Source organism: Micropterus salmoides, unplaced genomic scaffold, assembly GCF_014851395.1.
Source record: "Micropterus salmoides isolate LMB-PRFRI ecotype aquatic unplaced genomic scaffold, ASM1485139v1 Ms_hic_scaffold_19, whole genome shotgun sequence".
Taxonomy (NCBI): domain Eukaryota; kingdom Metazoa; phylum Chordata; class Actinopteri; order Centrarchiformes; family Centrarchidae; genus Micropterus; species Micropterus salmoides.
Genome location: NW_024041039.1, coordinates 21,814,684 through 22,055,536, shown reverse-complemented (window position 1 = coordinate 22,055,536; position 240,853 = coordinate 21,814,684). Strand labels below are relative to the sequence as shown.

Sequence of the window (240,853 nt, the reverse complement as noted above, 5' to 3'; positions counted from 1 at the left end):
CCCTACCTGCTGATCTCCCCACAGAAAGATTTAACAGGCTGAGATTTTGAATCAACCACTGGCTGCCCTGAAACAGACGTACATGTACACAGCAGTTTGCTTGCTCTCCCTTGGACAGCCATGTAAATAAATCCTCCAGTTGTTTACCTGTAGAAGAATAAAGGGCATGTTTTGCTAATGTAGCTTGTTCTAATTAGGAATTAACAAAATATCTACATTTAGATTTGGCTATCAACTAGTGCTCAGGAATGGATTACAGTCTGATTTTGTGCATTTCTTTCTCTGCATGCTTTACATTAAAGCAGTGGTTCTCAAAAACTTTCTTCTACGCCACCCAACCCCCTTCAGAAGCTGACAAAAGTTAATGCCCTGCACTCACCCCAGCAAAAGTAGATTTAATGTTTATCATTAACAATACGAGCAATTGAAATATAAAAGATTCAGGTTAGCAAAATAGCCTCGCTAGCATCAGAGCACACCCACAGTCTAATGATGGTCCTGTGCCAAGCATTTGCACATCATTGCCACTTTATATTCCCATAAACCCCTAGCCAAGCTCATGGGAACACAGCAAAGAGGGCCCGACCTTTAGCGCAGGATTACCCCTGCATGGGCAACTAATGAGAGCATCTAAACCAAAATGGCATGAAATAATAATGCACTGCTGGTCCATGTCCAGGTGGTAGTGCTAATGTGTGGTTTTTACTGTAGGTCAGAGACAGAAGTTCCCTGCTGTGAGGAAGTCAATTAGACAGAATGATGAGGGTTAAGATTTAGCTTGTAAATGGGGTTTTAATATGACACATGGGGAAATCCAAAATCTCTTAGATATGGACTGAAGATGTACAACTTCCAAGGCATAATTTACTCTAAAATGAGCATTTTTAATTAGCTTTGGTTATATCAAAGAGTAGTAGTTAATTTCCACAACATGTATTGTTCTCCTTTTACCATTAAAAGGACCAGTGTGTATCTGTAGTGTCATACCATGTCTGACCATTTGAGGTCAGTGTGGCACCGCAGCTCTTCTCACAACGGCAGACAGAGGAGTTTGCTCGGTGCAGTCGGGGCTCTTGGAGTGCGACAGCTCAAAATCTGCAGTGCTCACCTCTCTTACCTTCTGTGCTTCGCTCTCACCGAGGCAAACAAAATCCCGCCAGTGCCATGGCAAAGTATATCTGAAATTCCCACTTTTGCAACAACAACAGGATGAGGGTATAGAAAATTGCTGCCTTGCAGAATCTTCACGGTGCCAGTGTGCTGAAATGAATTCGTCAGATACCTCTTTCCATACCTTTTTCGGATCGATACAGGAGCGGTGTGATAAATGGAATGAGGTCCTTTTAGTGTGAGATTTGGCCCGATTCTGCAGCTTCCCAGTTGCTGCATTCTTAATTGATTAAAGCTATTGATTGGGCCTCCCAAAGCCTACAGACTAAAATCAGCCTCTATCTGCCGTGGCCAGATACCCAGATATCATATTTGCAAATGGTGGAGTCTGTGCCAAGTGCAGACAGACGGTGTCTTGCGTTGGTGTGGCTGCTCACACAAATAAATGAGTGCTAGAGATTTAAGTTAGGGCAAAAAGAGAAAAAAAACCCAGAGCCATCCATCTTCCGTCCACCTTGTTATGCAGGAGAGGAATCCCCTATCTTGGCTCACACTCGGCAGCCACAGTAATTACTCACCACTGTGGGGGTGTGTGTAAGTTTCCTCTGCCTTCAAGAAGCCACTGCCTGCCTGGCTCCCTGTTATCAGAGCCAGCAGACTCTTCGAGACTGGGCCGAGGTGTCCAAAGTTTCCTTCACCCAGGAACTTTGCCTTGTCAGGAGTTCAACCCTGCTGCAGGCCGCACCCTGCTGCAAATTGGCTGAGAGAGGCAGCATGGTCACAAAGTTGCAGGGAAGTGTGAGCGCAGGAAGTTTAAGCAGCAGCCCCACAACTGGTTGTTGGTGGCTTGCTCAAAGGCACATTAGCAGGGCATGTATTGCCAACATGTCCTCTTTAGTTCCCTTAATTTGACTTGGAGTGAACATGAGTTTTTATTGTCTTTTTTTACCCACGCTTGGGCAGTCTGGCGGTCAGTCAGTCCACCACTGGTCTAGACATTGGATGGATTGCCTTTACATTTTGTGCAGGTATCCATGCTGCTCAGAGGATGAATCCTAATGACTTCGCTTTCCTCTAGCAGCTTCATGAGTTTGACATTTTTGGATTTCAGTAAAATGACAACAACATTTGGGTGGATTACCATGTAATTTGGTGCAGACATTCAAAAATGAATCAATCTTTCCAAGCACTTAATATTTAGTACTGCTTTGCATTGATGAAACACATAATATGCAGATATTTAGCAAGTATATTGTTTACTATGATCACCATCTTAGTTTAGTGTGTTATAGGGATGTCACGACACCAGATATTTAGTAGTCGAAACCACTGAAATTCCACAATTCTTGAAACCCAATTGGATACCACAGTAAAAAACAAAACAATAAATCCCATGTACTTTAACATACACTCCTTTTAATTAAACCATTTGAACATTACAAAGAACAACTAACAGCTGAGAAAGTTATGAGAGGATGTCCAGACAGATTAGAGGTGATTTGATATCATTATATTCATAAATGAGCAAGCTATTGAAATTACAACCTTACAATGCAATTCATTCATTCATTCATTTTCTTTTTACAAACTCAAAGGAGTGAAATGTTTAAAGGTGGTCACTATCTATATTAGCAGTGGTTTGAGATTTCTATGTTTGAAAGAAAACGTTATTGATGATTTAAATGGATCATATTGCACCTTTAAGATGGCCCCTTACTCCGCCTATAGTGACAGGTGCCTTGGACAGACAGTAAGTTCTTTGCGCCACAAACTGAATCGTCATCTTTGCTGATTTTGACTTGATAAAAACTGACTGTGTTCCCAACATTTCACAAAACTTTTTGGGGCTCTTTACATGCCACTATCAAAGGTAACAGCCGCAAGCGCTGACAAATGTTAAATAACATAATAAAAACTTCACTCCAGGTTCCATACACAAGGGTGGAGCTGTCGCTGCAGCCGCACTTGTCGCCATCTTACACGTGTTGGATCCCTGGTACCTACGGTACTGTAGAAAAACAAGTACCGTCATGTTTTCAGAATTTTGGATTGGTATCAATGTATCGGTTCTCGTGACATCCCTAGTGTGTTAGCATGCAACACTTGCTATTTAGTAGTAAACTCAAAGCACAACTGAGGCTGATGGGAATGTCATTATTTTTTGAGGATTTTGGTGGCGCTAAATGAAAAGTCAGAGCATCAACAAAATCATTAGGATTCACCCTCTTGGGACAGTGAAGGTCTGTGCAACAGTTCATGGCAATCCATCTGATAGTTGTTGTGAAAATATCACAACACTCAGATGGATTGCAGTTTGAACACCGACTGAAGACTGGTATTGCCATCCCTAAAGATATGCTACTAGCAAAATAGTGTATTGCTGTGTAGCTCATTTTCAAATTTTTGCACATCAGATATGCACAGAAGTGACTTGTTGTTGACATGATCATGCTCACACCATGGTAAACCCTTCCGATATAGGCCGCCAAAGACCTTTATTTTGACACCACCCTGTGGCTAGTTATTACGTTTGCTTCACCATGAATGCGAAACATCAAACTAATTTTGGACCTGAACGTTTTAGAAACACCACTCCTCCTGTGATAGGCCACAGAAGGTTCATCAAATCTAGATAATGCTGCTGAGTGTTGCTTCAATTTTGTTTTTGAAGGTAGCAACTTGTCTAATTTTTGCTGTGAAAATTTCATTTCATCCTCTCTTGGGGCGAATAAAAAGTCTGTGGCAACTGTTTTCTTTTTTTATGCGATGCCAGGTGCATGAGGAGGAGAGAAAGCCTGTGTTTGCCAAGTCACTGTGTATTTGCATACTGAGGAGTTGTGTGTGTGTGTGTGTGTGCGCGTTATCAGTGGTCTACATGCCTGTCACTGAATACCTTTTCATACACACATAACTAACTCTGTGTGTGTGTGTGTGTGTGTGTGTGTGTGTGTGTGTGTGTGTATATTGGCAGTGTGTCAGCAGTGTCACCATGCAACTAGAATTAAACCCATTAGAGCAAAAATGGCTTACACAGGGAGAGACAGAACATTCACGTTTTAGGATTGATGTCTACAACATTGATAATCTTAATCTAAACTTTTCTGTTAATGGCCCCATTTGAAAAACACAAATATCAGTAAACATACATTATCTGTTTACATGTGACTATCTGCCCAAAAAATGTTTGTGGCAGTCTCGGTCTCATTAGAAAAGCTCTGTTAGCGCTTCTGCTTCTCGTCTCAAACTGTCGGCTCCTATTGTGGGGTCGGCGGGGATGTCATCAGGGCAAGGGAGGTTAAAGGTTGCCACTGATGGAGACACAGGGAGGAGTCTGGGAAAATGCAGGAGAGGGTAGTCAAGGAGATGTCACTGAGAAACAAACACCTTTTTGGATTTTCCGAGAGGATCCAGTCATGATTCACGTCAGGCGGGAAAGTATTGTGTGTTTGTGTGTGTAATCTGGGCGTCAAGGGAGCTTATTAAATCTGCCAACACAAACGTGGAATTATATGTGCATTCGGGGGAGGAGGGGTAAGAGGGGAGATATGCAGGGAGGGAGGTGCGCTGAGATGCTGAGCAAGCGGTGCGAGCGTTTGACAGCGCAGCACATTGTGCCTGGAAATGTTGAAACATGAAATCTATCAGTAAAGACGGGCAGATACGGGCCGTGGCTTCCCGCAGTCAGTCTCGCATCGGGGTGGCTGATGGGCGCAAGTACATAGTGCAGTCCCACACACTCATTTGACCAACCCCCGCCACATTTACATCAATTTTCTGATTATGTAGTCTCTCATTCTCGAACTGTTCCGCATAAAGCCTCAACACACACACTCACACAGCTGTGTTACTTAGCAGACATTTTATATCCACTTTGTTCTCATGCAGTCTGTGTCGCCTCCATTCACATGTCTGTCATCATTTGGAGAGAAGACCTTATAAAAGCTGCTTATTAAAGGCTGACTCAGCTTCTTCCTGCAGATGTGACACCTGGTTCATCAACCGCCCAAACAAGCCTCATTGTTTCCATTACTTAAGTGTGTGTGTGTGTGTGTGTGACTACCTGCCCACACATGTGACTGTTTGTTCGCCCCGGGTCCGTTGCTCCCCCGTGTGATGTTTGTTAGCGTGGTGCAGCGGCAGCTAGCTGGTAATTTGTCCTGAAGTCCTCCTTGTTGTCTGCCTGTTTGTTTACGAAGGTAAGAAGCAGATTCCCTCCCGAGCGTCGGAGGTATCACTCAGAAGAAGTGTGAGAGATGGGAGACGGAGCAGATGTCAAATTAAAAAGGATAAGGAAATTTTAGAATCATCATTATCACGCGGGGGCGGGAGCTTAGAAGGGAGTGGACAGATTTGTAAGTTTCAGGCTGATCCTTTAAATTCAGACAGTTTTTTTAGGCAAATGAGCCCAAAGTAGAATGCAACTTATCTGAAGACATAATGCACCTGGAACAGAATTGATACGGCCATCTTGTCATATCGTACTATTCACCTGTTTAAAAATAAAATAAATTGTAATGTGCTTTTAATGTAAAATGTCTCCTTGCATGCAGAATAATGAAGCCAAAGCAAAAAGAGTGGCATCATGCTGCAGTTCTGTAAATTTGGGAGACGGAACAACAGCTTGTTTTGATCCTGATGACTGAAATTTTAATTAGGGAAAGGGTAAAAGCACAGTGCAAACAGTTAGTGTCATATTTTAACCCATTTTCTTCCTGTTAGCTCCCACTCAAACAGGCAATGCAGTTTCCGTATCTCAGAATCCAAATATCATATCAGTGGCTAATATCAGTATTTTTAAATACAATGCAAATATTGGAATATGAATGTTTTATCAGCCTAATTCTTAATACCGTACTTTTGGGGGAATTAATTGCTCTGCTGAACGTCTTTATCTTAAATAAAGTTTCTTTATATATTATTGAGTCCCAGAAACAAAGTACGTGTTTCCAATACAAATCAACTTGTTTCATAATGTTTCTTCAACCAAGTATCATTTTCTTAATTTAAGTGCAGAGACTAACTTCATTCTGTCTGCTTTCACGATGCTCATTCTTGGAAACTTCCTGAAATGACGGGAACCTTTGCTGTGACTGGGTCAGGCCCATTTACATAACATATTCTTGTCCACATATTTGTTATGAATTGGTTCTTTATAGTTGGACAGTGCTTTCTTTATACACACAGAAAATCCTATATATATTGCTTCAAACCTCCCTCCTGCCACTCCTCCAATCTGTTAAGTGTGTGTGTGTGTGTGTGTGTGTGTGTGTGTGTGTGAGACTTTGTCAATATCACCCACGAGGGCTCCCCTGCCACCCCGCTGATGGGGATTAAACATTCATGATCATGTTTATTAATGTCCAGCAGGCATCGGGGGTCTCCGGGCTGTCACACACACACACACACACAAGAAAATGCAAACGCTCACACAAATTTACACTTTCTGTCATACACCTACGCAATCTCACTGTCCTTCACACACACACACACACACACACACACACACACAACCTCTTCCCATTATCCTACACACACACAACAGACACATTTTCCTTTCTCTCGATCTCAAACACCTACACAATTGCACCTTCACACACTCATACATACACACACACACACACACACACACACACATACACACACAGAATTCAGTAGTGAGGTGTGAAATGTGTGTGTGCGTGTGTTTGTGTGTAATATGTATCCACTGGCCCATTAAATAGAAAAAGAACAGATTTCCTGTCTCCGTGTCTCTCTGGACCGCCGTTCTGAACTCTCCCAGGGGTGGAGGGATGGACTTGAGGACCTCGCTGAGAACATCTGTGAAGGGGCCGGCCCCAGCAGAGACCGCAGTGTGACTGGGCCACAGCAGATGTCACACCAGTGTGTGTGTGTGCGTGTGTTTGTGTGTGTGAGAGAGAGAGAGAGAGAGAGAGAGCGACTGTGTGTGTGTGTGTGTGTGTGTCTGTAATCAGGGTTGATAAGTCCATGACCTAGAGAAGATGTAGAGGAAATGCTCTCACACTCTCTTCCTTTCTGTCCCTCTTTTCATTAGTCTTAGATGTAATTGTAAATAAACAGTGGGTAAATGTGACCAACAGTCGCTGATCTTCCTATAATAATTATTAATAATTAATAAAATCTGTATTCCTTCATCCTATTTCCCTCCACTCTACCCTTTAACTCTCAGACTGTTTGTCCTCTTCTGATGTGATATAAATCCATACATGCTTTGCCTCGCAGCCTCTGCAAATGAAATGACAATGACTGATGACCAGAGGAGCGCTGATGCTGCACATGCTATTCTCTCTTCCCTCCATCTTTCCCATCTTTCCCCTCATTATTCTTTTTCTCTGCTCCCTCCCCTTATCCCTTTTTTGCCTCTCTCACCTCTCTGCTCCTCTACCTCCTGTTCTCCCCTCTCCACCCTCTCCCTGTTGCCTTTTCTTTTTTTTTTTACTCCCCAGCGAAGCGTTTCACAGTCTGGGCAGATTTCCTGGTAACTGAGCCTCTCAATGGGAGATATTGTTGGGTTCATAAAACTAAAAATGCTTAATGTTTAAAAAAAGAACTCTACTGTTATTTTTAGGTTTAATTTCCCTCGATGTCCAGAGAGGCAATACAGAGCAGTAAATTACCCTGCAAACTGGAGAGTATTCACCTTAAATGAATGCACCCTTTTAGAGGGAACTAGTTGGTCCTCAACCTGTGAACAGATGAAAGCATAGACTATAAAATAACCATGCAGTGCACCCGCTCATAATACTTTTATTTCCTATGTTGTGTGTAAATGACAAAAAGTTAGAGTGACTGACAAGTTTTACCAGCTGTAAAGACATATCATGGAAAAATATAAAAGTAATTTCCAATAAGTTTTATGTAGAAGATCTGCTTAGTGTTCTAAAAGAAACATTGTTTTAAACTGTTGGGGACTACTTTCTCTATTTTCTTGTGTGCTTCTTAATGTGTGGTTGAATCTGAAGTAGCCTGGCTACCTGAATACATCAACGTAATTGTGTTTTAATGGTATTTTATGTAATCCAATCTAATCAAAAATTCTTCTTACTCTCTTCTTACTTTGGATAATGTATGCTAACGAGAAAGAGAATGCCAGATGTAATGATATCAGAGAAACATGAGTTTGGAGTGTGCACTGATGTCAACAATAGACACAGCAAGAGAGAGCTGCCTGTACAGTATAATTCCGTACAACATCCCTGCAATGAAGGCCGCCTTTGAGAAGCTGTTTACGTTCGGAGTCAGACGAGTAATGGAATGGATTGTAATTAGAATTAAAAGTCAAACTAGAGTCAGAAAGTGCTGTTCAAACCAAACTCGAAGCTAAATTCAGAACAGGAACCAGTAATGACTTTGGTGGGGAAAGCAGAGGAGGGTCAGGGGAGTCGAGGCTAATGAGTAAACAGACAGTCTGCTCCTCTGCCAACCCACCCTTTCTCTCTCTTTCTCCGTCCTTTCTTTCTCCACTATCTTACACCCACCCCCCACCGCCCTGAGTATCACGTGGGACTCCAGGGACAAAATGAGAAACATGAATCTGCCACTCATCTCGAGTGTAAGAATTACTGTGTTAGGAAGATGGGCCATGGCCAGACCAGACGATTCTGGGCCGGGATGGGGGGTAAATTGGTGGAGGCAGAGAGGGTAAAAAGAGAATATGTGACAAGCTGCCAGGGAGTCAACAGAGGATGGGGGAGGGGAAAAGATGGCGAGAGGGCTGACGAAGTTCTGGCTGATGAGGTGCACCAGTTAAGGGATAATTCCACTTTCTTACAACTTGGATCTTATTTTCATAGTTTTGGTGCCATGCCAAAAGTGAGCAGGTAAGAGCGAGTAAACGTACACGTAATCACAGGAGGTGGTTGAAACATTGCATATGAAACAAGTAACTTTCATCATCATATCATCACAGCACATTATCATAATTACAAGCTCAGCTACACGAGCAAAGTAACCAATGTACCAGTTAGTGGTGTGTGAGACCCGACAATCACTTTCTAATGAATACTTTGTGGTTTATATTATATGGGATGTGGATTCATAAGTTTTTAAAATGTAATATTAGCCCAATATAGCTGATGTAGCCACTATAACTGTTTCACTTGAGTACAGTCTGCTGTTCACTTCAACTTCTATACAAACAGGCAAAGAGTGTCCAAAAAACTACGTAATTTGCATCTACACAAAACTAAAAGACTTGTCTTGACACACAGTAAGCCTGGAGCCTCCAGGGCGACTTCAGTTCCTCAGCCCTGCAGCAGTTCCCTGCTTTGCCCAGTTGGTAGCATCAGTATGAACTCAAATGCTTTTCACGCTGCTTATAGAAAGCTACAAAATCCTGTTACCCACAGTTCAGGATTGGTACAGCAGCAGCACAAGACAACATAAAGTTCTTTTGAAGCAGAACGCTATACTACACATATATCATATACATTTTGATGTCTCTACCACCAGTACATGCAAACACACACTCCCTGTTGTCTCCTGAATAGTGGAAGCCCTGCCCTTCCTATGGAGAGGTTACCATTATACATACATTTTGTTGTCAAATCAAACATGCATGCGCACATTCACACATACCTCACAGCACACAAGGAGAACTAATCCGATTTCACAGCACAAATGGAAAGAGTCTCACATGCACCATTAGCTATTATTAGCTAAATAGGCTAATAGGTAAACACACACACACAAAGGGGCTGCTGTAGAAAACACAAACACCAGGGGAGACCGCTGCTGCGTCAGAATGGAAACATGTTGAATGCTTTTCTTTTGTTCACAGCTCTCCCACGTGAATTCACAATCCAAGAAGCATGCCTTTTGAAATGGATCTAAATAATTGAATATTAATCTCACCTTATCTCAGTTACCTCAGAGGCTCTAGTGATATGATAACATTTCAATCTAATTTTCTTGGTGCGTTGCTTTTACAGCTTGATCACATGGATCAATCACATTTCTGCAGGGGATCGCATCTCTGTAAATATATTCCCAAGCACAATATCCTCCTAATAAGACACATTAAGGAGACAATTTAAAGGTTTTTATGCTCTGTGCTCTATGTTTTTTCCCAAGGTCAAATGTTCAGTTTATGTTTCCCTGTTTTAATATTTTGGAATCACCCACCCACAGCTTACTGATGTTATACTCACTGAAACCTACGCCCTCAATATTGTGACTCAACATTTATAGTCCTTTTACTGTATAATATTTTACAGGCTGAAATGACAACTGATGCTGGCAGATTTTATTAGCTGTTGCTAACTAGCTAATTGAGCTAATTTTAGCTAGAAATAGTTACAGAAATAGGTAGTTCTGGTTGCGTAAAGTATAAGAAAAAAACATTTGTGAATGTTTTCAAACAGTAACACTAAAAAGACAAAGCTTTTAGGATGAGCACTAACTGATGTGTTTGGTAAACGTAATGCTATCTCCAGTAACGCTGGCGGTGGCTGCTGGTGTGTAAATGTCCCCAAATCCATTTAAGAGCAGGACAGACCTGCTAATATTAGCATTGACTTTGATAGGATCAGGATCCGCTTCCACACAATTTACAACACAGAAACAATCAGATGTACTGTAGCTAATGTCATCCATGGCCTTGAAAGTAATTTGGAAGTAAGGTTTGGTTACTTCAATAGGTATTAGGCTAGTTAGCTGGACATGCTAATGATTGTAGTTTACATTAGAGAGGTTAAATACATTGTTTAATCCAATTCTTATGGTTTTGTTCTTGTTTTTTGTAAAGTCTTAAAACTCTCTTCAAATTATGTTGAGCATCGCTCTTGCTATAGCCCCATGCACACCGCTTCCAATGAGGAGAAATTGAAAGCTTGACAGACCTGCCATAATAGCTTATGTTTATCCCCAAGGAGACATTAAATAGTCCTTATGAGCCTAAAACAGACACACACTTGGAAATATAAGCTTACCAGCACATAAACTAATCCATAGTTGCCACGCATGCCTCCACAGGACCTGTAAACAAACTAGTCCAGACAGTTTGAGGGTGAAAGTATCAGATTTCCATTAACAGCTCCAGGTCATTCATTTCCTACTTTGTTTAAAACCTGAGCTGCCAGACAGACAACCGCCTCGCTCAGATTTGGTTCTTTCAGTTGCTCTGCGTCGTACTGGTAGGTGATGATTTTGTGGGAAACACCCAGAGCAGCGTGAGTGGTTCTAATTAAGAAAGTGAAATGAGCAGATTTTAACAAGGCAATTTTAACAGCCCTGTGCTCTGCTCCCTTCACATGGGTGTGAAAGTGTTTCTCAGCAGGGAGCGAGGAGGTAATGGGTGTGGGAACTTTAGTGGGCGGACGGATAGTCACAGTACTAGCGGAGCAATGAGGGCCCCATTTGTTTCTAACACTTTCGATATAATATGCTGGGGATCCACAAAGGCCAGCAATATCAGCGTCGTAGCTACATTAATTGGTGAAAAAGTAATTGTGTGCTTGAGTGTTGTTGCAATTAAAGATGCAATTAACACGTCTGTTATTCCCAGGCTTCAACTTTCTGCTCTAAGTTGTTTGTGTCTGAATTGTGTGGCTTGTTTTCAGTTGGTCTGCTGCCCTTATTGAATTAGAATGCGCAGAATATAGCTTCAGCACAGCCCAATAGAAATCACATTACACTTCAGAGTGAATGATTGCATTTGCCTCATTGGAATCAGCCTTTGCCACTTTCAACTGAATAGAGCTTTTGATTTTCAATGTACATCTGTTGCCTTGCAATATGTTATTCTCATTAGACTGAGTTTTAGCTTATGATAACTCAATCAAATGTCCTTGTGTTTGCTTCTGTTCCCCTCCACTGGACTCTGGCTTCAGGGCTGTGGTTGTAGTCATTTGACCAGGAGTGAAGGGATTTAAAGCAGCTTAAATTGTCAGTCCAGCCCAGAGCTCCAGACTGCTTCCTTATTCTCTTTCTGTGAGTCTATAAAAGACGAGGCTTGTCCAGTCCTGATCTTTCTTTCATAAAGTAATCTCCCCACAGTCTCTCAATCATTTATATCCTTTCCTCTCTCTCTCATGTGGGCTATATTTGGCTACTTACATACTCTCAACTTTGTCATTGTCAAATCTGCCCTACATTCAGTAAAAGAAGATGTAAAAATGGGCACTTATGTGTGCATTTTCAGATCGAGGTCTGATGTCATGCTGGCCGCACGTTGAGTCAGTCCATCACTCATATTTTCTCTCTCCATGTTTGGACATGGTGCAGTGCCACTGTGTGCCAGACTTCACACAACCTGATGGGAAGACAAACAAGGTTTTTTAGGATAAGCAATTTTCTTGTCAGTCGCTGCAGAGTCAGTCACTGTAATAGCCAGAGAGAAAATCCAGGCAGCTGGATGTTTTTGAGCTAATGTTTGTGGGCAATGTTGGCTGAGATGAATTCGTAGAAGAGGCAGAAATTCAGTGCAAATAAAACATAGGGGCTTAAAGGGATAAAGAAAAGACTGTTGATCACTGAGTTTTCTTTGTGTAGTGCTGTAGTCTTAAGAGATTTGGTACAACCATAGAACAGACTTCACTATTTCACACAACAGATGCTCATATGAATCCACAAAGCTTATCTGAGCGAGCGAACATTGGGTTATACCATAACTGCATGTTAAGTGAATATATCCCGTTGGGTTCACGCAGTGAAAGTGATGTGATCGTTTGCACGCCAAACAACGAACGGTTGCCAAAATAAATGCACATCCCGGTTCATGTACTGCATGGAACATGAAAAAAGTCTGTGATTTTATTCTTGTTGCTGCTTATCTAACTACACTTGTGTGCATTTAGTGTGAATTGTGAAAAAAACTGCCTCCAAGGTGTTGTTGAATAGTGTCACTACAGGGCAGCAATCACATTCACTCCCACATATTATCCTCACCTACTGTAACATGGCAGTATGCTAAACCTCTGCCCCTTAAAACGAAGACCCATTGACACCAGTTCAACAAAACACTGTTTTCTTGTCAGATTTAATTTCTTGTGGTAACAATAACAGATTAATGTAAAATATTTTTTTTAAAAATCTAAATTCTGTGTAGGTGAAAAGCCCTAGGCTGTGAACTTCTTCTGCACAGTGTATTTTTGTGAAATGCATGCTGCACTTACAATTTATAAATCTTTTCAGCAACTTCTCCCTTTCCTTCTGTTTCTTGCTTTCATCAGCTTCTTGCAAGCGATCCAGCACAATCTGGGATCATCCACACTGACCCTGTTTGGGATTTCTCCCCAGAAATGACCACGAGTCTGATTGTTACCGTGACGTTGTCTTTATTTGTCAGAGAGGTGCAGATCTATTCTGACAACCTATGTGAGCTTACCTTGAAATTATTAATTTTTCAGAGAGTAATGATTGCAAGTAGGTGGAAACAGCCAATTAGACGGAGAGAGAACATTGAGGTGCAATACATACATGCTTTTGAGTATAACAACACATCTTGCAGGAAAAATGTGGTCTTTTATTGTCCCAAAACCAGAAGTTATTTTCCACAGGTGCAGCCTTACTTGCCTATTTTTCTTTTAGCTCTTTCTTTATTTTACCGTACCGTCCTCCCATTCATCAAATGGCCGTCTCAATCTTTTCTCCACACGCAGGGACACAAAAACCTAATTCAACTCACTCTGTCACACCCTTGTGATAGTTTCTTCACCTAGAGCTCAAGTAATCAACAGCTCAGGCACAGCCAGCCCCCTCCCTGCTCTCTGTTGCTCTCCTCTCTCAGTAATGACATATCCCTGTGGCAGACGGGCAGTCAGACAGACAGATGATGCAACGTGTGGGGTACAGATCCATCTCATGTGTGGTTTCCCACTCTAATACATCCATACAGGTTTACATATCTTCAGATAGCAGGCACATGCCACTATATCAAGCATCTACCTTCTCCACCAGCCATCACCTATTATTCCTATTGCTGGATTTATATCTGCACAAAATGATACTGTGGGTGACGTTTCTGCTGAGTAATTTTCACAGGTCTACAGTTCAAGGAATTCATTCAAAAGGCCATTGTGTAAGACTTTTTTTCTTTTTACATAATTACAGGAAGGTCTGTGGTTTTTATCCAATACTAATGAAATCACATGTACAGGAAGGTAAAACAGGGGCTTTAAGTGCTCCGTTTGTCCTTTAAAGACTAGAATAACACTGGCGTGAGAGGTTGGCTGCTGTGACACACAGTTCACTCGTTGTCGTTATTGATTTCTCATTAATTAGGCCCTCAGGAGTCTGCAAGCTATCACTTGGATCAGATCTGTCGTGTTCAATTAAAAGCCTTTCCAAAGTGTCTGGCTTTTTTATACCTTCTCTTCACTCTTGCCCGCGCTATCGCCTTTCATGCGTAAAGATTTCCTTTGTCTATTGTGTGATCTGCTTCGGTCGCCCTATCTGTGGTTGTGGATGCTTTAATGTCGGCTGCTGTATTTAGAAGCAAGTATAACGTTGTTCGAGGGTGTGGTGAAAGTGTGTCTGATTATAGCCCTCCCTCTCTCTCTCTCACACACACACACACACACACACACACACACACACACACACACACACCTTATGACAACACCTTCCTTGTGTTTCTGGACATCTTCCCCGCCAGACAACCGCAGAGCACCTTCCACACCAACCTGCCAGCCTTTGAAACAACTGAATGAGACAATCTTCTCCCAGCCACAGTGAGCCATTAAATGCTACATGACAAATGAGTGTGGTAATAGCATGTGGGCACTGAACAGGCCAGTCCTCATACAGTGGTAATAATGGCCGAATCTCATTGCACAATGGGCAGCAGTGAGAAGAGTGAGAAAATCACTTAGCAGGGGATCTGCCACCCCTCCCCTACTCTCACATACAGTAATACACAGTCACATACACATACAATTACTAGGACGACCCTATTAGAGTGGCCATAATGGCAGAATAAAGTGGTGACAGCCAGGATGGGGGTGTTGAGAAGCCTCATTTAAGAGAAGGAGAAGGCGCTGAGGTGTTGATAAGTGTGTGTGAGCCCATACCTGCCTGCCTATCTGTAGAATATTTGTTTTGCATCAGCAGAAAAAAAAGAAAATGCTGGCTGAGCTCAGTGTTTTTTCTGCTCCCCGTTGTGTTTTAAAGCAATAAACTTGCCATACCAATATTTCAGCCATCACTGGTTTGCTACCAGTTCGTCTGTGAGTTCATGGGAAAGGCATGGGCAGGGTTGTTGTCTCACTGACAGAAGGACAGAAAGGGATTATGGGTAGCAGGATGTCCGTCAGAGCCAATTATCTTTAATGAGATGCAGAGTGACCAGAGCTCCTGAAAGCTGCCAGATGACACACCTCTGTGTGACCAGACTATATCCAGAATACTGCACTGAGCAACGTTGCATACTGGATGGGGATTGTAGCACGTCACTGATGACTTTTGCTCAGTGAATTATTGCAGTAATCGTGGGTCAACATAAGGGTGCTTCTGGACATATAAGAAGATCACAATCCTGAGTTACATCAGTGTTTGAATCTAACAAGATCAAAGCTTCAGCTTCAACACACTCTCACAACCTCATGTGTCTGTATTCTTTGACACTCCTGAAGATGCATGAGATACAGTATGTTAATTTTCAAATAATATTCTTGTCCAGCTTCACCTCCTTGCCCATTTTTCGATTAGCTCTGTCAGGTACCACCAAGATAGCGAGACAGCTGGAGCGACCATGAGCCACCCACATTCAGCCTTACAATGTCATTTCACAAACCCGTGGGTGATGTCATGGACACCACGTTAATGTTTTTTTACAGTCAATGGTCTGGCTGGGCTGACACACCTAGCCAAAGAGCCACATTATGAAACACAAGGCCGGAATGTGGTTTACGAGCATTGGGAGGGAGAGTGCAGGAAGGAAGGCTTGGTCATTGCAACTGTCTTATCAGGTGGAGGAGGGATTTGAATGTGGGTGACTGAGAGAAAATAGAAGGGAGGGATGAATACTTAAGATTAAGGAATTACAATGAAAGTTCTCTTTACTGACATATTTTATTGTTTAAGAAGACCAAACCTGTTTCCCATCAACTTATCAGATCATTAGTCCATGTGACAGGGTTGTTGTTGTTGTTGTTGTTATGCAAAATATGCTCTCCTTGTTCACCTTTTCCAGCGAAACAGATGGCTGAGAGCCTAAGGGGGAGAAAATGTTTCAGGTAAGGGGCCGCCAAATAGATCCTGATAGGACTATATATCATAAGAGTTTGTCCAAAAGAAGCTGAATTAGGCCCCATCCACACTACTGCGTTTTTCTTTTAAAACAGAGACTTTACACCTCCCATCCAGACTAAAATGGCGAAAATGAAGACCTAAAATGGAGAAGTTTGAAAACGCTGCCAACTCGGTTTTTCGTTTTAAAACCTTTAGTGCGGACGTGGAAAAACAGAGGACTTTAGAAACGATGACGCAGACGCTCACGTTTGGCTCTCTGATTGGGTCTTATAAGTCATGCAAAGCAGAAACACAATGCTGACTAACAGACTTTTTGGCTTTACCCTCTCCTTTATTGAGTCTTTTTTGTGCATGTAATGGGTTTGCAAAGTGAAAAAGCCACCCCAAAAGGAGTTCCCATCTTCCACAGAAAACTCTGCTCTGAGCTGCCTGAAAACAGCTCGTTTGTAGTCCAGCCATTTCCCTTTCATCCCTGTGACGACACAGGGATGAAAGCAAAATGCGCATCATAATGCTCGCCAAACATCTAGTCTGACAACCTCAAAAACACCAGTGGAAAAACACTGAGCTGCAGCACACACCTCCCCTCCCTTTAAAACAATAGCTATCCTCCAGGCAGTCAATGGACAGAAAGTTGTTACTGTGATGTAGAGACAGTTATAACTTTATGGATTAAAGATACTTGTTACAAATTAATAACTCACCACTCTGAAGCTCTTGCTCCAGTCCATGTTGCTAAGCTGGTAACGGGATGTACAGCTGAACCAAAGCCATGTTTACCGGCTTCTCACTGACCCGCCCTTCTCTGCTTCTGATTGGCTAGTAGTCTTTAACTAGGAACTGCGCATGTGCAACTCCCTATAAAGGTCATGTAGAGGCAAGATGTATCACTCCATAGCTAAAACAAAGCCTTCAACACAGAGGGTGAAAAGAGCTGCTAAAGTAATGTGCAGTATGACAAAATTATGGTGTTTTTTGAAAATGAAACCATGTAAACCTGTTCAGGTAGAACCCCTATATAAAATGATGAACCTGAAAATGAGCATAATAAGACCTCTTTAAAATATTTTGTACAGTGCAAATAACACTTACAGCCTACACTTGTACTGTGCATGTTGCCGTATTTACTTTGTAACAACTCCCAGTCTGTTTTCCGCCGCCACACACGCTTTTAACTCCCGTGTCACATTCAGTAACAGTCCCAACTCGTTATTGGTGCATGCAAAAAAAGTCGTCTCTATTTCTTTATTCTTTCGCTGTAACTATGTAACTATGGAATAGACCATCTGCTTCATGTTTACACCGGCATGCGCATGCCCAGTGTACGTGAACGGCCACTAGATGTGCGTTTTTATGTAAATCAACTCTGATATGCAGCCAAACACTGGTGTGGACGGAGATCGTATTCATTTTAAACATTTAAAGTAGTGTGGATGGGGCCTTAATCCTGAATTAGATGCATGTACGGCAGGTACAACAGTAAAACCTTATTTAACATCTACAAATATGTGTGAACACTCAATCAGCTGTATGTAAAAAGAAAGGTTCAAATCAAAACAATAGAGGCAGCGATATCCTGATTTTTAAAGCCTAGTATGGCTCAAGCTCCAAAAACACTGGATTTCCCATAATGCAACTTGATGCACCCTCCCCCCCAAAAAACCCACAGCTCCAGTTTGTACAGGTGGCTTTCCATTGAAAATATCAATTATCAAGCCTTTAATTTAAGCTAAAAGTTATTAAGTTTTGCTGAGGATCCTGGCATCTCCATGAGGGACCCCTAAAGGTCCACGAACCACTGTTTGGGGAACACCTGATTTAGTGTGTTTATCATACCTTTAGATGTACTTTTTTATTAATGCCCGGTATCCCATGTTGTATTGAGGAATACGGCAATCCCCTCTCTGTGTCAGTGGGAAGGAGGAGTTTAACCCTACATTGTCTGGGAGGAGTCTGCCGTACCGTCTCTTGGCGCTCAGTCCCAGGAACATTTGATCTGGAAACAGAGGAATCGTGGAAGTACGCTCCAAGAAAATTACATTTTTATGTTTCTATGAAATGCAACAACGTTATATGTAGCAGTTGCGAAGAGGGAACCACGTGAATACTGCGAGAAGTATGTTTGATCAGGGGAAACACTAGCTGGTAAGTTGCGAGCGAACTTATTTCACGCTCACGCTGGTTTAAAAGGACTCCGTCCATTTCTGTACGTCCGCTTTGTCCGCTGCGACACATAAACGGACGTTTAATTAGGATATTGCACCAAGTTTGTCATGTAAACAAAAGTTTGTGGTTGTTTGTGTAATATTCGGCTTTTAATTTACCGTAGGGCTTCTCATTATGAGTAGTAATTCTCGCTGCAGCGGCTGTGAACTAAATCATTTTCTTGCAAAAAACCACACGATTGTCGTCAGGGATTGTAATTGTTTCATGGTGAAAGACGTTTTATTGCGAGAGTAGGCCACTGGATAAAAAAAGAGTTGTTATTCATCTGTGTGTATTGTCCTAAAGAGAGAAGAACGACCTCTCCCTTTTATATTTATAATCAGATATTAAAACTGTCACTTTCCTCATTACAAAGCAATATTCCTTATTACGTCTTTTATGCCCTGTGAAACTAGTTTGGTGTGATAAATAAAATAAATTGCATCCTGTCAGCATTCTCAGCCTTGGAAATAAACGAAAACTCCATACATCCATTGGCACAATAGATCACTTGAGTGTGGAGATGTTCAACATGTAGCCCACAGCAATGTCTGTCAGACTGGCTGCTTATTGCTCCTCTTTATTCCTTCTGATTTATGAACCCAGAGATTGGGAGCATTGGTCATTCCACTTCATACAGGGCCATGTTCTGCCATTGTGTTTGGATGTGATTTACCCTTCGCCTGTATTGTTGTTTGGCCGTGTGCTGGGGTGGAAGGGCTCCCAAGCCACATACAGAGGTAACAAAAGGGCCCCGGGACCCCTAGAGTGAAGGGCCTGCCCAGAGCAAACAGATCCCAGGAGCAGGAGGAAAGTGCTGGGAATGCTGGGCTCTCTGTCATGGAAACCCACATGCAAAAGTGTCAGTCTGACTGTCCTGCTACCTCTTGAGGCCACTGATTAGCGTTGTAATAATTAAAACACTGGCTAATTTTTGACTTACAGAGGCTGGCTGGCCTGGTCATTCATCTGTCTATGGGCTCTGCCTGTATAGTATTCTTGCAGCCGTATCTTGGTGAAGTTCAATCTTGAGGAAATAATAATTGAGTGATGGATTAGATAAGTGGAGACACTGTAAATAGTTACTAATCATTTACTAGGTTTGTTTTTAACCAGAAATTAAACTCATTCCAACATGAGCGCAAGAGGGGTGGTGATTGCGCCGTGGATAAGACACATACCTTTGGTGTGAGAGACCCGGGTTCGAATCCATTGTGAGACACCAATGTGTCCCACACATTGTGTCTCACAGTGGATTCGTGATAACCCCTAGTTGCTCCAGAGGCGTGTGATCCCTTACATATATAGCAATTGTAAGTCGCTTTGGATAAAAGCGTCAGGTAAATGTAAAGACAAGAGAAAAGAATGTCTTCCGTTTATTATTTCTGGAGGCGGCACCATGCTGTGTGATTTGTTTGTATTCTATCCCTAATGGACTTCACAGAAATAGTTATTTACTTACTTAATAGCTGTTGTTCTTTTGTGCGCACCCTGTTTTGTCAAATCGCCATGTCAGAAGCTCTGGCACCATGCGCATGTTTATGTTTTTGCCATTGCGCATTTTACATTTTTGTGGCAAAGAAAATCCTCTACCGCAAAGAACATTATGTTTTTACTATTCTGTTTTCCCCTGCATTGGGACGGGTCTTGAACCAGAGCGATGCTGGTTGTGTGTGGCCAGTAATTTCCTTTTTTTTTCAGTGGAACGCGTGATTGTTTTGCTTGTTCACTCTTTCCCTTTGTGACACGCGTTGCGAGTTTTGCCTTTCAGCTGGCGGGGCTGTCAGTTGTCAGAGTTGTTTAACAGTGACAAACAGGATCTGTAATGCTACCCACTCGCTGGGTGGCGCAGAGTTTGCTTCGGAGCTCATCTCTTGCCTAATTTAAGTTGAAGGGCTCAGTAACATCATGAAACAGTGACATCATTACCACAGGAACTTCCCTCAAACAGTCTGTTTTGAAGTGAGTTGATATAACTTTGTGTAGTTAAATAAAGGAGAACAATTTGACTGTTGTAAAAATGACTCTTCTTGTCATTGATACTGTGACACTCTGTGTGAACACCAACTTTCGTCAAGTGAGAAACCTGGAATGGCTCTCCCCGCTGCAGGCCATTTGGACGGCTGTGTGTGAGTGCCCGTCATCGTTAATTCTGAAGTGCTAGCACACAGGCTGAGAAACGTTAATGTTTCATGTCTTCTCCCCTGCACGTTTTTCTCCATATAAGGTGACGTGCATGTGACTTATCAGGCATGGGTAACATCTGTGCTTATTGTCACACGGGGATGAAGGCCTTTTACTGTCTCTAGGTAGAGAGGCTCTGTAGGGGGAAATCACAGGGGCTGCACATGACTGGTGCATCTTGACAAAAGGATTTGAAATGGATCAAATTGAAATCCACAAACACTTTCTCTGCCAGTTTCTCATCATATTCACCCCCTCGATTACAGTGAAATGTCCTTTCGGGGCTTCTGTCTCAGTATAGACAGTCCAGGCAGGCAAGCATAATGGTGGCCTGTATGTTTCTATTTCTTCCTCCTGTGGTTGAGATTATATTTGGCTCTTCAAAGTGTTTGCTGGTAGTGTACGGCCAGCAGCGTCTGGAGTGGTTGCTATAAAAAGCAGGTGAACTAAAAGCTGGTGTTGACAGCATCTTGGCCGAGACTTCTCATTTGCTACCGCACATGTCAGGACGCCAACCAAAAGAGACATGGCTGGCTTTGACCCCTTCCTGGTGCAAACAGCTACAGGTCGAAGAGCTATCGCCAACACAACATTGACATTGACAGTCCTGTCTTTTAGTGGCAGTATGGACACAAATAAAAACTGAACCCTGTGACTAAAAAACAGCCAAAGAGAGACACTTTGTACCCCGTGTGCTGCATAATTCAGTGATTCCTAACTTGTTTTGCTGTGGCTACGGGGCTGGCGGACACACACACACACACACACACACACACACACACACACACACACACACACACACACACAGGAACCTCCTGTCCAGCTCAGCAGAGCGACTTAGTCTCATCCAGCCGAACCGATGAGTCCATTTAGGCTCCAACACCTGGACCTTTTCAGGAGAAAAATGCATAGGTCTGGCGGCCTCTTTAACAATGCGTCAAACCAGGTATCAGATTAAGAGTCGAGATTAGGTGTCGGTGAAGAACGTTGCCAGACCACTCTTCACGTGTTTCATTAACCCCAAAGAAATAACTGCAAGATATGCCATTACCATTCTTTTATTAATGGTCATATAAATCATATTGTGAATCGTGTACATGAGGCAAAAAGCCCCCATGGCAGCAGTTAAGTAGTAGTGCATGTAATTCCTGTGAGCTTACCAGACGGCACACAATATTTCAGTCTGGAAAAGGTGCCGCCTCAGCACTGTAAACCCAACCAAGTGATTTACAAGCCATGGATATACAAAAAGTAGTTTGATTATCAAAATGTATGAACAATGAGGTGGGGAGGACAAAGAGTATTGGGTACAGAAGCTATTTGCTGGTGTATTGATCTGCGTATGGGACTTGATATCTTGACAATCCAGCTGCTACGGAGAACCCCGTTGGAGTGCGTGTGTGTGATGTTTTATGCTGTGTGTACAAGACTGTTTGATTATGAATTTAAGCTGGGAACAGTCAAGTTCCATCATGTCTCTGCTGTGTGCAGTAATCTGTATCTACATGATATTTGTGTTTCTGATCCCTTCTTCAAAAGATGGCACATGTTGGCATGTTCTTCAGGCAGTCAACAGCCCGGTTTGAATGGAAATAACGCCATTCTGCAACCCCCCTCTCGTTGACTCTAAACCTGCTTTTCCGGTCAGTCCTATTAACAATAGAAATTGTGATTGATCTGCCCTGCCTTGGTCCAGTAGCCATAAGGTCTCATTTACTAGCCTTGCCTTATAGGAAAGGCAAACACAGCTGGTGCTACGGGCCAAAGTGCTCTGTGCCTGGATGTTCAGTTGGTGCCATGTGTCTTGTATTGCCCCAATGATGGATGGAGCGAGTTCTGGGTACACATTTACTCCAGCACATCCCACCTGCTCATCAGGGGGTGGAGACTGACTCTGTGATTGTTTCTGATTAAAGCGGGGAAGCCGGTCCTCTTCTAATGTAGTTGTACAGCACCTCAAGCAAGGCGACAGATTCTGCTAACATATTCAGAATCATCTCGTAATTAATCAAAGCTGTGTTCATCTCTTTGAACTGCACGGTATTGATTGTCTCAGATCTATTTGCTTTTTATAGTTAGGTAACACATTTCTGCATCACCATAGCCTGATCAGTATCCCATTACGATATGATTCTATGCTGACCACAAATGGATCCAACCCTGTCCAATAGTCCATTTATCTTAGTCTGCCTTTAGCGCCCATATATCACTCATCACAACACAAACATTGCTATAACTCGCAGTCCTACAAGATATGGAAGTTTTTTCCCTTCTTTTGCTTGCTCAGTTGTTTGCTCCACTGATCTGCGTGGAGCATGATGTGCCCTTATCTGCACAGTTTCCTGTGCTTTGTTACAGACATGAAGTGCTTTGGAGGGTCTTTGGCAGCCATAGTATTCGTGTTATGTTGAGGAACATTTTCAGGCTCATTAGCGCTCCTCTCCCTGTCCAGCCCCCTCCCCGCTTTAGCAGTCGGTGGTTTGATCTCTGAGCAAGATAAGCTCTTTTCTCAACTTTTTGGTCTCCCAGCTTTGTCATGTTGGTTCAGTCATTTGGCGTCCGGCCAGCGTAAACAGACAGGGTCCTGATTGCTTTAGGTCACCGGCAATCCTGGCATCCACTCGGTGAACACACTCAATTAAAGCTTTCTTGAAAATTATTTTCTCCAAAGAGGTAAGCGTATCCAAATAACCTGTTTCCTGGGGCGATATCGTCGTCAAGGTTTATTTGGCTGACCGGCCTCAGCTGTCAGAAAGGAAGTCACTCTCAAGATAAGAGCAAAGAAACAGTTGTAAGGACATTTTTATCAGTTTCATCAGTTTTTGCAGTCCACACCTCTTTGAAATGGCAGAAAAATAGGAGGCCTATAATATGCTTGGCGTCCTCACAGAAAGGGAAGCCAAGTGGTGCATCGGCCAGGCTGCATTAGGAGAGCCTGTGTGTGTGGGCTTGCTTAGTTTTACGGCACCCTCTGGATGCCCAAAGATTGACTAGACGCTCTCTTTTTCTTCCAACTTCAAGCTTCCAACTTCACTTTTCTCAGCTCTGCTAGCGCGAAGACATGATTTCGGCTTGGCTGTTACAGAGCTGTTTAACCCCGGGTTCACTCTCTCTGGCCCAGGGGGAGCAACTACTTGCTCACACTGCCTGGCTAGCTCTCCATGCCACCCTGTCTGCACAGTACACAACTTGGTTGGTTTTTACAGTTGATGGTGCAGGTGCGACGGCAGGTGCAAACGACTGTCTAGACTTTTATACCCAGCAAGCCTTGTACAATCCAGTGTTGAGAAGAGAAACCTTTTCAGATATGCAGAAGGAATTTTCCTACACTATGTACCTTTTTCAGGAGGGTTAGGGTGTATGTCTTTCTAATCATTGCATTAGCGCATGTTTGCCAGCAAAACATGCTGTCACCTCACCGCCAACAAAATGCACACGGGCACAGCATTTATACAAAGTCAAGAAGGTCAGTCTTATCGCTGGTAGGTTCCTCCATGGGGTGATGCCAAATCAAGCAGATTAGAGTTCAGATTGCTGCTCAGCTTGTTGCAGCCTGCCGTATTAATACGTCTCCTGTAATGGTTTTAGAGCAGATGCCACCATACTCTCATAAATGCTGCTTTTCTAAAGTTTTAGCTGTCTCGTCAAAGTAAGTTCAAATGTCGGAAAAATTATTAAAGCTTTCCACTCACAGAAGCTCAGTACAGTGTAGACACGTGTGTGCCGTGTGTACAGGGGATACCAAAGGCTATTAATGGTATTTGACATTCAACTGTCATTGGAGAAGCTGACTCCTAATTTCTCTGCAGCTCGATCCTAATGTTACTAAAGGTGCCGGAGCCAAGAAAGTGAACTGCTTGTTTGAGTCCCACTGATCTGGTCCTGGTACCTTTTGTCAAAGCACTACTACTACTTCGATGCAAAAAACACACACACTGCAGAGCGTTTTAGGCCTAGTTCACACTGCACGATTTTTAGCCCAATTTGCCGCTCGGCGAACGTCAGGCTGTGATCGGGGGTAAATCAGCGGTTGATCTGCGGTCGCCAGTCGTTATGTGTGAACTGCACAAGGACGCATCAAAACGGCTCCCTGACACATTTCTGACACGTCTGCCAGATATCTAGCATGCAAAATATCTAATATAATATAAGAGTCGGCTGACATCCACATGCAGCCAATGCGAGCAGGCAAAACACTTTTTACTCCCCTCCAGCTCTCTCTGTAGCTCAGACAATCCCTGCTACCTGCGTGTGCTAATCCATTCTCTCACCCAGATTCTTTGTCTTTATAATTGCTATCTTTATAATAACAAACAACAGCTGTTTCGTGTGTTTGGTTATTCCCGTTTGCATCATTCCCGTTTCACATTTCATGTGTGTTTTCTTGATAAAACGTGGTTTGGAGACCAGCCTCGGATGACCGAGCCGCTGTCAGCTCGTCTAGTGTGTGTGACCCTGTCACTGATCAGTCATGTAGTGTGAACGCCACAGCGACTTCAAGACTCTCGTCACAAGACGGCAAGTTGTATAGTGTGAACGGCATGGCCGACGCTGGAGTTGTGTTGTCTGCACAAGGCATTAGGGGTGCTGACAGGCAGCCAGGCTAGTTTTTTTTCACCCTGCTTCTAGTCTTTATGCTGAGCTAACTTATTACTCTCCTGGTTCCAGCTTCCTATTTAGCCACAAGAGCGGTATTGCTCTTCTTATATGACACTTTATGCCACCTCATTGAACCCCTCAAACCTCCCTTGTGGTTTGAGACGCTCACCGGGACCATTGTTGGCTTTTCCAGATGGGTCTCCCTGGATGTGGATGATGTGTGAGAGTGCGACGTTTAGAGTTTAGACTGGCTCTGCGTGGTAAAAGGGAAATGACTGACTCACAACTACAAGGGATGTGCATATCCTGTGTGTGTACATGAGAAAATCACTGCTGAAGTATGTGGGGCCACTGTAGCGCACATGTTGTAATGCATCTCTTCTTCTTGCATTCTTTCTAGCAGAATAACAAGAACTCAGTGTTAGACAGCATTACCCTCTCAAAGCCTTCATCATCCATGTTGATGGGGTAGCTGTGTGTGAACCGCCTGTTGGCTTTAAGGTTTGATCTCTATCTCGTCTGCTTTCATGGTGGGGATCCTTCTGCTTGCATATCAAAGAAACAGACGTGTTGCATGTTGCATTTTTCTACATCCTGCTGCCACCCTTTTATATACTCATTGGTATTCGCCTTGCATTTGACAGCATCTGGTGTAAAGTGAATACGTACAGCCGTGAAGTCATTCATTATAAATCATCTCCCCTTTGCACGGTGAAATCATTTATTCACAGTCTCATGAGATTAGTGATCCAAGGAGCACACCCTGACTGGTGACTAATAGGTGGTTGATGTTGTCACTCAACCCTCTGACCTGTACTGGATACACGTTGGTCTCTAGGTTATTGCAATTCATCTTCTCTGCCAATACAAACAAGTACAAAAAAAGCTTAGTTTCACTTTTTGCCTTAGGTGTCTATACTCGGACTTGGCTACAGAATTCATCAGCGATTGCCAATTTTCTCAGTCCAAATGTCTGTTAGTGCCTGGCAGAGACTCTTAACTGTAAAAGAATGACTTTAATAACTGTGATGTTTTCTTGAAGTTATTTTGAAAACCATTCTTGTCTCTTTAGGCGCTTTTCCTGCTCCTCGGTAGTAATTTTGTGTGTGTGTGTGCGAGCGAGTGGTTTTGTCTCCACGCGAGCAGGCCCTGTGGCCTGCCCATTGGAAACTGGTGGCCTGGCTTTTTTTAAAATACTAATAACAATATTATACAGTGCGTAAGTTCGTACTGGCATGCCCAGGCTTAAACTAATAATAACAACCAGGAACTGGGGTTTCCTGACAGTTGAGATGATTTTTTACAGTTCAAGGAGTGAAAGCTGTACTTACACAGTCATGTTGTATTATTAGCTTCATGCAGGTCTATCATTTCTCTCTGTATGTTTTTCCTTTCACTCGATGAATCATTTGCTCATTTGTCCTGTAGCTGATGAAATTTTGAATTAAGAAGCGAAAAATAAATTAAGACATTTCAACCTCTTATTTTACATTTTCTGCGTAACACTTAATTGGCCTTGTGTGGCCTAAGAGAAAATAGACCATTAGTAGGGGTGTGTGTGTGTGTGTGTGTGTGTGTGTGTGTCTAAGGGGGTTTGTCCAATTGTTCATGTTTGGTCCCAGACATGCCTGCTGCTTTTGCTAATCATGCTATCATACAGTGCCACAGGCTTTTTTTTCCTAAGCCAACAAGTATTTTAACAAGCTGGAAGACTGCACTCATTCTTTCCGATCTTTTACTAGCATCCATATCATCATGCTTAATGTCTGGGCTTTTTGGCAAGCCATGCAGAACAGTTTGGTTAGCCACAGGAGGCCAAGGTCAAGATACATTTGTACATAGCATGAAAAATGTTGAGTTCAGTATCATCTTTTATATACTGTATGCAGGGGTACATCTGGGACAACAAAACAGCCTCACTGACTCTGCAGATTAAATTGTTTAAGCCACTTATATGCCTCTGTGGTCATTATTGCTTTTAAAAGTGGGTTGCCGTGCTTCCCTATTCTTTTGTGATTATCTAGCCTGGGCGGCAGCGCTTTCAATTGATCATTCAGGAGTTGGATAATCTGTAAATTTCTGGCTTTCTACAGCAACTTTCTTGCCGCCTTTATCCTCTTTTCATTCATTCCTTCCTCACAGTGTGTGCGGGTCGAGCAGTTGCCCCATCTCCACCAGCAATGAGTGGATGGTTTGTAGTCAGCCATTTGCCTCAAGGGTTAAGTATCCATCTCCATTCCCTCCAAGCCCACCCCTGCTTAGGAGGAGAAGGCTGTGAATAAATACCACCCTTGTCCTCTCATAATGGAACAGCTTGACCTTGCGTGACATTTGCTGGTTGGATCATCTGCCTGTCGATCCCGCCCGCCGCCCTATGGGACATCACCGGGCTGTCGCATATGCCTGTGAGCGGTAATTCAATTGGTCTTGAATTTATTTTGCAGAATTAAAATTAAGGTCTCGCCTATAATTTTTCACAAAAGGAGTCTGTCAGCTCAAATATACTGTTGATTTACAGTCTGTAATCGTGTGAAAGTACTTGTTTCTTCCTATGCACTGTGCATGACGACTGCATAATGAGTGTGGTCTTCATTGAGCCTCCCTATATGGATGGGATAATAATGAGTTTGGCAGGGGGCCTTAATTTAATCATGTCGGTAAAAGCGGTACACATGTGGCACAGCTGCTAGCGCTTAGCCTAGTCTTGCCATGCCACCTTAGATGAGGTGCCATTGGGTGCCCGCACTGGCTTGTTTCTGTGTTATCAGTCTTTATAAACCACATTCCACAATGAAAAGCCTTTGCAGAGACGGACAAAGGAGTTGGTATTGCGAACATTTGTCTGTGACTTTTTCCAGGCAATCGAATTAGCTCACGTGCCTCTGCGTCCGCATGACTGGAGAAACTGGTTTTGGTGTTTTTCCTGCAGCCAGCACAGGTCAGTCTTTGTTGTTGCGTTTATTTGACTTCCATAGTTAAGCCCAGTGCTGCTTGAGTGCTTTATCAAGCACCTGTTGTGGATTATAGGTCGATAACGGCTCCCAGCTAATTTCTTGTGATAATTCAACAGTGAAATCTAATCTCACCTTTGCCATTTGGGCTCCTTTAGAGTGAGCTTTTATAGACTTGTTTAGAGTCAAAATCTGTTTCTAGTTGAAATGAAAAGCAGTCAGAGACAAAAGCACAAACCTCGTGCATACGCACTTTATCACACACGCTCGCATGCATTGCCAAGCAAATCTTTTTTCACACGGGTTTCACAAAGCATTCTATATACTCTGAATGAATTGCATGTTAACCTGTGACACAGTTTGGCGACGGAAACTAGGTCATGGGTTATGCATTGACTCAACATCTGCTGGAAATAAGAGCAGAAGACATGAAAAGTTGTACCCCCACACAGAACATACTCTCACTCTCTGCACAACATGGCTGGTGTGGTCTTGTTTCTCACACTGGTCCCCACAAACAGACACACAGGCACACCACAGCTTGATGCTTAATGGTCACTGGTGGTTTTCATACACCCAGGTGTGGCGGTTTGTTGTCAAGATTGTTCCAAACCTTTTAATCAAATGACACATCTATACAAATAAAAGACTGCCTCAGACTGTTAGGCCTGTGTGTGCATGAAGCAGATATTTAAGAGCCAAGTGCACAATCGCCTCAGACATCCTGTGTGTGTGTGTGTGTGTGTGTGTGTGTGTGCGTGTGCGCCTGCCTGGCTCCTCACCAGCTGTCTCAACCATCATCAGTGCTATAAGGATACTGAGACAGACAGTCAAGCTCAGATTTCTCTCCTCTTATCTGTACTGTAAGATACTGTATATTATGGCCAGCTGGACTTGCAGCCACAATAAAACAAACTGTTTTGCTTAATGATAACAGGGGCAATAATGTTCCTGCTTTCCTGTAAAAGCGAGATTGCGCTTAGCTGGTCTTATATCATAACCTGTTTATTGCCTCGGGAATTTACCCACCTTTGATCAACAGCCAGCTCAGCTGAGAATATTACTTATTCTCCCTCTTCTTTAGAGACCCAGAAGCTGTGAGCAGCTTTATGTCAGGGGATGGTTACAGTACATGGAGATTTACATGATCTTTCTCTGCTTGTGAGCTCAGAACTTTTTTCTAAAGCTGTACTATAAGTGGGATACTAACTTTTTAGAGGCTGCACAAGTGTTGTGGACATTTATATGCAGCATGTATGTAAACATGAGGGCATATAGGCTCCAGGTACAGCAGGACACGTCTAAACAGTGTTGATTTCACCTGATGGATGGTTTATTTAGCCGTCTAGACTGTGGTGCTGTGTTTACGCGGCTCTGATGTAGGTCCACGACCTGATGCTGACAACCCCACCGCTTTATCCTACAATCTACAGCCGGTCGCTTGGCTCCACTCAGCTCAGCTGGAGACGAGCATGTATGCTTGTCTCATGCGGGCTCAACAGTGTGATGAGAATACTAAAGCCTTTTCTGGTGAATCATTACATTCTTTTTCAGGTTCAACAGAACAAAATTGCCTTCCTGCGCTGTCGAATGCATTTGTGATGTGGTTCATCATTCCTAATAAGCAATGCAGTCCTGAAATTAGTTTTAAATAACTTAATCCTCTTTTCTGGTGGGGAGGGATGATCCTGCATGTTTGTAGTTCAGTTTCTCTTGTTTCAGGCATTTCTTTAAGTGTCAGTATTTTGAAACAAGGCAGAATAAAAATGGATCACTGGAGAAGTTTTCTCCATAAGCAAGCTGATTGGCACTGAATGATCTCGAGCTAACCTGGACATTTCTTTGCGCAACACTGACTGATCTGCCACGTTTAGATGATGTTCTCACCAGGTAAAATCCATCCTGAGCACTTAACAGAGGTAATATTTCAGACCTGCCAATGTGGTAAAAAAAGGCTTTACAATGCACTGTAATTGTCTCAGGTAATGGCCCCTAATGGCCAGCTGAAGATCAGCTCCTTGTTATCTATCTTAACCTTGACCAAGATGAGCAAGTGGACCAGAAAGGCCCAGACTAGTCTGATACACTCAAAGCATCATCTTGGCTTTCCCTTGTCAGTTTGTCACAGTTTATGGCTTTAGAAGACATGGCAGTGATGTGTAAATGGCAAAGAAAGTGCTGATCTTGCACCAACAATTACTATGACCCGGTCCTTCCCTAATTGCATTTCCTATTGTATTTCTCACCTACTTATTATTTTCATTGTATGGTTCCCTTTTGTTATCAGTCAGATGGTCTCCTGACCCGTACGGTCAAGAGAATAGCACTCGTGATTTAGATCAGAGCGAGCTAGTGATTCATGTTCTGTTTTGCCTGACTCTGATCTACGCTTTGGCCCTTAATAGGCCATAAAAGCAGAGACATTGCCAGTTGGAGCACTAGCTTACCATGAACATATGGCTTGCCTTGGCATAGGGAGATAACATTTGAATTACCATATCCATTAGTGTCAACCTGTCCTCTGGCTTTCCAAGCTTAAATCACATGTTAGTGATCTATCAGCTCACACAGTGCCAACAGATTTCTGAATAAAGTTTTAGATTTGCAGTGGGCAAAAGTGTTTCCGGGGCCGGGGGCGTTGCTCTACACCCAGGGTTGGGGGAGGCCACGGGGGCAAACTCCCTTTGGCGTCAGAGCTCCTGAAGAATGTGGAGAGGGATTAATGCACGTCTGTGGCTGTGATGGATGAGACTAGAACACACGACACACACACACACACACACACACACACACACACACACACACACACACACACACACACACACACTCATACTAAAAGAGCTGGATGCAGACTGTTTGGTCCTCCCCTGCAGCAGTACATGCTATCTTAGCAGGTGTGTGTGTGGTTTGTGTGTTTGTTTGCGTTTGTCTGCTGGGAAAAAAGCCAGACTGTTGGTTGGTTGCCCTACTACCCCAGATAGAGCTGTATTCACCAGCCTCATGTCATTTTGAGTAGGAGGAGGCGGCTTTTATCAAGCTAGTTCATGTCTGGGGCACTTTGAGTGATTTGTTTTGTCCTTTTCAAATTGCAGATGAATTGATTTTGTCTCCCACAATAGTTTTTTTTTTTTTCTGTCCTGTTGAGTCCAGTGATTGATGCTGTGGTTTTGAGTGTGCATGTGTGACTTCTGCTTTGTGCATGAGACCATCGATTACTGTACCTGCACACGTCTGGATTCACAAATCCACAGCACCTCATTGTTTCCCTGAAACCTCTGGTGATTCTGTGTGACCTCTAGCAGCTAGCTTTGTGTGACTGATATTGTACTGCAGTGGTCAATGATCTCTGATGGATCACCTTAGGGAGCCTGGAGTGTGTCTCACATGACTACAGTGGCTATTGCTATGGTAATGAGTGAGTGATCGTATTAATCAGTAGAGCTCACACCGCGGAGCGTGTGACAGATTATCCTGCAGGGCACTAAGGACAGCCACAGTCAATTCCAGTGGAGATAATACAGTTTGCGAATGGGTTTAATGCAGGCGTTCGCACTCGTATGCGCAACAATATTCAAAGTCACTGTGAACCTTGGCAAGATGTTGAGGAGGCAAAAACGATTTTGTCTTTATTGATGATGCCCGAGATTCAGACATGAAGGTTAACAACTAATGTTGTTCTTTTCCCTTTTATCTGCATCAAAGACACTTTTCTTTCCTTATCTCTAATCAGCGGGGAGATAATTGGGTACCTCTCCTTCCCCTTTGTGCGAGGAATCTGTCTCGCTTTGCCCTGTCTTCCTGGGCAGGGCTGGGTGTGTGCTCGTTTTCCCAGGTGCCTTGGGGTGTGTTATCTGACCCTGTGGCTGCTAAAGACTCCATGTTTCGTATGCACCGCCTGTCACTCATTCTGTTACTTTACCATCACCTCCAGTCATTGCCTCTGTAACTTTACAGCTTAGAGGTTGGGGCTGTGAAAACTTCCTCTGCTGTAGCTCTGCTATGAATACACTATATGTCACTGGCATGAAGCTGAATAAACAACTTGGCTGAGATGTTCTGCTGCAGCACAGATGTTGAGGTGTATGTGAGAGCATAATGACTGCACCAGAAAATCAATTCAGCTAAATTGTGGCAATATTAGTCAGTCTGAAAGCCAGATACTGTAGGTCTGGATCAAGTTCAACTACATGCTGAGTGTGTGTGTGCGTGTCTGTGCCTTTTCCCTTCACAGATTTAACCCTCAAATCGACCTCCTTCTTCTGTCCATTAAGCTGCTTAATTAGCAGAGAAGCTGATGGAAAGCTGATTTGCACCTGCAGTCTTCCAGCTGTTTGCTGGTTCTCACACACGCAAACAGACTCCATCTTTTTGTGAGAGCTGTTAACCTATTCCTCCCTCTGCCATTCAAAACATGCATATGTAAAAGTGCGCATGCATTCAAACACACACACATGCAGTAGATGGATACTGACACCCCCTGGAGGATGCTCTGAGTCAGTGTCTCCCCTGAACAAAGCATCAGGAGATGTTAGCACCACATTTCTCATTTTAGGTTTTTCCTTTGCCACTTTCAGCAGAGAAGAAACGCTCTAGTGTTGTCCTCTCATTCGCACACCAACTCAACACACACGGGCACACATCACCCCTCTTTTGTTAGCAAAGAGCCTGCATGCACCGGCATATCCCGGTTAATTTAAAGTCATGTCGGACTCTGTGTTTTGGGCTGCTTTGTCTGACAGGAGCTCCAATCTGTTGAAAATGAACGGAGTTGACAGCAACAGGAGGCTGGCAGAAAATAGAGATTTCACTGAATGGGACTGAGGGGATGAGGAGGTGGAGAAGGAGGAATAGAGGATAGAAAGTGGGAGGAATAACCTTTGAACGATCTGAATGTCACAGGATGTGAGAGACAAATTTTTAATTTGTAGTTTTAAAAAAAAAAAATAATTTACAAAGTTTTACGCTTTTCACGTTTAGATGTAGGAGTGTGTTTTTGTGGAAAAACACCTTCTGTCGAAGTAAACGTCTGAATGTTGGTGAGGCGAGACAGTCTTTTTTTATTTATTCTTATATGCAAGATGTTCCGTTTAAGAAAATATTTGGATTCCTTCACAAGATAAACCCCGATAGTTGAATTGTTAAAGAGGCGGAGTTGGTTTGAGGGTGGAAGCCAGACAGCAAACAAAAGACTTGACCTTTCAGCCTGACTTCCATCCCCAGCTTAAGTAAATTCCATCAGTCTACACCCCCAAATCCCCAGACCAACTAGTTAGCATTTCTAATGCACTTCTAGACCCTTGATATTTAAATCCATGTTTCTGGGCAAAGCGGTGTACTAATCTCTGTTAAAATGAGCAATTAACATAAATCTATTGCCTCCCATCAGACGTTTTGTTCACAAATTGCCGCAGACTGCAGTCCCCAGTGAGGAGTATAATCAATGCCATCAAACCATAAACAGCCTCAGGCTATGAGAGGGACTCTATCATGCTGTTTAAAGGGAGACAAGAAATATTAGCAAGCTGACTGAAAACTCATATTTCTCACCCTGACTCTCTTTCTCCACCCCATTCGTCAGCCCGGTCCCATGAGCATCACTTGAGCAGTGTAAGTTTTTCTTCAGAGATGGATTATTGCAAATAATCCTTCTGAGAATAAATGTGACATAATGTAGGTATTTTAGATAAGAATCATTTACATGGAAAGTTAAGGCATCTACCTCTCTGTTTAACACATAAATTGGATGCATCTGTCTAAGATGCCTGAGTTACCGAAAACCAGCCAATGCGCTTGATACATGTAGAGTTGATCTCCATTTAATGCTTTAATTTCTCTTACAAAAGGGCAACTAAAAGTAAAACACATCTTGGATCAATCATTTAGTTCATAAAATTTCAAAAAATAGTGGAAATGTTCATTATTATTGATTCCCGATCCAAATGTGTTAAAGTGACATTTGAGATGCTGGAAACAGACAATGTTTTTTGCATTTTTGCTGAAATGACTCGTCTGTCAATTGACTAATCTCTATGTCGACTAGTTATTCCAGAGCAAGTGTACAAACAAGACTTAAGAGTCCACAGCCATGCAAACAGCTCTGTGTGGCTTTACTTAGACACAGCGGTGCTTTGAGGTCAATATTAACATTAGCATGCCAACATGATAACAGTGCTATCAAGTTGAAGCTAAGAAGGTACAGTGTTCAGCATATACACCATCATAGTTTAGCACGTTAAAATACATAAAACAAAGTATTTGACAAAAAAATGTTTACCTGATGATGGTGTGAAATGAAAAGTTAAAGGATCTTCAAAGTTCTAACAGTTCCCCTGCACACATTTGACCAAAAACCACAAATGTGAACCCCATGTCAACGCTAGAGGAATAAGGGGATCACAAAAGTCGGTAAGATTCATCCTGCAGGGACCAAAGTAGCTGACCGCCCGAAAGACAGACACATCCATAGAGCCATATCGCTAGCATGGCTAAAAATGGGTTTCTTTCTCAGATTTGGACCGGGGGGAGGTTTGTAAATGCAGAAGGAAAATGGAAGCACTCTGGGCCTTCTAAACCCTGAGGCTGGACTCACCTTTACCTTTTGCTATCAGCCGTTAAGGCAGTTGATTTATGGCCTAATGTTGGTTTAACTGTAGTAACTGTGATCTCAAATTTGAGGGAAGGATTTCTGTGAGGGGCGTGGGTTGTCTCGCACAGCCATGATAGGGCAGAGTGGCAGAAAGGCCATCAGGCGTCATCTAGATCTCAGGATCAGTGGGGATTCTTTGTGTTTGAAAGCTTTATCCCAAAGTAGAGCTCTTCTGATAAACTCTTTGAAACCTTATGTCACTGTTCTCCCGATTTCCTCCACGTGTAAGCCTGTTGGATAGACCTTCTCCCTGTATTGCCTGTTCTGCACTTGGGTACTTCTGAGTAACGTACACATGGGAAGAATGATTGATCAATATCATCAACTGCAGTGTGACCTTCAGCTTCCACTTCCAAGTCCAGCGTTAGTTCAGCAGTTGTAGACTTGTGAATGGAAATTACGTTGAAATGTGAGCACCAGTCAGTTGCCCAGAGTTTGGATGTAGAGGGATTTAATTTGGCTCTGGAGAGCATGTTGGGGCCTTAATTGATCTTAATCAGGTGTGAGACCATTTGGCCGTGTGGAATTAGACCCAGCACCTGCTCTGTATGAATATGCATCACAGTGGTCCTCCTGCCTTCCCTTTTCTTTCTCGCTCTTTTCATGCCTCTCAGTCTCTCCGGGCGTGCTGTTGACCAGCCCTTTAGTTGCCTCTGTCTATAGCCGGACAAAGGGCTTTGAGAGGAGCGCAGACTAGGCCACGAGGACTATTGTGTTGTTAACAGTGTTGTTTAGCCCTAGTGAACGCTGCTAATATTGTGTCCTGGAGCTGATGTCTCATGTCAAGCAGCAGGCTGATGTTGACTATTCCACAGCTGCTCATAAAGCATGGCATGGTGATGACTTTGAATAGCTATTCAGACCAAGATGAATTTCTGGTGAAGAACCCAGTTGAGCATTGTACTGTCATACAGTAAGCTCTCATGTTTTCCATTTGTAGGAGTGATATGACATGTCCCGGAACACCAGTAATATTCTCAGTTTCTCTGCAATAAACAACTGGATTGCAAGAGAGTTGGGGGCAGCTTGAGGAACAGTCTGACATGCTTTGTCCAGTTTTGTTATGTTGTGTTCTGGTGTGGCTTTCTGAATGGGTCCAGTTTGACTGCATGACCACAGTAATGTGAACCATAGGCAAATGGAGGCATGCGTGTGTTTTTAGACCGACGGCGGTCTCAAGCCCGTCTCTGCTGGGATAAGGCTTAGTCACAACACTTTGAGTGCGTTACAGAAATTCTAATTCCAGGGAAGGTTTTGACTCATTTTTGTTTTAACATTCTCTGTTTTTCCGGTGTAATTTCCTTCTGTTTTTCACACCAAGCCTCACTCTCTCTCTCTCTCTCTCTCTCTCTCTCACTCACACACACACACACACACACACACACACACACACACACACACACACACACACTCTTTCCAGAAGCTGGCTGCCTCCCTGGCCTCCTCCTGGGGGTCATTGTGGTATTTAGGGTCAGACAAGAGGTCCAGTCATTGCGCCCTCCCCTGTGCCTCCCAGGCAGAGCTTCTGCTAACTTACACCAGCTTGACTGGTCCAATTGCCTCAAACAGCTATGGAAAACCGCCTTGGCTGTAACAAGCCCTGCATCCCCCTCCTAGCCAACGGAAAAGCAGGATATAGGAAAAACAACACTGTGGAGTAGTGGAGCCTTTTTGCAGTGGTGACTCTAAATGAATGGGAGCTATAAAACATCCTTACTTCTCTTTCTGAGAGACCTCTTCTGTTCAGAACTTTTCACTTTTTCCTTCCAGCTCGCTTGCATTTCCTCTTGCCGCTCTGTTACCCAGGGTTACCCTGGAAGGATTGTGATTCGGTGTTGCTTCGAAGCCGGGAGGGAGTTTCCACGTGTCCTCCAGTGTGTCTTAGTGTGTGAGTCAGATGCGCTGTGTATGTTGCTTTAACACTCAGCGAGCCTTCACAGGGAGAATCCACTTTGAGACCAGAACACCAGCTAGATTTCTCCTTTGCAAGCTGTTCAAAGAGCTCTTAGATTAAAGCCCGGGCCACAGAGGTAAGGGATGTTATGGGCTCTGTGTTTTATCTTTCTCTCCCTTTGTTTCTCCTATTCTCTGGATTAAGGGGAGGCTGGGGTGGAGAGGTTGCATTGTGTTTCCTATTGTCCAGATCCACAGGTGTGGGTTACACGTTTTGTTTGCATGTGTGAGTGCTGTTTAGTTACCACCTGTGTTTGTAAGATAGCCTTTTGTGCTTCAGTTTTTATCTTCAGTGTATGGTCCGCCTTGCTGTATATGCCTGCCATATACATAGTCTTGTAAATGAAGATACAGCAAACATGCCACCTTGTCTAAACTTTGTACATCATGCTGAATTTGCTGGTGCTTGCTCAGAGGTAGAACATCGATGAAAGTGTTGGAAACGTTTTCATTTTCTTGGCATCTCTCTGGAATGGCAGTGGCATACGTGTATAAGTCCTTCAGAAGGCTGCCATGTCATTTTTAGTTGGGAGCCAGGCGCAGAGCTTCTAAATGTATAATGAAAAAGTCAGAAGGACACTTAACAAGCACTGTGATGGATGTTTCGTGGCTTTGGCTGAATCCACATGCAGTAATACGGGCTCTCAGCGAGTGATTCATAGATAGAAATTTCTCCTCATAACCAAACAACCGCAGGATACTTTTAAATCTGGTACATTTGACAAAAACTCAGCAGGAGATGGCCTAGTCTCTGGCTCTCTTCTTCACTTCCTGTTGTTGTTTTTGTGCTGAAAGAGCTTTTGGGTTGTTTTGCTTGAACTGAAGCTGTGTCTGAAACATTGAAGCTTTAAGCACACTGCTCCTTTAAGAGCTCAGTTGTCACAACGCCAGAGGAAATTGATAAGAGACAAGTCCCAAGGGCTGTGATTTGACAGGAGGAAGGCAGTGAGATTGTGTTAAGAGTCGCTACCAATAACAAACGACCTCATAGTTCCTAATACATAGAATAATAATAATAAAAAAAATACCTTGTTAGTGCTTTATTTTGTACGGGTTTATTTTGGCCACTTTATTTTTTATTTGCTTTGTTGATTTATCATTTCTTCCATCAGAGGAATTTCTTTTGGGGAAACCATTGAAAAAGTCAAGATTTCTGTATCTTCAAGTTTTTATTGAAGGAGAAAGTTAAAAAAGCTGCACTAACAGCATCATGATATTACTGTGTTAGTTCTCAGGGGAATCGCGCCATGTTCCACACTGCTGTGTCAATAGTTTGTTTCTCCATCTCCTTAAGTTTAGATTCAAGGACAAGGGGGTCAGAATTGCAAACATAGTTCTTCAGACTTTGTGTTTGTTTCAGGAGGTTGCAGCTCTTGTTCAACAAATGCACGGTGGTCTTCATTGTAGGAAAAAGACAGTGACTTCCTTAACACACTGCCTCCATGTACCTGCTGTGTTTATCCCATGTCGAGGTGTGGGCCATTGTTCACCGTTCGCCCGAGCTTCAGATCCAAGACACACAGAGTGCCAGACTAAACATGGAGCTTACGTGGGAGTCACCCAGGGGCAGCCTGAGAAGAATGCCAGGTCATGGGCTGTGTCGAGGAGCCGTTAAGGTGGCAGTGGTCCCTTGGCCTCTGAGCAGATGGCCTGTAGGAAGCCTATTCACGAGAACAGAGGACTGAAGGGGAAGAGGGAGGGAGAGTTCAGACTGGGCACAGAGGTTTTCAGCTAAAAGGAAGACTTGTCTTGTTGTTCTTCCAAAACAGTTGCAGCACAATACTCCAGTTCAAGTCGCAGCAGAAGGCAAACGTGTGTGTCTTTTAGGTTTGTGTGTTGGCACGCCTTTTAAGCCTTTCATACCCACAATCCTTCTCTGTGTGAATAAACTTTGCAAGAAAAGCGTCAGTAGTGGTGTTAAAAGAAGGCAGTCACTGTGACAAGTTCGACAACCAGCTTTATGCTGACACGTAGTGTTGTCGACAGCTGCTTTCTTGGTCTTTACCCCAGAGAGAGCATTGTTTAGTTACTCTCCATTCATGTAGAGGGACTTCACTTTCTAGCTTCTGGATGCAAGACAAACTTTAAAGTATTCTTCTGCTTGGTAGGCTCATTGATGCTACCAGATTCAAAGGGTCAGGTGCTGCATAGTGAGAGATTTAGACATTGGAAGTAAAGGGAAAGTGAGGATTGAAGTAAGAAAATAAGCATGTTTTCCCACAAGTTTCTAGGTTAATGAAGGTGACTTGCATGCTTAGTGTTGAACCAGTCAAGTGCAGTTGACCCTGCATCTATAAGCGTCATTGGCTTGGCTTTACTCAAGGTCCATGTAAACCATGGCCCAAGCATGAATAAGATGGAAGTTATTTGTGTGTTAATGGCAGACCGCAGCTTAGGTAGGTAGGTTCAGGGTTATAGTGCCACTTCTTAGGGTCTGTGTTGCTTTTCAACATCTTCTCCCACTGATTGTCCCTTTAATACATTACGAATGAAGCCAGCGTTTGGTTAATCCTCTGATCAGCTCAGATTAATGGTTCAAGTTAATTTCCAGGCCTACATGTCTCCAGCCAAGTTTCCACAGTGCTTTCAAGTGGCACTTTTTCACACTAATTCTAAACATTTTAAAGAAGGAGAAAATCATTTCCTTGTGTGGCTCCTTGTCATGTTTGCTTTTTTTGTAACATTAGTCTGGATCTTTGGGATCTAGCGCCTCATGTGCTTTACATTTAAAATGTTCAAATCCCCTGGAATTTCCCTTTCAACTTCATGTATAAATCACACTCTTTTACAGTAGTCCATTTACTCAGTCAGCCAACCAAATTTAACCTTACCTCACAGTCAAGGTGCATGTAAGCAGGAGCAGATCAACTCTTAATGCTGCAGATCACTTAATCCTGAAGGTTAGGGCTTTTGGCAGGGGGGTGTTTACACTGTAACCTTACACATGCTGTACGTGTGCTGCGAGGCTTAGTGGCGTTAGCACTATTTGAAAGACCTTCTTGAAGTGTGTGATACATGCGTGTAGGTGGGTTATATTACGCACACAAGACAGTCACACTGCTTCTCCGAAGATGCCCGGTGCCTCCGCAAAGAACGGTCCTCAGCCATTTCTGGTTTTGGATCCTACGCCTGGACAAATTTGGCGGTGACAAGTGAAAAAGAAGCAAGCTAGGATTCCAAGGTTTAAAAATAAACAGACGGGTAAACTGTAGCCTGCTTTCAAAAACTTTCCCCACCCCGATCAAAGACGACGTCATTTACTTGTGGGGAGGTGGAAAAATGCTACTAATGTTTGGTTTGGACGGCTGATTGAGGATAGTTAGATTGGGGGGGTGGAGTGAATTTTTTAACTCTAGCGCCAGGGTGGCACTACAGTACTGTGCTGCCTTGTACAGTACACAGCTTGGTTGATGTGATACTACTGGAAACTTAGTTGGAGTTAAGTTCATTGGACTTCTTCATTACTTTATGGCTGCATAGTTTTGAGAGGAAATGTTTTCATCTCCAGGATGTTGGCTGAATCATTTTTTGCAAACCTGCCAATAAGAACAATGCTTTTTTTTACTACCTCATAGTAAGACAGTCTCAGATGCTGTTGCAGTATTGCACCGACTATGTTTATCCCAGTGAGAAACCAGTTGTGCTGCCTACCAAACTGGCCTCTCCCAAATGCTGGGGATTAGGTCTACTCTTTAACTGGCACACCCGTTATCAAACATGGAGCTCATTGGACGTGGTAAATTACAGTCCTGTAGAGACAGACTAAGCACTAAGTCAACTTCTCTCTCTGTGTTTCAGTTGAGCCAGACAAAGGAATTCATTTCTCGAAATGAGGTGGAGGGGCCCTTGCACATAGGAGCTCCATTCTGAGGAGAGATTTTTAGACAGGTAAGTCTAAGAACTGTTCATATCTGGGTTGTCATTATTATGCTTGATTAGATTTAACCCTGAATTTAAAATATGTCTTTAGCTTACACATTAAAGTCTGTCAATTCTGTTTTCGCCATAGCGTACAACTATGGATGGCTGTTTCTTCCTTTTCAAATGTAATGGTCCTTTAAAATGATTTAAATCTGGACTTTTTTGTTATAGCACCTTCACCTATGGTCAGGAGTATAAAGGGTTTAAAAAAAGGTGTTACATCCCTTCCACATGTTGTAGACGGGTGTGTTTTAGTTCTAATCTACTTGGTGAGCTAATTAAAAGACTTGTACACTGTTAAAGCTATTTAGTCGTACCTATTATTTAATCACATCATAAACAGCAGCAGATACAGTATTGCCTCTTACATCTCCAGCAGTTGTTGTACTATAGCATCAACCCTGTAATGAAATGTCTGTGTGGTCACGGCTCTCCATTACTAATGTCAGAGTGTTGTGGACAGTCTGGAAGTGATTTTTCATTGTCCTGAACTCTGTCACACATAACCACCATGACAGCCTAAAGCTGTTTATCTGACTTGAATTTTCTATAGAAAGAATGGAAGAATGTAATAAAATGAGAGGAGGTAGACTATACAGGTTAATGACCAGATGTGATAGAATTACTTATAGCTATTCTGTTTGAAATGCATAAGGAAGGTATTAGATCTGCTGCTGTTTTACTCTGGGAAATGCCACTGCAAATTAAATGATTATGTGTATTTGTATGGTATGGAACTGTAGTCATTATAAGTTATAAATTAATTTTATTTATGTGTGAGTACCATGCATTTTCATGCCGACATTGTGGTTTTGTTTCCTTGTTTTTATTTTTCCCAGGCAGTGATGGGAAATTCAGAGAGCCAATATAGCATTCAGCGCCCCAAAGGCACCAGCTTTGTCTTCCCTGGAAAACCAAAGCCACTGAAACTCTGCTCAGGCAAAGACAATGTTTCGTCACCCCATTCATGGTGGAAAAGTGCTCCGGTGGGCTCAGGATACAAGGCCAGGTGTGTTGGCCGTGGGTGTCTGTCTCCTCCTAAAAGCCGGCAGCCTTACTCCACTAGGCACTATGACTATGTCTCAAAAGGAGCAAGGGGAAGCCCAGGTGAGAATCGGTGGCCTCGATCACCAGGATGTGGTATACGAAGGAGGCATATGTCAGATAACTACGGAGATAATCCATATGGGGCTGAGCTTAATGGGCACACCCTGAATGGACACAGTGATGAGCATGAGCCTTTAGAGGAACAGAGCAGCCCACGGGTTGTCATCAAGAAGGATGGCAGTCTCAGGGTGGAGTTCACCAACACCTCAGGCAATCCCCTCCTCCTGGATGAGGCTTCTGGTCCTGTACAACTCCTCAAGTTTTCTCCCAACCTGGAATCTGCCTCCACTCCCAGTCTGCCTGGTTCAAGTGGTAGTAGGCAAGATGGCCACCGTAGCGGTCCCCCGCTAGCCTCGACCTCCTCCACGGCCAGGACCAGCAAGGGAAGCTCACTGAGCTCTGACGGTTCCTGGTATGACTCTCCCTGGGGGCACAGCACAGAACTGTGTGAGCAGGACCAACCTTGCTCTGCCAGCAGGACACTAGTCCACTCCCCTATCCACCGGCTTGACTCCTTTACTGAACAGTCTCCCCATGTGTCCATCACAGACCTCTATAAAGACTCCACAATGGCTGCTACCTTTCCCACAGCCCGGGACCTGTCCTCCCAGTTACAAGAGCCTCCACCTGGCCAGAGGCCACACCGAGCCTCTTTTGCATCAGTCTTGGATGTTCCATTGGAGGAAGAATGCCCTGAAGCCCGCCAGTACTCATCATACACCCTTCCCTGTCGCAGGCCAAAAGCCCACACCATGAATGACGATCTGGACCACTATCCAGACCAGGAACAGCACCTGCAGGCTGGATCTGATTATGGCTTCCATAAGAAAGACTCCATCAAAAACCGCATCAGACGCCTAGTGACTGGACAGGCAGCCTCAGCCGCAAGAAGAGGAAGTCTCAGGTAAGTTGGGCCACAATGTGTTTTGGAGATCACATTGATTAGTCTTGTGCTCAGCATTTTTAGTGATTTACACCTCTTTATTACTCACAGGGTTCATACAGGGATCTTGTATACATGGTATGTAAAACAACAGGTTTCATAGATGAGCTGTCTGTAGTCATCCATAACCCTCATAGTTTATGCACACAGTAGATAAATGTATCACCCTCTTATTGTGGTCTTCTGTAGTTGCCTCACTACTAGCCTTAGAGCTATAGCTTATTAGACAGGAGAGGACACCAGGAACAGCCATGCACAGACAGGTTCCTGCCTGGCAAGGTTTATTTGATCATGAGCCACAGCAGTGGTCCTGGCATGGCCAGGAACCAACCGCCGTCCTCTGGTCCTTCGCACCACAACACCAGCTGTCTGAGGACAGGGAACAGTGGGATGGCACAAAATGAAATTTGTAAGGCAGCCAGCACTTGGTCTTGTTTTTGCGTGGATGGAACAAGGATGAGAGGTACTTCCTATTACAATGTAAGACATGGCTCAGAGGAAGATAAGTTTAGGGCTGATGTGCAGATGTCACGATGACTGCATTTGGGTGGGTACATCTGAAGTATTATTGCATGCTGATTGTTGCATTGCTGATTAGTTGTTGAACGTACAGTACTTGTCGCATGTTAATGTTTTTAGCTCTCTTGTTTGCAGTCAGATGTACATGTAGGCTGTGAGGGTGTTGATTTATTGATTAAGTGTTTTTTAAGCCTTAGTGATAATCAGCCTAATTATTGCATTTTATTTAAAAAGGTTTTCGAGCAAGCTGATGGAAGTACACAGAAATCTGGGAGTAAACAGTAAAATATTAGCCCATGAGACGCAGAGCAGACAGCTGATACATTTTCCCAGTAGTAAAATGATACTAGTACTACACAGGCGCGGGTCAGGGGAGAGGTTTGAAATAACCACAGCTTGTCTGCGTGTTCCCTGCACATGATTTTGAGAACAATGTGATTTTTTTCTTGCAAAGACAACATTCTTAATATCTTTAATTTAGTTGAAACTGAGCCTGAACTCATGTCCCCCTCTGTCTTTGAGGCTTGAAAGCAATTGTTTCTGCATTAATTAATTTAGCTTTGCCTTGTAAAAGTTTTAAGAACGCTGTTTGAGCATTGCCCAGAGAATAGCTGTAAGCCTTTGAGAGGCTCTCTTAGAGTGAAACTAAATCTTAGCTGACGATTTTACCCCACCCCTCCTCTAATGTTAGTGAATGACTTATGGTTGTTCTGCCTGTTGTGTGGTGCAGATTTTCTGGGCTCTGCTCACGGTCCTTAGAGAGTAAATCTGTGTATAGGGATTGGTGTTCAGTCAGTTGGGCCTGACAGCAAACCAAAAGACAAAATATAATTGTGTCGTTGTATTTGAATGGCATTTATTTCCTTGCTAGAGTAAGAATTTGTAAGCTTCTCCTTATGCTTATACAGCAGATAATGCTAAGTGAAATTTATGAGCTACTTTGCCTTGACACTGTCACTCAACCCTGCAGTGACAAATACACAGAAGACTGACAGTATTCATTTTAAGCGTCACACAGCTTTCACTTTACATTAGTAATGTCTCTCCTGCTTGCCGTAACACCATGCTAATCTATGGCTGTCTGTTGGTGCTTGACTGTTTTACTCAAAGAAAATAGAATCCATTATCTGCACCAGGTATTGGGGGTCTGTCTGTTTTTAGAGATAAAACATTTAATTTGAAGCTTAACATGATTTAATTGGGGGCAAAAACAAAACAACAACAACAAAAAAAATCAGTGGTTGCTTCCAGCTCTCTAGGGCCCATCCACACTACTGCGTTTTTACCTTTTGCTACGTTTGCACCTCCCGCCCAGACTAAAACGGTGAAAACGAAGACCTGAAACAGAGAAGTTTGAAAACGCTGCCGATCCCTTTTTTGTTTTAAAGCTCTGGGTAGCGTTTTAGTGCGGACAGGGAAAAACGGTGGACTTTAGAAACGATGACGCAGACGTTTGGCTCTGTGATTGGGTCTTATAAGTCATGCAAAGCAGAAACACAATGCTACTGACAGAGTTTTTGATTTAGTATTTTTATTAAAATATCATATACCGTGCAAATAACACTTATAGCCTACACTTGTACTGTGCATGTTGCCGTTACTTTGCAATGAAATGAGCCCAGTTTTTCCCCGCCACATCCGCTTTTAACTCCTGTGTTACATTCAGTAACAGTCGCAGCTCGTTCTTGGTCCATGCAAAAAAAATCCGGTAGAATAGACCATCTGCTTCATGTTTACACCGGCACGCCCATGCCCAGTGTACGTGAATAGCCACTAGATGTATGTTTTCAGTCGTTTTAATATAGACGGAGATCAACTCTGATACGCAGCCAAAAGCTGGTGTGGATGGAGATAGTATTCGTTTTAAAACTCTGTTTTTAAACTAAAACAGAGTAGTGTGGAAAGGGCCTTAGTGACTGACAGGGCCTGTACAAGTTCATGTAAAAGTAACAGAGGTGCTTCAAAACGGCTGGTCTTCAAACTGAATTTTCTCTGTCCTTCGGGGGCCATTTTGTTGACTGCCAAACCTCCTGGCTAATATCTCCATGGGCTTGGTCACAGGGCCTCCTTTCAGCAGGTCAATCAAAATCAGAAGCACCTCCAGCTCTGGTTCCCCTCCAGCTGGACTCCATGGCTCTGTAGTGGGTTGAAAGGTCACAATACAACCCTGATGCCAAAGGCCAAGAACCTGCTTGTAATGAAAGGCAGCTGGAAGAGCACTGGGCTGTGTCGGCTAAAGGAAACTTGGGAAAGCTGAAAAAGACCCACCCTGTGCTCAGTACACATTTTCCTATGACTATACTGTCCTGTCTTTCATGGTGGCAGGTCGACGTAATGGTTAAACAAAGCCTGTCCTCAACTGACTACTGTGGGTTCAAAGGGTTCATTGCTGCCCTGTAGCTAAACACGAGCTCTGCTCTGTAAGGTTGGAAGATGTGAATCAATAAGAGATTACATTACTGTTATTTTCTACATATTGCAAAGAGTTTATAAAAGCTTTTCAACACTATTCCATTCTTTTGCTGATGATATGGGCAAATTTGAATTGTTTGTTAAATGTCAACAATAGGAATAGCATAAATAAGGATGGAGAAGATGCGGACGAAGCCCACACAGGAACAAACAAAGACCAAGGATGAGCATGACAGTGCATTCTGTGTATCTGCATGTTGAGAGCACTCCACTCTGTTGCCAGTGGCAAAATCAATGCTGCAATCTAGTCAAGTGTAGGTAGGCCATCATTAGACATGAAAGAGTGCAATTCCATCAAGTGTTCATTTGGGGAATTGGGAAGCCACAGCAGACCTCAAATGACGTGAAATTGTCTGAGCCTGGAGTGTTCCAACCTCCCAGGTGCCATCACAGGAAATTTGTCCCACTTTCTCAGCCTACCGAAGGGTTTAAGAGACTGTAATGCAGACTTTGAAGTAGGTTCGAGTGGTTTGACTAGATTTTTTCAAAAGTTTCTCCTCCAATTTTGCAGCGCCTTGGGGTTAATTGAAAGGAGCAGTTACATTTTTGTCCCAATGTAAGCTCTATATACATAGGTGTAGAAATCTGGGGGCAAACTTGGGGTGTTTTTGCAAAAATGTAGGTGGGAACAGTAATTCTGTTAGCTGATTCGGAAAGTTCCCAACGAGACCCTATACCTCCAATGGTGACAAATCAGTGAGACTGCCGTTCATCCTCTAGCCTCTCATGCTCCTCGCCTTTTCTCCACTTGTTTTGCCTTATCAGGAGACCAGGTACAAGGACCTGAGCGATGCCTTTGACAGTGGGGTTGATGGCCTGACTGCAGACACCAGCTCTCCTTCCCAAGTCTCCAGCCTCCTCTGGTTCCCAGGAGCCTCCAGGGCCCAGTCATCAGGTGCCATTCACCAAACGACCAGCGACGCCGTCCGCCAGAATATCTATGAGAACTTCATGCGGGAGCTGGAGACAGGCACTGGGCAGGGCGGAGGAGGAGGTGTTGAGAGAAGAGACCCGTCTACGGGCACTGAAGAGGGGGAGAGCAGCAGCGAGTCGGCTGAGGGCTCCTTGGAGCAGCTGGATCTACTGTTTGAAAAGGAGCAGGGAGTGGTCCGGCGGGCTGGCTGGCTTTCTTTCAAACCCCTCATCACCCTGCACAAGGATAGGAAGCTGGAGCTGGTGACCCGCCGCAAGTGGAAGCACTATTGGGTGACCCTGAAAGGTGAACTAGGAAGTGAAGGAAGAAATTATGCACCTTTTAAAATTGAGTCAAAAAATATGATGACTTGTGGTTTTAAAATAATTCAAAGTTAAGTCGATTATTCAATTTTTAGATCTGTAATTCAGTTTTGTTGGAGAGGATGGATTCCTCTTTGTTCTCAGGGTTTTCCTCTTAATAGAAGTCGTGTCCTTGACCATGGCATCACACATTGCGTTTGTGCTTCCCTCCTAACCTAAAAGCTGACAGGGAATTATGCTATTGCTTTTGGCCAAATGGATAAAATGTAGGCCACCAAATGTGTGTGCATGTCCACATACTGCTTTTGCAACATGGCTTTGAAATATTTATTTAAGAGCACCTCTTGGAAGCTTGGAAGTCACAAAAAAATGAAAAAGTTTAAGCAAGGACAGCCTCATCATTTTTATGATTCCAAGTGCCCTTTTGGGAGTATGTAAAACTTTTGTGCTTCTCTGTTCGCCACTCCTGCAGAACTTTGTTAGATGTTTTTACAAGGACATTTTGTCTGTAAAACATGAAACATGCTGCAAAACCCCCACACTCTTACAGTCTAGAGAAACCTGTCTCGATGATGTTCACTTGCTTGTTTTCTGCATCACGTACTCATGCGCATTTGTGTCTGTCTCTCTGTCTTTGTGTCTGTATTTCTGCTCCCTCTTTTACAGGATGTACACTGCTGTTCTACGAGACTTACGGTAAAGGCTCTCCGGAGCAGGAGCTGTTGCCTCGCTACGCTCTTCTGACCGAGGACAGCATCGTCCAGGCCGTCCCAGAGCACCCCAAAAAGGAGAATGTTTTCTGCCTCAGCAACTCATATGGAGACGTCTACCTCTTCCAGGTGAAGCACGTCAGTTGACACACTGCCCATGTTAGAACATTTCCGCTCAGTTGCCATACATGGTTGTAGTTGCATTACACCGGACATACACCTTTTGGTTTCCCTTCCCTGGAGTGTAGCGTATGAAATGAACATTTTTGCCATGTGAGGGACATGCAAGCAAAATGCCCAAACTTTCCAGCTGAGGGGTCTGAGAGCACATCCTATTTGCCCATTGTGCATACTGACCTACATATCACTACCAAATTCATGCCCAGTCTTGGCTCTTTCCATGAAGCATCCTCCCACATAAGATTATAAGCTTCCCAGACTGCTGTATGTCGCAGTGTCCGGATCTACATCTAATAAAGTTCTGTGTGAAGCTGACATGGCCCCAGAGGCAAGCAGAGAGAAAATCAGCCCTGTAAAATAAAGCCTGGGTTTCATCCTTTTTGTTTCCACTGACATGGCTTCTAAAGGAGGTTCAACTGTTATTGCAGTGAATCACCTTATGAAGAGTGATAATCATGAATTAGCATATTAAAGGCAAATGTATATTTGATTTGAGCAACAGTTCATAACCTGTGCTTTCTCATAAAGGCTACGTTAATAAAGTTTTATTTTATTGATCCAGCAAAGCCCGGGTTGTCCCCCAGTGATTTTATTGTGAAATATGGTAAAATAACACAAAAGCAGGCAGAGCAGATTTATCAGCTGTCACATCTCTGAATCCATCTTTTAACGCGAACATTGCCCTTGCTACTTAATCAAATGGAACTCCCTGTCCCTCTTTGCCCTTCCAGGCCAGCAACCAGACCGACTTGGAGAACTGGGTGACAGCCATCCACTCTGCCAGTGCCTCGCTGCTGGCAAAGCGTCAGGGGAAGGAGGACACTGTGCGCCTGCTGCGGAGCCAGGTCCGCGGCCTGCTGCAGAAGATCGACATGGACGGGAAGATGAAGAAGATGGCCGAGCTGCAGCTGACGGTGGTTAGCGACCCCAAGAATCGCAAGGCTATTGAGAACCAGGTACGGGTGGAATAATGATACTGACTGACTGAGAGACGTTCTTTGAATTAGCTGGGACTAATAGCAGCATCACTAGGAAAATCGGAGGCCTCTATCGCAGTTGACACTGCATTATACATTCATGCCCTTGGAACAAATTTACAGAAAATCTGAATTTCTTTACAGTACTGATAGATCATAGGCATAACACATGCATAGAAGTTTTCATTTTCAGACTCCTTTGTGTGTCGTTATTCCACTTGATATGTGTATCAACCACATGATGTGCCCTGTTTAATTTTTCTGATTTTGCAACTGTGGTGACAAGCCTCTGCTTTATATTTGTCTGTGGGTGGGTGAAGTGGCCTAAATGCATCAGTCCCCAAATGCATCATGAGGGGCCCAGGGGAGCAGCTCGCTCCCCGAGCATCAGATTGGGATTCCAGATGTTTCCTGGTAATGGGCTCTCAACATGCATTATGCTCTTCCTCCTCCTCACAGCCTGGGGGAGAATCCAAAGCACCCAGCACTGTGCTGTAGCCTACATACAGAAGATTTCTGATAGGTGTAAAAAGCCCATAACCTGTAACTTGGGTAGAACCCACATACTTTTTAATGCAGGAAAATCCTGCTCCTTTTCCTTTCTTTTTTTTAATTTATTTTACCTTTGACTCAGATGTTCAGTGACTTGAAGTCCCTCTTAAAGCAAATGTATACTTTCTGCTCATTCGTAGCCATAAGGTCTGCGTTGAATGCACTAGCAAAGCCGGATAGACTCATTTCAATGGAGATGTCTCTGCCTGACTGTGAGACTGACTGACTGTGTGCTTGTATCTGTTTCCAATTAGCCAGGATGCCACCTCAGAGTAGACAGAGAGACAGACGGGGTTGGAGTCAATGATAGGGTCAGAGGGGTATGTGACAGGACTCTGATATAGGCACCCCGAGGCTGATGATAGATTTAAGGTTTCGGTGGGGTTGTCTAGCACCAACAGGGCAGTACTTTGATGTACCCCACCCCCACTCATGTCTACTGAAATTAGTGCCAGTAGACCTCCTTTGAAGACTGCCTTTGCCCTCTTTCAAACACACAAGCTCACGTACACACGCACACGCTGCGATCAAGTTGCATTGAAAGACTTATTATGCATTTGGGCTTTTACAGAGAGCCAGGGGCAGATGTTAAAGAGGGGCAATAAGAAAAGATGAAAATCTGTTCAAAGAAAGGCGTATTTCTGTCGAGCTTAATGGCTCTGAAATGGATGTAAATAAGTTGTGCACGCAGGCCAGATGGGCCCAAACATGCCTTGCTTTTCACTGATGTTGAATGATTATCTTACTGCACTGATTTAAGCCTCCTAGATGCATGAAGCAATAGACTGCATATAGGCCTTTATCAAAAAATTCTGTTCATCGGTGATGCACCCAGCATGAATCATCAAATCGAATTTTATGCACAGTACTATTTTAGAACATCCCCGAATGAAGACAAGGATATTTCACTGTTGACAAACAGATCCAGATGGCGTGTAAATCAGAAGCATGGTAGGATCTTATGCGACTGTTATACATAGAGATGAGTTTTTCCAAAACAGCAACTCTCCTAAATTTGTCTTTTGCTTTTGAGGAAGGAGCTTATCTGATTTTTACTCAGTAATACCTCCCTCCCCTTCTAAAGTCATCTTCAGACTGCTCAGTGGAATTAATTCACAGTTCCTTCAAGCACTGTTTTTTATATATATATATATATATATATATATATATATATATATATATATATACAGTGGGTACGGAAAGTATTCAGACCCCTTTAAATTTTTCACTCTTTGTTTCATTGCTGCCATTTTCCAAAAATCAAAAAAGTTCATTTTATTTCTCAGTAATGTACACTCAGCACCCCATCTTGACAGAAAAAAACAGAAATGTAGAAATTTTTGCAAATTTATTAAAAAAGAAAAACTGAAATATCACATGGTCATAAGTATTCAGACCCTTTGCCGTGACACTCATATTTAACTCAGGTGCTGTCTATTTCTTCTGATCATCCTTGAGATGGTTCTACACCTTCATTTGAGTCCAGCTGTGTTTGATTATACTGACTGGACTTGATTAGGAAAGCCACACACCTGTCTATATAAGACCTTACAGCTCACAGTGCATGTCAGAGCAAATGAGAATCATGAGGTCAAAGGAACTGCCTGAAGAGCTCAGAGACAGAATTGTGGCAAGGCACAGATCTGGCCAAGGTTACAAAAAAAGTTCTGCTGCACTTAAGGTTCCTAAGAGCACAGTGGCCTCCATAATCCTCAAATGGAAGACGTTTGGGACGACCAGAACCCTTCCTAGAGCTGGCCGTCCGGCCAAACTGAGCTATCGGGGAGAAGAGCCTTGGTGAGAGAGGTAAAGAAGAACCCAAAGGTCACTGTGGCTGAGCTCCAGAGATGCAGTCGGGAGATGGGAGAAAGTTGTAGTAAGTCAACCATCACTGCAGCAATCCACCAGTCGGGGCTTTATGGCAGAGTGGCCCGACGGAAGCCTCTCCTCAGTGCAAGACACATGAAAGCCCGCATGGAGTTTGCTAAAAAACACCTGAAGGACTCCAAGATGGTGATAAATAAGATCCTCTGGTCTGATGAGACCAAGATAGAACTTTTTGGCCTTAATTCTAAGCGGTATGTGTGGAGAAAACCAGGCACTGCTCATCACCTGTCCAATACAGTCTCAACAGTGAAGCATGGTGGTGGCAGCTTCATGCTGTGGGGGTGTTTTTCAGCTGCAGGGACAGGACGACTGGTTGCAATCGAGGGAAAGATGAATGCGGCCAAGTACAGGGATATCCTGGACGAAAACCTTTTCCAGAGTGCTCTGGACCTCAGACTGGGCCGAAGGTTTACCTTCCAACAAGACAATGACCCTAAGCACACCGCTAAAATAACGAAGGAGTGGCTTCACAACAACTCCGTGGCTGTTCTTGAATGGCCCAGCCAGAGCCCTGACTTAAACCCAATTGAGCATCTCTGGAGAGACCTGAAAATGGCTGTCCACCAACGTTTACCATCCAACCTGACAGAACTGGAGAGGATCTGCAAGGAGGAATGGCAGAGGATACCCAAATCCAGATGTGAAAAACTTGTTGCATCTTTCCCAAAACGACTCATGGCTGTATTAGATCAAAAGGGTGCTTCTACTAAATACTGAGCAAAGGGTCTGAATACTTATGACCATGTGATATTTCAGTTTTTCTTTTTTAATAAATTTGCAAAAATTTCTACATTTCTGTTTTTTCTGTCAAGATGGGGTGCTGAGTGTACATTACTGAGAAATAAAATGAACGTTTTTGATTTTTGGAAAATGGCTGCAATGAAACAAAGAGTGAAAAATTTAAAGGGGTCTGAATACTTTCCGTACCCACTGTATATATATATATATATATATATATATATATATATATATATATATATATATATATATATATATATATATATATATATATATATATATATATATATATATATATATATATATATATATATATGGCCCAAGAATAGCAGGATAAAAGATCTGCTTTGCTTTCTTACGTACTATCTGAGGATTTAAGTACAAGTTTCAGGTTAAACGGAGTAACGAACAAGAAGAATTAGAACTAACAGGAAGGTCTTTAGACAAGTGGAAATGTGAAAGGAATACACAATTTGCCTATTAAGTAAGGAGAACACAGACACAAAAGTCATCCATGTGTCCCTGTAAATCATTAGCTTTGGTTCTCCAAGCTAACCATGCTAATGCTATATATTAAATTGTAAAAAGTTGTTTTGTCAAAACCAGTACATTTCTTCTGTTAGATGCTAACAATCTCTCTGTAATCCGTAGCAACGACAGATAATTAGCTGGTAAATATAGTACATAAAAGAGACTGTGCAACTTTTGCTGACCTGCAGCAACTGTGACACATAGTGACACATAGTGACACATAGTGTAACAGTTGCCCAAGTTAGCAAACTGACGTCTGGTGTACAGCAATATTTCTCTAAAGTTTGCTTATATTAGCTAACATTAGCCACTAAAAGATACCAGAACCAAGTAAGGCAGGAGCTGCAAAAGTCCTGAATAGAACATGTGCAATGTGTTTTTTCTTGCTTGTAAGAAGAAATACGCATCACTCATTCTTGCTACGAAAGGACGGAACAATCATGAATATATTTCAAAATGTAACCATACTGATTTTTCCAGAGCTAAAATTTTATATGTGGATCCATTGCCATACTGTAGTATTTGATCATTTTTCAATTATTTCAATTATTTTGATAACCGACATGCCAAATGCAAGGTCATTTTTTAACCAAGGCATGCAGTTTCCTAGTACCTGTCCTCATGGTCCAAGTCCGGAATGGGAATAATGAATGTCATTGACTCAAGGCCTGTTAACTGAGGCCACCTGCACAGCTATGTACATAGGCGTTTTCATGGGTTTAGCACATGACATAGCCTAGTATGGTCCCATGGTGACTTATGTGCAAGTTCTTTGTTTAAGATGTTTGAAAAGTCAGATGTTCATAAAATAGTAGCCTCCTGTCTCTCCTCAGACTGTTCCTAATTCTAAAGAATGCCATTAATGTGAATGAGACCTAATTGGACAACGCCATACGGTGCATTATTGTAAATTAACTCACAGCGCAGACGAGAGCTATTAAAGTCAGTTGTTATAGAGGGTTGTTTAACTTGAGTATTCTCATTAAAATCATTCTCCAGTCAACAAAATAAGCACCTTCTCATAGCTTTGATAGTGCAAACAGGGATAGGGGGAAGGCAACTGTAAACTGTGTATGTACACTGTGTGTGCGGGGTGGAGGTTTAACGGGTGGTCTGTGCAACATCACCTCTCTCTCTAGACTTACATAAAAAATGGGCATTAGGATTTACTGCACTCAAACTCACTCCTCTGCAAGATATGCAGGCCCCCCTCACTATGAAACCTCCACCAATGTGTGCCCTCACCCTCAACCAGCATCTGCAGGCAATTTCAGCTTGATGGAAAGCCCTCCACTGACCCTGGACCCCCCCACCACCACCACCACATACCTCCTTCAACTCTTTTCTCAGCCACCACCCAAAATCTGTCAGAAAAATCACATTCAGAACCTCTACCAAAGTAAAAATCTTACTTTTCCTTCAGATCCAGCAGTGGGAGCAGAACCTGGAGCGGTTTAACATGGATCTGTTTAGGATGCGCTGCTACCTGGCCAGTCTACAGGGTGGAGAGTTGCCCAACCCGAAGAGCCTGCTGGCAATCGCCAGCCGCCCCACTAAAACCACTTTGGGGCGCCTGGGGATCTTCTCTGTCTCTTCCTTCCATGCACTGGTGAGGAAGTCTGGCCTTGAGAAGGGACAGATGAATGACTAATGAGTTAATGCACCATACAGAGTCAGTAGGCCAGCAGTGTGTCCTGTTTAGATGCTTTTTAACATTCCTTTTGCATGTGATACTTCAGTTTTAATTAACTTGATGTCTAACAGTAACCTTGAAAATCATTTAATCATTTGGAAATAAAAAAGCATCCTGCGAACACACCGTTTATGCATTACTGGAGGAAAATAAACCTAATTAAGATGGTCTGATTAGATGGAATTTTTTGTTGAGCTAAATGACTGCAGTTCTGTTTGTCTGTTCAGATCTGTTCCAGAGATGAGGCCACACTCAGAAGGCGCTCATTGTCCCTAACTCACAGACAGCGCAAGAGAGGCCTTTTCTCCTCGCTCAAAGGCCTTGACAACCTTACGAAGAGAGGCCGGGACAAGAGGCCCTCAGCATCACAGGTACTACTGAAAACACACACACGGAGATCTTGTTCACTTTTATACAATATTGGCACCAAAATGTTACCTGTAGCAATTTCTCTAATGTGATGAAAGATTGCAAAATAAACTTTATGTGAGTTTTTTTGTGTTCTTGTCAGAGCTGAAAGCCGAACAGCAGCACTTAGACCTTGAAGTGACACTAAATAATCTCCATTGAATCCCAGAGTAATGAAACTCTTCAGGTGGTGTGGATTAGCAGATTCTTAATGCAGGATCACCCATTTGATGCATTCAGCAGGGGCAAACTACCCACATGCATAGACATAACATGAGCATGCAGAATATGTATGCATGCGTGCACACAGTTTTGCGGTACACTGCGTATGCATGTTTTTTGAGCACACACAGTCTCTTGAGACTTACTGCTGAGAAAAACTGTCTTGACGCTCAAACCCTCAGTGCACACTGTGCATATCCGTTAATGAAACAACCTGAAAAAATGTTTTTGTTATTTCTTGCCCTGTGTTGACATGAAAGAAAGAAAGAGACTGTTACAGTCATGCAGGGCTTTCAGCACATTTCCCTCCCAATGAGATTTTATTAATTAGAAGCACATAAGCTCACATCCCCCCTGTGTCCCAGTAAGTTCGAGTGCACACCTCCCATCAACATAAACACAGAGGCGCATTCCTCACCCAGGTGCAGAGGTGGGGAGTCTAAATCCTCTCAGGTTAGTAATTAGACTCATGCAAGCTGGTTATTTATTGATACAAAAACCCACCACTCTGTAACCTGAAGGTACGGCCCAGGAGAATACTCTACTCTTGGTGGTCTATTTTAAGAATCGCCAGGGGAAACAATCATTTGCTGAAGTCTTTCATAGATCCCTGTTCATTAATTGAGACCATAGGAAGGGAGAGGAGTGTGGTTCTGATTAATGGCAATCTATCGTCATCTTTCTGTCTACTGTGAAGGCAATATGGATTCTTATTGTTTTGGAGCTAGCACAGCTAAGAGCCAATCATGTTCTCCAGCAGGTGAGCCCTGCTCACAAGATGTTCCCTGTCCCATTGCGCTTGCTCTTATCGAGCTCACCCATCCCACCACCTGCTCTGTGATATTTATTTGTGCATTTGCACACGTCTGTCAGCGACTAGGTGTGTATGCGCGTGTTGTTATTTTTCTGGGGAACTCCAGCCGACCGGCCTAACGAGGCCCAGTTACATTTCGCAGTGCAGAAGGCCGAGGTGGCGCTGCAGCACACACATGAATTATTGAAAGCCATATGTGGTAGATGGCATTCTCCACTCTTTCCTCAGCCCCGCAGACACCAGCAGATGGTTGTTGTAAAGACCTTAAATATTAAACAGCCTCCCTTTATTTTTTCCCCATGTCCCCCTTCTCTTACAAGCCTGTTTTAGTGCTTTTCTGGTATTTTTTTCTTTACATAGAGGCTAATAAGGAACAGAAAATGGCTGGTAAGTTTTTCAGAATGTTGGGTTTTCCTGGACATCTGCTGTTTTTGTGTTCACTTTTTTGCAAGAGCAGAAGATCACTGTAGTGTTAGTTTTAGTTTTCTGTTGTTCTCTGTGACTTGTGGAAATGACGTCCTCGGGTCCTTAGTTGTTGTCTCATGTGGTACAGACTAGACACGTGTTTGCTAGAGCTGTATTTGGACACTGGGGTCGTTGGAGTGGCACTCAATTTGTTGTTACCTTCTCAGGTTTAACAGACTGCGCTTTCTCCAAGGTTTTCAGTATATCTTCTTTCTGTGTTTTCCTCCCTATTGGTCTCCATTTATCCACCTTTCTTCAACTCCCAACACCATGTCTTTTTTGCCTCTGCCTCTAACCTGCTTAGTTCATCTCTTAAACCTGGAGTTTTATCTCACTGTCTCCCCCAGTTTCTCTCACCATTTGTCTTTCCTTTTTTCTCTTCAGCCTCTCTCTCAAATCCCCTGTTTCTCAGAGCATAAACATCAGAGCGTTAGCCAGCGGCCCTTCTCCCACAGTTTCCATACTGACTCATCGGTGTTGACTAAGTCTAAATCACACTTACCACTGCGACGCTGCGCTCGACAATCTTGCCCCAAAGTTGTGCTCTCCTCATTTCTCGTTTTGTCATGTTTTCTCATCTCTCATCCGTCTTAGGAGAGCTATGTATACAGTAAGGAGCTGGCCAGCAGTCGGCTGTGGGAAGTAGGCCAGAAAGGTCCGAGGATTTGAGGGAGAGTTGGTAAAGCTTTCTATAATTAGTCAGTTTACGGCGAAGCAGCACTATTTACAGTAACTTTATAAATGTACTCATGCTGCTCAGAGGTCAGATGAGGATTCTTACTATAATAACTGGAGCCAGAGAGTTTTTCTGATTGTAAAGGACACTTCCTGGGATTGTTTTTGGAGAAATGTAATCCTTATCCTTAAAAAATGGGATAACAAATCCAAGTCTCTTCCCTACACCAATTCTTAAATGTAGTGTACAGTGTACAGGAGTTTTGGAGGAAATTCAGCTTTGGCTCAGTTAATTTCACAGAAAAATCCAAGCACCTTTTTGAGCTTTTGCCTGACCTATTTTTGAGAACAAAATGCCCCATTTCTGTCATCAGCTATGCCACCTATTATGCCTCTCCTGCCCGGTGACAAAGTATCTCAGCAAAACCTGCTAACTGCAGCCTATTTGAGCGAGAGCTGGAGTTACACCCTCACATAACGGATGGCTCTATGTCACTGCTGTATTATAGAGTTGTTAAAGCCCTCTGAGGCTTCAGAGTCACATCCAGCACCGGGCTTAGCCGGACACAACACGCCTTCCAATCACAAGCCAGGGAGAGGAGCTAGAGAGGAGAGGTTGAGGAAGACGGAACAGATCAAGAAGAGTGATTTCGACACTGAGGGGTGGATGTGGAGATGGAGAGGGGGGAGCTCATCTGTAACCGAACTGTTTCCCCCTTTCATCTCTCTGCTACACAGAAACCACTCCATGTCCATACACACCCCCTCCACTCACCATACTTGCACACACACAAGCATGCATCCACCATTGCACCTTCAAAGGCTACAGACCCTGTTTGGAAGCAGTATCAAAGCGCTGCATTCGCCACACGTAGTTTTTAATTAACTACATAATAGCACTGTGTGTCTAATACTGTGTTGCCGAAGTGGCTGGGCACTTAATTGCTTATGAGTCAATCAGTATGGTGCCCTTCTGTCTGTACTTATAACTGTCTGTCCCTTGATTTCAGATCTTTGAGAGCGATGCTGGAGGTCAATCGTACGCCCTACCTCCCCGGAGCACCGAGGTGAGTCATAGCATTCAGTAACTTTTACGGTATGTGGATCTTTGATATATCTTTTAAAAACTCCACTGCCATCTGTCACATCCATCCTGTGGTACCATTTTATGTGCCTATTTGTCCATTTCAGCGTGAAGTAGCTGTGGCAGAAACAGGTCTACTGTTACTTTGACCTCTGCTGTCTTTCATGGCTTTGATAGTGGGCTGTGTAAAGATATTTTTACACATAGTGTGTGTGTTTGAGGGGGTCACAATGTATGTGTTACTTGTCTGGGATCAAAGCAGCGATTCCTTTCATCTTGATCTGCAGGTGTCTGAAAAGATAAATAGACAGCCTATCTATCTTTCCCCCCCAGCGGTAGAACTGTGTTAAAGTCCGGTGTGGACAGGGCTCCAAATCACAGCATAATTGAGTTAATGGAGAGTGTTGAGTTGAAGCGTAGACCAGAAGCACTGATTGAAGGTGTGAGTGTATGGGTTTATGGTAAAAGTGTTGAATGACTGCAACTTTCACAGATTATTAGGTGGTTACATGAAGTGTGAAATATCACTGTAAGCTTCAGCTCCAAACCTCGCTGTCCTCATGCTGCCACATCTTTGTCCTCTTGGGCAGGCTTTTTCATTTTCTACTTCAGCACGTGGACAGTAGGGGGTGCTTATGGTTAATGAGACTGCCTTTTAAATTCTGCTTTATTTCAAGTTGAGTCTCATTCTTGTAGTTTTGTCCATTAATTCTGTTCAGTTGATAATGTTATACTCACTAAAGTAATTGCTGAGATTTAGAAATACAACCCAGGTTGCAGTAAATCAGAATTATACTTTCAAGGAATAGGTTGATATTTTGGAAACCATTTTATCTACTTTCTTGTTTAGTTAAATGAGAAGATTGATATCACTCTTATCTGTTAAGTATAAAGTTACAGCCAGCAGCCAGTTAGCTTAGCTTAGCATAAAGACTAAAATCATGTGAAAACTAGCCTTGTTCTGTCTAACATATCAAACTCTGAACACCAGCACCTTTGTGTTTTATAAATTCAGTATGTTTTATAATTATACATTTTAGAAATATAACGTTTGTCCCTTAAAATAAAATTAAATCAAAGTCTTCCTGGATGAACAGATGGAGTTGGGCACTGACAGATGAACATAATGGACTTTCAGATGGGTGCTGTGAAGATCACTGTTACACAGGATGCAATGAATCACAATTTGAATCTCTGGTGAATGTGATGAGTGTTAAAACTGCCCCTATTAAGGGCCATGTAATGGACTGAGAACAGGAAGTGGTTTGGTGAAACAATAATGGCCTTCATTGGGTCGACGCTTTAATGTTTCTTAAAATGCGGCTCAGTATTTCGGTATTTCCTAGATTTGGACGTGGGTGTGGAAAACAGCTCATCACTAGAGGAGACTTCAGTAATGATTTTGCTGAAGACTCCTCAGGGCGGGACACATCTGTATTGATTTTTCTCTACACATACAGGTCTTCATCTCTATCTTGATAACTTTGCGCTTGTTGTCCGGCTTTGCTGTCAAATCCCTTTAATTGCGCTAATAAACAATCATCTTCCACTAATCCTTTGAAGTGAATTCAAGAGAAGGCTGTGTTTGTACATGTGTGCCGAGCTTCGCTGTAGTTGCATGGCTTGTGTGTACTCGTATGGCGTTCGACTGTCCAAGTGTGTTTGCGCGGGTGCTTCCTGTCCTTTCTACACCACACTAACCAACCAGCTGTTTAGACAGGCTGTGGGATGTGCTGTCACTGTCTAGCTGCAGGCTGTGACTGTTGCATATAGCAGAGAGAGGTAAATATAAATATGGGATGAACCTGTCAGTAGTATGGAGGCTGCCTTGGGCACCATAGAGGTTAAAACCGAGTTCACATTGACTGGCATAGTTTTGCTCTCCTAGTGCTCCATCGGCCCACTCTGTCTGTGTATACAAATATATATATTATATATGTATAAATGTGTACAATTGCCTGCTTCTGTTGAGTAAATTCATGATCAGGGTTATGGAAATATGGTTAAGGGTTAAAAATCATGTTAAGCTCCCTTTCCTTTCACGTTTCCCCTCTCTGGGCATAAAAATCCCACCTTTTTTTCTTCAATTTTACTGGTTGGCGAGACCGATCCCATCACTCTTGTCCATGACATACTGATCCCTCTCTCCACTCTTCCGCTTATGTATGTATTGTGGCTGGTCAATATTGTCACCTCGTGTGTGTTAGTGTGTGGAAAATTGTGTCACAGTGGTGGAAAGAGGAACCTCGGGTGGAGCTTTGAGTAATACCCTTTTAATAGATAGAAGGAAATTGGCTGAAATTGGCTTCAACTGCTCTTCTGTTTCTTCTTCATGGTCACCATATCTATTTCAGGCAGTACTGTGGCGCCTAGTTGCTTAGTGGAACAGAAAGGGTGTATTTGCTCAGTGGCTAGTAAACTGTCCGTTACTCCACATTTCATCTTTAGAAACTCCAGGGTGGAGGATGGCTTGCTTGGAAATAATTTCCACACTTGTTGAGGAAAGACTGAAGTATTGGTTTGAATTATTTGGCTGCATGCAAACGTAAATAAAGTACACGCTCTCACCACACAGAGCACTTGTTGAAGTGGGCACGTGCCTGGACAGAACTCCTGGCAGTCGTTCATGGAACGTTAACCGGGCAACCGTCAGCCCATACAACCCTCTCTGACCATGAATGAGTGTACAGTGTTAGTCAGCCACTGGTCACGTCAGTGTAGGCAACAGAATCTTAGTTTTCCGGTCACGCCATGTTGCTGGGACACAAATGGGCCAGTTATGCAACCAGACGCCATGACGGCTTGTGTGTTTTCATCCTGTGTTTGTAAGCATGACCTCACATCCCTGGAGGGGTGGGCAGAGGTGGGTATTGAAGTGGCACCTTATGTTCCTCTACCCCAACATGTTAGGAAAACACTTAAGTAAGAACATTGGTGGCCTTTAAATTGGCACTGATTACTTTGATTCAAGCAGACCATTCAAGGGGACATTTATATGGAAAATTAGGCAAATGTATGTCTGCCTGTGTTTATGTGAGCAACTCTGTGAACGCTACGTGTGTGTGTGTGTGTGTGTGTGTGTGTGTGTGTGTGTGTGTGCGCATAGCTAAGTGATACTCTGAATCAGAGGTCTTAGCTTGTCTCTTTAGGCTGTTAGTCTGGCAGGGAAAAAGGTCTTTTTCCCCCTTGAGGTGATGCATCAAAAGCAAGCAGCCAGCTTCTGAAACAGACACAAAAACCCATGCGCATCAGACAGAAAGCCTCAGAGACACACACTCACTCACACACACCACTCTCCATTTTTATGATTCCATAATGCATTTAAAACATCGCTGTATACCCAGACCTATTCACTTATGCAATTATCCCTCTCAGTCCCATGTCTCAGTTTAACCGAGAGGTCATAATGTCTTTGTCAGAAGTGCTGAATCACTGGCTTCTTCAACCTTTGAGTTTCAGTATATTTGGTGTGATTGAGGGCCTTAATAATTGCGGTCTTGGGCTGTACTGTAGCGTCTCCCACAGCCTCTCAGCACAGCAGTGGTGCTTTTCCCTCCAGAGACACAGAGTCGCAACCAAAACCCCCAAATGACTGCCTGTGAGGCAGAGCAGAGGGCTAAACCCCCGCCTTAATACCCAGTTTAAACCTCACTGTTATTGCCACCAACAAATAATTCCCTTAAAATGGCTGATCTGAAGGTTTGACTGATTTTGAAATAAATTGTCCCTGTATATCACTTGGGTCAAAATTACTCTTGTGGCTTTGCAAGTCAAATAAGTGGTGGAGAACTGTGCCGATATCATCTGGACGTCTAGACCAGCTGGTCGACCCTTGCCAATCGTCTTGTGTACATGGTCATTACGACGACTATTATGTGGAGCAACTACAGTCTGTGTTGTCAAATGAATTTCTGAAAGGCTAATTGTATGACATCTTTGATCCGCTGTTTGATCCACAGCCAAGCATTTAGACTAATGGAACTGTATTGATTTGTGTGCTGTTACTCAAAGTCTCCCACTCTCTCTCCCTCCCTCTCTCTCTCTGTTTACCTTCTTCTTCCCCTTTTCTGTTCCCCCTTCATTTAATGCTGCTCGCCTCCTACCTTTTAATCATACTTTACCCCCCCCCCCCTTCTTACCCTCTATTCCTCTCCCACAGAGGCTGGACATGCTGACAAGTATCTACTCCATGTCGCCCCCTGAGGGTGGTGTGTGGGACAGCATGAGTGGTGCCACAGATGTGCTGACGTGTGTCTACATGCCAGACGGTGTGACAGTCCAAGTTCCCCTCAGAAGAGACCACACAGCGGCAGATCTTCTCTCTGCAGCCTGCAAGGTTGGGTTGGCGGCCAGTTGCAGAGAAATGATGACACGTCACCACAACAAAAAACAGAACAAACTACACAAAAGCAGCAGTGTCATTTGGATATAGTTGTCCAGTAACGTTTTTACATAATCCTGCCATTCCACTTTATGGTGCGGATGTGTATTTTTCTGATTACAAAATGAATGTTCTAGAAATGTTCAGCTATGTCAGGTGTGGTCATGTTAATGCATTGTTGAAGCATCTATAGCTGCAGATCCGGTTGTATGATGCTCCCAAGAGCTTGAAATAACACACTTGTTCATCCAATGTCTGACTTCACATTCTACTAAGAATGACTGCAGATAGATGGACACACACTTACACCATTGTCCCTTTGGCAAAGCTTTTTTGTTTACCGCAAAATTCACCCAGTGTAAAGTCGGCGAATAATTTACACCTCGGCTGTACAGCAGCTGTCGGACTAAGCGTTGGTGCGTGAAATAAGTTGGGTGATTTTGTGCATGCAGGCGGCTGAACATTAAGGGACTCTTGTGTAAACAGGTGAAACAGCTGGACCCGGGCCTGCACTGCCTCCGACTGCACAGACGAGCGGGGCAGGATGTGGAGGTTCGATATGTGGCTCCTGGGGAGCTCCTCTGTGATGTGGTGAGGAGGGCAAAATCACACATACATACACAGTGCACTTCATTATCTGCTCTTTATTTAATGTGTATTGATTTGTTTGATATCACCCTGTAGGTCAATGATCAGCTGGAGGTGGTCCCAGTTAATGTGTTTACGATGCACATGAGCAGGCCGAGGGGCAGTGGTGACTTTGGTGAGTTGGTCACACATGTGGACTGATTTAGGTCTAGTTACACTCTGTAATTTTATCTACACCTCATCATCCTATGATCCTTCTGTTGACCTAACTGTCTTTGTTGCTTTCTTTGTTTTTCTTCCTCCTACCAGGTTTTGCAGTAACAGGACACATAGACACCCAGAGAAACAGCAGGATTTTTGTCAGTGAAGTGCTTCCTGATGGACTGGCATTCAATGAAGGTGCCTTCCCGCTTAAGAAATAATCCTGAAACCATCGATGGCAGTATGGCATGTGTGTGACTTTTCCCACCTCTTTTCTGAAACGTGCTTGTCCTGTGTTCCCAGGTCTGCTTCCGGGCGATGAGATCCTGGTGCTGAACGGCCAGTATGTGTCGGGCCTGGACCTAGCGCTGATCCAGACACTTTTTGCTGAACAAACCCTGCACCTGAGCCTGAGGCGGGCCGGACCACTGCCGCCAACCGTGGCTTCCGACCACCTGGCCCCTCCTCTCAAACAGGACCAGGAGGTTCGCAGCAAGCACCACCGAGCCAAGTCCTCCTCAGGTGCTAAGATCCAAATGACATTAAACCATATAAAAACATGTATAGATCTAATCATTAGTAGGAATGTATTTGTACTCAGAGGCTATAGATTTTTACTTAGTGGAAACCCTTAATAATAAAATTCATTTTGATTTTGATACACTTTAGTTTCAGTTTGTTAGCCCCCCCCTTGTCTGTGACAGATGGTGAGAGAGAGAAAAAGAGACACACAGATAGAGAGAGAAATTTTAACTGCTGCGAAATGCTTGGCACACCCATCAGGGTAGCGCTTTCCCAGATTTGTGTGTGTGTGTGTGTGTATGTGTGTATTTATATGTGTGTGGATGGATGGATGGATGGATGGATGGATAGATAGATAGATAGATAGATAATATGAATGCACCACTAACAGTTTTTTCTGTAAGCAAGCTGTGTCTTTCTACCACCGAACAGCCTGGATCTGCCATAGCTCAAAGTTAAAGCCCAGTTTGCAGATCAGCCCCGATCAGTTTTATAAAGAACTATATCTACGTAGGTTTGGCTTTGTGATGTCGTTTTGGTCTGTACTTTTTTAAGGAAGTGGTATTCATGTCAACAAAAAAGTTACTCAATGTGACGTTGCTCACATTAGCAGCATATACTGAGAATTTTGGCAGTTTTCTCACCTAAACCGCAAAATTACCACTACACTTCCGTTCTTGTTAAGATCTCGTTCAGATCACTACTTCCTCAAAAGAGACTTTTCACTGTCAACAGAAGAAAAGCAGTAGAAAAAAGCTCTGCATGAAGTTTCACAGCTCGGTGTATTCTCGGGAAGAGGAAAAGCTACGAGGGGCTTTTGACCGGAGAGGGCTCATTAGTATCCTGTCAGGTCGGTTTAATCTCACTGCAGACGCGAGGTGTCAGAACTGAACACTAAGGTCATCCATGTCGCTGGACAAACACAGCTGATACCCAGCTGGTAGAGACACATTTGTCTGTTTAAGCCTCTCACCACAGGTAACGGCAATTCAGCTCAACTTAAGGAAATGATGTGTGGTAACGTCAAGATTTTTTTGTAAAACATTGATATGGTCTTAGATTAGATCAGATTATAACCTCAATTGCAAACCACCGTTCTGGAAAGTTGTCTTGGTTTTATCAGGGAATTTCCATTATAGGACATCAGGCACACTGTACTGCTAGGCACTGGGGGATGTTTTAAGAGCTTAGTGTTTTTTTAGTAAAAACTAGGAAATTTTATCAAAACATTACTACTGACATTGTCCTTCAAAATATCCACAACATTTGATGCCTCTTTAATGACTTTTCTCAGTATTTCAAGAATAAAAGCTGTCCAAACAAACAGTGAGTCCCAGAGAAATGTTGAGTATCATTTAAATGAAAGTCATTCATTAGTGTTTTCTCCGCTACAGCCATAATTGAACACAAAGGGATTAATGACTTGAAGGTCTCATTACTGTAAGTGGAGTGATCAAAGTGCCTGCAGTTTTCTTCTCTGTCTCTAGAGGGCATATGATCCCAGGCAGGCTGATAAGGAGGCAGGGAGGTAAATGGCGCGGGGAATTAACACTTGCCTGACTTTCTTTATGGCATTCCTAGAAGGAAGCTGTCTGTCATGTCAATTCATTCAGCCTGATGCAAACGTTCGAGGCAAGACATGATGAATCAGATGACTAGATTTCCGTTGTAACTCTGTTCTGTCGGTCTGACATTTGGTTGACAATGATTGTCAGCTTAAGAAAGAGGAGTTGAGCTCCACAGGAGGTCCAGAAGTTTTTCTTTTGTTTCCTGCTGTCACATTGGCCTGCCTCCCAGGCTATCACCAGTAATAAAGTATTTTCATGTGCCAGCTGATAGAGAGTGTGTCCTCTCGACCTTGAATTTGAGGAGAAGCAGCCAAAATCTGTTAAAATGTTTTCAAAACACTCAATTAATACTATCATATCATCCTGTCAGGACAGTTCATATGGTAATAGACATTTCATTAGGTGAGACTTTCAGGAAAACCAGCAAACTATTTCTTCAAGGAGTTTTTTAGTCAAACAAGAAAAGAGATAATACCGTCTTTAATTAGGGTTGCCAAATGAGTTTTATTTTCTTTTTTCGGGGGTAACTGAATGCCATTGCCATTTTTAGACTCAAGACATTTTTAAGTTCTGTGTAACTGGTAGACGCCCATGATGGTTTGAGTCTATAACCAGACAGCATTGTTTGTGTTTTATGGTTGGTAGAAGGATGTGCTTCAGCAAAAAACACTTCAGTGCAGATGCAGTGACACACACACAGTGACTAGACCTAATGTTAAAACTGTCCCCTGTCTCTCTCTCTCCCAGATGTGTGCGCTGCAGCTGATGGCAATGAGTCCCTGTGTATAGGACTGGAGAATGGTCACTCCCACTGTGCACACAGGCCTGTTCAGCACAGCAAGGTAGGAGGGGCCCGAGTGTGAGTGTATATATTCTTAAAGAAAGTATTTCAATTGTCTCGTAGACATCCAAATACGGTACCCCTCTCTCTCCTCCCAGGTTTGTTTGTGTGAATAAAAGTGTGCACAGTGAGTGTGTTTGTGCCCACTCACAGTGGCAGCTGCGGGGCTGTCAGAAACCAGACTGGCACCAATCCGCAGCATTACCATAATTAGGATACTCCATCATAGCCACCGGTATAAACACAGCTTATTGCTGTCATGCAGACAGAGAGGAGAGGCTGTGTCACACTCCCACTGCCTCCTACACACACACACACACACACACACACATATATATATATATACATGCACATGAAGACATATGCCCGAGGGCAAAGCTAGATCTCTCATAAGAAGCAGTAGTCTAATATCCCCACCTTCACTCAAACATAAATATCTGTCGTTATATTAACAGCTGCAGATGTTTTATTTAGTGAATATATTGAAGACATCTTCTTGCTTGTGACATATTCCTGGTGCTTGTCTCTTGGCTTTGTCTTAAACATGATATAGGTATCCTGCCGTTAATACAACTCTTGAATTCCCTCTCAAATCAGTATTAGAGAAACATCTCTTCTATAAATATCCCAAATGGTTGTCCCAAGGGATTTATGGCAGATTGTATGCCTATTTCTGTCCCGTCTGTTGTTGAATATCCGGTCAGGTTTTTGATATGTAAACCAACTTTATTGAAGTCATTAAACTGAGCATGAGCATGTCCTGTTGGGAATTACGCCTCAGCGCTGTGGTAATGTAATGCGGAAGATTGTGTGTATGCTTGTGTTTAACGAGAGCAGTAATGAGTGTGTGTGGTCATCACGAAAAGCCATGTGTTAATGATGTAGACATGGCTGGAAGCCCGAGAGCGGATGTGTGTGCGTTCATGCATATCTGCCATCTCTTGCATCATTCAGCTAATATTTTGTGTCCTTTTAAGGCATGTAGTTGTTAACAACGATGTGAGTGCATGTTTGGCACACTTTTACCAACCTGCTCATTATGTAATATGGGTTAAATGAAAAAGGGAATAGGCAGTCATGTTGCTGCTCATTGAAAGTAAATCCAGGCCAAATATCCAGAAAGCATCACTAATTGCTGTGGCTGCCATGGCTTTATTGTAATTGGCTGTGTCAGAAGATGCCATTCAGTATTTGACCCCAGGTCAGCCAGTAGGTGGATTAGAGAGGACAACTTGCCCTCATCTCCTCTCTCCATTCTGACTCTATTCGTCTTCTCTTTTTTTTTGCCCGGCGACATGAGTCAGTCCCACTGCGCTGGGATCTGCACTGCACCACTGCTGCTGATGCTCAGCTCCCTGCCGTTTGTCTTTTACTGAGGAATGAATGGAAGATAGGTGTGTGTGTGTGTGTGTATGTGTGTGTGTGGGTGGGAGGGAGGAAGGTTTATGAATGTCTGTGCTTATGTCATTGCATGCGTGCACATTTGAGGCACAAAAGGGAAAAAGATCCCTGCCTCCATCAGGAAGAATCAGCCACTGTGAAGGAGATGAAATTTTATAAAATATGGTGGGATATTGGTGCTGGTAAATCAGATTTCTTCTGTCACGAAGAGCGGAATTTAATCACTGCATCTGAGGCGGGGAGAAGAAATCCAGTCACCGGGTAGAAAATCAGCTGTGTATCAGCATTTAGATGCACACATGCGTGCGTTCCGAAAGTCAATAGAGATGGATGGAAAGGAAGGACTAATTTCAAGCCTCTTGTCACACCTTGTAATCGGCCGCTAGACTGACTACTTTTGATTAATTGGTCCGTTGCATTCCAATTTGTGCTTATTACACAAGAGAGATTTGGATATGTGTGTGTTTTTTGAGGTGAAGTGCTTACTAGGCACAGTTAAAAATGTTGTTTACCATCGGGATACTGATTTTGATGCCAGTGAGTTACTTAATGATACACTTGGCTATAGAGCGCCATGGCAGTTGGTTTAACGCAGTGATGTGGTACCATTATGAGCTCGACCAATAGATTGCAGAAGATAACTGAATTTGTCCGGACTATCTCCCACGAGGCGTCCGCAGATTGAATTGATTTGACATGCACTGCAGTGTTGTAGTGAAGTAAAGCGGTCGGAAGAATGCATATAGGCGAAACCAGAATGGCTGCATCCATTTTGTTAATGTCTCACCTAATTTCCACTAGTTTAGCAACTGAAAGGCTGGAGTAGAGGCTTGATGGGGGTTTGTTGGCGGGCAGGTTAACACATTCTCAAGCACACATGTGAACACACACAGATCTTTAACAAATCGATCCAAATAGACAGATGGACGGACGTGGGAAGTAATCTGGCATGGTCGGGTTTTACCATATGGGACCAGCCCACTTTAGGGAACTCCCACGCATGTATCCATGCACATGAACTTACCAGGATATATTGAAGGTCCATATCACTAAAAACTCATCCATTGTTTTAATGTAGGGCTGAAACAATTAGTGGATTGCTGAATAGAAAATCATGATGATCTGATCATTGAATAATTGTGTCAATTTGTGTCAAGTCATTTTTTAAAACAAAAATGCCCAAATTTCACTGTTTCCAACTTCTGATTTTCTTAGACTGCTATGATAGTAAACTAAAACATTTTGAGATTTGGATTGTTTGAATATGTTAACATGGGATTAAGGGAATTGGTTAATAAAAAAAGAGACTGCATGATTCCATCTAAGTCATTTTTTTTTGCCTAAAAATTTCAACATTTTAATGGTTTCAGCTTCTTAAATGCAAATCAAATAGCATTTTCTGGTTTTTAGGTCTTGCATAGTAGCATCTGACTGAGAAACGGAGACTGAGAAATTGAGACATTGTCTCCAGATTAATGAATAATGAAAATAACAAGTAGTTCTAGCCCTAGTTTCATCTGTTTTTTGCATTTATGTGAAATATATGTGTATATATTTATTATATAATAGCAGCCATATGTTTTACACATTGTAAAGTGGCCAGTCGTGTCTTGCATTAAAGCAAAGGTTAAACAGCGGACAGACATATTAAGCCTCTTTGCTTTTGTCCAGACTAGACGTTTCAGTAAGAGCATTTAGATGGACTTAGGAAGAAAGCTATGATGTTAGTACAGAGATATTTGGCTTGATTGACTTGATTCAACTAGTGATGTTATTATGCTTCTCCCCTGAATTATAAGATGACATAAACATAGCAGACTTCAACATTTGTGTTGTTTCTTACCTCTTGCTCTTTTTGTCTGTTCTCAATCTTTTGAATCATTTTTTTTTTACTCGTCTCTGTGGATGAGAGAAGTCTGAGAGGTGTTTTAACAATGTGTGACTAACAGAAAGTTGAATAATTCAGTTTCGATTCTCCTCTCTTATAATGGGCCCTAGACTTCAAAAAGATATGGTAGATGCCTGCGGATATTAGGTTGTATCGTCTTCTTCAAACACGATCCCATCTTCCTTAGAGCTACAACCATCCCCTTCCCAAATTTTAGAGAATCTACTTCACCCCGACTGCTGTGTGTGACTGTCTGTGGATGGGAGATGGGGGGGTAATTTAGAGAGGTGTGTGTGTGCGTTATGACTAAGCCCATCAGCCGCCATCTGGCCATGAGTAGGCTAATAATCTGGGCTTACTGCTGTCAGTGCAGTTAATGCTAGCCTGCTCTTGTCAGTCCACTCCACTGAAAACAAGTTGGGAAAGACATAGCTCGAGATAAAAACTTAAAAGGAAGAAGCGACAAAGGCACCAACAGGGACCCATATCCAACATGACCCAGATCTGGCTGGAATGACCACACCAGGGGTGCCTGGCGCAGCCATGACAGTAACCATACCAATTACAGCCCCAACTGTGAATGATGAAGATCCTCGGCCATGCCTCTACCTCACCACCTTAATCGAGCTCTTTTTGCCGGACCAATCGCCTGCCCAGGCCCTGTGCTCCCTCCTGGCCATGTGCTGGTTCTGGCGTTCTGGCTCCGAGGCCAAGGAGAAGGACCTGTTCCTGGGCTCTGTGCTGCTCAGTCTGGGACGGTTCCTCAAAGACAAGCTGGCCTGCCTGGTTCAGGACATGGCTGCCTGCCTGTCCTGCCACAGAGACGTCAAAGGGGACAAACAGCCGGTAACTATGCGCTGATGTGCTCCTTTCTCTTGGGAGGTTTTAAGTCGGGTAGCTGATACTATGAGTCTTCACACTAGAGCTGCAAACTTTCACACAACTCCCACACCCTTCTGTGTGTATTTGCTGAAAATATCTCCGCGCTTGCAAGTCTAGACTAGTTTTACAGTCAGAGAATTCAAATGCCTTTGATTTGCATTTTATTAGCATTTTATTTACAGCCTGCATATAAAGTATCATGTACAGTGTACATTAATTACTTGCTACATTTTTAGCTATGCCAGTGGCATGGCTCTAGGGATGGCATATCTCAAAAACTATGGGATGAATTGCTATGTAATTTGTGGTAGGTAGGTAGATTTATTTTGTCACAATACAACAGGTTACAGAGTGAAATTGAGTATGTAACTCCCTTCTGCTACGTAGCAGACAATATACATTAATATAGAAGCAATTATAAAAATGGTAAACAGAAATAAACTTTATCCAGTGGAGCAGTGCTGAGGATGAATTTGAGTTTAAGTCTGATAGCTTGGGGGGAAAGCTGCTCTTCAGTCTGGTTGATGCGGCAGCAGAAACTTCTATATCTCTTACAGATCTTTGTCTATATTTCTGCAGATACCCATGGTGCCCAGGGCATGAAGCCTAATCACTCTGATGATCCCCTAAATTTTTATGTAGTGGTATCGTCAATCAGGAATTAATTCTGATTTGTCCAATATTTAGGTTTTTGACCAACTACGTGCAAAACTAGGGACTTTCCCAACAGCCTCAGCTGTACTATTGCTAGCTACCAAATCTTAGCATGCTAACACGCTAAACTAAGATTGTGAAGATGGTAAACTTCATCTGCCAAACATCAGCATCATTTTTTAGTATTGTCATTGTGAGCATGCTGACTTTAGGATTTAGAAATAGTGTCATATACAGAGCTGCTAGCGGGGCAGTGGACTTCGTCATGCTTTCTACCCAGTTTGTCCCAGCAGGCGCCCTCTACTCAACCCTTTTCTGGTGATCTTTAATTGAACTGTTCACTTGTAAGATTTATAGTGTAGGCAGATGGGAGCAGGTCAAAAGGTCATGGTGTTACCTTTTGCTCTGTCTCTCCTGCCTTTATTGCTACCCATGATGTTATCTCAGCAGTATGGGCTCTATTAGAATTAATTGTATTGGTTTGACTAGCAGTTAGTCTCTATTGGCTTGTATTCTCTCTCAAATGGTCACCTTGTGTGCCTGGTAGGTCTATTATCTGTCAGTATCATGCCATCTTTGGCAGTTGTATGGTGTGGATGGTCCAGGGTGCTGGGGTTGCTTCTTAATCAACCAGATAGAGCATTTTCCAGGTCAGGAAGGGGAAATGGGGCACCACAGGGATTTCCATTAGTTATTCCACGACTTGTTTGTCATCAACGTTGGCAACAAGCATTTCCACTTAACTTTTCATTTAGTTTTCAGCATCTTGGTGGAGTAAGAATAGTGTATAGTGTTGGCATTACTTTGCCTTTGTACTAGCAGTCTTGCAGTGGAGTGGATCTGAATAGCCTAGGGGACTCAGTAGAATGGGTGCTTTAATCTGGAGCTGGCTTCATTATTAAAACACACTCCTCTCCCAAAGTCCTCCGAGACTTGGCGGAATAATATTTGTTTAGGGTGAATAATAAAAGGCGTAAATGGGCTTGAATGGAGCGCGACGGTACCAGCCCTCCCTCTCATCTTCCTCTCTCCTCCCCTCTACTCTGTTTGATTTATGAGGATGCGTCTTCTTTTATTGAGCTTTGAAAAGAAGATGGCATCGTGGCACTATAGCCCGCTAACATGGCAAATGAATCACTGGACTGCCTACCGGCCAACGGGGGCCTCCTTCCTCTCTCCCTTAGTGTCATGACAAGGCTGTTTCCTGTGAGCGATGGGTAAAGCCAGCCCCAGGGGCACGCCTGTATTTCATCCTCTCTTCCTCTCCCTCCCCACTTTTGTTTGCTTTTTTCAAATAAGATGGGCCCTCTCCGCTGGTAGAGCATTTCTCCTTTGATTTGATCTGTACATAATGACTCCATTGGAGCGTTAAAGGGAGACTGAGACCGTGTTTTAGTGTTTATCTCTGCAACTGCCTAGTTTAACAGAGCTGGGCTGTGTATTGTTATGTGTGTTTACACCCATCAGTTTGGAATATGACACACACTACACTGAATAATATTTTGTGTTTGCATGTGGCAAATACGGGGGATGAAAACCAGCATGGTACTGGAAGTGCATGTGATAACAGCCAACAGTAAGGATCATGAGCATGGAGGCGTCAGTATGCCTCAAAGAAAGTGCGTATTTCACTCCCATTCTCTCTTTCCTCCTGTTTCCTGTCAATTATCTACTGTATCTCCAATAAAGACATAAAATGCCCCCAAAAATACTAAATATGAAATTCCCTACTGTCAGCTCCTAGAGTTTTGGAGGGGAATTAGAGGAACAGTAGAAGGAACCTTGACATGCACCTTGACACTGCATTGTCTTCTTATTAGATATAAAACAAGAAAGAAACCATTCTCCTGTCAGCCGAATCATTATCCCTTTAATTATTGTCTTCCCGCACAGTGCTTGTAAAATTTGGTTATGATCAAGCCAGTTTGGAAATGGACAGAGCTTTCATCCTTTTATTTATGCCACATGAAAGTAACCTGAGCATTGAGCAATACATGTTGCGCTTTATTCGTATGCGAGGCCATAGTTAACATTCCTGCTCTGCTACCCCCACCGGCTCAGAGCCTCCCAGTTTTGAGTCAGCCATTCCACTGTGTGTGGAGGTAACAAGCCAGAACAGTCTGCATTGTACTGCTGCTATTGAGAGACTGGACACTGATACAGCCCCCAGCCTCTCAATTCAGCTCTCTGGAAATTACACCGAGGTCACATGGAGCCGAAAAGGAGGGGAAGAACCAGAGGAAGAGGAAGGAGGAATGGGGATATCTGGAGGCAAATGGACAGAGGGAAGTAGGATTGATGGCAGGATGTGAAAGCAGAGATCTAGGAAGACCAGTGCTGATGGAAAGAGACGGACAGTGAGATAGGAATTAGTTGCCAGGGGAAGAGCTCCCCTCTGTTTGCTCAAGCCAAGTGGCCACACCGTCCACTACTGATAGATATGCAAAAAAAAGCCGTCAGCAAGCACTTTTTCTCTGACTACGCTCACAGAACGGCAGGACTCGGGATCAATGACTCGATCCCCATCAAAGCCCACTCTGCCTTAGAGGCATAGGAGTACTCAAGACTGAGGCTTCTGACCTGGGCCTAGCAGGGAGACAGGCAGCAGTGGACACTGTAGAGAAAGCAGGGAAGGAAGAGGAGAGGTGAGAAAAAGTTGACGAGGGGAGAAGAAAGAGATCTCAAGCCAGCTAATCAGTTTGGCCAAGTTGTATAACCACACACCATTGCCGGAGCCGTCATGCCAGCATCCAGGGGAGGAAGGCTGCGTCGGAAGGGCTGCTCGCTGGCCCGAAGGACCCAGCGGCAGGCCACAGCAGCATGGAGGCTGCTCTACAGACTGCTCTTCATGGTGAGCAGAGGATTGGGAGAGCAAGTGAATATTTAGAGTTTAAAACTGTTTATATTGTAATATTTGATGCAGTTTTAATGTAGGGTCCTCATTAAAAGAGACGAAAGTCATGAGCACTCTGCTGTATTTTTGAGTATCACTGCTCCTGAAAGTGAGTGGGTACAATAAAGGCTTTTTGGATTAATATTGATATAGATGTGGTTTAATTTCAGTGAGGAGAAGGCTGCCACATAGGTTTAGCATGTGTGTCATGGGAATTTCTTTTGCCAGTTTGGAATGAAAATGTGACTGGATTTATAAAATTGAATTCCACTTGACTTAAGGGGTGCAGCATTTCTGTGTATGGCAGTTGACTAAATATGAAAAGAAAATGTTGCCGGACGCTGTCAGACGGTGATCGAGTAGATAGAGACAAAAAACCACAACAGCCTTTCACTTTATTTTTTTTTTTTTGCCTGCAGGTCGACAAAGACCTCTTTTCTAAATTAACTAAAGGGCACACATGGAGAGTAGAGGTAGAAACATGATCCAGAGCTGTCAGCAAGAATGCCTGAATTGGGGTACACATCACCACTGTCTTATCCACTTGTCTTTCCTGGCACTCCCGGTCTTTTCTCTCGCCTCTGCTGGCTCCCATCCTCAGCTCTTAATTGGTTATTTGGGCTAGCTGTCAGGCTGTGTTGGTGGGATTGTTGTGAGGCAATTGCAATTCCTGAGTCATGACAGTGTGTAGCAACCCCCTCCCCCCTCTTTCTTTCTGCCCACCTCTTCTTGTCACACTCCAATGCAGGTGTCTGCCATTTAGTGTTGATGAAAATCATACTTACTTTTTACTCAGAGGTAAAAGTGTGTTTCCATGTGCACATGTTCCCAAACGTCCAATCAAGCATATAGGTTCTTTTTTTCCCACAAGCTCAGTGACTCCTCAATCATCTCATTTGTGTGTGTGAGAGACGAACATGAGCCCATATCCTTCCAGTGTGTGGGTGTGATGAGAATTAACTCGGCACTTGAGTGGCAGTGTGTGCTACCGGGTCCACACACATGTTTCTAGAGACCCAGGCAGGCCTCACCCTTTCCTCTGGACGCTTGTAGCTGAAATAAACAGCAGATATGCGTGTTATCTGTCTCCACAAGGCTGCTCTCCCCTGTCTGGAGCTTCCAGTGAACTATTTGATGAACATGTCACTCTGATATCCTTCAACCTCTGTGTTTCCTTCAGGCAATCTCCCCCTGTCCGCCCGCCTGGCGCAATATGTATGGTTTCCCACAGTGTGTATCAGTGAATGAAGGCTGACTGGCACTGTGTGTGGCAGTGTCATCAGTGTCTGAAGTTTATTTTGTAATCTTTAACGGGATAGTGTGTGTTGGTAGCTGTACTTACATGGGTTATATTCTAAGGTTACTTATAAATTCCTTGAGGAGAAGTGTTTACTTTTTACATGAATGTTGACATACCTCCATCCATCCATCCATTATCTACAACGGCTTACATTTTGCAGGGTCGCAGGGGGCTGGAGCTGATCAGCTCAGACGTTGAAGTGCATGATTGTAATATATATTATGTACTCCAACCAGAGAAAGTAGCACTTTTATACTAAATAAACCTTCAACTCAATTATAAGCATAATAGCCATTCCAGCGCCATGGCTAAAATATTGGTCTGCCCGCTACATACCTCATATATTGTTATGAAATGTTGACGTTCATCCCCCCCTCAGGATGAATTACGTAAAGCAAATGACCAAATACCTGCAGAACTAATGACATCCCCATTAGCGTCCACTCTACTTTGTGTTTAGTGCTAATTGGCCAATGTTAGCATGCTAACACGCTAAACTAAAATGGTGAACATCGAAAAGCATTACACCTGCTAAACATCAGCATGTTAGAATCATCATTGTGAGCTTGTTAGCATGCTGACGTTAGCATTTAGTTCAAAGTACTGCTATGCCTGTCTCACTGATCTGCTCGTATGGTTGTAGACTTGTTTTGACCATCACAGTTGGAGCATCAGGTTTATTGTCAGCACAGTTGGTGTGTATGTCCATTTGCAGTATATGTGTGTGTGTTGTGCTCTCCAATCAGAACATTGGTCCCTCCACCAGTGCAGAGGGAGACATTAAGTCCCCTCATAATTACCATCCCGCATTCAAAGAGCTCTAGAGTGAAGCACTGTTGCAGGTGGTGGATCACTTGAAAGAATCTTAGCCCAGACATACATAGAGGCGTTTTCCCCTGCTCTCTGTCTTTCTTTTCCCTTTCTTTCCATCTGTCATTCTCACACAGTCTTCAGCAGGCTCTGTATTGTAGCATTGGAGGGCAGTCTCTGGAGTGACCATGCTATAATGAGCTAGCTGATGAGTCGCAGGCTTAATGGAAGGCTTGATTGTCTGTGGGCTCCCTGGGAGTGTGGGGGTGTGGGGGGTCAGGAGTGTGGGTGGTATGGATGGTAGCTCACACCAGTTTCAGAGCTGAACGACAAGCTTGCGCACACACATCTTGGGAAGTGTGTATATGTGTGCGTATTGATGCCTGCAGTGTCAGAATGAAGGCTATATCGATCCATGTGTGTTGCTGCACAGTCTTCAGTAGCGAGCTGCACTTGAATGCTTGCTCATGCGATATTTTAAATACCAACACACACACACGCACACATGCGCGCGCACACACAGTTTTGCCTGGCATTTTGGCCGTCCCACTGTGCTGTGTAGCTGTGCAGCAGATTGGAACCTGCTGTTACTGGCACTTACCATCCTCTGCTGATTCTAGTGCCTGGCCACCGATTATAATGCTGGAATAAGGAGGACTGGTCATCATGCGGCCATTTTTAGCATAAAACACAGTTCACAATTGATGGCTTGCGCACTACAGTCTAGCAAAGCTTGGTGCAGTTGATGAAGTGTTGTGCTTGAGTAGCTTGTCGGATAAGAAATTAGGATAGATTCTGATAAAGTGTACATACATTAACTGTAGTGCTTAAAAAGCTTATTCCATACAGTGGCAACCACCGTGTAATATAGAGAGAAGGGAGAGGTTTTTCCCCTCACTGCTTCTTTTTTATGTCCCAGGGAATAGAACAGAGGGCTTGATAATGGTTCATTTTCTGCCACAGACTACAAAATCCTACCCGCCACAGGCAAGACTTCGCAGTATGGTGCCTACGGCTGATGTTAATTTGCCTACCCCAGGCAATACAGTCCAATAAAAAGTAATGTGCATTATCTGTTTAGTTGAACACCTCTGTAAATGGTATGACGCTGAGTGCTTCATGGGGTTCCGCCTATCAAAGAAGTCTAAAACAGGCTGGAGGAACATTTAACTTTTTGTGAATGAGCAGGTATAAAATGAGATGCTTCTAACCCCCCTCCCCCACTCCCTCCTATACAAACTAATACATCACCACTTGGGATCTCCTAGGATGTCAACTTTTCCGGAATCGATGTGACACAAACCTGCATAACTGTCTGTTATGGATTTAGAAGAATAATGTAATGTGATATAATGATATCTGCTGGGAGTCTTTCAGATGCGCTGTAGAGTCTTTGATGCAAAGCCAATTAGCATAGAGTGCATAACTAAATCTCCATAGCAATCTTTTTATACCCAGGGGAATCACTGGACATGTAGTGTAGAATTATATACATCATTATTGAATACAGCTATGGATCTCAAATCATTAGTGTTGAATAGTTAAATGAGGTAAGTGTGTTAGATTTTTCATTTTAATAAATCCTTGACAATATGTTTCTGTGCAGATACATGCCTGTGTGCATGCATGCTGTGTTGTTTCTTATTATAAGTGTGATCCTCGTTTTATCCAGCTGGCTGTTATAATCCCTGAACTGCCTAACCTAAATACCCCCCCCTCTCTCTGTCGCCCCCTACAGAGCGTGGACACAGTGTGCACACTCTACCAGTCCTTCCAGGAAGGGACAGGCTCGGGCCCTGGGGGTCTGATGGACGACACCAAGGAACCCCCAGTTAGGCAGGGAGGGGGTCCCACGGGAGAGGCCACCCTACTCAGACCTTGCCCCAAGCATATGAGTGCCACCGAAAGGTTACGCAAGGTGATCCAGGAGCTGGTGGACACAGAGAAATCCTATGTGAAGGTGAGACCACAAAGCTTCGACTGCTGTCTTAAACTTGTACTTTCTAAATATTTAGAAATCTGTTGCACTGTCCTATTTTTTTACTGCTCCGTTATAAAAATTATATACTTTTTTGACTCTTGTCATTAGTGACATGTTGACATGTCTGTACGGTAAATATGAAGACAGCAGCTAAGCTTAGCTTAGCATAAAGACTGGAAATGGGGAAACAGCTAGCCTGGTTTTGCCCTGTGGTAATTAAATCTGCCTATCACAAGTGAAGTATAAAAAAAATGACAAGTTCTGGTTTTATGGGTGGTTGTGCCCTGACTATTTCTTGGCCGGGAGCAGTTCAGACTACATAAATTTTTTATTTGTACAAATTTAAAAAAGAGAGGGAAATAACGTTCCAGTTAGTGAGTCACACTGGTGCTGGTAGATCCAGCTGCTGGTTCCAACTACATATTTACTATACAGATATTAGTGATATCAATCTTCTCATCTGACTCTAAGCAAGAAAGCGAATAAGTGTGTTTCCCAAAATCCTTAACTTTTCTTTATTACTATAAGATGTTATGCTTAGGAGTGGGACATAAAAAGCTCTTCCTTCCCTCCTCCTCCTGTCTAGTTGTATTCATCTTCCTCCTGCCCAATAATTTTGCTGCTCTAATATTCTCCAAGACGACCTTTTCCTCCCTGACGCACATTAAAGAGCCGCATTCATGATCTTCTCGACTCTGCAACACTTGTCATGGCTGGCCTTTTCCCCCTTCCCCTCTTAATCTCCAAATTTTTCATGTCAAGTCCCTTTCCCTGTGCACTCCGCTTCTTCAGCCTGATGTTGGTTTATAATTGAGGGAGGAGATTGTCTTTCCAGAGTGCCTTGATGCAGGCCTGCTCGTCCCGTATCCATGCACCACTAGCGAGTGAGGCGGCTAGGGGAGGGGTCGAGGAGGAGGAAGCTCATAAATCAACCTAATGAGAATATCCCCACTGATACAAAGACAAGCTACAGCGACATTAAAGTAGTGGGGGGAGATGGAGGGAGAAGAGGGGGGAATGTGGGAGGGACACAGTTGGAGGTTATAAAGGGAGAAATGAGTAGTGATCAAGATGATGAAAGGGATTTTAAAGGACAGACAGGTTACAGAATAATATTTACAATTGCTGTTTGATTCCTTGTCACTGACCTTCTGGATTTCTTGTGTGCAGGACCTGGCCTGTTTGTTCGAGATCTACCTGAAACCCCTGCAGAATGAAACCTTCCTCACACAGGACGAGGTAGGTGGCGAGTGTGTGGAAACACGACGAGAGCTGTAGGGTCCAGGGGCGTGTTCCTGGGGAGGTGCTGAGGCTATACAGGGCGTCGAATTCATAGAGTGTTTATTACCCAGAGGTGACACCGATGAACTCTGCTAGGCCACATCTCCCTCATTACCGCTGTGACTGGCTGGAGGACAAATTAGCATTCCTCTTACACTGACCTTCTAGCATACCACAGAGACACACCAGTAAAAGCTCGCTTAAGAGTAAACCCACCCAATAAGCACTCACTTCAGATTCACACACCACAGTATAGCTGTCCCCTGATTTTAGTGCACATTTTTCATTAAGAAAATGGGGGTTTTCTCCATTTTAAAAAAACAAAAAAACACCTTCAATTAAACTGTCATTGTGTGTTGCTGTCACAACGTAAAGTAGTAGCTGCAGCATGCTAATGACCTCAGCACTGCAGTTTCCAGCCCTGTGTGCAGCGCTGATGCCAGGCGTGACCTCAAACACAGGACGTCTCTCCCAAGACACGCCAGTCGATAGGCCACTGAGCACTGGGGCAAATTAAAAGGCCATTATGGGACAATGGGACGTGTCCAGACACAAAACGGACAAGGGCACGTTAGCCCCCCGAACAGCTTTTAATGAAGGGATGTGTTGACTCTGGGTATGTGTGTCGGAGAGGGTGTATTAGACATCAGACATTTTTACGTGAAGCATAGCTTACCCGAAGTGCCTTTGTCAGAGATGGAACCATCAGAGTGGAGGTTTTATAACACTCCAGGGTGCCTGTCTGACTGACTGTTATGAATTACAAGCTATCTTGGCTCTTTTTTTTCTTGTAGCCTCATATTCCTTCACTCTCTCCCTTCTCCCCCTCCCACTCCTTTCTCCATTTTCTTCCATTTTCTTCTCATATATCACCTTCCCACAATTCCACACTACCTCTCCTTTCTTCCCCACTTTTCTATCTAATATACTCTGCCCCCTGCTCTCCTCCTCAGATGGAGAGTCTGTTTGGCAGCCTGCCAGAGATGTTGGACTTCCAGAGGGTCTTCCTTCAGACCCTGGAGGAGAGGATCGCCTCCTCGCCTGACTTCAGCACCCTGGAGACCCCCTCTCAGTTCAAGGTGAGATGCACAGACAGAGGAACATATCACACCACTTTATCGATTAAATGTCCCAAGATTCAGTGCACATTCCAAGAGAGTAAGTATACAGAACAACATTATGGTCAAACCAGGTGATGTTAGCAACTATTCCGAAAGAAAGGCATGATCTTTGAGATCCTGAGGTTTATAAATAATTGAGGCGGTGTGACAGGAGCATCACCGGCTGATTTATAGGCTTGAAGGTGTGGGGTCTATTGATCGAGGCGGCGGTTCACTGGTTGGATTGTGAGTTGCTGAAAGCTTGTGTGCTCAAGAGGGTTAGGCGAGAGGGAGAGGACAGGATAGTCTCCCAAGAGAGGAGGGGGAACAGGGTGGTCCGGTCACGCTTTCACATGTTCGCACTCTTTCATCCTCTCTCTCTCTGTAGACATTTGGCTTTGTGTAGCAGCACTCTCTCTCTCCATCTGTGTGTGACACTCAGCCCCTGCCTTTGTTTTTCTGTTACACCCTCTCTGTTTACAGAAGCTGCTGTTTTCTCTTGGGGGTTCCTTCCTCTACTATGCTGACCACTTCAAGCTCTACAGTGGCTTCTGTGCCAACCACATTAAGGTCCAGAAGGTCCTGGAGAGAGGTACGAGTCAAATCAAATTTACATATTTATAAAGCACATTTAAGAACAGCCTATGTTGACCAAACGTACGACACACACCTAAACACATGAAGAAAAAATGGCGGCATAAACACACTCCTACTGGCTGAGAAGGTGCATATAATAACACTAATCCAAAGTGTCCCATGCCCCCGCTGAAGTCAGCTTCCTTGCACCTATGTTGCATCAGAGACACCTCACGGCACTCACCGTTGAAGGTTTGGCCTCCTCTCTTGGGAAACAAATCAATTATGTACGAAAGTAAATGTCCCAGAGTGGAGACATCGGATGAATGTGAGGTGAGTGATTCCTCTTCAGTTTACTGTGCCCTGACACACACAGAAAATATAGTTGGGAGAAGCAAAAAAACCTTTTCAATTTGTTATTTACAGTTTCTAAACATTCAAAGCTATTCCCTGTTTTACAAGCAGATGAAGTTTAAATAAATACATTATTAATACACAGACTTTGGATAACCTTGTCCACTAACGGCAGATATGGGGCCCTGACAACCTGAGTAGCTAATAATTCCTCGCGTCTGCCCTCAGCATGTGACAGAGTAGAACTTTTAAAGTTGATTTATCCCTGCTAAGACCCCGGCCTTTCTGCTACTATTTGGGAACTCTGCCCAGTACAGAGGGAAATGTAAGATTGGCTTCTTTGCGGATATGGGTGGGGGGAGGGGCAAACCCTCCTCGTGCTGCTTAAATCTGCCCCATTACTAGAATTGCATGGGATAGTCCTCGAAGTAAGCAGCAGGATGGATATTTAATAGGATTAGGAGAAAACACGCAGAAAAGTCAGAATTACCTAGAGGAGAAAAAAGTGTGGTAAATTTGTTATCAAAGCAACACTGCTGCATGAAATTGTTTTCTGCAGTGTTAAATATTTTGAAAGATGGTTAATGGTATATTATGCAACCATCAGGATATTTCTACCCTCCTAAACCTAATCACTACCCATCAAAGATCGGACCCTGCAATTGGTCTCAAATCCCTTTTTTAAATAATAATAATAATGGACATAATGTAAATATATGTGGTCAAAAATGATCCTTTTCGAAAAACATCTGAGATCTTGGCATGGTGATTACTGTAAAGTCCTACGGTCTGTGGGCAGTGCCAACTCGGCACTAAATGGCTCCAAATGCTTGACTGTGGGGAAAAAATGCCAGATTCACTCTACTTAAAGGCTTCATACAGCCTATTCTTAAACCCAAGCTTTAAGTGGTGGGGTGTACACAGTGTTATTGTTGGTGCACATAAACTAATATAAGAACAACATGCAGTACAATTACAACGAGGTGATGGTTGCACAGTGCACACACTGAGTACACAGAACACCCAGCGCAGCCTGGTCATAACCAGCTGATCCAAGGACACAGAGAAGAAATCTGTGGGACCCTTTAAGTAATTATATGCCCTTCTCTGCCATCTTCATTACCCCCCCTCCCTCTCCCATCATACCAAGGGCCCCGGGTTGCCTTAGTTTCTCTGTTTATTTGTCGACTCGTTAATTGCCTGCCAATTACTCTGGGAGGTGTCTGCGCGGCTGCCTCTGTGGCTGGGAATGCTATAATTAATAGTTTAATGGCCCCCCTCTGTACACGTCGTGAAAGCATACTGCTCAGGGAAAATGTCATCACCTTTACAGAAGGCTCCTTCTGTATTTTACCTGCCATTTCACACTGTTGGCTTCAGTCAAATCTAAGGAGTCCCAACTTCATCATTTTCACCGTGTGGTAAATAAGACAGCTTTAATATTAAGTAACTCATCAAGGTTCTTCTAGATTTTTCACTTTTGTGAAAACGCTCTACAATTTATACTCAGAAGTGGTGTGCTGAATGTAATGGGTGCATTAGCAGATGTTTACACTTTTATACTGCAGTGGTCATGGTATGTTGAGGAGAAGCCTACACTACCCCCTGCTGGAGACAGCTTATTGCACCATGATTCTGCGCTGGCCAACGACAGCTGTGTGTGTGTGTGTGTGTGTGTGTGTGTGTGTCACATCTCTCTCACTGTGTATGCATGAGGACATCAGGAAACACAAACACCAAAAACAAATATATCAAACCGCTGAAATATTTATATTAATTCAGTATGTGTGTTTGTTTTTCAGCTAAGACGGATCAGGCCTTTAAGGAATTCCTGGATGCGAGGAACCCCACCAAGCAGCACTCATCCACCCTGGAGTCCTACCTGATTAAACCAGTGCAGAGGGTACTCAAGTACCCCCTGCTGCTCAGGGAGCTGGTCTCCCTCACTGACGTTGACAGCGAGGAGCACTACCACCTCACTGGTAGGGAGACAGATACGTGTGCATTTACAGACACACATGCACACTCACACACGGGGAGGATGTGCTAAAAATATAGACTATGTTCACACTTCTGCGTCATGCTATCATGCATGGGAACATTAAGTGATGGATCTTGGCACACAAGAACAAGCATCCCCCCCCCCCATACACAATGAGCAAATAAAATGTGCTACTGTAATAACAAACCATTCTGTTCTCTTTCCTGCAGAGGCTCTGAAAGCCATGGAAAAGGTAGCCAGCCACATCAATGAGATGCAGAAGATCTATGAGGATTACGGCTCCGTGTTTGATCAGCTCGTTGCTGAGCAGACTGGCCACGAGAAAGAGGTAAATGCACATTTCAGAATCAGATTTATAATCATCAAGTATAGTAAATATATTTAAAGTTGCCCTTGCAACAGCTGTACATTGATATCAGAGTTTTACTGGACAAACGTTAATCCAGTTAACTATCAGTACATCAGAGTGAAGCAGTTTAGCTTATGTTGTTTATGCCATCTTCTGTGCATTGCCTTGAGGGACTGAATACATTTATAAACTGATGGAATATTTAGTTGGTAACCACTTCAGTATAAATACTCAAAGTGAATGCTAAATAATGTTGTCTAGGGTGCTGTATGTGTTCAATGTATTTTAAAACTGCTATCCAAAACTATGAAAACCAGATACAGGGTTTGCTTGAAAATCAGCTTTCACCCCATGTGCAAACACAACAGTTATAGACATGGATAGTTAGTATGTATCTCACACAGCAGTGAAAAGTCTGGCTTGTTGTTGTTCTCCCTCTGCCCCCGCTCTTTTAAACCGACTCCTGTGTGCGTCTCTCAGGTCACAGAGATCTCTATGGGAGAGTTTCTCATGCATTCCTCAGTGGTCTGGCTCAACCCACATCCATCGTTGGGCCGAATGAGAAAAGACCCCGAAATGACCGTGTTTGGTGAGTCTACACACTGCCACGATTGCTGTTGTCTTCTGGGAAAATGAGTCCCTAACATTTCCCTACCAACACCTTGCCAGACACCTAAAACTTCTGGCAACCAATGTGTTGGTTGCTATTCCAATCTAATTCATCTTACTGTCTCATCTCAAAGGCTTTGGGGACCAACAACCAAATACAATTTTTAATATTGGATGCATTTTATGATGTCATCCGTGCATGTTTTCAGTTAAAAGTGTAATCAAGTGTTTTGGGTTTGATGTACAGCCGCACAGAATCATATCTGCTGTAGAACTCAAACAGATCTCAGTGAATTTCAATATCTGTAGTGGTAGCGCTGATATATGCTTTAAGGCTTCAAGCTGGCATCTAAAATGCTTCTGTGGGTTGCACTCCTTCAGTCAGTTTTCCCCAAGAGGCATTCTCAGTCAAAACTAAGACACCGATGTGTTCTCTCTCTCTCTCTCTCTCTCACCAGTGTTCAAGAAAGCGGTGATATTGGTCTACAGGGAAAACAACAAGCTGAAGAAGAAAATGGTAAGCATTGTGTCTGCTGCACTCATTTACTCTCGCATGCCACAAATGGTGTCTTTGGTGTGAAACATAGCATTTTTCTTTTTCCTCCTGTGCGGCACTCTCTGTGATGACCAGGCCAACTCTCGTTTAGCACTTTCTCACGGAGATACGGACCCCTTTAAGTTCCGTTGGCTCATCCCCCTCTCTGCACTGCAGGTCAGATTGGGAAATACTGGAGGTAAGAGGCCAGCACACCGCCACATTATCCCCCACTAAATCACTCACAAAGTACATCCGCTAAATCTTTTTGTTCTTTCTCCCACTTCGTATTTCCCCACACTCTCCCCTAAGCTCATTCTCCTTGCCTACACACACACCTCCTCTGGCATTTCTATTCAGCCCCCTCCCTCCTTATCGCCTTCTGAAACCATAAACCATATTTGGACTGTGTGATTAAAAGCCTCTCCTTTATTTCCTCGCTCTCCCAGGACCAGGCACAGAGAGCAGCTGCATTTGGGAGCTGATTCACTCCAGGTCTGAATTGGAAGGCAGACCGGAGATGGTCTTCCAGCTGTGTAGCAGGTCAGAGATTAAACTTGCAGGTGGAATCAATGATGATTTATCTGGGTATTCATTCATGGATTCCATAGTCATTTCTTAATCCATTACACATACCAGTTTTGGCCACCATTTCTGTTGGTTATGATAACACTAAGTAATTACTGAGATGTGGGAACACAGCGACGTAGCCAAAATGATCCAACAGGGCAATAAATACACATGGTCAGGTGGTCATACAGGTTGGAAACAAGCCCAATGGTTCAGCCATATTATCTAACCCACTTTTTTTGGAGGCAAAACCAAAGTGAGCATGCTCATAATGTTCGGTAGTAATCTCTCATTGCACAGGCAAGTTGACCCAGAAAGCTGGTCTGTTAACTGTGATGGGTTTTTATAACAGACAGTCTAACTTAAGCTTTTTACAACTTGTCATCTGACTGCTTGCACCATCACGTCAGCTTTCTTTTGAGCAATGTTGCAGTGTTTTAACATTATAACGTAATGTTGTTATTACTGATGGAAATGGTGGTCAATACTACAAAATAAAAGACCCAAAGTTGTGATAGACTGGAATTACTTTTGAGCTTTTTTTCAAACCTACTTACAATGTAGTGATTTCTTTTTGTTCCAATGTTATCAAGGTAAACCTGTCACCTTTTTTTAATAGTTTGACTGAAGCATAGTAAATACCTTATAGTGCAACATTTTGTTATCTTTTTACTGTTTTCCTCATGATACTAATCATATCTGCATCTGCTTAGCTTAGCATGAAGACTGGAAACAGGAGGACGTTAGCCCAAGTTTGTCCACAGTTCAAAATACATATACAATAGGGTTTAGCTATCAGCTTGGCATTTCCTCCAATGGATCCTATGTTTGCTGTTGTCATTCAACAGTATAAAACTGTAACCATGGGGATAGTGGTGAGAGTGAAGCCTGTGACCAAATTTGTAATCCTCACTACACACTGTGAAATTTGGATCGCTCCTAATGAATTAAATCACCCATTTCACTTGGGACACAATAGAGCTCTCCACCAATCCCCTCAATCTATGCTTCCGAAATCAGGTTTATCACACCCTGTGCTCATGTTACTATGGTACCTCTGCTGTGTCCTACCCCACCAGTGTGCCGGAGAGCAAGGTCAATGTCATCAAGGTGATCCGCTCCATCCTCAGGGAGAACGTGAGGAGGAACATGAGAAATGAGGGCACTTTGGAGAGGGGCTGTAAGGAGCGACTGGCCCCCCTGCGCAGCACCCTGCCCTCCTCCGCCAGGCTAGGTGAGCGTTCAACAAGCATTCGTAAGAAAAAATATCAGTTTTTGTTTTATGGAGGAGATATTTCTTTAAATTAAAGATCTACAAATGACACTTGGTATTGGTACCAGGCACTGCTTCTTGAGAAAGTTTCCTATAAAACATGTCCATATAGGGCACAGAGTGATTCTCGCCTTTAAGGTCATTTGGCTTTAAACATCATCAACTGTGTAATGCTTAGTATTGTGCTTTAGAGATGATCCTATCTTACTTTTTAGGTCATAAAATGCTGGAAGGAATTAAGGTGCAAGTGTTGTGCTCAGATAAGAGTGGTATTTCTGACTGCTGTCTCCTAATTTGTTACAAGGTTCCTCCAGGGCTTCCTGGTTGTGCAAGCAGCCACTTGGAGAGGTCCAGGCTGGAAATCTCAAGCTGGGGCCAGACTCAGACGAGGGAAGCCTGAGCAGTGGAACCTACAGCTTATCTGGGGCTCCTCCACCTTGCACCTCCTCTGACTCGCATAACCTGCCTGTCCAGACGAACTGGTCTCAGACACCTGGATCCATCTCGCAACCCCGCTCCGCCTCTTCAGTGAAAGAGTCAGATATTTTAAGTGATGAGGATGATGATGGCTTTAGCGAGGGGGGAACAAGGAGGGACAGCGGAGACAGCAGTTCCCCAACTAGCGCCATTGAGGCTCAGTTCCTCCAACTTAAACTCTCAGAGGATGCGGTGTCAAAATGTGCACGTGCTCCCTGTGTTCAACCTGAGGGAGTCGGGGACACTCCAGAGACCCAACCCAAACTGATGCGAGGACACTTCAGTGCTGTCAAGAGGAAACCCAGCAGTTTCAGGAGGAGCCAGGGTGCACTGTTGAACATGAAGATCCACAGCAGGTCACTGGACAGCCAGACGGATGCCACTTCCCCATCAGGGGTAGTGGACCTCAACACATTGCTGGAGAGAGAGTTCAGTGTCCAAAGTCTGACTTCTGTAGTGAACGAAGACTGTTTCTACGACCCAGCTGAGGGCTCTGCCACTGACTCTGGAAATACCACCTCCTCATAAGGGGCTGGATGGACAGAGCAGAACTATACTGTATCACGTCTGCAAGTTAATGGTCATCAAGGTGAAAGGCGCTGACCAAAGTCCCTGCGTCACACGAGGGGCATCCTGTGGTTCACTGCAGGCTCTACCAGGGTGGCTGTGAAGCTGTGCCTCAATGCGGAAGTCTGTTTCGTAAGACACATACCTGCCTGATAAACGTTAGGTGTAAATGATCTGTTCTGATGGAAGCTTATTGGCTGACAGACCCAGTTTCTCCCCCCAGGGAGGCGAAGCGAGGTGATTGTCCCAATAATAATGACTGCAATGAATCGGCCAAGCACTGATGCGTTCCCATGATCTCCTCTGCTCTCTGGGCTTTGCCTCTTTCCCACAAACCATTGAATTCCCTCTGACTTTCCCTGACAGCTCATGCAGATTGGCATTTTTTATTTGCTTTTTGACCTTTTCTATGAGGACATGGAAGAATGTCTTTGGTCTCATAGTCCCAAAAGTTAAAATTGGAGGAAAGTCCACAGTACATATAGAGCCACAGGATACTGAGACAAAAGAAGTTTAGCCTATATTGTGCTACATGTTGTTCTACAGTTTGCTGTCGGCAGGCTTTTACACGGAGGTCATAAGTTCAGGCTTGGTAAAGTATTCATTTGTATTTGGTTTCACAGAACCAAACAGTATAGGTCACTGCTTTTTACAAATTGCATTATCATTAAAAATGAAAGGAGGCGCTGAGTGAAAGATGTGCCACACCAGTAAGATCCACCCAAAGAGCTATGGCGGCCAATCAGACTTCCTGTGAAGAAGTGACAGCCTAAATAAACGGGATGGACAAAAACTTTCACAGCTAAGCCTTTTTGCTGTATTTTGTGCACTAAAGTACACTGTTTGCCTATATATTTGAAATATTTTTTATCTGTACAGGTTTTAATGTAATTAATGCTGTTTTTATTTATTAATAGATTGGATTATGTATATCTTAGCAAAGTAACGTTTTGGGTGATGGCTTGAACCATTGGCTAAAGATTTGGTCCATTAGTAAATAAAAAAGATGCAGTATAGCTTGACATTTTGTCCACTTCATTTTTAATGTAGCCTACAGGATTTTATCTTTCCCTGAAGACTGTTCTAGGGTGTGCATTGGAATGTGTAAGTGTGTTTGAGGTTTGCTGCTTAACTGAATGATTTAAACTCCAATAATGTCAAAACCCCAATGTTTCTCTTTATGTTTGTGTCCTGTGTATATATAATCTCTTCTATCTTTGAAACATTTATGTATTCTAATACATACTTGACACTGTACAGGTAAGAAACAAGGCAGGAATTTGCAATAAATGCAGCTGATATTTTTGTAAAATGTGTTGTTTGCCATAGCATAAAGTACTTAATGAGGTACTATAACAAGGCAAACCACTGCTATATTCTTTACCTTCTCAGCTCAACTTAACCATGCCTTTAATGCTAGCATACCAATGAATGTGAATGCCCCATTCTTATGGAACTGTTTTATAAATAAAAGTTTTATCTGTGAATAACGCCTTGGTTCAATTTGCCCCTCAAAGTCTGTCAGTTCAAGTTTACATATCCTTTATGTTCTATTGACAGGTGAAGCGGTGCTGGGAAGTAAGCGTCTTATCTCAGGCTTGGTCCCTGGGCTAGGCTTGCCACCAGTCCCTGATTAGCTGTCAAACGCAGAATTCAATATCCTGGTGGTGGGAGAAAAGGTATATCCTCAGTAGAATGCAGAATTATCTGACAGAAGTGGGTCACATTACATATACGGACAAATGAAATTAGCCAAGCTACATACTGGGATTTTTTTTAGGTAGAAAAATATAATAGAGAAAGATAGAGGATGTACTGCAGGTCAAGTCATGAATATAAAATTGACAATAAGATATGAAAGGATAAAATATTAAAAGGACAGCCAGTGTGGCCATAAGCGACAATCAAGTGATAATGTTTCATGCTAAAACTTGTACCACAAGCACAGAATCAGTGAACGGACTCGATAATATCAGCCAACAGCAACATCTACCTAAAGTTTAACCATAGCCACCATAAGCTACTGGCCATACCAGACCCAAGTACTAAAACTCTGTGTATCAAATTACAAATTCTTTGTAAGATGAAGAATGTGATATTTTTCCAAAAGTGAAAATTTTCGTGAAAATTTTCGTTTTAAAGCATCAAAAAATAAGATTTGAAAAACTCTAAAGCAATATTTAAACACTTTGATGCACTTTGATGCACTCCACCTGACTACAGAAGGAAATCTATATGTAAGACTAGGATTAGTATTGAAGTTTTACGTGGAGCCACATAGGATTATTTCATAGTATAATCCTATATAATAAACAGGTGTGGAGGACAGCCAAGCACGATGATGAAGCATCTAAATATGTGTGGACAGGTAACGTTGGCAGAGTAACAGGGGAAACGTCTTGTGCTTTTTTATTACTTTAGAGTCGTTGCATTTCACAATCTGTGACAAATCACCAGGAGTGAACCTGTCATGACATTGGCTGTGTAGCAGCTCCACTGTGAGCTGTCGGCTGAAAGGATGGTGCTTGGCTCATCTCTGGTGTGATTTATGAGGTTACCTACAATGACAGACAGCTGTGGCGGTTTAATGGTTTGAAAACCATACTAAAACTGAATCCAGGGTTCCTTTAGAAGGGTGGTGGGCTGCGGGTCATTATTCATGATTTATGCTGCTTAGATTTTTGCCAGATTGATTAACATGCATTTTGTCTGGGAATGACTGAAAATGTCAAATATCCTCCAATGACCTCTAACCTCCAACAGTCTGGAGTCTGGACACCTCTTAGTATCACAGTTGTCAGACTATAACTTATGTGTTGACACTAAGTTGTAGTTGTAGAAAAGTGCATTGTACACCAACAGTGGTGGAAAGTATGTTTGGTGATCTTCACAAGGCTATATTTTTAGAGGGGCATATTCAAGATTTTACTTAACTACATTTCTTCTGAATGCAGGACTTGTACTTTTAACAATGTTGTTTACATTGTATTACGGATACTATATTAAATAATATGAATGGTTACCCTATTTTGAAAACGCAGAATATCATGTACCGCATAACAGAAACCGGTGCATTTTAGATGATGCTATAAATTATTTAAATAAACTTGACAGGTAGTAGGTGATTATTAAATGAATGTCAAATATGATACTATATACAAGCGACAGTACAATTTTTTCTTAACAAGTAACAAATATTTTTTTAATTAATCAATATTATTTCTTATCCCAGTTCAATCAATATTTCTTCTAAACCTAATTTCATACAAAGTAGGTTGAATTATTTTCTTTATTGCAATTATTGTATGCAGGGTTTCTTCTCAGAAACATGCTATTGAACGTTGCCATGTTAACAGGGGTGGTGTACGTCATCTTAAGATGACCATTCAAACACCATCCAAATTTACTGCTTTTTCTCTGCTAATCAGCCAAAAAATACTTTTTTAAATAAAATTCAAGGGCCTGGACTTTAGTAGGGAGAGCAGGACTTGTCCCTACCAATATCAAGCCCTTTTCAGACTCTCAGAGACTTTATTTCTAAAAATCTCCCCCAACAGGGACATGAAATATTTGCCCTTGTATACATGGTGTACTAATGTTATGACAAGTGACGTCAGTTCTTGCCCTCCAAACTCTTCCCACACATACAATCATCTTCCAGAATAAAAGCTTACGATAACATTTCATTAGGGTCACTAAGCTATCTGGATAACACAGCGTCACGGCTGCCAACATGGCATACCTATCCTGCCATGTAGATCTGATGAAGCCCTGATTGTGGTTGGAGATTAACTGCCACCAATCATCAAAACTGAGTGAATTCTCCCTCTGGCAAGTCAACCTTAGCATACCATCTGTCACCCTGGCAGGCACCAGCCCCTGCCATGTTCTGTTAGTGATAGCATTCAAAGAAGAATATTTCAAACATGTAACACTTTTATTGACATAAAACCTTAAAGAACACAGGATGTGTTTAACATACATGACTTCATTGCTGTATTCTGTACAAGAAATTTAACAAATGTGTGTGACATCGGTGCCTCCACTAACATTTTTTTAAAAGTCACTGGTTAGATGTGATTAATTTGGCTCATTTGCCTATTGTGTTTTATTTATTTTTTAAATACAGGGATTGACAGTGGATTCCTCTTCCTTTAATACAAAAAAGCTCTTTCTGGAGGTGACAAATTCCCACCACTTTCTTCCTCCCTTTAAACTCCATCTCCCAAATGACTAAGTGATACAGTACATCGTGGAAGGCAAAAATGGGCCTGGATATAGTGCTGCCTGAAAACACTGACATTTCTTTCAGGTCTCACAGGACAAGGTGTTATGCAAGTTGGATCTGAGGGAAGAATTGGGACATAAAGAGATACTCAATCTTAAAGAGCTTAAAGAACACATAACTCTGCTTTGAGTTCTCCCATCCTGGAACAAGGTCTTGGAGCTGATCCAACCCAGCCAGGATCTTTATATGCCTTGTAGGTATTGTCCCTGTCCCAGGATTTCATGTATACCAAGTCACCTATTGCTTCCTGGGTGCAGGGAGAAAAACATTTTAAAAATACATGCATATGCCAGGTGGAAATGTCAAGGCTAAGAGGAGTCTGTTGTTTTCCTGTTGTAAGAGAAGCTATTAGTGGGCTTCTCTTGGTTTCCGTGCCTGTTGTTTTTCAGCAGGGTTGTTGAGGCCTTGGTGGTGTGCTGGTTGGCTCGTCCATTGGTTTGTTCCTTTGCTTGGCGGTGTACTTCAGTCTGAGCTCCTCCCTGAACTCATAGCTGAGGAGAGTGGGTTCATGGGTGCAGAGATGACCATAGGCATCCGCTAAAGCCCTGATCTGGGGTATGGTGAGTTCTGGCGGGCGTAGCGTAGGGTCCACATCTGCCTTCTGCATCATCTCCTGTGTCAGCTCAACACGACACGCCTCAGGGAACAACTTTCTGGGGAGGGATGAGAGAAAAAGGGAAGATATGATACAGTACTTGATAAGCACAGATTCTTACAGGTCTCAGGTCGCTTTGATATCTTAATGATCATGCAAGTTTAATGGCTTTTAAAGTTCAAACAGAAGGAAATTATCCCTCAGCAATTATTTCAAATCTGTGAAGTTAATTGAAAACACACAATGGAATGAACTGCTCATGAATTGTTCATTTGTTCCACTGCCGTGCTCTATAGTCAAAAGGACAGATACAGACACAAACGCCAAATAATTTTAATGTCCAATTTTTAATGGCTCTCATCCTGAAAAGCTCTCGGAATATTCAATTCGCAAAAGGTAGCCATTTATTTTTAAAAGTCATTTGCCTGCCGAAGATGTTTTTTTCTGTATTTCTTTCTCTGCAGGTTGGTAAGCAATAGCCAATTCCACACACTCCACAGTGCAGATGCTTTCTAGGTGCTTCAGCGCTGGTGCCTCCTCTCCAATTTGGTGCCACTGCCGCCAACCCACTGCCATTACATAAAATATGCTGCCTCGTCTTCCTATGCCACCTCAATGACTCATAATTACTGCTCTCTTTCGCACAGCCAGTGTTCTTTTGTTATCCGGGCCTGCATACACTTTCCTAACAGGCACGGGGGTGATGGGCAGCGTGCACATGCATGTAGGCGTGTGGATTTGTTGCCAGTGGTTTAGAACAGACTAGAGCTCTGTGTGTGCTCTGATGTTCAGACTTTAGTTACAGAAAGCCTTCAAAGTTCTGTCTTTGTCAGAGTGGTGTGTGACAAAGAAACGAATGTCAAAAAACATTCCAATTAATGATGAGATGAAGACGCAGAGAAAACAGAATGAAAAATGTATGTACAAAAGGATATATGAGGATGAGACAAGATAAAAAAGTCAAAGAGAGAGACAGAGAGAGGAAAGACAGTTGCATAATGGTGCTTACTCTACTCCTTTATGGCAGTGCTTCCTGCGGAACTGGAAAACGTTCCTGATGACTTTCTCTACGAGCTTGAAGGGCTGCTGGATCTGAGGCTGAACCAGAGGGGTGAAGTGCACCACTCCCACGTCCACCTACACACAAACATACAGCCATGGGAATGGAGAAAAGAAGTGGTGAGAAGCAGCAGGTCAGTGTGAGGCAATAGGAGAATGCAAAATGCTGGAGAGAAAGGTCGCCTGACAAATGGCGGGAGAGATACAAAGCTAGACAAAAAGAGGGAGAGAGGGGTAGAGAGATCAACACACTGGGATAAAAGAAAAGAGAAAAGGCAGAAAATAAGATGACGCAGCATGGCTGGCTGGCGAGCCAGATCCAGTTGCCACAGTAACACCTGTGCGATGGACCATAGAAACTGAGCCTCTCTCTTTCTTTCCTGTCTCTCTTCCTGTCGCTGCATCACCACAGAGTTTCTTAATACCTACGAGCCGGACTTACTGTAGTACTCTTATCTTCATCCAAACGTCCTTGTCCATCCGGCTCAACCCTTTCCACTGAGCGTGAAACCAATGGCGCATGATGTGGACCTAGTGATGGGTTCATTAGGTAGCCACAGAGCTCACGTCCTGCTTTATGGGAGACTAATGGGACACAGGTGCTCTGACTAATTCTCTTTACCGGCTTTCAACTCCTAAGAATGAAATAATAGTATATTTTTATATAGTATAATAACTTTTAAAGTATTAGTTACTTCATAATTTATTCATTACTTTTAGCTATCTATTTCAACCATAATTGCATTATGGGGGTCAGCTGTGGCTCAGGAGGTGGTCATCCACCGATCAAAGGGTTGGCAGTTCGATGCCCTCCACCTCCTGTTCACCCGTGGAAGTGTCCTCGCGTGAGTTTAGTTGCTCTTGATGGTCAGGCCAGCACCCTGCATGGTAGCTCGCTGCCATCGGTGTGCGAGTGTGTGCATAAATGAGCGGCAAAAATGTTTAAGTACTTTGGATAAAAGCGCTACATAAATGTAGCCATTATGTTTAGCTAACTATTTCAACTATCTATTCATTTTTTTTTTAGCTTCTTCAACTGTCAATTTATTCATTTCAGCTTTCTGTTTTAACTATGAATGCATTACTTTTAGCTAACTATTTCAAACTTTTATGCATTATTTCAACTAACAGTTTAACTGTATAAGATAACCCCTCTGCTTGCTTGCTAGCTAGTTTTTACACACGCGCTGTGTCAACACGTGTTCGGTGTCACAGCTGACTCAATATGTGGAAAAGACTCTTATTCAAAACATAAGTTCAGTTTTTATTCAAATAAGTTGAGCTACCCTATGATCTCTCCACATACCCCCAGAAACTAGCTGACACCCCTGGTTGGGAATCACTGAACTACAGTAGAGGTCCAGTGGAGGTAGTTGTAACCTCAGCTCCAGTTCTTCACTAGCTGCTGTATCCCAATCCCTCCTGTGTCAGCCCTAAGCTGACATGACACACTGCTGAAGTAACTGTGCCTAACTCTTGCTCTCAGATCACCCTCTTTAACTTTCAAGCACATACATCCACAAGTTCTGTCTCTCTCTCCACTCTAATGCTTGTTTTCCTTTTAAAGGGTTATCTGCTCTCTTCATCTTCTGAATGCCATAATGGGATCAAAAGAACCAAAATACATTAAAAGACTATTTCTGAATCTCTGTATCTGTGTGTCTGCAGCACAAAAAAGCCATCATCTTTAACATGATGCCGTTCAGTCCTGCGAGTTATAACTTAAGGGGCTACTGCACAATCAGATAGATACTCTAGTGTGTGTAGACCAATGGTACACTGAGGGGGACTGTACTCAGGCAGAGCAGACGGACAATGGGTTTTGAGGAAAAACAAGCAGTTAGTCTTAATAATTTCATTGCCCTTAACTACTTTTTAGCTTGTAGTGCTTTTAAAATTGAGTTTCTTCATATAGCTCGCATGTCCATCTGAACGGAACATTATTTGCAATCTGAAAGTGGAATAAGGATGTTTTTTTTTTATAAAGAGATATACAAGCTGAGAAGACAGAGAAGACAGGTATGTAAATGATGATACACAAGTTCCAAAGAAAGGAAGCATGTAGGTTCAAGAAAGGGAATGTTACACAGCATGTTAACATAATGTTTAAAGGCAAGTCAAGCATGCAAAAAAACCAAAACAACACATACCCACAGACATGCTCCCTTTCTTACTCATACAAATACATTCAGAAGTAAAATAAAAAAGACATCTAATTTAGCTCAGGCTATATGCCCTGCGAAGCTCCTTGTGCATCCTCAAACGTATTTCTAGATTGCATGACTCACTCTCATTTACAGCTGCCTTTTGTGTTCCTGGGCTAGGGGCTGGTGTCGATAATTAGGGGAGGAGAACTAATGTGGTCCAAGGACTTCTAATGAGTTGTTTATATTCAACAACTGAGGTAGTACTCTACAGCACTTGTAAACCGCAGTACTATTCTTATCAGATCTACAGATCCCTATGTAGTCCAGAGATGCCTGGCTGCAGCCGAGCCTCCTGCCGCAGTGGCGTTTAATGGGACGGCAGCGGGGGAGACTCATTGTCTCAACAGCCCTGAAGGCTAGGTGCAATAATAGTGCAGAGAAAGCTTCACATTCCTGGGCTCGGCGTTAGATGTTGGTCGACATGGGAAGAAGAAAGGAAGGATGTTATGAGTTGTGAGTGCATGTACTGTAAATCTCATGTTTAATTTTAATGTGGATTGTTACCATGTTTAACATAGTCCAATGTTGAATGATGACTTTGTGGTTTATTTGTAGTGTCAGTAATGGCCTTGGCTTCTTTTTGATAAGTCTATTATTAATACCGTACTTTAAGCCTTTTAGTTCAGATGATGCACTTTAAATACAAAGGCCTTGTGGCAGGTGTTGTCAAGAACATTGAGAGCTGGGTGGTTTGGCTCGCATCATGAGAATCAATTCCTCCACCTGTCACATCAACATGTAAGGATTTTGGTCAGGATTTTATAGGATTTTATATCTGGGATTGTGAGACGCTTCTATCAGTGCTTTGGTGATGCAAGATCAGACCGCCATCTGTTACGAAGAAGCAATAAAAAGGAATGCCTTTAATTTCACTCTCTACTGGAATAATTAGGCCATTTATATTCCACACTTCATGATTTAAGAGAGGAGCAAGGGGAAAAGTCGATATTGGGACTATACAGGCAGCAGCATTTCAGCCATCAGCTTGTCCAAGTCACTTTGCTGCTATGATTTATGTATGGCCTTGCTACACAGCTTCACTAGGTAGGCAACACTGGAATATATCCTGCTCCCTGCCATTAATCCTTCCCCTGATAACCTCAACATGCAAGGAAACTCCATCTTAAATCACGCGCCATCACCTGGGCCCTCCACTGAGGTGCTATGAACATGCCTTCAGCCCCCGCCCTTCCCCCAAAACCCCTAAAATACTTTGCATCTGCTGAGAGATGCTGAAGTGGGCTAGCAGACTGACTTATTGGCCCTATCTGACAACGTTAATATCCCCTCCCTCGCTCAGGTTCTCCTATCTCTCACTGCTCTCCCCTTTTCTTTACATGGGTGTAAAGTAAGGATCATTCATACAAAGCAGAGACTGGAAATGCTCTGATGGTAAATCATTTCTTGTAGGCTTGAGCACACTTGAGCCACTAATTTGGCCTCTAAAGCCCTGTTGCTCTGATTCTCTCAATTCGACTAATTCAATTTGGATCAAAGTCTATGCATTATATAGACTTTGAACCAGCTTCTTCCCCTCTGAACGAAACAAACACCTTGTATTTCTAATGTCAAAAGAAGATATTTTACTGCACATTCCCCTGGCAGAGCGTTTGAAAAGGGCAAAATATGAGAGATCGCTATCTGAAAGTCACATGTCTGCTTTTGTCCGCACCTCAAGACATTTTCTGACCCACCTGAGTACAGTGGTCTCACATTTATATTAACATACCATATTCCATGCGTGTGACCTTCCCAAAGCTCAGTAGGGAACTCTATTTGTCCAGCTATGCCCTGTGGTTCTCAGGCTCCTCGTTGCCCGTTCCCACTTCTGATGTCTCTTTCTTGGTCAGTTCTTGCCTAGTGGCGTGCGAGCAGTAATTTGTCATGTCCCTCTAAGCGTACCCAAGATGAGATGGCAGGGGCCCTGGGGCACCAGTCAATGTGCTACCTGAACCACCAACACTTGCGCTTACATAATGGCAGGTTCTGAGAAAGGGCAGGGGGATGGAAAAAAGCTATATACAGCCAGGGAACATGAGAGAGAAAAGCTCCCAGAGCTCCTGCAACCAAAGGGGGAAGAGCTGCATTAATCATGACAATACCTTGAGAAGACAACCTCCATTACATCAGACAGCCTCTCAGAGAGGAGAAGGCAGCAGTCAATGCTGTGGATATATAAGGCTGATGTAGCTTGAGGGGTTTGGGGAGAAAGGGCTTTGGCTTCCTGTGCAGGCAGCCCTGCGCACTTCCCATGAAATCGCCTATGGCATGCACACAGGACATTCAAGACTGTAGTCCTGCTCTTTGACAAGAACAGCAACTTGGAGAGACGCTGTCGTTACAGAAGAGCATGAACTTTGCCCAAAAAATGTGAAATTTACTGAACCAGCGGAACAGCAAATCAGGCTGACATGGGAAAAATAGTACTGGATGGAATATTTAAAAAGGCCTAAATGCCATTCCCCATTGTTCACTTTGGAGTGTTAATAGAGTAAGCCGAAGAGACTCATTAATCAAGCCAATGTTGGTAATTCTTTGCAACATGTCGCAAGTGTTTTGCCTTGGACAGGTTTACACGTATTATGTACGGTGAAGCTGGACCCGGGCCCTGCTCCACAACAAGATTGCATTGACAGCGACATCACAGCTATCACATGACACCTTGCATCACTTGCTGTGAACAAACCGTCTTTGCAAGATGATGAGCACGAAAACCAATTACGCAAGGGAGGACATAAAAGAGTAAAATGCAAATTGAACGATAAAAGCCCCTCATGTGGGCAAAAGGGAGCGTGGCTGGTCCAGCTGTGGCCCAGGGCTACGCTGCAGAAAGGCTAGAGAGCTCTGCTGTGAGGTGATAAAATAAAGGGGACCCAGCTTATAATAGCCCGCAATATCTTCACACCTCACGGCATCACACATCGGCACTCACTGGCTGTATGTTAACCGCGTTTTGCTTTTCTCTCCTTCCATCTTTTCTCCGCTTTTATCCAGTTCGTCAATAATATATATTTATTTATTTATCAACTCCCCACAGAACAACACCAGCATCAGCACTTAGGATCTCATCGGTTACAAGCAGACAGGTCACACACACACACACACACACACACACTGTAGCATGAGGAAAACTGGAAAATGTCCTGCTGCAGTGGTATCCCGCAAGGAGCTCTGAGAATGTAGTGTTGAAGGTCGACGCCAACATCACACAGGTAATGTGGTTTGCACTATCCCTGCATGCTGGCCAGATCTCATTTAAAGGTCTTTTAAGGGTAATTTACGGGAAAAACATGGTGGCTGGAGAAAGAGCACTGGGTCATATTAAACAAACAGATCAATAGCTAAACAAATCAATTGCTACCAACCTGTCTACACGTAACGGCTACCCGTCACTGTGGTCAATGCCTGGTCGTTGTACTGTAAGTAGGGGGGACAGGCAAAATAATTTCCCACAGCTGTCTTGTTTTTGCTGATTTGCCTATTCAGCAAAATAATAGCAAGACACATCTGCGTTTCCAAAAGGTATCAGGCCTATTAGTCCTGTCTGATTTTTTCCCCCTCCTCTCTCATTTTGTCCTTTTTGTCATTCATGAATCAAGGCCATCCTAGCCACTCCCCCCCTTGTTGTATGCCCTCTACAGAAAGGAAAGACAGGCAACGGCGGGGTAGCAGCTGTGAGTTTTAGGCTCCTGCTGACTGATGCCTGATGAAGATGGTGCCCAAGGGAGGGTCAGTTTTGGCATGAGGGGTACACATGCTCCTCTGGCCTCTGGACCAACACATAAACAAACAAAGCTTTGTAGAACACAAGTCTGACCAGCTCATCTGGTCATAAAGATAGCGGATCTTTCTTGTCTTAATTAGATTACCCCTCGCAGTTGTGTTGTGGGGTTTTGGAGGATGGAATTCTTATCTAGATTTCGCATCTTTGCCATTTCTTATCTTTTAACAACAGGAGTATTGCATTATGATTACTGAGAAGCTCAATGCAGGAATGGGATGGATTTCATTTTAATTTGTTAGTTGACACAGCAAGGGGAGTTTTCTCCATCCAGAGTAAACAGCCAACTAAGTTACCAATTTCTGAGAAATACATACCACTCTGCAAAACCTCATGTATTCCTATTATGTTAAGAGATAAATGCAGCCATTCTTTTTAGTTTAGTTTTTTGACATCGGAAGATGCAACGACACTACATTTTAGACATTAACCGTTTTCAGAAAAATCTATTCTTCAGATAAATAAATATTCACAGCTAGCCTAAATATAGGCTACTAGGCAGTCTTTACTATGCACTATAGAAACAGTAACATTTTAACAATTTCAATTTAGTTTTATTATGAGCTGAATGTGGAGATAGAGAGTGGTTAATAATAGTTAAAAAAATAAAGTACAGTAAAAGTAAAAAAAAAAGTGAAATAGTTCAAATTTAGCTATATCCCAACCTGGTAGATAACTGGCATAGGAAATATTTCTTTGGGGGGTAAGTTAAGTGGTTCCGATAAACAGTTCCCAGTGATGGAGAGTGAACAAAGACCTCCACTGGAGTGGCAAATAAAACCAAAGCTTTAAGCACAGACACTTCTAGAGGTAAGTGAGAAAATGTTTTTTGTAGTTTGGGTGAAATTACTCATAAGTTACATGACAACTAACGTTAACACAGCAAACTAATTAAGCTAACGCCTACTAACGTTAGGTTAATTTTTTGGCTAGCATAAATGTTATTATTCACGCTGGAATAATTCAGATTTTATAAAAGGTAAATCATGTTTTACAGATGGAGACCACGAGAAATAAGAACCTAATATAGAGTTACTCAGGGTTCAGTATTTCTAAAAAGCGTTTTTAAAAGAAGGAGTAACGTTAATCCGTTAGTTTGAATAACGGTTCGCACGTTGGTTGTTGTCATGATAGGAGGAGGGGACGGTTAGTACAGTAGCAGTCGGGAGCAGTACAGTGAGGTTTAGCCGTTTACAAAGTTGTTGTTGTGAGGCAGAGACTGCTTTTCTCCAGCACACATACACACACTTTAACCCGGCGAGGAGGGAGAGAGAGAGAGAGATAGAGAGAGACAGAGCGCTACGGTTATTTCTCTCAGGCTCCGGCAAAGCCTGTGTGGTCTGTGGAGCTGGGATGCCCTCTGATGCACTGTTGCTAAGGAAATGGACGGCTTGAATGGATCGGTGGTCCGGGCTGAATTCTCCTCCGCGCCCCCTCAGCAGCTCACTGGCTTTCAATGTGTGACTGTGTGTGTTTACAGGAACCACTGCGAACAACGTGACGCGCCAGCTCCAGCTCTGCACCAGCCGGGGTAAGGGATTATTTCAACATCGCTTTTCTTTTTCTTCCTTGGATCATAAAAAAACAACAGCAAATCATTTGAGCTTTGAGATTATTAATTCACAGCTGGAACGACCTAATTATTTCGATGAGAAAGACCATAATGCGCCTGCTAGGAAATCCGACAAAATAGTAATAAAAGAAAGAACTGATACATTCACAAAGTTTAATTTTAGCTGCTGACTATATTGAATAAATCGGTATTTTACCAGATAAGATACCGCTATGTAAATGCTAAAAAGGTATGCTCAATTTATTAGGTAAACAACACTGAAATCAAAGTGTTAGAATATACAGTATATGAGTGGGGTGAGGGCACTGCAGCTTTAAGTCCACATAGCTATTGAGCATTTCAAATACCACAAACTCGTTTCTCCCTCTCCAATAACAGCTCTCTGGGGCTCCGGAAAAGGAGAAGGCAGCGCATATAAAATGCATACATGCACAACAGCACCCAGTGTTTTGCTTACCTACTGTATAGTCTGCCAGAGCCAACGCTTGCCGCTTGTGCTTCATGCTGCCCTTTGTTCCCAGCCAGGAAAGTCTTTTGCTTGTGTGAGGTGAATGAGGGGAGAAAGAAGGAGGGAGCACGAGGGGACCTACTCAGTTCAATTTCTCATTTGCGTCTCTCTCCTCCAGTCCAGTGGAGCCGCAGAGCTGAGGAACTGGGGATTTGACTGGCACCCGGTACACCACCAAGGGAGGGGAGAGAGGCGGCTGGGCAGTGGGGTCGACGAGCCCGGCTGGCGCTGGGTGAATGCTGCCTGGCGAGGACAAGGGCTGAGGCGGCAGCAGCATCAACTTGTACAAGGAGCATGGCATCCACGGGCATGCAGATATTTGGATTTGTCCTTGCGCTGTTGGGCATCATGGGTGCCATGGTGGCCACTCTGCTGCCCAACTGGAAGGTCAGCGCAGATGTGGGCTCCAACATCATCACAGCGATTTCCCAGATGCAGGGTCTATGGATGGACTGCACATGGTACAGCACAGGCATGTTCAGTTGCACGCTTAAGTATTCGGTGCTTTCACTACCTGCGTATTTGCAGACTGCCCGCACCACTATGGTGCTCTGCTGCGTACTGGCTGCCATGGGCCTCTGCCTTGCATCCCTGGGACTAAAATGCACACGATGGGGAGGAGGACGGCGCTCTAAGCGGCATGCTGCGATCGCCAGTGGTGGCTGCTTTGTCGCTGCAGGCTTTCTGTGTCTGGTGCCTGCTTCCTGGTTCACCAACGAGGTCATCACCAACTTCCTGGACTCCAGTGTGCCCGAGAGCAATAAGTTTGAGCCTGGGGGTGCCGTGTACGTGGCCTTTGTTTCGGCAGGATTCCTCTTCATGGGGGGGTCCATCTTCTGTATGTCCTGCTCGGGGAAGAGGCATGGCCCCCAGGACATGGTCCTGCTCCCTCCCCCTGACAAATTGCTGCTCCAGCAGCAGCAGCAGCAACAGCTGCTCCAGCAGCAGGAGCTCCAGCACCAGTACTGCTCTCTCTCCCCGTTAGACAATAAGACTGGCTACAGCCTGCAGGACTATGTGTAATAAAGCAGCGCTGTTTATGCTACGGCTAAAGTGAGACAAGCCTGAGGGGAAACCATCACGGCTTATGCTACACACTAGGCTCTAATCCAGATGGAGGTGGAGAAAAAATGAGAAAGGAGGGCAACAACTTTGAATTCATTTTCCCTTCTCCTCTATCTTGCGCTTCTCCCTTTTTCTGTTTTGCAAGCACAAGCAGTGGAGGTATTCCCTAAACAGCGCCTTGGAACAAACAGTGTGAATGTGTAAGGAGCCGGGATAAGGTGCTGCAGCATCGAAGCAAGCCGCTTACTAAACGCAGACATCCTTCATCAGTAAATCACAGAAAGAGTTCCCTGGGGAATGGATTAAGCAAATAAGGAAGGCTTCCGTGTAGATTTTTTCCCCATCGCCAAAGGTTTGAATTGAAAGAAAAAAAAGCAATCATTTAGCTGCTATTTACAATCGTTTGGTAACCTCCAAATTGACAAAATAGGCAATATAACACCTGAGAGTAGTAGGTGGAAACCCTTTCATAGCAAGCCATTGTAGTTTTATGTATACTTATCCACTAGAATGCTACGTGGAATTGATTGAAATAAATGGTAATATTTTTGTTAGCTACTAGAATGATGTTGATATTTTTGCCTCTAAAGCATGCTGTGTGGAGCCTGTCTGTGTATTAATACAGAGGAATGCCTGGTAGAAGACTGAGACATAGCCACACAATGCCTGTGCCTGAAAAGATGTAGAAACATTACCCTGCTGTAACTGTTCAAAGAGGACTGTCAGGAGGAGTAGATGTGGGCTGCTGGGCTGGATTTGAGACAGAAAATGCAGACAAACAGTTGCCTGCTTCTCGCTCTGCAGGTGGAAAGATGAGAGAGATGGAGAGAAATTAACGGAAAGAGATTCAGTCCTTTAGACGAGTGGACTATCTGATGTGCTGCTTTTCTATTTCCATCCAGACAAAACCATACTACCTGTAAATAACAGCTACCCGTCCCAAACCATCTACCCATCCCTGCACGCCCTCAGACATGCACACCCACACACTTACTCATGCTCTTGTGTGTCTTTGTGTACATAGTAAACACTCGCCGGCTTTTTGCATGTGCTTTTCACTCCTGTCATCCTCCTCCACACTACCATGGTAACAGAATTTGGATTTCGAACATCTTTATTGTCTGGGGGTATGTGCATGTCAGTCAGTGATTTGTAATTGTTTAGGGGGGGGGTCTTTTTCTCCAGCCAGAAGCTTTAATCAGAGCCTCGGCTCACAGTGCTCTCACTAATCCTCTTTATTAGCCAGTGACATGAGGCAGCATCCCTGTTACGTGGTCAGAGGTTTTGGAAAATGCTCTTCTTTGCTATGGTGTCTATAGCATGCAAGTAGTCCCATAGGGATGAACCGATGTTTAATGGTGCAGTGGCAGCGAGGCAAAAAAAATAAACAAGCAGACAAGGAGAAGCTTCTTGAGTCATGGTGGACTGGGTATCTGCAAAAAAAGGTTTGAGTCATTCTCCATATGTGACTTGTTTTCCAAGTGAGTCAGCGTATGCTACCAGTCTGCACCTGCAGACGGTCTCCGTGTCTTAAATTGCAGCCACTTGACTGTGTCACCATTCCTCTTTTTTCCTCCCACACTCACCCTGTTCTGCTTGTGTCACATGTCACATGGATGTGATCGCTGACCAGAGAAAGCTGATGCATGTTGAAAGCATGGTCCTACTCTCATTTCCGCAGCAATGTTAACGCTTTCACACAGTCATGTTCCTGAGTGTGTCTACTTTTTAACGAAGGAAAGATATTGGAGCAGTATTGTTTTTCCTGCTTGAGACAGGCCTTGGCATTGATGTATAGAACTGCACATTCTCTCCTTCTCTCTCATAAACATGCAGCTTCCTGGGGGAGAGCAGATGGCTAAGCCCAGCTCGCCACCTGCAGGCTGCTGTCAGCACGCCATGGGCATCTCTGTGGGCACCACTGCCGGCCCTGGCAGCCCTCGAGGGCCAGGTTTCTACCCCACTCTGACTTAGTCAGGTTGCCCAGCACAGCCTATAGCCGACATAACTGGCCTCCTGACAATAACTCACTGCCCAGGCACCATAACCAATGCAATAAACAAGGTAAAGAATGTGCCATGTCATCAACTAATACTGACACGTTATGTGTTTCGAGAATGTGCCAAATTGTCTCATGATGACACGTTTTAATACTGTCTGGAGTTCTTTCTGTTTATTTTTTTATCGCGTTGTTTGTACATGAATTATACATTAGCAAATGTTTTATGGATTTGTGATTTGTTCTGCCAGACTAAGTCTCAAGTCAACTAGATGCTTGTGTACAGTCCAGTGCAGCTTTTGAGGGTTATTCTAAATCCTCTTTATTCCTCATTTCCCAAAGCACAGCAAGACTTCACTTGGCATGAGTGTTTCATTGGAAAGACACAAGTGTGGTATTTTCTAAATGAAAAAAATAAAAATAAAAACTGTCTGTAACAACTGTACACAAGTATCTAGGCTGTTAAAGGTGTTTGTTTTGGGGGAATCAGGATTCCCTCAGATTGTTTCTATACAACATACAATATCATGTTCATACCATATCTTCTTTATAAGAAGACTACTCGATGCACCTTTGCTTGTGTTACTTTACTTGACAGCAGTTTCTTTCAAATGGCTGAGCATTCCAAGCGTCCAGGACCAGAACAAATACATAAACAACTGGCACTCTGGGAAATGAGGGAGCGATTTCTGTCTGATAGGATTCAGCAGGGAAACGGGAGCTAGAGATTTCTCTTTTTTTGTTACTGTGCAGCTTGATCATCAGCACGCAATTTCATCAGCTTATAAATGGCCAGAGTGCAAAGTGACTAGGTCCTAAAAGTCTAAAGAGTTACAACTCTTCTGCTTATACTGTACCAATACATTCAGTTATCATTTTGATAATTGCAGCTTATTTTTGTGGATGCTTTAGCACTTCTTACTTTGCCAGAGCATATTTGTGATGATGAACAGTTCACAAGTTCTGATACAGTTGTCTCAATGTGCTTGTGCGAGTAGTTCTATTTTTTACCAATAAAACTATTTTGTGAAAGCAACATGCCTACTGCATGTAGTCTGTTGTGTGCTTTTATGTGTGCGGCTGACAAGGATGGAGATAGCATTTATCATCCTGCCAAATCTCCAGACTGATGGATAGTACAGGCTGTGCAGAGTGTAGGCAGGCAGGCTGCTCATACGCCGCACCCGGGAATACAGCAGTATCAGTCCAACTACAATATGCATCCATAAGCAAATGGGTTTAAAAAGGAATTATTCCTTTAATACCACATCCACCCTATTCCAATCAGCCCTTACTCGATATTTGCACGAGCAGATATTAGCTTATTCCAGATCCTGTATATACCGGCTGATAAGTAACAAACGGCTGTACAGAAAAGATGTTAATACGGTCATTTAGAAACAGTGTCTGCATTAAATAGTTTGTTCACCAGAGAGCACTAAGAAGCTGAAACAAATAGTCGATGCACCAATTTGTGAATTGACACTATTTTGAGAATCGATTCAATATTAAAAGTAATTTTTTGGGCAAAAATACCAATCATTCATTGGTTCCAGCTACTTCAATGTGAGGATTCACTGCTTTTTTTAAAATCTTACATGATTGTAAATTGAGTACCTTTAGGGTAAAAAAAAAAAAAACCCAAGCAATTTGATTACATCGCTTTGAGCTTTAGGAAATTGTGATGGACATTTTCTGACATTTTCCAAATTATACATCAATAAAATATTAGACAGGTTTATCGATAATGAAAACAACAAATTGGTTCTTTTTTCAATAATTAAATTCAAGTGACTCCTATCAAACTTGTTAATGTTATGTTTATGTCAAAAATATTGGCTTATATATTGTTATTCAAACATTTTAAACTCAAAAACTTGTGTGTTTGTTAGGCTTTAATCCATTAAAATTAAGAAACTGAACACATGCAAATGCATCAACAACAGAATATTACTTATAAGAAAGACAAATGTGAAACAAACATGCCATTCTGCAAATGTGTTTCATAACATTAGCAGCTGCTGGGGCCCATATAGGAATGTAAAAAAAAAAAACAAAAAAAACCTTAAACATAAATGCTAAAACCACAACGTCTGTTCCGAATCACCGAAACTTGTACAACTTCATGCATGAAGATGTCTCTAGCCTTGAGCAGAACTCGTTTCATATCAGACTGTACAGTATGTTCTTAACTATAATATCTGTGGCATATAGCCTATACATCGCGGAAGAGCACTCATTAAATAGTTTATTTCTGAAGAATCTGGGCTCTCATTACAGCCGATTGGAGCCTCGTCAACACCGACTGAGAATGTGCTTTCCTGAAACAAACATGGATTATTCAAGTCTCTCCCTCTTTTAGTCTTCCACTCCTCTTGGTTATGCAACAAGAATGCAGATCAAATAGTTACCCCTCTTGTGGGGAAACGCTAATAAGATCTGCTCCTCTGTGTATTTAACCTACATTTTCCATCAAAGGCTTTCACCCTGAGTTACCGCTATGACAGATCTGGATTGTGAGCTGAGACGAGGGAAGGTAAGCGCATGTCGATTTGCAGGCAGGGGTTAATCATGCGTCAGGCTTTTCTTTGAACATCCCTGCCATGTCAAATTTCACAGATCATTTTATTTCACTGACCTTCTTTGAACAGCAAATAGTCTTTTCCAAAAGTTCAACCGCAGAAAAAAAAAAAAGGAGTGAGGAAGACAATGAGGTGATGGCTGCACACAAATAGCGTTAATGTGCTCCACCATTCATGCTGGTAGACACGGAGAGCAAGACAGATATCAGAGCGTGTTAAGGAGCTGTCATGCCATCGCTCAGTGAGCACCTAAATCGCTCTAGTATGTCACCATACTTAATGTGCAGCTCTTTGTTTCAGACAGCTGTTATGGTCATGAAGGTTCATATTGGAGATATAACGCGGCCATCAACGCTGCGGGAGAATGACCTTCCTCTGTTGGAGCTGCTCTCCTCTGGTCCCAATGCCCATGTGAGGCTGGGGAATAATTGCAACGACCTTGGCTGAGCAGTTAACTGCTGAGAAAAGCAGTAAAAGCTGGGGGAGATGACAAAAGGAGCGCTGTAGGAAAACAATACAATCTGACAGTTCAAAGGAGGCCCTTTAATATTTTAGCTGCAAGCACGGGGTGGGGCCCGTGGCTGGGAGGACTCTGTAAGCTGAAGGCGAGGGAGGCTAAATGGTTGAAAAGGTGGGGACACCTCGGGTTTTCTTGCAATCCATAGCTCACTTGACGAAAACAATTACTGCAGAGATGATTGTTTTACAGAAGACTGCAGAGTATTAGTGAGTCCACAGAAACACAATAAAGGAGAATGATCTATGCAACTGTCAGTTTTAGCAGAAACAAAAATTGAACCCTGACCATTATTTTTTTGGTTTTTACTAAACCTCATCAACACACCCACTAAATCCAACCTGCACCTTCATTTCCTCTAAAAAGCCTGAAATAAAGTCATGAAATCACAGTGCATGAAATTTTAAATTACAGCGTTCAAATAACCTATCAAGTTAATAGCTTATAGATGGATGCCTCCCATTGTGGTGGGGCTTTTTTCCTCCCACTGACTTCATTAGTTATCTGTGTATCATAGCACCGCTAGCGATTTACTTATTTGGAGCTGACCTTCTTTCCTTGGTATGTAGCCAGAGGTTTTAGCATTACTCCTCAAAATACCTGCATATTCTCACTAACTAAACAGAGCTGAATTTGCTAAACTCCAAGCGCTGACTCTGAGCGAAGGCGGCACAGTTTGTTGTTAGGAGGAGCAAAAGATCTCTGGAGAGGTTCACACACCAACTCTGCCAACCTCTGCATTTTGTTTAAGGAGAGAGGGGGAGGGTATTTTTAGCTTTTCTTTACCTTGGGTCGGTGATGTATTGAGACCAAGCCTTCAGGCGTTTAGCACGCTGGCACGAGTTATTGAAATAACGCCGCCCCCCCCGATACTCTTGATACCGTGCTTGACCCCGTTTTTGAGATAGGAATAGGCCTGGATGAATTGCGTGGCGGTAGAATGTGGGGCGGGAAGTGAGAAAGCAGTGCAGCCCCCCACCCCCCGCCCCTGAGCCGATTCTCACTCTTGCTGTTGAGGTGAGCGAGCTGGGCCCCTTCAGGTCAGAGAAGATTATCCATCATCAGTGAGCCAGCCACTGCATTACAAGGGACTGAGGTGGGTCACACATCACTGGAACACCCTCTGAATTCAAAAGGACATCATTACTTTGCTACTTGAAACAGCTGATGACAACTTAAACATGGGGAAAAAAAAAAAAAAAAAAAAAAAAAAAAAAACTAAGACATTAAATATATCACTTTTTTAAATGCAAAAGTGAACTAATATCTGTGGCTTTGTATACGCAAGTCCAAACTCTCCCTGACAACTATAATGGGTATTCAATGCAGCATCAACAAATTTCATTTAGGCTCTGCTCATCTGTCCTGTGCTTCTGGTCGGCGGCTGTGTACAAGGCGAACATCTGTAGGGCTCTCCTCCTGTGAGGCTCACTTAGTTGGTGGGTGATGGCTGATGCTGCCATTACTCAGAGCGGCCTGACGACTGGCCCGGACAACCATCTGCTGGAGGTACGCCTCACTTTCCGCTCAGATCGATCTCTGTCTAGTGCTCTGTACTCACTTCGAGGAAGCTTTGCTGTTGTTCTGATATCGGTTTTTCAGCTTTTGTTTCATTCCACACAGCACATCCAGACCAATACCGTTTAATTTTCTTCCTTATTCTCTTAGACTCAATCCCCCAGTTATATTCCTTTTGTCTCATCGCGGTTTTAGTCAGTGGCTTTCCAATGTTTCCTCTCCATCCGTCTTGTTTATTGTCTTCCCCCACCTAGTTATCACTCCCTTTTCCACTTTCCCCATTCTCTAACTCATCTTCTATTTCCATTTTTTCCCAGCTCAAACATTCAGTATTTCCATCTCCCACTTCTACCTTCTCAATGCATTTTTTCTAATGAATAACACAGTTGTTAGCGAGATGCAGAGCTCTGTAGGAGCTCTAAAGAAGCAACAGCACGTTGCTCGTGATGCAGCGTCTATTGCACAACTTATGGACCTGCCTGTGATGGACAGAAGTGGGTTTTAATCATGTTCTGCCAAGGAAGAGAGAGAAGCAAGTCACCCTTAAAAAAACACGCAAAAAAAAGACAGTATCTAGTTGTGGCCCCTTGTGATGTCTCAGATGTCTTTGAGTTGATAAGTTCTTGACAAGAAAATGAAAACAGATTTGCCTTTCTCTTTCATTAATCATCTCACGACCCTTCAGATTTAGCTGGTGACCCTTTGGAGGGGCCCAAATCCTAGGTCGAGAACCACTGTTCTACGTGAAGAGGCAGTGAACATTAACTAGATGACTAGAGGTCCGTGTTGAAGATGCAGGTGCTTTATGGCAGCGTGCACTCCAAAACTCCTTGACCCCTGACCAGAATATAAATTAGAAGCGTGTTCAATGAAAGGCAGTTTCTATTCTTAGTTTACCTCCTTAAAGAGATCTTTCAGCTATATGTACAGCTGTGTGAATGAGAGAAGCAATTTAAAGATCCCCCAATCTGTCTGTCTATGTGAGAATTAACAGGGGGAGAGTAATAAGGAAAGGGAGGCAGGTGTGATCTGCAGCAGGACAGACCTAGGGCACTCTGAGCCTGGGGGAACACCATCTCAGCAGCCAATCGCCGCTCTCAGAAACCTTCAAGGACAATCTCAGTCACTCAATGTGACACAAGAGAGGTGCAGTCCGGGGGCGAGAAGAACAAGACAGACAGATTAAACAGCGAGGATAAGAGCCTATCTGCCCACCCCGCGTCAATATGGGCGCCAGCAGCTGCTAATGTAAAATGGATTCAACATTTCCTTCTCATTATCCCTTTAGCCTGCACTGGTCAGCCCCTATAGGTTCAAATCAACCTGCCAATCAACCCTTTAACTGAAGCTATTTTCTCATCGTGGTTATTTTGAAAGGTTCAGTCTGTTCATTCCTTTCTCTGTGACTCACTGTTTGTTTGATTACACAGCACTGAACCACTTCAGATGTTTTTCACACTCTACTAATTGCCATATGTGTATCGCACCGGCTGCTACCCGTTTTATCTACTATAGTCACAAATGGTGATGTCGGGGGAGGGAATCTGGAACCTCTGATTGACCAGTGACGTTTGGTTTTCACAGATATACTCAGTAATATCTACACATGACCGAGCGGACCTGCTCCAGGACGGTCATGGCTCACTCGCTCATGGCAGGACCGAGAGCGTCAGGTTCAGACATGACAAAGAAAAGAAAAAGGCCCAGTTGTGCTTCAGTTTGAAGAAATTCCTTTTCATTAATCCCGAAGCTTCAGTGGGAACGAGATAATACCAACAATTAGATCGCTGAACGATTACTGGCTATAGGTATGAGGCACAGTCACTGAAAGACAGACAGAAAGAGAGGGATACATAGGAGCAGTGCTGAACAATTAAAAATAATTTTTAATTGCAATTATTTTGATTGATGAAGAATGATCATTTTTACATAGTTACTGTCATTTTCACAAAAAAAACATTAAAATGTTTATGGTATGACTTTTGAGGGGATTTGTACCAAACAAAGATGTTTTCTTAAGTCTGTAGAATATGACATGTAGGCCAGGACATCTCTGCAGCACTACAATATTTAATTTAAAATGGTATTTTGCCGCATAGCCTATTTCGCCTTTAACAAATATAGCGCCTCCTGCGATTATAAAATTGCAGTAGGCCATTTTGCAATTTTGATAAAATTCAGATTAATTGTTCAGCCCTAAGACGGAGAGACATTTGATATTTGACAGTGTTACTCACCCATTATAATTAACTTCTGCCCACAAAAGGCGTATTTTGTCATTATCATTTATATAAGTTGCTTCTGCTTTTTCACAGAAGTACTGTAAGCAGTGTACATTACCAACTCCCAGTACAGTATCCATTACAACTTATCCTATGAAAATATTTTTTTGTATTCTCTATATCACTTTATGCATTCAGACAATATACAGGTCAGTTTAATAGACACATCACTGCTTTAGCTAGAAGTCTAAATTCCTGCTTGTCCCAACCTCAATCCCTCCTCCTGCCAGCCTTTGATGTCTTCCCGTAAATCAGTCAGGACATTTTTATTGTTCATGCAATTCTGCGTAATTACTCTGGTGTGCACCAGTAAACAATGCAGGGCCATAGTGCTTTTTATGAATTATACTACATGACATACTAGTAAAAAGGGGCCTGCACAATACAGAGAGTATGATAGCATTAAGATACACTATGTGCTCTTTGATCTTTTATAGGACACCAGCTGCACGAGGACTGCTCATCAAACAGTCATCATCATCTGTCCTAATGATCTCAGTTGGACCAAGTGGCCATTAAAACATTTAGCGGGGATAGATGGTCTGTGTGTGGGCATGTGGGAGGCAGTGATTCATCTGCAGTTCTGCAGTGCATGCACACGCATGCAGAGTCCACTGTGTTCACATTTATACATACATGCACGCTAACATGCATGCACATGTGTGCACATTCACAGCACAGGCAAGCATGCTGAAATCCATTAAGCTACTTTGACATAAACACAAAATAAGATAAAATTTTTAAAAAGCACAGAAAGGCAGCTGAGTTTGATAAAATAATCATTGGGAGCCATCTCTTCTAAGAGAATGAACAATCAGCACTGGTCTCATTCACTCTGCTGCATTTTACTCCACACAGGAGATTAAATATTTACCAACAGTGGGTCTCCTAAAGAGCCTCGACATCTTCAAGGGACCAACAGTCCTTCTCTGACATCTACCTAACACCTTTCCTTTAATTCAGGAAAAGAAAAACATGGTTTAATTTGTACAAAGATGTAAGAGAGCTCCTGTGTCTTTCAAGAGTTGTGTGTGTAATCCTAAAGTATCTCTCAGCGGAGCCGTCCGTTAACCAACAGTGATATTTCGCATTTTAAAGCAGTACATTTATTTATTTTTTTATGTGCCCCTAGTCCTACTATAAATCCTTACCCCGAAAATACCCCCCCCCCCCCCCCCGCATTCAAATGTTATGTAAGAGTGAACGGCTTTCTTTCACCACTGATATACGCACATTGGCTGACAGACACACAGAGAGAAATTGGTCCCAAAAAAGAACTAGGCCCTCATTACAAAGTGCAGTGTGATCGTGCCACATCTCAAATACCCACCAGGCATCATTACAACCCAGAAAGGGTCCAAAGACAGAACAGAGACAACACTGATTCAACACAGTCTTAATGAAGCCTTAAAGCGAGAAAAGTGAGGGAGGAATGAAAGCTGGAGACATGGCGAGGGTGGCAGACGGGGGGCAGGGGCCCAGGCGAGGAGCAAAGAATAGGAGATCCCACTGTTATCTAGTAGGTTAAGAACTGTGAAATTTGAATATGTGGGCAAACAAGAAGGAAGATCTGGAACAGACAGTAATAGTATAGCTCTTTTCAGTTCATGGCAAAAGCCAGCATTAAGTTAAATGTAAAGGTCTCCCTACATGTCGAACAAAAGCCCAGTCTGATTGTCTGGTTAACAACATTGGTCCCCGGAAACAAAATTATGAAAGTATTTCATTTTGAGAAATACACTATAACACACTGCCTGACTGCTTGTCTTGATGTGATACAGCAGTATTAAATCTAGAGATGTTAAGTATTATCTAAGTTAAATCCTACCTCTGGTTTAGGAACGAAGGCCCGTCCTGGGATGGTGAAGCAGTTGTGGACTGTGCACAGATACTGAGCCATAACGGACAGACGGCTCCTCTGTTTGCTGCCTGTGCTGGCCGTCAACCTCTGGGTGGAGAGGACAATTACTACAATGTGTATTCATCATGACCAGGTTAAGTGTTCAGGTCATGTAATGTTGGTTTTAGTCGTAACCGAACATATCTGGTAAGCATATTACATAAAGATTGAAAACTGGAGTATTTATGTGTATCCTAATGATGTTTTTTTCAATCCCGCTCTGAATGATTTGACTGGCCTAAATGATGAAAAGATTTCTTTATTTATTATGATTAATTATGGATCTAGAAATCAATATTTCATAATAACATTCACCACAAAATATTTTCATACAGCGCTGATTGCACAGCAAAAGAGCAATATAAATCTATGTGTAGATTTCATATTAAAAATGGTATTTAAGATTTGTTCAATTTCAGTTTTAAAAACACAATTTAAAAAGGTATAACACAGGTTTACGTGACTGATCCTGACAAATATACACCTTGAAAACTGAAACACGCTGCAGTGTTCACCCACCTCTGCGACCTCTTTCTGGAAAGTGAGTGTGAGTCGGGTGCGTCCGTAGATGAAGGGCCCTGTTCTGTTGGCCATGTTCTCCAGCCACTTAATGATGAGGTGGGTTGAGACGTTGAATGGGAGATTCCCTATGATGTGAAGGTTGGGTGGATCTGTGGAGCCACGGCGGGTACACATTTAAGCTCCACGGATTTACTACACGTGACCACCGTTACAGCTTTCATAAATTTAATATTCTCACCTTCCTCCCATGCCTTGGAGATATTTATTGGGAATCCTCGGTCCATTCTGTACGTGAGAATGTCACCGTGGACGATCCTCAACCTCCCTGGTGCTGCCTCAGACAACAGCTGTGGAAAAGGATGTGATACGATATTAAATGGTGAAAAATGAAAAGGTGTTCAGAAAAACTAAATAATCATCAGTCACTCTGCAGGTGGCCAACGATGCTGCATTTGAAAATTGATTAACTGGTCTCCTGCAACTGACAGGTGGAGTTTCTGCTCAATGACCTAACGGCCTTGATAACATTATGCATAAGGCAGTATCACTGCGACTGCTCAGTTTACCTTCAGCCCTGGGATGAAGCGCGTATCTTTCTCCACCACAAGCAGGTCCGCCGCCCCAGCATTGAGGATGGAGCGGGTGAGACCGCCAGGACCAGGACCCACCTCGCACACATAGGCATCCCTCAAACTGCCTGCCTGGCGCACTATTTTGTCTGAAAAGATGATGGATGACCAACTCAATAGTGTGTGTGTTTAAATTATATTTTTGCATGCAATCTGTGAATTCTGCACTAACTTAGTTCAACTCATACACCATATAAAATTACGCCACACTCTCCAATCAAACGTCTTCATCAGAGTCTCAGTATCTAAATCAAGATTAATGGTGTCTGATGTTGCAATAAATGTTTGCCGGTGTGTGATGACAATGAGATACATTAATCTAACAGTCACCTTGTCCAAGGACAAGAGAGCAGATCAGACCCGCACTGCATCACTGATAATTATATTAAGGCTCTGCAAGGGCTGCAAACAACTGACTCGGTCCATTCACATTAGCAGATGTACTCTCCCTCACCCATACAGAAAAGCCTGTCGGTTTCAATGCCTTGAAACAAGGCTATGTGGAGCTGTGCAAACAAGTGCACTGACAAAAACACACCTTCAGTGTAGACATAGTATCAAAGACAAGGAGCCAGCGGGTGTTGGTGCACTGCAGATTAAGCGAAAGAAATAGAAAGAGAGAGTGAGGCGGACTAACCTGTGAGCCTCAAGTCCAACAGAAAGTTCTGGGACAGTTGTTTCTCAGCTCGCAGGTTGTACAGCTTTATAAGCTCACCCACAGTAGGCAAGGGAGGCAGGCGGAAAGACGCCAGTTTCCCTGAGGCAGCCATCTTCAGGTGAACACTGTGAAACACACACACACACACACACAGAATCTATGATGGATAGTTTTTTTAGGCATAAATATCTAAAAATACTAAAAAGGGCAACATTTTGAGGCATCATTGCTAATAACTTATGAAAAGGTATGATAAATCTGGAGTGACCTTTTGAATTACACTGAAAGTTAATGTGTATACAGTTGACTATTTTGTTATTTCAAGTGATTTAGTGGACTTTAAAAAAAAAAAAGCGTTAAATGAATGTTTTAACACAAATACTGCAAACACACACTATGCGGATGGCTTCCTGTCTATTCTGGCAAATTGTTATCAATTCCAATTACTTCTTTATCTGGTCGTGGGATTGATTTCCAATGCCTAGCCTAAAGCTGAGGTATTAGTGAAGAGCTGACAGTGTTGTTGTGAAGTGTTTGTTATAATACGATCTCGTGCACCATCTAGTGGTGTTGTAACAGAAAACTAAATGACCAAAATAAAGGCACAATATAGAGGACAACAACAGGTATACACGAGAATTAAAACATTTTCACTGCAGTCAGTCTAATTAGCAGCAAATAAATTAGCACAAATCTGATTTGTGCACTGTTACACATATGTACAAATTATCTGAAAAATAATTTAACAATATATCAGCAGCAAGTCAGGGTGACATGCAATCCAGCCATTTAAAACCGAACAATTCACTTTAAACTCTTCACATTACACTGAGCTGTGACACTCTGACACAGTTGTTAGCATTTGCAGCTAACGCTAGCTTTTAGTCCAAATGCCTTTAGAAGAGCCCGTGTTAAAAAAAAGGCTTTGAATTTCAACGGAGCACTTCACATTACCTCCTAAAAAACCGAGATGTGATGCAGGATAGGCTACAAACACACAATAAACATACAGAGCTGAAAATACATAGGAGTTTATCCACGTTTCTCACCGGTGTCCTTTCCTTCCCTTACATGTCCGCATTCGTCATTTAATTGACGTCTCCAATATCCAATTAGCTTGCGAGAATGGTAACCTCGACTAATCAAAAAGAAGTAGGCGGGACTTTGCGATGCCCTTGAAAAGCCGTTCATTGTTGGTGTAATGACGCATCATAGCCAAGAGAGGGCGACAATTGACTGCACAGCATTTATTTAAAGTAGGCTACTACAAAAAGCAGTAGTGGTTGATTTAGTCCTTAAATACATAGGTGTCATTTACACTGGGGACGCTGGGGATTTTGTCCCCATCACTTTTTGAGAGCATTTGTTAAATATTTTCACCAAAAGATTTTAACCAACAAATGACAATACTTTGAGAAAGGTTTATTTGCAAATAAGAAAAAATGCAATACATTTAAATATAGAAGAAACAAATGTGCACTGTCCAAAAAAGTAACTTAAGCTAAAAAAAAAACAAGGAGCTGGTTACTGTGGTTATATTTTTAAATTTATGATTTGTCACATGCCAGCTGTTTTTTTATTTCCATTTATATAAATACAGACATTTCCACCATAAATCAGAGCAGAAAATGTCTCCAGAATACAGGAAAGTAAGTGTTAAATGCTCCAATTTTCTGGGGGAGAAACCCCAGCCCCCCGCTCCAATATTTCAGCATTTCATATTTCTTTAAAATAGTGTTAAAAATCTTCTTTTTGTGTTCTCATGCATCGTCACGTCTCGTGATCCAAGTGTATCATCACACCTCTGATCTGTCCTCACCACTTTTCAACATAGAGTGACCCCCATGCTTAAATACCAAATCATAGTGTCGTTATTAACTCTCATGATGTTTTACATGGCTTGAAGAGAGCTGCCTTCTTCTGACAGAAGAGCTCCGTTGTAAATTTTGCTTTACTGTACACCCACACTACATGACCAAAATTAACAAGAATACAGCTTTTATTTCATTGCATCTAATGCAGAAATGTACAAGAGGAAAGAAACATTATTAAGCATGAGGCCTACTCTGGCTTGTAAATGCACAATATCCCCTTGTTCCACTGTCATTATTATAAATTTCATATTATTTATATTATATTATAAATTCAGCCTATGAAATCTCTATAATATTGAACTAATTGAAACCTCTCAGCCTAAACTGATGAGCAGTCTGCATGCCTATAGTCCACTGCAGATCAGAAATTCATTGCCTAGGTGTTTTGTCATGCTGGACGATGCACAGCTGTTGTTTGGAATGAACACTGTGGTCTCCTGTCTCTGCTCACTCTGGGTCACGGTGTCAGAGCTTGGATATACCCTTCCCCTCCAGGGTTTGGCAGATGAGTGGCAGCTCTATCTTCTGCTGTGGCTGACAGCACTCCAGACCCTAAAGAGGGGAGCAAGAAAAACACTGGTGGTGGAGGGGTAGGGGTTACGCTGGGTCTGCTGATTTGAAAACGCACTCAGGTTTCTGCACCTTCTTGACAGCAATGAGACCAAGCCATTGATGTAGGCTAGATAATCATAAAGAGATCATTAGAATTACAAGATTCATCACCTGGTCATGACAGCCATTTACATGTACAGTGCCTATGTCCTCATGACTCATGTCAGCTTAGTCTTTTATTGAATAGGTCAACAAATGTGACTGCACCCTGTTTTCATAAGGCCACAAAAACAATAAATTACAGGGCAAGTTATACCCATTTGATTATTACCAAAGTCGTTTTACTCCAGCAATGATCATCTCGCCATTAACATACAACAGATAAAACAGAAGTGAACCACAAGATATAAAAATATCTACTAATGAAATAGGATAGGAATAGGAAAGACTTGAAAGCGGGTCCTGCTTGATATTAAAATGGTGGCATGGTTAATGACTTTTACACATTAAAGTGTACTCAGGTGGTTCATTTTTAAAGGAATGTTTATAGTGATATTGTCAAAGGAACTGATATATACTAACAGTTTAACAAAGACCATTTTTTTTTCTTGTCTGATGCCTGAGATTATCTTGGTTCCTTGGGAGACAAAATTAAGTTATCATCTGAACACAGGATGGCGTCAGAGAGCCTTTCCAAGCAACTCCATAGCATAGTGTGTGATCTGCAATAACAGGAAATGAAACATAAGTAATTAACATTTCTGAGATGGAAAGTCATCTCTTTAACTGGAACATCAGAGGAAAAACAAAGTCAGAAATACTTAAGAGTATATAATTTCCAAACCAATTTAGACGAACAGACCAACATCAATAAACACAGAAACCAGAAGAGATTAGATGTCTACAATAAGTTAAACAATAACCTCTATGCTATGATGATAATTCAAAGTTGAGTCACTTTTATTATTTAGCTGGATCTGTTATGGGTGCTGTAACAAGTTCAACAGGGTTAACAACCCAGAAAGCTAAACCAGATGTCTACTTTGATATCCATTTTGATTACTAGGTTCAAGTAATTGATGACAATACCGTAGTCCACTGAATACAAAATAAGTGTAAAACTGATAAAATAATGTCAAATACAAGAGTAGTTTGGAGGGAGGTGGCAGTATGAACACTACATTGTGGTCGTGTCTTCAAAATATCCCAAGAAGTCTTGATAAATACAATCGGGGCTTCATGTTTGTTTGACTGTTAGTTAAACTATTGTATGACGTCATTTTCTTTTCTTTTTATAAATACAAAATTGTGTACATTTATCATTTTAGACAAGACACTATGTGTTTGGGAAATGGGAAATCCAAACCCTAATTAGACATAGTTGTCTGTCAACCTTTAAAAAAAATAATCCTATGGTACAGGACCACATAAAGGAAGTTGTGGTACTTCAACATTGGAATTCCTGTGGTATAATGGTGTTGTGGTATTTTTGTGGTACTCTGACATTTGTCTGCCTTTTTAGGACAATTTACTGTAAGACGTTTGGTGTTCTGTGGCACTTCCACGGAAGTCTGACATTGTTTTTCTTATGAAAAACAAGTTATATGATCCTGCCAGTCACAGCAAAGGGAAAATAATCAATAAGTTAGAGTTTTTGGTGGCAAATAATTGAGGGTGGTCAGCTGCTGGGGCAGTAATGTTAAACGAATAGTTTACTATTGTGGGAAATTTGGGCATATTCATTTTCTTGCCAAGAGTTTGATGAGAAGATCAATACTTCTCTCAGAACCATGTGGTAGCCTAAATATCTAGCTGGAGGCAGCAGCTGGTTAGCATAAAGACTGGCTATGTCTGAAGACTATTTCTTAACCAGGAGAAATTATTCCCTGGTTGCGTTGCAACTGCCAAGATAGCTGACTCCCCTTATTTTCTTTATGCTAAGCTAAGCTAGCTTCATATTTACCCCACATACATGACAGTAGTATCACTTCTCTTATCTAATTCTCTGCAAGAAATACATAAATTGTTTTTCCCCCAAAATGTCAAAATGTTCCTTTAAAACAATGCACCATACAGGTGGCAAAAGGACAAACACTGTACAAGATCTACCTCTCCAGTTTAAACACCCATAATACTCTCTGGTCTCTTTGTGGCTTCAGGCCAGGAACACCATGTTCCCTGTTGTCTCGGCATAGTCTAATCTCTCTCTGCTTGGACAGCTCATTAGCATCTGTCAGAGCGCCCAAAACTGAAAATGACCGGGGAGAGCTGAGGTGAGCAGTCTGATCTGAGCAGAAGAAGTGGAAGTGAACAGAGTGTTGCTAATGTCGCAGGAGTGTTTTGACGACAGACACGACTCTTGGGGTGGGGGGTGGGGGGGCATGTGATGACAAGGAAGCGTTGAGAGACTTGAAAAATTAAAGTATAAAAGTACGTGTATGTTTGTTTGTTCTTGCAGACAAACAGGGCAAAGCAAAGGTGGGTTACATCATCAGCTGACAAGACTTGTTGATGACAATATAAATCAATCGTATCGCCTTCTTTTCCCATGTTTCCTCTCATAAAACCTTCAACAAAAATGCACAATGAAGCTTCCTTGCTTCTGGATGACAGACCTCACTTCCCACAACAACATTATATCACCCATCTTGCATTAATTAAATCAGAGTGCCATTCATTCTGATCACATCATATAAGTGTGGGAATTGCAGCTACTTCAACCAGCCCACATTTCTGCTATGATCCATAACAACCGCAGCCCCAATGGGCCCAGACAGGACCACCGTCCTGTGGGCATTATATATACAGAGTGAAATCATAACAAACCTCTGGATCCCACCACATGACTTCATTTTGGGTGTGGGAATTATGGCATTTAATCAAAATACACTTCTCATGACCTCAGTTTGGATAGATCTTCCTCTTTGATACCACATGTAGGGAGATGACTTCATATATGGGGAGGAAGGTGTCTGTCAAACAAATGCGCTTTGTGTGCTTTGAGTTTTTCTTTGCTCTGATTCAGTTTGAGTGTCACCTACAGGGGGGAAAAAGGTTAAAAACATGTCTTTGATGCTGCTCCTGAACTCCCAGGTACCTTGTATTTCCAATACCTCTCCAGGTATCCAGTGGTGCTTGGGAAAGTAAAGGAATGAAGAAGTTTACAACCAGAAAAAAGTGTGCATGCGTCTGTCCACTGTGTGTTTCTGTCTCTTCATTTGTGTCTGCTAAAGTTTTAACTTTATTGAACAAAACATTATGTCAGCTCCACACCCACATAATCCAGCAAGGGCTGCGTGTGAACAAAACTGCTATTGGGTCGGATCGTTGCAACACAGACGAAATGACAAAGTGGGAGTGAATGTGTCCATCTGACATAATTCCTCTGTGAGTTTGTCTGTCGGTCAGCTGCCGTGTCTTTTGTTTGCTTTGGTTTCCACCTAGAGATAAGAGTGTCAAGATGATGACCAGGCGCGACTTTCACTCAAAGCAAAAGAAAAATGCTGGCGCTGGTGCACTCCGTTGACTCCTCATGCTTCATACATAACTATGCCCAGTAATGTGGAGGTAAATAATAAGTCAGTGATCATGAGCTACAAACAAGTTAAAAATTAACCAGTAACAGATAACAGGGTCAGACTGGAAACAAAGAGATCTGACCAGCACATTCTTGCTTTAGTAGTTGTTCAGCAGTGTCAGTGTGGCCGGATTTCAAAATAGTCCGAAAACACCAACAGCCAATCACATTGCAGCAAAGACCTGTACTGTGAAACTCACCTTTGGAAGACAAGCAAACTTGTCTTTTGTCTATGTTGATGAAGAACGAGAGAACCGTTTTACCCTGAGCATATTATTTGTGACATTACTGATATACTGTGTATCTCTATCATATATAAAGACATCTGTAAAATGGTGTCCAAGTAATTTGACTTCAATATTTTCGTTAAGATCATCAACTTCTAATTACTTCTTTTGGCATTCAATCTGATGTCAGTGTCAGCACCATACTGGAAGCATGCAGCTGTTGAATACCAGTGCTTCAGGGAGAATTTATGAACTGATATGTGTACTAAAGGGCCCATTCAGCTGTCTAATTTATTCCTTAAACCTACAATAACAAGTTGTGAACACAAAATTGACACATCATCATCTTTTAAGTTGATTTGTTAGCAAACAGTTAGCTGTCAACAAGCAGTTACAGAGCAGCATTATCCTTAAGTTTACTATTCACTCTGTTTTAGCTCTGTATATCTCATATAACATCTTTAGCTGTTCAATGCTCCACTGTGTTCACCAGCTATTTGCTAATTGTGTCTGTCTGCCGTTTGGTGGTTTACAGTGAGTTTATCAGAGCTTTTTCACAGAAAACTGAACAAAATAAAGATAAAAGAAAATATTGTTACATTGTTATTATAAAAGCATCAATTACACCCACTTTAATGTTATAGATTTGAAAAGACAGACGGTGTAGGTACCAGATGTGCTCGGGTGGTCAGATCTGCTCGGGGGCCTTCGCCTGCTGGTAATGTCACATAATGTGATTGGCTGTATAAATATATGACAACGTGGCAGATGGTGATTGGCTGTATGTCGTAGTGTTTACGGATACTAGTTTTTGGTGAATTAATGTTACAACGCTAATGTTAGCTGCCTATCCACTTAAGCTAATGTGTGTGTGTACGTTATTGTCATATTGCCAAAGAAAATGTGAAATAAAAGCAAAAATATATAACAAAGATCTGATAGCTACATTTATAACCAGGGCACTATCTAGTTTGTCTGAGTAGCTTAAGTTAGCTAAACATGATTGTCAGCTACATTTCTTCATTTAGCTAACACTTTTATCCAAATCAACTTACAATCGCACACCTCTAGAGCAACGAGCGGTTAAGTGTCTTGCTCAGGGACACATTGGTGGATGAGTCACAGGGGGGATTGAACCCAGGTCTCTCGCACCAAAGGGATAGTCTTATCCATTGCGCCACTGCTACTCCTAGAGTAGAGCTGTATTTCATTGTATAAGTTCTCCCAGGCTATGGGGTCTCCATAGTTGATCCAAGGTCCCGTTAAAACTATAGCCGTAAGTACTCCGACGTACAGCCAATCACAATTTCCCACATCATCATGTTATGTGACGTTATCGACAGGCGCAGGCCCCCGAGCAGATCTGACCACCCGAGCACATCTGGTACCTACTACAGAAGGGCAGGGTTGTCCAAACATTTGTCATGCATGTCATGGGCTCTTTAATTATGAGATAAACATCTAACTTTGCTTTAACTAAGTTTACCTGGTGCTGTACAAGATTACACCATATTGCTGATTTATGTTGACCTTGAAAGCTGAATAAACGCTATCCCCCACATATAAAAAAAGTAGCTGAACCAAGTGTGTTAGGTGTGTTTACTTTCTACTGCTTCTGTCCACATAACCCAACAGTATTCTTGGCAGCAAAGTTAACTATTCCCATTGATGCAAAGCACAATTACTGTACTTTAGATTTAGCTCGCTGGCCTTGTTTTCTGCAAGCAGGGCCAAAAAGGCAGTCTAGCTGCCAAAGTCCTGGAGAGTTTGGCCACAGTCAGCAATTGCTGGTTCCTTGGACCGCTGTTGGGGCTTGGGTGGCTCTTGTCGCCGGACTTTCCCAGCATGAGAGAATAGCATGATTCAGCTGTCACCAAGGGTCAGCGGGAGAGTTAGCTCTCTTGCTGGCCAGCCAAAGCATCTAGCATTCAGCTAGCCTCAGCTGCTAACAGCGCCCGTATTGGCAAGAGTGGACAAGTTAAATATAGAGCTATACTTTTAGCCTCTCAAGTCAAAAAAGAGTAGAGAGGGACAATAGAGGATGTCGCTGAGTGAAAAGATCTGGCCATGTGACAAAATGCATCACAGCACACCTCTGCCTTTCTCCTCGCTGGGCAACGGCCCCTTTCAACGCTGAGAGGGAGTAGAATAGTGCTTGCCTGACTCCCACACCCCCCTCTCCCTATTATTCTCACACACTCTTCAACTGACTTCTCGAAAGGATAGGAGGGAAAGAAAATGAGAGGTGTGTTTTAGACTACTATGCAATCTATGCAGAGCAGAACTGGATAGTCTGTGGGAGTGAAAGAGGCTGAGAGAGAGAGAGAGAGAGAGAGAGAGGGTGAAGTCATAGTGCTCTGTTATTGCTCTCTACCATTCCCACTTTGGCCTGAAGAACTGAAAGGCGAGAAAGAGAGCGCAGAGCTTGACATGGCTCTTGGCACAACTCAGTAGCCAGCCCAAGCAGATTCCACAAGCCAGAGGATATTAGTGGATACTTTACAGCTTTAGTGCCTTTTCTCTAGGATTACCCTCGGTGTAACTGCTAATAAACCTGGGGACAACACAACAGCAGGTAAGTCAGCTACTACTAATCAGTCTTGTTCTCCTTGCCTTTGTGTGGGGAAACAGCCAAAGACAGCCACGTGCCTCTGGAAGAGTAGAGCTTATCTGATGTTCTACTTTCAAAATGAAAGACAGGAAATGGCTCTGGTACAGGTGCTGCTGCTAGGCTGTCACCAGTTTGTGAAGCCAATAAAGAGCATCGTTTGATAGAAATACACTCACTCAGCTTCATTTGAGTTGTGGTTAGAACTGTTGTGTACCATATGAATGAAACATCTCTTCCGTGAAGCATGTACTTAGTTCATCTCGCTTTTTATACATTCAAATGACATGGATTTCCACATGCTGCATTAATTACCCGCCCATGAGAAGACAAGGGACTACACTTGGCGCTGCTAATGGCAATACAGATTTAGCATTGTGACAATGCATACAGAAAAGAGAGGTCATGATCAAACATTTCTCAGTGAATTGCATCTTATATTGCTGCATGAATACAATCATTTATAGTGAAGGCTTTTGTGCTTTGGATGTGGGGAGAGGAGCCCACAACTTCACCAGACAACAGGGGATGATGGTGCACTGAGATGTTGAGGGCTCATTTGTCAGTTCATGTTTGGGAATGATATGCATCCATGCAGAAATACACACTTGTAACCTTTGCCCTCAACGTCTCCCGCAGCAGTCAACTGCAACACCATTGCAGCAACATGTATGTCTCACCACTGCACTAACTGTATACACACCAAATACAATACACAATGTACAAATACACACACACTGCTTAACATTGAGAAGAGTCTGAGGCCTTCATGAGCTGCAGCAGGAGGACATCTTTCATCCTGAATATTTATGGATTGCAATGACGCCAAAATGAATTCCATTTCATCCGCATGAAGTCATTGGCCTTTTGGAGGAGACACATGGCTCCTGCTAGCCGCTGTCCATTTGTCAAGGCGCACATCACCTTACCTCAGTAAACCGAAAAGAGAATATGATATGTATCTCACTCTCAACAAGGGAATCTAACGCAGGTGTGACTTACGCTGCTGTCAAAGATCCTTTCTGTCAGTGTCCAGGGGCTCTGTGCAACCTCACCCTTCCTCTTTCCGCTGCCTCCCACCCTCTCCTGCTGATGTGGCCCCTGTGCACTTAGTGATATCACCACACTGATACAAGACAAAGACAACTAGTGGCCAGATATTTGCTCATTAACATTTTTGCGCATGTTCCAGCTCCATCTAAGCTCATCCTCTTCAGCTCTCAAGTCTGTGGCGCTCAATCAGCCAAATGGCCTTCCGGGAAAGACAGATTGGTGAATGTTGACTGGGCAGTTATCAGTCCCAGCTTGTAAATGAATCAGTCTTAGTGTAGATCAATAATGTGGTCCCTGTTTAAACTGAAACCAAGCTGGGTGTTTGCCAAAGCAGCATTGATTTGAGATGCACCGAATGTGTCAGGGGCTTACCTCATGACATTACTATAGCTCGAGTGGTAGCTCATGCAGAATGTGACACACTGTACTTTGACTGTGAGGTGCGGTGTTAGCTCGAGCACGAAATTGTGAGAAGGAAGACCTTCTTCTTTGGTACAACATTTAGCACACTGGGAATGGACAGTCAGGTCATTTTGTATTTGAACCCTGAACAAGATGCAGGTGAATGCTGTGTTACTGCCTCAAGTGCTTGAGGCATGTGCAACATGTTTTCAAAGAATTGCTCGCACACTTAACACAAACGGGAACATCTTTTTACAAAAAGGATAAATAGCCAGTAAAATAATTTGAATTAGAAAAAGTGAGTTGTAAAATAAATGTTTTTAATGCATTAGAGTTGCAAGTACAAGACAACGTGAATTGAAGAGGAGACACCTCTAAGGTCTCCTACACATGATCAACTCATTGACCCCATTCCACCCTTCCAGTGGATGTGTGTCTGTACTTGTGTGTATCTGCGTGCATATAGGCTAATTTTGTGGAGGATCTGCCCATGTGCATGTGCATAAACATAAACAATAGTGAGGGGTGCAGCTCATTGCTGGCAGTAGTCGCTATCTTCCCTATATGTCTGGAGGGCCTCAGCAACAGCTGTCACTGACACATGCACAGCTCCAGTCGCATAAGGGCCTCTGGTCTTGAATTCCAAAAATGCAGTTTAGACACATTTGGATATTTTGCAGAACAGTGGCACTAATAACTTGTGCTCTCTCAGTTTAAAAATAAGTCCTTCAATGCCATAGCAACCCAAGACCTTCTCAAGATCATTTGATATGTAGTTTGCAAGATGTCAAAGTATACTTGCTATAAACAGTGGATAGGTTGTTAATTGGTTCTTGACATGTAATAATATTAGAACTAGTGAGGTCATTCATAAAGTTCACTTACAGTAAGAATATCCCGAGTGTTTCAGGTTCATCAGAACTTAATAGGCTATAGCTATTATTTTCCCTGTATGTGTCTGGCTATCTCCTGGTACATAAATCATGCACTGTACCATTGCATATTTCTAAGCAGGAAAAACTTACTTTGGTTTGATGTAAGAGACATTTGAAATACCACAGAAGGGAAAGATTAGTTGATCTCGACCATATTCCCGCCTTCGCTACACACCCAGTGCTTTTCTTCTTTTAGCCATGGTGTTTGAGGGGAATTGACATAATCATGACTCCTCCAGTGAACTGGTGTGTAATGATGACCCAAAGACCTCATCTGTCCTGTGATGTCACTGACGTGGAAGAAAAAAACAGCGTATAATTACTGAAAGCACGGAGATAAGCATGACTGGTCTCTGTGGTTGATTGTTCCTTAGCACTGAAGACCAAATGTCACACTGTAATTTCACACATCTGTTAGTGAGACAGAGTTCTTCAACCGCCTGCCATTTCATTCTTACCTGCAACAATGCATTTCTATGACTGTTTATTTTTCTCTACGAATAAGGTAAACAACAGACAAAAGAACACAGTCACCCTACCAACACAAAACAACACAAATGTGCACCCACAAAATGTAAATGTGTAGTGGTGGTGAAGATTTGGACTAGTGTGGTTAGCCAAGTATTACATTATCATTCCAAGCACTGGAGCGAGTAACATGTTTACTAGCTAAGGTCCAAAACAGACTGACACACACATATTTCAACCTTGAAAAGTCGCTAAGGTTAATGTGATAGCAAACATTTGACACACAGCACACAGACATTACTAGTTTCTAACTTTGTCTACTATTTGGTGCTGGGCTTGGTTTGCAATGGGATTATCAGAGTTACTTGTTTGATAACAAGACAGGGAGTCCACAGAAATTCTAGCCACTCTCTGAGGCTGTTTACAGCAGTGCTTTGAGCTAAATGCTAATGTTAGTTTGACAATATGCTTTTGCTTTTTAACAAAACAATAAAAGAACAGGTGTAATTATTTACAATAATTAGTGATGACTGCATCCCATTCAGGCAAGCCAGTTCCACACTCCCTGAATTCATTGGCTTACTAGGACACATAATGGAAGACAGCCACTGTTAATGTTGTTTGTTACACCTGTGCTTTTCGTGCTCGGACCTCTAATGCATGCAGTGAAAAAATTTTTTGTTGGCTCATCTACTCTTTTACAAAACATTTAATAATTCGATGCAGAATTGATATAACAAGACTGATGAATGTAACTTTTAACTGAGTTTTCAGCAGGGAAAAGTGTCCCATCTCCACTAACTTACCAGCATAAAATGATCTTGTTGCACAGGAACTAACAAATTGAAACCTGAGAAGGAAAGTTAAATTAAAAAAGCCGGTGGCATTGATGATGAATATACTTGCCATACTGCCAAAATATCTTGTTTTGAACTCTACCAGCTGCTAAGAAGACATGATTGAGGTGTGCCCATAATCTATATATAAAGATCTTAATACGCCATCCATAAGCATGTCCTGTGAGTGACATTAAGTTACATGAGCATGTAATTAAACTCTCAAAATTCAGTTCAGCTCTTGCTCTTGTTATAACAGTGCAATGGTGTCATTGTAGCTGCAGTGACAAAGCCTCCTCTAATATATGAATTGCAAATGCTATTAAATGCCTCTAGTATAGTGTGGCTTTGGCTGGTCGATATGTTTTAAACCTGCCCAGTAACCACTATAATACTATAATATGTACGAATATGTACAAAGACTGAGTCCTTGCCGCAGCGGCCCGGGTTCGAGTCCCCTCTCTCTCCCACATTTCATGTCTATCTCAACTGTCCTATGGTAGGATGAACACTGTAGGAATTTGTATACAGTCCTATCATAAATAAAGGATAAAGAGCCCCAAAAATATTTTAAAAAACAAACAAAAAACAAAACAATCTAATCAAAACATTGTGTTTAACTGCTGAAAACTTTCATCACTGACATGCCAATAGGCCAAACATTTCTATGCTGCGCTACAGAAGGACCCCAAAAACTTGTAGTCAGAGAGAAGGTGTGGGTGGGCATTTAGGCGAGACTTCTGACAAATGGCTGACCGCATGACGTGTTCATATCTGAGACTGCTTCTTCCATATGTTGTCTTGCTGTTACTATTCATAGAAATGGCAAGAACTTGATCCCTTCCTTGATCTCCATGTCGTCAAGATGATATCCACTCATGCCATTGGTCTAGAGGGCTCTGCTGCTTGATAAGTCAGTTTTAGTTTACAGACACTCTCAATAGATTAAATAAAAGATGTTGCTATGGGAAACATTTTGAGGATACAACTTGAAATGTTTGACTCAAATAATGGATTCCCATCATTCCCACCAATGTTTCCCATCATGTATATTCAGATTGAGGTGAGTCATATATTCCAGCAGCTGCACCCATCCATATGCTTGGTGACCGTATGTGGCTTCAGGATAGGGGTGTTGGAAAGTAGTGTGACTGAATACAGTATTTATCTCTCACACATTAATATTCCTAATACACGACCCAATTCAGAGCATGTTTCAACTTGTTAAGATTTGCTATCGCTCCTGATGATTTATACAGAGTCCATAAAATACTCTAAGTGAATATTTAACAAACTGCCACAGGCATAACTATCATGAATATGTCATACTTTATAAGTGACTGATTCAGGAACTACCTGTGCTGAGTTGTTTATTAAGAAAAGTCAACAAGGAGGCCATTGATATGAGAAATTATATGTAGAGAAGCACCATTCCTCTTAGTTTGCTCATTGGTGAAACCTTAACTGCTGAAGCTCCAGTCGGCTCCAGTGAGAGGATCAGGTTAATGTGACATCAGGAGAATACTACAAGATGAAACCCACCACCTATGCTGACATTTTGCTCCAGTATGGCAAGTCAACATTAGAGTTATTGTCGTTATGAGGTATTAATAGAAGCCATCATTGCAGGGAGACAAGCTGTAAATGCTTGAGTTGGATCCATGCTCTTTGACAGTTTAATTTAGTAAAACTGGAAGAAGGCTTCAGAAAAGTAGAATCTTAAGGAAATGTGTACATATTTGAGTGTGTGTTGCTATCAGAACAGAAAATGCTTGTCTTGCTTCTCTGACAAAAGCGTCTGTATGTTCCTAGAACATGGCTGTTATGTAAAATCTGACCGCAGAGGTCACCGGCCGTCTGGGCTGGAATGCGCTGTCCATCAAAATCCTGGAACAGACTGCAGCTTTGTACTCTTACTTGGAAAATAGGTGCTCACAGAACTTTCAATATCAGATGGATTGACTTGTAGCTTCGAATCTCATCCACGGCTCCAGTTCTGATTGAAATTCCCCTATCTTGGCGGGCTGGCGTGTTTTTCTTGTCAGGACGGAAGAGCTTCGCAAGCATACTGCATTTGATCAGTGTCCTCTGGCTGAACAAGTTGCCAAACGCTTGCATGCAAAGAACATTTCCCACTCCTTATTTAGTCAAATTAGGTTTGTGGTGTGAATATATCAAACACACCGAATCAAACAAATCATTTATCCTATGTATGTTGTTACATTATTTGCAGCTGCTCTCCTCACCCATCATCTCTGGCAAATTAATATGGCTACAAGTCAAGACTTTTTTCACTAGACCTCTCCTCTTCCTCACTTTGTCTCTCTCTGTGAATATCACAGATGAGCACAATGTTCACCAGCATTACAGTCTGACATTTCAGGAGATAGAGTGTGTAAAGAGAGAGAGAGCTGTCACTATTATAGGGCTTGGATTGGGACTACCATGTTCTTGCTTTTATTTTACAACTCTGTAACTGGAATGTCTGCACAAAATAACATTCACCCATCCTTTCTTTCACTGAAGTTTATTATTAAACTATTAAACTATTAATATTAAAGCCACCTGACTACAACTTACAATTATTTCTCAGTTAATCTATGAAATGTCTTGTTTTGTCTGACCAACAGTCAAAAGACATTTAACTTGGAATAATACAGTATGAAATAAACAAAAGCCCATCTTTAATTTTGAGAAGCTGAAATGTGAATTTTTTCTTAATTAAAAAACTGAAATGTTCATTCAGTTTTCAGAACTGTAGCTGAATCTTCTATCAATTGACTCAACTACTTGTTTATATTCTTGAGCAGATCTTTCATCAAAGTGCAAGTTAGATTTAATTGTCATTACAACACGGTTGTAAAATAAAATGCAGATGGCAACTCCCTTCTGCTACATAGAAGACAATAAGCAGTATACAACAATCATGTGATGGCACACAGAAATAAACTAAAAACTATAATGTATAGGGCAGTGCTGAAGATGACTTTGAGTTAGAGTTTAAAAGTCTTATCGCTTGGGGGGAAAAGCTTCTCCGCAGTCTGGAGGTCCCACAGCAGACACTTCTACAGTATATCTCTTTCCAGATGGCAGAAGGGTGAACAGGCTGTGGATGTGGTGGGTACTGTCCTTTAGGATACATTCTGCGCAGACACCTCACCGCACATCCCATGCCAATTAATGTTTCCAGTCAGAATGCTTTCTATTGCTCCTCTGTAAAAGTTGACTAGAATTTGGCACAGGAATTTAGCCTTCTTAAGTTTCCTTAGGAAAAACAGCCGTCTCTGATAATATTAATTCAATCTGACGTGTGTTATAGCTTCCCAATGTGGCAGTTATTGAAGAGCACTGTTTTCTTGTGTATGAAATGCTTGGAGTAAATGTAATTTCACACAAAAGATACAAGTCATATTGTGAACATCAGTGATATTCACAAACTTGCTGACTACTGACAAAGTTTTAAAGCCCCCCCCTTTTAACTTTGGAATGGAGGCACATGTTCTGTTTGGGCCTAAATATACTCAATAATGTGACAGCTGGACCTACCCAAACCATGGGATAGATTTGGGGTCCCGCTTTAAATTTAGGCTCAGGCCTTGACTGGGGACTGGCCGAGTATTAGGCCACCCTATATTACAAAGCACTGTGGAAGGCAATCAGTAACATTGTGCTGATGGTTTAGATGCCATGAATGTGCATGGGCATTGTGGTGGGTTGGCAAAGAACTCAGAGTAAAGGCTTATTGTCTGCCAGCTCTTCTTTATTTTCCATAAAGACAACTGGGAATGTTGCATGTCAGACTGGAATGAAAGCCACGTGGCTTTGGAATCCCCATGTGTTGCTCTGGAGAATTCACTACAATCAAGACTGCAGGGAACAGACAAGGTGGATCAAAGTCTTGTCATCAAGAGGGTTTGATGAATCTGTGTAATTTGGGAAAGTTGGACTAATTGAGTCCATTTAATGAAACTTAAAGCTGCCATAATCAACATGTTTATAGTAACAATTGATCAAATGGTTTTGTGTGATGTGAAAGGTGTTCATTGTGACAAACCCACAGAACAGTATCACCAGCTCTGCAGTTTCCCTCAGTTCCAGGAGCATTGTAGTATCCTTCAGCTCAGTGTTTTGGTTTTAGAGCCTGAAACTTTACTGGATTTCACTGTCGTTCCCAGACACAGCAAGCAGCTGTTTTAAGCGACAAAGCTGCACCTATAAGTGGCCAGTGGCAGTTTTAAGTAAGCTTCTACATGTCTCGGAGTTTCAGATCCAATCACCACAGGAAGCTCAACATTAAGAGAAATGTGTGTATTCAAAGAGAGTACAAGGGTGTTGCTTTTGTCTCAGACATATATCTCAACTTATCCACCTGTTTAGGGAAAATGTATTTGGCAGTGTACAGAAAAAATCTAATTTGCTAGAAGTGCAGACCTTATGCAATAATGCAGAAACAATATTATATAATATATTTGTTGATGCAGGTATTTTAAGGGAGACATGGTTTGTGTGTCAATCCTCTTCACTTTATTGACCTTTAATACACAGGTATTGGTCAGTTTAAATAATTTATTTGAGTTCCTTTATGTTTATTGAATTGCTATTTTATTTTAATGTTTTTACAGTCATTTAGCTCTCAGCTATAACTACACACACTCTACTGCTTGCTGTGCTGACCGAGAGTGACACCGCAAAATGAGGTGAACTGTTACAGTAGCAGCTCCTCTGGATTTCCATGGCATCAGCCCAGAAATTAAAAATAAACCGGCAAGTGGAGTGCCTAACTCAGTGTCAACCATTTTGTCGCCGGTACTTAGGAACTCTGCCCGAGTCATTTACAGTACTGCACATGTTTCTGTGTTTCATCACTCTAATGCCTCAGTAGTGCCAGTTTTAATGCCCTCCACCACTGGGCATTTATTTGGATTTAAATTCTCTGGAACTGCTTGAATGGTAGGATGAACACTGTAGGAACTTGTGTATGCTGCTGTGCTATGACATTTGACTAAATGATAGTGAGCCCACTGCTGAAACTAAAAGTTATGGAGAGTCAAAGAAGGCACTGCAACTGATCTCCAGTTAAGAACCAGCTCTCTCCTTCGAGCCAATGTGCACTCACTGAACTCCCAGAACTAAGATAAGGAATGTACTTAATGTGTTGGTTTGAACTGAAAGATGCATTCACTGTTATCTTGCACTCTTCCCTCTCATGTGCTTGGGTCTTTTCCTGGAAACAGGTGGGATTCAAAGAGAATGGTTTCAAGCATCATTAAAATTCACGGCAGTCTTAACTTCACAGACCACTATTAGAGAAGAAAAATATTTTTCTCGACGTGAACCGAAACCTTTGATAGACATGTTTTCAAACCTTTCAATGTTCCATACCGAAGACCTCTTCTATAACAGCCCATTCTCTTTGATCACCTTGTTTTAATCTAGTTAGACACATCAAATGATTATTAATGTCTGCCTAGGCCCATCCAGATTGCAGATTGTCTCAAAGAGATTATCTGGACATAGTGTGTTTTGTGTATGCTTAAAAGAGAATTCATGATATTTTGGCAAGCTTACTCAGGATGTCTCAATGCATGATTCAGAGGTCACGGTGCTATGACATCACCAGGGTGCTATGGCGGGGATTTTGGAGGCCCAGAGGTGTTTTCTGTTTGTAATTAAAGAGCGCTGTTGATATCATATCTGAAATCGATGTCAAAGAGTGCACTTGCTCAGTGACTGTCTCAAGGCTGTTGTTAGAACACATGCCTGCGCACAAAAACATATGCTTTAACACAGAGAGGCAAATATACCTTTATACTAATGACCTACAATGTGTCTGACCATTTGTCGCAAAAATTCCCACAAGGGGATCTAAATCACCTCATTTGAAATACAAATTTTAAAAATGTATCCACATATGTGAAAGGGGAAAATCAACAACCAAATAGAATTACAAACTGGTGTGATGCTGATCTTCAGTAAATGTATTCTTACAATATCCACTAAGATACCAACTATGATAAACTGACAGCACAGTACACCCCTACCACCAACCCAGTTGTAACACCTGAACACCACTTGTTGCCATTGAGAAAGCATGAAACCATTTAGCAAGTGAACAGAGAAGCAAAAAGTTAACTAAAAGTAATGAATAAATAGTTGAAATAGTTAGCTTAAATTAATGAATACATTGGTGAAATAGTTAGCTAAAAGTAATGAATAAGTTGAAATGGTTAAAGTAATGAATGAACAGTTGAAATAGTTAGTTAGATAAAAGTAATCGCTAAATGTTTGAAATGTCCAGCTCCTGCCATTGCAAGTGACAGTGGTAAAAATGTAGGCTTGACCAAAACGACTTAATCAGTTAAATGGAAAAATATTGTAACAATATACACTTTTATATTTATAATACATTCACTTAAAATCATTCAAAACAAACACAAAACAGATGGTAAGGAGTACTTGAGCTCTTCAATGTTATTTACCCAGGTCACTGCATGTTTAAGTAATCCAGGTTACAATACAAGCGTGCTACAGGCTACCTCAACATGATTTGTGTCGTTATAAATGATTAATGTAGTAAACTAAATTTAGATTCTGTCATTAACAGATTTATTTTCAGGATCTGGATAAAATGTTTGACTCAGACCTTTCATGTCAGCAGAAAAGGTTAAAGCACCCAGGAGTGCCACAAATGTGCTTCCAATCCAGACCGTCAGCACTCAGCTTGAGATACACAACCCTTATGAGAGAATGTGATGTGTCAGGAATGCACACATTGTCATAAAACACACACACACACACACACACACACACACACACAGTACGGAGTAATATATATATATATTTATTCCAGATTAATTCCAGATTAAGAATGTTACAAAAGACAATGTCGTCCAGTTGTGAACGTCTGTGTGTATACAGCATGTTTGTGTTATGATATGAGGAAAGGTAGTCAAGGTCGAGGTCATAAAACTCACTGTTAACTGTGACCATGCACTAACGCAATCTAAAGTGTTACAGTAGACAGATATTGGAGGACAACTTTCAATTGAAACTGAAATGGCTAAAATGGGATAACAATTAATGGTATGACAGGGAAAGTAACATAACAAGAAAAACTGTGCCAAAACCCCACAAGAAAGCTATAATTTGCTCTGAAAACAGTGTTTCTTCTGTCCAGGTAGAGGATGAGGTCCAAAAGCAGCGGGGTGGAGAGCCCGGTCAATGGGGTGCTTGGGGTTCCACAGGGTGACCATGACATCAGCCATGAACAGGAAGTGGGTCTGCCCGTGAAGAGCCTGATAGCCAAAGTTCAGCAGAAAGAGGGTGAGGATAAGGTGGAGGTTGAGATGATCTCTGGCAAAGAGAAGCTACACTGTGATTCCCCAGAGGCTCAAGACAAAAGAGGGGGCATCATGGATCTGTCCAAAGAGGGTTTGCTGAAACTGCTGGGGATCATGGAAGGAGAGGTTCAGGTGGGTGTTCCACATTGTATTAGGCATGACCTCTTTGACCTGCTGTCATAAGTAGGGTAGGGTAAGTGCAATTATGAGGGAAAGAAAAAATCTGTTGAAGGCATTGTGGACAAAGTCAGTTTGAATGCTAAGTGCCTACAGCATGCTGTCAATGGATGAAGTTGGACTGCACTTTTTTGCACAATAGCTCTATCTTGTGGTTGAAAATGGCAGTTTAACGTGCCAGACAAAACAGGCAAACGTGCCATGTGTTTACCAAGTGACTATTTTGGAGAAAAACAAATGCTGCAAGGGTTTCACCCTAAAGCAGAATGTACTGTATCCACATTGAGACATTTGAGAAAAGTGACACATTCACAACATGTTTGAGGCCAATTTGAACATATCATTTCTCACATTTGCACATCTGGGACAAAGAAACTTCAAACAGGTGTCCAGATGGAGCAAACACACATTCCTCTTCTTCAAGTCATAATATGCTGTATCATGTGTATATCTTTAAATGTCTATGTGATTTCAGGCCAGAGAAGATGTTATCTGCATGCTGAAGTCCAAACCGACTGTCCCAGAGGCCCTTGAATTGCGTTATGGCTCTGCGGTCCCTAGTTCGGCCCTCCAGGCCCTGCAGAGGGACGACTCCATCACTGGCACTGAGCCACGCTACCACAGTGTCTACCAAAAGCCTATGGTTGAGGTCAGTTGGCAACTGTTAGTCACAGCAATATTTCCATTGTCAGCCTATTTAAGAAAATATGTCAAGATTCTTTTTAATTATTTCTTTATGTACATTTCTGGGCTCTTGGGTGTTGATACATTGTAAACCTACAAAAGACAACAGTCAAGTAAGTAAAGTAAAGTAAGTCAAGTAAATTGATTAGAGAAGGGTTGGGAGTAAAAGAAAGAAAGAAAGTAATGTTTGATCCATCTTTTTTGTTATTTAATCTCTAAAAATATATGAGAATGTACTACTTTTATAATTGTAAATATGAAGCCTGGAATTGTAAATGTATTTCTTTTAAATCGGTTTGTCAGTTCCATATTGAAAATCTTCTGTACAAATATTTCAGTGATCAACAGATTTAAGGTGACTTTCCTGAACACCTTGCAGAAAGTCATTGCTACAAAATGTATCGTCATGTTACACCACAGCAAATAAAATTGTGTTTTTTATTTCCCCTCGGTTCTTGCATGTGTTTGCGTGTATACCTGCGTGGCTGTGGCTCTCTCAGCTGGAGCGTCTGCAGGAGAAGCACAGGGAGACTTACAGGAGGATGCTGGGTCAGTTGCTGCTCGCTGAAAAGTGCCACCGCCGCACCGTCCACGAGCTGGACACAGAGAAACGCAAACATGCCGACTACATGAACAAGAGTGACGATTTCACCAACCTTCTGGAGCAGGAGAGAGAAAGGTGAGGAGGAGAGGAGCAGATTTAATTCCTAAAAACATACAAACTTAGTCATAAACTAATTGTCTGTGGACATAAAGAGTAATGTCTGATTTCTAAAAAGATGTTATCAACTTCAATAAACAACATGAAAAGGTCACCAAACTAACCCTTTATGAGATGCTGATACTAACATTAGTCCGGGCTGGTCAACAATGATCTCTCTAAATTTGTAATATGAAAACTTGACTCGCGGTTGACCCACAATCTTTGAGCAGATGCTTCTAGCTTTAAGCTGAAAGAGAGACAATATCTTGAACTGCTTCAATACTGCATAACACTGTATGGGCACTCTATGATAAATCAATGTCCACATAGATGCCTGAGGAAACTTGTTCAACATGTGTGTTATGGAAAGTACCAGGTGGAAAGTGAAGAGTTCTCTGGGAGACTGAAAATTATTTCTTGTGGATACAAAGTGTTAGAGGTGAGAGAATACATTAAGTAAGTGTGGTGAAGGAATGCATCAACATTGGAGAATGTGTGAAAGATGGCCTCATCAGCCAAGTGAATTATGAGAGAGGAGAGGAGAGGAGATGGGGGGAGCTGGTTACTAGAGTGATAACCTCATATACCTTAATTTGACAGGGAGAGGTATGGAGCTTTTGTTCAGAGGGCAGGGAGGTGAAGTGGAACTTGTAGGTGAGGAAGGGGTGCTGTGGGAAAGAGGGAGGTCAGGGGTGGAGAGGGGAGGAGACACGGGTGAAGAAACAGGAGGAATAAAGGAGGAGCAAATCTCCCATGACATCATCTGTGAAATTAAGTCACCGTTGAGGTTGTGACCTGGCTTGTTGGTCAAGGGGAGACTAGAGATGAGAAGTTTGGTGGAGAGAGGGAAAGAGGCACGTACACTCCAACTTCAGAGAGGGGATGGTTACATCACGTGTGTGGAGGGCCTCACAGAGATCAAACAAGCTTGGTTGTGAGTGTGTCGATGCGCACAGAATGTGTATGAGGAAGGAGGCCCTACTAATTAAAGTTCTTACAAATGAAAGAGTTTAATTGGCTGTTCCCTTTGTTGGGGAATGTATTTTGTTGCAATTCCCATAAGACAACACTGTCCATTCTCACACATTAAAAACTGGGTGATGGGGATGTTGTATGCATAATGTTTGCTATGAATATTAGTAGGTAATGTAGTATGTGTGAGGGAGATCGACAGAGTAAGAGAGAGCGAGCATCTGTAATGTACTGTATAGTGTATAGTGTTCAGTCATCTGTAGAGCAGACTACAGTCCACGTGTGTGCTACATTTCATGAACTGTCAAAACTTCAAACATTTCATTTGCACCACTGACCCAGCGGAGGCACCAACTACCTCGCTTCCTTGAGCTTTTACTGCAGGACACAGGAAACAGAGCATGGAAGCTAAATCATTGTCATGACAGCTGAGCTGCTATCACACACTGGAGAGAGGGCTGGGAAATGAGCAACAGACTTTAGCTTAGTATTATAGCTACGCCTTTGGCTGGTTTTATGAGACAGTGCAAGTCTAGTCATGATTCAAAACGTTTTAATGAAGATTTTTTCTTGATTGTAAACCACTGTGCACAAATGCCCAAATTACTATCAAGAGTAGTTGGGTGTTTATGATTTCAACCAAATTGGATAGGAATATTTATTATGTGTAATTACCACAATTTGGGTTTTGTAAGGCTGAATACAATCAATTCTGTTGAGGATTTTGATTTTGACTGACATTCTACTGACCTTGACTCAAATTAATGAGCCCATAAGTAGGACAGAGATAAAACAATTTTTTTTTCACTTACTGTCTTAACAAAAGTAGTTGTGGGCCTTTAGGAAGTTGTGAATAGACTGCAGCAGAATAGCCATGTTAGCGACTCTGCAAGGCTGTACTTAGGCACAGCGACGCTTTGCTTAGCTAAATGCTAACGGCAGCATGCTAACAATGACAATGCTAACATGCTGATGCTAAGCAGGGATAATTTTTACTATGTTCATCTTAGTTGAGCGTGTTAGCATGCTAACATGAGCTAAGTACAACTGAAGCTAATGGGAATGTCATCTGTTTTGCAGGTATTTGGTTGTAAACCAAATTAGCGGACACAAACATTTTGACCAGATGATGGCACAACATGTGTCAGGGGATCACTGACTGATTGACATTGCCAACTCTTGAGCCAAACTGCTAGCAAGGCTAATAAAAAAAGCATTAGATGTATCATGATCAAAATATTTGAACAGTAAGCCTACAGGCTTCAGTTTGAAGCATATGGCACATATCACCAGTGAACTACCACTTAACATTCACTTGATCCTTGGTTTGCATGCAAGAAAGAGGTGACCTTCTTATGCCAGGTGGTTTCAAGCAGGTTCCTTGGCTCATCAGTCTCTGTCATCTCAGAGAGTGAAGGGGGTGAGCTCTGCACTTGATCTGTCAGCACTTGCAGAGCCCAGAGTCTTCTATCAGTTGCTGTAGAAGGACACAATACTGACTTTCATGAAACGGTACAGGGACTGAAAATGGTAGAGATAGGGGAAAATGTGTCTAAACTATGGATTGATGGACAAGATGACAGCAACACACAAAATACAGACAAGCACATACTGTGTAAAAACAGATTCAAAAACACATGACAACATTACTTTCTTTGCATGAACATATTCTATTAGTGCCAACACCTACAAATAAGCATTCACATATCTGCCTTGTCTGGCACCGCTCTGTTTTGACATTCACTCTTTCAGGTGTGATGGAAGCATGTCATCGTCTCATCTTTATCAACGTGATCTTCTCCATCTACAGTGAGAGTGAAGAGAGAAAAGTCAAAGGTCTTGTGCCAAACATCTGCAGGAATGCAGAGGATGGGCACAGGATGAGCAGTTTCCAATGGGTATCCATCAGCCATTAACACCCTCTCAGACAATAGAGCAATTTATATGTCAAAACGTTAAAGTATTTCAGTCACATGGTGGTATGTGTAATGATTAACGGAAGAAAAGGCTCCCATTCCTGAAGGGAAAACAAAATGAAAATGCAGACTGAAAGTGAAAACTGAAATCATTGTTTTCTAATAATTTTAAAGCCGTACAACAAATTACAATCACACTAGTCAACCATCTGTCAGTAGATTGAGTACATACAGTATGTGTATAACTGTTATGGTTGTCTTTAAACAGTCCACTTTGCTTCTGATTTCTCTCTTTTAACACCACATCACTCTTGTGTACTGTACACTATCATGGACTCCTTTGCTTAGTACTCAATGCTTTTTCTCTGTCAAGAGAGGCCATTACTGTGTTTACACAGTGTTTTGACAGCTTTTTGGCAGTTCATGTCTGCTTCAATCCTCAATTTCCTGACACAGAGGGGCTGCAGTGCCTCTGAGCAAATTCCCAACGAAACATGGGATGAGAAGTTGTTCCATGATGAAAACATTTTTTATTTACTTTATAAGTTATGGATTGCACCTGTGTATCTACTTAAGAAATGTGTTTTTATTCTTACACACATGTCTGAGTTGCCTAAGAAGTTAAAACCCTCATTCGAACAACTTCCCCTAACCTAATGCACTTGAAAATGTTAAAATGAGAAGAAACATAACCACACAAATGTTTTCAGGGAAGGTCCTTCTCTAATTAATCTTCATTGTGTTTAAGCATTTAGATTCACAGCTTTTAGCCAAGCATTTGTATTTTCAACTTAGGACTGGACATACTGTACGCAGGCAATTTGTCCATAGTTATTTCTTCCTTAGTAACAGAGCATAGCCTTGCAAGACTAAACTATGTTTCTTACACGAATTGACTTCTGGAGCCAAGTACCACTGACATCATGACTTTGACCTTTGCGTGAAAGTAATTTTAGAGTGCCAATTTCCAGGGTGTCAGTGACATCTGACTGTGTAAGTATGAATTTTAAGAGCTGCACTCTCTGGATGGCTCCTTTGTACAGTAGCCAGAGCTACTAAACTTGCAGAAATGTGGTTTGATATAAGATTAACTGTATCTATACAGTTCTATGCAAAAGTCAGAGCATAGCAGTTCATAAAGCTATGGTTACATATCCACCCAGGGAAACATCCAACTCATCTATATCTGGTTTCCTCCTCACATGTAGACTTTCAAGGGAGCCAGTTCAAGTCCAGTTTCCCCTTGAGTGGAACTATAGTAATGCATGTATACAGATGACATTCTCTCCTGTCTCCTGTACCCGTGAGATTATGGCTTCCTTTCTGCAGAGGCAATACCCTATGCATTTTGGAAAATGGCGTTTAATTTGCACCAAACTTGTACTGAACCAGATTTAATCTGAGAATAATGTCAATTATCTTACATCTTGTCTATAGTTTTTCCCCCTCAAACGAGCCATGTTTTATAAAAGCATGAAATTTGGGAGCGTTTTGCAAAACTCCTCCTGTGGCAAGGTTCCCACCCCCTTCACAGGGTCCAAAGTAGAGCAGCACACACACTTGCATACACACATCACTGCCTTATATGGATGAGGTGACATCACCCACTGGAGGTCCGGTGGTGCTCCACTGTATTTATTCACCTTTGATTGTCCTGATAACATGCTTGGAATGCGACAGTGGAAGATGTGTGGAAAAGAGGCCCCTGCTACTTCTTATGTATTCTCAGTGGATTTTGTATAATTCCCAAAATGTTAATGTGCTGATGTAGTCCATAGTGGGTAAGTGTTAAATGGGGTTTGTTGTAAAGTTTCTTAGTTGTTGTCACTGTGTCCACAATTGTGGATTTGTTTTAAATCATTGGTTCATTTTGAACATTTAGAGTTAGTTTAAGCTGTAGATGCACAATCTCCCTTGTTGTGCTGTGCCTGTATTATTGTGTTTTCTTTTGCAATGCAAAATGTTCAGGTTAAATATGGTATTAGCATGTCCCTGGGAGTGGACAAGGAGACAGATTTGCATTAAATCTGCTTTGCATGCATTTTGTTGGAGCCGAAGATGAGAATGGGCATGAGCAGCATAGAAAGAAGCTGAGAGAAGAGAAGACCACTTGGTGAGGGGGTGTTAAACTTTCACTAGCAGTTTATGTCCTTTGTCTCTATCCCAAGAGCAGTGATGAAAATTTTTTGAGTTGCAGATCTTTGCCAGTTTTCGATCTTGATCTTATTACTTGCATGTATGATCCGTCTTTTACTGCATAATGTTCAGTATATAATGATCAGATGTCTAAATGTTCAATGAAAATGTGTTTCTTGCATGTGTGTGTTTAGAGATCTTCTATAATAACTTCCATAAAACACTCTCAATAGAATCAGGATTATCACTCACTATCATTGAAACGTTAACTGGGATAAAACATTGCATCCTGGAATACATTTTTCATTTTTTCCATGACACAATGGCAAACACAGATACATAGTTGACTTTGAAACCAGTAAAACACCAATCTAATGTCATACCTTTGTTTTTTCTCTTCACATTTTAGACTGAAGAGGTTGCTTGAGAACGAAAAGGCCTACCAGGTAAGAAAAGAGAAGGAGCACTCTAGACGTCTGGCCAAAGTGCAAGAGGAGCTGGTCAAGTTGAAGTCCTTTGCCTTGATGTTGGTCAATGAGCGCCAGCAGCACCTGGAACAAATGGACCAACAGAGGCAGCGGGTCCAGGAACTCAGCCAGCAGCTTCACCAGCAGGAGCAGGCACTGAGTGAAGCCAGGGAGCATGCTCAGGAGGATGGCCACAGGGTGCTGAGCCTGGAGGCTGAGCTTAAAGAGAAATCTGCCCAGCTTAACCAACAACACGAGGAGATGAGTGCCAAGCTAGCGAGTCAGGAGATCCACAACCGTCAACTTAATGCCAAACTTTTAGGGCTTTCTCATAAAGTTGAGCAGTTAGAGGAGAGCAGCAGGGCCTTGAGGAAATCTGAAGAGGAACTGCAGGAGCTAAGGGAGAAGATAGGCAAAGGGGAGTGCGGCAACTCCAACTTGATTGCTGAGTTGGAGAACTTGCGGAAACGGGTGCTGGAGATGGAGGGAAAGGATGAGGAGATTACCAAGACAGAAAATCAGTGTAAGGAGCTAAGAAAGAGGCTACAAGAGGAGGACAGTAAGAGTAAAGACCTCAGGCTGGAAGTGGAGAAGCTCCAGAAAAGAATGATGGAGTTAGAGAAACTTGAGGGTGCCTTCAGCATTAACAAGGCTGAGTGTGCACAATTACAGACTGCTCTAGAGAGAGAGAGGGGCCTGACCAAAGAGCTCTCAGATGAAGTCGTAGCTCTCAAGATCAGCATGAAAGAGCTTGAGTCCTCTGAACTCAAGTTAGAAAAGTCTGAGTTGAGCTTCAAGGATGACTTGAGTAAGCTGAAATCATTGACTGTTGCTTTGATGGAAGAACGAAAGACTCTGATGGAAAGAATAAATTCAGATGAGAAGAAAAAGGAAGATTTGAATAAGATGTTCAAAGTTGAGCAGGGTAAAGTTATGGAGGTGACTGAGAAATTGATAGAAGAAAGCAAAAAGCTCCTGAAATTTAAATCGGAGATGGAAACCAAAGTAGAGACTCTAACCACAGAAAAGGGAGAGCTATGCACCAAGCTAGCCTATGAAATTGATAAAACTAAGGATCTTAATTCTAAAGTCAGTCAATTGAAAAAGAGGTTAGATGGGTTTGAGCAAGCAGAAAAGCTATCAGTGAAGAATTCAGTGAAATGTGAACTGGGAAGAATGTCTGACCCTGTTAAAAGAGAAGATAACAAAGTAAAGGAGCTGACATTTGAAATTGAGCGCCTGAAAAACCGTCTCAAACAACTTGAGATAGTTGAGGGAGATTTGATCAAGACAGAGGATCAGTATGGCATGTTGGAGAAAAGGTTTGTGACTGAACAAGACAAAGCCAACATTCTTTCCCAACAGGTGGAGGAAATGAGGAGTCAGATAGCACGAAACAAAGCAATTGAGAAAGGAGAGGAGGAAAGCCAGGAAGAAGACCTCCAACAACGATGCAAGAGAGAGGAGACCAAAACCAGGGAACTGAAGGCTGATGTCGTAGCCCTCAAAGAGAAGATCCATGAACTGATGAACAAGGAAGACCAACTTTCTCAGCTTCAAGTGGATTACTCTATCCTGCAGCAGAGGTTCTTGGAAGAAGAGGAGAAAGCCAAGAACATGGGCACGGAAGTTTTTCATCTCACCAAAGAACTGGAGGTAGCAAAGCGTCATAGCCGAGCACTAAGGCCCAGTTTGAATGGGAGGAGAATGGTGGACGTTGCTGTCACATCCACTGGAGTACAGACAGAGGCATTGTCCACTGGGCCAGCCGAGGAGGACACCCCAGCTGTGTTTATAAGGAAGTCTGTTCAAGAAGAGAATCACATCATGAACAACCTCAGACAGAAGTGCCTGAAGAAGCCAACAGAAAAGAGCGGCGCTCTTGAACGTTGCCCTTCATCTAGCAGCGACCTGGGTTTGAAGAAATCCTGGATTCCCTGGATGAGGAAAAAGGACAACACCGCTCAAGAGACCAACTTGGAAAAGCGTCTGCACATTAATGGAAATCATTTGCCTTCTGAATTGACCATGTCCCAAAAGCAAGGGCAGCCTTTACACATCCGAGTAACACCAGACCACCAAAACAACATGGCCACTCTTGAGATCAGGAGCCCCACTGCTGAGGATGTTTTCTCTAGCTCAGTTCCCCTCAGCCCCAACCCATCTCAACCTAAATCCAGAATCACAATCATTCCACCTACTCTGCTCCTACCCAGAAGAGAAAGTCCACCACTGGACCTCAGGGTCCTGAAAGAGCCAAGTCTCCAGTCACCATCACAACGATATCCAGAGCCAAGTCTCTAGAAAGCAGCAGAGCTCCCTCCTCTTCATCAGGAAGGCCATTGTCCCCTGTCTCCATTATGACAGTGAGCACTGCTATAGTGCCTGAAGCATCTGCCTCCCCAGAACCCCAGGAAATGACAATGGGCCGAGCTGTGTTCAAGGTTACGCCTGAGAAGCAGATGGTGCCAGTGCCTTTACGGAAGGGCCACAACAACACTAGCATCATCACCACCACTGATGATAACAGGATCCATATTCATCTAAGCAACAGCATCACCCCAAAGATGGTAGTCAGGCCGGTGGCTGCTGTAACAGAGGGCAAGGATATGACCTTATCAACAGGTACAGTTTTACGCTCGCCCCGCCAAATCACCACTACTGCTACCAGGAGCACACAGAGCAAAGTGATGAGCAGTATCACAATTTCCCCAGTTTCATCCACCACTTCCAGACCCACACAAAGCATGGTAAGATTTGTTTTAAGGTTCTGTTGATCCAAATTATGAAATAACATGTTTTCCTATAGACAACTTTGGTTTAATTTGTGCATTATTTGAAATACCTGCCCCTTACTCTAGATAATCCATACACACTACTGCAAACACTTCACTGGACGTACTTGCTGGAGCAAGAAAAAGCAGATTTGGTTAAAAGTTCCATTCACCCCCATTGTATTAACGTGTCAATGGTGGATATCTCAAAGCCTGTGCAAATTAAACCCAAACTGCGTTACTCTGTACCATGTGAATGAGAATTTCTATTGCTTTATTTTTAATAGTTCAACATTTTCGGGAAATACACCTATTCACTTTTTGATGGGGAGTTGAATAGCAACCTTATTGTTGCCTTTGGACAGCCTTGCTGCAATTAGTTTCCAATCTTCGTGCTACGCTACACTAACTGGCTTTAGGCTTATTACGTAGAGAAATAGAAATTCGTCGTTTCTCCACGTGCAGCCGGCTGTGAGACGAGTGCGCAGTGACCGTCTAAAAAGTGCAACACCGAAAACACATTCTGCAGAGATATTCAATAACTTCACACTTATACAATGTAGTGCCCCCAAAATCACCTTACACATTAATGATATACTGCTGGTAATACTACGACACTTAGTTTGGGGGAAAAAGACTTTTGCATACCTAATATTAGGTAGGCCTATTTTTAATATTCAATAACTACACTGTTAAAGACTGTAGTGTCTTTGTTTTCGGTGTTGCACTTTGTAGACGGTCCCTGCGCACTCGTCTCACAGCCGGCTGCACGTAGAGACCAATGTTATTTGTGCCGCTCCTAGGAAGACTCATTTATGTGAAAATGTACTTGTAGCTTGTTGTCTACTTAACTACCATAATAAAGAGGCGTCGTTTGTGTTTTAAACACGAATCTGTGAATATATTTCCATTTACTGAACTCAGTAATAAATGGCACCTTTCCAGTTATCTCTAATTACGAGATCTTTTCTCATAATTACGAGATCCGGAACTCGTTATTATGAGATAAGGCTTCCAATTTTTTTTTCTTTGGTGAATGCAAAAAAAAGGAGATGAAGCAACACAATGTTGGTGTTTTAGTGGACCATTTAATATGCTCTTTGTGGATCAGATGGATAGCATGACAGAAGTGCCCCTATAGGCAGGCTTCAGAACAGCAGAGCTAATGATGTGGCCTTTTGCCACTCTGTTACAGTTAGGCTGTAATGTAGTTGTTACTCAGTGTTTACATTCACAAACAGCCATGCAGGGCTCAGTGCCCTCTGGCTGACACAAAACCTTGCCTTGCACCACTAACACTAACAACACTGACACCTGTGTGTGTGTGTGTGTGTGAATGAATAAATATTTACGTTTTTCATTCACAAAGTTCCTATAGCACATAAGAGCAGTTCCATTGTTTAGAAAATCAGAATTTATTTCTTCCTGTAATGGATTTTGCCCCTTTTCCATTATATACTCTTTATGTTCCCCTCAAGTGTTCCCCTCTCTTCATTTTCCTGCCTGAGAAACTTTACTCTCTCTCGCTATTGTCAACAGACCGGGCATGATGCCCAGCCACCTCGCACAGGGCTGACCCGCATCCCAATGTCCAAGAGCCTGAAGACGGGGAAGGCTATGCTGGGATCCCTGGGGATCTCGCCTGGGGTAAAGCTGGAGTCACGAGCTGAGAGTCAGTCTATGAGGATAGAAGTTAAAAAATCCACTGTGAATAGCAATATTTTACAAAATGGAGGAAAAGCCTGATTGACACAATAGTACCAAAACACTTAAACATATTCAAATATGGTGCTTCAGAGAAATTATGACAGTTATGATGTCACTACAACTCAGCCAGACATTATAAGGCATTTTTTGTAATTAAATAAACCATTCATTTTTGTAAATTCTTTTGTACTTGTTTGTCTCAAATCCATGCCTGCCATTTAGATGGAAGTATCTCTGTATTTACAGTGTGTATTGTGATGGGCATTTGGGTTTAATATTATATCAGACTGTGCTGCTACTAACTGCTTCATGCTTCGAGTGGTTGTCTCACATATTAATATCTTATAAGGACACAATTATAAGTCAAAATACTTGTTTTCATGTAATTTTTTTTTTCTGTAAAGGATTTGTACTGAAGTATTTTAAATAAATGTGATTTCAACGGGTAGTGTGACATGCTCATTTATGTACGAAAATAAGAAACACAAATATGCAGCAATGCCAGCAACAGAATTTAGTTCAACTTAGCAAACAGGCCAGATCAAATTCATATTCATAAATTCGTTTCATGTGTGTACCCATAGTAAATCACGCTTTTACAGCATTAAAGAGTGAGTACTCTTTGAATCTTCAAGGCAGGGTCTACTCCCACATGCTACACTGGATAATGCAGTCGTGGATCAAGGGAAATGTTAAATGTGAGCCCCAATTTTTTCACTTTGTTATTTCACAGGTATTGAAGCAAAAGCTCAAAATACTAGTTTAAATTTATGAACTTCAGTAAATATCAGTTACTAATTGATCATTTGTGATCAGGTGAAACTAGCATGCTCGCATATGAAAAGCCACAATAATCTTAGATTTAAGTCAAGTCCAGACAAGACTGGTGCATTGTAAGTGGGGGATGTGGTGTCGCAGACCTCAACATGCTTTTATAACTGAATTTATAACATTGAAATAGTTGGGCTTTGAAAACCATCTATCTGCATTTATGTTATTTAAATTCCCCTCCAGAAGGTAATTTGAAGCTGTATAAAACTATATTTTTGGGGGCTTTTTTGTTTACTGTTTCAGTCTCCAGTCTCTCATTTTAACTTCTTTTTGGATTATATGATAAAGACCTGAATTCCATTTACGCTAAATTACTTATTAAGTTAATCTTCAATTTTTTGTGCCTGAATAAACTTGACTTTTTGAATAATTTGTGTAATTTGTGAACACTAAGAACACTTATATATTAAATGACACAAGTATATGATAAACGTTTATTATATACGTTTTAAACTTGCACAAATTGAAATTACCTGCTGAAATTTTCAAAGGGGGACATTCAAACCACATCAGGGCAGGCAGATGGTGGTTCTCAACATAGCCTGCAATTTGAATGCTATAAATTCAGTGGTAAAAATTTCTACATTAAATATGCAGTAGTAATTACATTTCCCAATTGTGTGTTTAATTTAAATCTTGCAGCCTTTTTTGGCTTCCATACTTGTAATTAATTTTAAAACTGTGTCAGATCTGCTAATTTAGCATCAGCTGTTTGTGCACAACAGACAATGTGAGGAAGGGGCGTATTTATTTTCTGTGGGGATGTCACTGCTTCGTTTCATCATCCTATTGGCTCAGAAGCTTCCGGCTTCTTCCTATTGTATGAGATTAACAAAACAGATACAGTCGGTACTACAGTGAGTAGATATTATAGTTATATAGAGGGTACAGTTCATCCCTTAGACAGTTTTTTCTCTTTGCCTGGACGTTTCGCCTCTTGTTTATCGTGTAGGATTAACTAGGAACTGTCGACTGTCAACTAAAGTAGATTATTTTAGCTCGAAGCGGATTGCAGCCATGATGGCGTCAAGCTACAACGCTAAGGAAGAGGACGGACACCCCTCGGGTGCTTCGAACCACGGAGGCGCAGTGGCAGCGAAAAGTAAAAAGCCGGATAACACTGCGTTCAAGCAGCAGAGACTACCAGCCTGGCAGCCCATCCTGACAGCAGGCACCGTGCTGCCTGCTTTCTTCGTAATCGGTCTCATCTTCATCCCCATCGGCATCGGCCTGTATGTTTCATCAAACAACATCAAAGAGTTCAAGGTACCGTCTGCCTGTGTTTTAACTAGCTAACTTTAAAGCCACTACGGACCAGCTTCGTCTAGGGTTTTCTACACAGTCCAGTTCAAACGGGGCAACTAAGGCGACAGTAAGCCGTGCAATTAACGTTAGCTAACTTAACTGCTGTGATGCTGATACCTTAATAGCTAGCTTGACATATTTCTGAATAGTGTCAGACTTTGCCATGTTGAAATGACCGTATATACTCAGTTGTCAGTTCATAAAGTAGCTAGCAGCTGAAGAGCTAAAACCACTGCAGTCTAATAACAGCACTGTGATGAAAGGTTATAGTGTTCAGTTGTGTTGAAACCGTTTTAAAAAGGTGTGAACTTGTGGTCATTTGGAGACTTCAGTTATTGGTACTGCAGTGTAATGACAAGTGTTTCTAGTATTGTGTCCACACATTTAATGTTACTTCGAAATGTTAGAAACACTTTAGTATTACACCAAATTTATATGACAGAGGGGAGACATACTGTTAGAAAACCCTTTTAGTGTAACATCCCACTTGGTATCAGTAGGGTAAAATATTAGGGTAAAACTAAAACAAACACAAAAAACTACAGCTTCCAAAATGACCTGAAAAAACTGTAAATGAATATGGAAGAGTAAACAGTATGAAATGGTATTTATTTTTGCTGGGTGTACTTAATATGTTCAATTCTGCTGTTTTTTATTAACTAATCTGCTTATTTTCAGATTGATTACACTGGTGTGGAGAGTTCCGATCCATGCTACAGCTGTGCAAAGAACTTTAGCTGGAACAGCACAACACCATGTGTCTGCTCTTTGTCCTTCACATTGAAGCAGCCATTTGAGGTGAGCAGCAGTTTACATTCGCATTAATTCATTTTATCTATCAGTTACTGGAGCAACTAGGGGTTAAGTGTCTTGCTCAGGGACACAATGGTGGATGTCTCACAGTGGGAATCGAACCCAGGTCTCTCCCACACCAAAGGCAAGCATCTTATCTATGCGCCATCACCACCCCCAGCATCCAATGCTTGTCATGCTTCAGAATTGATAGTGTTGCTTGAAGTGCAATAAAAGAAAAAAAAGACTGCTCTCCTGACACTAAATGTCCATTAAGAACTATTTAAAGTCCAAAGAAACACTCAAGGTTTGTTTGGAGCCGTCATTATCATTGATTATTCTACTCTTAAAATATGCAGCAACTTTCAGAAAGCTTTTATTGATTCAATATAAAAGCTCTCAGCCAGCTGCATTTTCATCTCAACAGTTTCCTGTTAAGACAACCCAGTGTCACTAAGTATTGCATATATTTAGGTTATGATTTAGCATAAATGCATTTTTGTAGCAACTAAAATCAAACAGGGATCCATCTCTGTCCATGTCATTTTAAAACGTAAAGAAACCTATATTTTAAACATGTAAATCGAGCTGATGATCTAAAGAATCATTTGAGCGTCACCTTGCTGATGTACTTCCTAGCCTTTACTGATATACTCTGTCTGTAACACAATCTCTCCTTCCCTGCAGAGCAATGTCTTTATGTACTACGGCTTATCCAACTTCTATCAGAACCACAGACGCTATGTGAAGTCCAGGGATGACAGCCAACTGAATGGTGACCTGTCTGCTTTGAAGGTATAACCTTGGAAATGTACTGTTATTACATGTGGTTTCAACACATGCCTTTTGCATCAGTTTAACACTGGCTGCTTTTTACAGAACCCCAGCAAGGAATGTGAACCGTACCGTACAAGTGAAGGACTGCCCATTGCTCCATGTGGGGCCATAGCGAACAGCCTTTTCAATGGTAAGTCAGTCGCGATGAACAACTCGTCAGCAGTGTATATCAACTCATGGATTCAACTGGAGTCTGACAATTGAAATGCTTATTAAAAGCTCTGTACATAATAAAACTCTGACATTAGTTTGCAGAAGTTCACCTCATTTGCTGCACTTCCTTAATGCAGAAATGATCAATGTAATGCTTCTCTGTTACAGACACTCTGGAGCTGTATTATATTGATTCCAATGGCACCAGAAATGCAATTCCGCTGGTAAAGAAAGGCATTGCATGGTGGACAGACAAGCACGTGAAGTTCAGGAATCCTGGTGGAAACAACAACCTTACTGCAGCTTTCCAAGGTGATTTTAGCAAACTGTGCACAGAATCTTTTAGGCTCATAAACACTAAAGTTGCAGTGACTAGCTTGGTTTTGTCTTGTTCTTTCTCAGGCACCAATAAGCCAGTGAACTGGAGAAAGCCAGTGTACGAGTTGGACCCAACAGATTCTGAGAACAACGGCTTTATCAATGAGGACTTCATTGTGTGGATGCGCACGGCTGCGTTGCCTACCTTTCGCAAGCTCTATCGCATCATCCAGAAGAAGTCTAGCACAATCCCCACTCTACCCAGTGGCAATTACGCCTTGGACATCACTTACAGTATCCTTTGAATTATAGCCAGAAAATCTACCGCACAATCAAAACTAGAGCTAGCCTAAGGCTGTAGGGTTGGAATTCCTTATGTAAAGCTTCACAGAGTGAGATTATTATGTAGAAACATACTCATTTTAAATTGCATAGATTGGCTTGAAATTTACTAATCCTGTCTACAGACAGTGACAAATCCAAACTTAGTGAACAACAAAACACCTAAATAACATCAAGTCAATATCTGAACAAATTGAATTTAGCTTGTTGTCAGCCTGCTGTCAAGAGACCCCACATAGAGAAGTTTGCGAATCACGCGCAGACAGTTCATGCAAGTTCCTAAAGCCAACAAGTAAACTAAAACTAGTGTTACTCTACAGAGCTAAACTGAAAATTGGCCATGTGACATTGTTGACCATTTACAAGCAAAGAATGCACCTAAACAATGATTAGCAATTAATTAATCACTTTATGGCTTTCAGTAGATTCGTATGGTGGTATGATCTTATTATATCAGGATTTTACAAACCTTTGCAATGATTCTGAGCAAGCTGTGACTAAAACTATCAAGACTAAACTTTTCGCTTTACACAGATGAAAACCTTGAGATCATGTAATGCCCAACATTTGGACACAGTTTATTGCTTAGTTTATTGCTTTAGGTGACTATACATTTGTATGAACTTAAGAAAATGCATGTGAAAAGAAAATCACGCAAGTAAAAAGAGAGAACCTAAGACAAAAAATACTTTATAAGTTATAAAATATAAATACTGTGGTAGGCAGGTGTACAGTAATGATGAAATGAACAAACCGTAATGTTGACATGTTATGGACAGGTAACAGGATTTTACACTCATAATATATATACTGTGATAGTTACACAGCTTGTAAACAGGGGTTGTCAAATTGTTTACAGTGTTGAGCTCTCAGGGCCACTGTACATTTGCCATAGTGGAGGATGTATTGATATCAGAAATGATCCGTTGTACATCTCTCTTTACTTTTCTCAGAGCAGCAACATCATTGTAAATGTGTAGTTGTAGTAAATGTGTATTTATTGATCCTGTTGTCAAATGTACTTTTTTTTTCAATCCAGAAGCTCCGGTCCTTTTTCTTTAACCGTATGCCACCAGATTACCCAGTGCTCAGCTTTGATGGTCGCAAGCGCATGATCCTGAGTACCATCTCCTGGATGGGAGGAAAGAACCCCTTCCTTGGCATTGCCTACATCACCGTGGGCTCGATCTGCTTCTTCCTGGGTGTGGTTCTGCTCATCATCCACCATAAATATGACACCCGTAACACCAGTGCAGATATTCCAAGTTAATCTGTTCGTGTATCGCGTTTCCGTGTCTCTGCATGCATGGATGAACCCAAGGGGATGCGTTCTGGAACGCTTGTAGATTATTTAAATTTTTTTTGCCGTGAATACACTGGTCTGTGTTATTGTCTGTTGTGTGTTTGTGCAAGGACAGCAGTGTCTTAAGTGTTTCATCAAAAGCTGTGTTTAAGTGTAACTAAGGCAAAAGATTGGTGCTAGAGTCTGTCTCTGTGCACATACCTTCATGTCAGCAGCTGAGAATGTCATTGTCCTGTCTTCAAAAGAAAGTTTTTATCTTCTATTTGTCTTTACATTATAAACGTATGTTTTATTTTAGCAGTGCTTCGCGAATGGCTTAGTTATTAAAGGATGTAAGTATTTTAAACGCAAGTTTTTGTCCATACTCTGTACTGTAATATGTCCTGCTGATGAATGTACCATTATATTTCATTGACATACCTCTGTGGTCTTTGAGATTACCTTGAATATAGGATGGCATAGTCATTGCTTGTGTGCCGTTTATTATGGTAAACATTGATGTGTAACAAGAAGAATTTTATCCTTGGAGAGTCCAAGAATACTCATGACAAGTTGTACCAAAAATGGGGATCCTCACTGTTGTGACTGGTTCTATAAAGAGACTGAGCCAGTCATTTGGCATCTTTTTAAATTTAGACTCTAATGCTTATTAATGATAATGTTAACCTATACCACTATATCCAGTATTCTCAGCTCTAAAACTCTGGGTAGCATCTCTGCGTTCTTCAATGTTGACCAAATGATATGCACTTTAAAAGTGTCATGTTTGTTCATTTTCCCCCTTGTTTCACTTCATCTTCTGTTAAAATATTACGATCCTGATTCATTTATATTAAGTAAATTGTTTGAACTATAAATTTATGGGTTTTATAAGGTTTGTAGGGTCGAATTAAACAACTTCCTGACTGTACTGGCGTCATTTGTGATTTTCTGATTCTGATTATTGCAGAGCACTACCTCTACTGTTTTGTGGATGTTTTCTTTATTTTGTATTTATTACCGCCATAAAATTGTTAAAGTAATTTTTTTTTATTAAGAATTATTAACAAGACTAATAACAATCTCACGCGACCGGATATGACAGGCCCACCAAGGGATTGTGGGAAGTCATGCTGTCAGTGTCCGTCCTTGTGCTGTTCCTTTAGCTTACCCTAACACACAAGTTTGCCAAAATGTACAGACAATTTATGGTAAGAGAGCCGTTTAATCTGTTGCATTTAGCATAAAACGTTCCAGTTTTTTCATTTAAGTGTTACTGTGGTGTAATAGTTGTAAATGTTGGCTAGCTTAGTTTCTGATTAACGTTATGATTAACGTAACGTTAACGGTAAGTTACCTAGCTAAACTCTTCAAACTAACCTAGCTAACTTACGTCGGCAGCTACGTCTTACCATGAATTGAAGTTATTTAATGTAATAAATACTTGTGTTATTCTCGTTATAATATGTTATTGCGTGTTTAACGTCATAACTTTAACACAGTCGCCCTCTTTCGCAGGACGCCAGCTAATACCTGGTAGGTTAAGGAACAAGTCGAGCATTAGTGAGTCAGGTTGAAGTTCGTTACCGCTAGTGACGTTAATGATGCACGAAAGTTTCGACCTTTTTTAATGTGTATCGATTGCTTCGCTTCAACTCAACAAAAAAACGACCACCACGAACGCCTTGCACTTAGTGGTCGTGTGTTTTTTTGTTGAGTCCGTATCACACACGCGACGTCCTTATCCAACTGTACTGCCACATAAAACTGTCGCCCTAACAAGGTGAAAGTGAATATGTTGAGAAGACGGAGAATTTTGAGAATAAGAAAGGTAACTGTTAAAGTTTCACGTAAGAGTAACTTTAGTTGTAAGTAAACTTATTGAATATAAGTAACAATTATGAAACCAAGAAATCATAATTTTATCGGGATGATGGCCATCCATTTATCCATGCCTTTTGATCCAACAGGCAACTTTAAACATTTTGCCAAACCAAGAACCACCTTTTATTATTCTAAATAATCAAACGTGACAGCAGTGATGTGATCTCTGTTTTGACTTGAGTCTTGGCATTTCACCCTAATCATACAAATGCAATACGTAGGATTGGCCAGCAGATGTCAGGATTTTAGTACCAGTATGAAACCTTTTCAAACAAGGAACTACACTGCTCAAAAAACATAAAGGGAACACTTAAACAACACAATGTAACTCCAAGTCAGTCACAGTCCTGTGAAATCAAACTGGCCACTTAGGAAGCAACACTGATTGACAATCAGTTTCACATGCTGTTGTGAAAATGGAATAGACAACAGGTGGAAATTAGCAAGACACCCCCAATAAAGGAGTGGTTCTGCAGGTGGTGACCACAGACCACTTCTCAGTTCCTATGCTTCCTGGCTGGTGTTTTGGTCACTTTTGGATGCTGGCGGTGCTTTCACTCTAGTGGTAGCATGAGACGGAGTCTACAACCCTCACAAGTGGCTCAGGTAGTGCAGCTCATCCAGGATGGCACATCAATGCGAGCTGTGGCAAGAAGGTTTGCTGCGTCTGTCAGTGTAGTGTCCAGAGCATGGAGGCGCTACCAGGAGACAGGCCAGTACATCAGGAGACGTGGAGGAGGCTGTAGGAGGGCAACAACCCAGCAGCAGGACCACTACCTCCGCCTTTGTGCAAGGAGGAGCAGGAGGAGCACTGCCAGAGCCCTGCAAAATGACCTCCAGCAGGCCACAAATGTGCATGTGTCTGCTCAAATGGTCAGAAACAGACTCCATGAGGGTGGTATGAGGGCCCGACGTCCACAGGTGGGGTTTGTGCTTACAGCCCAACACCGTGCAGGACGTTTAGCATTTGCCAGAGAACACCAAGATTGGCAAATTCGCCACTGTCTGGAGACACCGTGGAGAACGTTCTGCTGCCTGCAACATCCTCCAGCATGACCGGTTTGGCGGTGGGTCAGTAATGGTGTCGGGTGGCATTTCTTTGGGGGGCCGCACAGCCCTCCATGTGCTCGCCAGAGGTAGCCTGACTGCCATTAGGTACCGAGATGAGATCCTCAGACGCCTTGTGAGACCATATGCTGGTGTGGTTGGCCCTGGGTTCCTCCTAATGCAAGACAATGCTAGACCTCATGTGGCTGGAGTGTGTCAGCAGTTCCTGCAAGAGGAAGGCATTGATGCTATAGACTGGCCCGCCCGTTCCCCAGACCTGAATCCAATGGAGCACATCTGGGACATCATGTCTCGCTCCACCAACGACACATTGCACCACAGACTGTCCGGGAGTTGGTGGATGCTTTAGTCCAGGTCTGGAGGAGATCCCTCAGGAGACCATCCGCCACCTCATCAGGAGCATGCCCAGGCGTTGTAGGGAGGTCATACAGGCACGTGGAGGCCACAGACACTACTGAGCCTCATTTTGACTTGTTGATGTAAGGACATTACATCAAAGTTGGATCGGCCTGTAGTGTGGTTTTCCACTATTTTGAGTGTGACTCCAAATCCAGACCTCCATGGGTTGATAAATTTGATTTCCATTGATAAGTTTTGTGTGATTTTGTTGTCAGCACATTCAGCTATGTTAAGAAAGGAGTATTTAATGAGATTATTTCATTCATTCAGATCTAGGATGTAATTTTAGTGTTCCCTTAATTTTTTTTGAGCAGTGTATTTTTTTTTTTTTAGCACACTGTCTTCAAAGTGGTTCAGTGGCTACAGAAATTGTAGCCACTGAAGTTGAAGTCTGCTTGCTGAGCTGTCAAAGAAGCTTTGTTAACGTTGTGTTGCTTAACGACACTTGGTGTGTATTGTGTCATTTCAATTTCTCATGCTGTCTCAGTGCTAATTAGTTTACATCATGATCCACTGTCTCCCATGCTTGAATTATAACTGTTTAAACTGTAACATCCTCAGTTAAATACTTGTACCACCAGGGACTTCGACAGCTTTCCAGGCGGACCATCACTGGCAGTGCACCCAGACGGGTTGATAACACTGTGAAGGTCAAACAAAAACAGTTTCAGGTAGGGTTAAACTCTGTAAAAGTATAATCCCATTGGTATCCCATCAGATCTTTGTAACAGTGTTTCAGAGGCTGTGTTACTTCTGGAAGCCACAGGAGCAGTCTAGTCTTATAAAGAACTTGCTTTTTGACACTTGGAGTGACATGCTTGAGCAAAAGTTATACCATAGATTGGGAAGTGAAATGTTTAAATATGTATCCCTTAACCTAAACAGTATGTCTGATTTGAGAAGCGTTATTGTCTGAGGTGAAATCACAAGGTGTGTAGGACCTCTTGTCATACCTTTTTTAAAGTAACTTTGTGCCCGTTTGACCTTGTTTTCATTTGCTAGTGGTTAAAGTGAGACAAAGAATGAGATTTTTTAACTGATAATGTTTAAGTCACTATGGTAATTGTTAAGTTACTCTACTTTTATTCCCAGGTTCTGGAGACAGAATCTAATTTTATCGTCTCTGTAGCCTGACAGATAAGTATCGGAGGATCTTCCCCCTACAATGTTTAAATGACCGTTGATTGTAGCTGGGGCTGGCGTTACACTAATTATGCTTGCAAGCTGCTAGTGAAAAAGACATTGCAAAATCAACGTTCCAATGTGGCAGACTTTGCTGATCCTTGCATAGCGCTAGAAATGACTGTAGCCATAGTTGACAAATGGCTTACCCTCGCTTCTAAATCCCAGAGCAAGCACTGCTTTATTGCTACGGTTAACCAGAGATGAGCTCTACAAAAATTGTAATACCATAGAAAGCAAACATACAAAGTAGTACTGTGTTATTATGTATTTACATGCCTTCATTCTTTGCTCTTTGAACAGGAGAACAACGGTATACCGATCCATCTGAAGGGCGGGTCAAAGGACGCTCTGCTCTACAGAGCCACAATGACTCTCACTGTGTTTGGTATGTCAGGATTTGTCTGAGATTCAATGAGTCAGGCTCACTCCCTTATGTCTCAGTCTGTCTTTTGAATAAAACACATTTCATACCCGTGACTTGACCCCAATGTTATTACTGAAGCTGACTTTGAAAGTAAAATGACTGTGATTTGATGATGCATCATCAAGGGTTGTTTGAAGTCAGGATAATTAGCTGGTGTTGTATCCCCGTCACATCTGTAATTCATGTCTGATCTCTTCACAGGGAGTGGATATGTTGTGTATGAGCTGTTTAGTGCTGCAATGCCCAAGAAGGCACAGTGAAGCAGGACTGGCAAATTGGACTTTGTCAACTCATGAAACAATCATGCACATGCTGTATTAAATTCATCTACTCTGTTGTGCAGATTTGTAATCTGGGAAATTGTTTGTCCTATCAGTAATATAAATATATTTTTAATGTTTGAAATAATTATTGATTGTACAAATCATGAGCTGCAAATAGTAATAAAAGTATACTTCTCTTGAGATTGTGTCAATTTGTTTGGTACATTTAGCTGCAAGCTAAATTGAGCTTATATGTTTAAAGAAATATATCAAGACCCCTTTATTTTTCTTCACCCTGAATCTGAGTTTAGCAGGAGACTGCAGGCCAGCTGAAAGTGAAATATTTAAATCCAGCAAGATTGGGGTTTTTCACACCAGTCCAAACTTTTTTATAGTGTAGGTCCTTGGTTTGAGCAGGAGAGGGCACCAAAAACCAACCAGTCAGAGGGGCGCTCCCTGGCAGTGAGTAGCAGAGGAGACTGTTTCTGAAATACTTATTTTCCGTCAAAGGTTAATTTTCCATTGATTCACAAATTATAAATAAACTTATGAAATAAACGTGATAATATGAGTAGGCCTAGAGTTGTTTTTTTTCTTTAAGCATATAGGACGCATTATGAGTAATAGCCACTTTATGATCTCAAGAGCCAAGAGATTTCTTTTTAGGAAGCGAAAAAAATTCTACTTTTTCTTTCTACTACAGTTGACATGTAAGTAAATAAATTGCATAAGGTTGCCTGTTGCGCATATAAAACACTTCCCCTCTCAGTGTTGTCTGGCCAACTGTGCCCCTGCTGTAAAGTTACATTGGCACTGGAAACTCATTAAATCACCAGACCAAAGGAATGCAGGGAAAAATGTAATTTCCAAACAGTTGACCGGTCTTAGTGGGGGACATACATCAACTGACAGGCGGAGGTTTCGTAAGAGGCCCATATGATGGTAAACTGAGAGTTGGGAACTGCCCCCCATATTAAGTAGCCGATGGTAGAAAGATTCTTCCCACTTGGAAAGAGGCTTTTCCTTCTTGGACATCTGCTGGCGGAGCTTCCAGTAGCCACAGAGAGGAGAGAGGGGGCCAGCCGCAGCTCCTGAAGTTTTTCTCTTACTTTCCAGAAGGGGAGGCTTCAAGTAGGCTGCTCTAAAATTTGGTCGGTTCATTTTTTGAATAGGTGAGTGGACTGACTTTCATTTGTTAAAAATGAATTATTTTGCTGTTTAAAAAATTGAAATAATTAATTTGTATTTAACTAAATATGAGAGAATAGCGTTTTTGCGGTACGTTCTGCCATTTATTTGGGGTTTTTTTTTCAGAGATGAACGCTTTTGAGACACCTAAATATTAAAAACTTTTTCAGCAGTGTTTTTTTTTTAGATAAGATTTTTCAAGATTAGAGCTCAATCACGTTGTTGAACTGAATTGAATGGAAATGCAGCGACAGACTCAAAGATTTCCTTTGAGTAAAGCAGTCACTGTAAGATATCCACGCATTGTTCCAGTAGCAAGGCAGGCATAGCTATTGGGCTTTATGGGTAATTTGCTCATTGTAATTAGATGAGACCCATATGTATCCGAAGGGCCAAGTGGTCTAATTTCGGCTTTCCCTGTAGCTGCAGTTTTCGTGCTTGTGCACCAGGAGGGGCGCACAGTCTGCGGTAAAGATTAGGCTATGGAAGCTGAGTTGAGCCTAGTGCCTAGCGTGTGGTCTACTTATCTTTTAGTAAAAAAGAGAAACTACAACGCATGAGATTATACAATTTAAGATGGACTAATATTCCTCAGCAATCTATTTACAGAGTGAGGCGAGTCCATGTAAAAGCCATTAATGTCCATTATTGAATCTAAAGAAACAAATCTAGTCTAAACGAATTAGAGAAATTAGGAAGGCAATTTTGAGATACAAACGTATGTGAATCCTACAAAAGGGACTGCAATCAAGATGCAGTAATAGAATTAAGATAATAGTTAATACATTCAAATGCATCAACAATACCAGTACTTATGATATCACAGACTGAGTGACCTTATAAGGTAGACCAATGGACATTATAAGGTCACCCTGTAGGGCTAAAGTAAGTGAGAACCATAGGTAAGACAAAATATTGTGAGCTGCACAGCGAGCCACCAAAATGATCAGGACAGCTAGAGGGTAATGGGTTTTCCAAATTACACAAATGAGGATTAGGTCGATGTTAAAATGTTTTTTCAGTCCCTCATTACTAAATAATCAGTCAACCTTAAGTACCCACCTCAGGATATGGGCATCAACTGGAGGCAGCAAGGTGTGTCAATTGTTGAGTAAGGGAGATTGATCTTGCGGTTTTTGTCATAAGGGAAAGCAATGATTAAATAATAAGAACTATCAATATTGAGTCTGTATTGAAAATACAAACATAATTCAGGAGAGCATTTGGGTCCACTGCGCATGTTGCATATAGGCTATACATTATTTTAGTTAGCAATCTAGCCATTCTTCAGCTCATACTCATATTTACACCACATTGACAACGTGAGCCCTGTCATGGATCTGCAGCTTCAACACATTTTTTGTCTTTGTCCTCAGACTGGTTGATGTGCTGCTGACCCTAAGGGCCAAACATGAAGATAGGGCTGTCTCTGGCCACTGCTGCCTTTGTTGCAGCGCTGTTATCCTCCGTAGATGCTCAAGGTAAACGAAACCACCTGGCCTCTTTCCACTTAACATACACTACCCCACTCTGTCTCTTTATCTCCTGCTTCTCTTCTTTCATCTGTATATCTCCATTGGTTGTCTGTGTTACAGGGATTATTCTTTTAATGTCAGAGTCATCACATAGACACTGAACTCTTTGTATTAATATACTGAATAAAGTCATTCTTGTTTCATGTGTATGCTATTTGACTATGTGACTTTTGGATGACTGACTGATTTCTTGATGATTGTTATGCTTTTTACCCTCATTCGCAGCGTATTTATCTGTCAGGACTCATTACAGGCTGTGATGTAAAATCCAAATCCAGATCTCATTTTCTTGTATTTAGGCTGTCATTTATATGGTTTAAACCAATACTTCAAAAGCAATTTTCTCATTCAGATTTGGCAAAGCATACTAAGGTTTATTTAATTTCTAATTAAATACATTTAACAGCAGGGCACCGAGTAGAACAAAGGTAATTTCATGGGTAAATGTTTCCCCATCCATGTTTTAGCAGAGCTGTTGCTGTTTCAGTTTTATGATAGCAAGTTTCTGCACTTTTTCCAAAGCAAAATATGGAAGATTGCCATGTTCCTGGTAAGTAGGCAGTGAAATGAGAGATCCCATATTTTTAAGTTATTATGATTATGCAGAGGTTGTAGTAGAACCTTTTAAACCTGTGTAAATTTCTCTGCAATGGTTGTAGGATGGATGTAGAGTGGAGTGCAGCAGTACAGTGTTTTAAGTTGTTAAATTACTTACACAACAACACTGAAGTAGTAGGGTACAATAATTAAAATATATCAAAAGGTTTCATTTGCATTCAACAATAAAAATGTGTAAAACAATTGTGCAAAAAATGTATAATGCATTTACTATAAGGAACAAAAGTGAAAGTACCCATTCAGAAGAGTTGTCCTTTTCACAGTGTTTCATTACAGAGGCAGTATTGTAATTTTATTGGTAGAAACTGTATTTAAGTGCCATACTGAATAACTTTTTCTTCCCAACTCTGGTTTTGTGCTTATATATTACTGTTTTAGTAGCTATTAAATGCTTTTTCCTGTACATGTCACAAGAGCTAGCATGTCATTGATTGTTAACAATCTGTCAGTAGTTTTGACAGCAAATGACTCAAAGTAATTTTATATTCAAACATATCAGTCCAAAATAATGGCAAATATGGAAATATGGTATGGAAACCCTCTGATTTTTTCCCTTTGAAAGCTCTCTGGCGGGGTGAGAGGAGTAATGTCTACTCTCACATATCTCCACCAACGGAATGGAAAGATGAAATACGAGAATAGCAAATTAATCCTCAGACAGCACAAAGACAAAGAGCCTTTCTAGGGCTTCTTTGTGGGCATTTGCAAAAATGCTGAGTTGCAATACATATGGAAAGTTAATATGCAGTAATGTTTAATGTCAGCACATGTTGTGAAATTACTTTGGCATCTGTCCTGCCTCTTTGGGAGAGTCGGTGTTCTTTCCTCCTCTTTTTGGTCTCTCCTCCTGGCAGTAGCTCAGGCCAGGATAGCTGGCTGGCTGGAGACTGAGGTTACTAACAGAACAGTAGCCAGACTCTGGCCCCTGGGAGCCAGAGGTGTCCTTTATTAGTAACTGATGGGACAGTCATCCAAATAACAAGAGCAACCACAAGGTCCAAAAGAAATACCAGAGATTGTTATTTTGACAAACCCACCATTGTTCCTCAAGTATATTTTCAAAACAGGAGGACATATGGTAAAAGAAATTGTAACAAATTCAAACGACATCCTCACACCATCTTGCCGCGAACAAACCTGGAGATTGGCAGGTGCATTACTTGTGAAAGTGAAGACCCTCCTGAAACTTTTTATCTGAATTTCAATCCACCATCCATCGCTTTGCTACCACTCCTACACACACACACACACACACACACACACACACACACACACACGCACACACGCACACACACACTTCCATACGCATCTCCATTTGGTGTTGGAGATGAGTACTCGCGGAGAAATCAGGGGGAACGCAGTCCATCGGGGCTCCTTGAGTTGATATGCCAGGTTGGTGATCCTCCAATCCCAGTTTTTAATTATTTGATGGGCTCTTGTTTGTCATCTGCCTGTGCATTCAGTGTGTCCCAAGCTATGGCTTCCTCCTCAAAGTGTATTTTACAATGATATTCTTGCCTCCCACGCCACTCTTGTTCTTACTTAACAGCTAGCATGCACCCACATGGCAAAGCTCCTTACTGTTGCCTTACAGTCTAATGCATACTCACTTACCTTACACCATGGTATTCTACCACTGTTACCACTGCGGATACATTAGGGCTTGGCCCATCACTACGTCATACTAACTTCATTAATTTTCTCACAATTCATTATATCTTCCCTACTGTCTTTCAGCTGTTCATTGTGTCACTATGAAGAATTGCTGTCATCAAACACTAATTTGCTATATGATAACTTCTTGAGCCGAGTCGCATGAAACATAACACAAATTTCGTTTAGTTTAATGAATGTAGAAATTAAAAAAGAGAGGAGACTAAAACTAACTGTATGACACTGAATAACTTGGTTAACAAAAAAGGTAATTTGGCACTGTTAAATAAAACTCTTAATATACTTTGATATTACTTTTATGCATGTAAATGTTAACACATATCTGCTAATTAACATTGGCCCTTTTCCTCTAATGGTAGCCTAGAAGCTGTAAGAAAGAATATCATTTTAAAATATGTTCGTCATCTCTGTCTGTGTGGTCCCAACTGTACATGGAAATTTCCATCCAGTTAATCAAAGTTGTTCAGCCAAACAACTTTCTCATGTACATGATGCATGACGCTGTGATCAAGTCAAGTGTATAGGCGCGTGGTCTTGTCACACTGTATATGTTTTTCCGTATTTATTTTAATTTACACACTTTCTCTTTTATAGTACATCTGAACAGTCTTTTGAGTGTCTAGAGTAATTTTGTCTTCTTATGCATTATGCTGCCAATGAAAAAGTACACAAACGTCTGTGGCGACAAATTGTGTATTCTTTTTTAAAGGTTTGCAATGGATGTGTGCCACTCACTTGTGTAAAGAGTTTTAACCAAATAAACCACAAACTACTTTTCTTGTTTGAAATATGTTTATATACAATGTATATATAACATATGGTGTTCAATTTTGTCAAGAGTTACTTCAGCAACTACATGGCAACCTTGATTCCATTGTATAATCAGTAACTTGAGAATGAAGTCATTGTGTTCTTGTAATGGTGAGATCAACTCCATCATAAAAGCAGTTTAGTAGGTGGTTGGGGCATGCATTGTAATGATTGCACTCAGCATGTGTTGGATGGTTCACTCAATGTTTGCACTTTGGTAGAGTTTGCACGGAGTCGTGCACATGTTGTGTATGCCAGTGCTTGAGCTGCTGGCCATCTTGGTTGAGCAACTCAAACAAATGCCATTTTACTCCAAAATGGCTTCTCACACTTCTTCAATGTTGTCACGTGTTCCTTACTTGTCACCCTCACAAATGGAACGTCAGTGCTATATGTCTGTCCCCAACAATGAACAGTCCACTTCAATCATGAAGCGTTTGTCGTTGGGATCATTGTGAATGCTTGATTGAAAATGGCTTACTTTGATTTGATCATAAATATAACCAAATCCATACATATTTTTATGTTTGTTGTGATTTAACAGTGTTTTGTGTCTTATTTGCAGTGGAACCCCCCTCAGACTTGAAATTTAAAATTCTAAATGAAAACTCAGTGGACATGTCATGGACAAGACCCTCGTCAAGGATAGAGGGCTTCAGAATACAAATTGTATCAGATGCAGGTCAGTATGGAGTCAACACTTAAAGTATGTTGGTGATCTAAACCCGGCAGCATATACAAACAATGCAACCTCACAACTGATTTACTTTTAACTTCCTTCTCCTAGATGAACCAGTCAGAGACTTTACCCTCGATGCATATGCAACTACAACCTCAATCACTAACTTAACCCCTGATCTGGACTACTCAGTGTCCATAAACTCCTATTATGGGTCAGAGGAGAGCATTCCCATCTTTGGACAACTGACCAGTAAGTACACATTGCACAGGGGTTCATTTAAAAAAAACTTGATAAGAGTATAACTTTTTCCGTGTAGCATTTTCATCTAGCCACATGTGACAACGGAAAGTAGGCAGAAATCACATCTGTTTACTGTCTCTTGAATTACTCCCTGTTTATAGCTAATGCAGCATAAAGATATGTGTTTGTGTGCATGTGGTTTTGATCCTGTCAGCCAGCTTTTATGATGTGTTGAATTTCTTGCCTTTTTCCGCTGTGAAAAAGCACACAGTGAGGGAAGGGGGTGGCAATGTGCGGTGCTAACTCACCAAGTGTTTCCTGTGTTTCAGTCCAGTCCAGTAACACCAGCGGACATGTCAGGAGGCCACAGTCAGATGCAATCAGTGAGTATGTTTACTGTAGTGTCAACCAAAATCTGAACAGGGCCTGTCCTCCACATGGCTTTCCAGTTTTTTTTTAAATATAATTTTTTCCCTTCATGACTGTCATCATAATATTTTTTCCCCCATGGAATAATTTCATCAGGCGTACATTTTACCTTCTGTTGGGGTTGTCACATGGTAAGCAGGCAGGGATCTGACAGTGACTAGGAGAGCACACATAGTTTCTTTATAATTAAAACCAGTTGGCACATTAATAAAAAAGGAAAGGAAGGCTTGAAGCTAGGAGACATGGGTTCTGTAATGCGTCATGGAGTGGAGGGGAGCAGAAGGGGGTTGTCAAGCAATGATGTATTCATTGTGCCACCTATGGGCAAATGCTGTCCCTTAAACTGTTAAAAGATGTGGCAAGGATTGCAGTTCTTAATCTGACGCCAAACTCCTCTGCTCATGTCATGAGACCAATCTGTGTGGATTTACATGAGGACATGCTCACTTTCCCCCCACCAGTTGATTATTCTGGAAACTATACCCACACTTCCAGATTCTCCTAAACCCTTATTCATGGTTAAGCACTCTTTCACTCTCAGAACCACCCAAATTGTTTGACTAAGCCCCTAGTTTGCCATCATTTTCATCATTAGTTCAGGGAATTTTGAGAAAAGAAAAATGTCCTTTTAAGAGAGAGGCTTAGGAGATGTGAGGAACAGAATTTAGAGTCAATGAGACCTAGGGGAATGAGGATTAAAGTCCACCCACATAAGCCCTGCCAATTATTTCAATAGAGTCATCTAAATAAATGTTCCAGAAAATTTCATCTATGATTTAAAGCCCCCGTAGGATTTGAAAGTATAAAAATGAGCATGGTTTGTGAAACCTACTAAATGTTTAGTCTATAAGCCACATTTTTGACTCTGTCTGTCTGCTGGAATGACTATACCAGCCCACTGTTTGGCAATGGCTGATATTTCCTTTGATGTCAGAATGCATATCTATGAGCCTTCCAGCTAACTGTCAAATATTTTGTTTTATTTAGACAGACAGGAGAAGAAATGGGCCAGTGTATAATATTGTTTCAAGACCAAGCGCTTGCTGCCATACCTTAATTGGCACTTTTCTGGCTTGGAAATCTGTTTTATTTGAGACATAAGGATGTGGTTTTAAGTTTTTACTCCAGTCACTAACTGGTACTAAAACCTTTCCTGATCTGGATCAATCATAGCATGCTATATACATTTTTAAGTGGATCTGTTCCTGACTGACTCTTAATTCTCCATTGTCTTTCCCCAGAATGTTCGGTCAGCGCAATAGCAGATTTGGTTTTTCTGGTGGACGGTTCATGGAGTGTTGGTAGAGAAAACTTTAAGCACATCCGTAGTTTCATAAGCTCCCTGGCAGGGGCCTTCGACATTGGCGAGGATAAGACCCGGGTGGCCGTGGTTCAGTACAGTACAGACACCCGCACAGAGTTCCCCCTCACCCGTTACAACAGAAGAGGAGACCTGCTCCAAGCCATCAACTCCCTGCCATACAAAGGGGGCAATACTATGACAGGTAAGATGTTTATCATAGGTTTTCATTTGTAATTTGTACTATGCTGTCATTGAGAGAAAATGGCTTTGCGTGGTTGTTGGTGTCCATTTTATGTTAAACATTAAAATGTGGAAATCCCTTCAAATTGGAATCTGACCTTGAAGTAGTTTTATGTGATAATATGTGATGTAAGAGTATGGATGCAAGAATGCCTGACAAATTTAAAAATACTTGTACATTTATGTCTCAAGGTGACGCCATAGATTACCTGCTGCAAAACATCTTTACGGAGGCAGGTGGATCCAGGAAAGCTTTTCCTAAGGTAGCCATGATCATCACTGATGGAAAATCCCAGGACCCAGTGGAGGAGTATGCTAAAAGGCTTAGGAACATTGGAGTGGAAATATTTGTCCTAGGTATGGTTTATTATTCAGTGTTTTGTTGAATAGTGCTCTCCCATGTAAAAGTCTGCCTGTTCTTGGAAACCATTTGATTTTCCATTGATCGGAATATCCATTTTTGAATTTGGTGTGAGGTCAAGTACTTTTGTTTTTTTCTAACAAACGCAATACTCTAAAACCATCAACAGATCTGCGTTGCAGCCGCTGAGTAAAGAACATGTGAGTTGATGTTCTTGTGCTTCACATTTTCCATTCAGGTATCAAAGGAGCAGATGAGGATGAGCTAAAGGAAATTGCCTCCACGCCTCACAGCAAACATGTGTACAATGTACCCAACTTTGACATGATCCAAGAGGTACAGAAAAAGATCATCACAGAGGTGTGCTCCGGTGTTGATGAGCAGCTCAGCTATCTGGTTAGCGGAGAAGAAAGTAAGTTAAAGAAATCTTGACCAAATGTGTTTTGGTACATTGGGTTCTGTGTTTTTGACACAAAATCTTCCTAATAGGAAGTGCTGGCATTGTTAATCCGCAGCCCAGCAAACATTTTGACACTAAATGCATGTTGAAAGCTCATGTAATAATACATTGCCTGCATTTTTCCCTCAGTGGTAGAGCCAGCTTCTAACCTGCAGGTCACAGAAATTGCCTCCAAGTCAATGAGGGTGACATGGGATCCCTCCGTGGGTGACATCACAGGCTACAAGGTCACGCTCATCCCCATGCTACCTGGAATGAAACGCCAAGAGCTGTACATGGGCCCACGCAGACATCCATCAATATCCGTGACCTTTCCCCTGAGACTGAGTATGAGATTAGCCTGTACGCCCTCAAAGGTCTGACTCCCAGTGAGCCCATCATGGCAATGGAGAAGACCCAGCCTGTCAAGGTGTCAACAGGTAAGATGATTTATTGTGCAGGACATCTAATCTTTCCTATTCTTTAGTCAGATTTCACTCCTTAGCTTGTTTCATCATGGGAGCCACACAAGGCGTTAAGTAACCTATTATGTCTTGTCTTTTTGAAGAGTGCTCTCTGGGAGTGGATGTGCAGGCTGATGTGGTCCTGCTGGTCGATGGCTCATACAGTATTGGATTACAAAACTTTGCCAAGGTTCGTGCCTTCTTGGAGGTTTTGGTAAATTCCTTTGACATCGGACCCCATAAAGTCCAGATTAGCTTGGTCCAGTACAGTCGCGATCCTCACACTGAGTTTGCCCTTAACACCCACCATGATATTAGTGCTGTTGTCAAAGCTGTGCGCAGTTTCCCCTACCGTGGAGGCTCTACTAACACTGGCAAGGCCATGACATATGTCAGGGAGAAGATCTTTATCCCTGCCCGTGGAGCGAGACAGAATGTGCCCCGTGTGATGGTCCTTATCACAGACGGAAAGTCATCAGACTCGTTTAAGGATGCAGCAACCAACCTGAGGAATACTGATGTGGAGATCTTTGCCGTTGGTGTGAAGGATGCAGTAAGGTCAGAGCTGGAGGCCATTGCTAATCCCCCGTCAGACACTCATGTTTATGAGGTGGAGGACTTTGATGCCTTCCAGAGGATCTCCAAGGAACTGACTCAGTCCATCTGTCTGAGGATTGAACAGGAGCTGCTCAACATCAAAAAGAGGAGTAAGTAGGAGGATAGAATATCTAAACACAATAACTATAACCTGGAGTGTAGCCACATAATATGTACTTCTTGGCATCAATTTTGGATAATACCTTCATTTTGGTCCAAACTATCCTTATTAGACACTGTACCATATGTTGACCCAGGCTTTATGAGTAGAAAAAAAAGAATAAGAAAAAGCAAAATACAGAAGAATAATTCTGTATAAATTGCTGTTTGGCAAGGCACAGGATAAATGTGATCAACTCACTTGACCATAGCCTGCCAATAAACCACACACATACCTGCTTGTTGAATGAGCTCTATCACACCATTTTTTATCGCTTACAGTTTGAAAACACTACAGTGACTGGATCAACAGTGGTATTTGACCATTATTTTGATTCAAATAGCCACCCCAGCTCTGAGTTGGAGCTGTTTCACCCAGTAGTAGAATGGCATGACGCCAAACAATATGCTTATTGATGTTGAGGACTGTAATCCAAAAACACACAGCACTTAGAGTAGTGAGTATAGTATTCCATGCTTGGCAACTTAAATATTTTTCAACCTTGTTAGCTGAACAAGGTTACAGCAACGCTTTGATTTTCATTGCTGCCAGTAATTGAAGGTAATGCCTATTGCCAAGGCAAAGGATAGAGAGGAGAAAGGCATCAAACATAGCTGCAGTGGCCCTGTAAGTCTCACAGATTTACAGTATGATATGACCATGGCAATACTAATTTGCTAACTTTTACACGATTTGGGCCCGTGCAGTGCCTTTAATGACAGACATTCATTACAAGTAATCTTTTATTTTCAAGACATACATTACAAGTAATCTTTTATTTTCAGGTCTGCGTCCACCCACCAACTTGGAGTTCTCTGAGATTACCTCCAGAAGCTTCCGTACCACCTGGACAGCTCCTACTACCAATGTCATGTCTTACCTGGTACGTTTCCGCAGAGGTGAAGACATCACTGGAGACTACATATCCCTGGCAGTGCCTGGTGATACCACAACAGCTGTTCTGCCCCACCTATCCCCCCTCACCACCTATGAGGTCAACGTCTTTGCTCAGTATGACAAAGGAGATAGTTTCCCTTTGACTGGTGATGAGACCACTCTAGAAGGTAAGAGAGACATATTTGGATCTGGCCCAGTGCTCATCAAAATGAGAATACTCGAGATCTAAAATATTCTTTCCCTTTCAGAACAAGGAACTGTACGAAACCTACGAGTTACAGAGGAGACAACAAACACTTTCAGGGTGTCATGGCAAGCTGCTCCAGGTTCGGTGATCCGGTATCGCCTGTCCTATGTCCCACTAAGTGGTACTGGGGAAATGTTGGAGGCCCAAACCATTGGACCAGAGACTACCATCGTTCTTCAAGAGCTTTTCCCCATTACCACCTACCGTGTGTCTGTGTCTGCTGAGTACTCTACAGGCATAGGGGACGAGATGCAAGTAGATGGCACCACCAAGGAAGGTGAGTCAGATATTTTTTAACAACAAGTGGCAAACAGCTATGTGCACAATGGATATTAATTAGTGTCTGATCCATTTTTGTCTGCTTTTAGTCCGTGGCTCTCCTCGTGACCTTCGTGTCTTTGATGAGACCATATCTACAATGAAACTGACATGGCAGGCTGCTCCAGGAAACGTCATTCAGTACCGCATTGCCTTCAAACCTGCTGAGGGTGGTGAGAGGAAGGAGATATCTGTCAAGGGAGATAATACCCAGGCTGTGCTGAAGAACCTCCAACCGTCCACTGAATATGAGCTGTTTGTTAGTGCTCGCTACTCTTCTGGTTTGGGCGATCCTCTTCTGGGCACAGGAACCACCTTAGAAGGTAAGAGAGAATGTCACGTTGCTGAAGTGTAATTTGAAACCTTTTGAGCATGGTAGCATTATTTCTTTAGCCACTGTATGACAGAAATGTGAAGCATGCTTTGTGGCTTTGTGCTCAACAAATGGGTACTGCCGAGTAGACAAATAATTACTGTGTTCAGCTTCTTTTTAAGATGCAAGGAAATGGCATCAACACAAGGCCTGGACATTTGTTAGTTTGTTTTAATTATTGTTTATATTTTATTAGGTTTAGGATGTAAAATAACTGAAATTAGGTCAGCTGTCTCCCCTCAAGTCCCTCCAAGAACATAGCATCTGGTATTTTTCACAGACAACTGCAACAGAGTTAAGGAAGTTGAGCTTTTACTTTTCAAGGTTGGTTGATGGCATACATGGGCTGTGGTTATAGGGGAAAGACAGAAATGTGGCACTTGATGTAATTCTTTTGGCACTGACTGTAGTTAAGGGTGGCTTTGCCGCCCATGAAGGCAGCAGGATGGATGCTTGTAAACCTAGAGAATTTATGAAATGGCTTGGAGCAGACGTTGACAGCCATATGTCTGTCTGGTAATATCTTAACATCTTTTACTTTATCATATTTGATCAGTAATGTCAAGATCTTATTCTATTTGTTTAATATGTGGAATTACTGATTGGTGACCATCTCAAGTTTAGTTTATCTGACAATGGTCATTATGCTGAGTTTGAGCATCTTTTTCCTGGACTATGTAAAACACAACAGAGGGCAGAGTGGGAAGAGGGGTTGCTGTAGTTTCACACCACAGGAAAGGAAGATTTCTGTTTTGAAAGAGAAGGTCCTAGCTTGGGTGTACTGTCCCACAGAAGAGAATATTTTTGGTTTTCAGTCAGTTCCACCTATGGCTGTGTAACTAGTACACTATGTATGAAATCGGAAGAGCATACCTGGCTGGGCATTCAATTATAGCGGGGAGTTAGCAGAATATTGTATTAGTTAAAATGCTCTTTTAATAGCCTGAGCTGTGCATGAGAATGAGGATCATTTACCATGTTTAACGATAATAGCTTCAGTTATTTTTGGTGTTAAAAGCTCAGAGAAAACTAATACTAAAAAGCTGCTTCTTTGTTGTTGTTTTTTTTTACTTTTTGTGTGCCAAGATGAAAACAGCACAGTGGCTGTCTTTAATCTTGTTGGTTATGGTCATGGTTAGCTCAACATGAAATGGACTCCTCTCTGAAAGCAGTTTGAGCTTACTGACACAGCACAAAGCTATTCTGTTCATTATAATAGCAAGAGTGGAGTTCTTGTTCCCTCATGTAGCCTCTGGCAGGAGTGAGGTCCTCAGTGCCCGACCTCTTTTGCAGACCTCATGGACCTTTGCACTAGGTTGATATACTGTGTACTCTGGAAATTAACAACTGGAAAAATGCATGTTTGTTTAGGATTTGATGAGTTTATGCATTTCAAAGACTTTTTTTGCTGTGATTTCCCTCTTTTCTCTGCTCCCGCATTGACCAAAGGGCTTGGTTTTGATTATATGGTTAGTTTCCACAGATGAAGCCTGTGCTGTCATCAGCCATACACCCCCACAGGAAAAAAGCTCCATGACAAAGCACTTTGTTTAGCCAGCTCTATTAAGCTGCCGTGATGTCAGCATGCCTCAACACTGATCTCATTGTTTTGAGTGCCACTCATTTTGAGTGACCCTCTCTGTGAAGTCCATGTGGGCGAGAACTAGAAGAGAGTGGCTTACACAAAGCCATCCTTTGTGGCCAGTGGATGGTAGCCAATACAGAAGTATAACATCCTGAAATGACTCAGAAGGAGGACAGAGAAGGTGTCATAGCGAATGCTTAGATGAACATCCCAAATGTGGATATTATACACAAACATGGGAAAGTTATTTACTTAAGAGGAGGGAGTTTTATCCAGCTTGTGGAAGATGTTACCTAAAAGGACCTTGAAAGCTGTATGAGCTGTCTGTCTGGTCACAGGGAGAACTGTCTGTTTGTCTTCCTCCAGGGTGGGGCAAAGGACAGGCAGAGGCAGAGAGGTAAGGATTAGTAGAAAAAAAAACATTCTTCAGGTTGGCCAGGTGGATAAAAAGCTCAGCCCATAGCTGAGAGGTCATACATTCAGTCCCTGAAGCAGCCATTGTACCAATTTCTCAAATAATTAACTTGCATGACATAGCTAACGATTTCACATGTGCCAGAGGGACCTCAATACTTTTTTACTATCTTTAACTTGAAGAGCAACACAACACCAGGTGTAATTGTATCATCTTGCTTTCATTTCCTCTTAAACGGATGCCTATGGGAACTTTTAGGCAGTGCCAAGCTCTTTCAGTGGTACTGTCAGACTGTTTTTCTGCAGCACTGTAAAGGTCCTTTGAGGTAATAAGACCAGAAAGCGGCAACCTTGGCACATAGACACTGAAGGCTTCATCTTTGTGGCTCAGATTTATGTCTAAGTGAACCAAGACCAATAAAGTAAGGGAAGTTGGAAGCGAGGTGTAAGTGCTGAGATGGCACTTTGACGGAACGTTGTATTTCCAGCAGTGATTTTGAAGGAGTTTACAGAGAAAGCACATCTGAGTAAGGTGCTCAATCAACATATCCAGTGGCCTAATGCAGTGAGTGATCCAACTGCAATGTAAAATCATTAGGATAATCATCAGAGCATGCGCTACTGTTTTGCTCTGCATTTTGCCTGCCTACTGGAATTCTTTTTTATGAGTGTAGTCATTTATATGTTTGAAGCTTCAGACATCTTTAGCTTCAGATGTGAAGGTTATGTCAGCACATGCCCCACAGGAAATCTCTTAGATGATCTTCACTGGTGTTATATGTGGTTTTCTAGAGAAGTGGTTAAAGCTTTTATGGTAATTTGATCTGTTGTTATCCAAGGTCTTAATTTAAGAGTATCCTTCTCCTTGAAGAATGGGATGCTGTTTGTGGAGTTGAGAAAGGGGGTGGTGATAGAGCAGTGGATAAGACACATGCCTTTGAGACACCAATGTGTTCCTGAGCAAGACACTTAACCCCTAGTTGCTCCAGGTGTGCTCTGATATAAATAGCAGTTGTAAGTCGCTTTGGATAAAAGCATCAGCTAAATGAGTTAAAGTAAAGTAAGTAAAGTTGAGAAAGAAACTAAGATAAGGAAATACAGAATAGAATTCGCATAAAATTATGTCTCTGTCTAATCCATATATATAGATATATAAGATGCTTTCATTTTGAATTGTAACAACTATGTTTGTAACTAAACAAAATATTAAAAGTGTGTGTGTAAAGGCATATTACATGCAAATGTAACCTTTTGGCTAAGTCTTTTGACCATGTGTTTCATGTATAAGTGGTTTGCTTCTTGGAGTGGGCCCTTCTCTTTAGCTTGTCTGCAAGTACCGATGAAAAGTGAGCCACTGTCTGTAGAAGTCATTATCTTGTGATCCTTTTGCCCTTGGTTCACACACAACCGGAAAAGTCACTCAAGTTCATCCTTTGCTTTTGGCAAAGATGAACCCCTTTTGATTGAATGAGCTGGATATTTATAAGTGGTCCAAACTGTTTTCATGATATGTAAAAATCTGGAACTCTTCATTAGTTTGTGGCCGTGGCCATGACTCTTCATATCTGGCCTATGCTCTCTCAAGGTGCAGATCACTCTGCTTGGCAGGCAGGGGTGCTGCTGTTCTGCTCAGATCAGTTTCCCGTTACTCTTTGATAGATGGATGCTGAGAAGGACACACAGGGTGAAGATAGACACAGTGGCTGCCTTTTCTGCTGTAGGGTTGCCTAACATTTCCAAATTAGCATGCATTGCATGTGTGGTGGATTTGTGATGCATCTCATTCTTTGCGATGGGCTTTTTTATTAAACCTCATTTGGTGAAGTTTGATAAATGGGGTTTGAGAGAGACCACCCAGCTGCTCTGCTCTGCCTCTGATTATATTGTCATTAGGTGCTGGCATGTAGAGGCTCAGGGGCTCAGGATCCCGGAGGTTGTGTGGGAGGCTATGTGTGGCAGCCTATTCTCCTGCGGTAGAAACTGCTCCTCTGTATGGCAGCCAGACTGGAGTGTGAAGAGTCCATCTAATCATGGGCATCCCTCTTAGCCATGCATGTGCGGGCTGGTCATCACGAAACACCACCACAAAATTCCCTCCCCAGTATTTCTGTGCCTTTCTCCTTTCATGATGGTCTCTCAGGAAAAGGAGTGAATAAGAAAAAGGGAGAGCGCAACATCTGCAATTGTAGCAAACATACTTTGTGGATCAGGTTTCCTCTGTTTCGATGGAAAATTAAAGTGCTGCCATGAGAGGCGCTGAGGATATGTGATTTGTGATTGGTTTTGCAGAGATTTTTCCAACAGTCTCTGATTATGAAGGGATAAATTCAGGTTGTTTAAATACATCTTGAGGGGTTAAAGCAAAGAGACAGAAGAGTGATTGTTTGTGATTTACCGCCAGGGTTCTTTGTGTCTCGCTCACTTCTTCAGCCCTCCATATATCTGCATTAGAAATCAACACCACCAGGGCCAAGCATTTTTGCACTTAAGTACTAACACTGCCATCTTACTCCAATTATTTTGCATCAGAGCAAATCAAAACAAAGAAACACCTGAGAAAATTATTTGGGTAAACAAAAGTGAACATATAGTTTTCCTTTTCCATATCCATTAGCACTGACTGTAGTAGTACTTCTGCCTCTTTTTCTAATGCTGTTCATTTTCATTTATCCACAGAGCTGGGTTCACCCAGAGACTTGGTGACCAGAGACGTTACTGACACCAGTTTTGCTGTATCTTGGGTCGCTGCCCCGGGTAACGTTCGTCAGTACCGGATCAGCTGGAAGTCTCTGTTCTCTGAAGAGGCTGGGGAAAAGACAGTACCAGGAGGCACCACTGCCACAGTTCTGGATGGTCTCACCCCAGAGACACGTTATCAGGTCTCTGTGTTTGCTGGCTATGGCCATGGAGAGGGCCAGCCCTTGGTTGGAGAGGAAACCACGGATAGTAAGTTACTTTAGCTGATTATCTCTTCCACCAAACACATATTCCCCAATCCATGACTTCTCTCCCCTTTTTGTACATCCGCTCCCTTCTTTATTGTTGCTTTCATTTTCTTGGTATTTTTCCAGTGCTTTCCTCCTCTCTTGTCTGCTATTGTCAGTTATCTAGAAAGTGTGAAGCTAAAGTAAGTTTATTTTAACTTTAAAAGCATAAAAGCCATAAAAGCTCTATGGCTGCAAAGGGATAGCTATGTGCAACTGTTAAGAAGATCATTCTTAAAGCCAAGAATGCAGGTCTAGACGTTCTTATTATAAACACATCTGAAGCTTTAAAGTTTAATATCCCTGTTAAGTTAGAGATATAATTTAGGATACCATCATTGAGAAATATCTGGCAGTGACGCAGGTTTGAAAATGATCCAGGAAATACAGTTTAGCTTTAAGCACCACGTTTGGGTGTTATGTAGAAGTAGAGATCTGTCAGCGACACTTACTGTTTTGTTCATTCTGTTGAGCTGAAGAGTTAACGTCATAGCTGTTGGCATCCGCTTGAGCCATCAAAATGAAAGGTCTTTGCATGCACATCTTTAAGACTGTGCGTGTGTGTTCTTTGTATGTACAGAGGTGATGTAATGTCCAGCACACCTGCACCCGGTTTTCATGGGAGATGCAGGACAGATAGACACCGGCCTCTCCCTTGTTAGAGTACACTCATGCTTGAATGAGAAAAGCACATTGAGCGGAAACTCCAGTTGGGAGGGAATTTGTCCACCAGTTAATAAAATGGAATGTGCTCAGGGAAAAATATTTCCAACCATCATTAGTGTTTATTGATTCTGGCAAGCAGGAAAGGTGGCATACATACACACCAAACAACCATGGGGCAGCTTTGTAGACTTAAATGTTTGCACTTTGCTCATTCCTTCCTTCAATTTGCACCTACTATCTGTTGCTCTCGCTTCTTGTGCTCTACACAAATCACAGGTCTCTGTGGGCTGAGCCAATGCGGCAAACTTGGATGCGCTGCTTTTTTCCTTTAATAAAAGTCCACCCTCTGAAGTAAAGCGTGCTGAATATTTTCCTCAGCTCGTTTTCGAGGCCTCTGACAATTCACACTTGCCCTTCCTTCTGTGAAAACACTCAATGGAAAAATGGGAACTATGGCTTTGCTCAAATTCACAAGACATATAAGCCTGGCTTCCAAACCCACCAACTAAACATGATCAATCATGTAAATTTGGGCCTGTTTAATGTATACTTCTGAAAATCTGAAATACTTGGGTAGGTTTGTATCCACACGCATGTGGAAACTGAGCAGATATCCAGATGAAAGACTGGGAGGTAGCCAAGCGTGTTACTGTTTAGTTTACTTACCAGCAGGAAAGCCATGCTGCTTATATTTCCAAAGGTATATTGGAAACATAGGAGGTTAAGCACACATTTCGCACAGATTCCCATCTGAACAAGGCCCAAAATCTACATTTTCCCTCAGACCATTCATCATTTCTCCTCTTTTAACCGTTGTTCCTTTTTTTCCTTCCTTGCAGTCTCGGCTGCTGGCAGAGTGATTGTTGTCTCTGAGGAGACCGAGAAGTCCATGAAGGTGACATGGCAACCAGCACCTGGGAATGTACTGAACTACCGCGTTACCTACAAACCCAAGTCAGGAGGGCGCCAGCTAGCAGCCAAGGTGCCCACTGGCAACACCTCCACTGTGCTGAGACGTCTTACTCCCCTCACCACCTATGACATCACTGTTCTGCCAGTGTATCGTTTCGGAGAAGGCAAAGCAAGGCAAGGAGAAGGAACAACACGTACGTTGGTCTCTCGTTCACCACACCACTAATGTTGCTGATCTTATTGCCAAGTTTAGGAAAAGTTTGATTATCCGTTACAAACTCAGCCACATCATCATCACAACCATAACACTCTCATGCTAAACGACTAAAACATTACAGGAAATTTACTCATTTGTTCTTCATCTTCATTATATAGTACTTAACAGATTTTATTTGGAATATTTAATCAGTCATTTTTATATCATTCTGTCAATCTCTATTTACCTTCTCTACTTAGTTTCACCTTACAAAGGTCCCAGGAACCTCCAAACTTCGGAGCCTTCCAAGACCAGTTTCCGTGTAACCTGGGACCATGCCCCTGGTAATGTTAAGGGCTATAAAGTCACTTTCCACCCTGTAGGGGAGGACATTGACCTGGGAGAACTTCTGGTTGGTCCTTATGACAACACTGTGGTGCTAGAGGAGCTGAGGTGTGTCTTCAGGCTGATTTCTCATTTTCATTCCTATTGTGATTTGAACTTTTAACAATATTCTCCAGTGGATCGTGTAAAAACAAATCTGAAAATCATTCCTTTTTTTGGTCTACAGAGCTGGTACCAAATACACAGTGAATGTGTTTGGTATGTTTGATGGAGGAGAGAGTATGCCATTGGCTGGAGAGGAGAAAACCACTCTCTCTGATGCACCTGAGCCTCCTCCTTTTGAAGTACCAGGTAAAGTTGTCTACTATTCTACTATATATATATTAAGTCATTGTATTACTATGCCTGTCCTCATCTTTAAGGCAGTGTCTCCTGTATGTTATGTCTCTGGGCAGCAACAGTCAAACAATGGAGACTGTATCATATAATACGTTTTTGCTTAGGGAAATGCACTCCAAACCCATGCCCCATAAAAGCTAAAGAGTTTCTCTAAATGCCTTTCCTCAAAGCTAATTGTCTCACGAAATAACAGCTGTAATGGCCATTCCATCTGTCTGCCCTTTTCTCACTTTCTTCATTGTGTCACTTTGGGCTTCCGCTTTTTTATTTCCAGTATAAGTACAGCCAGTGCAGATTCAAGCCATACGCGTATAATCTGTTTGCAGTTATAAAATGTTTTTACTACCTCGTGAGTCAGAGGCAGTACGTGTGAGAAGAGGAAAACTGTTGTGTTTGCTGGAAGGAACTGTGAAGGTCAGCTTGACCGCTTAGCTGCAGGCCCCGTCCAAATAAGGGAGCAGATTTAGTGACAGCTCCCAGCTCCAGAAGATAAATTAGAAGAGGCGCGAGAATCTCACCCTCCTGTGTATTGATTACAGGTCAGATCTCAACAAGCCACTTGAGCTTGAGGGCAAGTTGTAGGTGTGGCAAAGTAACAGTCTCTTTCATTCCTTGTCCTAATTTATTAACAACTATTTTAAATTACATTAGAACATAACTTTTCGTCGAAATACCTCTAACAAACCTACCTGCATATTTTTGTACCTCTACAGGCCTTTTCTGTATTCTCTTTCTTGCTGTCAGTGAAATTTTATTAGCTGTTTGTCCGTCATGGGGGCTTGGTTTTGGGCTTTCTGTGTGAGCAATACAATCTGTAAATCAAATATGTAACCTGTTTTCAGTTGCAGACAGTGGCAGTTAGTGCAAAATCTGCCTATCTCCAGTGCACATCTGCAGTCCTCTTTTAGGTGCAGAGGATTGGATGCCTTCCTTGTCATCACACAGGTGTTTGGAAAACAGGATTTGAATATTACCTTGCAGCTCTGGAGGGCACCTTTTTCTCTCCAATGGAAGCCTTTGATATGTCATAGACCATTAAGTGCGCCTCTCCTGATTTGCCCCTGGGACTCCTGGATCCTGAAAGAACAACTGAGAGAAATACTGCCTCGACATCCCACAAGACAAGAAGATAATCATTATAACACCTGGAAAATAAAAGTTCCCTTATAAAGAATGAATGAAAAGATGGAATGTTTTACTACTTGCTTGTGAATATGTTGCTTGTTTAGCACCTTGGGGGATGTTTTGATGTTATTTAGTTTGGTTCAATGCCAAAAATTAAATTTGATGTCATTAAACTCTTCTCTTTTTCTTTCCTTCACCTCTCACACCTCTTTGAGCACCTTTCATATCATTATAATTCACCACACACACCATTTTGTGTACTTGACAGTTTAACATACACTTCTCTTTTGTAAATCCCATTTGAAACATTCAACTTTGTCCAATTAAAATACTGACATTTTGCCCTCTCAGATGTGATGTGTAAGACCACTGCACAGGCTGACATTGTGTTGCTGGTGGATGGCTCCTGGAGTATTGGACGTCTGAACTTCAAGACCATACGTGCCTTCATCGCCCGTATGGTGGGAGTCTTTGACATTGGCCCTGAAAGAGTCCAGATCGGTGGGTCAGAATAAGTCACAGTCACCTTGTTATTACTAATAAAGCAAAAATAGGTATTTTTGCATTGATATAACAATTGTCTTTTTTCTTTTAGGTCTCGCTCAGTATAGCGGAGACCCAAAGACTGAATGGCACTTGGATGCTCATCGAACCCGGGACTCTCTCCTGGAAGCTGTGGCTAACCTGCCCTACAAAGGAGGAAACACCTTGACTGGTACTTTAATCTGCAAATTTTTTTGCTAGTGGGAGCCGTGCCAACTTCTGTAAGCGCAGTAGTAAACTTTGGTATTGTGTATATTTATCAGGAAGAAAAATTATGAAACATTGATGTCTTCATTGCAGGTCTGGCTTTGAACTACCTCCTCCAGAACAATTTCAAAGAGAATGTTGGGATGCGACCCAACTCTAGAAAGATCGGTGTGTTGATCACTGACGGCAAATCTCAGGACGACGTCATTGTCAACTCTCAGAACTTGCGTGATCAGGGTATTGAGCTATATGCCATCGGTAAGTCAAGAACAGTTATGCTTGCTTGCACAAACGTGCACAGTTTGAGAAGTAAAATGGTCATATCTATCAAAGTGTTAATGTCTTCCTTACTGCTCTTTAGGTGTGAAGAATGCTGATGAGAATGAGTTGAGGTCCATTGCTTCTGATCCGGATAGTATTCACATGTACAATGTTGCTGACTTCTCCTTCCTGTTGGACATTGTTGACAGCCTTACAGACAACCTCTGTAACAGTGTCAAGGGACCAGGTATATATGAGTTTACAATGAAGTATGCATTCAGCTAACTGATCAAACTAAAAGAATTGCTCAGAAAAAAAAGCTTGCAGTGTTTATATAGTTCTCACCTTTTTTTTTAACTGCAATTTTGAAGTTTTTATTAATTTCTTTTTTCTATTTACTTACACATGATGTGTGGAGTAGGAACTTGTCTGCTCCTTAATCAAATTAAAGAACAGCAATCGGATACTGTAGGAGAACTCCTTGGAGAGGATGTGGCTTCAGACTCTATAAGTTATGTGGTGTGTACAAGTTCTGTTAGGACTTGTACTTTATAGGTCTGATTTTTGTACACCAGCTTAAGCAGTAAAGGCAGAAAGTAATCAGGCATACTTTTGCATGACGATGTATAATGTTCCCCATATATTGCAGTTTCTGTCTTTTTTCATGCCTAAACCTCAATAGGAGGTGCACCTGAGGCTCCCACTAACCTGGTGACATCAGAGGTGACTCACCACTCCTTCCGAGCATCCTGGACTGGCCCTGATGGCCCGGTGGAGAGATTCCTCGTGGAGTACATGACCGCATCAGGACGCGCAGAACAGGTATACCTTCCACATGCAAGAATGCACTACAACACCAAAAATGGCCTCTACAGCCACTAAACTTTAATGTGTCCTGAACCCACTGTTTCTGAAACTAATGGGAAACTCAAACATCTATTTCCAGCCTCCTGTTTGTGTTGGCCCCTTGCTGTTTGAGCGTCTAATTACATTATGATCTGGAGCAGGGCAAAGAAACAAAAACACACAGATTCAGTTTAGAGAATAAGAATGCTTCATGAGTGATAGGTCTATTGGCAGGCAGGACCACAATATGTGGAATAGATGCATTTTTGATGTCTGATCCTAATTGCATGTGAGAGGATGTTTGTTTTTGTCCAGCTCCCATGGTTTTGTTTAATAGCGAACATAGAGGATGAGGTTTTATTTTTGTTTATGGATCTGAAATTGAAGCACATGCCGAGTCTAAGTCCAATAAAACCATTTTCTGGTTTTGATCGGAAAGCTTTACAAAATACTCAAGTCAATCCACTAAACTTTTGAGCTTTTGATTGTTATTCTTCGAAATGGATAACTCCCCCCCACAAACAATGTCTTTTAAGTTTAGGAATGCAAAATGTATTTATGCATTTATAATAGAAAGTATCTACAGACTCTTACAGGTTACTCCTTTAGCCATCTTCTAACCATCCCTTCTGTATTAGGTGTTTGTGGATGGTACTGAGACCACGGTGGTTCTCCAGGGGCTCAACCCTCTGACAGAGTACCAGGTCAATGTCTACTCAGTGGTGGGAGAGGAGAGAAGCGAGCCTCTCGAAGGAACTGAGACAACACGTATGTCTTTTCCCCTTGTGGCTTTTTGGCTTACATGTAGGCCCGGATCAACTGATTTAAAGAGATTTGCATATTAAAAAATACATAAGTTGCCAGTGGGAATGCAAACTAGCTAAACTACACTATCTTAAGAAAAACTGTCTGACTGCTCTTGTTTAATTTCATAGATGTGACCATATTATGATGACCTTGCTTAAAGAAGCACACTCTAACTTTCCCACTTTAGGAAACCCAGATAGATGGGGTTGTCAGCAGGCTCATGAGCATGCATGCTCCTTTAACCTTTACTGTTATGAACAACAGCTTCCCTTTGAGTCAGCCATCACTGGATTTCTCTGACTTGGTTGCATAAGACAAATTGAATGCACTCAGTGACTGCTCTTCATTAATCAAATATTCAAAGGTAATAACTTGGTCCAGTAAATCTTAATTAGAGGCAAATTCAAAGACAATTTACATGATTACACTAGGGTTGAAGCACAAGTTTCACTTCTTTCTTTGTTTCTTTTAAGATGTTGTTCATTGCTGTTTTATTTGTGCTCTCAAGATTAGCAGAGATTTAATAGTGTTATATAGTATCTATAAAAGCACATATGAAGCAGCACTGATTGTTGAGTTTGCGCAGTGTGAATGGCAGACAAAAAGGCCTGAGAAACTCTCTCTGCAATCAAAGAAACGTGTATGTCTATGTATCCCACTTATGTAAGTTCTGTCTGTTTTAATATATAGTCACACGCCTTTAACACCATTGTCTGTTGTAATCTAGTCCATCTGGGTGCCGTGAGGATGATGGACATTTATGATGAACAGACGACCACCATGCGGGTGAGATGGGAGGAGGTTGAGGGTGCTGCTGGTTACATGCTGCTCTACAGTGCCATCAATGCCACTCAGCCCACCGTCGAGCAGGAGGTAAGAGACATTCTCAGAATGCTGAGAACATAGACTGAAAGGGTATGCAGCCAATCAGCTGTGCATATGACAAGGAAAAAATGAACTATGTACATGAGTTTATGGTTGCAAGCATGTGCGATCGCACATGCTCACATGCATTCACATGCGTCAAACACGCGCAAACACATTGCTAAACACTAGAAGTGACCAAGCACTTCAACTTGCTGTTAGCAGTTCTTGACAAAATACAGACGTCACACACTGAAATAACATTTTACAAAGCCACCAGTGTTTGCCTCGCCATTCAGCAGACAAGGCAAAAGGGAAAATACAGAGGAACATTGTTAGCCACTAAGGGGTGGGTGAACCATGAGCTCACTCTGCCAAGGGAATATCATCATTTGTTCATGAGGTGTCAGACCCAGTGGGTCTAAACCGGAATCGGCAGATGTGCCGCAACCAGAATGTTTCTCCCACTATTCTTATCCAAATGTCCCTATCTACGTCACTGTCATCTGCTTCCCCTCTGACCTTATGTTGTTTCTTTGGTCTGGTCCCCTTGCAGGTCAGAGTAAGAGGGGATAAAACTGATGTCCAGCTGGTGAAGTTACTCCCTAACACGGCCTACACACTGTCCCTCTTCACCCTGTATGGAGAGTTAGCTAGTGAACCGCTGACCAAGCAGGGAGTCACACGTATGTAGTTGATTAATCAAATGTTGATTACTTTAAGCAATATTAAGCACATATATCATGAAGCCGATATAGCTTATTATTTGTTGTCGATATCTGAGGGTAGATCTATGGGGCCCACTGTGGACATTGCCTATAACGGTAATCCTGTCCTGAAACTAACACTAACCTTTTGCCCCTTGTTCAGTACCTCTGCCACCTGCGGGTGAACTGAGGGTTCATGACATCACCCACTCCAGCATGAGGCTTATTTGGGATGCTGCCCCTGGGCTTGTTCGCAAATACCTCATCACCTACAAGCCTGAGGATGGAGATGCTAAAGAAGTGAGTTTGGTTCCAATCCAGTTTAGCACCTCTTTCCTCACTGAAACCATAAAATACATGTAAACTAGATATTAGGAGGCCTGTTTTTACCAGACCTATACACCCATGTTTTTCTTAAAAACTTTCATTGCCTGTTGTCTGTTTGAGCCATTAGGTTTGATGGTGATGAATTTATATAAATATTTTTGACTGTCCTTCATATATTGGCTAAGACCACCTAATGAAGACTGCAGCTGGTTGGTTGGACATTAGGGAATGTTTTTGGAGTCCAATGAAAAGATTATGAAACTATCAGAACATGGTTTTGCGGGGGTTAAAGGGTGGTTCTGGTGCTGGGGATTGGATGAATATTTTATGAGTGTATGTCTCCTTTTGGGAGTTTTTGGGCTACAACAGCAAACTCTGTGGTCTGCTTTTTGCTACTTCCTAAGACATAAATCAGATGGAGGTGATCGCCAAAGCTTCTCTTATGGAAACACACATGTGAAAGTGACCAATGGGTTGAGGATGTGATTGACAAAAATGTAGTGCGTGGGGTTAAATAGCTTACTGCCCAGAAAGTAGCAAAATGTCAGGTTTGTCTGTATAGATTATGTGATAGAGCCCAATAAGTGACAGTAGGCCACCCACAACAGGGACTGCAGGACATGCTCCCTCCAGGTGAAGCCTTTTACAAGATCTTATGGTCCAGTTGGGCAAATATAGTGACCGTTTAAACTTACAACTCAAATTGAAATGCAAAAGATCAGACAAACAGCAGCTTGCAGCTGTTCAAGTTAATTGCCGTTCAGAATGAATCCCTTAAGTTCAATTTCTGGAGATTGAGCTAATAAAACTTAATGGAATCAAGAGCAGTATAACCAGTGTGGTGTTTCCTGTCTCAGGTGTTTGGTAAAATTTTGTCCCTTTTTGTTGTTTGTTGTGTGTCTTTGTTTGTTCCCATTTCTCTGGAAACAAGCAGTTTTATACCTTCTGGTCAAGTTTCCTACGAGTCTTAATAGGTCCACATTCTAGCTGTTGCCAGTGTTCCTGGAAACTCGTGCTGTGAACAGAATTAAAGTTTCACAAGACTTGGCAAAATTTGGCTGAAGAGAAAAACATCTGAAGTTTATTTTGCTTTTAAACATTATTCACAAAGCTCCATTATTTGCATTATTTGCATTATTGATTTTGTGTAAAAGCGTGTTTGATTGTTTTACAGCTTGAAGTGGAAGGAAGTGTGACCACCAGAATACTGGACAGCCTGACCTCGCAGACTGAGTATGGCCTGGCTGTTACTCCGATCTATGATGAGGGACCTGGTCAGCCGATGTTGGGAGAGGCCATCACTGGTAAGACTGAAAATGATCATTATTATATGTATAAATATATATGTATATATATACTGTGGATTGTGGCACTGGCCCTGTTTGCATTCTTTTCACTGGGACAGAGATCAAACTTCCCTCCCTCTGCTCTGTAGATGTTGTTCCTGCCCCGAAGAACCTGCGATTCTCAGAAGTTACCCAGACCAGCTTTAGAGCCACCTGGGAGCATGGAGCCCCTGACGTGGCTCTGTACCGCATTGGCTGGACTAAGCAGGGAGCTAACAACTTCCAATATGTAAGAAAAAAACAGCTGTCCAATATGTTTACATTTCTAATAATTCATCAGTCCCACTGGAAGCTCTTTGGCGATGCTTTGAGAAAGACCTCCAGTAGAATCAGCGAGAACATCTAAAAAACAGACCTTTGCACCACCCCACACCTTCCCACATACGGTGTTTGTGTTTTTCTCATAAGGCTATTCTGAACAGCGATGAAACTACCCACGTTCTGGAGAATTTGGAGCCAGACACGCCCTATGATGTGTCTGTCACTGCAATCTATCCAGATGAATCAGAGAGCGAGGATCTTCTGGGCACTGAGAGGACATGTAAGACGCACACCCCAGCAGCTCTGTGTGAACTTTAGATAACACTGTTTTGCCTTGCTTGACAGAATCTCTGTTGGATCTTGACAAACAGCTAGACTAATGATTAACCTTTTGATTTTACCTTTTGGAAATATGCTGAGTGAAATGTTCAGCAAAGGGTATGCCCATTATACCTTTCTATTTTTGCCTCTATAGTGTCCAAGCAAGGTGGTAGCGCAAGTAAGTATGTTTGTGGTAACGCAAGAGGATGCTTTTTTCTTTCAAGTGATGAAAGCATGTTTTATTATTTCAACCAGTCATCATCAGCACTTTTGTTCATTGGACAACCATCATTTCATCATCAAGCAAGGTCCTTAACCCATGGCTGTTCCTCAATATGTTCTTAGTCAAATGTCAAATTAAATGGCTGAAGATGGATTTCAACTATGCATGCCCTTCAAAATGAGGATTTGAATCCTTGTTTTTGAAGCCCATTCCATCATCCATCATCTACTCATCCATTCATCGCATTCATCCATGCATTTATCAGTCCATCCATTATCATCTTTCCATTCATCCATTGCTGTTGAAGAGAATCCACCCCTTCTTGAGAAAAGACAAAATCCCAGAGGAGGATTGTCTTTTCTTCTTTAAAGCTGCAATCCTTGATACAAATCAGTGGTAGAATTTTCACTGTAAAGTAAAGAAAGCGCATTATCTAGAAGTAAATTAACTCATAATTTGAATGACAAATTAGTCAAGACTAACATGAGCTGACCATAATATCAAGGACTGTGTCTTTAAAAGATATTTCTATGTAAATCCACGTAAAAACAAATGCTCTTACTACATATAACAGATATATTGACATGGTTGTAACCATGTGATGTGTGTGCGTGCGTTTTCCAGCACCTAATGGACCTCCGACCAACTTGGTTGTGTTCAACGAAACCACCACCAGTCTGAACGCCAGGTGGGATCCAGCTCCAGGTCGCGTCCAGAACTATAAGATCACTTACGTCCCCACATCTGGAGGCAGGAGCCAGACTGTAAGTCACATAGAAGACTTTGTCACTTTGTTAAAGTCCACATGGCCAATACAACAGAGACAGACCGTAAAAACCTACGGAGCCGGTTAAGTATAAAGAAATATAAATTAAATTTTTTATACACCGATGACTAAAAGGTTCATGATTTTGCTGCAATAGTTAAGTATAACCAGTTAAAACTTCAACAAGGCTAATGGGGTAATGATGTGTTTGCGCATCTAGTTTCCATTTGTTATTAGCAGCTGTACTAGGCATTACAATATTAGCTACTTACTCCTTAGTCTTTGTCTCCTTGCCTTCTTCACTGGACTTCAGTCTAACATTACTTAGCCAGACTGCTGTTCATGGCTCCTTGCGCTTTAACTCAATCAATGGATTTGTTTTTTCCTCCAGAGCAGATTTCCCTCCAAGAAATATATGTGTACAGCTAAAACTCTGCCACCGGTATTGCATTATTTTAGTTTCTTTTAAGTCAAATCTCTTAATCTGTTGTTTGGATATGGCTGCATTAATGTGGACAAAAGCCTTCCTAGTTTTTCTCAATATTTCCTTTCACCGCAGACTGTCTCCCGCTGGTCATGCATTTTTGGCTGCCTGGCTGAATGTGCAAAAGTCTTTTTGGATTACAGTTGAATATTTGGTTTCAATTTGCTGTCAGACATTTCTCATTGCTTCCACAAGCGAGACTTAAAAGCGAGACTGGAGCATGCTAAATGGTGCTTATGCACATGCTCATACACAAGAATGATAGCCACACTGATAAGCTGCAAAACAACTCCTTAAATTAATGTTAAATGTTCCAACCAACTTTAGTGAAAATATTTCATCCTCACTACTTGGTATTTATGGGTTGTGAAAAGTTGCTTAAGAGAGATAAAATTTAGATGTCGTAAAACGTTCACGACATTTTGAAGTCTGATAATTTAATAGCTCTGTGGGCAATGAACAGATACTTCAGAGATTTAATATTTATCTGCACTTTGATGGGTTCACGTGCAAGGTGTGCTATTTGGCCATCTGCAAGTTGCGTGTGTGAGTGCGTACATAGAAAATTAAATGCACTTGCCCCGTCGGGTCAGTGTATGCTTGTGTAATGAGAGAGTAGTATACCATGGGTGTCATATATTATACAGTAAAAGCTGCTGCGCTCACAAACCTGGCTATTACTTCACTGTTTTTCACCTATTTTAATAAGGGCCAGATGGCGTCCAACATTTGTCATACTGGAGAGTATCTTCTGTGCTTATAATTTACCCTGTCAGATGTTTTCAGCTTCAGCTCAGCTGGTGTTACATAGGTCATTTGTTGACCATTAGTTTCCCTTTTAACACAAGATGGAATGTTTTGCTTTTTAGTGCTTGATGAAATTTTGTTGCACTGATTGCCTGGTTGATATCACACTGGAAGGCTGATGGAAAATTGGAAGCCAAAAAGCTAGCATCAGCCAAGTAATCTTGAGTTCAACAAGCTAGCCAGGGGAGTTTTGCATTATTTCATCTGGAAATTTCTGACACACATTTTGCACTTGTGTACAAGAAAGGTTCGTCTTTTTTTGTTGATAAAAGATTCAGCCAGTTGATTGAGAGACAGACTTGTTGAATGATAGAAGAAAATCATAGAGGATTTAAGTGGGCGTAACTCTCCCAAATGACTGCACGCCCTCTTCTTATAGCTTCAGCCAAAGGTAATACAGTAAATTCATCACCAGTCATGACTGTTATGACAAGACATCCGACTGTTTCAGCCATCAGCATACAGATTTACCTTGGCCAGTGTCTCAAAACATTCTTTCCCTGAAATGTTGACAGTCTAGTAGTTTTCAGGTAGAATTCTTTCCATCAGGTTATTGACATCAATTTAAGGCAGCCATGGAGAGTCGTTAAACGCTTTATCCCATTCTAGAAACAGATAAAATATATTTTCCCTCAGTGTATACTAGATTTTCTAAAGTTTGTTAAAGGCTTAGCAAGACAGGTGTTTTTTTATAGAAAATGCAAATGCTTTCTTATAGAAGTCTAGTTGACTTTTACTATTAACAAATGTGTAAACTATTGTTTGAGTAGCTAATTCATCATATCTACATTCAATATGATCACCTAGGGTTCACAAACATTTGACAGCATCAGCATCAGTGACTGAAGAGTCATAATAACATAAGACACTGACGCTAACATTTGTTCTTCCCTGACCAGACCCAAATTGGAGGGAAGAAAACTACTGTCCTGCTTCCCAAGCTGACCCCTGACACTGAATACTCCATCACTGTGGTGGCGGTCTATGCAAAAGGAGTCAGCCGTGAGCTGAATGGCCTTGGAACGACCAGTAAGTTGTCATCCACTGTGGGTGCTCCCAAATGACAAGTGACACCTAAAATCTTTGTAAACAGTTTTTATGGTATTGATGTGGCATTGTATGTCTATGTATTGCACAAATGGAAATTCTCTTCAGGGTTTATAGACTCCGTTCAGTAAAAATGCTACTATTATGGCACATGTGCAGTTTGAACTGTATCATACCTTTATCTTACCCCAGAGCCTTTGGGTGGTGTTAGGAACCTGAGGGTCACTGACCCCTCTACCAGCACCCTGAATGTCCAGTGGGAGGCTGCTGAGGGCAACGTGCGTCAGTATAGGATCTTCTATGTCCCTGCAGCTGGAGGAGTGGAAGAGATGGTAAGCTGGAAAATATCTCTAGAGCATTAAACTATGTTGAGGGAAATGTTAGCTCAAAACATGGGGATTTGGCTTAGGAACTGGAGGGACACTGGTTCAAGTCCAGCACTGACCACTGCTGAAGGTGGCCCTAAGCAAGGCCCTGAACCCCTACCTACTGCCCGGGCGCTGCACAATGGCCGACCACTGCTCCGAATTAGGATAGGTTAAATGCAGAGAAAAAAATTCGACATGCATTGTACTGTATATAAATTGTAGGTGGCCAATAAAGTTTATTAGCATTACTTTTTAAATGTGCTTTAAAAATGAAGTTGGATTAAATTTGATTGTATTACAATTAAGCTCCACAGCACAACCTGATTTATGTCATGTTGTACTTCTATCCAGAGCCAGGTATCAGGCAGCACCTACAACACTGTGCTGAAGAACCTGCAGTCTGATACTGTCTACACTGTAACTGTGCTTCCTGTCTACTCCAATGGAGAGGGACAACGCATGTCTGAGAATGGCAAAACATGTAAGCACAGCATGCATTTAATCATTGGTTTAGTTCACAAGTGACAATGGGGATCCATGCAGGGGCATTTAGCAGCAATAGTGACACCCTCAGAAGACATCTTTCAGGGTTTAGAATTGCCCTTGCAGACTGAGAAGAGGACCTCTGAGAATCACATACTGCGTGATGACTGTGGGATTTCTTTCCTAAATCAGGAATCCATTCATGTCTGTCCAGATTAAAATTACTGGCCTGAGTTGCTGGCTTGCTGTTACTGGATGTAAGGAACCTTCAATTAGTCAACCAGTTACAACTGATTTGTTTTTCATAATATCATCCAAATCCGTTTAAAACCCGTAAGCTAAGCCAAACCGATCAAATGCCATTTGTTTCTCAAGAGGTGAATTAATGCACACTTAAGTTACACCTTACACATAAAAATGTGACATAAAGCATAACATAAAATGACAATATTAAGCTCAGTCAGCTAATTTTGAACTTTGTCGAGGAACACAGATTTTCCAGTTTCTCCCACAATTTTAAACCACCAATCTCTGCTGGGAATGAGTCAGCATTTTGTGGGGTGATTGCGTAGGAAGGAATTCCTCTGGGTTGGCAGCATTATAATGGTGTCTCCTCTCTCTTTACCGTAATGTTGTCCATTTATAGGTTGGAATGAAGGGTAGTGGTCAGGATAATGGTGGGGCTAGGGAATGGGGGAGGGGTATATTGAGTAATTGGCTCTCCTCTGGGAAGAAAAAAAAACAGAAGAGGGTTAGAAATGAATGGAGAGCATTATATGTTTTATGGCTCTCATCTCACTTGGCTAAGGTCATGCTCCATTCCTGCTACTGTTACCCCTATTTTCCCCTCTGTAGCAATGACCCTTCATGTTCTGTGGTGTTTTCCTAGACATGTTAACCAAACTCACAACTTATGTACAACAGTATGTACAGTATATCAGATCATATTGCTGCAAAACATTTTACGGCTAACCTTGTAACTTTGCAGCCTCTGTAGAATAAAATGCAGCACCTCAATTCATTCTCCCCTTTTATGCAATATAAGGAAGGATCTGCTCTCACTTTTTGAGCTAACTTTACTAGTCACTGACTGTTAAGTGTGCCTTGAAATTCAAAGCAGCTTTTAGGCATCAGGCTTTGGTCTGTGAAACTTTAATGTACGGAAGCTCGCTCGCTGTGTTTTTCCCACTGTGTTTTTCCCACTGTGTTTTTCCCCTGCAGTTATAGGGTTATAATGGGGAGCAGCATAAAGCCTCTAAACATCTGCTTTGGTTTTTTCAGAAGGCAAGCTTCACACTGGGCTGCACATATGCCTTGTATATCCTTTTCATTAACCTTTAGGGCACTGACAAGAAGTGTCCTGTTGATAGCAGTATTGTAAAATAATGTCTTAAACCTGTCTCTGCTGGTTGCTGCGCAGTATTGTTCCCATTTTATTGAAATGTTCTCATGTAGTCATTGGACTGCTGTCTTGTAAATAACCCCCAGGAAAGGTCAAACTTAACAGCACTGCAACACAAATACGAATAGGAATATATTACCTGCATTTGTGTAGCGATATTATGGGTGATGTTCTTGTGTAATTGATGGGGTGAGCCTGTAATTTACTCATCTCTGTTAATTTTTTCTCTCTTCTTTTTTGTCCAACCTTCCTCTCATCACTCTTCTTACTATACCCCGTTTTCGTTTTACCTTACCCTGACCCTCCCCTTAACCTTTCCCTTCCTTATCTCTATCTTCACATCTAACCGCTTTACCACCAAACATTCCCGGCTCTGCAGTGGAGCGTAGCCCTGTGAGGAACATCCAGGTATTCAACCCTACTACGAACACTCTGAACGTTCGCTGGGAAGCTGCCACAGGCCCAGTCCAGCAGTACCGGGTGGTCTATGCTCCTCTGACTGGTGCCAGACCCTCTGAGTCGGTGAGTTTCCATCCAATGTGTGGGAAGAACGGCAGTATGGCACATACATGCATACAAAAAAAAAAACATTTATATGGGTGCACCAGCTCCTATAACCCAGGTGGACATGTTAGCCAAGCATGAACAGTCTGTTCACCAAATAATCCATCTGAGCGTGTCAGTATGCAGGCATATGTGCAGTTACTGCAGTTGTTTTTTGTTTTTTTTTACAAACTACTGAAGATTTTCACTGTGACTGTGTTCATTAAAGCAAAAAATTCTTTAATTGCTACTCCCGTTCTCAACACGATATGTGGCATCTGGCACCAGTTTGCCCACATCTTTCTCGTGTAAAGGACTTCTTGGTTGCTTAAAGAATCCACAAGCATGTTTTTGAAGTGTTACTTGCCATCGTAACATTAGTTCTCTCCAGTATCTGCCCAGAGACTGCACCATTAAGAATTCTGAACATGGTCTTTGAAGAGTGAGGCATATTCCAGATTATTGATAGAGAGGCACACTCTGTTCCCACACCCTATTTGTTTGCACGTTCATGGCAGGCTCAGGCCTTTTCCGTGGCTAGGGCCAATAATGTGCGTCAGCGGCAATGTTGCCTTTTACTGCCAACAGCATCAAATTTACCTCCAGCTTTGAAGCATCAATTACCAGCTTAACTGGTGTTACCAGTGATATTATTTTTACTCACGCTTACAGCACCTCAGTACAGTTTTGACCAGGAGATATGGGAGCAGACTGCCAACCATGCAACTAAAATATTAAAATCAAACTAAAGTAGACAAAGGCACAACCTGATAATAAACAGATTCACCAACCCGTTTGCTGGTCTAACACTCATATGGTGTTCTCTCTCACACACAACCCCCTTCACCACACAGTTTCTCCACGTCCATGGAAAGCATCTACATAAGTGTTCATCCCTCCCCCTTCCTCACTCACTCACAGAGGTTATCACCAGGCCAGAGCCCTCAAGGAACACTGACTTTATCCTGTCCAAGTAATTAATCATTAGAAAGTGAGGAGGAGGTGGCCCCTATGTAATCAGCTGTTGTCACTGTCAGACTGGGTTAAACAGCGGTGCCAGCTGTCACACATGAAAGGATTTCTTGGCTTGTCCTTTCATGTAGTGCTGACAGTGAGGGGCTATTGGGTAAAAACACAAGCAGCTACCAGAGGAGAGGGGAAATGTCTTTGTGTATGTGCGGGGGATCTGCATCAAGTCTGTAAACCCCTACACAATTGCTTATGTTTTTTAGAAAATTAACATATTTGCATCATATTATTTTACTGATCAGTTTAGGACTTAAGTCACAAAAGCTCTTCGAAAGTGTCGAGTCTTGACATTTTCTGTGTGTTTATGCAGGTTGTGGTACCAGGGACCACCACCACAGCCTTGCTGCAGCAGCTGCTCCCAGACACTGATTACAATGTTGGAGTGGTTGCCCTGTACAGCGACGGCGAAGGACCCACTATCACTGACAACGGAAAGACATGTAGGTACCTGGGCACCTCTGAGACATAGAGATGTTTGGAATGTAAAGCACAGACAAACACATTTTTCTTCATGTTTTCTCGCTCAGTGCCCCGTAGTGGCCCAAGGAACATGCGCGTATATGACCCCACCACCAGTACTCTCTCTGTGAGCTGGGAACATGCCGATGGTCCTGTTATGCAATACCGCATCACCTATGCCCAGACTACAGGAGACCCTATTGAGGAATATGTAAGCACGTTTATAATTCCACATAATTCAACTAATAAATTGCCTTCCTTCACTCTTATTATCCAGTTTTTAACAATAGTCCTGAGTAATCTACCAACTCTCATTGATCTGAGATATTAATACAAATGTATCTCTAATATGATTTGTTCTTTTATTAATCCTTTTCTTTATGTAATTTGTCTCATGTCCTGTAGACTACAGTACCAGGAAACAGAAACAGTGTGATCCTGCAGAATCTGGATCCAGACACTCCTTATAATATTAAAGTGACTGCGGTCTATGCTGATGGACCAGGAGGAGAGCTGGAAGGAGATGGACGCACAGGTATAAACTTTTTCATCTATGTAACCTCTGCGTTCCTTTTCAACTGATGCAGAGATGATTTAAGGACAATGAATCTAAGCATACTGACAGACACGTATTAAGGATATCATGTAGTGCTGCACACACACATGCAGGAGGAATCCACAGCAGAAAATCTGAATAGACTGATCCATTGATTAGAATCCTGAGTCACTGCAAAAAAAGGGGGATAAGTAAAATTCTTGACTTTTCATGAAGGCCAAAAGCATCAAGAGCCTTTGCCAGACAATTATGAACTGGCTGCACTCCAGTGAGGGAGATCTCATGCTTGCAGTGCTGGCTAGTGTTTTGCCTAATTTTGTCTTCAAACAAAAGAAACCCTATTACGTATCGTAATGCCACGAGGCGGCTTAATTTTTTTCATCCTAATTTCTCAGATGTGGTTGAATTTATCATCCCCTTGATCACGCGTTGAGATATTTCACTCATAATTCAAAAGCTATAATAAGCTATAATAGAGTAATTACCCTGCTGACAGTTCACTAGTACTGAATACACTGGAATTCCAACTCATTGCAATGAACCAAAGCATGTGTTGACTGTGCTGTCCTGTCTTGTTTTCCACAGTGGGAATGCTCGGCCCCAGGAACCTTCGTGTTTCTGATGAGTGGTACACACGCTTCAGGGTGTCCTGGGACCCCGCCCCCTCCAGGGTTAATGGATACAAGCTTATCTACCAGCCTGAGGGTATGGACGTGCTGTTTTTGGGATAGAAGAGTGTTAGTTACTGAGAAAATATGCATTGTGAAAGTATACTTCATCAAGCAACATTTACAAAATTAGAGGGAGTTTCTTTTTAATACAAAACAGAAATTTAGTTTTTTTTATGTTTATGTCTCCCTTCAGGCTCTGATGAGTCCTTGGAGACGCTTGTTGGAGACGTGACCTCCTACCAACTGCATAACCTGAAACCTGGAACCACTTATGACTTGAAGGTGCTGGCACAGTACAACACAGGCCTCAGTGCCCCTCTGATTGGACAAGGCACCACATGTAAGTTGATGATTCCATTGTTTATTGGTTGACAGGTTTATTTTTTTTAGTTTATTTATTTATTTAAATAATCTGCACAAAATGAAATGGATGATTCTAGTTTCTACTGCCAAGTCATTGTTGTAAAAGAAGAAGGCAACTGGACTTGGTTGAAGATACTGGAAGACGTTTCGTCCCTCATCCAAAGGACTTCTTCAGTTCTGACTGACTGCCAGGGAAACTCAGCTATTTAATCTCAGTGGGGTCGTTGGCCCGGGTCATCGATACCGCTGGTTCGTTAGTGTTCCTTGTTGCTGTGACGACAGTCGTTACAGTCGTTAAGACTACCTGTGGCCAAGACTGAACGACCATCGTTGGTATCTTCACCTGAGGCCAAGAGGTTACGTTTGTTGAGTTTCCTCACTGAATGCACAGACCTGTATATTGGGGAGACTAAACAACCACTACACAAACGCATGGCTCAACACAGGAGGGCCAACTCCTCAGGTCAAGACTCTGCAGTCTACTTACATCTGAAGGACAGAGGACACTCGTTTGAGGACCACCAGGTGCACATTTTAGACAGAGAAGATGGATGGTTTGAAAGAGGTGTCAAGGAAGCCATCTACACCAGGGTTGAGAAGCCGTCATTGAACAGAGGAGGGGGTCTACGCCACCACTTATCCCCCACTTACAATGCTGTCCTTTCATCACTTCCCAGGAAACTCAACAAACGTAACCTATTGGCCTCAGGTGAAGATACCAACGATGGTCGTTCAGTCTTGGCCACAGGTAGTCTTAACGACTGTAACGACTGTCGTCACAGCAACAAGGAACACTAACGAACCAGCGGTATCGATGACCCGGGATAACGACCCCACTGAGGTTAAATAGCTGAGTTTCCCTGCCAGTCAGTCAGAACTGAAGAAGTCCTTTGGATGAGGGACGAAACGTCTTCCAGTATCTTCAACCAAGTCCAGTTGCCCTTGATTTTAACCTTCGTTGGATAACTATGACCTGGATGACTGAGAATCTTCATAGACATATTACTATAATAATATGTATGAATAATTCTTCCCTGCAGTGTACCTGAATGTGACAGACCTCACCACCTACAATGTCGGCTATGACTCTTTCTGCGTCCGATGGGCCCCTCACAGAGCAGCCACCTCCTACAGACTCAAAATCAATCCTTTTGACAGTAAGCGCTCTACTTAGTTCCCCACTTTTAAGGCCTTGTTGAATCAGACTTACTGCGATCTGAATCTGTCTAATCTGCATTCTCTTCTTTCTTTGCTCTCCTCCAGCCTCCAAGAGTGGAGCTCAGGAGATCACTGTCAGAGGCTCAGAGAGCAGTAACTGCTTTGATGGCTTGACCCCTGACACTCTTTACAATGCCACAGTGTACGCCCAAACCCCTAACCTGGAGGGACCTGGAGTCAGCGTGAAGGAGAAGACATGTAAGATCCTCAATGCCAGTTTAAGGCTAATGTATGAGAGGATAGTGGTCTCTCATACTGTAGAAACTACAGGAACCTTCAGTTTATTTGGTGTTACACGAATATGTCCTCATCAGCCACAGTGTAGAATGTCACTTTCAATTTTGAGCATGTGTTTCTGTTGCAGTGGTCAAACCGACAGAGGTGCCAACCGAGCCACCCACCCCACCTCCTCCAGCAACAGTACCCCCTGCGTTAGATGGTGAGGAGAGCTTTGACATTTGCTAAAATAATCATTCCTATGGCTTTGCTGAGATCAGGCTTTACATTAACGTCATCGTACCTGCACCACAGTGTGCAAAGGTGCCAAGGCAGACCTGGTCTTCCTCATTGACGGTTCCTGGAGTATTGGAGATGAGAGCTTCAACAAGGTGATCCAGTTTGTCACGAGCATGACCGGAGCATTTGATATCATCAGCCCTCGTGGCATGCAGGTCAGCATAAATCTTGGTGCTGTTTTTTATTTTCTTCAGACAATCATATGCAATGTTATAAAAGATGTCTTTGCTATTTGTAAATGGGTTTTATTGTATATCATATTATGTGTTCTCTTTGAACAGGTTTCATTTGTGCAGTACAGTGATGACGCCAAGACCGAGTTCAAGCTGAACACCTACCATGACAAGGGCATAGTGTTATCAGCTTTGCAGACTGTGCGCTACAGAGGAGGCAACACAAAGACAGGTTCCCCACTTAGCTATGACACTGGCACCTAGCAAACTAATTCCAAGTTCTAAAGAAGATACGCTAATCTGATTTGATGTTCACTGTCCTCTCTCCTTTGTCCTCATCGTTCTCCTTCATCCAGGCGTTTCACTGAAGCATGTCTATGAGAAGGTTTTCACTTCAGACAGTGGAATGAGGAGAAACGTCCCGAAGGTGCTGGTTGTGGTCACAGATGGACGCTCGCAGGATGATGTGAAGAAGAGTGCAGAAAAACTGCAGCATTCTGGTATGTATGGAATTATTAATCATTGTCATGTGTGTTTTGGTCTGTGTTAAATGTACGGTACATTCTGTATGTAGCAGAGCTGTTTCCAATTATCCAAACTCCCTTTTGCTCCCAAACTTTCGATTTCCTTCACCAGAGCCAAAGTTTGTGGCAGATTTAATAAATGTTAATAATTCCTACAGCGATGAAACTGCCCGTGGTTATTGGAAGCTTAACAATGGTCTTTCTTTTTTTATTTGTGTTTCTGTGTGTTTTGCCCCCCACAGGCTACAGTGTATTTGTGGTTGGAGTGGCCGATGTGGACATGTCAGAGTTGAGAATTATCGGCAGCAAACCCAGTGAGAGACATGTGTTTGTGGTAGACGACTACGACGCCTTTGCCAAGATCCAGGACAACCTGATCACCTTCATCTGTGAAACAGCCACTTCCAGTAAGGCAGATATATTAATATATTATTAATTAAAGATCATTAAAACACCATTATAGTTTGGTATTTCTGAATTCCTAGAGGAAATGAAATCTTTGGACATAGTCTTTAACTTCTGTTGTGGTTGATTAGTGTACCTGCTGAGGTAACAGGAAGCTCACCCATTGCTGTACTGATCTACTGCCAGGAAATGTGTAAACAGACATGAATGACTTTCTTTAAGCCTTAGACTGTTTTTCCAACCCTCTTCAACTTTTTTGTCCTGTTTCAGCTTGCCCTCTGATCTACATCAGTGGGTTCACAACACCTGGTAAGCATACAGCATCACCTTACACCAAACACAATAACTAATCCCTGCAGAGCTTGTTGGCATTACTAAAATACTATTATCCTATGCTATAATAAGGTTTTGATATTTCTGTTTTGATGCTCTCAACATGGCTCCTTTTTTTTATATCCCTTCCAGGCTTCAGGATGCTGGAAGCTTTCAACATCACAGACCGGACATTCGCTGGCTTGAATGGTGTGTCCATGGAGCCGGGCTCCTTCAACAGCTACATTGCCTACAGGCTGCACAAGGATTCCTTCCTTAACCAACCCACCAAGTAAGAGCCTAGACTAAATAGTATGTGTGTGTGTCAAACAGAGAGAGTGTGAGTCTCACTATGTGCATCTTCCCAGCCCATTGGCCTTATCTCCTGTGCACTATAATCCTGCCCAGCCCACAGTCATTATTCATTATGAGGTTCAATAGCCTCTGTAGTCACAGGGGTTTCCCCACTGCCCTTTGGCAAAAGGCCCACAGCCCTATTGTTGTTGCAGCTTGTGGAATATGAGGTGCTAGCAGGAACAAAAAAACTTTGTGGAATTAAAAAGTTCCTGGACCAGGCCTTCCTCCCACCTACGTCATCCTGGGAGCAAACAAATCACCACTGGGTCAAGGGCTTTGTCTCTTTATTGGGCTTCATTTAAGGGCTGTTAGGCCATTGTAGACCTGCTGGAGTATCCAAAGCTCTTCAGTATACTATAATATGTTTATAATGATGCATATTCTGTGTGCGTGGGTGCAGCTATTGGCTGATTGTGCTCAAATGGAAATTCTTCCAAATACAGCAAAGGAGAGGGGACAGAACATGCTTTCAATATGTGTGCAATTTCTGCAAAGCCAGAGGAAGAACTGGCAATCATTTACAGGTTGTGCAGCCTATGTGAGAGACTGCATGCTATATCAGTGTAGCAAGTTTTAATGGTCTTGGTACATTTTCTGCCATGTGATATTCTGCCTGCTTGTGTAATGAGGGCACAGATCTGGCTTGTGACTCATCACGATGTATGTTTTTAACACTGAAAGGGAGATCCACCCGGAGGGTCTTCCCCCATCCTACACCATCATCCTGCTCTTCCGCCTGCTGCCCGACACACCCTCTGAACCTTTTGATATCTGGCAGATTGCAGACAAAAACAACAACCCCGAGGTCGGGATCACCGTCAACCGTAAGCCTCCCATCCTGTTTTGGCCCTCAGCTGGAGGGGGAAGCTGCTGTAGCTGACCCAACATATACACAGCTGCATGCTCTTTATTAACAACTTAAGCTGATTTCTTTCTCTCTCGTACGTAATTTACAGAAAGCCACAGTTTAATGATCTTTGTCCTATATGACAAATAAGGCAATGGAAGCATTTTGAAATAAATATGACAGAATTTAACCCACTAATCTGAATTAGATTGTTGTTTTGGATTTGGCTTGACTTATTAAGTCTCTCATAGAAAGCCTTCTTTTTGAAATAAATATCTTTTACAAATGTGAGCTTACACACGTGGTTTATGCATGCAAATAATTACGGGCATTGGCCTAATCCCTCTTAGTCTTTATCCCTCTCTTCTCTCTACAACCATGTGTTTTCTATAGTCCTGTCTGTGCTTTGCGTGCCACCACATTGTAACACACTGTCAGGGATTCATCACAGGCTCTTCTCTTTTCAGCTTCCAGCAAAACAATCGCGTTCTACAACAAGGACACCCGAGGAGAGATCCAGAGAGCCACGTTTAATGAGGAGCAAGTGAAGCGCGTTTTCCATGGGAGCTTCCACAAGGTAAACAACATGCATGTTTTTTAAAGAGAAGAGTCGTGTGCTTACCACACAGTGATATTATTAAAGTTTGGCTTTAATAGGACAGATGGAGTATCTTTTGTGGTCACCTGTGGGCTGATTATCCTTTTCAGATCCGTTTACATACAGAAAATTGTTTTCGTTCTTTTCACTTCCTTCCACATATTGTTTTTATATCCTTTCTTATGTCTCTGTGTGACTTTCATGGTTCATTTACGTTGACTGAATTCTGATCTGACAAACAGCCAGAGCCACGTAGCTGTATCATGTTACCTTTCCTGCTGTTCACCTTAGAGTGTCAGTCTGCTGTCAAAGTGGTCTTTTGGCCTTTTTTTATGATTTGCCATTAAGTGTGTTTTTTTAGAGCGTGGGCAGTTAATCTGATAAATGGGTTGTAGAGGCTATAAATCCTTTAGAGAGAGGCTGGCGGGAAATTTGGTACCTCAGTGACCCAGCATAATGTGCAAACTATTACAGTTAATGGAGGTCTGACCACATCAAGACTGGAGACTATCCTGGTAGTTGTTAAGTGAATTCCAAACCACTTTGCTCCTAACTGCAGCACCAGCCAGGGTCTGGATCAATTTTTATTTGGGTTTGCTTTGAGTTCAGTTAAAAAATGACACAAGGCATTTCAGGAGTAGATTTGCATGTTTTTCACCAAATAAGCAGATTTTGTGGTATTTCTTAAAAAGAGTTCTTCAGCAATTTATTATTGCACTTACAGAAAGATGGGAGACAGAAAAAAAGAATTTCCAAAATTGATTCAACTGAGGCCAAGATATCCTGACATTTCGTCAATTCAACTCCAGCATCCTTCGTTAGACTTCCCTTTACGTGTCTTTTTAACTCCACGCTGTAGTTTTCTGTTACAGTAAATATTAGAAATTCAAGATAATGACATCGTCATTGTCTCTTAGGAGCGTGCTCTCACTGAAGATTCATTATTATCCACTACTCTTCTAAGAATCTGTCACAACCTCTCAACCAGCCACAGTGGTGTTAGTGTTTTGCAAACTCTTAGTTTCTTTTCAGTGGTTTAACCACTACATTAGGCCCACAGCAAGGCTTGCAACTGTGATAAACAGCATTTGTAAAATATGGAGTCCCTTGGGGCCACAGCAAGAGGCAAAAAGAGACATCAAATGCCTTTAAGTCCAACTCAAAGCAGCAGCGAATATAAAACATCCTCTGTTATGTTCCACCACAGTAGGGTGTAGTGACTAAAACAATGAGTATATTTTTATACCAACCTGGACTGACTTAAGAATTGAGATTTCTCACTGGAGGGAAAATGACTGGTTCTAATGTACTAAAAGTCACGTCCAATTGCATTTGAGTTTAATGTGCCAGAGTTTAACCAACATCAAAATTACAAAGTACAGAGTAACCGATGAGAGTGAAATATTGGCCCCCAGATCAGAGCGCTCTGTAAATGGCTTTTCAGTTTGACCATTTAGCATCTACACAACTAATTGAAGGGTAATTTCATGAATGAATAGGACCCTGGAAAATGTTGGGTCAGGATGTAAATGACATCACTGCTGGTCCAGTTGGACAGCAGCCTGATCAGTGTGTGTGTGTGTGTGTGTAAGTGTGTTCTCTAAGTCTGTGGCCATAGTGGAGACTGTAGTCTGACTGTACATTGGGTGGCTAGTTTGTGGTGCGATAGTTGTTGTTCCATGAGCTGGCGAGTCTGCAGCGGTCTGCCTAGCTGCTTATTTGCTGGTCTGCTGAGTAAGTGCCACTGCCGACTGCTGCGGTGGTGTGTGTTTACATGTTGTCAGTGGTTTCCCAACACTTTGTCCGTGGCTATTACAGAGTGACCTCAGTGTGTGTGTGTGCTGAAAGTGACCATGAGGGTTGTCACAAATGGCAGTCCAACTGTGAAGGTAAACAAAACAAATTATTATTATTTCCTCAATTAACTCTTTACAAGTAGTAAAAAAATGCCCATCACATGTTTCCAAAGCCCATGGTGACATCTTAAAATTTCTCTGACTAACAGTCCAAAATGAAATTTAGTGGTATGTATTAATCTACTAATTGTTTTAGCTCTATTACCAACATTCCAGTAAATAATGGGCCTGATTTACCAAAGGTTTGCGTGAGTAAAAACGTGTGCAAACTTGATATCACCAGCAAATTAACACTTAAGCTGATTACTACTAATGGTGTGCACGCAGAATGACGTTTTTCTAAGGTGCAAGATAGCACCTGTTGTTCATTTTAGTACTTTTGTCTTAATGAATATGCAATTTGGGGCGTTTCATTGTTATTGTGCAAAGTAATGGGAGGGTAACATGCAAATACATTTATTTACTACACGCAATGCGATCTAACAAGCTTACAAGCAATTTCATGTGAGTGCAACAGCTTCTGTATTTAATACGTTTGAAAGGAAGGTTCAAACCGCCAAGTGTTGCGCAGAGATGGCTGCTGTTATTGTTGTCAGAAGGAGACACAGCTGTAATGAAAGAAAACGTAGAGAAGTTAACAATATTAGATAATATTATTCTATATCCAACGTATTAAAATACACTTACTTTATTTTATTTTGTTTATTCGATGAACTATATGAATTGAATTGTATTTTTTTTTTGTATTTTCCTTTAGCTTTGGCAATACTGTTGTATTAACAATCATGCCAATAAAGCGAATTTCGTTTCGACCTGACTTCTTTTCTCTGTGAGATGGAAGAATTTAGAAAGTTGCTGTCCCAAGTACTTAGTGCAATCTTAGGCAGGATGGGCAGGTACATATGATTTCCACATACTTGGGACACACTGAATGAAACAAACCAAGGTTTTTACGCAGTGGCTGCTTTCCCTCCCAACTCTCCATGGCGGAAACCATTAAAACACGTAAAAAACCCTCATTTCAATACTGCCGCCTCCATTGTGTTTGCTCCTGTTGTCATCTACGCAATAATTGTTAGTAAATCACCCATAACAGGTACTAAAATTGCACATGCAATATTTTAGAATGCACACGCAATTTAGCACTCTTTTTTTGGGATGTTAGTAAATCGGGCCCAATGTCTTTATACAGTACTAGTGAATTATACTGCAATCCAGCACCGTAAATCGTGGCGCTTCCTGGCAGGTGATTTTTACAATATTTTGCCTCAATTCTAAATGTGTGTGATGCTTTCTAGTAGTTCATTTCACTCAGAATTTGTGTCAAAAGCATCCTAGATCAACATCTACCCAACCAGTATTTTCTCATTTGTACTACAGCATTAGATTAACTTTACATGCTCTCCCGCCACAGTGCTGGGTCAGAGAGTGGTTGCAGATTTGGCTTTCCTCCTCAGGCTAGTTAATAAAGGGTAACCCAGGCTGGTGAGGTCATGGTCTGCCGCTAGTTGAACATGTGGGAAAGCTCTCATAGATGATTTAAGCAGATGCTAGCCACTCACTAGCACACTAGGGAATCCCCCCCACACACTGGAAGGGGTGGGAGTCCACAGAGGGAACTTTCCTGTTAACTGAAGTGAAGAAGACATTTTCTACAAGTCATAGTGACTAGTCATGTGTTCACTGGTTGTACTGGTAGGGGTTTGAGCATGTAAGTTGCTGTAGTCACTGAACAGCGGCCTGTAGTTTGCCTCCATACTGAAAAACACACAAACCTCATTGTTCTTGAACTCGGTCCTTCAAACTTACCTCTCAGAGACTTTGTTGGGAAGGTTGTGCCAATATACACATACACTAATTAAACAGAGAGGGAGGCTTTTGCCAAATTGTCCACTGACTGCACTCATTGTTACTCTCCACATTCTTTTGGACATGAAGATATCTTCTTTCTGTAAACCTGGACAGGTAGACTTACTGACCCTAAAAATCACACTAGAAACACAGGACACCAATCTAATGGAGATTCTTTAATGACTATGTGTTTCCCTTTACTCTCATGAAAGCTAACTTAATATTGGATGCATTTTACATCCAAGTCTCACACCTGCTTAACTGTGCATACATGAAATCAATGTCATGAGGTTCAGGATTATGAAAACGAAGGAACTGTCAGCACAGAGCCAAGAGCACTAAATCTAATCTGATAGAAGCCATGGAAATATGTCAAGCGAATTGGAGCAGAGACGATGTAAGCATGAAATCTTACCATGTGTACTCTGACTGTAGAGTGTTGACATAGTGAAGCACAGTGAAGTCTTCTGTGTTAACAATTAAAGAATGAATTGTTCGTCTGTCAACACTTCCCTGCAGTACGACTCACTTAGCAGCAAATACCATCAACTGGTCAGTAGAAAGCTTTCCTGAGGCTTTATTTTCCAATAAAGTGTTTTTTATTGTGTTTACTTATTGAGTGAGGTAATATATACATGCTCATTATTTGCCATCCCAGTATATCATCCAAAGCTGTTTTGGTAAGCCCTCAGGAGCACCATGGTATAATATATCTATGCCAGGATCCTGAGATAAACGACACCCCTGGCTCGTTGTGGTCCACCAGATAGTTTGTTCTGTTGCCAAGGAAGTCAACTGTAATTTTGTGATTGGTTGCCAAGAACTGTGGCCTAGTCTGTGGTTGGTGTGGCTTTGTAGGAAGAAATGGTAGCTTGCTTTTCCTAACATAAAGAAAGCTTGTCTGACTGTTGAGCAAGGGAAAATGTGCAACTGCGAGGGGAAAGTATGGAAAGTGTAGGACTTTTGATGGCACACCGCACATGATATTGTTTCAAGATGTGGAGCAGGGTTCTCTGAACAGGAAACGTCAAAATCTGGCACTTTGTCATTCTGTGTTATCCAATCACAGACTAGCACTTTAAAGCTGCATGGAAATGCCAACTGTTGTATATTTCATTCTTTATGGTTCATTCATCTGTAGAGGCATCAAACAGCAGTCCTGTGCCAAATCAGTAACCACTCTGGAGTAATATCAGAATCTATAATTAACATGGTTCTGCAAAGACTAAACAATTCCCTGAATGTAGCAATTATGTGGAATATAGTATCAGCATCTTTATAAGCTTCAGACAACATGGTTTGAGAAGGCTCAGTGGGGTTGTTCCTAGCCTTATGGTTAGACTTTCTTAAAGAATTTCTCTTGTCTTTAAAAGGGCAATCATGCCACTTCCCAATAGAAATTAACACCAAAACCAGCTTTTCAACAGCTCCAGTGTTCTTAGTTCTCTCTGCCAAGTAATTGTGTTACAGCACAGTTGGCACCTGTGAAATAGGAATGTTTTGTTTATAATGTCCTCTCTCAATGCTCGCCCTCCTGCAGCTCCACATCACCATCTCTCCGGAGAAAGTCAAGCTCAACGTGGACTGCCAAGAGGTGGCAGAGAAGCCCGTCAAGGAGGCTAACAACATCACACTGGACGGCTATGAAGTGCTTGGCAAAATGGTCAAGTCTGGAGGCGGAAAGAGGCAGTCTGCAACCGTAAGTAAAAAAAGAAAGCCTTTGCGGGTTTTTTTTTTAATGCAAAGGCTTTCTTTTGGAAACACAGAGAATCTCACAACTTTCCAATGAATCAATATCCAAAACCTCTTGTGCGTCGATGCACAATTAAATTTGAACTGCTCCCAGTGACTGCTGGAAGGATGAAAGCCTGCATCGTTCTATTTCTCTGAGGGACTCATTGTTATCTGTTTTCAACCGTGTGCATTTTCGGCACGAATTGGAGCCATTTGTAACACCCCTCGACCTTTTTGCCTTTTCTGTTGTGCAGTTCCAGCTCCAGATGTTCGATATTGTCTGCAGCTTGAGCTGGGTCAGCCGAGACAGATGCTGCGACCTGCCCGCCACAGTAAGACATTTGTCATTTTAGAGTCAAAAGGCCATCTATAGGTGCATTAGAGGGATATTCTGGCAGGTTTCTTTCACACATTTTGATGTACATGTAGGACAAATTACATTTGTAGGCGAACAGGAACATTCACCTTGTACTTTGTTGGATCTTAGCTGTTGTTAAGTAACAGTAGAAGGACCATTGCAATTATATATACTGTATATACTGTATGCATGCATACCTGCTTGTTTGTACTCATTAGACTAATAACTAGATTGCTAAAGAAAGTGCCTCCGCTGAACTGAAAATAACCTTGTATCCTGTGTAATTGTGCTAATCGGACTGTTTCCCATATGAACTCCCAATTACACGAAAACAAGTGCTCCTTCAGACTGCGGAGCAGGCAGTAAATCACATATATTTTCATACAGTGTGGTAAATAGCGGATGCATGCACATTTATCCAATTATGAGCAAATCATCTATAATTTGTATCAGATATGAATACATCACGTCAATGATTGCAGTGTTATATAACTCATTATGTCTCATTTCCAAAAATGTGGACAACGTTTGCAGCTGTCACTGAGCATCTGGTCTTAAAGCCCCACTCTGACTTTGCTTATTCCAGTCACATTTCAGCATGAGCCACTGTTCCATCATGACCTTTGCTGGGTCTCCTCACTGTCTCTTTTTCTTAAACTCCAAGCAAAGTCAAAACCACGGTTTGCCAAGATATTGTCACAAAATTACACCAAGGATTTTCTTTTTTACCCCTTGTATGCTGTTGATTGCCAAGACATGGTCTCAATTATCAGTGGGTTGGTGTGAAATTGACTATAAGAATACTTCTCTGAAGTTTATTTGTGCATTTATTTCTCTTTTCAATTTCTTTAACTTTTCTCTTCCTTTTTAGAGAGATGAGGCCAAGTGTCCATCCCTTCCCCACTCTTGCACATGCACACAAGACAGCATTGGCCCTCAGGGGCCTCCTGGACCTTTGGTAAAGACCGCTCACACTATCATCCCTCCTGGTCTTCTGTCCTCTATCTTCACCTCCTCTATGTCTGTTTTGTTTTCACCTGATGGTTTTCTCAGAAGTCTTACATGTTTCAATGATGATGATAAAGCCATACTTTTCTCTGCTAGTATTATAATGACTGTTTGCCTATAATAATCTACCTGACATTTGCCTGCTATATAGCTTAGACTTCGACTGAGGATGTCCCTCACTTCGAGAGTGGTATTTTCTTTTCCTTTAGAAAGAGCAGTTGAGGATGAGTGGCATGCAATGAAATGTGAGTTTAGGGAGAAGTGTCAACAGATAAATGCCTGTTGGAAAAACAACAGTACAAAAGTCCCGAGGAGAAGTCTAGAATATGTGTGCTTGGGAACCTCACTAAGCCCTAGCGAGGATATTGTAGGGCTTCAGCTTTTAGGGCTTCTGGAATGTGCTCCTGTTGTTCTCACTCACTCTCTGCTTCTGGCTTCTCGCCTTTCCAGGGCAGCCCAGGTTCTAAGGGACCACGAGGAGATAGAGGAGAGCCCGGCAACCCTGTGAGTAACACCTTACATCTCTCTAAGCATGTGATACATTGTAATTCAATTGTATTTGTAATTGAACCAGTTCAATGAAGCTTGCTAAATCCACACATAAGAATGGTTAACTTACTGCTCTCCTACAGCCTCACATTAGCTTACAACGTCAGATAAAACACGTTACATACATCTGAATTCAGTTATCGACTGCATATTTTTCCTCTGCCTGATTTAAAGGGGTCTTGTGTCAACTACCGTAAAGGCCCATTTCCACTGTTAATGTTTATTTTCTACATTTGTGCCATATAAAGTCTGATTAGGGTTGTTCTTATGTAAGATTGTAGCTGTAAAACATCTTTGTTTTTTTCGTCTGGGTAATGCTGTAGGGTTCAATGGGTCCACGCGGTGATCCAGGACTCCCAGGCGCAATGGGACCACCAGGTCCACAAGGACCTAATGGACTGTCTCTACCCGGAGAACCTGTAAGTTAACCTACACTAAAAAAGCTAGGGAATAAATAGTTAAATGTCCATGGTAGATGGAGTTTAATGTATATGACAGACACCATCACATATGATTAGTGCCCATGTTGATATGAATGTGCAGTTTGTGTGACAACTGTAGACATATTCTTTGTAGCAGATCTACTAGTGGGATTTACAGCTAAAGTCATAACAGATTAAACTCCTCTCTACTTCTGTCCAGCTTCTTTATTTTCTTACCTGCAGATGTTCTTGTCAAAACGTGAAATCAATCACAAGCACAGACTAAATAGGATGAAACAAAGTCCAAAGCTTCTTTTGCAAACCTCTTCTTCCACCTCCAGGGTCGACCGGGACCAAAGGGAGATCCTGGAGACCCCGGCCAGCCTGGCCTGCAAGTAAGTCCTCCCCACTCATTTTGTGGTTTATGAACAGGAAACAGGATACTATCCATAGAGAGGGCTGGGTTGCTGCTGGAGCCTGGATTCAGTCCACATGGCGAGATTGAAACCACACTTGGAGTGGGAGGTTTACCATGCCATCCTCTGGGAGACCCACACACTCTCAAATCTGCCTGTTGATTGACAAACAGTAGAAGGCCAGTGATGTAATTAAATTATTATGGAGCACAGACTCAGGTTACCAAAGGGGAAACAGAGAATGGAACATTTTCTTCCACCACCTTGTAATTGAAGACGATCATGGTAAAGACTTACAGTCTGTCTGAAGTCAAGCGTCTTTGACTGACAGCAGATGTCATTCTTTTCTTCTTCTCACTTTTTGGTGGAAGTGGAACTTTTTTGAGTGGGCTGGTATTACATAGCCATCTCTTGGCTGAATACCGTTCATTCATCCAGCTGAGGTCATTCAGCCAACTCCCACCATTCAAATTGGAGAGAACATCACCACAGGTTATTTTGGCCTCTGAATAAGCAAATTCAGACACTGGGAGAAAGTCCTATTCTATGATCTTCAGAGCTTACTGGCAGCGTTGTCTCCGTTACTTTATACAATAAAGCTTATTATAACATCAATGTCTGCAGATGTCTAGTAGACATCATGTGTCAACAGACAAGAGGGAAACTTTTCCACTTTTTAGTAACAAGATGATATATTATCTTTGGCTAAATAAATGGGAAACTGCGGGATTATTTGCTGTAAATTCTAGTTCAACAGAGGCAATAGGGAGCTGTATAAATGTGTTGTTCCTGATCATTAGCAGTTTATTAAGTGTGTCTGATTTTTTCCCAGGGTTCTCCCGGGCCACGTGGTCCTCTGGGCCCTGTTGGACCAAGTGGAGCACGGGTAAGGACTACCTCCAGGCCTGCTTAGTGTACACACTGTGTTCAAAGCCTACAAATGGATGCACTTACTTAAGCTATGTTTGCATGTGATCACCCACTTAACTCAGCATATACAGAAGGACTGTGGTGTAATTCTTTGCTGTTGCACTGCGTGTTCTCGCTTGCATCAGCCAGAATACTTGAGCCACTACTTATAAATGTAATTTGAAAAGACAGACTCAAGGCTGAAACCAATATAAAGTCATGACACTGATGTATTGCATGAATGGGGTCCCCAGTGTGTTATAACCCACGTGTGATTGTATGTTGTTCCTACATAGGGGCCCCCAGGAAAGGAGGGACCATCTGGACCCAGAGGCCCATCAGGGCCCATGGTGAGTGTGTGTGTTTGTCTTTGTGTTGTGCAATAAAGAACCAAATAAATATTCCTTGGAGCATGCTTTATTTCCTGATATATCTGCAACAATTACTCCTCTGGCTCCGCAGTTGCACTCTGCCGGAACAGCACATAAAAAAAGCAGACTCCACTGTTACGAGGAGGGTGCATGCATCTCATTTTCTTCTTCTGTGGTTTGGGGAGGTCTGAATCTACTTAATCCAGCCATCATGCCAACAGGCAACATGCCAATATAGAATTCACATGCACTATACCATCCTGAGTGCTCCAAGACTCATTAGCAGTGCCTGGTGGCTGGTGTGTAAGAGTATGTGTGTGTGTGCGCGCATCATATCCCTGCATGTGTTTTTTTCCATCTCCTTGGCAGTTTGTGCCACATGCAGATGTCAAGGATCCCAACTTAGAGCTTGTTACATAACCCTTAACAGGGAGCGGGAGTTAAACATTGTTTTTACATTATTAATTAAAATAACACTTTCTTTCTTTTTCAGGGAAGCCCTGGAAATCCAGGTGTACCAGGAATTACTGGAAAACCAGGGAAACCAGGAGATCCAGGAAACCCAGTATGTGCTGAATAACCAGACACAAATAATGGTCACATTGACGTTGTTGCTTGTTCTAACACTGTTCTTCTCGTTAACAGGGAGCTGTTGGCCTTAAAGGAGAGAAAGGAGAGAGGGTACCTATTATGTGTTTTAATGAAATTAGCATACTCCAGTTATGATTCATCATCAATGAGAAAAGCAATGCCATCTCTTCATGAAAATGTCTTTGTTTTCCAGGGAGACTTTGCATCCCAGGGCATGATGCGCTCCATTGCCAGACAAGTTTGTGAACAGCTTGTGAACAGTGAGCAAAATGTTTCCTAACCTTCAGAGAAGTCCTTAAAGCATAACTCCAATCCAAACTCCAACTGATTCTGTTGGTCTCTTGCAGGTCAGATGAGCAGAATTGACATGATGCTGAATCAGATTCCTTCTGGATATCGTAGCAACTCTCCGGGCCCTATCGGCCCTCCTGGCCCTCCTGGCAACGATGGAGCCCGCGGAGAGCCTGGACAACCTGGTAGAACTGGTTTCCCTGGAAACCCAGGTTTACCTGGAACTCCAGGAGAAAGAGGTACTTAAATAATAAGCAAATGGTGAGCAATTAATTAATTACGGTCACAGTGACATTGAATGTAGACTATAGTGTTGGTCCAATAAGTGGAACAACAACATAACCTTATCACCATGTGTAGCCTACACATGACTCAACTTAGCATTGCTAAATAGTCTTCAATCCTGAGTTGCTCGTCTTATGTTTTATTCATGACCTTAAGGATTTCTACTCATTTCAAGATATTGGTTATGTTTTTTTTGCTTATATGCTCACACCAATATGCTTTATTGGTGTGAAAGTTATTTAGGGGACTTTCACACCTGAAAGTTCACACCAATGTCCGAACTAAAGTATATGTTTTGATACATTTTGATACATTCGGTCAGTTTTGGTTTGGTTTCACACTGCATTTATGCGACCGCACTAAAGGACTTTACGTGACCGACCTGCTTCCTGTCGTCATCATCTATGTGGGATGCGTCTGCCTGTACTTGACACTGGTAGCTTTAAGAAGACTGAATGAATGAGGGATGAATATTTAATATTGTTGCCACTGTATTGTTATTATGGGATTACTACCTGCAGCACCAACTAGCCTATAGCCTACTCGAGGCTCGTTCAAATTCGCACAGAGAAGACAGCAAGCAATCTTTCTGCATCTCTGTTCGAGGAGAGACAAAGACGGGAGTGGCAGTTTACTTCCATAGTGGCCGTTTGCATCAAAGGATGAGCTGTCACAGGAGATTCATTTCCATGCATTTCTCTGTGCATTTGTTTGTTTCTGGTTCACACGGTAATCACCAAACTTCCTGTGAATGGTCTGTCTGAAAGTCTGAACCATCCAAAAAATGCTTTCACGCTAGAAACGAAGCGAACCAAGCGATTCAGTTTGATCTGGACCGAGACTACCTCTTTTCGTTGGACCAAATTTATTTGGTCCGGAACTGTTGTCCAGGGGAGGTTTCACACCTGCAATTTTGGTTTGGATCAAACTGAAAAGTCTGAAAGTCTGGAACAAACGAAGTTGGTGTGAAAGCCCCGTTAAACTCTTTTCTCTTGTTTATGTAGGTTTGCAAGGAGAGAAGGGAGAGAGAGGCTCTCAAGGAACTGGAGTCAGAGGACAGAGAGGCCCAAGTGGGCCACCAGGTAACACAGTTGGTCTTTTTCTCCCTTTTCATGGCTAAAATAGCTAGATTTTTCACGAGAAAGTTGTTGTTCTGCGGTTCTCTTACAACTTCAATTTTACACTAAAACACAGTTTCACAGTGACAGCTTTTTTGTGCATAGTTAGTCCAGTTAAAATGACACATTCCAGCTAGAAGCCAAAATTTACCTACAATATTTGTGTCTCAGGGACTTTGGTTTGGGCAGCTGCACCGCATAAATTCTTTGGAGGGACCCCAAACACATTCCCATTTCTTTTCTTTCTCAAAGATTTATGTCTCGTGAATACTGACCTTCTCCAAACACTGTGCACATCTGATCTACAGTAAATGGAAAGTATTTACGTTCATCATTCAGGAGAGAATTTCTGTGACTAGCGTTTAGAAAATCTTGACTCAGTTTTTAGTCAAGGTCATGATGCAATTTTAGAAACAATTGTTGAAGAATGTTATTAGGCTGATATGTCAGTTTGAAAGAGTACATATCCTTTCCTCAATGCCAATTAATATCCAGTATGTTTTCTCTAAAACGCTCACCACTTCAGAAGAATTTCTTTCCCTCGGGAAGCTATTGCAAAACAACAGGAACCTTCTATTGATGTCTACCCCACAACACCAAACACTGACATGTCTGTTTCTGTGAATGAAGTGAGAAACAACTGAGGACTGATGACTCAGACTCACTTTTGTGTGTGTGTGTGTGTGTGTGTGTGTACTGTATGTGTGTGTGGGTGAGAAGCAGATTGTTGTACAATGAGCTCTCTTTGGTGGCTTCATTGACTACACATGGGCTCACTTAAGGGAGAGAAAAAGAGTGAGGGGGAAAATTCCATCTTAAGTTTTCACCGTCTAGACAGATGGGGCCGGGGGGGGGGTTACTCCACTCAACCCCAGACTTTTTTTTTCCTTGATCAAACTTTTTAATTGAGCCACTGAAAATTTTAAATTACAGCCCCCTGTTACCCCCACAAAAAAATCACTGAAGATTTACGGGTGATGTCAGTGGGTTTTTGTTCTGAGCTCCAGAGACATTACAGACTGGCCTTATTTACCTCTTCTCTCTCCTTTGCAGGGCCACCAGGAGAGTCTAGAACGGGACCCCCAGGTCCTTCTGGCTCCGCTGGGCCTCGTGGCCCTCCAGGTCGCCAGGGTACTCCAGGGGTGAGGGGACCACCAGGACCCCCGGGATATTGTGACTCTTCTCAGTGTGTTGGCATTCCTTACAATGGACAAGGATACACAGGTACACTCAACACTGTCTAGGTCCTGCATGCTACTACATTAGATAAAAGAGTATGTGTATGCAAGTGTATGCATACTAATTACATTTGCAACTCCGTGCACTACTACTTTGATAATGTATGGAGATATAAATGTAAGTGTTCCAGAGTATTTATTTTTTTAAAGAACGCTCTTACAACTTATTTCCAAAAGAAGTTCAACTGACTGTTCACTAAGCCCCTCCTCGCTTACCATGGCTATAGACCAGACTGGGGAGGCATCGTGAGGTAGCAGGCAAGGTAGCAAAACAACTATTAGACATTTCTACGTCTAATACATACAAACTTAACAAGATAACATTAGCTTCATGAGTGGATTGGAAGCTAAATGTCCGAGGCAAAAAAATCAGGATCCTTGATGTAAAAACATGGAAATAAAGAAACAGTATTGTGCCCGTATTAAGTGTAAAGCTAGTTAGTCTGATTATTTAAAATATGATAAGGAAAAAGGTAAAATCAGACCCCTACTTTAGCAATCCCGTTTTACTGCTTAGCTTAGGCTACTTGGACATGGGTTTATGCTGTTGTGTCACTGTTAGTAGTAAGCTAGTTAGCTTAGTAACATAGTAACTTAGCTCATCTTAGTAAAATAGTAACTTAGCTAACATAAACGCTGTTTAATCTATTCCTTACACTTTTACTCTTGTACGTATTTGTGTTTTTTGAAAGGCTAAAAAAAAGACCCCAAACTCCAAACTCTTTATGTGATTCTACAGCTCCACTGCTTGGTTACCATTGCTAAGCTAGGATTTGACAATCGCTGTTTAGGGTTGGGGTTTAGTGAACAGTCACTTTGGAGCCACTATATTCCAATACCTCCATACATTTGATGTACAATTTTAAAACTGGCATGTAAAGCATTCTAGCTAGTGGTGAATGATGACTTGCATTAAATCATATAAGATGCTTATAACTTTGTCCCACAGAGAAAACTCACACCCTCTTTGAACTATTTTCAGGTTTGGCATAGTAAACGTTCTAAGTCATCTGTGCCACTTACACTTTGAAGTCCTGTTTCTGAGATGTTTGCCCATTTGCTATGGGGCATGTAAGGATAATCACCATGGACATACTTATTGAACATTTAAAACATTACAAAAGCCAAAAAACAGAATGGAGCAGTACTGGCACTAACATCATCTCACAGCTACAAGCTACAGTGATGGCAACCTGCTGGCCTGTTTGCATCTTGAACCACAAACCGTTGGGAGAAAAAAACAAAAAAAAGCAGAGACTGAATATTTCTACGAAGGACGGAGCATGTACAAACACCACCCAAAACAACTACTAACAAAGAGGATTTTATAAAGGAAAGCAATATTAATGTGGAGGTGATATGTGTAAATAAAACTAATTTTTGTGCCTTGTAAATGATTGTATGAACCAGGACGTTTCACTAAAAATCAAGTTAACATCTGTATTGAGCTTGTGCCTCATAACCCTCTGCTTACTTACCACCAGCATAACCTCTGTTTACAACGCCTCAAGTGACTTAAACAGCTCTGTTCCAGACTGACGCATGTTCCACTTGTACTTTTAATCATCATGCTCTTTGTGTACGTTGGCCAGATCAGTGATAAATGTTGCTCTCTTGCCATTCCCATGTGTGTTTTGTAGTATCAGCTGGTTATTATACTACATCTTATTATCCAATAGCTTGATGGATTTTATTGTAAATGTCATCACAGCATTTGAAACTGTTTTTTATTTAGCTTTTTTGGTATTTTAGGAAGCAATAGTTTGACACAGGGAATTTTTTGGGAATTCCATAGTGCAATATAACTTAAATTGTGCATGTGAAAAGTTGGAGAAGCAACTCTTTTTTTTTTTGATTGGCCGTCCCAAATATTTTTCTAGCTGACCGCTACCAGCCTGAACCTGAGGTAGTGTCTATACCTGTGGAACCAGCTGGAGAGTTTGAGACAATACAATCACCCGGTTACTCACGAAACCAACGAGGAAAGAGATCACTACCACAAAAAATACAGAAACACTAGCATCATAGCTACAACAAGGAGTTATGTAATATTGAAACAACTTCCATGATCACATATGTGAGGATAAAGTGATTTTCAGAACAAAACTAGTACTTACATGGGTTTGATACCCCTGGCAATACTGAACATATATTTTTCTGACATGAGAAAGTTTAGCAAGATGAATACAAACCTACATGTTTCGTTCATTACAAACCTGTGTGCTTGCTGAGTGTTCCCTTTAAGTGTCTGCTTGTAATATAACTGCAAGTGTTTATCGGACTCCAATGTGTAATGCACTAATCATTTGAAAACTGGGAGGACGTATGTCAAAGGAAATACAGTATGTATGTTTTTTAACACTTTCAGACAATGTCAAACTTCAGTATGTAAAGCTGTTTGAGATACTCCATCGGTAAAAAAAAAGGTAAATGAATTTGATCCCCAAAGATGTGTGCATTGTGATGTTTTCTTAGGCCTGTAAACCAAATGATAATCTGATTTATTGTAACAAACCAAGCTTGTTTGTTTTTTTTGTTTTGTTACCAAAGGTGGAATTGCATGTTTGTGTTGTATATTTACTGAGGATTTCTAAGTCAGAATATAGTTGTTGTTTTCTATCTATGGAGTTTTGATTTGGTTGCAAGACTATGGACATAGAATTGCTTTTCTCATGTTTTAACTGCACATTTTGTGAATTCCACACAGCCTTATTTTCTTATTTATTTCTGAAACAGAAGAGGCATTTTTCAATAAAACTACTGAAAATGTAGCATTTGTTTCAGCTCTCCAGTCATTTTTGTCTTGACAACTCTTTACCTTCTCGCAGTATCTGTAACATTTTGCTCCGGACTCATGTATTATTGAAAAACACCCTTCACACCACACTCCCCTCTAGATGAAACAGAGTTTATTTGATCTTGAGTGACAAAACCGGTTCTTCCCAACATTAGGCCTTGAGAAATACGCTTTGAAGTTTGAACATTCATTTATTTTGACAGCTAAAGATATTTTGCGCCATCAAGAATGTCAGTTCATGTCAAAGCAACAAGCAGAGAAAGGACAGAGTGTGAAAAATAGTCCACAATACCTAACTATTCCAACATGGGAATTGCTTCACGTCTTTAACATGCACCCAGTTCGCTTTCATCCTTTCAGGTTGTAATGATTATGCGTAGATTTCCAAGGGGAGGAAATAAATAAGACTGTTATCTGCTGTAGGACTGAGCAGATAACAGTCCTGGAAAAACTCACGCATTACCACCCATTAAGCATATCTAAAGGTGAAACAAGAGTATGAGGAAAGGAACAACTGACGCCATTTGTTTATTGTGATGAAGGGAAAGCATGTCTGAGGAGGAGTTCTGCACAAATGCCAGACATAATGACTGGGGGTGAGGTATGGAGGTCAAGATTACCACCACAAAAGGCCATGGGAGAAATCCTCTAGTAAACCCTTTAATTTGCTGCTCTTGTTTTCTAAAGTGCACACGCAATTTATGAACTAGCTTTGCAAAATCCCCTCAATTGGTCTTTAAATTGGAACCTCAAATAGATTTTATAGAAGTTCGTATGTCATGAGAGTCGGGAATTCTTCCAGGTAAAGTGCAGTATGAAAAGCTGTTACATGTTAGTCACAAGGAGGAGATGGAGGCGAGTCTGCAAAAGTATTTCACTTTCAGAAAAGAGCTTACATAAGAGTAAATGTGGAGAACACTGCCTGCCATGTAAATCTCCTTTTAACAGGTATGGGAGAACCCATAGCTCTGGTCTCATTGTGTGGCTTTTCTAAAAAGCTCCTCTGCATTTACAATAGTTAACTTTACAGCAGCCCTCTCTGAGACACACTGGTCTTGTTGAAATAGATTTACACCTGTTATAAGTGATACACTGCTCACACTGTTTCTCAATATCAGACTCTGATTTTGTTCTAACATTATTCTATGACATTGTCCAAGACAATGATGCAGCCCCTAAGTCGCATTTATTTTTTTCCACAGCAAATCATAGCACGCATCCCTCTAAATTCTAAAAATCTCTCGTCGGCATAATACTATCCTCACTGTAACCCTGTCTAGTTTATGATTGCTCATTTCTTTGAGTTTGTTGACAATCCAGCGTGCATCTGTGTTCACTTTGTGGCAAGAGTTTCAAGTGGGCTGCGGTTGTTGCAGTTTTTTAACGAACTCCTGCTTTATTTCCAGTTGTCCCCTTGCAAACAGCAGACAATGTGTCTCTTCCACAGCAGTGGGTAGGACTATTGGTGGTGTTAGGCAGGTAGCATATAGTGGGTTTATCATTTTCTATACAGTGGCTGACGTTAATAGGAGCAATGAGACCAAATAAAAACCAAAACAACAAGGTGGAAAATGCTAAAATGCTTCATAGAGCTGAGGGGAAATGCAGAGTTTTGTGATATTGTGATATTTGTCATTTGATCTATTGTTCATATAAAAATATAGTCTCTTCACCAGTCAAACCTGGGAACAATGTAAAACTCATATTGTCGATAAATGTAATCACAATGTCTAAACTTTCAAAGACTTTTCAAACTTTCAGTATGGCAGTAGCAAATTCATATCAAGCGTGTGATATGATATCAGCGTTGGCACGTCAAAACACTGACGTTCAAGGAAACAGCAATTCATTTTTTCATTTACCTTGGAGCTGCGTAACTGAGTAAAGGTTTCAAGAACACTGCAAGACATTTTCCTTGTATCTCTGTTAAACAATTTACGATTCATTTCATGGCATTAATCAAGCAGCCTAAATTTACGGGGAATCATTGAATAGTGTTTTGTATAGGTTCAGTGCGATAATAGAATGGAACCATGCATGTGCTTTGGGCAGCAGATGAGATAGGTTAGCCTGGTATTGAGAAGAAATCACAAGTGATTGAAAGTAGAATTTTATTTGGACTACGAAAGCATGAGAATTGGTGGGACAGGTAAATAATGGAGAGCACATGTTGTGGAATGTTATATTACCATATTTTTGTGAAAACATGTTAAAGCTCTGTTCATAATGTAACATGCTGTACAGTACATTGATCACTACAGTGCAGATCATACATACATATACAGAACACAGTCATGAAATGGCCTGCTGGCAAGGGAAGGCAAATCATTTACACTTTTTAAAGGAATTAAAGGAATAGTTTGTTGTAATACGTTTTTGTTTTTGCTGCAAGATTGACACCACTCTCATGCCCAGTGTGTACAGTTAATATGAAGCTACAGCTGGCAGCCAGTTAGCTTAGCTAAGTACAGAGACTGGAAACAGGGGAAACAGCTTGCCTGGCTCTGTCCAAAGGTAATAAAAACAGCCTACCAGCACCTTTAAAGTTCACTATTTAACGCATTATATATATCACAACTTCCGTGTTAAGACATAGGCTTGCTAGCTGTTTTCCCTATTTCCAGACTTTATGCTAAGCTAAGCTAACTTGCTGCTAGCTGCAGTACACAGGGTGACATCACATATGTAACATAAACTGACTGATTACATACAGTGCCTTTAAACTTACCAGCCACTTTATTAGGTACACCTTGCTAGTAGCCTTTCTGTCATCTCGAACCAGTCTGCCCAATATCCTCTGACCTCTAACATCAACAAGGCATTTTTGTCCACGCAACTGCTGCTCACTGGATATTCGGACCATTCTCTGTAAACCCTAGAGATGCGTGAAAATCCCAGTAGATCAGCAGTTTCTGAAATACTCAGATCAGCCCGTCCCATTCTGATGCTCAGTTTGAAATTCAGCAAGTTGCCTTGACCACGTCTACATGCCTAAATGCATTGAGCTATTTGTGTTAACAAGCAATTGAACAATACCTAATAAAGTGGCTGGTGAGTGTATAGAAGAGCTGAGGTTTCAAACCTACACTGGGATAAGGAGACAGATTGACCAATATGGGTCTTTGATGGCCAGTAGTAATAAAGCGTTTCTATTGGATGGCCTTTGCTTCAAGCCAAAATTCTGTTTTAATAGTATGGTTTAATTTATTTTTTTATTCCAAAAGATGATCCTCTGAATTTTACTTTTGGCAGTGTGGCCAAGCCTCTGGACCAGCCTTTTGATTATGTGACACTCCAAAAAAACTTTCCTATATATATGTTAGTAGTAGTATAATTGATCATATCATACTGCATTTAACTTCAGCTTGGCTTTATCATGGCTTAGAAAGGATGCCACCGCACAAAGGGAACCAGGCACAAATGTATATAACTTGCTTGGCCTGAAGCAGCCACACATTAGAACAGAGAGGCTTTGATCCTTGGCTTGCCAACCAAAACCTGAGGAAGGAATGAAGTAGTGCTTTTGAACATGAAGGGGGGTTGACTCCTCAGAGGGCAAATATTCAGTAAGCATGCAGACAGTAGGTTTCCACTGACTGAGATGCCAAAAGCAACAATGGAGCAGCACTCCCCTTTGAATATTGGAAGACGAGAGCCAACAGTTCTCCAGCTGACCTAGTGAAAATGGAGCTTTGATTGTGAATTATTCCTCTTATAAAACCCATGTCCTCATTTGCCACGTTACCTGTCACCAAAATGTCCTCCAGACGGGAAATTAAACAGGGAACGATGCAGTGTGTTATTGACAAAAATCACACTTGTTCCCCTTCCAATAGTCCCATTTACTGCGGCCTATAGCATCCTATAACTTCAATGACGAACAGAGACATTTAACTCTGGAAGGGAATCCTTTAAAATCAAATTAGATGTCAAGGATTGATGAGACCGGTTTTTAGCCTCTTTGCATGCTTGGAGTTTTAAAATCATCAGACATGCTTGAGATTTCAGTCCTGGTTGATTCTGCAGCACCCATGGTAAACAGCACGTGCAATTTAATTTCACAGGAAACACTATTTGAACATCTTCTTCGTCAGGAATACAACAGAAGAGTCACTGGTGGTATTTATTCACAGTGCAGCCAAACAAACTCAAGTTGTTATGCTGCACACCGCTTGAGTAGATTTCCACAAAACAGCAATGTATTGTTAAGAAGCCTGCAACTGTTCATCTAACAGCTCGTTGCGGCTGCTCTGTCTTGCTACCACCTTTCACAAATTAGATATCCTCCGCTGATGACAAAATGCTGAAAAGTACTTTTGTCTTGTTTTCTTTGATGGATTTTTGATGAAGATCACAGTTAGCACTACCTTCTGTGACAGATACAGTGTGATTTTGGCTGCTTTACAATAAAAGCCACCCTGTGTTTCCCCAGCTGCTTTTATATGTGAAGCAGCAGCAGGAACTTTTATTTTTGCATTAACAGTAACCTATTATAGCTCTGACATGGCTGTGGGAACGTGAACAGTAAACAGCAAGGCAGATATCAACGAGACAATTTAAAAAAAAAACATGTGAATTTCCTGTGATTGACACATCGTTAGGTAGACAATTGGGATCCAGTGTGGGAATGGCGGATCCCGACATGTCAAAAACCCTACATAAAAAAAAAAACCTATTCAGAGCGATTATTACAGAATGTAAATATATTGAATGGCTATTGCTCCAAAAATGAACAAAAAACATAAATAGCATCAAAAATGGGGCTTGGTTTTATGGATTATAACTTGTTTAAGTTGTTTGCAGGGCAGGAGTGTCTCATCTTTCCTCCAAAGCTCTGCGCTCTGTTGCAAGACGCAGAACACGCAGAGCACAGCTGTAGAGATCACTGGTTGAAGGCCAACAATTGTTTTGATTCCTCTGCCTATCCCACAAAAGGTTGTACTGATGTTTATGAAATGTTTGACCATTTTGTAGTGAGCTTTGATGGTGTAGATGAGGGTGGTCTCTGATGCTTTGTTGTTGTGACTAGAGGGCTAATGAGGTGAAACTCGTCAGGAGATCTTGAACACAAGATAGTGGTTGAATGTTGTGGGCAGACACATTGTAGTGTAAAAATCAACATCCTTTTATATCTTCAAATGATCCAGCATGGGTGTGGTTGAACCTGTCTATAACCTTGCTGATTCAACATTCTCCTACATGCTTTCCCTCCAAAATGTTATCAGTATTAGTTTACATGTTTGTTCTTCCCTTTGGGGGGCTGTTGTAAATGCTCCCAAGCAGCTGTGAAATATTTCATTGGAACAAGTCATCCCAGCTTTTGACATGGTCCATCTGCTTCTATTAGAGCTCACTTATTTCAGCCTTATTTTCCAGTGCTTTCAGCCCAGTGAGGTTTTACAGCACTACAAGCCAAATGATGCAGAAATCAAATGTCTTGTGGCAGCACACAGTGCCTCTAGTTAGCATTTCTTACTGAAGATATCAGACATCCCAGTGCAGCTGCTCGTCAGAATGATCAAGCATGAGTCAAGAATTAAGTGTGACAAACATGGAGGGAAGATGTCATCTGTGTCATCTTTTACTGATTAAGTTACAACCACTTTTGAAGACAGAAAGAGTGATTTCATGGGAGGACTGAGGAAAGGTTTAGTTGTTTCTAAAGTTTGTGCCATGCTAAATGTCTGTCCTCTGAAGTGGTCTGGAACAGGACACGTATTCATGCAATCAGTTGTTGAACGTAAAATAAGATAAAACGCAATTAACAATATGTCTTGGAGGATGGAGTACATTAAGGGGACAAGATACAGCCACATGACTTCATGTAGTTCAGCTGAGCTGCTCCTATAAACAAGCACTAAATGATGAACAGATATCTGTCTCTCTTTAGAGATGGGCAAAATCTTATCAAGACAGAAGATTTTTGTGAGAATAATTCTGGCCCTAGTCTTTGTAGTGAGGTTGTCTAAATCAGTGGTTCCAGCATTTTTGTTGTGTGAGCCCTTAAACCGTCCAGTGTTTACTTGTGACCTGCCATTGTAGCCTTAGTGTGGTTATGGATTGTCTGCCGTGATTTTTACTCTCAGATTGATCTCATTTGAGGGATATTCAGAAACCTGAAGTAGTGAAGATATCTACTGTATATTTCTCTTATTTTAAATGAATAGTACGACATTTTGGGGAATGTCCTTGTTTTCTTGCAGAGTTAGATGAGAAGGCTGATGCTCTCATGTTGATAAATATGAAGCTACAGCTGGCAGCCATTTAGCTTAGCTTAGCGTACAAACTGGGAAACAGGAGGAAACAGCTATCCTGAATGTCCAAATTTTACACAATTCTGCCCATCAGCACCTCTAAAGCGGCAGTCACTCCACAAAGTGAAATTCACTCATCCATGCAAAATAGGTGTGGCCAAAAGCTTGGTGACATAGCGAGCTAACCATTAACTCACTAGCTGCCCTTGCTGGACTACTCAGTCACAATAGCTCCTGGAGCCACTCTCTGTTTTCTCTTTACTGTTTACTTCCACCATGTCTACACCCTTTCAGTCAATAATTCGTTATTGAAGAGGGAAAATAAAGCTCTCCAAATCAACAAGTGTGCTAACGGTAAGTTAGCAAACTCATTAGTGCCTTATCTTAGCTTGGTTACTAACGGGACAGGAAATTCACAGTTTAGTCACATGATATATGGTTGTACAATTTCTCCTCTTTTGAATAGTTTTTACTCTGACAGAAGAGGTTAAATATAAATGCAAGGTGCAACATAGCTACGATAGCATCCTCTATGTTGTACTTTCCGGTCAATGGTGCGAAATTAAACTCTGCACAGAACATTTGAACAGGTTAACCCATGAGCCGATCATCTGATGATGGCGATGTCAATTCCTTCCAATGAAATTGCCATTATCAGAGGATTGGCTCACCATTTTTACAGGTGAGCAGTGTGACCATGATTAAAAGTTCAATAATTAACACATATCATATCTTGTTTTTTTAATCCGTACAAAATCAAAGTGTGAAAACAACAGCTGTGGCTTTACTATTTCTTGGCATGTGTGTTGTCTGAGAGCCACATAGAGTGAGCTTAGAGGTGTTCATAGACTCTAGCTCTGGACAGAGACAGGTTAACTGTTTCCCTTTGTTTCCGGTCTTTGTGATATGTTAAGCTAATCTAATTTCCTGGGTATAACTTCAATTTAAAGAGGTGGTATTATGCTTTTTGGCTTTTCCCCTCTCCTTTATTGAGTTATATTTCTTTTTTGTGCATGTAACAGGTTTGCAAAGTGAAAAAGCCCAAAGTCCAGCCCAAAGGGAGTTCCCATCTCCCACAGAAAGCACTGCTCTGAACTGCTTGAAAACAGCTCGTTTTTAGTCCAGCCCTTCACTTCCTTTACTTGTGACGCGTCATAAAGCTTGCCAAGCAGTAGCAGGGTTCAGGCACGCCCTCAAACCAAGCTAGTCTGAACGGAGGCCCTTTGGCTCGACTTGCCTTTGTTTGGTTTTCCATTGTAGAAATGTTGTACCTGTACCTGCTTCCAGGTAGTTTTTTTTCGTATCACCTCACCTCTGTAGAGGTTCCAAGCGAGCTGAGGGATAATAAAATGTAATGTGAAAACATGTCAGACTGCTGATTGGTCAGAGAGAATATTCACTATTCACTGCATCATCATTGCGTGTAGTGATGGGAAAAGTCACTCTTTTGAAAGACTCGAGTCACCAAATCTCGTTCATTAAAATTAACTAATCTTTTTTGTGTCATTTCGTTCATTTTGTTCATTTTAACTAGGCTGGTTATTGCGGCACTGCAGCCTCTAGTGGGCGATTTTTAAAAAAACAGCGCAGTTCTCAAACACAGAAGGCTGCCTGGCTTGCTCTAATTGACAAAGTATAATGCACAAATTCACCTCTTGATCTTTCTCTATCATGGTTCTACAAAGCCCCATGGAGCCACAACCAAATTCAAACCATGTAAAAACCACAGAAATATGTTGTCAATATTCGATTAAGCCACTACTCCGGCTAAATCCGTCCATTTTCACAATCTTTCCTTAGTATACTAACAGACCAGCATAGAATTATAATTACTATCACTATATCTCTGAAGTGCTCATTCATACAGTAGCCTAACGCCTATCCTATCCATGAGTAAAATCTATATATTAACATCAGACTTAAAGGGAATATATTGAAGTAATAAGCTTGACACACTAGATGAATAAAACACACTCTCACAACAACACGGCTCTGTTGATAAATAAAAAGTAAAAGTTAAGTTGCGTTCTCTGACGGACCGGATCAGCTGTTAGCTGTAAACAAACCACAGGGCTAACGCTAACGTTGCTATGAGGCTGTGTTTTAATGGTTTAATGTCCGGGTCCGTTTGTTTTGGAGAGGAGACGACCTCTGTGGTAATTCAGCTCCTGGTAGAACTCTGTCAGGGTGCTGAAGTGGAGCGGACCCAGAACAACTCTCATCAGCTGTTGGCTGTTAACACTAGCAGGACTAAAGTTACGGTGCGGCTGTGTTAAAACTATAACTTAGCACAACATCACTGCGCTGTAATAACGTTATGCTTTATTAAATGTCACATTTATCAAAATAGATATATGTCAGTCCAGTGACTGTTACCTGACTACGGACTTGCCTCTCATTCCCCGGTGCTGGTAGTAACTCAGCCTGCCGAGTGACGAACAGTTCATTCCTGCTCCACAGTAGTAGCCGAGATGTCACGTGAAAAATGAATGACTCAAACCCAGAGAACCACAGTTATGAGTCCTGAACTAATTTTCCTGTGCTGACGGAGACCTTGCAGCTGCTGTGTAACGAGTGAACGAAAGTGAGAGTCCAAGACTATTCACGCATGCGTGAAAATGAAGGAATTGCTCACTGAAACAACCCGTTCCTCCTGAGTCACATACAAGATTAGGTCAAATGAACGAAACGTTCTTTGAACGACACAACACTAATTGCGTGCAGAGGCCAGCAAAAGAAAGTTTTATATTTTACTTTTTTTTTTTTTGGAATTTCATCACTAAATCCACTTCTGAGAAGTTTTGAGGTGAGAAATCAGCTGTGTAGATTTCGAATATTGACAGTTTTACGATAAGTGATGGCGGAACAAAAATATGCTTGAATATTTTCGGAGTTGAGGAGCTCCGCAAGTGGCTGCGGGAGAAGCCTGCGCCAACCCGCGGGAGGAGCGTGTGAGGCCGGCCAGCCGCCCACTCACAGAACCCTCTGCTCCCGCCGTCACACAGACCGCTGCAGCAACAACGGCAGAGGAAAACACAGCTGTAGGTTTTCATACCGCTTATCTGCCTTTACATTCTGAGGAGTGTTGAAACGATTTAACTTAAAACAGAGAAAGCTGTGTGGATCGCTGGTGTGTGTGTCGCATTGAACATTACGTCGCGGCAGTTGTGTGTGGCGTCGCTATGACGACAAGCTACGTACTATCTCTGGGTACTATCTGCAATGGAAAACGGAGCAGGGCCGAGTAGAGGCGAGTCTATCGATTTGCGCTATGGTAGCATTTTTCAGCAAGGCAAGGCAGCATAGATTGTCAGAAGTTCAACGTTTAGTCCTAAAAGACGATGCAACTCCGACTCTGTTGGTTGTGAATTATATTTAAAATAAACACGGCAATGTAACTTCACAGACTGTTCAAGTGCGGCGTTGTTGTAAATGTTGGCTAACACAGCTAAAGTTGTAGCTATAATGCTAACGTTACATCCGATGTGAAAGCTACTGAGCAAACGTTCAAATTGTTTGGCCAATTTTTATGTATTATTGAGTTGAAATATAGTGATTTTTGTAGTGGTTTATGGTAAGATGTGGAACAATGATGTTGTGGACTTCTGAGTAACTTATGCCGTCTGTTACGGTCGCAGTCTGAAGCGGCTTTGATTTGGATCACACTACTTGTTTCTTACGACCCGTCCTTCTCTGCTTCTGATTGGCTAGTAGTCCTTACCTGGGAACTGCGTATGTGCAACTCCCAACAAAGATTTTGTACAAGTAAGATGCATCACTCTGTAGCTCAAGAGCAGAGCGTACAACACAAAAGAGGAGCTGCAGCAATGTGCAGTATGAGAAAAATATGGTGTTTTTTGAAATTTAAACCATGTAAACCTGTTCTGGTACAACCCATAAATAAGATTTTGAACCTGAAAATGAGCATAATACCACCTCTTCAATATATAGATACGAAAGTAGTATCGATCTTCCCAGCTAACTCCAGAAAGAAAATAAGGATATTACCCAAAATGGTGAACTATTCATTTAAGCATTTTCAAAGTATCCAGTGTTTCATTTATTTTTATTTTATGGACTTTTAGGGGCTTGAAGGGTTTAAAGTATCCAGTATTTCACAAGGGAAATAGTTTGAGAAAATAATAAACTATTTTCTGAACCAGATATTTTCCTTTATCCCTTTAATCGTCTGGTGACCCATCAGATTTATCTTGGGAGCACTTGGGAGGTCCCACCGGTCATGGAATAGTATCAGAAAATGACAGCTGACAAGCTACATTTCAGAATAGCTGGAACAGAGTTGGACATTGTAACCACACATTCACATGTTTGTGTGGGTGATGGTATGTATGGGGGTCTCGTTGTGTGGGCCTGGACAGTCGGTGCCTGGCTCTCCGAGCGGGGTGAGGAAAACGCTTACTGGGGTCAACGTAATGCTGTGTCACTCTTTCCTTTTAGAGCAACTCTGAGAAAATCCTCTCTAGTTTCCCTTCCAGGCCGTAGCAGCTGGCAGAGCAGCCGCCATGGTGACCTTGGAGCTCCCAGCTGAGGAAGAGTCTCCCTGACTCAGCTCCCAGGGGTGTCTGTGAATGTCAGCGAGAGAAAGGAAAGGGGCCTGCTGTTCTGGGAAAGACTCCCCAAAAGTATACAATATTCTTTAGATTTAGGGATAATGGTCAAAAGGTACTTGAAAAAGAAAAGAACTGTTTGAATGTTCTCAATCAAGTGATATTTTAGAGTTAGAGTATTTACAACCCCTTGATTCAATTACAGCATGATTCCAACATTTTACTATGATCATCATAAATGCATTCACTGATCTAAAAAGGGATGGAAAGCACATCACAATAAAATTTCAGTACTATTTTCTATGCTATGTGATATTAATGCTTTTTTGTTATATGAGTTTGCTATTATACTTATTTGGTTATTTGATATTTTGGTTTAGTTTAAATCAGATAGGGTTTGGGCAAAATAAGTTTAGTAAATTTGCAAATGGAGGATGACAATGATGATGAAGATGATTGAATGGAAATAGATTTGAGAGTAATGTGCTGTGTTAGGCAGAAAATGATCTCTGAAAATGAGCAATAAAACAGCAAATAGACTTCAGTAGAAGTAGCAGAAGTAAACTTTTTTTGAAATGTGTTTGAAAGCTCTGGAAAAACTAGTTAGTGGTACCTAAGAATTAACTTTCCAACTCTGCTTTGTTTGAGGTATAATATCCAAATTGTTTTGCTGTTTATAAACCATATTAGTTGTGAGCCAAAAACATCTAAAGTTTGCCAGAGTAAAGGCCATGAGGTCATTAAACACACAGAAGTGTATCCCCCTTTGGGAATGAATGTGGTAATCAAATATCATGGCAGTCTGCCTATGAGAAGTCTTGTAAATATGTCTGTAAAGACATATGTACAAGATATTTTGACTTGAGCGTAGTGCTTAAATGGAGGCAGAAGTTCATCAACAACACAAGGATTCAACCTCTGGATCAAGGTATCTAGATCTATCCAGTGTAATTGAAATCCATCCATGACAGTAGTCTTTGATGTCTTGGAAACAAAACTGACACTTCATGGAGTGTCCAAAAGTGAAAGGGTTCACCTTCCATGAACCTCTGCTTACTAAATTTCATGGCAATCTACTCATTATGTTTTCATATTCTGGCATGAATGTGGTGCCCCAAGTGAAGCAGTATAGGTTTCTTTAGACGCTGTTCTCACCCGTGGTCTTGAACTTTGGGTAACAAGAAAAAGAATGAGATAGTGAATACAAACGGCCAGAATGAGTTTACTTAATAGGGTGGCTGCGCTCACCCATAGAGCATAGAGACATCTGGAAAGACCTTGTAATAGAACCACTGCTCCTTCTTGTCGAGATAATCCAGCTGAGGTGGTTTGGGGTTTCTGATCAGGATGAACACCTCCCTGTGGAGGTTTTCCATCTTTTCCAACTTGAAGGGGACCACAGGGCAGGCCCAAAACACACTGGATGAATTACTTGTCCCATGTGATCTGGGAATGCATTGGGAGCCGGAGAATGTAGTTAGGGTGAAGGACGTACGAGCTACAATGCCTGCTGCCACTGTGACCCAGACCTCGGGTGAGCCTCATAAACCAGATGGATGGTTGGTTGGTGTTGGGGGAAAGGTCAGGAGGGCACTAAAACAAGGATTTCTCTTTTGGGAGACCTTCAAAACTTACAGCGAATTTCAGGCTATTAAGTTTTATCATAAGCCGAATCAGTCAGGGGGAAACTAAAACCTGACTGTGGTGCTAGAAGTAACATCAGGGGAATCTCCAAATCATTAGAATAGCTTCTGGGTACTATGAATTATTCATACCTAATTTTATGGTAATCCGACTTTGGCTTTTGGATAAACCAATTTACTGGCCAACATTGTCATAGCCACTAGTTGGGCAAAATTGAATGGTAGAGTTGTTTGGAGTTCAGTTATTCTGTAAATGTGATTGTGTGCAATGTAATTAAGGTTTTTCTGTTGGTTTGTGTGAGAAATTTGGACTTAATATGACACATAGGTCCAGTCTATCTTAAACAGAAGTTTCTAATTTGAATTGTCACTTCAACTGGGCATGAGGAGGTTGTCTTGACACCATGACAAATTGGGGAATTGGTTTGTTTTGATTGTAGCTGGGAAGGCAGAAGTTCCTAACCATAAAAATTACACAAAAATGAATGAATTAAGATGTCACATTGACTAAGAAAACAGGCCTAATTCCACCCATACTGCTGAAGTTTACAAGTACTGAACAGTCAGTGGAATAAAAGCACAGGCACAGCAGCCTTTCCATGTGTCCCTTGCTGGTCATTTGGAGGCATTTTACAGCTTCACACTTAAGTCATTGTCGAACGTCTCTGTGGAACATGTTAGTTTAAGGTTACAGAACATATAGTACATCGTGACCTTTAAAGTTGTCACCACGATGAAATGTGTCTATAACAGCTTGTATTTAAATTACAAAAAGGCTCTGGAAGAAGTTTATCTCTGTGTCATTTCGTTATAATTTCATTTCATTATAACATAAATCATTATGTTTCGTGTGTCGTCCCTCTTTTGAGTTGGACATGAATAATTTCTTCCTCAGACTGCAAGTGAAGGGGGGGCAACATGATGGAGGTGTTATGAAGCACGATGGTCTTCATCCGTGTGGGAGGGACATTCCAACTGGATGATTTTAGAATCCTGTTCCTATCATTGATGGATTTCACAGAGTATCACTGTCTGCTGAGGAACCGGATGACAACTGGAGGAGTTGTGGTCTTCCCTTTTCCACCCACTCTGTTCCCCCAAGACACATATTTCCTCACCAAATAATGTGTAATGGCAACAGTTGATCCTGATATGAATTTAATAGATTGACAAAGTTTCTGCACATGTGATTTAATGTAAGAAATATGGTGTGTACAGTCTGCAGATGTGAAACACAAACAATATATTCACACTTAAATTTGTTGTATGTAAGAAAAATAAACAACAAATACATAAAGGTGTAAAATATACTTTTGTGTAAATGACGTTAAGCCCCGTGTCCTATATTCCTTGGTCACACTACATAACTTTCAAAGTCATCAGATTGCTGTATTGTTCACACCACACAACTTTCTGTTTTGTAATTGGGAATCTTGAAGTTGTGGTTTGCACACTACATGACTAATCAGCCACAGGTCTTTTACCGGGAGGAATCCCCAAGAAGTCTGTCTGGTCTCCAAACTGTTTTGTCATGAAACACACAAGAAGTGACACGGGAAATGACATGTAAAAGGAAAGAATATGGGTGAGAGAATGGACTGGGATCCTTTTGTGCAGAGAGAGGTGAAGGTAAATAAATAAAATAATTTTGCAAATTAAACATATAGCTGCCTGCCTGTATTGTTATGCAGCATCGACGACAATTACAAATTCTGAAAAGCATTTGTGTATGCAGTGTATTCTGAAACCACAAACACATACACATACTGTAGATGCATGATAAGCCGGGGGACGGAGAGCTACTGCAGAGGACCATGGATCAGGGTGACCAGACGTCCCCGTTTTCCGGGGAAAGTCCCCAGTTTTGGTGGTCTGTCCCCGTCTGGAGCTGTCGCCCGGAAATGTCCTCGTTTTTAATTATGTGTTAATCATAGACTGTATAAGGTATTAACAGACCTCAAATCAGATTTTACGAAGCCAGAAAGACTGGACAGCAGAGCACACAGGTGTTGTACTGAAAAGTGACTGTCCACAGGAGCGCGCAGCAGCATGTTTAAGCTGTATCGCCCAGTCTCTTTACAACTACAGCTGCTTTTATCTGGATCAAACAGACATAACATGCAAATAAACATCACTTTATGTCCGTGGTAACAGCAAAGGTTTGTCTTTGTGATACTTTAATGTTTCTTTTAACGGAATAATTACAATTGTAGCCAATTAAGTGTTTGTAGTTTATAGCGTAACCAGGCATGACATTCACGTGATTATAGGCAATAATTGAAGCCGGTTGTTGTCGATGGAATATGTGTTTGGTAGGCCTATGTCTAATATCCTTGTTTATATTTGGAAAACGGAATGAAGCCCATAATAAACATGACTTTCTACTGAGAAGGTCTCTTTTGCAATTATCCTTATGACTCAACATTATTTAATTTGCTGTGTACCAACAAATCCAGTCCTTTTTACCTGTTGAAATACCTTTAAATAGCCAATGCAACTCATGTAATGCAGTATTCCACTTCCAGAAAGTGATTGCAGCTTGGTTGTTACTGTAGGTAGTAAGCTAATTAGCTGAACATGCTACTGTTGCAACTTAGCAGATAAACACACTGTTTAATTCATCTCTTACACATTTGCTCTTTTTTGGTTTTGGAGAGGTTTAGAAAATACACCACCCTCCAAACACTTGTTGTCTGCATACACACGTTGTCATTATGCGGAGAAGTGCTTGATTGATCTGCTGTGCCTAGTTACAGTTGCTAAGCTATGATTGAAAATGAAATGATGAAATACAACCGATACGTATTCGTAGTTCATCAGACATTGCTGTGTTTGGCCCCAGTCAAACAAGTCTGATTCATGATGCTCTTTGCATGTCTTGTTTCAACATGAGGTGAGCAGCAATAGCAAAACACAGCATAATATCCCTGTAATTTACTCTAACTACTGCAATTAGGGCCAGGTCTTTTCGAAAGACGATTTATCATTATTCTTTAATGGTCTAATAAATCTTCTGAACAACAAGAGTCTTTTCTTCTCATGGTTTTAGAGTTTGGAAAGATACCCTGGAAAAGCACACACCAAATGTAGAAATGCAAGTCTTTTCAAATGATCTGAAGTTATGAAAATAAAAAACTAAAGACTAATCAGATCATTTTTGATGAAGAAGATCCTGCTGTACTTTAATAGAAACTGAAACATTTTGTCTTTTTGTGACTCATGGGAGCAAAGCCAGTTGCTTGATGTGTAGCCTGATGCTCCACTTCACTTTGTCTCACAATGCAAGGTCCTCTATTTTTTAGCAAATCAAGTGCTGATATTTTTGCATTATTCTGGGAAAAACGCCACCTAGTAATGTAATGGAAACTCAATCACCAGTTTAACTGATCAAGGCTAAGAGCCCCACGTCATTTTTACTGGCAGTTTGACCATTTTGCCAGAGTTAATCAAATGTTCTGTTAAATTTTTTTGCGCTGCTGCTGAATGAAATAGTCAAATCATTGCATGATCTCATAATACTTTTAGAATGAATCATGAATGGAAGGTTTTGATGTCTGATGAAGTTTGTAATTTAGGCTTCATTCTCAGCCCTAGATGTCAGCTGACAGGTTATTAACAGACTGTTTGGTGGTTTGGTGGTTCTGGTTTTGCCCTCAAATGTATTAAAATGGCACCACTCAACAAATTATTGTTCTGTAAAAGGAATGACTTGGATCTTCTCCATAGACAGCGAATCAATTTTAACATTAGTACTGTTTGTCCGTGCAGCCAGTCCCTGATATGGCTTATTTTTTCACCACAGACCTCCATCGTTATCCAAAAACTATTCAAAACACACACATTTACATTAATCACACCATAGCATTTGGTTCCTCATTACCATTAAAATGTGTACTGTAGTTTATTTTGAATTAAATACTCAGCTGTAAATACTCAGCGCACCAAATGTGTATTAATCCACAGGTGAAAATAGTCCATATCAAATGCACAATGTATTTCTATTTGAGTGACATATAAAACGACAAGGCCCAGCTGTTTTAGGGTATTATAAAAAAATTAAACTGTATATTTGTAATCCATTTGTAAGATGTATGTCTTTGATAGAAATTAATGTTTTATTTTGATTTTTTAAACAGTTTTTCTGTTTTTTCCAATTTTTCAATTTATGAACAATAAAAATATAGAACAATGCCAGCTTTATTCTTCAACAAGGCATGTGACTATAGTAACTGTATGTTCTCTGATATGAAACTTTTTTTTACATTAAGTTCTTTGCACTTCTGCATACTCAAGAATCTCTTTCTGCAGCGTAGTGTGTAGGTGGCTATGATATGGCAAAAGGTGTTTTCTGTATAGACTATCCATCCAACTGTCCCTTGAAGCAATTTTAATTAGAAATGGTTATCTTCAGTCTCTCCAGCAGATCTTCACTCACCAGCACCAAATGATATGTAAGATGATAACCTGATGGTCTTTCATCTCTAAACCCCTCAGGCCCTCCAATTGTTCAGTCAAAATCCGTCTGTTTTCCCTTAGCTTATCTATCAGGAGTAGAGCTTTGGGCCAAAATGTTCTGTAGTTGGGGGTTTGTTTGGGTTCAAGGGGCTTATTCATTGCTTTCTGTATAGATTTTGACTTTGTCTTCATACTTTCAGAAATTAAAGACCCAAACTCTCCTCCGCTCAAGCAATTTAGTTACAGTCAGGAGACACTAGAGACTCCCAAAAGTGGAGGTGATTTTCTTGTCTGAAAACCTCCCATTTTCCTTTATTTGGCTTATGGGTTTAACGCTTCCCTCTAGGCTATCTTCCCTGCTATTCCGTCTGAGAGTTGTGTTACACAACTTGCCCAATGAAAGGGATGCAGCCTCATTTCACATGTCCTGGCGACTTTGTGGTTTAAGGTGTTCACCATTTAAAATCTGGCTCTGAGCCTTCAGTATATCATGTGTCCTACCAGTCTTTCATGATTCTCTCTCTACTTTGACCTGTGGAATAATCGGAAAATTGTAAAAAAAAAAAAAAAAAAAGGTAACCACTGACTATTTTTGAAGAGATGTCTTCATGTAACTGTAAGAGGCTAGGTAACTTGGACTGAGCAGTTTCATGGGTCCAACCTTCTTCCTCCACATAGTTTATTTTGTGGTTTTGTAGGCCTGCTTAGCTGCTACATGTAGCAGCATGATACACTTTGCAGCCACCGCCTTCTGCTGCATTGTTCTCATGAACCAAAGAAGCCAAAGACATGAAAAAGTCATTAGGAAACGTAAAGCCGCATGCTTACATTGCTGTCAGGACCAATTTTTCGTCTTACTGTAAGCCAAATTTCTGTTACATGTAATAATAACAATACAATTTCCACCTCTAAATCTAACTTATTAACATGTTATATTGAATTTGACACTTCAGTGTTTGTAGAAGTTGAACAAATGTGATATAAAGTGTTGCTGAGTTCTGGAGCAAGCTAAGCTAACTGTCTCCTGAATAGATAGCAGATAGGTATGACAGTGGTATCAGTCTTCTCATTCAGCTTTCCTCAAGGTACAAGGTAAATTTAAGAAAGTGCATTTCCCAAAAGTGTCAAACTATTCCTTTAAACTACATGTTTTGTATATGTCATGTACTAAAACTTTATAGTACAAAACTACCTTGTATCGAACACACCTTACATTAGTGAGTATCGGTTAATGGTGGTGCCAGTCTAAAAACAGTAATTACACTGAACAAGGGTGCATGTTGGAATTTGTCTGCTTTGGAAAATTTGACTCAGATTTGGGCTTTGGTTTTTTCAGTGACAGCCACAAATGGAACTCTGGTCCTGGTCACGTCTGGACCCACTATCATATTTATTTCACCTATCTATGAAAACACACCATGTGGTCTCTATTACCCAGTGCTAGCTGTAGTATTTCAATTATGTGACTGAAGGTCCAGCCAGGTTTTAGCAGATGTCTTTGGTTTTGTTTCTTAGTTTCCTCCACCCCACAATGGTTTACTGTGTACAACAGCTTGGATTAGATCGAAAGGAGTGCAGTGGAAGTGTACACTGTATCCCTCCCAACTCTGGCCTCACTTAGGTCTCTGTACAGTTAGATAATAATCTCTTCTCTCCCAGACCATCGAGGGAAGTCGACAATAGGCTGTTGCGTGATTCGAAGGTAGTTCCAGGCTAATCCTGGGAATTCCTTTAAGGTAACCTGCCTCCTGTATTATTTTACAAGAACAACTGCAAACAGACCCAGCCTCAGGAAAAGGTGATTTCATTTTCCTGTCTAGAGATGAAAAAGTTATGATAAAAATGTTCCTACTTTCTCATAGCAGTTTCTTCATCTTCCCCGAAAGACATAATGCCCTCATAAAGACCCAGAGAATGATTGTCTGCTTTTAAAACTGTCATGTTTCTCTGTTTGAGAGAGGATCCTGGTTTTGCTTGAATAACGGTTTTGCTTGAATAACGGCAGTCTTACTTTAGCATACAATCAGCAGCATCGGCCCAACGTCTATTTTAAAGAAGGATGTGATGGTGTATGACATTTCGTAACTGTAGTGATCTGTGATTCCCCGAAGAGCTTGTCTTCCTCCATTTTGAATCCAATGCCCTGGCAGTCTTAATAGGACTAGCATGAACATTTCCAGATTTAAGTTAAAAAAAAATGTATTTATGCAAGATGGAAAAGAGCCTAAATGACATCTACTGAACCCTGAAAGGAGCCACCCCCGAGCATTTATACACACACCAACACCAACTACACAAGTCTACTTCTGAAGTTCATGAAAACATTTCTCACAGTATTCCATTATATCGTGAGAATGATGGGGATACTAATATTCATCTTTGATAGGAAGGTAATTGATAACAAATGTTTGGACATTACATTACAACGGTAATTCCAAGATTTATGGCAGCTGTATGGCAGTAATTTGACAGCACATTATGGACAATTTTCTCTTTAAAATAATTTTAGTAGCACAGATTGATGTTAAACAAAAGAACAATACGTCTGTTGACTATCACTCACTCTGATCTCATAGCACATTTACACAATGTGTACTGTGTGTTGGAAATGACCAACAGTGTCCTTGGATGCACTACATCATCCAGACGTCCTTAACTTCTCTAAGGAGTTCTTTACTATTATTTATTTGCGCAGCTGCTTTCTATGGACGCTAACATAGATGTAGAGAGACACCGTGGTTGGTTTGTCTGCGAGTCAAGGCGTAGAGTTCGCTTAGTGTCCTTCTGCAGTGAGTCAACAGGCGGACTTCCACTGGAGCGTGAGATCCTCTGGCTGCGAGCCCCACTGCTTCGGCCACTAAGGCCAAGTCTATGATGACAGCCGTCGCTTGTTAGAGGAACAGTGCTGCCTCCAAGCGACTGGGAAAGTCCAATCAGCCAGTGTGTGTGTGTTTATAGGTCTTTATGTCTGTGTGTGTGGGTGTTAAAGAGAGAGAGAGAGAGAGAGAAAGAGAGAGATAGAGATTAGTAACACTTAAGGTCTTGTCTCTAAGCCAAAGCTCTGTTGACCATCACTGCTGTGCTGTCCCCAAACCTCAGGATCATTAAAGCCGCAGCTGTGACTTCAACTGTGACGTATCAAACGGTACATGTAAAGCAATGAAATAATAAAAAAACACAGCATGTTATTTCCATAACTTTTTAACTAAAAAGTAATTAACAATGTCTATATGATATTAGTGTCAATTCTAGACTGCAAAAGGTTTCTACAACACCTCCTGAGACATCTCTGTACCCGAATCTGAAAACCAGAAACATTGTGAGAGAAATTGATTCCTGAATAAGTCATTGTAAATAGGTACCTTTTCATCCACTTGTTTCTTATATATAATCAATTTGTGCATAAAACAAAGAGGAAGCGCCAGATGGGGGCCCTTTTTGTATGTCACCACTTCATTTGGAAAATGAGAGCAAACACAAGTACCATGATGTGTGAAATCACATCCTCCTGAATATATTTTCAGAAAAGTAGCTGATGGAAACATAGTGCTGATTTACATTTTATTTTGTAGACATTTCAGAAATTTGCAAACCATTAACAAAAAACAAACCATTAAAGGTAACCTGTAGAGTTTTGGAGAGATGTTTTGATGATGTTTTTTATGAGGAGTTTGCAATATTGTAGTGTGCACACATAGGCACTCGGGCGAGGTGATACACATTCCTGCTGAAGGCTTCACATCTAACATGTCACAGCAGAAATCAGCATGATGTAAATAATAAAATTAATGATGGCTGAATTCCATTTAGCTGCTTCAGTTTCATGGTACTAGCATTGTGCATGCTGGCTCATTGTCACACTGTCATGGCTTTCTAGGACACTTGAATAGAATCCCAAGATTGTCATTATTATTAGTAGTATTATTATTAACACCTGCTTTCTCTTCTATGACAAGACAACATGTCTGCTATGAGAAATCCCTTTTTTTTTAAATCCCAAATTTATTCACAGCAGCTCCAGCTTTAGTCACTGCCTCGCTGTAATGCTGTTCGGGTCTAATGTCCCACATCTGTAATCGTTCATCACAAAAAAAATAATGCTTTACGAGTGTGTGACACATACAAGTGTTGGGCCACTTTGTTGATCAGCAGTTTTTGTTGGAAAAGCAAGTGTTTTTGGAAAGTATAAAGTAAGGTTGAAATCTCCCCAGTGCAAGCAAAAGCAGGTTTTCACATCAGGTAACATCAGTGCATCAACCGTTAAGTCACCTAAGTCAAATCTAATTATTCCCACTGGCAAATTGAGAAAGCTGCATTGTGCATTTTTAGAAAAACACATTAATCCAATTTTATGGTCAACATATAGTAGCAAACATAATCCTTAAATTCATCTGCACTGGAACACTTTTGAGAAGACAGTACAAAGTGTACACTGGAAAGAATTAGGATGATACAAAAACAGTTTAACTGTGAGTGAGGAAAGCACAAGCTAGTAAAAACAAACCTGGCTAATGTGTAATGAAGGAAAGACTTGTGAAGAGACACAACAAGAGCCATCTTGTGTCCCATCATCCATTTTGTTTGTCACTTAGCCAAATAACAATCCATCAGGCCACACAAACAGCAGGGACCTTTTTCTTTTGGGACTTTATTTAATGGGATTCTTTGTGAAATGTGTGTGTACAAGTTTATTAAATAGGATAAACCCCTTGAGATGAACCATCTCATTTTGCAGGGGGTCTTAAGCGAATAGAATGTCTGCTTTTTGTTACAAGAGGTGGCTGTGAAAAGTCTGCCTTGGAGTGCTGCAGAGCTTTCACACCTTTAAGTTGTTACTGATTTATTTATTCATGGCCTGAAAGTCTCCCATGCCTACAGTGAAGTATGTACAGAAAATGGGATACTTGTCTGTGCAGTCAGGCACTGTCTGATTCAATTAGAAATGTTCAAACCATTGCCGGAACTTTTTCCACTGCTTGCTCTTCTTACACTCACATTTTCCATCTGCTATGAAAGTTTAAGTTCCTGCGTTTGGGAGAAGGGAGTCTCTTGCTCTTTATTTAGGTGTAGGTAAAGAAGGCCAGACAATCTATCAGTTGATGCGCTAATGCTGTCTTCACTTTTGCATCTCACTTATCAGCCTAAACATAATAACATAGTAGTATCAAAATGCTGGGGAGATCTGGTGCTTGATTAGTTTTTGAAACTACCCTAGATGGTGAGTTTTTGTTGGATTTTTTTTACAACATTAGGGACTTGCAATGTATTTCTGTTACTTTAACAAAACAGTGATTTTTCTTGGCCCAGATTTGCATGTTTCCCTATAAGACACAGCTGTGTATCCCACTTTTTTTTTAGCATTTGTCCCCTCTTTCCACCCACTTAAAACATCTCCTAACTGCTCATTTATAGACGTTTTGTAATTACAATCTATCACATTAAGCTTCAGAAACAAATCATGAATCATTGGAATCGGTTAAGATGTCCTCATGTGTCATTTTCCACAATCATTCCAGGAAAACCTCTTTTTTTGGAAACCAGAAATAGCAAAGGAGTGAATGTTTCTTTGGCATTGCTCTTACATCATGATGTCAAAACCAGGCTGGGGCGCTTTGTATCATTTTGGGTTTGGTTTGGGTAAAGGATTGTACCAAATGACTCGTGGGGAGAATTGTCTTCATTCAGTCTGCTCTTTTGGTGTCTTTATTAATCACTCGTATATGGAAATCAAACATTTTTTCTCTTGGATCTGTTTAGTTGTGTTTCAGACAGATTTAAGACATCATATGACTTATGGCACCCATGTCAAAGGATACAAGACTATTTGCTGTATAAATGGTCATATACCTTTATATGGCAGATTAAGGTAAGAGTCTTAATACTTTCAAGACAACATAGTCCATATGTAGAAGATAGTTGCCAACTAAAAATAAAAGCCAAATTACATGTTTTGCCTAACAACAAAACGTGAAGTTCTGTTTTGTCTGTCATGTCAAATGTTATTGTTAAGTGCTTCCATGTCCTGTTTGACCTTTACAGTAAGTGATTAATGCTGTACTCGAATGTCTGGGAACTTGGCAACAATGTAAAAGACGAGAGACTGTGAACTTTCCTGCGGGTAATTACATGCAAACCAATTCCTCTTTTATGCAATGACCCTGGACATTTGGGGTTTCTCTTTGATGGAAAATTAAAAGGCTCACCCCAGCATTACATCATAAACTATGGGGGTACAATACCCACACTCCCAGAATCACTGCCAGGAATCAGGAATATATTTTCTGTTTCAAACCATAATGCTCTTGCTATTCTCCTTCCCAAATTAGCTGAATCAACATTGAACAGAGGGTGAAAGATCACATTCTTCCAAGCCAATACCATTTAATGGCCTCACACAGAAGCAAGAGACAACCAGAATATTTTCCTAATTACTCTAAACCTCTTTTTGAGGGATGACGCAGGCGGGTGATTGAGGTTGCTCTTTGAGAAGATCTGGCTCTCCTATATGCTTTTAGGAGAGGAAGGAAGGACCTCCTCCAGATCTGTAATAATTTTTCTCAAATCCAAGGTTCAGCTCTGAGCTTCTCTCTATGCTTGGGTTCCCTCAATAAACAGACAGCACCTGCATAAATGGTTCTATCATTTACTTAGAGCCTTGCAAAACTATTAATCACTCAGCAAGAAGACTGAGGTTATCTGAGTTCATGCGAGTAGAAATCATGTAAAGGCGGACTCTGCCAGTAAATGAAAAATGCGCTTGTGCTATAAGATTGTGATCAGGACATATTAATTATATTGTATATCACAATTAAAAAATATATCTACCAACTGGTCAGCTGGGATTGGCTCCAGCCCCCCGCGACCCTGTACGCAGGATAAGCGGTTGACGATGGATGGATGGATGGATCTACCCACTGTCAAACCCATTTACTTCACATAGCTTGAGTAAGAGAACTAAATTGCACAACAAAACAACCTACTTTTGAATCATAAACCCTCCACATGCAACAATTTCAAAACCTCAGCAATACTGGGAAACTTTTTGTATCATGAGAGGAGTCCGCCAAGTGAACCTTAACAGTTTTTTTTTGTATGTGTGTTGAAATGCATGTGACCTCCTCATATTTCCAAAAGAATGAATGCATTTTTGACCCAGGTTACATGCGTTATTTTGTGCTGAGTTTTCCCAGACAGTCTTTTTGTTAGCTTGAATGCTTAAACAATGGGAAAATCTGTCACAATTGCCATCACGGACTATTACAGCAGTGGTTAACAATGAGAGTCATTGCACCTAAGAGGGAGGAATCCCTGGTGTTCTGGCTCCAACACAGAGAATGAAAAGCATGACCAATCCTTTCTCTTTTTTTCTCTGCCGCCTGCCCATTAACCACAACCACAAAAGTGCCACTCAGTAACACGTGAGCCTCAGGGCAGTTGAAGCTCATATTCACGGTTTAATGGTTACGGTGGTCACGAATGTAAAACTAAACAAAGAACACTTTGTTGGTGGTCTGAGTGTAATTCTTCTGTGACCTTTTGACTCTGAGGTCATCGTCTTGCGTTACTAAAATGGGTCTGTCTCCTGTAGAGAATTTCTTGAAAGTCTTGAAAATCTGAGATACTGTCAAAGCAGGAAACTTGGATGAAAAATAACAGCCTAACTCGATCCGCTGACATCTGATCTTTCTGTTTAAGTGAGCAGCATGACAACCATGCAATAATAGGTTTTGCAAAAATGTCAGCACCTCATTGCACTTGCATTCTGTGACAAGGAAAAGGAGTTTGCAACTCTTTCTCGCTGTGAGCACTGGTGTCACAGCCTAAATGTTGCAGGCTTGTTATCCCGATTATAAAGGATTACTCTGTATTGTAATTGTGGTTTGCATCGTTTAACGGCCTAAATGACCAAATGTTTCATCTGTTCAGAGGCTACAGCAGCAGTGCTGATGCATCAGAGGCTGATTATTGTGTCCATCCATACGTGACATTATGTGCACATTCACGTTGTGGTTAGTAGTCTGCTGCCTTTCGGTCAGCTACATTGTCGGGGAATGCTTCTCATTACCCCATGTAAATAGCACATCCTGACTCACTCTTTAATTTGACATTAGGAAGGAGCTTGTAATGCTGAAAATAGCACAGATTGGTCAAATTTGTGCTTAAGTCAAGGGCAAACACTACCAGCTTCCTTGCCCTGAGTTGTGGTTTGAGGAATGTCTAGTCTTGATTTTTTAATTGAGTTTTACACAGCCTGTTCTTTGAGGGTTATCTCAGCATCTGTTGTGCCGAAGCCAGTGCTAAATGTTTTTTTGCGCACTCGATGGGAAATAGATGTTATAATACACCCCACTCAGTTATTGTGTTTGATCCATCTGTAATGTTCAGTGCATTACAGGAAATGTCTTTGTGATGAAGTGTTTTAATTGCTCTTTTTACCCTTTCTCCTCTACTGTTACAGTGCTTAAACTTAGTGTTTGTCTATGTTTCCCAGAACTTCCTTCCAACAACTCCAAAACAACAAGCCAAAAACC

At 41.9% G+C, this 240,853-nt stretch overlaps 7 protein-coding genes across 9 annotated transcripts; 6 read left to right on the top strand and 1 right to left on the bottom strand.

Annotated features, from left to right (window-relative positions):
* The first annotated feature begins 41,621 nt into the window (after positions 1-41,621).
* tiam2a (TIAM Rac1 associated GEF 2a) lies at positions 41,622-89,082 on the top strand. The gene is given in 26 exon segments (XM_038728785.1): positions 41,622-42,738; positions 42,741-42,787; positions 46,583-47,036; positions 47,720-47,892; positions 48,675-48,899; positions 54,052-54,237; positions 54,549-54,692; positions 57,916-57,972; positions 62,149-62,325; positions 62,857-62,961; positions 63,055-63,133; positions 63,268-63,357; positions 63,463-63,681; positions 65,997-66,091; positions 77,657-77,878; positions 79,070-79,138; positions 80,134-80,259; positions 80,764-80,872; positions 83,013-83,192; positions 83,422-83,540; positions 84,042-84,150; positions 84,629-84,687; positions 84,802-84,904; positions 85,155-85,248; positions 86,355-86,509; positions 86,853-89,082. Coding segments are annotated over 26 exon segments (5,214 nt in total). The 3' UTR covers positions 87,554-89,082.
* A 2,428-nt stretch (positions 89,083-91,510) lies between these two features.
* On the bottom strand, positions 91,511-116,359 carry tfb1m (transcription factor B1, mitochondrial). 3 transcript variants are annotated; one of them, XM_038729010.1, is made up of 8 exons: positions 116,325-116,359; positions 115,255-115,400; positions 114,555-114,706; positions 114,227-114,335; positions 113,986-114,137; positions 113,395-113,514; positions 93,485-93,612; positions 91,511-92,533 (listed from the first exon to the last, which is right to left on the bottom strand). In XM_038729010.1, exons 1-8 carry the CDS (start codon positions 116,354-116,356, stop codon positions 92,266-92,268), a joined length of 1,107 nt encoding a protein of 368 aa, XP_038584938.1. In that variant the 5' UTR covers positions 116,357-116,359; the 3' UTR covers positions 91,511-92,265. The 3 variants fall into 3 exon arrangements, with proteins under 3 accessions (XP_038584938.1, XP_038584940.1, XP_038584941.1); XM_038729012.1 differs by having other exon boundaries at positions 116,230-116,353; XM_038729013.1 differs by having other exon boundaries at positions 116,316-116,334.
* On the top strand, positions 100,638-105,703 carry LOC119910402 (claudin-20). The gene is made up of 2 exons (XM_038729014.1): positions 100,638-101,053; positions 101,722-105,703. Exon 2 carries the CDS (start codon positions 101,898-101,900, stop codon positions 102,624-102,626), a length of 729 nt encoding a protein of 242 aa, XP_038584942.1. The 5' UTR covers positions 100,638-101,053; positions 101,722-101,897; the 3' UTR covers positions 102,627-105,703.
* Positions 116,360-123,816: 7,457 nt separating the features above from the next.
* On the top strand, positions 123,817-146,862 carry LOC119910470 (filamin-A-interacting protein 1-like). The gene is given in 7 exon segments (XM_038729100.1): positions 123,817-124,080; positions 134,985-135,279; positions 135,800-135,973; positions 136,509-136,687; positions 142,145-144,414; positions 144,417-144,952; positions 146,516-146,862. Coding segments are annotated over 6 exon segments (3,654 nt in total). The 5' UTR covers positions 123,817-124,080; positions 134,985-134,991; the 3' UTR covers positions 146,723-146,862.
* Positions 146,863-148,313: 1,451 nt separating this feature from the next.
* LOC119910598 (cell cycle control protein 50A-like) lies at positions 148,314-153,474 on the top strand. Its single transcript, XM_038729312.1, has 7 exons — positions 148,314-148,780; positions 149,498-149,617; positions 150,299-150,406; positions 150,491-150,578; positions 150,770-150,913; positions 151,004-151,213; positions 152,338-153,474. The coding sequence occupies exons 1-7, from the start codon at positions 148,532-148,534 to the stop codon at positions 152,529-152,531; spliced, it is 1,113 nt and encodes a 370-aa protein (XP_038585240.1). The 5' UTR covers positions 148,314-148,531; the 3' UTR covers positions 152,532-153,474.
* Positions 153,475-153,636: 162 nt separating this feature from the next.
* Positions 153,637-157,967, top strand: LOC119910700 (cytochrome c oxidase subunit 7A2, mitochondrial-like). Its single transcript, XM_038729430.1, has 4 exons — positions 153,637-153,754; positions 156,476-156,565; positions 157,380-157,464; positions 157,705-157,967. Exons 1-4 carry the CDS (start codon positions 153,737-153,739, stop codon positions 157,761-157,763), a joined length of 252 nt encoding a protein of 83 aa, XP_038585358.1. The 5' UTR covers positions 153,637-153,736; the 3' UTR covers positions 157,764-157,967.
* Positions 157,968-158,760: 793 nt separating this feature from the next.
* On the top strand, positions 158,761-215,376 carry LOC119910210 (collagen alpha-1(XII) chain-like). The gene is given in 67 exon segments (XM_038728681.1): positions 158,761-158,938; positions 160,331-160,435; positions 164,157-164,273; positions 164,379-164,522; positions 164,843-164,896; positions 166,184-166,447; positions 166,678-166,842; positions 167,085-167,258; positions 167,436-167,579; positions 167,582-167,725; positions 167,854-168,456; positions 169,292-169,570; positions 169,652-169,927; positions 170,019-170,291; positions 175,017-175,286; positions 176,830-177,096; positions 177,359-177,551; positions 177,670-177,794; positions 179,319-179,468; positions 179,563-179,682; positions 179,811-179,975; positions 180,079-180,225; positions 180,661-180,800; positions 181,463-181,592; positions 182,359-182,504; positions 183,052-183,181; positions 183,366-183,502; positions 184,704-184,833; positions 184,965-185,104; positions 185,284-185,416; positions 185,612-185,635; positions 186,305-186,444; positions 188,637-188,766; positions 188,977-189,116; positions 189,504-189,633; positions 191,417-191,559; positions 192,920-193,049; positions 193,137-193,279; positions 193,474-193,603; positions 194,210-194,329; positions 194,489-194,635; positions 195,699-195,815; positions 195,922-196,074; positions 196,241-196,315; positions 196,408-196,547; positions 196,674-196,797; positions 196,922-197,065; positions 197,332-197,496; positions 197,765-197,803; positions 197,960-198,098; positions 198,845-198,987; positions 199,478-199,587; positions 204,856-205,014; positions 205,304-205,381; positions 206,279-206,365; positions 206,866-206,919; positions 207,288-207,383; positions 207,728-207,781; positions 208,635-208,688; positions 209,008-209,061; positions 209,576-209,647; positions 209,728-209,763; positions 209,867-209,933; positions 210,021-210,203; positions 211,254-211,331; positions 212,421-212,591; positions 214,486-215,376. Coding segments are annotated over 66 exon segments (9,339 nt in total). The 5' UTR covers positions 158,761-158,938; positions 160,331-160,365; the 3' UTR covers positions 214,626-215,376.
* The last annotated feature ends 25,477 nt before the right edge of the window (positions 215,377-240,853 follow it).

What these genes read in the sequence shown, in the direction of transcription:
- tfb1m (XM_038729010.1), bottom strand. Translation starts at nt 116,356, where the DNA reads ATGCGGACATGTAAGGGAAGGAAAGGACACCG. An exon ending in GTTGGACTTGAGGCTCACAG is followed by an intron (nt 114,707 to 115,254) that starts GTTAGTCCGCCT and finishes TCATCTTTTCAG; the next exon opens with ACAAAATAGTGCGCCAGGCA. An exon ending in GCTTCATCCCAGGGCTGAAG is followed by an intron (nt 114,336 to 114,554) that starts GTAAACTGAGCA and finishes CCTTTTCCACAG; the next exon opens with CTGTTGTCTGAGGCAGCACC.
- LOC119910402 (XM_038729014.1), top strand. Translation starts at nt 101,898, where the DNA reads ATGGCATCCACGGGCATGCAGATATTTGGATTTGTCCTTGCGCTGTTG.
- LOC119910700 (XM_038729430.1), top strand. An exon ending in TCAAACAAAAACAGTTTCAG is followed by an intron (nt 156,566 to 157,379) that starts GTAGGGTTAAAC and finishes CTCTTTGAACAG; the next exon opens with GAGAACAACGGTATACCGAT. An exon ending in AATGACTCTCACTGTGTTTG is followed by an intron (nt 157,465 to 157,704) that starts GTATGTCAGGAT and finishes ATCTCTTCACAG; the next exon opens with GGAGTGGATATGTTGTGTAT.
- LOC119910598 (XM_038729312.1), top strand. Translation starts at nt 148,532, where the DNA reads ATGATGGCGTCAAGCTACAACGCTAAGGAAGAGGACGGACACCCCTCG. An exon ending in CATTGAAGCAGCCATTTGAG is followed by an intron (nt 149,618 to 150,298) that starts GTGAGCAGCAGT and finishes CCTTCCCTGCAG; the next exon opens with AGCAATGTCTTTATGTACTA. An exon ending in AGCGAACAGCCTTTTCAATG is followed by an intron (nt 150,579 to 150,769) that starts GTAAGTCAGTCG and finishes TCTCTGTTACAG; the next exon opens with ACACTCTGGAGCTGTATTAT.